The following is a 276,411-nucleotide window of genomic DNA, read 5'->3' as shown; positions in this document are numbered from 1 at the left end:
ACCTTGCAGGAACCCACAGCTGTCCTTGTCGGACTAGCAGCTGCTCTGCGAGCCTGCCAGGGAACATTAAAGAACAAAAAGAGCAACAAGAAGGAAACTCTTTGGAGTTCCTTAACTAAAAACATCAGAATGGAGCCAGCAGCATGGTTTTGCAGGTGAAGGTACTTGTTGCCAATCTGAATGAACTGAGTTCAATCCCCAAACCCCACATAGTGGAAGAAAAAAATGGATTCCTACAAATTGTCCTCTACCTCTCACATGCAGGATACAGTACACTCATGCATATAGTATGTACACACAAAAACACATACACAAAATAAGTACATGTAATAAAAAAATTAAATATCGTAAGACAACTGGCAAAGCACACCTAAATAAAAGACTTCACGCTCCTCCCTTGTGAGTGTAACTGTGTGACATTTTTCTTCACTTCGGCTTCAGCAGCTGGGCTGCTAGGCTGCAAGATACATTTTGTATCTTGGGAAACATTTAAAATGCTGCTGTTAGGAAGCTTGCTGAAGTACACACTTCAGCTGAATGCGCACTAGGGGACTTTCTGAGCTTCCTGGAGAACAGCAGCCCTCAAAGCCTTCCTGTCGTAGGAAGACACCTCGGAAGTTTCTAGTTCTTTCCTGCCTTTGTTTTCAGTAGCTTTTCTATCCCTTTGCTCGTTTTTCTTTGCCACACTGTATATCTTTTTATATTTATTTTTAATTTACGTATTACATTGGAGAAGTGAGCCCACGAACTGTCTTATAAATCACAAATACATCTTTTAAGTTCATAAGTCTACCTTAAATCACATGTGTTCTATTACTTGGTCAAGATTTAAATCTTTTGCTGTATTTTTGTTACTTATACCTTCCTTTCTCCTTTTATTTTGTTTTCTTCCAGAATTATTGGAATTCTAGAAAAAAGATCTCCTCTAAGTATATGCTATAGTAATTTTGATTTAGAGTATTTCCCCCCTGGTCCTTGAGCCATTGACCCTGCAACTTTAAGAATGTTAGGAAAGCATTTTTCCAGGGAGCTGCATCCTCCCTGTAACAATGCATTACGTCTAACACTTTTAGGATTCATATTCCCATGCTTACTTATTTAATCTACCAAGAACTTATTTTGGATGTTTCTATTTCTCCAAGTTATTATCCACTATCGCTTTTGCATAGGCAGCACCTTTAGAAGGAATGCCGCTTAAAGTAAATTTATCTCTTTACTTTCTTTCCTCAAAGAAATTGTTTGAAATGTTCACTTTTATGGATCCAGTTAAACTCAAAATCTTTTTAAAAACTCAAGAAAATTTTATTTTAATTTAGATTTTCTTTAAATTAAATTTAATTTAAACGGTATCTTCATTTTGATTTAGCATTTTATCAACATTTATGGTGAGTTTGCAGTTTTAAAATATTTAGTATTTAGTGCTAGAGATCAGCTCAGTGGTAGATTTCCCACCTTGCATTGGCAAGACCCTATGTTTGATCTTAGTACAAAAGAAACAGAGAGAGAGAGAGAGATTTCAAAATTAGTGTGAAAGACTAAAATAGTCTTTTAATATACTCATCCCATAAGTAGCTTAGTGATTTAGTGATTTCATGTTACTTCTGTGTGTTTCTTTTTGAGCTTACTATTAGCTGCTACTTAATTTATTTTTTAATATCTGAAGCTACCTATTTATATCTATTTATAATTTATAGTTATTACACATAAAGAAAAGATGTATCATATACGTTTTGTTATTGTTCACCTCGGTATACTCTTATTTCCCATGTTTCCATGAGTATCCCACACAGGGGATTACACAGTTTCTATGAAACATGATTATTTTGACTCTTCCCATTAAATATTGAGAAGCTAAACCTCACCTCCTTGTCTGCTCACAGTGGCTAGCATGGCAATCATGTTCTGAATTTTCAAAACACTCTTTCTGTAAAGGATGGTGAAACTACGATCTTCCAGGTTAGAGCAATCAATACTCTGAGAAATGTCTTAGAATTTTCTATTTTTTTCCATTAAATCAAATCAAACAAGTTTATGTATACAATGCCTCACTGCTTCTACTATGTTTCGATATTTTATGATTTTTGTGTCTTGTTTAAATAAAGTACATTTCTTTCCAGTAGGAGCAAACATATGTTCCCTATCATTGCTACTATGACAATGTTATTATCAGTATTGTTTGTTTTCTACTTCTTTTTAAACTTTCTGTTAATTGACATATTCCCCTTTCTTCATGTCATATATACATACATACTATATATATATATCAAGCTCATATATACACACACTTATATATGTGTATATATACATTTATATGTGTGTAAATATATTTATGTGCGTATATGCACATATATACAAATATGTATATATACACATGAATATACATATATATATATTTATATATAAATAGAGAGAGAGAGAAAGAGAGAGAGAGATTATTTGGTTAGTTCATTTAGTATGGTCTCCAGTGGCATATAGGTCCCAGCAAACTGTAGAATTTCATTCATTTTTGTGGCTGACTGAAACTCCATTTTGTATGTATACCAAGTTTTTTTCCAGTTAACTGTTGAGAGACATCTAAGCTGACTCTATAATTTGATATTATGAATAGTCCTACAATAAACATGACTGTACAGACATCTTTTGATATGTTAACTTAAGGTCCTTTGGGTGTGTACCCAGAAGTAGTAAAGAACCTATCGTAGTTCTGAACATCATAATGAAGTCCATATTGGTTTCTAAGCTGAACGGACTAATTTACATCCCCACCAGCAGTGTGTGAAGGTCCCTCCATCTCATTCCCCACATCTTCACAATCATTTGTTGTTATTTGTTGTTGTTTTATTTTCTGGTAGTCATTTTAACTGGGATAAAACAGAATCTTGGTGAAGTTTTTAATTTGAATTTCTTTAGCTATGTTTTAAATACAACTTTATTTCATCTAATTGTTTCCGAGAATTTCCATCTTAGACAAACACATAAAGTTTTTCAATTTAACAAACAGAACACACTCCAGTGTGTGTGTATGTGTGTGTGCACACCCACACATGTATGCACGCATGCACGTGTGCATGTTCCACAATCAATATAACTTTATTCTTCTGTTTTTTTGCATTGTTAGATCAGATAATGTCTAAGTGCTAACAAATTCTTCTTGAGGAATCTATCAAGATAACCATGACTTAGCCTATTCCTGTATCAGACTTGATCATTTATAAGCAGCAGAAATATGATAATCCCACTCTGGAAGTGACGGAGTCTAAGGTCAATTTCCAGCAGACTATTTCTGGAGAGCATCTGCCCTTTGCTTCAGTGACAGCACTTTGTTGATGTGTCCTCTCGGGGTGAGAAAGGAGGCAAAAAACCTCTATAATAGCAATAATCCCATTCATAGTTCTCAAAGGCCCCTCCTCTTCATAACAACCACATGGAAGGTAGCTGCCAACAGATAAGTTTTCCAACATGCAGATGGGCATTGGTGGCACATGGCTTTGGGTGGCAGAAGCAGTTGGATCTCTGAGTTCAAGACCAGCCTGGTCTACAGAGCAAGTACCAGGGTAGTCAGGGCTAAACAGAGAAACCGTATCTTGGGGGGATAAATTCCAAACATGCAAAGCAGAGCTGTCCTCCTCCATTATAACAACTATTTACAGTTGTAGATTGCACAGCAATTAATTAATTGGCAACTTTTGCAGAATTTTTTGTTGATGAATTTTATTGGACTTTTCAAGGAGTTTTGGATTCTAGTTGCTAGCATTTTATTTAGGATTATTTATGCCCATGTATATAAGTGGCACTTAACTGAAATATTATCCTTTTTCATTCTTGCTACAAAACACTATTTTTCAGAGTCTGTGGGCTTTGTTTAAAATTCTTGTTTTTTCTCTTCTGGGGCTGTTTAAATAGCCAAGAAATTATCTGGGGTTTACAGGCATAAAATCCCCTGGAGAACATAAGTTAGAGGAATATTATTTTATGACTGCTTTATCCTTAAGTTTCTTAATTTACATTTCCCTAGAAATTTGTGTGTTTCTCATTTACTGTGTGATGTAAAGTTGTTTTCATTGTTTTTATGTCTTCTCTAGTAAGATGTAACTTTGTGTTCTTACTTTTAATTTACCCTATAATTTATGTACTTGTTGGTCTTTTCAACAAACTGCTCTTTGATTGATGATCTGATTCTTGTTTGAGGTACAGTTGTTTTTATTCCTTATATAGCTTTATTGTATTTACTTTGTGGGTAATTTTTTTTCTTTTTTCAGTTGACTATTTCAAGGTTGTTGAATCTCCTTTTATATGCAAAGTATTATTTTAACAATGTTTTATTTTTTTATATTACAGTTTTAAAATTCTTTTGAACCCAGAATTATTCAGAAAATTTGTTGAATTTTCTATTTATTTTTTGCTTTAATTTTATTTACATTTTCTGGTTTATTTTCAGTTCTTAATGAACTGTGGTGAAATGTGTGCTGACTACTCACATGTAGCAGAGCTGGTTTCATTTTTTTTCATATCTAGTGAGTAATTTATGTTTTCAGTTACCTTTGTAAAAAGCCATATTTTGTTTTGAAGGGGTATAGGATTGAATAACTATTATGCAAAGTAAGTTACACTGCTTAAAATTTGTCCTTGTATTTTTTTTTCTCTCCCTTGTATTTTGTCAGTCAAAAATTGAAAGAAGTGATTAAAGCTTTATTTCTCGGAGGATGGCTCTTCATTTCTCACTCTAAAGTATAATAGCATACTGTATCATATGTCACCCAAGTATATTGTGTGCCTTTTATTTGTTTTACAATAAAATGGCTAGATCATGAATAGAACTCATCAAACAAAAACCAGAAGTTTTCCTATCCATGTACAGAACAATTCTGCTCAAGTTATACTGTAACATGAGGGCTGGCTTGTTGAGGTTTCTGTCCCACCCAGTACCCCAAAGCCGGCAACTCCCAAGGAAAATCACACACAGGACTCCCATAAGATTATAAACTGATTGGCCCATTGGGTCAGGCTTCTTATTAGTCCTTGTAACTTATATTAATCCATTATCATTATCTATGTTAACCATAATGGCTCAGTACCTTTTCCAGCGGGGGCAGCTTACATGTTGCTTCTTCAGTGATCTGCGCAGGAGTGGCAGAGGAACCTCTCTGCTTCCCAGAATTCTCCCAGTCTCTTTGCTCCACCCCTACTTCCTGTCTGGCTTTCCCGCCTATACTGCCTGCCTGGCCAATCAGCGTTTTATTAAAATATGATTGACAGAATACAGATAATTCTCCCGCACCATTATACCTCCACGCAATTTCCCAACCAATCCACTTGTTTCTATCCACTAACACCGCTCTACTCTGTTCTCTGTTCCTTGCTTTAGATTGTCTTTGATTCTCTTCTTGATTTTAACATAAAGGTGAGAATAACCTGTGGAGATTAAATTCCCTTGCTTTCCTCTTTAAAGACTCCCAACAGCTTTCCTTCTCAACTCAGTGTGGCATAAGCCTGAAAGGTTGAAGATTTGGCTTATGCCTTTCTCCCCCTGTAGCTACAGGCATTTGTTTGTAGAGTCCTCTGTTTGACACCTCTCTGCAGCACTCAATATGCCATTTTTCTCTTGAATATTTGTTCACGGTTTCTTTTTATGGGTTATAATAGTAAATCTGTACTTTTCTCCAGTATACTGCTTTTATTTTGAGCTAAAGGTTGTCCAATTTTACCATCAGGAATTCTGCTTCTGTACCTGGTGGTAAATAGGAGTGGAGAGTTATGTATTAAACAATTCGAAAACCAGATGAAGCATATAAACCACGGTTCCTTTTGACATGGAAAATGGCCAAGGACAGAGATTTCCAAAAGAAGGCAAACAAGTGAGTTGATTTCTGTGAGAGCCTGCACTGATGAGCTTCTGGACAGAGCAGGTAAAAACAATGGGGGTACCTGGAGATAATAATAAAAATAACTACATTTTCATATACAAAAAGGCAAAAAATGATATATCAAATGATGGAGCAATACCATGCACCCTAACATACGTGTATTTTCAATCTTAGAAAAGGGGGCACAGAAAAAATATCCAGTGAAATAATTGTCAAAACTTTCTATGATGTGATGAAAATTGCAAAGTCAAGATTGAAGAACCAGATGCAAACCCAACAGAAACAGGAAGAGCACAGCATGAAAGCACAGCACAACTGTTAACCTGAGAGCGGTTCGCGCGGCTCCTGCTCGTTTTCTGTGTACCCCTGTGCAAAGTTCTTTCATTTGCACATTCTCTAATAGACTTGTGGTTTGGGTACATCCCTGTAGATTGATCTCTTCTCTCCACCCCGCCCATCAGTACTAAGACCTAAACTTCAGGACCATGTCAATTCACAGAAGTGTTTTTACTGTGACATTTGTCTGAACAACTTTTTTTTCCTGTTTTTCAGACCAAGAACTATCCATTTGTAGGATTACAACATCTGCTTTATAAACTCCCTTGACATTTTTCCCTTGGTATTTTTAAATTCTGTTGCATGATTCCTTTCCCTAGATAGTCAATGTATGCTATGTCTAAAATACACTCCTATATATTCTCTGACCATATTTATTTAGTCCATTGTTTTTTCTTGCTTTTTCAATTTTCATTGATCTATTAACTCCAATAAATTTTTATTGAAGTGTTTTGTATCTTATATAAAAGTTGTCCATATTTTCTCTAGTTTGCTTCAGAATGCAGTACTGACATAAAGGTATCTCCTCATATTTAAGGGATGCATTTTAATCACAAATTTCCCTTCTACATAGGGTATTTCTGCCCATGACGGCAACGATAGAATTGCTATTATTATTGTGTTGATTCTCGTCTGATAACTGTTGCTATGACTGCAACTAATCCAGTTACTCTCACCAGAGCAATGCCAAAACCTCACCCTCTCTGATTATTACTCTCTCCAGACCCCATATTCCTCAATAATTCAACAATTCCTTTGCTTACCAGGAAACAAAGTTAAACAAAAAAATTCAAGAACCTATATGATAAAAGTTGTGATCAAGGTCTGGATAGAGGAGTCTGTGGTTAAGAGGTCCCATGCTCAGTTCCCAGCACTCACATAGCAGATCCCAACCTGCTGGAATTCCAGCTCCAGGGATCCAACTCCTTCTTCTGGCCTCCACAGGTTCCACCATGCTTGTGGTAGCCATAAACTCTGGCAAGTTCATATACACATGCACACACACACACACACACACACACACAGTGCACGCTATGAACTGATCTAAGAAACAGTGTACAGATTTTAGTGTCCCATAGATCAATGGATCAATGTGTATCTGTGTTACTAGCATTGAAAGATATAGTTGGACATTTACCCAATAACTTTAGGAGACACCCACTCAGGGACCTCCACTCAGCTAGAGTCTTAACTGTGTATGCACAGGAAAGAATTTCAGGTCAAATTAGAGTGGAGTACTGTTGATTTATTTTAAGAGGGTCTACTAATCTTCCATATAATACATAATGGGAAAAAATAATAGTTCATTTTCTGTTGTAATAACAAAATACTTGATGTCAGGTACTTTATACAGTGATGGATTTAGCTTCCAAGGATCAAGTAGTTCATGCAGCCTCTGATGAAGGTATTGTGATTAAACAGCTTCACCTGGGAACAGTAACTGAGGGAATCATATAGTAAGGCAGAAGACTAAAGAATAGGAAGGACAAGTCATCCTTTTTAATAACCACTTGCTCTCCCAAAACTTCATTTTGTCAGCAACCAATTTACAAGGAGTATGCCTCCAAGGACCTAATGAGTTCTACCAACACTCTGCCACTTAGAGGCTCCATCACTTCCCCACAGTTCACACCAGGAAGCCACATGGACATTTGGGGAAATGCAGACCATACCAAAGGCCTTTATATATGCTGGTTTGTTCTACAATGCTTTTGTTTTTTTCACTTGCTAATGGTGCTATTGCTGTGTCAAGAAACTGCTGTACTGTATATATTTGCTTGAGTTGATATCGTAAAAATGATTATTAGATTTTTAATGAATTTAAGAATAAGTTCAGTGTTACATTTTATTACTCATTTTTAGTTCTTTTGGTTAGCTTTGTTGCTGACAAGAGAGAATAACTCTTGAACTATGGTTTTACATTTATAAACAACACATGAGAATATCTGTTAAATGGTATAAGCGCTTTGGCGACTATTTATTTAGAAAGAAAGGAAGAGAAAAATAAAGAGAGAGAGAGAGAGAGACAGAGAGAGACAGAGAGAGAGAGAGAGACAGAGAGACAGAGAGACAGAGAGAGAGAGAGTCTCAATAGTGACTTCAAGAAAGGGAAGATAAGGAAGGCAAGTACAAAAGTGATTTCAAGTTGTGTAGGGTCAAATTTTCTGTCCTTGAGTTTGAGATAACAGTTGATGTTAAAGTATAATTTCTTGTCTAGTGCTGCAAATGCTGGACTACACTCTAGCTCTAGAACTTCCCTCAGTGAGAAATGGGATAAGCAGAGCAAACAGAGGAAGAAGTGATGAACTTTGGGCGACAGCTCCAAAGGAGGAAAATCAGCAGAGTTCAGTGGAGAGGCAGAAGGACCTCAGAGCATGCTGCATTTATTGACTTTGCCATGGACAACTCCCGTGTCTGAGCTACAGGGTTTTCCTCTGCGACTCACATTTCTATAGTCTCCATTTTCTATGAGCTGTGTCCTTCCCAATTCATTTAAACCCCTGTCTATTATTAAATCAGCACATCAGTACAATGACAATTTCAACTAGATAGCCTTATCAGAACAAACCTTGACTAGTGTGCAATATAAATCCCCCATAATGAAGGGAATACTAAATAATTCTAATAGAAAATGTTCTTTCATGATAAAAGAAATTTATGCTCAGTGATTATCCCAGAAGTCTGACTCTTAAATTAAAAAGCATTGCATGCCCCTTGGTATTCTGTGACTAAATACCTTTCATGATATGAATTCTCCTTCAGCAGCCAAAGTTACAGAAAAGATTCTGCTGGTCACAAATCAACTCCCAGTCACCAGGCCTTATCATTTTATTCAGTGTGCCTTAAGTAAGCTCCTATGGTGTGGTCACACCAGCTGCTAAGAGAAATTCAAGGTTCATACAGTGTCCCTGTCTTGAAGACCATTACTATCGAAGTTTTGCCAGTAGTCAGTCATTAGACTTAAGTTTGTTAAAATTTTATTTTGAGAAGCCTTTTATCACCACAGGAGTCTACATAAATATAGAAATTATTATCTCAAACTGAAGAATGAATTTAGGAATAAGGGGAAAATAATTCTTGCATTTCAAACCAACTACCTCCTGAGTACCTGAGTTTCTTCTGCTGCTTTATTATTTTTTTTCTTTTACTAAAAATCAATTCTTTTCTTAGATAATATATCTTGACTTTAATTTCCAGTTCCTCCTCACTCTTCCTCTCCTCCAGATTTTTTCTGTCTCTCATTAGAAAAGAAGAGGATTCTAAGAGATAACAACCAAACGTGACAAAATAAAAATGATAAGATAGAATGAAAGTCATCACTTTGAGGTTGGACAAATCAGTCCAACAGAAGGAAAAGAGCCCCAGAAGCAAGTATAAGAATTGAAGACTCACTCATTCCGATACTCAGAAGTCCCATTAAAAAATACATACCTACACATATACAGGACCACGTAGGCTGTGTGCTTGTAACTGCAGATTCTGTGAGTTTATATGAGCCTTGCTTAGTTGATTCAGGGCCTTGTTTTCCTGGTGTCCTCCATCCTAGCGTTTCCATTTTTTCCACATCCTCTTCCACAGGGCTCCATGAGCTCTTTGGGGAAGAATTTGGTGGAGATATACCATTTAAAGCTGTGTGTTTCAAGGACTGACTCTCTCTCTCTCTCTCTCTCTCTCTCTCTCTCTCTCTCTCTCTTTCTCTTTCTCTCTCTCGTGTCTGGGTCTTTGAACCTCTTCCCATCTGATACAGTAGGAATCCTCTCTGATGATTAATGAAATTTAGTCTGTGGTTCTTGGTCACAAAAGCAATGTCAAGTATGGCTTCCAGCTTGTGGAGTGGTCCTTAGGACAACTTACACATTTGTTGGCTACTCCCACAAGTTCTGTGCCATTATTTCTATTGTATATCTTGCAAAGAGGACAGATTGTAGGTCAAACATTTTGTGGCTGAGTTGGTATCCACATTTCTGTTTTGGTAGCCTGCAGAGTACCTTCCCTCACCAAAGTCGCATAGGAGCTTCCCCACACACAGAGAATATAGGGGTGAAGGCTCCATGTAGGCACCATTTTGATTTCTCCTTGTTCATTGAGTTGTGTGTGTTGTCCTCGACAGTGGGGCCCCCTGTCAATTTGTTGAAAATAACCCACTGTCTTAGCAACAGTCGAGATGTTTGTAGATTTCCACTGGACCTCCTTGGCCAACAATTCAATTGAATGCAAACCAGTTTGGATACTGGAAGCCTTCTTTGGTGAAAAGTGATGGCCGGTTGGGACTTCTTATCATCTATTACTAGGAGACATCATTAGGATAACCTTCATATATTTTAGGAAGTTTCTTTTCCACTCCACTGGGTTTCCAAAGCATCCTTCAAATGTCATGCAGTTCCTGTTGTCTTTTCTCACACTACTTCCCTCAACCCTATCTCCCCTGCCTGTGCCAAAACAGTCCATATCATTCCCTGCCGTCCAGCACACCCTCCCCCTGAAAAATCTATTTTATTTCTCCCTCCCAGAGAGATCTATGTGTCCCCCCCGCCCAGTCATTTCTTCTATACCTACCATCTATCTCTGAGTCTACAGACTGTCACTGGAGGTTGGTTATCATTTCTTCAATGGCTAATATCCAGATATAAGTGAGTACATACCATATTTGTTTTCTGGGTCTGGGTTACCTCATTCAGGATGAGTTTTTTCCAAGTTCCATCTGAAAATTTCATGATGCCACTTTTTTTTAAAACAGCTGAGTAATACTTTATTCTGTATTTCTTTACCCTTTCTTTCTTTGAAGAGTTCTAGGTTGATCCCAGATTTTGGTTATTATGAATAAAACAGCAATGAACATGGCTGCACAAATGTCTTTGTGGTAGGATGGAGAGTCTTTGGTGTATATACCCAGAGTGGTATAGTTGGATCTTGAAGTTGATCTATCTATTCCTAACTTTCTGAGGAGCTGCCATACTCAGTTTTGGAGTAGTTATGTAAGTTTACACTTCCACCAGCAACGGATAAGTGTTTTCCTTGTTCCACATCCTCACCAGAATGAGCTTTCACCTGTATTACTGTAATCATTTTGACAGGTATAAAATGGAGGCTTAAAGTAGTTTTGATTTACATTTTCTTGATGGTTAAGAATGTTAAATATTTTTTTAGATGTTTCTTACCCATTTGAGTCCCAGTTGAGAATTCTGATTAGATCTGTACTCCATTTTTACTAAGGTTGTTCCTAGATTGCTTTAAGTGATTTATTGATTTCTTCTTTTAAGACCTCTATCATATATTCATACAGGTTGTTTTAAGATCTTTTTCTTGGGCTTCTGCTATAATGGGATATTCAGGACCTGTGGTGGTAGGATAACTGGGCTCTAGTGGATATATATTGTATAATATTGATTTTGTTTTTATACTAGCATTTAGGCATCTGGGTTTGGAATGATAATAGGTCTAGGTGCTGTTTTCTGGTTGCATCTTTGTTGGGTGGGTGTGTTGTTTTTTGGTTGCTGCTTCTTCTGGATTTTAGGAGAGTGGAATGGCAGTGTGTTGCCTCATAGAAAATTTTCTGTAGACCTGATAGTTGAGACCTCATGTAGTTCCAGGTAAATTGGGTTTCTCAGTTTGGGAGCTGATACTTATGGTTGGGAATAGTCTAAGAACTTGGAGGGGTTCAGTAGAGGGATGAGAGTAATGTTCAACCAGGATCTTCTTATTTTGTGTCCTTGAATGAGGACAGACAGTGAACAGAGGTTAGAAGGGGAGATCTGTGTGGTCCACAGGAGATGAGAATGGGAGGTAGTGAAGACTCCCGCATGTGTTCTGTTGTGGAACTGGGGATGAGACTGGGGGAGTAGATCTCTTGGGGGTGAGGAAGAGGAGCAGAGAGGGAAGAAATGAACTACAGGCGGTCTACCTGGTTTTCCTGCACATGTGGTCTGCTAGCAGAGGGTGCCTGCTGGAGTTTGGGGTGGAGTTGCAGCTGATTGTCCTTTGCAAAGTTTAGGATGAAACTGGGGGTCTGGATTTTGAGGGTGGGGGCAGTGAATGCCTTCAGATGGCTTACCTGTTTCCCAGGCCTGCTCAGCTGGTGTGTTCCCAGTGAATGCTTGCTGGTGTTGGATGCTGGGATAGTGGAATGAGTTGTGGAAGGAAAGATGGAGGGAGAAGGTTTTTGTGATCCCTTGGGCATCAGAGACTAAAGCAGGTTACAGCAGGTTTTCTACTACAGGGCTGAAGTATGGGATCTGGAGGAGAAGGAGGGTCATGGATTCACCGTCAGTCTACTAAAAAGGATATTGTTTATGAGTTTTAACCTAAATACAGTGTGTTCTACTATCTCACTATATTGGGTTAGTATACATTTTTAAAATATTAATTATTGGTTACTGAGTCAGTAATGCAGATCTAGCACTGTAATAAAATGATTTTTAAAGAAATTATTATATAAACTGAGAACAAGAAGTAATACATAAAACAAATTTTAGTATACCACACAATGCTGAGCCATGAATGTTACTTTGTTTAGTTACATGCTATTCTCTATTTCAAACCTGCAAAAGCACAATAGAATTGCCCACCAGGGTCAATATCAACAGGGCAGATTAACAAACTCTCGGGAAGAAAGAAGGCTGAATTATAGTGGACCCACTCAGAGCTGGGTGTTTCTCTGGTTTCAATGTATTTTTCTCTCTTTTTTTAAAATTTTATTTTCCCATCTAAGTGCTTTAATGTTTGCTTCAATGGCAACCCTGTCACTCAATTACAGTGTACATTTGAACAAGTAATTATGTACAGAGGAGGTATTATTAAAAGCATATGGAGAGGAAACAAAATCACATGTCTATAAAGGTCACCACTGAAAGAGCCACAAACAAGAAGTTAGTACGTGACATTTCTTTCAGACAGTCTTTCATTCCCACTAACCCCACCACCTGTAATTTTTTCAGTGGAGAACTTGCCTTGGACGGGGTTCGTTTATCATGGGCGTTGTTTCTGTCATAACTCTTGAGGGAATTGTTCTGATGAGCCCAGACAATTGCATACCCTATGCACACTTTTAACTAGACCAGTGACCAGAAACGACATTTACTACAATAGTGTAAGTGTCAATAGGGGAAGTGAGTTCCCCTGGGTTCCTTTCATCCTCATTGGACACATACATACCCAGGCACAGCTGATGTGTTTGTGCATGCCTCGAGTTTTAATGTAGGTTAAAGTTTTATTTTCCTCTAAGGTAGCTCGGTTAAAGTACATTCATAGTGGTGGGTGTGGCCCCCAGCATTTGGAGGCACTTTCTTTATAAAAGGTTCCTCCCAACCCTCACAGTTTTCCTTTTTATTGCATTCTCGCACCTTCCATGTGTAGGCCACAAGGTAGACAAAGTCGGTCACTATGAGGAAATGAGAGAAAGGATAAATTCTATTTTTCACTTTTTAGCACTTGAGCATTGAAGCTAGTTAAACTTCGTAAGTAGACTCAACCAGACTCTTATTTGGTCTTGATCATGGTACATGATTCAAACAAGATAGGAATCAGAACCACCCCCCTGTTTAAACACACACACACACACACACACACACACACACACACACACACACACATTAAAAGAAGCACATATAATACTCTAACTAAGTGTTTTTAGTTTATAAAGTTGACTTAGTTTTGCTCTACTGTACTTTAGTTGGGAACAAAACAGAATTTGAATAAAACAATTAAAGAGTAAGTAAATTGTATGATGGCTAACTGCTAAATTATAAATTAAATAATAAATAATATTAGCATTATATTCAACACATTTATTTTGTAAAAATAAAATATGATTAAAAATTTATAGAAATAACCATTTTAGTGTCAAGCTAATGATAGTTTTCCTTCCAAAATAAAAATCGTCTCAGTTTCAAAATACTGGTTCAGCTGCAGCTGCTGTATCACTGGGGAAAAAAATAATAGATTCAAACCCAAGAAGAACATACTTGACTACTTGGCCATTTCTCATTATTTCTGGCTTTTGGGAATTGTTATCTGACCTAATTTGATTTGCACAATCGGCATGCAACATCTTCAAATGTCAGAACCCCTTTTAGAGCAATTAAGTATAAATTAAACAAAAATATTAGAGGTGGGGTGGGTAAAAGCAGTTGCTGTGTAAGTGTGGAGATCAGACTTCAAATCTCCAGAGCCCGTGTATGGCCAGACATGGTAGCATGTGTCTGTATCCCCAGCATCCCCAGGGAGATGAGACATGGAGATGGAAGAATCCCTCAAAGCCCAGGGCCAGCTAACCTGGCATACTCAGGAGCAAACCCAAAAGAGAAATCTGTCCTAAGCAGGATAGATGGCAAGAGGAACCACATGAGCTAGCTGGCCACTTCTGGGCACAAGGTGCTGGGTACGGTTCTCAACTCTGGTGAGGGAAAAAGCATATACCCTGGAAGGAAGCAAAATTCTGGTGGTCTTAGTTGAACAAATTACCCAACAGTAGTTTTAAGAAATATAAAGAGAAATCAGCAAGACATGTTTGATGTTGAAGAAAGAATATTAAAAGGTATGTCCTTGCCAAGTAAAATAAAGTAAAACTGAGGGTAAAGTGAAGCCAAAAGAGGAGAGGGACATTTGAGAAAAAGGCTTTCTCTGTGATCAAAGAAGAGTGTTCTGGGAGACAAAAGATAGTCACCTGGTTTCTCTGTTCCTCACGTGTGTGGCTTTCTGCCACAGAAAGCTCGCTCAGTGACACTGACCCCTCTGTAAGGTCACTTTTGCCTGGGAATTGTATTCCTTTCTCAGATTCTTGAGTCCGGTCTGAAAAGACTTTCTTGTATCTCTTTCTGCCGGGGTTGTTAATTATGACTAGAACATTAAGTCAACAAGTCAGAAAAGTATTCTTTGAATGCCACCTATTCAACAAGGTAAACAGGACAGAGGATTGAGTCCTGGTTTCTTAAAGTCTGTTCTTCCCACAATTATACTCTATTCTCAAGTGTAAGATTGATACACGCACACCTTCGAGAATACTAAGTACTTCTTTAGTGCTATGTTGTCAACTTGACACAAACTAAAGTCATCTGAGAGAAGATAACATCGATTAAGAAAATGCCTCTACTTAAGACTGGCTTATAGGTGGGCTGATAAGAATTTTCTTTATTAGTGATTGATGAGGGAGGGTTCAATACATTGTGGGTAGTGCCATCCCTGGGCCAGTGGTCCTGAGAAAGCATGCTGAACAAGCCAAGAACAAGTCAGTAAGCACACTCTGCTGTGGTAGTGTTCTGCTGGCCTAGTGCCAGAGAGATGCAAGTAACATCCGCCCCCACTCCACCCCACCCCCACACACACTAGCCTTAACCCTCACTGGGCCATACCTAGCCTAGGTCTGGAGTAAGCACCCAGTCCTAATCCATCCTTTGTGTTACAGATACCTTTTGTCACTTTATATGAATCTTGTCTGTGAGTTTCTCATGGATACAAAGCCTATGCAAAACTTGGTTAGGGGTAGCCTGGAAAACCACAGTACCTCCTGAATCAGGTATTTGCACTTGGCATTGTATTTTTGGAAGTTTCATTCAAGTTCATTTTAGATGTGGAAATCTACTGGCTAACGTGTAAATATAGGGGAAAATGAAAATGCCATGGGCTAAGGGAAAGGGTTTCAGTCCATTAAGGCTGGAGACCTCCGCAGCTGCTAAAGATACATTCATTTTCAAAGAGTCTCTGAGACTTCAGTTTAAGGACCCACGTGAACCCACACATCCGTAGCATGCCACGACATCAGCCACAACATGGCCTCTGCATCACCTCCTGCCTCCAGATTCCTGCCCTGTTTGAGTTCCTGTCCTGTCCTGGTGTTTTTTAATGATGAACAGAGATATGGAAGTGTAAGAGAAATAAACCCTTTTCTCCTCAACTTGCTTTTTGCTTATGGTGTTTCACCGTATCAGTAGAAACCCTAGCTAAGATATGCTGGTACCAGGAGCAGGGTATTGCTGTGACAGACTTGACCATGTTGTTTTGGGGAGAATTGTAGAAGAACTTTGAAACTTTAGACTAGAAAAGTCAGTGGACGTTGGGTGCTCAATGAGCTGTTCTATAGGAGCTTGGAAGATAAGAATGTTGAGGGCAATGCAGAATATGGAGGCCTGGCTTGTGAAGATTCAGAGGTAAGTTCAAAGAGTCTTTTGAGGCCATTTATTATTTTGAAATAAGATTCTGTGGTTCTGGTTAGCTGGGACTGAAGAATCTGCTGTGATTAACAAGACACCAAAATGACGAAAGCGAAACCTTTGGTTTGCTGGGATACTTGAAGCTGGTTCCCTGGAACTGATGAATTAGCAGTAAGTAAGAAGAGACCGGCATCACCGAGGTGAAATCTTCTGGGAAGTGGTCCCTGAGTGTCCATACGCAGAATCTGTGTTCCAGAGGCAGCCAAGGTTGTACCTTTTGCAGGCAGCTGAACTTGGTAACTGTAAGCATCACCCAGAAGCTACTGGTTTTGAAGATGTGAAGGAATCACAGAGAGTAGCTGAGGTCTGGCACTGTGAGGAGTGAGGAGAGGTCACTGGTGAAGGTACAACTTTAGTTTCGGTTGAAGGGATCATGCAGAGAAGTTGAGACTCAGCACCATGAAGAGAGCCTATAAGAGGCTGTGGTGGTTTGAACAAGAAAGGCCCTGATAGACTCATATGTTTGAATGCTTCATCATCAGGGAGTGACTCTGCTTGGGAGGGATAAGGAGGTGTGGCCTTATTGGAGTAGGTGTGGTCTTGTTGGTGAAGGTGTGTCACTGAGGGTGGGCTTTGAGCTTCCAAGAGCCCAAGACAGACCCAGTGGGTAGTACTCTCTTCCTGGTGCCTGCGGATCTGGATGTACAACTCCCAGCTCTTTCCCCAGCAACATGTCTACCTGCAAGCTGCCATCTTTCTCACAGAGTTGATAATGAACTAAACAGCTGAAACTGTAAGCAAGCTGTAATTAAATGCCATTCATAAGAAATGCCAAGGTTAAGGTGTCTCTTCACATCAATAGAACACTGACAGAGGATATCGGTGAAAATGTAGCCCAGTTTCAACAGAAGATCCCAGCATTTTGGAAATGTTAGTACAATGGGGCAACCACTAAGTACAGAAGCAGCAGCAGACTGCAACCAGCAGGAGCCTACAAGACAAGCTGTTTGTACTATTGAGGACAGAGGCAGGAAGATCCTAGAATATCATGAGTGGATTCCAGAAATTAAACAATGTATTATTTATTCTGTTGGTTTTGCTTTGATCTGATTGTGATTGTTCCCAGTTCTTCCCTCTTGAAATAAGGAAGTATTTAATTTCACTTCGATTTTTATAGGAGCCCACAGTTGTAAGAATTTAAATTTTTAAAAGAGGTTTTGGATTTTTTCAAGAGATTGGATTATTTTATTTTGTTTTTTAGGTAAAAAAAAACTTTCTTTTTTATTTTACATACCAATTCCAGTTCCCACTTCCTCCCCTCATCCCATTCCCTACACCTTCCCCCTACCCTCACCCCTTATCCACTCCTCAGAGAGGATAAGGCTCATTGCTTTGAGAAAGGACCAAGACCCTCACTACTATATGTAGGCTGAGCAAGGTATCCCTCCAAAAAGAATGGGTTCCAGAAACCCAGTACAAGGAGTAGGGATAAGTCCTAGCCCCACTGCCACTGCCACATTCAGAGGGCCTGTTTTGGTCCTAGGCTGGTTTCCCCACTGTCAATCTGGAATTGGTGAGCTCCCATTAGCTCAGGCAAGCTCTTTCCGTGGGTATCCCAACCATGGTCTTGACATCTTTGCTCATATTCTCATTCTTCCCACTCTTCAACTAGACTATGGGAGCTCAGTCCAGTGCTCCATTGTGGATCTCTTCCTCTGCTTCCATCAGTTGCTGGATGAAGGTTCTATGGTGACATTTAGGATAGTCATCAATCTGACTACAGGGCAAGGCCAGTTCAGGAACTCTGAAGGCCCCAAAATCTGAGCCTATTTCCACTAGTTCCTTCAAGGTTATTGTGCTTCTACCTCAAAACAAAAGTCCCACTTCGGTTTAGAACAGAGAGTTCTGCTCTCAAGGTTATTGTCAACAGGTGTGGCTAATAGCCAGGCCCTATGCTCCAGGAATAGAGAAGTAGATTGTTCCTACCTGAAACAAGAGTCTAAGGATCCAGATGAGTTCCAGTTCCCTTTAAGGAGATAGCTTGGGATTCCACCCAGGAGTGGTTTTCCTAAGGAATGTTTTGTTCTAGTGTATGAGTGGGACTTGTTTTGTTCTAACAGAATGTTTAACTATGAATGTAGCCCACAATCTTCAATTGGTATGTTTATTTCCTTGTATCGTGTTAATGTACTTTTTGTACTACTCTTACCTTTTGGGGTCAGGTCAACCTTTTAAGCAGTTGGAAATTAAACACAGGCGAATTTCACTACTTACTGGAATTCCCTCCCAATACTATCCTCTATGTTTCTCCGTTTTATTATTTTCATTTGCATCTTCATATTCTTTACTGTGTTTCTAAATCCCTCTGCCTCTACCCTAGCAAGAGGTATTTTTGTCGAGGCTGATACCAGCAAGGCACCCTTTCCACTATCGCTTAGGGTCCTAGCTGGAGTCATCCTTATGGATTCCTGGGCAATTCTCTAGTACCAGGTTTCTTGCTAGCTTCATAATGGCTCCCTCAATCAAGATATCTCTTTCCTTGATATCTGTCTCTGTCTTTTCCCCATCTCAACTATTCCATTTCCTCAAGTTCTCCTCTCCCCTCCCCTTCACCACTTTTCCTCCCCTTCTACCCTCACTTCTCCCCACACCCCCATGCTGTCAATTTTCTTAGGAGATTTTGTCTATTTCTCCTTCCCAAGAGAATCCATATATGTTTCTTTTAGGGTTCTCCTTGTTACTTAACTTCTCTGGGATTGTAGAGTATACTCTCATTATCCTTTGCTTTATAGCTAGTATCCACTTATCAGTGAGTACATACCATGTTTGTATATCTGGGTCTGGGTAAACTCAGGATATTTTTATTGTAGTTCCATCCACTTATATGCAAATTTCAAGTTGTCATTGTTTTTACTGATGAGTATTACTGCATTGTGTAAATGTACCACATTTTCTTTACCTATTCTTTAGTTGAATCTATGTTGTTTCCAGGTTCTAGCTATTACAAATAATACTGCTATAAGCATAGTTGAACAAATGTCCTTGTAGTATGATTGAGAATCCTTTGGGTTTATACCCAAGAATGGTATTGTAGGGTCTTGAGGTAGGTTGATTCCCAATTTTCTGAGAAATCGCCATCCTGATTTTCAGAGTGGTTGTACAAGTTTGCCTTCCCACCAGCATGGAGGGATGTTTCTCTTACTCTGCATCCTTTCCAGCACAAATTATCATTGGTGTTTTTGATCTTAGCCATTCTGACAGGTATAAGATGGTATCTCAGAATCATTTTGATTTGCATTTCCCTGATGGCTAAAGATGTTTAACATTTTCTTTAATTTCTTTCATTTATTTGAGGTCATTCCATTAAGAATTCTATGTTTAGATCTGTACCCCATTTTTAAATTGTGTTATTTGGAATTTTAATGTCTAATTCCTTGAGTTCTTTATATATTTTTGGAGATCAGTCCTCTGATGTGGAGTTGGTGAAGATCTTTTCTCATTCTTTTGTCTTATTGTTTGTGCCCTTTGCTTTACTGAAGCTTCTCAGTTTCAGGAGATCCCATTCATTTATTGTTGCTCTCAGTGTCTGTGCTATTGGTGCTATATTTAGGAAGTGGTCTTCTCTGCCCATGCACTTCAAGCTACTTCCCACTTTCTCTTCTATCAAATTCAGTGTGGTCAGATTTATATTGAGGTCTTTAACCCATTTCAACTTGAATTTTATGCATGGCAATAGATATGGATCTATTTGTCTTCTTCTACATTTTGATATCCAGTTATGTCAGCACCATTTGTTGAAGATGCTTTATTTTTCCATTGTATAACTTTAGCTTCTTTGTCAAAAATCTGGTGTTCATAGGTGTGTGGATTAATATCTGGGTCTTTGATTTGCTTGTATTTTCTCTCTTTTTATAGCTGTTTTCATTACTGTAGCTCTGTAATAGAGCTTGATATCAGAAATGGTGATGCCTCTGAAAGTTCCTTTGTTGTACTTTCTGCTGCCCTCCCCACCACCACCTACCCGGGTCTTTTGTTTTTTGTGTCTGTTGAGGTTTTCCTTGTTACTGAGGATGTGGTCAATTGTAGAGAAGGTTCCATAAGGTACTAAAAAGAAGGTATATTCTTTTGTGTTTGGGTGAAATGTTCTGTAGGTGTCTGTTAAGTCCATTTGAGTCATGACATCTGTTAGTCCTCTTATTTCTCTGTTAAGTTTCTGTCTGGGAAGAGTAGGGTGTTGAACTCTCCTACTATTAGTGTTTGGGGTTTGATGTGCAATTTAAGCTTTACTAATTTTTTTTTACATGTGTGGGAGCTCTTGTATTTGGAGCATAGATGCTCAGAATTGAGACTTCATCTCGATGGGTTTTTCCTGTGATGAGTATGAAGTGTCCTTCTCCATCTCTTTTGATTGACTTTAGTTTGAAATCTATTGTGTTAGATATTAGGATAGCTTGAGGAAATTTCTGTTTCTGAGGTTGAGGTGTGTTTCTTATATGCAACAGAAGGATAGATCCTGCTTTCATATCCATTCTCTTAGCCTATGTCTTCTTACATGTGAATTGAATCCACTGATATTAAGAGATATTAATGACCAGTGATTGTTAATTTCTGTTATTTTTCAGTGGTAGTGTTTGTGTGTTTCCCTTCTTTAGGGATCACTGTGTGAGGTAATCTGTTGCCTGTGTTTTTGTTGAGCAGTTAGTTTTCTTAGGTTGGAGTTTTTCTTCTATTACTTTCCATAGGGCTGGATTTGTGGATAGGTATTGTTTAAATCTGGTTTTGTCATGGAATATCTTATTTTCTCCAGATTTTCCATTTCCAGAATTCCCTCAGTTTGTGGTTTTTTTAATTGCCTCTATTTCAGTTTTCAAGTCTCAAACTGTTTGAACTGTTTGCTTCACCTGTTTGATTGTTTTTTCTTGGGTTTCTTTAAGAGATTTATTGATTTCTTCCAATTTTATTTTTGTTTGTCTTTAAGGGATTTTTTTCATTTTCTCTTTAGAGGTCTCCATCACCCTCATAAAGTTACATTGAAAATCATTTTCTCCTGCTTCTTCTGGGTTAGAATGATCAAGTCTTCCTTTCATATGACCACTGGGTTCTGGTACCATGAGGAGCAATTCAGTAAGAGGCACCCTCTATGGTTTCTGCATCAGCTCCTGTCTCCAGCTTCTTGCCTTCTTTGAGTTCCTCTTCTGACTTATTTCAGTATTGAACAGTGACATAGCAATGTAAATCAAATAAACCATTTCCTCCCAACTTGATTTTGGTCATGGTTTTTCATCATAGCACTAGAACCCCGAACTAAGACAAGTGCTTTGTAGCTAAAGTGCAAGGAATATAAACCAAATACAGACCGAAACTTGTGCTTAAAGACAAAAACCATTCACGAAATTTCTATTTTATAACTGATGTCAATTTTACTTTGTCTTTAAGAACTTCATTTAGTGTTTCCATTTTGAACATAGTTCGTAATCATGATCAAAATCAGATAATCTGTGAAAAATGTTTCCTAAAGTGCCTGGTATATGATGGATCTGATAAATATTAGCCTGTTGTCATTTACTTAAAGTTGTGTTTTTGTCTTATCGCTTTTACTTTCCATGTGAAAAGACAATTAAGCAATATCACATTAGAAGTAGAAACCAATAAATGCACAAGGATACAGAAAGAGATTCAGATACACACAAATTATTATTTTAAAAGATGTTTTCAAAAATTTTTTTTCTTTCTGTCAGAAGTTGCTATGTGTATATCTACATGTACCTGCATGCATGCATTCTCTCTCTCTCTCTCTCTCTCTCTCTCTCTCTCTCTCTCTCACACACACACACACACACACACACACACACACACACACACTTTAATTTAAAACAGAGGAAAGAAACAAGCTTATAAATTCATCAATTTTATTTCCTTCAGTTTGATTTACCACAAAAGCAAATAGTCTTTTGAAACTTCATTCTTTATTAACGTATATAAATAATTTTTTACATGGCAATGGCTTTTGAACACAAACCAGGCACCTGTCAAAATCTACTTTCAAAAACAATGAAGAAAGTGAGCAACTGTCTGTCAATTCATATGAAGGTTTCTCTACAAGAGAGGAACTGATAGAAAGTGGAAAACAAGTTGCATAGAAAATTTTCCAGTGGTTAGAGAGGAAGTTGTGACAATGCACTCAGGGTTCTTTATATCAACAGAAAGTTAGTGCAATGACTTCAACTTAAGTCAAATAAGGAGCAAACAGCTGGGAGCACTGAGAAGGCTGTCACCTCCATTTCACACAAGAGATGCAGAGGTTTCAGAACTAAAACCCCTAGCCCCCTTATGGAAACAAGAACTGCGAGCACATTTGGGCATGGTGTGCACACCTTTAATCCCAATACTCAGGAGGCAGATGTAGGATGATCGCTGTAAGTTTGAGGCCAGTCTGGTATACATAGCAACTTCCAGGCCAGCTGAGCCTATATAGGACAACAAAAAAACAAATAAAAAGAATTACAAACACAATAACTGTAAGAATATTAAAGTTGTTCTGTGACTAGGCAAGCAATGGGAAAAGAACAATAAAATGAAAGCAATTATTTTTCTGTATTAAATATTGACTAAAATAAGTTGGTAACAAAGAATTTCTTGACCCATAGAATACTTCCTATGCAATGTCTAAGACAAGAAATTACTTTCTTTGAAACCACTATGAATTATTGAAGGTTTATGCACATAAGCCAAGCAAATAAAATGGGATTCATAATAATATAAATGGATTCAGATTAGAAATATACTACCTGTTTTTCATTTTCTGAAATATTGATATTATTATCATCATTTGTTACTATTATTCTTTAGGTAGTACCATTTACTTTTTATTCTTAAAAATCCATGTGTGTCTATACATATGTGCCCAAAGGATAATATACCTTGGATCTATTTAAGAAATAATGGTAACTAGTTTATAATACTTAAATGAGACTCCCTGTCCAAATGAAATACAATACTTAGTCTCAAACTCATGTATTTCTTCTACCAGTAAATACATGTCTTTGATCAAAATAAATTGACCAAGATACTGTACAGAAATGATTTGGTCTAAACTGTTACCAACACTGAAAAAATCTGATAGCATAAAACTTGCAGTACAATTCCTACAGACTGTAAGTCAAGACCACCAGGATATGGTTGGTGTGTGCTGCAATGATAAATGGATCGTCACAGGGACTTGTCCTAGAACAACATGTAATCTTATCTAGGCTCACCACATCTAATTAAGATAGACTGTCTCACTTTGAACTTGGTGCTTGAAGATGGGAACAGGATTATATTCTTTTAGTCTTATTATCTGACTCAACAGAAATACTAAAAACTACAGTGATTCAATTCATAGGACCCATAGTTGTCACCAACAATCATTAACAGTAAGAAAAGCACCCCCTACCTAGGACATGACTAAACCAAGCCAAAGAACTAAAGCATGACAGTGGTCTTTGTGGATCATAGGACAAAATGACAGGGAGCAGTGTAGAAAGTGTGCTGTCTTCCAGCAATGAAGAACTGAGAGTAAAAAGTCAGTTTACTGAGCAGGAGGAAGAGGAGTACTTGTGTTTCAGCCACGAAAGATAAGAAAAAGCCATTTGCTTCCCTGATCATGGACGTATTTCTGGGTTTGTTTCACATTAGATCCTGGGTTTCCCTTTGTGACACTTTCGGTTACTGATAAATCAGGCTACGTAGAAGTTATACAAAGACTAAGCCTAGAAGAGATATCAAGAAAGTTCCTAGCTTGTGCTTGAACTTTTTTTTAAAATATTTATTTATTTATTATGTATACAATATTCTGTCTGTGTGTATGCCTGCAAGCCAGGAGAGGGCACCAGACCCCATTACAGATGGTTGTGAGCCACCATGTGGTTGCCGGGAATTGAACTCAGGACCTTTGGAAGAGCAGGCAATGCTCTTATCCTCTGAGCCATCTCTCCAACCCTGTGCTTGAACTTTTAATTTTTTTTTACGACTATCACATACTGCAGGCTGCCATTAGCTGTCACTAGGAACTGACTATGAACACTGTTTGCAATCCCCAAGCACAGGCTCAAGCCGTGAAAGCAGTATCGATGTCCTAAAACCATCACGACACCTACACAGTGTCGGGCATTACTCCACGTTCTTCACGGTCCCAACTTCAGTCACAGTTCCTGTGAGGCCTTCTTATTGTCCTAATCTCAGTGGAGGAGGTGCGGCTTGAGACTTCCAATAATAAAACAGGAAGAAGAGGGTAATATTCACCCCCATCTTAACTCATATTGTGGAAGATCTGGCGTTTCTTACTGAGTCACAGGGAGGGTCTATTCAGAAGTGGTCACAGTGTATGCAAATACAAGCAACCAAGAGTTAATGAGGTGAAAGAATAGAGGATTTGCACTTCAGAAGCTGCACTGGTGAGGCTCCTCTGGTAGTGAGAAAAGAAGGACAAGCCTGAGTGAGTGCCTAAGGTGCTGCAGAGAAGGGATAGTGGTGCCCTAATGATGGAACTTTAGAAAGGTCTTGATTTTGTTTAGATTTAGTCTTAAAATCTTTGTTTAAAAACCTTTGAGAACCAAACTCCATTTGAAGAGGGAAGAAAATGTCCAGTCTTAATGCTGACTCTGTTTGTGGAATTTGACATCATAGCCAGAGAAAGCAGATGAAACCAAAACTTTCGAAAATAGAGAAGTCTAAGCAAGGACTCACCGTTTCTTAGTACATGTAAATGTCTTCGAGTCATATATTCAGTTCAATTTGGAGTTCCCAAGGCTCAGACATTTATATAACAAAATCTCTGGTGTATTCAATTCAGGCCAACTTGGCTTGTTGCAGGCAACTTTATTTTTTCATGAACATCAGCCTCAATCGTCTTCATTTTCCTCCTCCTCCTCCTCTCTTCCTTCTCTTCCTTTTTTTAGTTTTTTCTTTCTTCTTTAGTTATTCTGTAGTACAGACTGGTCTCTAATTCATGGCCATTGTCATGCTTTAACTTAGTGAGTTCTAGGATTACGGTTGTGAGTCATCCTGCCTGGCTAGAAAGTTTTCTTTATATGGTAAAAAAAACAATATTTAAGCACCATGCTTTTTCATTTATCTAGTAACACATCCAGCAAACAGGCGAGTTACATGACTGTAGAAAAAGGACTTCTCCATCACAAGTATAAAGAACAATAAAAAGTTATTTTGATTTAGTTAATTGTCTAGAGAGGTACTGGTATAGAAGACGGGAAAGGGTTGAATGTAATACATTACATGGTCTGTGAATCATCTGAATGGTTTGCTTGCCTGCGATTTTTTTTTATAATGTAAATAATATGAGTGACTTTTGTTTAATTCTCAGAGCACTCAGGAACCCAGAAAAGACTAAGAATCACAGGTTTCAAGGTCATAAATTCGAATGAAAGAGACTAATGTGGTTTGCTCCTTCTACTAAATACTGAGTTACCAAGATCACATTAGAGAAAGGGTAAATTGATCATCATGATTCACGCTTCCTATTTAAAGCTGTAACTAGAGAGAGTGCATCGTATGCCACTGGAATAGATCCCCTAGTTCAAATTCCAGACCCACCACTTTCCAGATTCATAAATGGTCAGAAGTGACCCAGCATCTCTCTTGCTCAGCTTTCTTAGCAGTAAGAACAGCATCTCCCTTCCACTGCTTTAGAGAGTACTGAAGTACAGTATTTATAATGTCCTTATCAGAGCACTTGATTGTCTATGAGTGCTTGTGCAAGACATTGTGTTTACTATCATATTATCATAAAAGAATACTATATTTTAAAATATTTCCCCCAGTTTACAAGGTTTTTTTTTTTTCAGAGATTCTTAGTGACTCTGTCAATCACTATATTTATATAGATAGGTCCCACTTTATCTATATCTACTTTTTTTTTGACTATGTGCAGCTCCTTTTGTAATTACTGCTCAGACATTGAGACAGAAAAGGGTCAGATGAAGACAGAGATGGAGGGTAAAGGTGGAACTTAATGATAAAGTGTTTGCCTAGTATTCGTGTAGCCCTAGATTCGATCCCCAATATCACAAAAGTGTGTGTGGTGGGAAGAGAAGTAAGAGTTACTGCTTTGTGATAATGTTCTTGTACACTGTAAAGATTTGTCACTCACATTTGTTTAATAAAATGCTGATTGGCCAGTAGCCAGGCAGGAAGTGTAAGTGGGGTGACCTGACTAGGAGAATTCTGGGAAGAGGAAAGGCAGAGGTAGCCACCAGCCAGACGAAGAGGAAACAAGATGAAAATACCTCATTGATAAAAGGTACCAAGCCATGTGGCTAAACATAGACAAGAATTATGGGTTAATGTAAGTTGTAAGAGCTAGTTTGTAATAAGCCTGAACTAATAGGCCAAGCAGTGTTGTAATTAATATAGTTTCTATGTGACTATTCAGTTCTGGAAAGCCAGGAAAAGAAAGCATGGATCTCTATCTACAAGTTACAAAACTCTTAAAATACAGCCAGGTGTTGGTGGAGCACACCTTTAACCCCAGCACTTAAGAGGCAGCACAGGCCAATCTCTGTGAGGCTGAGGCTCACCTGGTCTACAAGAACTAGTTCCAGGGCAGCCAGGGCTGTTACACAGAGAAACTGTCTCAAAAACCCAAAATAAATAAATAAATAAAAGCTTTAAAAATTATTGTGCTATTTTATTTTATTATTTGTCTGAGAGTTTTGCCTTAATGTTTATCTGCCTGTGCCTTACACATGTACTTTTTGCCTGCAAAGGCTGTTAGGTTCCAGGCACTAGAGCTAAAGATAGTTGTGAGCCACGATGTGGATGCTAGACTGAAACCCCAATCCTCTGGAAGAGTAGTAAGTGCTCTTAACTGTTGAGTCACCCCTAGCCCTACTGTACAGTTTTTAAAATGATTCATACTTGTTTAGCTTGTCCTTGACTAAGACTTACAAATACTTGTACTCTTTTGCATCTTGAACCATGTTTTAAAGGTAAACTGAGACAGATATATCAGAAACTACAATCATTGCAGTATCAAGTCTTTGTCCTTTTCATCAATCCATGGAGAATATGAGGAAAGTTACACTTGTCTCATTAAGAAAGGTATTAAACTAAGAGGATGGCAAAAAAAAAGCTCAGCAGGCAAAAATTAACTGTACTCTACATACATAAATTAACTGTAACTTCAGGGCATGGAGGTCCCCACATTGCTCCTATGTAAACCCCATGTGTCCACAGGAGTAGAGTCATTCACCACATGAAATCTAGGCTGCCTCCATGTTGTTAGCCTGAAAACTTCTATTAGGCATTCAACTTTATAAGTACTCTTAAATATAATTTTCAGAGCCTTATTTAATAACACATTGTAAGAAATAAAGTACACTGAAACACATTCTATTCCATTTTTATATTACCATCTATTAAATTATGTTTATGGTAATTATTTATTCAACTATCTTTAAAAAACATTTGAGTTAATCATTTTAGTGAGCTTTCCAAGGCTTTCTAATGTGTACATCAAACTATTTATTGTTTTGAGTAAAATTGCCTCACTATTCATATAGACCATATTTTCCACATTTAAATGACCTATCATTATAAGAATGCTTTATAAGAATAAAAATTATTAGCAATTCCACCAGTCCATTTCTTGATGGGGATCCCATGCTCCACTTACAGAGTTAGACAGGATTAAATTTGTAAGGCAAATAATGCCCCTCTCCTTTATAGACCACTTCGGAATTAATTTACAGTATCATTCATACAAAGATTACTACATAAATAACCTTGCTTTCTGTTTTCATACAGACACCATTTCTTCTCATGATCTGTCTTGAATGAGGTGACTTCACCTCACAAGACTGTTTATTATATCTTCACAAATGACATATAGGCACAACAAAGAACAGACTAGGTGACTTTTCACATGGTCCTACCTATCATTGCAATTTGGATGTTGAAGGAGCCTGTATTCCAAGCATTGAACAAGTTCAGTGATGTTGAGGGTACATTTAAGTCAAGAGTGGGATAGGAGGGCAAAATAGATGGATGAGGGGAGGGGTGACTGACATTAAGGGTGTTTTTAAAAGCCCTACATGGGGGTGGGGCATAATGCTTTAGATTATCAAACAAAAAAACCCAGTTCCAGATATGGGATACTTCCTTTGAAGCTGTTGATTATAGGCATCCCAGGGACTCCAGATCTCCAAAATATAGGTTATTATTGTCCTTGTCTGCCTTCCAGAACTTGATGGTGTGGCTCTTTTGCTAAAGAAACCACACATTTTGACCACAGGACATGAAGAAATCAAATTAGAAGCTTCTTTGCTGCTGACTAGATTTCATAGTGTAAGAAGATGGCGTTAAGGCTATTGGACAAGAAAACCACCAGCAGTTTTACCCAGCTGCAAATGCTCTGACAAGCAGCCAGGCAAAATACATTCATTCATACATTGGCATGGAAGTCATGGTTTGGCCTAAAACTTTGATTAGATTGAAGGCCTACTCAACAGGAGGAAACTCACTCAGAATTCATGGCTGGGAAGGCCATATGCCTTAAGGGAAATTCAAGTATTGTTATTTTGACAAATGGACATATTATCAGACTTCCATCTAAACACTCCTTCCTATGTCTATAGATTAGTGTAGCTCTGACTAAGATTTCCATGGAAGTGAACAGGTAATGCAGAGATGAACACCTAAGAAAATAAGAGAACGGAGTGACTATGGAGTGATCAACCCTATATCACAGGCCCTCCCCAGGGTCTCAGTGACATTGCAGATAAAGGGGCACAAAAACTGTCACAGCTAGAGAATGAGAAGAACTACAGTGAAATGATATCTTCTTAACATGAAAGAGTCATTGCATTCACCAACTCACAATGACAGTAGCTGTGTAAACAAGACCTGCCCAAGATCAAGTGAATCATCATTTCAACACAAATCGGAGAGGTACTCATGAGACCCCCACCCCTAGCCAAAAATTATTGGCTGCTTGGAGTGGGGGAGTCAGTTTTCTTCAGTGGTCTAACCTAGGCTTCAGTACACAACTTTCCAGTGTGCCACATTCTAGTGAGCTATACCGATGTGCATATGGGGAGGGTGCAGATAGAGGGGAAAATAAGAGATGAGTATAATAAAAAAATGCATCACACAGGCATAAAATTTTCAAACAATAAATGAATTTTAAAAATCTTTGTCAGTTGTGTAATGAAACCAGTATTAATTAGTCACCACCACAAAGGAGATCTGAGAGCAAGCTTGCCAACAAAGTCATCAGGCAGAGGTGCAGTGAGCATCCATGAAGAGAAACATAAAAAATATTGAGTTGTGCCTCAGCAGGACCAAGTTACAGAAGACTAAATATATTAAAACCATAAGAAGAAGACTATTTTCAAAAGGCCCTTTGATTTCTTGGATCTCCAGACTGTAAAGAAATAAAAATTGAGAGGATGCCTCTAAACTGTGCAGTATTTATAGCTAGACATTAAATCATATATTAGAATCAGCCATAGATTCCTATATTTAATAATAAAGTAAAATCACAAAACTTTACATTCAAATCTCCCCATGCTGATAAGCCATTCCAACAAGAAGAGAAAATGCAAGAATACTTTAGACAATATGGAAGCACCTTTATTTTCCCAAGTTTCTTAGTGTTTAACATATTGGTAATTGTGATCTTCTTTTATTTCTCTTCTTGTACTGTTGGCAGGGTTTTCTGTCCTGCCCGGTTCCCACATTCGTTATGTCCCAAAGAATAACACAAGAGTTTACATTAGTTTAAACTGATTGGCCTAGTAGCTCAGACTCCTTATTAACTCTTATAATTTATATTAGCTCATTATTCTTGTCTGTGTTAGCCATGTGTCTCAGTACCCTATTCAGCGAGGCAGTCACATCTTGCTTCTTCTGTAGCTGGGCCACGACTGCAGAGGAATGGGCTTCCCTCTTTGCAAAATTTTCCTGTTTTCATTGACCTGCCTCTACCTCCTGTCTGGTTGTCAGCCTATCCTTCCTGACTGGCTACTGGCCAATCACTGTTTATTTAAAATATAAATGACAGAATAAAGGCCATTGTCCCACACCATTGTATGACATATATTTTCTAGAAAAATCACTGGACTTCTTTTTGTTTTCCATGTCTGTAGAACTCCCCAATCAGCAACTCCATCTTGACATCTCTCCAGCATGAATATTCAAAAATTTGCCCCATATTTGAGTTGGATTGTCCAAGAACACTTCAAGTTCAATATAGACCAATTTGAATGAGTGTGTACCACTTTGGCTTATGATATCATAAATCATCCTATTGTTGATGGTATAAATTCTATAATGGACAGACCTATCATACAGACCTTGCCCCCGACACCACTCTGTTTATAACCCAAGCCTTTATTTTCCTTCACTTGTCCTTCTGTAGAATCTCTTACTTCCTCCTCTCCTTTGAATGCTTACCCCTCATTTGACATTTGCATCTGCGTCTACATTCATAGCTTTACTTCCCTACAAGTGTTTCATGAACGACAGTCTTACAAAACCACCTCACCTCAAATTTGCACAAAACTTTTGCTTTTGTTCCCTTCTTCCAAAAATGCTACGACTGTGTTCTAATTGTGCAAGGTGAGTGGAAACAATCCAGCTCTCAGGGACTGTGTCCACTCATCTCACTGAGTATCCTCACTGACTTTTTGATTATGTCTCCTGAGTTTTGCAACCCAAAGTATTTCTGTTTCACAACTTAATCTCCAGCTGCAACAACAACAATACTCTGCACCTCAGCTCCACACCATCACGTACCATATGCATACCTAAAACTACCAGCTCTAGGAAAGTAGTCAGCTCAGGTATCACACTTTATGCACACCTTTTGTAGCCTTCTAATTGTTTTTAACCTCCATGATAATTTTGGTTTATGTGTATAAATTTTCTAAACTACGGAATTGTAAATATAACAAAGCACCCACCAATTTTTATTGAATAATTGCGTGGATTAAGAGAAAGCTTCTGCAAAGGACTCTCGGAGGCTTTTGTATTTTTCACCCAGATGTTTGGCATCACAAAGACACTTTTGAAAAGGAAGAAAATTAATTGGTAGTAAAATGATAATTTTCTTTTAGTTCCCATTCAAATTATTGTGAACCAGCCACATAACCACAGTGCTCTAACTGCATGTTTGGTTTCCTCTGTTTCCAAAGCCAAACACCTGCAGCTCACTAACCACACAAACTGAAATATTTTTAACATGACAAATTGATTTGGGGAGTAGACAACTTGTGAACATCCAGCTAAATACCAAGTTAAATGTCAGTTTCTTCACAGACTCTTAATAACATGATTCCTCTTCCCACAGTCTGTGATGCTCTGGCTTGAGAAACTTTTGCCCTATGTCTACAGTGGATAAACAACACAGTCATATCTATCATAGATAAACTGAAATGATTTGAAAGCTTCAGAATGTTTTATCTTCAAACTCTGTACATTATACTATTTTTCATTGAAAATGAAATATTTTTTCATATAATATATTCTGATTATCCCCTCCTTCTAGTCCTTACAGTTCCTCCTTATCTCCCCTCCCCTCAGACTCACTCCATTTGTGTCTCTCATTAGAAAAAAATTTGCTTCTAAGATATAGCGACAAAATATGACAAAATAAAATATAAAATGATGAAGCGAATACTATATCAGAGTTGGACAGGGCAACTCAACAGAAGTGAAAGAGTCCAAAGAGCAGATACAAGAGTCAGAGACCCACTCAGATTCCCAGTCAGGGATTGCATAAAAATATTAAACTATAGTTATAATGTATATGCGGAGGACCTGGTGCAGATCTGTGGAGCCCCCGTGCTTAATGCTCCAGTCTCTGTGAGCTCATATATGCCTTGCTTACTTGATTCAGAGGGCCTTATTCTCCTGGTATCTTCCTTCCCCTTCTGCTCTTACAATCTCTGCCTCCTCTTCTGCTCGGTTCCCTGATCTCTGAGCAGAGGGATTTGATGAAGACCTACAATTTAGGCTCTCCATATAAGGTCTGGCTGTGGATCTTTGAATCTGTTCCCATCTGCTGCCAGAGAAAGGAAAGTCTCTCTGATGAGGACTGGCAAAGTCACTGACCTATTTCTCTCTCTCTCTCTCTCTCTCTCTCTCTCTCTCTCTCTCTCTCTTTCTCTCTCTCTCCCTATCATCTATCTCTATCTATCTGTCTGTCTGTCTATCTATCTATCTATCTATCTATCTATCTATCTATCTATCTATCTATCATCTGTTGTTACATCTACATCTACACATCTATGCATAACCTACATACATATACATGCATATATTAGAGCAATAGCTTTGGTTTTACCCTAGGAATCTGGGGTATCTGGTCTCTGGTTCTTGGTTACCCAAACAGCATCGGGTATGGGTTCCTTCCCACGGAATGGGTCTTGGATCAAATCAGACATTGGTTGACTACCATCTGTGCCACCATTACCCGACCATGTTTTGCAGGCAGGACAGATTGTAGGTCAAACATTTTGTGGCTGACACTAACGCATAGGGGTGCAAGCTCCATGTAGGCAACAGATCACTTCTCCATGTCAATGTGCTTTTTGTCCTCAGTAATGAAGCCTCACTGTCAGTTTGCAGAGAGCAGCCTTAGCAAAAATTTGGGTTGTTTGGGGAATTCCATTGGAGCCTTTTGGGCAATAGCTCAACTGGTTAAGGTAGATCAAAGCCCAACATTCAGAGAAACCACAGTACTGAATTCCATAGTAGCTGGACAAGTTTTGTACTCTAACCAGCAATAGATCAAAATTCCCCTAACCCCACCTCCTCCTAATCCATATGAGCTGACACTTATGTTATTGATCTTAGACATTCTGGGAGGTGCAAAATGGAATCTCAAAAAAAAAGTTTTGATTTTAATTTCCTTGATGACTGAGGATATTGAATATTTCTTTAAGCGTTTCTCAGTCATTTGAGTTTCCTGTTGAGAATTCTCTGTTTGGATCTGCATCCCATTTTAATTGGATTATTGGTTTGTTGATATCTAGTTTCTTAAGCTTTTTTCTTTATATATTTTGGATATTAGTCCTCTACTGGATGTGGAGTTGATAAAAATCTTTTTCCGTTATTTAGGCTGCAGCTTTGTCCTGTTGACAATGTATTTTGCCTTACAGAAGATTTTCATTTTCATGAGGTTGTTTATTAATTGTTGGTCTTAGTTTCTGCACTATTCTTACTCTGTTCAGAAATTTATCTTCTGTGACTCCCCCCTTTCTCTTCTATAGAGTTCAGTGTATCTAATTTTTTGTTGAGGTCTTCGGTCCACTTGGACTTTACTTTTGTCCAGGTTGATATACATTTACCTATTTGCCCTCTTCTACTTGCAGATATCCAGTGTGGCCGGCACTATTTCTTGAAGATGCTGTTTTTATTCTAGTGTATATTTCTGGATTCTTTTAAAAAAAGAAACATGCCCATAAGTGATTGGATTTATATCTGCGTTTTCAATTCAATTCCATTGAACAACATGTCTGTTTTCTATGCCAGTCCATGTTGTTTTTTATTCCTATACCTTAGTAATACAATTTAAAATATGAAATGGTGAGACCTCCAGCAGGATTGTTTTAGCTTTCCTTTTTGTTTTTCCATATGAAGCTGAGAATTGTTCTTTCAAGATCTGTGAAGAATTGTCTTGGAATTTTAATGGGATTGAATTGCAACTGTAGATAACAGTCTAGAGAGATGGCTCTGTGGTTGAGAGCACTGGCTGCTCTTCTGTAGGATCTGTGCTCAATTCCCAGTTCCCGCATGGCAGTTCACAACTGTCTGTAACTCAAGGGCCAGGGCTTACGACATCCTCATGCAGAGACACATGTAGACAAGACACCAATGAACACAAAGTAAAAATAAATTTTTAAAAAACTGTAAATTGCTTTTGGTAGGATGGCCATTTTTTCCTATATTAGTCCTACTGACTCACAAGCTAAGGAGATCTTTTATATTTTTCATTTCATTTTATATATTTATTTGGTTAGAGAAAGTTCTGTGTGGTGCTGAGATGAAAGTATATTCTTTTGGCTTTAGGTGAAATATTTTATAAATATTTCGGTAGGTCCATTTGTCATATAATGTCTGTTAGATCCAGCATTTCCCTCTTCAGTTTTTTTCTGGATGACCTGACCATTGGTGAGAGTTGGGTATTGAATTTTCCCACTATCATTGTGTGAGAATGAATATACAATTTAAGCTTTTGAAGTGTTTCTTTTACAAACAAGAGTACCATTGTGTTTGGTGCATAGATGTTAAGAACTGAAATGTCATCTTCATAGACTTTTTCCTTTGATGAGTACCAAGTGTCCTTCCCTACTGCTTTTTATTAGCTTTGGTTTGAAGTCTATTTTGTTAGATATGAAAATAGACACAACAACTTGCTTTTTAGGTCCATTTGTTTAGAATATCTTCTTCAAACCCTTTATCCTGAGGTATTGTCTATCCTCGATGTCAGAGTTTGTTTCTTAGAGGCAACATAGGAAAGAATCCTGTTTTTAGCACTCATTCTGTTAGTCTGTGCCTTTTTCTTTGCAAATTGAGATCAATGGTATTGAGAGATATCAATAACTAATGATTGTTAATTCCCATTTTTGCACTCTTGGTGGTAGTAGTCGTAGTGGTTGCAGTGGTCGTGATGGTGGTGGTAGTGGTGGTGGTTGTGGTGATGTGTGTGTGTGTGTCTGTGTGTCTGTGTGTGTCTGTGTGTACATTCATATGAGTATGTGTGCTTCCCTTCTTGTGATTTGGCTGGTGTGACTTTATTTATTCCTTGTGTTTTAAGGTTCATAGTTAACTTCTTTAATTTGGAGTTTTCTTTCTAGCTTCTTCTGTAAGGATGAATTTGTAGGTACTGTTTAAGTTTGACTTTATCATGAAATATCTTGTTTTCTCTGTCTATGGTGATTGTAAAGTTTGCTGGTATAGTAATCTAGGCTGGCATCTGTAGCATATTTAAAAGGACTTTTAGAGTCTCCATTGAGGATTCACGCGTAATTCTAATAGGTTTGCCTTTATATGTTACTTGACCCTTTTATTTTGCAACTCGTAATATTCTTTCTTTATTCTGTATTTTTAGTGTTTGATTACTATGGGGCATGGGGATTTTCTTTCCTGGTCCAATCTGTTAGGGGTTCTATATGCTTCTTGTACATTTATAGGTATCTCCTTGTTTAGGTTAGGAAAATTTTCTTCTATTGAGGGCAGAGATCGGACGCTTAACAAAAGGAATCCCACATTAACTCAGAACTAAGAAATATACAGGTATTTATTAATAGATAAAACTTACAGATCAGAATTCTCTGCGTGAACGATGGATGAGAATGAGAGCCAAACAAACCGAACCAGCAAAACCAGGGTCCAAGGGGAAAGGCAGAGAGAAAGAGGAAACAAGGGGGCTGGATACACTTCTGCATCCAGGTAAATAGTCCATGAGGCCACGCCCCAGTAGGTGGGTAGGTATTAGCTGTAACCTTTGCACAGCATTCTATGATTTTATTGAAAATATTTTCTAAACTTTAGAGTTTGGAATCACCTCCCTACTTTATGCATATTATTCTTAGGTTTGATCTTTTCATAGTGTTCCAGAATTCCTGGATGTTCAGTGTCTGGAACTTTCTAGATTTCACATTTTCGTAGACTGGTGTATCTATTTCTTTTTAAATGTCTTCAGTACCTGAGGTTCTCTCCCATCCCTTGTATTCTGTGGTTAAACTTGCCTCTGTAGCTTCTTCTTAATATTCTAAAGTTTTCATTTCCAGAATTTCCTCATTTTGTGTGTGTTTTTAAACGATTTGTTTATTTTTACTGTATGTGCATTGGTGTTTGGCCTGCATGTGCGTCTCTGTGAGGTGTCAAATCACTTGGAGCTAGATTACAGAGTTGCCATGTGGGTTCTGGGAATTGAACCCAGGTCCTCTGGAAGAGCAGGCAATGCTCTTAACCACTGAAGCGTCTCCCCAGCCCCCGATTTTGTATTTTCCTTATTGCTCCCTTTTCCATTCTAAGGTCTTGAACAGTTTTATTCATTTTCTTTAACTGTGTGTGTTTCTTGGCTTTCTTTAAGAAATTTATACATTTCCTTCAATTGTTTGTGTTTTTCTGGGTTTCTTTAAGGAATTTATTCATTTCCTCTTTGAGGACCTCTATCATCTTTATTTGGTTGGTTTTAAGGTTTTTTGTTGTTCTTCATCTTTCTTGGAATATTTAGGGCCTGCTGTGGTAGGATTGTTGGGTTCTGATGGAGACATACTTTCTGGCTGTTTTGATCATGTTTTTATGCTAGCGTTTTGGCATCTGGGTTTGGGATGATTATATGTCTAGATGCTCATTTATGAACTTGCCTTTGTTGGGTGGGTGTATTGTTCCTTGGTTTCTGTTTGATCTCTGGATTTTTGGAGAATGGGCGTTGCCTGTTTTCTTGGTCGCCTTAGTTGGTGTGTTCAGGTTGGTGTGTTCACAGGGATACTGTTGGAGGCTGGGATACTGGGATGAGTTTGGGGAAGGAAAGTTGGAGGCAAAGTTCACTGAGACCCATTAGTGACAGAGTCAGAGATGAAAGGGGGGCCACAGCCGATTTCCCACTACAGAACTGGGATGAGATAGGAGATTGGATCTCAGGAGCAAAAGGAGTGGTAAGGGTCTGCCTTCAGCCTTCTTGTTGCCCCAGGAGGAGCTGCTCTGAGGTTAGCAGTGGGTGTCTGCTAGATTTGGGGTCTTTGACAAAACAAGTATGGGATGGGAGGTGAGGGCGGGGATGGTGTTGGGGATCCACAGGAGATGTGGGCAGGAGTGAAGGAAGGCTGCAGCTGGTGTTCTGTTACAGTGCTAGGGACAAGACTGGGAGAACGGAGGGAAGAGATGGTCTGTGGAGTGTCTGCCTGGTATTCTGGTAGATATATACTGCGGCTTAGCAGGGGTTGCTTACTGGAGTCAGGGGCTGGGAAACAGCAATGAGTGTGGGGAGGAAGGTTAGAAGGGGAAGGACTGTGGGGTCCACAGACATGCAGGGTAGAGGATGGAAGGCTGGAGCTGGTATTCTGTTGCAATGTTAAGTATGAGTCTGGGGATTGCGTCTGCAAGAACAGAGAGAGCACATTATGGGATTTTATCAAACAACTATGCTAGAAGAAAATACAAGTGAGTTTTAACTACTACTGTGACTCCTGCAGACACTTCTTCCATTTTAACCAATGGCTTTCCAGTGGTAAATGTTCCTAAAATTCCTTTACCCTCTGGAGCTGCAGTAATTCCGTCTATATCACTGTTTCATTTTTAAAGTAGGCCTGTGGCTTTCAAAATTCAGGTCAAATGGTTCTGTGCTCAAATCATCAAAAAATATCTCTCGAATAGCACTGTGTTTTAGGACACACCTAGGCAGCCGTATATTTGAAGATCACAGACTCTGTACTTCCATTAATACAAGGCCAAATGTTTATCTTGTATTACTAATACTTTAAAAAAAATAAAAAGTTTGCAATTATTTTGAAGGAAGGGCAAGGTGAGCAGACAGAACAGTTATGTGTTTAAATATAATACCCTTAAGAAATGACAGGAAGAAATTAATTATGTCATGGATGGTATATTGATAAATACAATTTATATGCATTAACATTATTATTTTGAGCTAGAAACACTTAATTTTCCTACTGAATAAAATTCAAAACCATATTCCATACAGTTTTAAAGAATTTTACCACAAGCCTAATGCCAAAATCGGATCTTAAAATGACTTCTTGCTATGCATATATGCACCTCTGACTGTTAAGTAACAAACACAGTAGACTTTTGCATGCTAAGAGGTAAACTACAATACTTTTGGAGTCGGTGTGTATTGGTTTGAATGAGAATTGTCCCCATAGGCTCATATGTTTGAAGGCTTGGCCCCCCAGTTGGTGGAATTGTTTGGAAAGCATTATCAGGTGTCACCTCGTTGGAGGAGATATGTCACAGGGTTGGGGTATGTGTGTATGTACGTGTGTGTGTGTGTGTGTGTGTGTGTGTGTGAGTGAACATGTGTGTAGGCCACACAGGCCAGAAGAGGGTGGCAGATCTAGACTTGGAGACACAGGTGGCTGTGATCTGCCCAATAGAGGAACCTAACTCACGTCCTCTGGAAGAGTAGCAAGGGCCATCTCTCAGGCTCCATTACCGCCATCTTTGTTATGTTCTTGGGTCATGTTACTTTTGCTACAAACTGGGGAAAACGCCAAGAACTCTGAGTGGATTTGTAATTGGTTTTCCACCCACACAAATGGGCCATTTCTTTCTATGCTCACCCTTTAGGAATACATTACAGTGTACCAGTCCCCTCTATTCCTGAGTTTTCTTTGATACACGAGGTTTCATTTAAAAGTGACTTTTAAACTAAATTGCAGGGGAACACGGTCTTTACACTGTGTCGGAGTGGGATTCGGACTGCTTTGAGCCAATCTGTGCAGACAAGGTTACTCTGCCTAGAAACCCCTTGAACATCCTGGGATTTCACCCGGACTGACTTTCCCAGGACTCTACTCTCTTCAGTCACGTTTGATCGTCCCAGCACAAAGCACTGTCATGCCCCAGGCTGACATCAGCCAGGCACAAAACAGCCATCTCTTAAATCTGAATTTTAAAAAAAAAATTGGCACTCAGACTGTTGGAATTCAAACTCATAGCATCTAATTCAATCTGCACTTGACAAAAATGTGTGACATTCAGGACACTTGGACATGGCCTTAAGGAATTCCACAAGTCAAAATAAGGCAGCATCTCCGAGGAACCAAGGTGTCAAGTCCATTTCTTTTGTCTGTAGAAAACAGGACTGGGAAACTTACACTTAATTTTGGTTTGGGAAGTTGCAAGTTAGGTCTTCATGGATCTTCATGGCCATGAGGGAAATAGAGAAGACCAAAACCATGCAACAACAGCTCATCTTTCATGCTGTCCAGAACGGTGATTTTTACGGCTTTTACTACAGCCTTCTTTATTACACTTACTACCCTCTGCCACCACTGCTACGTTCTACTTAGCAATGGAAGAGAAGGTGTTTTCCCCTTTGTGTGTTGTTCTGCATTGTTTTTCATTTGCAGAAACTAAAATGCATTGGGCAGCTGCTCCACATCAGGCACTAGACTAGGGATTACCGTATATTCGCGGTTCTGGTTAGGGATTGTCACGGCTGAGTTCGGCATGTTGATAGAAAACCAGAGAATGCTCTTCTTCTTTCAGGTCCCCCGAAAGGGACTGCTTTGTCTCGAGCACATTCCCAGAACTGTAAGCACACCCGTCCTAAAAGGTAAATGTTGATGAATTCCACAGTAAGTAGTTCAAGGATAGTTACTGAACTGGATGAGCTGTGCTCCATGAAATCATCCTGGACTATAGAGCTCAAGGGAAAAACGAAGTGTAGGTCTTTATGCACTTTTTACCATATATCTGTGCATACCTTGAACCAAGTTGGAAAAGTTAATAAAAACTGAAAACAAACGATGCCCATACATATTGTCAGCTCTCGCAGACCCTCCTGGCACGGTCCAGAGAGCTGTTCTGGCTGTGAATCACAAGCTAATTAGAAACAACTGTTCACGTTGCACAATAATGTAGGCCCGTAAAGCAAACAAGCAACAGACTGGCTTTATTTAAGGATTTGGTATTTGGTCCTCAGGAATTTTTGGAATTATTTCGATACTTTAAATTGCACTAAAATGTTATGAATTCCGGGAGGGCCCTTATGTGTGTTCTCAGGTGAGTGATGCTAACCCCAGCCTAGCCCTTTCTCTTTCTAAGGCTGTGAATTTAGCTTCACTGTTCCCTTTTGGTGCAACTGTTCAGTGGACCAAGCTTCTGAGACCATTCTTGGGGAATAAGCTTAGGTAGTTATGGAGTGAGACAATGGAGGAGACAGAAGGCTCAAAATCAAACACAGACAATGCAACAGCAACAAAAGCCTACGACATAGTAACTGTTGGGAGAGCCAATTATTGTTCCTTTGTAATGTTTCCTTTAGTATTTCTGGATGTTTGAGCATATCCTCCACATTTTAAAAGTTGCTATTAATGAGGGTATAACACACAGTTTCAACATGTTTTGCAGCCATTGTTCTTTTTAAAACCCAACTCAGAGTATCAGATCCCTTATTATAGATGTAGAGATATGATTCTAAACAGAAAAACAGGGGTTTGCTGTTGGATCTGCTACCCTTGCTTCCTCTGCTGAGTACCCAGCGTTATAAGACTTCTAAAGTGCTTCTCTTGCCTGTGGATGCCTTCAATCAAATCTCTTTATTTTTTCAGCCCCGCTTGCTTCTCCTGTTGTCTTGCAATGAGGTTTTCAGCCAAGCTACAAACAATAACATATTTTTCCAGAGGGGAAAAGGGTGACATAGACCAAACATTCTTCATGCACACCTCCCTTACCCTATGAAACAAAGGCTCACAATCTGCCCAGATATCAAAGTTTTACATTATTCTTTTTGGTATTACAGGGATTTGTCTTATGTGTTCATGAATATATTGTGCTACATGTATGTAAACTGTTTTTATGAATCATAAGACATATGGTCACTAGTAAGATTACAAAGTTGGTATGAACTTGATTTTAAGATGTGTGCGTGGGTATGGATGCACATGGATGGGTGTGTATAAATAAACACTTTAAAGTGATACCATGTGTGGCCATAGCTGTCCTGGAACTCACTCTATAGACAAGGCTGGTCTAGAATTCACAGGGATTCCTCTGCCTCTGCCTCCTGAGTGCTGTGATTAAAAATGTCCCCCTTTAATCACCACCCGGGGATGTTTTAAATGTTTAAAACTGCATATACTCCTTTCCATTATATTTAAAATGATCCCCATGTTCTCCCTATACACATAATTATTAAGTATCTGGGATATAACATACATGTTTTCTGTGTTTCAAATAATATTTAATAAATTTTCATTTAAAATATAAATCCTGTAAGAAAACCACACCTTTAATTTTAAAAGATATAAAACATATATACTTGATTAATAAGTTAAATAAAGAAAAATATTTTTACAGAAAAGATTTTTGTTATGTAAAAGCTTATAAAGAATGATTATAGTTTGTTTACTTTTAACTTATTTGACTATAACCCTTAAAAGTAAATAAATAAATAAATAAACCAGAGTCTGATTCCTTACTTACAACATAGTTTTCTCAATTTTGGTCTGCATTTACTAACATTTATGAGATCTTTGTAGAATTTAGGAAAACTGTATTGTAAAAACCAAGATTTTGTTTTATCTTTTTTCTATATATTTACAACTTGAGATTAGGTTTCTCCAAATACTGTTTCTGAGTTTGCCAATTGGCTAAGTTACATAGTAACCATAGATCTGACTTTATTGGTCAAAAACTGAAATATAAATATGGTCCATTACATACCATTTCATCGTCTCTATGGTCTTCGGCCCTCTAAATTAATAATCAAATAAAGAACCAACTCTAATAATCTGTGAATCCCTACTTCTGTGTTCCTTAAATCCTGTGTGTTTATAAGCTACTTCACATCTGTCTGTGTTATTCCTTAGTGATGAAAATGACTAATCTTAGATCTGAGAAGATTACAGACAAATACAATAGGTCCTTCCGGCATCACTTTTCATCTGGACTCCCTTAAATCAGCATCTTGGGTCGGGGGGGGGGGGGTCCCTACACGTAAACTCTTCTATTCTGAATTAGAGTATCTTTTGCTTTTACCCGTTTTCCCTGCTTCTTTAAAATATACCATTTTGTCACTTTAATATTAAATATAAGACTTCAGTGATAAAGGTGAAGAGTTAAAATGTTACAGGTCCGGTGCCAAAATTATCCTGGACTCATACAGCCTTTAGATAAGTAACTAAAACCATGGTTTTTGTTTTGTTTTGTTTTTTTCTGAGCATAACTGCCATGCCAGATTCAGAACATAGCATTTTACAACCCAGTCTTCCATGTCCTGATTCTCATCTTTTTCCCTCCCTTCCCTGTGTCTCAGAGTGGATGGTGTAGACGTCCTGGTCAGTGCTGAGCACTCAACAATCTCTTATTAGCACTTTAATCAGTTAAGGATCCCTCCTAACTGCTTGCTCAGGTCCTGCTGGTCCACTGCGGTTCCTCTCCTCTGCTGTCTTTGCTTTTACCAACCTTACCATCTGTTAGGGATCTGGTGGTCCCTCACTGATTTCATGCTATGAATGGGAATCTGGTGGTCCTTCCTCTTTACTGGGATCTTTCCCCCTTGCCTTAATCACTGTTCTATTGCTGTGAAGAGACATCATGACCAGGGCAATTATTATAAGAGAATGCATTTAACTGGGGGCTTGCTTACAGTTTCAGAAGATAAGTCCATTGTTGTTAAAACAGGGAGCATGGCAGCTGGCATGGCAGTCATGGTGCTGCAGAAGGGCTTGAGAACTTGACATGGGGAAGGGGGAAACTGGGTCTAGCATGTGCATTTGAAACCTCCAAGCCCACCCCCAGTGACATACTTTCTCCACCAAGGCCACATCTCCTAATCCTTCTGATTTATATCAGATTATGAGCCTCAGCAAGCTATTTCATTCAAACACCCTACTCCTTGGATCCTACCTCCTTCCATCCTGGGTTTCAGCTCCGCCTCCTCTCCCTTCACCCTGATAAACTTCAAAGTCCCACTGAACGCCTGTTTATATCCATGAGTTCACATGTTTCCCAAACTGAAGCTCACATAGGCCTTGGTATCCTCTCCTTTCTGGACCAACTTGACTTACCAAACGAGTGCGTCTTCTCCAGTGAGTATCACTGTACCTTGCAGCATTCATGGATTCCTTTCTGGACTGTCACATTCTACACGGATGTCAGGTTTGTTTCAGTGCACTTTGACTTTAAAAGAGAAACAATTCATAATGAGCAAATGACTAAATGGCCTTGTCTAACTCAGTAGATAAAAGAACAAGTGTTTGGGATGGTCCACTGTGTGACATGTGAACAATAAACACAGAAAACTCATGTTGTGTATTTGTTTCCATGATTTGTAAAGAATCATTATTGGTGTCTAAAAGTTTGAGACATTGCTTTTTAAGGTAAAAAGTTCTGAAACTTTCTTTTGAATGAGCAGACCCAACACTTGAGATTTTAATTTCCTTTTCTGCTCTGAGCACTATTGCATTTATTCATCATGCCTTGCTTGTCCTCCTAAGAAACAAGCCATTGCTTTTGGTTCCCTCTGGCACATATAACACATCATCAACCCTCTGCCTCAGCACCACAATTTACATTTGGTGTTACTCTCATAGAGTTAGCTTTCCCCCACTTTTCTACCTTTTATTTTTCTCTAGGCTCCCTCTTCACCTCCACACACGTAGTGCGTCATTTTAATATTGGCCTTCCAAGAAAACATTTCAAGAATGTCTTCATTCCCTAATAAACCAGCATAACTGGCAGTGAAGCCAGACCTCAACTGAACGCTAAATCCAAGAAGGGCCTAGTGGCTCTAGCTCAGGAAATCATACTGCAACCCTGCCCTCTTTTCTCATCAGCTTAGGGCAAATAGTGGCACTGACCTCAGAATGGGATTGTAGAGATTAAAGCAATAACACACCTCATAAAAGTAGAGTTACTGCCAGCAACTGCCAGTGTTCAAAGCCTTAGAAAGGACTTCGTAGTTCCTGGCTCCCACCTTTCCCTGAGAAGAAGCTGTGAAGAATGAACTTTAGGAGCAATTGACTGGCCCAAGGGAAAGGCAGTGTCTCTTGCAAGACCCATGGAACACCACTGCAGGACCCTGACCTTTGTGGTTAGCCAGCATGATCTATTTTTCTGCTTCTGTTGCCAGCACCTGTTAGTTTTGGAAGAAAAACAACTAAAAATTAGCTCTGCTACATGTTTTATAGAACTTTCTTAGAATAATATGAAATTACTCTTTTTCTTCCTGTGGTCTTGTTCCATTCTCTAGAGTCATAACTGATAAAGTTTGAACTAACTTTTTTTCTCTAGAGACAGCCAAACATGGAATCTTAACTTCTCAATCATCGAGTAGTTTGCTGTCCATCACAAATTTTCATGACCCTTGATAAGAAAAGACATTTCAGAAAAGACCACAGGGACCACTCGTGATATTGTTTGGAAATGACACTATTTCTAAAAGGGAATTGAATAAAACACTGTAAACTCACCACCTTTATCATACCTAAGTTCCCACAACACAGATAGCTGGAAAAGTTTTATTTTTTTCCCAACTTCCAGACAGCCCTTTTTGCCTTCTGTAACAAAAACTAGCTTTCTTCTTCTTTACCTATTCCCAGCAGAGCAAATCTGTACTCCATTACTGCAACCTTTTGGTTCTCAGCCTCCGGCAAAGCTGTGTTTGCTGTTAATGAGAGCTCTGAGTCTGGACCCCAAATGTGGAGAGAAGATACAGGGATGAGGATGTAAACCAGGCAAGGAAATTCAATAGCTTTAATCTTAGATTCACTGTCCATAATGTTCAAGTTGAGGAATAGAAAGATAGCCACATTTCAACAAAGTACTTGTTATCCTTGTAAGCTTTATTATTAATTCATTTAGAAAGATGGTTGGCAAGGATGGAGGAAAACAGACCATAGGAACTTGAACCAGGGTTACAGATCCATTCTGGGTTTTATTTCAAGGACATCATCTAACATTTCACACATGTTTTGTTTTCAAGAATTGTTTCTCAATCCTTCCTCCTAGTCACGTTTCCTTCTTGAGTATGTCATGTTGTTATTCAAAAACATTATTTTGATACTCTGAAAACTGGCCTTTTGAATATCAGCAGGACTAGCAGAATGTTGCAGAGATGCATACACAGCACTGATTCGTATGAACAACCTTCAATAATAAGAAATCTATTAGTTAAATTTCCATGCGCTTGTGCTTCAAACTCGGAAGTGACAATGATCACTATTTTAATTGCCAAAATTTGTGTTCATATTGTTTATATTTTGTTTAAACTTTTACTGGAAAAGACTTGGGGAAGTAATTTTTTCAATATCTCAAAAAGAAGTTTTCCTGTGACCTCTTAGAGGGGATTTATAGCTACCCCCAAACATCAGCTACTGTATATGAGTCAGTGGCAATGATGTTTCTTTCCTCTGTTCTTTATGCATCTCTTATCTCTGTATGTTTTTAAGTTTACCCAATAAACATTGCTAATTTAGAAAGGTAAAATAATTTAATTAAATAACATAGAAACTAGATGTTGTGTAGAAAAGTATTCTTCATGGTGTTGTGAAAGAGGTATTTGAACAAGATTCTGAATGGAGGCCATATTGTTGGTTGCAAGAAAATAAGAGGAAAAGATTAATGATCAGAAATCAAAGGTAGGTAGCAAGTTTTTCAGAAGAAAGTATTGTCTGCTCTAGTCTTGTAGCATACTGAAATAAACAATGCTTAGATTAGAGAAATGACTTGCACTGCAATTTTTATAAGAAAGTTGGTGTAAGACCATGGTTTTAGTAAATTATACTCACAGAAAACTTTATACATGCTAAATACCTTGTCAATAAATACTCTATTAAATTGAGTCCTGATGACAGCTCTGCCAAGTTTTTTGTCATTCATATTATTTTATCCATAATCCACAGTAAAAAAATATATTTTATTAGGCAACCCTGTACATACAAGCAAATATGTGTGTGTGTACATACACACACACACACACACACACACACACATACACACACAAGCACCCACATCATATACCAATACAAAGGTGTGCTTGATGTGGGAAGTCCTTCTGTATATGTGTTGCTTTTATTGGTTGATGAATAAAGAAGCTGCTTAGGCCTATCACAGGGCAAAAGAGAGAAGGGTGGGAATTCTAAGCAGAGATAGAGGCAGAAAGTAGGCAGAGTCAGGGAGAAGCCAAGGAGCTCCGGCAGAAGACAGATGCCAGATGGCACCCTACCAATAGGCCACAATCATGTGACAAAACACAGATTAATAGAAATGGGTTAATTTAAGATATAAGAGCTAGACAATAAGAAATATACACAAGCTAATAGGCCAAGTGGTGATTTAATTAATGCAACTTCTGTGCAATTATTTGGGGTCTGGGCAGCTGGGAACAAACAAGCAGCCTCCAACTACATGTGTTGGCTAGTTTTATGTTAACTTTACAAAAGAGAGAGACACCATAGAGGAAGGAGTCTCAGTTGAGAAAAATACATCCATAATACTCGGCTTGAAAGTCTTAATTAGTGATCAATGGTGGAAGATGTAGCCCATTATGGGTGGTGGCGTCCCTGGACTGTTGGCCCTGGGGTTCTGTAAGAAAACAGGCTGGGCAAGTCATGGAGAGCAAGTTAATGAGCAGCACCCCTTCATCACCTCTGCATCAATTTCTGCCTCCAGGTTCCTGGCCTCACTGCTTTTGATAATGAACTGTTACATGCAACTGTGAGAGAAATAAGACCTTCCCACCACATGTTGCTTTGGTCATAATGTTTCATCACAGCAGTACTAACACTAACTAAGACCCTAGATCAAGATCAGTGTACATATCTAAGGTTTTTTGACACAGTTCAGTGGTCGAACACTTGTCTAGCACATACAAGCTTCTGTACATGATCTCTACAAAATAAAAATCCCTATTAAGGTGCTATGGAACATATAAGGGAATATATACCATATTTATTTTTCTGGGTTTGGGTTACCTTACTCATGGTGACTTTTTTCTCCTTCCATCTATTTCTTTTTCTGAAAATTTCATGATGTCTTTTTTTTTAACAACTAGTAATAACAACTTCATTGTGTGATTGTACCATATTTTCATTGTCCATTTTTCTCTAGAGGGATACACAGGTTGTTTCCAGTTTCTAACTATTATGAATAGAGCAGGAATGATCACTGTTAAGCAAGTATTCTATGGTAGGATGGAAGATCCTTTGGGTCTATGTCCCAAAATGGTATAGATGGATCTTGATTTAGTTCGATTTCTAGTTTTCTGATGAGACACCATACTGATTTCCATAGTAAATGTACAAGTTCAAAAAATTAACTGAATTTCTTTAAAATTTAAGATTTCTGTTCTGTGAAGAACAAAATTAGAGAATTATGAGATGAGCCATAGATATGGACAAAAGAAATGGGTCTTTGTATGTTATACAAGACATACAAAGAATTCTTAAAAGCAAGCAATAAGAAAACTTACCATTTACTTATAAAATATGAAAAGACACCTCACTGAAAAGAGATACAGACTGCAAATGAATATATAAAAAGATTTCTCTGTCAAATGCTATTGGGGAAATCCAAATTAAAGCAATAATGAGAAAGCATCACACAACCATCAGAATGACTACAATCTGAAACACTGGCACACTCACAGGGAAGCTGGTCCATAAAATTCTCCTTCATGCTAATTGAGAAGCAAATGAAATGACCAAGGAATTTGATTAACAAGTCATCTTTTTCCCTACTATAGTGCTTCATAGAGGACAGGTGTTTAATAAAAGCTGAAGGAACACATGAAATCCTATAAAATATGTTTCAACTTGGAAGTTTTTATTAATTCTTCTTTATACAACTTCTATAGTCTCAGTATATTGACCTCCCTCTTTAAAATTCATGCTTTGAAATGTAGTATCAGTGTTAATCTATAAGTGTTAGTGTTTGAGTTCTTTGAGATCCTGTTAAGTTATGAGGGCTCTACTTTCACTAATTATGCAGGCATCCTTAGAAAAGAGGTCTGATTGAGGTTATTCATCTCCCCAGCCACATGAGGACACAGACACAAGGTACCATCTTTGCAGGTCAGAGTAATCTTTCACCAGTCACTGCATCTGTCCATGCCTTGATTTGAGCCTTCCTATCTTCATGAACTGTGAACAATAAATGCATGTTCTCTATAAAAATTAGTCTGTGACTTTTTGTAGCAACATTAGTAGAGTATGATAAAATTCTAATATGTTACAATGTACAGAAGGAGTTAATCTAGAAGGATACATCAAATCCTACTGGATTTGAATGTCTTAGTCTCTCTTCTATTTTTCCACTTTTACATCGAGTAATTCCACTATCCCCTGAGAGCTGCAAAACTGAGTTACTTCTCAACTAGATCTGAAGGAAAAGGAAAAAACACAGCCCTGTTTTCTTTTAGTGCCAGAGTTAGAGCCAGGAAACACCAGCACAAATATTCATGAGAAAATGTTAATTTGACCCCTCACCAAAGAGTGTTGACATTTGACAAGTTTGTGTTTTCAGAATCTGACACTAAGGGTGTTATCAGAATAAAGAATTTTTGAGTTAAAAAACAAGGTTTGGAGCTTTTTAATGAAAACCAACATGGACTCTGGGAACTGGAAACATTTATTGGGCCTATGTAGACATAGAGTACTTACAACAACACATTTTTATTTATTTAGCCTGTAAAATTCAAGGTCTTTGCTTCTGGGCCTAAAATAACACCTTTTTCTTTTTTGATCCTAAAGTTGAAGGACTGAGAAAACTGTGTATTTATGGAAAATATAATAAGAAAGGCCAGGATATTTTCATAGCTGCTTCTTTAGTACAATGCAAATAAAGAAACTAGAGTCTCCACTTCAAGCATCAAGTGTATTTCACAGTTTTTTTTTTCAGCTGACAAGTCTGAGTTTTAAAAGCATTAACAAATACCAGGTTGCCCAAATTAAGCTGCTTAAAAACTTGGGATGTACTTTAATGTAAATAAAGTCAACTTTATATTTTGGTTTCATTTGAAGCAAATGATATCCTAGAAAGGAATAGATGTCCTAGTCTGGTTTCTCTGTTACCATATATCTTACCTGTCGTTCTCTTGCTGTGAAGAGACACCATGGCCAAGTCAACTTATAAAAGAATACATTTAATTGAGACCTTGCTTACAGTTTCAGCGGGTTAGTCAATGATCGTCACAAAGGGAAGCAAGGCAGCAGGCAGCAGGCATGGCGCTGGAGCAGTAGCCATGAGCTTACATCCTGATCCACAGGAAGAGGCAGAGAGAACAAGACTGGGAGTGCATGGATTTCTGAAACCTCAAGTCCCACCACCACACACACAATTCCTCCAACAAGACCATACCTCTTAATCCTCTCAAACAGTTCCATCAACTATGAACCAAGCATTCAAATATATGAGCCTATGGGGGCCAGTATCTCTCAAACTGCCACACCATGATAAAGTACTGAACAAAGATAATTTGGGGGAGAAAAATGTTTTTTTACAGCCCATCATGGGTGGAAGCGAGGGTAGGAACTCTAGGCAGGAAATGAAACAGAAACTTCCATGAAAATAAAACTTTTTACTCACTTGCTTCCAGGCATATGTTCATAGCATACATGTTATGATAAAGCTCAGACCCACCATCCCAGGTTGTGTATCACCTACAGTGGTCTGGACCCTCCTACATTAATTAGCAATCAAGAAAATGTCCCAATGACATGCCCATGGGCCAATACAACAGAGGTCATTCCTTAACTGAGATTGCCTTTTTCTGTGTGTGTCTAGGCGTGTATGAAGTTGACAAAAACTAACTAACACAAATGTAGATAGGAAGACATCATAATATTTTAAGTTTAGGTCATTCATATGGATGCTAGCTTGGAAGATCATGTAATCTGTAAATTCAGGGTCTCCAGTTGTAAATTTTAAAAGCTAATTGTGTTGTAGTGAATTCAAATGTTAGAATTAAAAGCCATATTAGAGTTAAAACAGCAAGGTCAGGAAAAAAGAGGAAGGTAAATAACAGGGCTTGAAGCTGGGTGTAAGATGATCCAAAGTCACCAAAAAGATACAAGACTCTGGCACAAACAAACCAGTTTCAGAAAGGTTCACGTGACTCCCAGGAATCTCCAAGCCACCTCCTCAATGCACACAAGATGATGTTTCCTTTTCATAGTCTCATATCTAATTCAATTAATTGCAGTGACTAAATTGTGGATAAGGGTGGCTTGTGGTGGAATATTTAACTATGTAAAGATGTGTAACTTTTTTATGCTGTGGAATGTTTAACTGTGTAAAGGTATGTTACATTTCTTTATGCTGCATTTGTTTAATGATGTAAGGACGTGTTGCATTTGTGTATGTTGCATTTATTTAACTATGAAAAGACGTGTTGCTGTTTTACCTTGCCTGCCTAAGGTTCCTAATTGGTGTAATAAAAAAAGCTGAATGACCATTCGCTAGGCAGCAGAGGAATAGGCATGGCTGGCAGAAAGAGAGAATAAATAGAAGGAGAAATCTAGGCTAAGAAAGAATGAGATTAGAGAAGGAAGAGAAAAAAAGGGGGGAACAGAGAGGATGAGAGCGATGCTTGGAGCCAGCCAGGCAGCTTCCAGGCAGCGGACACAGAACAGGACACACAGAAAGAAAGGGAAAATGTCCTATGGCAAAAGGTAAAGTGGAACAGATTCATTTAAGTTAAAATTAATGACAGAAGCCTAAGCTAGGTCAAGCATTCAAAACTAATATTCTCATGATTTTGGAGATGGTTGATGTCTCAAAAAAAAAAAAAAAAACTTGGTACAGTAGCTTGTAGACGTTTTCCACCTGGTTCTAGGAAGGCCATCTCTCCATCTCTACTACACTATAGACTAGGAGATAAAAACCCAAGAAACTGTAACCAAGAAAAAACTGCAGCTGCATTTGTCCAGCTGTGATAAAAATCATCTCCCTGTAGGTAGTAAAGAAAAAGATCCATGGCAAATGATAAACTGGTCATGTAATCCTGAGAACAAGACAGCATGGTTTGTATGTCACTTAGCAGAGTCAGTTAAGGTCAGTGTCTAGTGGATTCCACCAAGGTCAAGGACTAGAGACCTACTCAGGGCTAACAACTGGCAAATCAAGCTAGCCATGATCAAGAAAGAAAATAGTAAAGTGACTATGATACATGACTACTCTTGGATCAGCAAGCAACACCTGATCACCTCCCAACTGTGGCACAGAGAACATGCACGGACCATGTGAGCACCATCCCACTGGCTGAGCTTACAATGTGCCCAGAGAATTAACTGAAGAATTTACATAAGCTTTTATCCACTTTCTGCCATGAGTCCTATACAAAGTTCCACATAATACAGCTCCATGGGTTTCCTTTCCATCCTTGGGAGTTTCATTTTTCTTTACTCTTGTTCTGTCTTTTCTCTGTCTTGAGTCCTCACCAAATGAGACACTTGAGACAATGAGCTAATGTCTCGTGTTTACTTCTGATGACATTGGTTTTCTGACATAATAGTTCATGGGTCAAGCCCATCAGTGATGGGAAAAGCTTCTTCTCTCTCAAAGATCTGAATCAGTAGTCATTTTCAAATATATTCTTGTGACATCTAAATGGAAGAAATTATATGAAAGTATCCTGCTCTGCTGTGGGATTTTGACCCAATTAGCCAATGACCTTTAAGACAGCAAGACCAAAGGCATGGTCTTGTCTGTGACAACTTAAAAATTGACAGGGAGAGGTCACACACTCTCTTGCTTTCTCACCAGGGTGATTGGACCCTAGATCCCCAGGGCAGAAACTTCATTTGGACTCTTAGGACTTTGTTCTCAGCTAATGTCTCTGGGCTTTGTAGGGACAACTGGATGTAAGAGACAACAGTAAAAAACAAGGTTTGGTTTGGAAGATGTATGGGGATTAGAAAATAGGAAAATCAATCAAGAAGAAAAAGTTTATCTTCATATTTGTACAAACCAATAGGAAAGGGGACTGCTTCCTAGAATTATACCTCTCTCACTGAACATACTGCCTGGCATATGAAAATCCTAATGGTGGGAGAAGAGACTGTCTCTGACTCTGTTACCTGCTTTTGCAACCCTTTCTTCCTACTGGGTAGCCTTGTCCTATAGTAATATCTTATTTGTGTTTTAATAAGTAAAGTTTGCCTGAATATGAAAATTCAGAGCTAAATCACTAGAGGCCAGGGAGCGGTAGAACACACATTAAATCCCAGGACTCAAAGCCACCCTGGGCTACAAAAGATTGAATCTGTCTAAGAGAAGAAGAGCTCACACAAAGGTGATCCCAGCACTAGCAAGGCATAGACAGGAGTGATATGGCTGGATGGAAAAAGGAATATAAGGCAGGAGGAGACAGTTTTAGTCTAAGGTTTGATGGAGAACATTGAAGTCTACAGTTTTGTTGAGGACAGGATCGTCCCTTTGTCTGAACCTTGGTTGGTACAAACTCTCTAGTGGCTTGGCTGCTTTTCTTTTCTGATCTTCAGCTTGAACTCCAATATCTGCCTCTGGGTTTTTATTAGTTGTGCTACATTGCCCAGTCTTAAGAGGAGAGCAAGTGCCTAGTGTCACTGCAACTTGATACAAGGTCTTCAAGACTGGCTTTATTCACAATTGCAAGAGGAGGTCATAGGATGTGTGGTAGATTGAATGTAATTGGCCCAGATCATCTCATATGCTGTCTGTAAGCATGACCTGAGATCCCTGAGATTTCCAGGTGGTACAGATGACTTGCTACTTTCCAGTGAACTGGTTGAATTTCCATGATGGACTGGAATCAATTTTTTTCTTTGCTTGGCCTTTTTTTCTCTATCTGTAGTAGATAAAAAATGATTCCCCAGAAATGTCACACAACAAAAGTGTGACTTTGTAACAAGAGGCTTGACCTTTAGGGGAAAAAATGAGTAAAAGTTGAAATAGTGAAGAGATCAGAAGAAATGGGATTTAACTAAAGAGATATTTTTCTATCTTAGAGATATGAGAGAAAATGTGTCAGAATTTGCTGTCTCTACAAACTAAAGGTCAACAGAATCTACTTCCCTGGCCTGGAACTCAACAAGTTTAAGGAAGTGTTTTGCTTGTGAATATAAGTTCAGATATTTTAAACAAAAAACATGATAGTTAAAATTTTTATTTAAAAGAATTTTAGCAAATGGCTCAACAACAGATAAGGAGAGCTAGAGTTTTGAGCCATGACATTGGCGCTACAATAGAAACCAGGTCCTCTGATGAGTAAGTTGTCTTACCTGTTGAACCATTTGCTCATTAAATTCTTGTTGACCTTTAGTTTGTAGAGACACAGCAAATTCTGACATATTTTCTCTCATACCTATGAAATAGAAAAACATCTCAAAACTGATGTGAGATTGGGGTATCTAAAGTGATCTTAGTGTAACTAGGACAAGATATAGCTTCTGACCACATAAATGAATCCTCTCTAGAATAAGCAGATTATCACTGAATTTTCTCAGAAGTCAATAGTGGAGTGCCAAAGAGAGAGAGAAGCAATTGAGTCTTAAGAGTGTGACAAACAGGCCTGCTGTGGGAGCTCCTTCCGTTTCTTCAGCCAATAGCCGCTGAGATACCAGCTCATTGGGGCATGGTCTCTCTCTCTTAAAAAAAAAAAAAAACAGCGCCTGTCCTCCATTCTCTCTCTGGCTTCCAGCTCCGTTTCCGGCTCCTAGACTCCTTTCCTGATCGTGGAGAGGGGCTGTTGTCTGGGAAGGTAATCTGTAAGTTTTTTCCCCCTTTGACTAAATAATCATCCTATTAATCATAATTCCAAACTGGTGTGGGATTGTTTGTGACTTACACCTTCACAGGTCCATCACAAGTCTTTGGCTGACAGAGATAGAGTCCAAATGGTTAAGAGAAGGGGAGGGATTGCTTTAAGTATTTTGGAGCTCAGGAAAACATTTTCAGATGGCAGGAGCTTGGGGTGTTTGGGGGTAGAGCAATGTTACTAGCAACAAAAATGTTAAGGTAGGTGGTAAGGAAAATAATTTGAGGGATAGTAAAGGGGGTGATACTGGGTGTTAAATATTAAGTATGAATGAAAAACAAGGCATGGAGGAAAGAGAGGGAGATGGGTTGGCCAAAACTGAGGATGTATGAAAAACCCACTAGTTACTAAGATAATTTCAAATGTAACTAAGAAAAAAAAGTGCAAGTAGAATTACCCTGTAGGAGTGGACAACATCACTCCTGGATTATATGGGTTATTAAATGAAAATCACAGTGCAATACAGAGGATACCTCTTTATGAGTTATTGTTCAGAGGGTTCCCAGAAGGCTCCAAAACAAGACAGGCTATTGTCGTTGCCCTTGGTTACCCTTCAGAAGTACATGGTAAGATCTTATTGCTGAAGACACCTCATTTGTTGACTATAGAACATAGAGAAATCAGTCACAAACCTATTAATACACTCTCCAATTCTAGGAAGCTTTCAAAATATTTGGAAGATGCTATGTGAAGTTATGGTGGAAAATACACCAATGATCTCACGCAGAGGTAGATCATGCATGCTGTAATACTGACCTGCCAAGACCATTGGCGCTGTACTTTACAGCGGTAGCTAACCATTTTCTGATAGTATCTAAGACCTGGTCCACAGTAGGGAATTTCATGTCTGTTACCATAATCATAGTCAAAAAATTCATGCTGTCAAAATGTATTCTAAATATTTCTGTTTATACTCACACACCTGAGCTGCTCTCCGCTTTGGTTAGAGAAGTTTCCTCTGCTTTATGCAGAGGTCAAAGTGTGTGGTCAAAGTGCCGAGACTACGAAACTGAGTGCTCATTACTAAATGGGATGTCTATATTAAACTCCCCATACAATATCAAAGCTCAGGGAATATATTGGAAGAGAATTGGGAAGAATGCTGTGAAAGACTGTCTTGTGCACATGAAGTGGACGCTCCAGTCACGAATTCACAGCAGGTAGAGGTACCTGGCACAAGAAATGTAAAAATTCAAGACATCCAAAATTCTCCCATAGATGGGGGAGACCTCTGGATCCCTTCTTTACTGAGAAGTTATTACCAGTTAATTGTTGTTGGGGAAAGGAGAATCATTTAATTTTAAGGATGTGGCCACCACTAGAATCCCATGCCTCAGTGGGTAGCCCTAAACCCAAACACATCAGGACAGCCCTAGCTGGACTCAGTGAAGGATTAAAAATAAAATATTCATAGCAAAAAAGAGATGAAGTTGAGTGGAGGATGTATTGAGGGGAATATAAAGGAAGCTTTAAGAAGGTAATATGATCATATTTTGTTGTATATATGATGCTGGAGTTCTCAAGATTAGAGAAAATTTGAGAAACAGATAAATAGCATATTCAAGAGAGAGAACTAAGAATGCTTAAGGCCAAGCAGATAGTGAATAATAAAGAAAAATACACACACATAAATGTATTTCAACTTACAGAATCTGTACATTTTAAGAATATCACATTATATTTCAAATTTGTTTGATTTTTGTTTCATATTATATATTCTTAGTAGTTAGAACTATTGATTTGTGCTGTGTTTGATCATGGATCATAGTATGGTACTATGTTTTATTAATTTTAAGTGATATTAAACATGGAAAAATAATAACAAAGAAAATTTTTTCAGATGAATCTATCTCCCAATCAATTCAAGTTAGCTTGAATACCTTTAGCAATATTATGTTAAGTGTCTGATCTCCTGATAGGATAAATATTCTGAAATTTGGGGGATAGAGGCAATGTTAAATGATAGTTAAAAACAAAGTTATGAATTCCTGTCGCAGTTCAGCCCGTTGCTGGGTATGTTACCTTGGGCTAAGTTAGTTAAGCTTCAAAGTTCTTATTAGACAATAGAGGTAATTATATCTACATAACAGGATTGCCATAAGGTATAAAGAACATAGCATATATAAATGAAACAGTGGTTGGGACTTCATATGCACTTCATATGCAGCCAATAGTAGCTGCTGCTGACCCTGGTTCAACATTTTAGAGTTTACAAAATGGATCATAGCTGTTACAAGAACAGGATTCCTCGGGAGACTGAAACTTCCGGACTGGGAGCAGGCCAGAAATTCCCTGGGAGTTGATCGTTTTCTTCCAGATCTGCTGAGTTCCAGGGATTGCGAAAAATGCAAAAGTGAGAATCACTAAGTCACATCTGCAGAGTTCATCATACACCAACGGTGAAAACTAGGCATCTGTTGTCTGTGTCCCAGCCATATCCTGCTCTAAGCAAGGGTTTCTACACTGGCTCTCGAGGCTTTGCTCATAACCTCTGTTGACTCAATGGACTGTGTGCAGACTCATGAACAAACTCTTTCTCTTAGGCTGTGGAAGTATCATTAAGACTTCATTATAAGGTGAGAAGACAGTATCAATTACAAAAATATTACTTGAATATACATGGTAAGAAAACGTGGTTCTGAAATGAATCCCTCCTTCTTTGGATTATGGAAGAATGGAAAAAATTTTGTCTGTATTTTTTCCCTTGGGCCTATGCATCATTCTTTCAGTCCCCAAATAAATAAATGAAAGTGAAATTCAAAACATAAAGCATGTTCTAGCAAGCCCTCAATACCCTGTATTGTAAGACCATGAAACCACTGAGCAGAATTCATGAGAAACATTCTCTGCTTATTAAGATAAAAAACAAAACCTAAATGAATACATATGTGACTCTTTGAAATCTAAGACTGGGTTGAATACTTTCCATATATGAAGCTACAGTTTTACTACTGAAATGATGTGTGTGTGTGTGTGTGTGTGTGTGTGTGTGTAGAGAGAGAGAGAAAGAGAGAGTTTTAAGTTAGGCAAGAAGACCAGGAAAAATAGGAACATAAGAAAAAATCATCTGCCTTCTTTCTTGGAGCAGAAATTAACTTTCTATTTCTGGACACAATTCTTGCTCATGATCTTATCAGCTAAGATAATAACAAAAATATTTTTAAAAGATTTATAAAACACTGGCTAGCAGCTTTTGAAAAGAGAAATAAATTATAAAACTACTCTAACACATAAAAAAATCAATAAAGAAAGGTACAGATAAAATAAAGGTAAGGTGATAAAAGAAACAAGAACTACACCAATAGAAAAATTACATATGCAATTATATAAATTTATGTAAAGACAAAGGTAAGTTTTAATGGTTAAACTGGAAGCTAAGAGATGTGAAGTTAGTAATAATGTGGTAATAAAATCAGGAACTGGATGGAGCAGGAGTGTGTGGAGTGTGTATGTGTTATGTTACTAATACACTTTACATTTTAAAGTATCCTGGGGATGGGAAGCCAATCACTGTTGTCAAGATGAAAAGCCACAAAGCCCAGTGTTCTGCCCCAGTTCTGCACCTTTGTACATAGTTTTACTTCATGGAGCATGTGTAGTGAAAGCCGAGAGGCTGGCAGAGTAACCACGGCTTCTTTCTCCCGCTCTTAGCACCACCTGTGAAACACACTGTATCTGAGAATATGACCTCTGAGAATTAGAGACCAAGGGTGTGTCACTACTCTAGCCCATGCAGCAGGACAGTCATATCCTCAGGTGAGATGTGTGTGTGTGTGTGTGTGTGTGTGTGTGTGTATGTGTGTGTGTGTGTGCGCGCGTGCACGTGTGCGTGTAGATATATCGATAGATAGATAGATAGATAGATAGATAGATAGATAGATAGATAGATAGATAGATAGATAGATAGAAAAATAGATAGATAGATAGATAGATAGATAGATAGATAGATAGATAGATAGATAGATAGATAGAGAGGCAGGCAGGCAGGCAAACACACAGACAGATAGATAGATAGACAGACCATATGTATCATATACATAAACTGTATTTTTCCTCATACAAAGACTTTAGAAAAGTTAAACCTAGGCTCAATATGACTTTCTATTACATGTTAAAGTAGAAATTACTGTCAAATACCTTATGTTTAATTAATAAGTGCTCATCACTGAGAGTTTTACAGTCTCTTTGATTACTATGGTTGCTTAAAGCTTCATCATAAAACTGACTCCATCTTTACATTCTTCATCTTGAAATGTCTCATAACGTTATGACTAATCCTAGAACTTATTTTGCTTTAATCTTCTTGTCCTTTTATAATTTTGACTGCTTATTTCTAACAAGTTGATCTAAATGAAACATTATTTTCTAATTATTTATTTTAATTTGAGATTATAAAATAATTACATCATTACCCCTTTCTGTTTCTTCTCTTAAAATCCTCCCATATACTCCTCCTTGCTCTCCTTCAAAATCATGGCCTCTTTTTCATTAACTGTTATTTCATATATGTATATATATATATATATATATGTGTGTGTGTGTGTGTGTGTGTGTGTGTGTATTCCTAACTATAACCTGCTCAGCCTGTAGAATGTTACTTGTATGCATGTTTTCAGGGCTATTTGGTGCTGGATAATCAAGTGGAATCTTCTTCCATAGGGAAGAGGATTTCATTCACTCTCAGCACTCCTTGGTTGTAGTTCAGAAAAACTATATCTGTAGTCTTACCAACATGGCTGCCTAGACATGAGCTGAAGAAGAACAACATCCATAGAGACACATTCATGTTTAAAGACTTAATTACACACCACTTTATCTGCTGTATTTTCTTTATCAGTGCCTGGGCATTCCTTCCACATCTGAAATACCTCATCTCAAACTGCCTGTCTGGACAACTCTCAATCCCGTGTGCTGGTGTAGCACACAGGCATGAGGGAGGATGCCTCCCTGTCTTTTTATATTCTACTAGATATTGCAGTTTGACTCTGCCTCCCTTTAAAAACATTGCCATGTCTGATTGCACTCAAAGCTGTATCACTTGTAGCTTTCACTGGAAAAGTTTGTCAGCACCTTGGCAATAATATCCCTGGCTATTTCACATCTTGGCAGTGGCATACCATTCAAAATAGAGTTTTGCAATGAAATTGAGGCCCCTCCAAGTATTCCTTGCAAACCTATTTTTGTCCTTAAAACTTTTTTCCTTAGACATTGCCCTCAGCTAAAAACTAGTGCCCAAAATTGCACAGAAAAGAGCTTTGACATACGAATGGTCTTAGAAGTATTTACTGCTACGCGAAAGGTATTTCAGCAGCTCACAGAGACCTGAGTCAGTCCACCTGTCACCACGGATAAACCAAAAGAAATCACTGGAATGCCGCATTGCAGCAAATTGAAGCCAGTTTCTCCACCCCTGAGCATAAGCAGGACTCACTCTATTCAGAGACAAGGGAGGTAGGCACCAGAACAACCAGAAGCATCAGGGTTTGGTTTATGGGAATTTTCCCCAGGGGTCATCTCTGTAGAGGAGTCATATTTCTATACTCCCAACTGCCATTGCTGAACTTATGTAAGGAAGAAAATGTTTAGCAACAGAGAAAAAGAGGAACTGTTTGAGATACTTACAAGCTTTCTGTTGTTTGAATGAGGCCCATCAAGAGAAACATTTTCCCAGAGCCTAACCTGATAGAGAATTTAATTAGAACTTAACATATCTAGAAAAAAAGAATACTTAGCTCCAGCTTGATACAACTCTCCAACTGAAGGAAGGAATACTTAATCAGCTTGAAGGAAGGAATACTTAACTCCAGCTTGATACAGCTATCCAACTGAAGGAAAGAATACATAACTCTAGTTTGATACAGTTCTCCAACCGAAGGAAGGAATGCTCAACTCCAGGACTCTCTAACAATCCTCACAGTGTTATGTCATTATGTCATTCAAGACTTCCCTCTAATCACACCAAGACAAAAGCAAAGCATGGTTTTTAATGAACTCCTTAGTAGACTGAACAAATGTAGTTCTGGGTTGAAATTTCCCACGAAGAGCTCATGTGTTGACTGTTTGGTTCCTAGATGGAGGTACTATTGGGAGATGATTGATTCATGAGAATACTAATACATTAATGAATTATATCATAGTTTAAAGACCTTTGAGGAGGAGTTGCCTAGTTGTAGTGGCTCACTAGGCATTTCTTCCTTTTTTCATTCATTCATTCATTCATTCATTCATTTGTTTATTTGCTTATTGTCTTTCTGATTCCTGGTTGCCATGTGGCAAGGAGCTTTCTTTGTCACCTCTTTGTATTGCTACAATGTCTGCCTCTCCACCAGCCCATTGTCATACAGCCAGATGGCGGTAGACTGAAACCACGAGGCAAAATGCATTGTACAAATTCTTTCTAGTTTAAGTTGTTTTCTCCAATATTTGTCTTGGTGATAGAAATCTGCTGGCATAAGGATGGGAGCTTAAACTGTGTAGCCACTATAGATATCAGTGTGTAGGTTTCTCTAAAACTTAAAAAGAGATATATCATCCAGCTATGATACTCCTGGGAATATTCCCCAAAACTATCTACTATAGAGATACTTGCTTCTCAAGGCTTATTGCTGCTCTATTCACAATAGCTAGGGAATTGATGATGGCAAGATAAAAATGTCATTCATATATACAATGGAATATTATTTAGAAGTAAAAAATATAATTCATAGATGGAAATAATCACTTTGAATTAAATAATCAAGTTCCAGAATGACGAAGGCCCCATATTCTATCTCATATGTGGTTGTCAGCTCTAAATCTTATTTATATCTTTGTTTAATTTTGAGCACCTATAGAAGGCAGAACATTAGTAATTGGGAATAGGGGAAAATTACAGGACAGTTGTTATTGTGGCTCACATGTTTATTATGAATATAAAGGGAGAAGGTAGAATAATGGAACATGAAGAGTTAAATGGAGTGGATGATGAGAGAGAAGGGTAGAAGAGGAAGTATACAAAGGACAATTGACACTAAAGACCTTTGAAAATGCCATAGTTTGGACAGAGGACTGGAGAAGTGGCTCAGTGGCAGGATACCTGTTGCCCTTGCCAAGGACCTGGGTTTGATTTCCCACACCAACATGGTGTTTCACAACCATCTGTAACTTCAGTTCCAAGGGATCTTCTTCTGACCTCCATAGGTACTGAGTATGCATGTGGATTACAGACACATGATGGCAAAACGTTCACATGTAAAATAAAATGAATAAGTCTAATAATATTTTTAAGTAAGAAAATGCCATAAGGAAGCTTACTACTATAAAATCTTTTCAAAATATATACATATGCATGCATAAAAAGAGTTTAACTGTTGTTACCCCATAGTAGTATGTATGCAATGTTTCTCCAAGACTCCTTAGACCATCAAATAAAAAGTCCAGTGCCAAATATGTAACCTTTTTTTGAGTTGTTGTTCAATGGTGTCTCATAGAACCCCGTAAACATTATAGGTACCAGCCTAGACGCTTTATCCCTCCCATGTAGCTTTCATAGCTGGAATGCTCTCTCCACGATACTGGGGGAGAAAAGCCATTCACAGTTTTACCCATCTATGAGTCCTGTGAGCTATAACAACAACAACCGTCCTGGAAAATACACCCACTGGTCCAATAGTGGTATCAATGTTTTTGGTAGTAACCAACTACTTTCTTTTTTAATTTAAATCTCATTCACCAAGACAGAATCTGCCTTTTGTATCCTTAGCTGGTCCAAAAACCCATGGCTAGGTCATTGACTATAAGGAAGAACCTAGTATTATTATTCTGCTAAATGAACCCAGTAATAAAGTGTCCTCTGAGCTCTTATCTTCACACCCATAAATCTGTACATCTCTCAGTCTTTGTCAAAGAGAGAAGCTTCTTTTTACAGTACATAGAGATTAACATGGAGACCCACAACCAGTCAATATGCAGAGAATAGGAGACTGTTTTGTGTTCGGCTGTAAATGTGACATCTACAACGGACTATCTCCTCCCAGGGCTCAGGGATCATTGTGAATGAGAGGATATTGTAAGGACCAGAGGGAGTAGAGATCCGCAGCCAAACAGTATCTGCCGGACCTGACAGCATGCTTCAACGTGTGAATTCACAACAGCTGGGAAGGCACGCCTAAGACTTGTACAAGATCAGGCCAGTCCGAATCCATGGCTGTGGGAGGGGCCAATGCAGTTCCAACCTAACTGAGAAGCTCTTAGTAACCAAGGACTGCTGGAAAAGGGAGTGTTAGATTTCTTCAGCAATACGGTGGACGCTGAGAGACTATCATGCTCACCCACGCACAGACAGGCAGCACTAAGTGGACACAGTTGGTGAGAGAAAGACAATGATGTCAGGAAAAATGGTAGTGGGGTATAGGATAGTGGGGTACAGTGGGGTACAGGGTAGAGGGTGAAACAGAGTAAGGGAATGGGAGATAGATTTCACCAAAACACATTATATGTATGTATAACTATCAAATAAAACATTTTTTTAAAAAGAAGTAGATATAAACATATTCATACCTCTCCTTAACATTAGAATTTATTGGTTAACAATAAGCTCATAAGATGTATGGTTGTGCTGGATGTAATTTGCCAAGTAGTTCTGAATTCTCCTCTTAGCTGGCTGTTTGTAAAGCACAGTTCTTTTATTCCTATCTAAGGACAAACATCTCTCAAATTAGACGTTATACATTGCATAGTAATTTCCTTATCTCTCCTCTCTTTCTCCAACACATAATTGGAACTCTGCTTTTATTTTATATATACACACAAGTTCTTGAAGTTTCATTGTGTATATTAATTATACATGCTACTGTCTTATGTAATGATATTTTCCCATAGTATATTGAACACATAACTCCCATATCACTGAGGTAGACCCCCTTCTCACCTTTTCAACGTATGTTAACTCTCTTTCTTCTAGCTAGACAATTTCACCCATACTTTCATGTCATATATACATGTGCAATTTCTATGTATCTGTTTAAAATGTAGACCATAAATGAGAGAAAACATCATATTTTATCTTTCTGAAACTGGCTTTATCTATTTAATATGATCATCTCCGTTTTTCTTTGTGAAAAAAATCCATTGTGTATGTACACCACATTTTCTTTATCCATTCTATTGGTTTTGAACAGTTGGCTTGGTTCCATAATGCAGCTATCATAAATAATATCACAACAAACACTGGTATACCAAGTAACAAGAAAATTAGTCCTAGGAAGAACTACCTTACAAACAGTGATAAAAAGAAACTTATTAGTAAGTACAGTCTAGACTGATCGAAGTCTGGATCTCATAAAGGAAGCCCTCAAAGGATGAAGAACTGAAAGGAAAATAAAGATTTCATTTTTCTTATTCTTCATTGTCCTAGGACATAACAGTTTCTGAAAAATCCAGCACCATGTTTGATATATATATATATATATATATATACATATATATATACAAAATATACATACATATGCAAACATATGTTTCCATGTGCATGTCTATGTGTGTGTGACTGTGTCTGTGCATGTGTTTATAAACCTATACATAAGAGGTGAATGACAGTAGTGATTTAAGGTAAATGAATTTAAGAAGAAGGACTTTGTTTTTATAAAGTATACATATTAACTGTGAAGTAGGATTGTTTTTTGAAAGTGGACTTAGATGAATTGTGGATGTATACTGTAACCTCTATAGTAACTACTAAAGAGTTAAATAAAAATTATAATTGTCATACTAAGAAAGAATAGGAAATAGAAACATATGAAAGTCTCAACATATGCACCCTAAAAAGTGTGGCAGGAAAATATGGGGGATGAAGAAAAACCTTTAATAGATAAACAGCAACACATAGAACAACTATACATTAATTACATTAAATGTTACTATTCTAAATGCACCAATTAAAAGTCAGAAAGTGTACAATTTAAGTAAACCTAAGACCTAACTATATATTGCCTAGAAGAAAGAAACATTAAATGTAGAATTCATATGGATTGGAAGTCAACAGAATCCCCAAAACAAGGCACCTGAATTAAATTGGTGCCTGATGCTCATCCTCCATTCCTTCAAAGTGAACCAATTTATGAATAAACTGCATTTTCACTGAAGTATCTAGGAGTTCTGGAGTACAATGGGAAATGATGAAAACATGGAATTTCAGGCTGGTAAATGAAATAAGAGAATACAATCATTCATCCTGTCTGGCTCACCCCAACTCTGACCAAGATCAGGAGGGATTATTTCCTTCAAATAAAAGGTGATAAAAAGGCTTCCAGAGCCATTGCTCCACCCTTTAACCACCATGAACATTCTTTGACTCTCTAGGCCCTCATCCCAGTGGAGGTAGTTGCCTACATGGCTCTTTGAATCCTGGGAAGAAATCCACATCACACTCCACCCACACTATTGGCACAAGCTGCAACTCTACGACACCACCTTGAAACCAGAGGCAATACTAGAGTCTCCTCGGCTCTAGGAGTCAGTCGGCATGAAGGCTTGCCATCCCTGAGGCTTTGGCATCATTGCACCAGACTTATACATGGTGATGACTGCCCAGCTGACGTTTTTCAGCTCCCTAGCTCTGGGAAACTGTCACTGTGCCCTTCCACAGTGGCTCTGGAGTTCCACTGCCGTGCACTCATAGTGGCAAGTGAGACGACAGTGGCTAGAGGAGAGGGGCTCCACCTTCCCAGTGCTGCAGTCATTTAATAGAGTTCCTCGTGCTGTGGTGACCTCCAACCATAAAATTAGTTTCATTGCTACTTCATAACTGTAATTTTTTACTGTTATGAATAGTCATGTATAGATCTGTGTTTTCTGATGGTCCAAGGCAACCCCTGTGAAAGGGTCATTTGAACCCCCAAAGAGCTCACAACCCACTTGTTAGGAACCATGAGGCTAGAGCATCTATGACCACATTATACTATTTCTCCACAATATTAGCCTACTTAGATCAATGAAATTCCTGACCCTGATCCAGGAAAGCACCCACAGACATCTTTCTCCCTTTCCTCAAAGTAGCTGGTAGTTAAACCAGTATAGCCCCTGTCAGAGAATCTACACCTAAGTTAGTAGAGCAATTACATATAAACCCAGCACCCTACCCTTCTGGGTACTGGGACATTGCATCTGGGGAGCAGATGCACCCTGGGGCTCCAGTCGCATGTCAGACCCAATTCTAGAGAGATTACTGTAGAGTAAAAAGACCACCAAAAATTAAACCCCAAACTAAAATCATTCCATCAGTGAAAAACAAAAGAAAAATGAAAAGTTCTAAAACCGAGTTTGAAAAGAGTGTGAAATCACCTTGTAGGAACTGGAAGTTCCTGGAGGGGTGGCTGGATTTTGCAAGAACGGGATTTTTTCCTGTAAAGAGAGACTGGAATGCTACACTCGAAGTCCATAGAAAAAAAGAAAAAGAGTACCTCCAGGGGTCACCCCTTTAAAGAAAACTGACACCCCAACTCCCTGCAACTATTAACTTTCAATAACTCCTCACCTAGGAATGGACCTTCATGTCCACCTCTCTCCTCCACATCTGGCTTGTGCCTGCTATGGCACGCTCTGTGAGCGCAGATGTATGCACACAGCTGCCCTGTTGTGTCCAGAAAACACTCTCTAGTTGTCCTAACTCAAATGTGAAAAGTAAACTACCTGATCCTGAACAGCAACAAGTCAAAGAAGAAATCAAAAGACAAAATGGTAAACATTTTGAGAAAAACAAAATTAGAAACACAAAGTCAAAAACAAAACAAACATATGAGATGTAGCCAAAGCTATTCTGAGAAATGCTTACAGCAACAAATAAATGCCTTTATTCTTTATTAAACAATATTTGAAAGAAAGCAGCCTAAATATTAGGGCTCAAGAAGATACAAAATAGAAGAAATTTAAAAAGTTAAAAAAAATGAAAAATAACAAGGATCACAATAGAAATTGGTTTTAAAAAATAACAGAAAGACCAGAAGAAAAACAAAAGTAATCAATCAGTCAACCAATCAAACAATAAATCAATCTGAGTTAGATTGTGAAGACCATTAACAAAATAGAAAAATTCAATGAAGAACAGAAAGGGAAGACTGAAATACACAAAGTTAAAAACATAAGTGGGGACCAGTGTGACCACTGCCTTGGAGACAAGCAGGAAACAAGGTATGACTTTTAACCAGAACAAGCATTAGCCAAGCAGGTGGAGAGCATTCAGGAAATGTTAAGTCTTGAAAACACACAGAATTAAATGAGAACAAATAATAAAGATATTTTATAAATCCCGAATGTTTGGAAATTAAATAATAAATTTTTAAATAACTCGTAAGTAAAAAAAATCAAAATATGTAAAATGTATTAAGACACACTGAACTGGGTCTGCATAGGAATGGGGAATACAGCTGTACTTAGGGGAAAGCTGTAATAATAACGGCGAGCTTAAAAAAGAGGAACGCCTTCAAGTGAACAACCTCTGCTTCTGTATTAACAAAATTAAAAAAAAATAACTCATTAAACTTGAATTAAACAAAAGCTGTTTTTGAGCAAGGATGTGCCAGGGCGCTAAACTCAGACAAAAGTGGGTGAAATCACTGAATGTGGAACCCTCCACACGCTGGAAATAGGATGACAGTAACAAGCTTGGTTTTAAAACCCAGCTCTCAACCTACACACACACACACACACACACACACACAGCCGGACCCAAATAGCTTCCTTGTGGAATTCCACCAAAAATCTAAAGGAAGTTTCTGGGCTGTAAAAACAGTGAGAGAACTGAAGAGGAAGTATACTCTCCCAGCTGTCCTCGATGGTGCTGCTGGGCAGGCCCCAGAATACCCGCCTGTACCAGCGCCTGTGCCAGCGCCTGTGCCAGGGCCAGAGTCTGCGCCTGCGCCCGAAGCCTGCGGTAGCCTGGTTTGAAAGTAGACGCGAGCCCATCTGCTCCTTTTATCATGGTTTATTTATATGCCAATTAAACTTTGTTTTTCTTTTCAGAATATAGTCATGTGCTTTCAGGATTGGAAGCCATGGTCACTTAACTGGTTAGTGAAGTTTCACCAATGCGGAGGAGAAAGGCTCGCTTCTGTGAAGCCCAGATCAAGAGACTGTTTCCAGAGCCGTAGAGCCAGAGTGGGAGCAGGACACAACACCAGCATCCTTACTCCTCTGTGCAGTTTCCAGTGACTACCTACTGATACAGCCCAAGCCCTGCAGGGACAGTCTCCCTCGCAGTTTCTCAGATGCCAAGCCACCATCTTGTCCACTGCTTCCCAGAGCCCTCTGGCTTTCTGGTGTCAAAACCCCAAACTGTGGCCTGCAGGCAGAAGCAGCAGCCACCGTCACACTGCGTATTAATTGGCCCCTTCTTCCAGCTGTCCCTTATCTAGAATGGCCTTGGGACCTTTTAAACACCTGCTTCAGCCAGAAACACAAGAAAATGTATTTCCACCCTCACTCCATCCCTCCATACTCTCTCTTAAGGGCCCTTAAAGAGCAAAACACTGTTCCAGGACAGACCAAAGCTTTCCTTCAGCCCCGCCCCCACCTCCCTTTCTGCCTTGCTCTAAAAAACTCAACTTGAAGGACACACCTATGACTTTCTCTATAACCCCATTCTTCCCCTAGACCTAACACCTACCTTTTTGATAACCGTGAGTTTCACTTCCAACTCGTTAGAAACGAAATACAACCGCTTGTTTTGTCATGTGTAAAACATGTATTGTATTTCTTGGAACTGTCTCCAAAACTCCAAGACTCATTCACATGCAGCCAACAGGCGTTACGTGCTCTGTTTCAGGTAAACAGGAATCTGATAAGACACATCTGTTTCAAACAACTCGGTTTCATGTTTGCTGGGTTTTCATCCTGAAAAACAGCTGGCACCAGAATGTGCTTGGTGATTCAGCGTCAGCCTTGTATATACAATAGTGGAGAAATAACCTGGCCCACGGCTCAAGTTTATGCTGCTCTCCTCAAATTTCATTGTAATAGTTTTGTTTGGCATCTAAAGTTTCTGCGAGTCCCAGTTTAGATTCCCCCCTCGGCTGGCTAATTACTACTCACCACATTTCCACCGCGCTTGCCAGTGCTTTCCTTTCAATGGTACTGGAAAGTAGTTCTTGTCCTGATGGCGTTTGCTTGCCAAGGGCATTTATTACAAAGAGGTGCCGAAGGTTCTGATGGGGCCCCAATTTCTTCAGCTGGTTCCACTCATGCCGAAGACCTTGCCTAGCCCACTTGGTTTGTTTGCTTTAATTCAGACTTGTTGGTTTTTCCCCTGCAATATGCTTTCGTGACCTGGAAAGTTTTAGCGGATTATTTTTCTAATCAACTGTGAGATCTTCTGAAAACCAGAAGTGTGGGCCAAAATAACATCACTTGCCGAGAAGCAGAATGGCACATGGCAAAGCTCAGACTTCATACACTGTGAGCTAGAGGTAATGGCTGGATTCCTGTACCACAGCCTACTATCCTTTCTGGGTCCTTGTTCCCCAGTCCTCCAAGTGACCAAACTGAAAACACTTTAATCCAAATGTTTCTGTAAGGAATGACTGACACTCAACAAATTCAGAACATGTACTACAGAGTGTGCCGTAAACTGTCCCCTGAGTAAATACTTTGGCTGCTTAGATGACTGAGATAACTAGTAAAGTCTTTGATGGGATAGTTGAATTAGTCGGTGGGTCGTTACGATTTCTGTATAGATAATTCCTTTCTGCTCAGTAGATCTAACTACAGATGCTTTTAAGGGGCCTTAGTTCTTCTCCCAGGAATGAATATTAGTCATGGGCCAAAGTAACTCAAATTACTCAAGTAAAATGCAAGCCCATTCTAAAATATAAATAAATTTCATTAACTTAAAGGTAATTTTTTTTTCATTATCTAACAACTCAGATACTGGGATACATTTTAAAATCTCTAGCTGCCGTCACAGTCAACCAGGCATTGACAAAGCACTGGTAACCTCGGCCATAGTTTTTATGTCTTCCTGCCTTTGGTTGAGTTAAATGACTCTGAAATATTATGTGTATTGAGTTTAGCCATGCTTTACACGTCTTTTTTAAAGAGTAGAGATTACTGAGCACTGAAAAGAGAAGGCTATTGCATTGACAGGAGGCATGGCAATGGAACCAACAGAAAGAAAACGTTCATCTTTGATGAGATAGTCAAAATTTCATTGTGTCTTTCAAAGCAACAGTCAGATGCTCAATGCAATCGAAGAGAAGACTGCACTCATAACCTTAAAGCTTTAGGGTATGGTGTGTTCCTGAACTATGTGGACACCTTCTAATGAGGCCTAGAACCTGGGAAGGGACACAGTAATGCTGAAGAAATATAAAGAAATGCAGCATCCATGACTCTTAATGGTTGGAAGGATAATATTGTATGCACAACAGATAACACACTTGTAATCTGGAAAGTGAGACATAAACATTAGTCTGGGATGTAAGCGTTCATTTATTGAAGTAATAGCATTTCCCATTTTTAACCTATACAAGAGTAATAAATGATTTTTAAAATTATAGTCAGTCCAGATGAGTTCTTTCAGTGAATATAAAAATTTTAAACTAAGTGCTATGGAGGTACATAGCTTAATTGGTAGCATTGTTCTCTTCTTTGGTAATATAACAATGTATATACCAAATTGATGGGATTCTTTTTGTTGAGACAGAGAGAGCATACTTAATACTTCAGATATTTCTGTGTTAAAGAACCCATAGTTTATTGGAGGAGGGCAGGGCCTCAGTTACTCTAGGCAGGGATCAAGAATGCCCTTGGACTCTTGATTCCCTCTGCTCTTCTTCCTAGTGTTGAAATTATGGGTTTGCCTATATCACCAAACCCATCAGTAGGGATTAAAACCAAGCTTCACACATGGTCTGTAAATATTGTAACAAATGAGCAAGATCCCCAGTTGATGAGGCCTTATATTACAAAAGTTTATAAAATATTTGTTTTATCGTAGATTTTATGTAAAATACATGAAAAATAAAATTTAAAGACATAAAATTTTCTAAGCCTTTAAGTAACTGTATGCATGTATAAAATTATTTTGTCAGATATCTCTGTGATTGATTCTTCTGTAGTCATTCTGACTTTATCTTGCCTCAGACCTGTAAGGAGTTATTACAGACTCTCTGATTGACATTGACCTCTGCTACTTCAGAAGTGATTTAATAATTGTCAGATATTCTCTGGGATGGTTGAAAGTTCAGACAAAAAGACGGACCTTGGATTTTATTTTCCCTTAGACACACCAACACAATCTCTTATATTTAATCTTCCTTTGATTTTTTTTTCCATTTTATTTTATGGGTATGGGAGTTTTGTCTGTGTGCATTCTGTGCACCATGTGAATGCAATGTCAGCTGAGGCCAGAAGGGGGCATCCGATCCCTGTGGACCGGAATTTCTGAAGCTTGTGAGTTATTATGTGGGTGCTAGGAATAAACCGGCCCCACCCACCCTTGCCCTCTGGGAAGACAGTCACTGCTCTAAACCACTGTACCACCTCTCCAGCTCCACTATTTACCATTGTATTGCAGTTATATTAAAGACTGTAGTGCTTGTTCCAATAAGGCCTTCCCATCAAATTGGCTACATAAACTCAGGCTTTGATAGACTCTCTCCCTGAAACACATATAGAACAACTTGGAAGACTGGTTTAGAGGGGTCAGAAAGGCATCACCCAGCTCAGAAGCAAGATCACCACTTTTTTCTTGTACAAAAACACAAAACAAAGAGCAGAAACATCCAGAAGAACTAGCAGCCAAGAATTCAGCCCTTCTTGGGTAAAGAAAGCAGGCAGTGCTCCACAGAACAAGACAACAGGAATGTTTGCAAAAGTCGGGAACTGGACTCAGGCTCCTGCCTACATACATGACTCTGGGTACACAAGAAACTGTGAGTGTGACAAGACAGGAATCCAAAGGCAGCATTTCTGCCAGGGTTTAGACCATGCCTGTCCCTCTTTTCAGTTCTGGATAAAATGCCAGTCCTCTCAGCTACTAAGATGGTTTTAGATCTGTGTTTGGCCCAGGGTACCTTTCCACTGCCTTCTTAAGAAATTCCCATTTTACTGGTGAAATTATCTATCATTGCTCAGCTGTCAATCATCAAAATCAGAATTGACACTTAGCTTGTGCTGGGCCCAGCTTGACATGCTAAATCATAAGTGTAATCTCAGCTAGGTACAGCAGTCGGCAATATAAACGCTAGCGGAACACTTCATTTTTCTTTGCAAATTCATGTGTTTAATTAAAACTGAGTATGGTACTCTGTGTTTTCCATCTCATACCAAAGAATCTTTATGGTAAAGTTTCAATAGTCAGGGAATCAATAATAGACATTATGAACCAAATGATAAAGTCAAACCCAGCACCAAAAGCTTTTCTCAAGAAGAGAGATGATTAATTAGATGTACCAATGACACCGATAGCCTTGCCTAAAGCTCCAACAGGAATTGTCTAAGGGTTGAGGAAACAAAAATATTTATTGTCATTCTTTCTATAATATTCAAAAAAAGAGTTCCAATTTTTATCACTTTCTTCTTTTATTTAAATTTGCCCACTAGCTTATTAACAAATATTATTTAATTCCAAAGTCTTTGGAAGATGCATTACATAAACCAAGACACAAAGCAGAAAAACCAGAAGGCACAGATTCTGTAAGAGCAGTCACCCATCCCCCTTTAAAACCCTAGCCATCCAAGCTGCAGATCCCTTTGAAAGAGAGCCCTTGAAACCAACGTGCAGCCAGTGGCCTGTGGGTCAGGATATATATATATATATATATATGAACTGTTACAGAAAACACTGGAGAAACAGTAAATCTAGTAATTCTACCAACCTAGGCCATACTTCCTTTGCCTAAAACTCTAAGATATTCACTCTGAACCAGCCTCACTCCTGGCATCTTCTCACTCGTCTGTGGAAATCAATGAAGGTTCTAGTCCTCCAGCTGTCTCCCTATAGTCCTCTGTATCCTTCTAAGAAAAATAGTATAGTAATTTGGGAGAGTGGTAGAACGTATGGAAACCATGGTTGCACTCTTTGAAGAGCAAATGCAGGCATTTTCTTTATTCGCTCCTCCATAACATCAAAAGCCATAAGATTTAGATGTATTTATGTTCACACATTTCTCACAGTTACTTTTAACAGGCTTGTCCATAATCAGCGTATGCTTCCTGGTCTTTACTCTGAAGACGAGAAGTATTAGTAGGACAATTCCAATGCACACAGTGAAATACATCTTAATTGTGTGGACCGTGGACTGGGGATCTTGGAAATACTTACTATGTCTTCACCAAGAGTACTCTGAACATCTCAACCCTGAGAACCATTTACTTAAAAATAGAATACACTTTGGAATGGTCTATTTCTTTCAAAATTATGAGTAGACAAGTAATAAAAGGCTTATTGAAATGTTGAGCTGATGTCTTAGCTATTAAGAGTGTTCAAACACAAACCCCAATAAATTTGGGATTTACATATTTGTTCAAGTATGTATAAGTGAGTTTTAGGCTGTCAGTTTTTTTTTTTTAATTTCAAAAAACTTGAGGTAGGAAAATGCTATTTTTCTTTCTCAAAAAATCTTGTTATAAAGCCTTTATTTTTAAGTTCTCTTTAGCCATTGTTGTTCTGGACTTGAAGCAATTAAACAATTGGGGCAGTTTATATCACAAATGTATTATTACAACAATAGCTGAAATTGATGTCCCTAATCATTTAAGCACTATGGTGATATTTGATATCTTTAAGGAGGAAACTGCTAGAGGTCACTTTTGTTAATTCTTTCTAGGTTGAAAGCAATGTTTTACTACTTATGGAGATGACCTGCCTCCAAAAACTCCATCACCAAGAGCCATGCAAGTATAGGGAATAGTGTAGAAACCTGGAACTCCACCAGGATTGGGCTGTAGCACACTCCTCTTCTACAATGCACTTTTCAGTCTAGAACTTTCCCACAGTATGCCTACACACCCTTTCATAAGAATGTACCCAGCAATCTAGTTCACCTACATGCACCAAGTTAGGCACACATCCCACTCTAAACATATATTTCTCATTCCTCTTAATGACCTGTTTTGGACTGTTTCTATCCAAAGGTATTCTTCAATTCTCTAGGTATAAGGCAGTAGAGCCAAGCCAGCCAGAACTAATTTTGAGCTCCTATTCAATAAGATGAACAGTGAGTGACCTCTGAGTAAAGTTCTAGAGAGAGCCCCCTATTTCTCATCTTATTCCTTTCAAAATTGGGCAAGCATATGACAAAAATTAAAATCAGATGTATCATGGGAAGGCACATTTTCAGTGAGCAAAGGTTTACATAATCTAAACCTGTCAATCAAAACTGAGAACCACCCCTGCTCAGTAGCAACCAAATTCCTTTTGAATCTCATAAAAGGAGACCCAAGCAATAATCAGGGTCTGAGTACCTTCACACATGACCCAATGTCATGTTGACAGTGTATTTTCTTCTGATCTGTACTATCACTTGGCTTTGACTAAAATCACATTGAGAATATTTGCAGTCCCTGTGAGCCTTTATTTCAATTACTTGAATAAGAAGTCAAGAACCTGGAAACACCAGTTTAGATACAGACTACATTTACTTTATACAGACACTTAAACTTCTGGTGCTTGCTTTACAGATCTGCATTCAAGACTCCAACTGCTTTGCAAAACACTTGGTGATGTCTGTCAAACGGCATCTGTAAACGTACCGTACCTGTTTCTTCATAGATTTGAAAAAGAAATGCAAAGCATCATTGCCCAAGCTGTGTGTGATGTTTTCATCCAAAAACTGTAGGTTACATTGGAAAAAGAACCTTGGAATCAAGAATAGGAACGAAGCAAGGAAGGCATTTATCTGGTAAGTGTCCACTACACACCCATGGCATACTCTGCTTTAGTAGCTGGTGATAAGTCTCAAAAGAAAGGACCATTCACACCGCCAAGGAGTATATTTGATTTGAAAAGACCACAGGAGCAAATAGTTATAGTCAAGTTCCACAGATAGAGGGAAATGAATTTCTAAGGAGAGGGTGACTGGCAAGTGCGTGTGACTGAAAGGAGTCTGCTGATGGCCAATGGGGAAAGGGACGTTTGGCGACTATGGAGGATGACCAACCCTCACCGAGAAGAGGCGGTAATACTACACAGGAGAGTCCCCTGTGAAAGAGCAGAGCTCAGCAACCATGGCGGGTCTTGTGTGGGGAATTCTGCACATTTCATAGTGATATGATTATAAAATGGAGGCAGAACTGGGTTCAGCAAAATGCTGAACCCGAAAGCATGTTCTACAGTGGATGGGACCCTGTATTCTAGCATAAAATGTATGCCTATCAATACGATCTGCATGGGTAGTGTTGGTAGTAGGTCTTGATTGTCAAATACATGGGATTTAGAGTCACCGTGGCAACAAATCTCTGGGTTTGTCTCTGAGGGGGTTTCGAGGTTAAATTAGTTGAAGCGAAAAGACCTTTCCAAATGTGGCCCACTCCATGGGTTCCTGGCCTAAACCATAGGAAAGACTTTGAAGGAGAAAATGAGTTGGGTATCAGCATTCATCACTCTTTGCTTCAGGATGCAGATGCAATGTGACCAGCTGCCTCGGTGATGCCTCCAAGTTTTTCCTGTCGTGGAGGACTGGACCTTGAAACTGTGAGCCAGATAAACCCTTTCTTCCTTAAATTGCTTTTGGCAGATTTCTTTGTCCTGGCATCAAGAAAAGTAACTAATACAAGTATCAGATTTAGGTCCTAAAGCTGAAGGTTGGAGTCATTGTGAGAACAGTGGGTTGGGTTTAGGCGTGGACCACGGTGAAAGTCTCAATGAAAGATGGCCAAAACGCAAATCAAGACAGCAACGGTGCAAATGCAGCAGGACACAGGTAGGAGAGATATTAAGGAGGTACAATTCGGACAATGACAGACTGAATGAATTGTTGGAGTGATTGATAAATAGACAGAAGGATGGATCCATGCTTTTCTGATCCATTCTTCAGAGAGTAGTATTATCATTAGTGAAATGAATGTATAAAATATCTGAAAAAAAAAACCAGTACGACTAAAAGTTAACCCTGGTTACGGTAGAGAGTAAAAATAGCAAGTTTTGAAGTAACTCTATTTCCAAATAAGTCAATGCCCAAATCAAATCACAACATCATCAAACACTATCTCAGTTCAAAGAACCAGGTGAAAAGTGAGATAGTGGAGGGCTGAGCAAGCTGAGTTGTTTCCTTGCTCTGACTTTAATTATGTGCATGAACTCAGAAAGATATGTACTATTTCTGTACTTCATTATTTTCCTTTCCAAAATGGAGCTAATAGCATGTATCCCGCTACCTCCCAGGGATAAAGTGTGGGTCAAATAGCATAATATATACAAAGGACCTTTGTATCATGTGAAATTGTCAGTAAAAGTTACTTATTGTTATAATGTTACTGCTGTAATTGGAGTTTCCCTAAGCATCCTCGGGCTGTTGAAGGTCTAATGACATAGGAATGACATTAATTTAAGATGAAATAGACAGTCCTTGTTCCTGCTTGCTCGTCGGGATCAGAGCCCCAGCAGCATTCTCCAGAGAACTGACCAAAGCTCATAAAGCTGTCCCAACTTTGCCCTCTCCTTGGCATCTCTGGCATCACACGGCACAGCTGTTGCTTCTCCTAGTTCCCAGGTCCACCTTCCCGGAGCTCTGCAGCAACCTCTGAACAAACAGACCGCTGCTTCCGTCCTGGCCCCTACTGCAGCTCGGCCCTCCACCACTTCCTGGTGGAATCTTCCAGCCATGTCCAAACAAAGGTTTAAAAAAAATGAGTCTGAGACCCAAATAGCAGCAACTTCTCTTAGGAAGACCTTCTAAAATGCCAGTGCCTGGACCCCAGAACACAACTACCAAGGCCCTGGGTTGGAGATCAGGGTGATTCTGCTGTGTAGTGAGGGCTGTGGTCTAGCCTGTGGTGAGGGGGACCACCTCACGCTTCTCTGCCAAGCTTCTTCAGGTAGAAGGCTACAATGCAGCACTGCATGAGCCTTTAGCTTTGGGGAGAGTCTCCTACAGAATGAAGTCTATTACTCCAGAATAAAAAAAAAAATGGCTACAGTGAATTTCTCTTGGTTTTCAGTTTGTGGTTATTGTATGCATTTTTAAAAATATGAGAATATTTTTTTCATGTAATTGTGTTATTTATGTGTATATTTTATAATGTGATACACAAAGAAATGAATAAGTAAATACTAATTTTATTTAATCAAAATATTTTACCCATAAGGATATGAGATCAAACGTCACAAAGATGACTGACTGTTTTTCTTCTGGTATTAATGACATTTTATGGTGTTATTTTACCATAAAACTGACAACCACCAAAAGTATATTTTCATTTTTTCAGCTAAACTGCTATTCAGAATCTAAGATCAAAAGTATTTTAAAAGCATACTTTGCTATCACATACTTAAAGACTAAACATTCATATGCATATAGAAAATAATTTTGTCTGTGCAATAAAAATAACTTTAACATTATGGAAGAGATTTTTCTCAGATGTTTCCAATCTGATAGTAAAACACAAATCTGTGTTTTAGCCAAGAAGAAGTCCTCAGCCATAACACATTTTTTTACAGAGTAATTTTGTAAACAGCATGCTCCTTAATTAAACAACATCAAAATGCACAATCTAAGTGATTCATTGCTGTGTTTCTCCAGACTTGAGAAAAGACTGTAATTACATGGAGGAGCTCCCTGTGAATAGGAGTCTCATGTGCACTCATACATGTACACACTTGCACACATGCAAACACACACACAACACACATAAAACACACACACATACATACCCTTTTCCATGCCATGTTGTGAATGATTTATCCCATGTACAACACAAATTATCGATTCAAAAGCCCAACCCTGAGTGGTCACATTATAAAAGCTCTGTATTTTCTTGAAAGGTGGGAAAACATTTCCTGTGTTTCTCAAATCAAAACTCCCGTGGGCCTCATCACCAAGCATTTCAAATGCAGCCCTTGGCACTCAGACAAAAAAAAAAAATGCCACGTTAGAAGCTCAACTCTGCTTTGTTTAGGACGTGCTGACTGATGTTCAGTTCGCTGACTCACAAGGAAGTGCTGTGCCACCTTGGATCCCCCTTTGAGTTTCCTTAATAAGCTCCATGGGCTCAATTCAAAGACATGGAGACTTGGCAGCATCCTGGAAACATTTCACAAACTATATTAAGGAGAACTTAAGCACCTTTCTTTTATAAGCTGTAATAATCCCTGTTCTTTTCCCTTTAGCCTGATTTCCTTCTAACATATACTATACCACAGAGAAAATAATTTCTAGTAAAATATACTCACTGACTTCCATTTACCTAAAAGAACTCAATGAAAGCTCTGTAAATTCTTCAAGCAGTTCCTTAAATTAGAATGCCACATTCCTATCTAGATTTAGATAACAGATCCTGAATGTAACTTTGTTTCAGTTGCAAACAATTATTCATTTTACATATGACAAACCACATACCTTTATTCTAACCGAAGTTATATTCTTCTCTTTCATTTTCCCTTTGTCCCCCTACAAGATCCTCAAAGGTTAGTCTGTGACTGAGCAGGACAGTCTAGGAAATGATAAATCTTTTCACTGGACCCATTTTCTTTTGTTTTGTTTTGGTTTCTTGAGACAAGATCATGCAATCCAAGTTGTGTTTGCACTTGCTTTGTAGCCAAGACTGATGGAGTCTGAAAAACAAGTTCAAGGCCAGTCTTGGCTGCAAAACAAGCACATACACGTGTGGTTCACATTCGCAATCCTCCCACTCAAAACACACATGTACACATAATTAAAAATCAAATAATAAAATGTGAATCTATTAGATAACAAGGAACAGACAGGAGTTACATATATATTGAAAATACATAATGAAACCAAATATTAAATCACGTTCAAGAGAAGACCAAAAAATACGATGAGAGAGAAGTATATTACAACATTTTTTTCCAGACAATACAATAGTCCAGAGTATGGAGTGAAAAACAAAATAACAAGTATTGAATATCATCTCTTGTCTCTCATTAGGCTAATTTGTGTACAAAATTACTTTAAGCTACTATTTTACATTTTTACTAATCATCTGGTCATATCAAGGACATGGGAACACATGACATAACAATATTAAACCTTGAAGTCTCATGGAACTGGTATATACATTTAAAATAATAATTCTAAGCAAATATCAAATGTATTAGAATATCAGGTATGGGCCTGGAGAGATGTCGCAGCAGGCATTTCTGACTGCTCTTCTAAAAGACTCAAGTTCAATTATAGGTATTCACATGAGGTAACTCAGGGCCATCTGAAATTCCAGTTCCTGGGGATCCAACACCCTTTCCTGGCCTCCTGGAGCACTAGGCACACATGTGGTGCACTGACATACATGCAGGAAAAACATAAAATAAAATAAAATTTAAACAAAAGAAGTACTAAATGGATTAGAAAATTGTGAAAAATATACCCCAAAACCCAGTTTATTAAATGAGTTAGCGACCCACAAAATTGCAGTAGTCAAGTTTGAAAGCTGAGACAATAGTTACTTGCATCAATTATTACTTTTTTTTTTTTTTACAAAAGTAAGATGTTGCCATTAATGAGAAGTTGGGAAACATTAAATATAGAAGATATTTAATGCTTTGCTTCACCAAGTCATTGAATATCAACAAGAAAAAATAATCATACACATTATTAGGGCTTATTTGCAGCAACAAAAAAAAATAAAGAGAACTACAAATTTGGTCTTTTGTGTTGGGTTAGGCTTCATAGGGGGAGGAAATCAGCATGGGCTCTTGGTTTAGCTTCTGCTCCACTCTGTTAACCCAATTCAATCTTAAAGTAACTTTGAAAGACAGCAGAAATTATCTCCTTTAACAGAAAAGAAGTTTAACCCCGCCCCTAGCTGAGGAGCTATTAGCAACTGACTGCTAGAGAGAGAGAGAGAGAGAGAGAGAGAGAGAGAGAGAGAGAGAGAAGAAGAAGAAGAAGAAGAAGAAAAAAAAGAAGGAGGAGGAGGAGGGAGGAAGGAAGGAAGGGGGAGGGGAGAGCAGAGAGGAGAGAAGAAGAGAAGGAGAGGGAGGGAGCGAGGGATTATTTGGGAGTAAGGCTTCTAGTAGGTTGCCCTTGCTTTGTTGGGTGGGCTCACACTCATACTTTCACAGCCATGTTAATCAGGCTGGATATGCTATTTATTTATTTTTTATAAGGAAAGGACATGAATTTAGAGGAAGTCCTGTTAGGAGCTCCTGAATAAACTTAGGGGGAGGGAGTGAAGGGTGGGTAAGATCAAAATGTATTTTATACACCTATGAAATTTCAAGGAATAAAGAATCTGTTATTTTAAAACATTAATTTTTAAAAGGAAGAAACCAGGACACAGATACAGGTTACTTAGGTTACCTAAAGCTACTTAGGCAAGAAAAATGAACGAAGTGTGTGAGTCAAGATCTGTCTGGCATGACTATTACTTCTAGTGTGGTCTGTTATATCTGGCAAAGGCCTAGGTGCTATAAACGGGTGTCAAAGCTCAGGACAGAAGAGGCTTCGAAATTTGGTTTGGACTCCTTCTTCTCTATTCAAGCAAAATAGTTTCCCTGGTCATTTCCTTTATATCAGTACAAAATTACAGTTAAACAAACAAGTAGAAAAAAATCAAACACCTTACGGAAAGGATAAAATTATCCCACACACAATGCTACTGTCCCCTTCAGCATCCAGTTCTAAGCTCATGTGGAATGAGGAGCCCAGTTAAGAAAACTTCTTTCGAAATATTAAAGAGAAAAACAAACCTTTTGATAAGGAAGAATCCCTTCCTCCCACGAAGTACATAAGAGATTGCACTGAGGCATACTCTTCAATAAGCAGGGGAAAAAAATGGACTAGTCAACATTTGGACATCCTGGACACCATGCCTATGCAGACATTACTATGCAGCATAGACGACTTGGGGAGGTTTTACAGTAGAGTATTCCCAGCCTTTCAGTCAATTAGAAAGACGCCAGCTATTCCACGGTATTTATGAACTCTCCTCTTCCTTATCCTGCAAAGATAAAGGAAAAAACAATATATTTCAGAGAAATGTGCTTTCCCCCAGAATTTCAAAAAAAAATTTAAATCCTTTCATCTTGAATTTTTAAAATCACAAACCCCTCAATGCTGCTGCCCCTGTGGCCAGTGAAACCGCTGAATTGCAAACTATTCTAATATGATGCTTTCTTCATCTACCACTGACCCAACACCCCTTCCTGCTCCTCTTCTACTGGTAGCTTTCACTGGTCACTTTTGGGCCACTTAGTTCTGAAAAGTTTCTGCACCCCAAAAAATCTCTCTGCCGATGCAATAATCCAAGTCAGACCTAATCAAACCAAATGAGAAAAAGCCCAGGCTTAATGGATACCACGCTCCTGGATGGCTCTCCATCGCCTTTCCCCACCTCCCCGGAGGATATCCGAAAGGAAGACCAGAAAACCACAAGTTTGTTTAAATACCCTGTGAGAGTGGTCTTGAGCATCTCTGGGGAGGGGTCATTGTTTGCCAGGCTTTCTCAGGGGCGGAACCTAGACTGAGGCAGCTCCCAGGCACGGGGCTTGGAATGGAGCCTCCAACAGAACAATTCAGACTCTTCCAATCTATGGATGCCCAGGGGACTGGGGTTAAGTCTTTACCCAAACAAGCTTAAGTTAAATGGAAAAAGTAGAAGAAAGAGGCTTTCCTTAAACCCTTGTCAATGCACGTATATAGAACCCCTCTGCAACTTTAAAACCTCCAGGCGGCAGCGCTCCCAATGTCATAAATGCAATCACAGTGTGCTAGCATGAAGACCAGTCCTAAGAGGATTTCGTTAGACTTCAGGTCACAATTTATGCCAGAGGTAGAAAATGTAAGGGGCGAATATGTGCCACGGCCTTCTCATGTCTGACACCATTGACTTCTGTCTGCTCCAGGAGGAGGACGCTGGACTAGTTAGTTGTAAGTCAAAATAACAACTCTTGCTGAAGAGCTGCTTTAGGAGAGTAAAGGCTCAGTGATGAAAAGTATTTACTAAACCTCGGGGTCGAAATTCATCTTCTCTTTTCTGTTAGAAGAGGATATAAAACAGGCCCAGATATTAGAAACATTTGTTCAGTGGGTGAAAGAAAAAGATTTTAAGTGCTGGAAAGAAATATGGTCGATAGAGTGGACAGGCTTTTTCTGTTCTAACTTTTAGGAATGGAGGTTCAGATGGTTAGAACCGCTGAAGATATCTTCAAACCTTTGAGAGGCTTTTTTTGTTTTGTTTTGTTTTTCTTTTTTCGTTGTCAATGAGGTCATAAGAAAAGCAAAATAATTCTGTGTGCATTCAACAATGCTTAAAGGGGCCAAGCTGGAGATGTCAGACATCAGCAAGAGAGGCAATAGGACTTATAGTTTCTCCTCATGTGCATCAGGCATGACTTAAAAATAGGAGGAAAAGCTAAAGTCCAGACGGATAACTCAGCATAAATAGAGAAGTTAGAAGAAAGCAAAGGGAATATTTTGCTGCGATAAAAACAAGATCTTGTTGGGTTAAAACAAGAAGCTTGCCTAGTGTTATGACTCTTACCTGTGTGCTCAACACTTCACTGGCTAAGAGAGGAGAATTTCTGTGAGTTTGGGGCCAGCCTGGGTAGTGACTGGATTCTATGCCAGCCTAGATTATAAAATGAGACTATGTCTCAACAACCCAAGCGAGGCTCCCCAAATTGTTTCTTTTTCAGGCTACATACCTACATGTAGTACTATGCTCTTGATATTTCCTGGGGGAATACCCATAGGCTCAACGATTAATTAGAAATCAAAGAGAATTCTGAAGATTTTATACTAGTTATTAAATTAAGGTTCCAGAAATAATGCATGCTGTATCTGTCTACAACTTGCTGTACAAAAACAGTCACGTCACCCACATACGTAGTGGGGCTAGATATGAACCCAGGTGCTAGGACAGCAGAAAAGAGAAACACTAACAGCTATACAAAAGGGTATCCCATGTCTCTCAGGAACCTAAAGAAAGTCTAGTAGAATCTTATAGTCTGAGGAAGAAAATTCCTAGTATTGTCTCTGCTTGTATATGTGAGTATAAACTTGACATGGCATAGAATATAACAATCTCTAAACTACCTAATAATCCACCTTTAGCATAAACTGAGACAATTAGTACCTAGAGCACCTAAGGATTTTTGCATCTATACACATGTGTGTATACATATATATGTATGTGTGTGCATATATATAGTGTATTAGTTAGTGTGTATTGTTTTGATAAAATACATTGACCCAAAGCAATGACTTATAGATGAAAGCATTCATTTTGGCTCATGGTACCAGAGGAAAAATAGTCTCTCATGGTGGTATGGCATGGCCGCAAGTGGCAGACACAGTGGCATGAGGAGGAAGCTGAGAGATCACATTTCCAACTACATGTACACAGAAAACAGAGAAAGGGAACTGGAAGGGCTTGAGGTCATAAACTTCCACAGCCCATGCTCAATGATGCACTTACTTCAGTAAGGATCTAGTTTCTCAAGGTTTCATAACCTCCTCAGACACCATCAACCAACAATCCAGTTTTTTTTTTCAGTTTACATACCCACATATTATGCTCTTGATATTTCCTGAGTCTATGGGACATTTCTCATTCAAATCACACAGAGAGTAAAAAAACATGATTATAAATACATCTATATGTGATTATAAATATGTATGATTTATATGTGATTATATATTTATATATGATTTTATACACACACACACACACACACACATATATATATATATATATATATATATATGGATACCAGAACAGGGTAAAATATGTAGTTATGTATTTTCTTCTCCCACATAACATACAATAAATCATCATTTATGTAGAATGGTTTAGGAAAATACACAGTGATTTGGTTGATAGTAGGTAAGAAATAGCTACAAATTAATTTGAGTTCACATTTTGTAGTAAATGGTATGGGGAAGTTTGATCATACATAGTATTGAAAATTAATTTTCAATGAGTTTTCATCAGTCAGATAAATAAAGAGTTTCACAATGGCAGATCCAGCTATTAAAATCATTAATAAGTTACTATTTCTTCTCAAAATGCTTATAAAGAATTTGGGAACTGTATTCTAAAAGTTGACAAGGAGAAGGTCTTTATCATTCTGAATGAATGCTAATAGCCTATCACTAAGTTTTTAAGAAAATGATCATTAGCCCAAAGTATTCAAGGGAAAGTAGCATGTCCAAAATGTCAATAATCAATAATCAAAGAACCATATGCACTAACCTAAGCAACAAAGCCTGTAATACATGCCAAGCTTCTGCCACGTCACAGCCAGGACCTAGACAGGCTGTTGCCAACACTTCTTGTTTGTTAATTTTGTGACTCCTCTGTCATTGTTGCTGTTGTTGTTTGTTTTGTTTTGCTCTCTTTGGGGCCCACCACCCAGCTCCCAAATAAATACACAGAGACTGACTTTTACTTATGAATGCCTACCTTTAGCTGGGCTTATTTCTAGCCAGTTTTGCTTAAATGATAGAGTCTACCTTTTGCATTTGGGCTTTTACCTCTCTCTCTTCTATATGCCTCTCTTTACTTCTTATTCCATAGTCTACTGTGTGACTGGATTGCTGGCCCCTGGTGTCCTCCTCTCCTCCTTTTCTCACTCCTCTCGCTTCTTTTCTTCTTCTGTTTATCCTCTTTGCCTGCCAGCCCAGCCTGTCCTTTCTCCTCCTAGCTATTAGCCAATCCACTCTTTATTAGATCAATTAGCTGGTTTAGGCAGGCAAAGTAACACAGCTTCATAAAGTTAAACAAATGCAATATAAAAAAACGCAACACATCTTTGCGTCATTAAACAAATATTCCACAACATAAAAGAATGTAACATATCTTTAACTAATATTCCAAAATGCTCTCCATTTTTTTTCAAACCAGGAATAGATTTGAAAAGATTCATATTTAGAACACACTTCAGAGAAGCATAAACTAATTTAGATAGTAACAGATGCTTTGATGGTGCCCCTAAGGTCGTGAAAGGCACATCAGCTATTGTTAGCTATTATTATTTTACTCATGATTTAATTCCTTGATACAGTGTGAATAATGAATTAGACAGAGAAAACAGTTGGGATTGTTCGCAAGCTATATAGGATCACAAAAACAGGCAGAGCAATCTGCACAAGAAAGCAATGCTTGGGGAGGAAAACAGGGTGTGGGAGGAACCTGGCCATCATAAGAAAGCTCAGTCCTTGTCTCATTCAGTTCAAGGAGAAGCACCTTGGAGCAGATGCTGATTAGCCTACTTTTAATCAGGTTTCTATCCCTTAGCTACGGAAGGTCAAAATGCTTTATTAATAACCCTATTAATCTTGCACACAGTGAAGAGGTGCTTATTTCCAAAAAAAGGAATATGTTTTTTAAGCAAAAATAAATGAAGGCAAAACAGCATACTGAATGTTGAAGAAAATAAGAGTTGTGGTATATTAGGACCTATTGCTGATTTCTTTTTTTATTTCACAAAATGGTTTACAGAAGCACGCACAAACTTCCTCGACAGGCTTGTGGTGGAAACGAGATAATGAGTCCTCTGGTTTGGAATCTTGCTGAGTAAGCAATGAGGTGCCACTGATGTGTACTTAACATGAGAGGATATAGTCAAATTTGTGTTGTTGTGTTTATGTGTTTAACCACTGATGGAAGTGTGTGGGATGGGTTAAAAGAGTAGGGCCACAGGAAGTAGGAAACTTAGATAAGCAGCTGGCAGTGATTTAGTTCAGAAAAAGTTGTAAAACCTAAGACAACAGGGATATATCTAGCTATCTTCAACCGTGGGAGGAAAGGGCAGCATTGCACAAACGCCAGAAGACATTTTTTTAGTTGTCACAACTTGAAGATTAAAGTGCTACATACATCAAGTGATTAAACCCAAAGATGCTTCCAAGTATCCCAAAGTACTCAAGGCAGTGATCCAAGAACCATTCTGTCCAAATAACAACCATATTAAATAAACTTCAATTAACTTAAGATTCTGTGGCCCATCATTGTGGTTTGGTCTTCACTGTGCTGTTGCTGACCTGGCCCAGTCTTAACTGGGTTCAGCCCACTGATTCATGTATCTGAAGCCAGCTGGTTATCTAATCTAAGGTGACTAAGCTGGCACAATACCTCGCTGATCTCTGTGGTTTCTCATCTTCTGCCAGGCTAACCAGTAATTATTAATATGGTAGAGGAAGGGCTGGAAGAGAACAACGTGCAAGGTCTCTTTACAAGCCACACATGGTCATACCAATGTCATTCTGTGAGCCAAATCAAGTTCTGAAGTCTGCCCAGATTAAAGGAGTAGAGAAATAGATGGTGCTTCTTGATGCAAGACTAATCAAATTGTGATCATTTTTGTAACTTATCACAGAAATATATTCTTGAAGTATAAGCATGTAGAATCAAATACTAGACGAGAGTCAGGAGAGAGAGAGAAAGAGAGAGAGAAATAATGATGCTAAAAACAACACTGAACAAGACAATAATTGTAATCAACTTACATGCCCATTGATGGAAGAAAATCTGCTATGTATATACAAAGGACTATTATTCATCTATGAAAAATAATGGAATTCTGTCTTTGCAGCCTCATTGAAAGGCCTAAATGATATTATGTTGTTCAGGCTTCCTTTGTGTTGTGGAGAATGCTCTAACCAAAAGCAACTTAGGGGAAGAGTTTATTTCACCTTATACTTCTAAGTCATAGTCAGTCATTGAGAGAAGTCAAGGCAGGAACTCAAGACAGGGTTGTTTGATATTCCACACAGAGCTTATTCATAGCCAAAGAAGTATAGCAGAAGCCATATTTGAAGGCTCAGGATCATCTACCCAGAAAATGATAGACCTCATAGTAGGTCAGTCACTCCTATATCCATTAAGGCAATAAAGACAATGTCTCAGAAACAGATTCGTAGTCCAACCTAATAAAGACAATTACTTACTTGAGACTTATTCTTTAGGTGATTCTAGGCTGTGTCAAGACAGTATTTTAGGACAAATGTTAAGTAAATTAAACATATCAAGCACCAAAAGACAAATACCTCATATTCTCCCTTTCACGTGGAAGTTGAAAAGCTGACATTTGTGATGGTGAGTTTAATAGTTCAGATGTGGGTTCCTTCCCAGACTTAAGGAACAAGCTTCTTTGATCACAGCACAAGGGATTTGAAGATTTATCAAGCATGTACGTACATTAGGATATTCAATCTTAAGAACGTTTGGCTTAAGCTTGAATCAGTGCAGGTGGGAGAATTAGTTACATTCCTTCCATCCGAAATTTTGAGAAGTGGTGAGGGTTATGCAAATTTGTCCTTATTTATTAATTTCATGTTGGAAGTATAAGAAAAGGTGGATAACACATGTGGTTGGGAGTCTAAATGACATTTGGAGTCATTTAACACATTTATTGAATCGGTTTTCTGTAGAAAGCATTGGATTAGGCTATGGAGAATACAAATGAGCAAGAGAGCCTTGTTGGCAAGGTTATACAGTGCAGAGAGAAGGCAACATATCCACACAGCATGGTGGCAGCCTTGTTGGTTGCTCCACGTACAACTGAGATAAGACCTCTAAGATGTACTGTCTTTCCAGTATTTGGATCAACATGCATAAAATGTGTGACAGAAAATACAGATCTAAGACTCTCAGCTCAGTGAGTTCCCATACATGTGTGCACCTCTTACAACCATTATGTGGTCTCTCCTCAGCACTGTGGCTCCAGCCTCTATTACTGTAGATTGTTCGAGGTGCTTTTTTTTTAAATTTCATGTAAATTTCATGATGTAGTGTGTATTCCTTTAAACTGGGTTCTCAGTCTGGGTTATTCGATAAGAATTTCTTAGTTCTATCACACATTGCAGTTCCTTCTTTATTGTTCTGGAGCCTTCCATTGTGTGAGGGCGTAAGCTCTGATGGTCCCCAGGATAAAAACACGGGGTTAACATGTCAGTTCCTTCAAAAGTGGCAGCCTGGCACTCCATTAAGGTCACAAGAGGCATCAGCAGTGGAACTGATACACTGCTTGGTGGGACATGTGTGGTCTCTGAGGAACAAGGAGGAAAGTTCCATATCGTGTTTGGTTGACAGTTAATTACAAAGCGAGTGTCTGTGTTTCATGTTACAACTGCAGGTCGGTACATGCAATGCCATCGTGTGATTATATAACTGGGGGAGCCTGATGTCAGGGTCTTATGTGCCCTGTTTAAAGCTCTGACAACAGAATAGGGACCACATCCAGAGCAGCCCCAGCACTCACTCTGCCCTGCTGTGCTCACCTTTGCCTTCATGCAGGACTTTGCTGAAGGGCTTCAGCTGCTTCTCATAGAGGATGGCTGTTTGGGTGTAGTGGTGCCGCCGAGCAGTTCATGTGCTTTCTAACCACGTGATCTGGAAGGGGGAAAGGTTATTGTTTCAGAAAGCCTCTTTTTAAAAGTTACCTTTCCACTTCAGTTTTGGAATAGGTGATAGATGTGTATGACAATGTCGGAAGCGGTTGTGCACTGAGGGAGAAACATAATCCCTCTACCCTGTTCTGCACGGTTCATCCCACAAGCCTTAAGCTTGCACGTGTGTGTCTGTGCATGCTTTGAAAGATAAAGGCCTAAAAGGAAAAAACAAAACAGGGTTAGATGATTGCCCAGCTTTCCTCTTGGGTCCTTGCTTGTATCCTTGAAGTTGGAGAACAGACCTCACTGAAATCCTCTTAGGATTTTCTACCTGAAAAAAATCTTTTTAGGTCTCCTGAATTTGATTGGGTGCAAATGGGACATAGCCCAGGATGAAAAATAAATCATGTGGGTAGAAAATATGAAAAATTTCAGAATTCACCTAAGAAGAGACCTCCACAGATATAGGCTGTATGCTCAAAGTCAAGGGTATCTGACAGTTCTCGTAATAGAGGGATTTTGTGAAAAGCTCCCTTAGGTGAACCCTGTGTACTACATTCTATGGGGAATTGCTGTTGTTGTTCTGTCTGTTTTAAATCAGAAGGCCCATAATATTTAAAAGAATAGTTGTCAGGTCTGAGAATTTGGTTCTGAGGTAATGTTATACTGTGAGACTCTATAAAAGTCAATAAAAGACTGTATTTAAAAAAAATAATAATTTTGGGGGGGGAAATTTTGCTAATTTTTCTAGATAGAGGTGCTTTTTCCAAAACTAAATTGTACACAGCTTTACTAAAGGTAATTTTCATAAACAGTCATGGTATTTCAGGCAAGATGTGGGAAGCCAATCCTTAACAGTGAACAAAGACTTCCAACTTGCTTCCTGTGTGGACCACTAAGATCAGAAACCTGCTATAATATCCAATAAAGTCTTCATTTGCTGCTTTGACACAGGGGAGTTCTGAATGAGGGTTGGCATTTCACAATAAGGATGCTGTTTGACAGCTTTTCAGATGACAAACCTTACTTTCAGGGAATGAAATGAAAATGACAGAATTATCCACTGAAATTCCAGACTTATTTGGAAAAGGATCAGCTGCTCTCTTGAGGAACACTCAACAGTGTCACTGAAATCTCCAGATCATCCAATAGAATGGTTGAAACCAATCATGGGAGGTCAGGTCCCAACAGGTCTCTAGTTTAAAGGGAGTTATGTCTATCTCAGTGGTAGATGGTGAAGAGAATACAAAAATGAATTTAGAGTTTTCCCATTCCCCAAAGCATTTTTGTGCCATGGTGGCCATGTATGTCAACACCAGGACATCTCTCCTGGGAGCCAAGAGGAGTCTTTCAAATTCAGCTGGGAAAAGTGTTCTTTGCTCTGCAGCCAGCTTGGAAGCAATTTTATTTGTGACATTTCTTCACCCGAAAACAATGAAATGCTCTGTGTGCTAACAGCATAGCTTTAAAAAGAAAAGTAAAATAAAATTTTGCATTGTTATAAAACTTGGTTGAAAAAAATAGTATTTCAATCCTTCGAGTCATCAGAAGACATGATTATTAATAATGCATACACTTTGCTTGGCATTTCCAGCACCTTTGGCCTTCTGTCCTGGGTCTGTTTTAATGTCTCCATATTCTTCAGTAGTATTCACATTCTTCCAACATCAGCTTTTCCCCTTCCCCACCTTAGACACCTTCTCTTCCATCTTTACAGAAGACTTTTTGGTCTTAGGCTCTGTCTTTGGCAGCACAGTTTTCGCAGATTTCCTTGGAGAAATCTGTGGCTCATCCTTCACCTTAGTTTTATCTCCTTTAACAACTCGGTACGTCAGCTTTCTTTTTGCCCATAGCTTTAGAGGTATGGAAAAGTAGGTGTTGAAGGTGCAGACGCTGCAGTGGGAGACTTTGGTCTGTCCTGGAGTTGTTTCTCACCGCTTCTTCCTTGATAGAAGTCTTAAGACCTCAACCCAAAGTGGGAAGAAGTAGAACACTCTAAATCCAGACTGGTACCATATCTTCAATTGCTTTGTCAGACTGGACTCTTTCTTTATGGTGAATTATACCTATCAGGAAAATTGTGTTCTTCTGGAGAAAAAATTGGAAACCAAAAATGGAGTGGGAAAGGTGGTTATATAGAAAAAAAAATAAAAGAATGGTGTATTAGTTGCTTTTCTTATTGTCTGGCAAAAACACAAGTTATGGAAAGAAAATTTGGGCTTCAGGAATGGCTCAGCAGTTAAGAGCACATGCTACTATTTCAAAGGACCCAGGTTCAATTTTCAGCACCCCCATGGCAGCTCATAACCATCTGTAACCCCAGGTCCAAAGGATCCAATACCCTCTTCTGGTACCCATTGTAATGGACTGCTCTGTCCCTTTAAGAGAGGGATCCATCTGCCCCACTAATGACCCATCCCCACTGTGGTCTCTGACCCACTGCCTCCCACACACCTGGGACCCACAGAGGCCTCAGGTGGTGGGACTGGCTGTCCCTTGTGGCCCACCATGGTCTCCCACCTGCCACTGCCCTGAACCACCTGCCTGCGGCACCCCTCGTGGAACTGTAGCACATTACCATTACATTGGTGCTCATGACTCAGCCAGACTCTCTCTGTGTTGCCTCCTACCCGCGGGTGAGCTGTCTGAGGACATGTGGAACCTTGGGCTCAGGAACCAGGTTTCTTCACAAGAGCCCCGCCTGAACACTGACCTCTATGCACACCAGCGACTTCGGTGGTGAGTTTTCCCCTTCCAGCCAGCTTAGCTTAACTATTTTGCTAAACCTGAGGGATTGACCCTTGAGCTCCTGGAAATCCTATGGTGTTCCCAGAAATAGGGGAATTGCCCTCAACGACAGCCTTCACAAGTACAGTTGAGCCTTTCGCTGATATTCATCTCTGGTTGCTTCCCATGCTAAAAACATGGTCGGAGTACCCAGAGTAACCCTCCCATGCTATTACTGCATGCGCTGAGCAGTGTGTTCAAATTGGGACGCAGGTTCCCTCAGATTTTTCTTTTTCTTTTTCTTTTTCTTTTTCGTTTTCGTTTTCTTTTTCTTTTTCTTTTCCTTTCCTTTTCTTTTCTTTTGGACCATTCATAAGTGGTTCCTGCAATGAGAGACCACTCAGAGCAGTCTCTAGCCTCTCTGGCTTCCAAGTTGTCTGGACGGGGCCAATCAGGCTTCATCAACACCCCACCTGTAGAGAGAAGGCATTCTCCTATAGGCCTTGTGGTGTAGCTCTTTTCACGGGTTTTCATCGATGAAATATAAACTCTCAAACTATCAGACACCCACCTGGAAATGCTCTGCCGGTGTCCCGCTGGCTCCTCTTTTCCTCAAACTATCCCTGCCACCGCTACTGCTGGTCTTGCAGAAACTGACAAGATTAGTCAGATCCCCGAGGGAGCTGTTTTTAGTTCCAGCTTTTGCTCCTTGCTGCAGTTTGCAGTGTGACGGCTCAGCAACAGAGTAGATCACACCTCTAGGTCTCTTGTTATTATATTTAAAACTCCCATGGCTCAAAAAATGTGGTTTCTCCATACAACGCGTGACTGCTGCCATTTTGACTGAGGTCAGGTGAGCTCACTACCATTCTAACAGAGGGCCAGATCAGGTGACCAAGTCCTGCCATCTTTACTGAGGTATTCCCTGCCTGGTCCCTCAGTGCTGACTCTGTTACACATGTGTTTTGTGCAGTGGTATGCCTTTGGTACGGCCCACCCAAAGCATCTACTTTGTCTAATTCCTGTTCACTGTGTGTTTAAGTATGTGTGTGATAGGGGAGTTCAGCCAATCACATTCTGTTTGTGGGGCGTGTCGCCCTTAGGCTAAAGCCTGCCTATAAACCTGGCAAGCGCGCTCCCATTAGCTCTCTCTCGCCTGGCTCCTGCGTCCAGATGGATCATTTGGATTCTGGTGTAAGCTGGTGTAAGTCTTCCTTCTGTTTATTAAAGCTGTATATTTTGTATTAAGATAGTCTGGGGACTTTTCCTTACCGATCGCCCTGTAGCATCATGTGTGTGCATATATGTAACTTAAATGCACATGTTTACTGTTAAATGCTATAATTGTCTGTTCATTTCAGACTACAAAAACAATGTCTCATGCTTTAAATTGGTATGTACTTTTTAGTCTCTTACAAAAAAATTACTGTGTGTGTAATCCAACCCTGCTTTAAAATATATAAAATACGTAAATTTTTTCTCTACTATTGTCAGTTCCACCACCAAGCTTTTATTACAAACAGTTTTTTTTTCTTCTTTGTCTTTCACAAGTATAAATATCACCTGTCAGGTTGAGGGCCATTACAGTCAAACTTGGACTCAATTCTCCAGGCAGAATCTATTCTGCAGTTATACTCAATAAACCCCCCCACAAATAACATGGGAGGTGTGACACACAGGTTGAGAACTGTTGCTTTCAAGAAAGAAAGGAAGAGTTTATTGTGGCTCATAGCTGAAAGGCATCCATTGTGGCAACAGTTGAAGAACACAGTTCATCATGGCTACAGTTGAAATGCACAGTCCATCAGGGCAATAGTTGCAGGGTAGAGTCAGGGACCTGGAGTACCAGCCTCAGTACCCCCTCAGGGCTCAGAATTAGGTATCTATGGCAGGCAAAGATTTGAGGGTAAAAAATTAATTCAAATATGTTACCTCTGCATGTTCTTTATTTTTTATTTATGTGAGAGTAAAAATGAAGTGAAGGGGTGAGAAGAAGAAAAATAAGGGAAAGAATAAGGAAAAGAAAGAAGAAGAAGAGTAAGTGGAAGAAGTAGAAGAAGTAATGAGGAGGAAGAGGAGAAGGAGAAGGAGAAGAAGAAGAAGAAGAGAGGAGGAAGAGGAGAAGGAGAGGAGGAGGAGAAGAAGAAGAAGAAGGAAGAGGAGGAGGAGGAGGAGGGGAAAGGGTTGGTCTTCACAAAGTTTCTAGTTTTTACATAGTTGGAACATTCCATAGGCAAAGATGGTGATAATATATATATATATATATATATATATATATATATATATATCAAATTTTTTTTTAAAAAAAGGCAGGTAGAATCTGACAAAGCAGTCCTCTGGAACAGGTAGCTCGGCCCAGAAAAGAACAGCATTTAAGGGGAAGTACCTGACATCCCAAACTATTAGATAAAGTTACTAAACATCCCTGAATCCTGGAATTATCCATTCTTCTTACTTAGTCTCTTTGGTGATAACCAGCTTTGGGGATGCCCAGATTTGTTTGTTAGCAAAGACAGGGCATTCCGCCTTCCTGCTCAATGCTTGTCTCTTATAGAAATTTCTATGTAGTTTATTAACAGGTAATTTTGTGGGATTGAATATGTGCCACAGAGATCTTACAAAAGAATTAATCCCACCATGAAGATCAAAAACCCTGATCCTTCTATCAATGACTTGAAAAAGGAGTTTCGGGTTCTACTTATTGCTGTGGGGTAGACATCAGAGAATACAGTTCAGAGGTGACTTTAAACCAAGAGAACGTCTTTATTAGCAGGTCTGTGACTCCACTGTGTTTACAGGATCCTTTCTCAGCCTGATCCTTTCTCAGAGTGATATTTTAAGCATCAAAACCATGCGCTGGGTTGACATACTTAAGTTAACAAGAGCAGTTAGCCAGAAACAGAGTTACTGAAGCCAAAAAGTAAGGATAGTACATTTCAAAACTTTCCTATAACTGTGAACTTTGGTGGATTAGGCCTTTGTTATAGTTTTGGCAGGTGTTGGTGTCAACGTGGTAAGTTTTACAGACTGAATGGTACTTCCATCATGGAGTCAGTTGTGCTAAGATCTCAGGGCCTACTAAGATATGGTTTCCTGGTACATTCCCCACTGGTCTTAGTAAATGAGTCAAATTGTGGACTCATTCTGCTCTAAAGGGATGTAGTTGGTTCTAAGGTGTTGTGGGATTTCCCTCTGTATGCTGTGAATATGCTTTATTGCCTTTGGTGAATTAAAAAAAGCTCTTGGACCTATGAAAGAGCAGAATATAGTCAGTCTGGAAGAGATATAGTGAGAGAGTAGACAGAGTCAGAGAAAAGTTATGTAGCCTCAGGAGACAGATGCTGGATGTCAGACAGAACATTACTGGTAGGCCACAACCATGTGTCAATACACAGATAAATAGAAATGGATTAATTTAAGATATAAGAGCTAGCTACCAAGATGCTTAAGCTAATAGACCAAATGGTGTTGTAATTAATATGTTTTCTGTGTGATTATTTTGGCTCTGGGCAGCCAGGAAATGAACAAGCTGTCTCTGCCTACAAAATGGCACCCAATGTGGAACTTACCCATGTGGCCAGTCACACACTTCAGGTCCCTGTGATTGCATACCCATTCAGGGTTAGGAGAAAAGTAGCTGAGAGGAAGTCTGCTGCTCAGCACCCCTGCCTGAGCATGCAGCTGGATTGGGTGCTAGGCATGAACAGGCAGGAGAACACAGAGACATTTCTAGGCTGCACAGTGTGCTGCATGGCAGATTTAACTTTTTCTCTAATAAAAAGGATTTATGTACTGCACACTCCTTCCCAAAGTTAAAGCGGGGAGCATGAGTCCTACCTGTTGGTCCAGAGCTGGTGGTAAATGTACCTCCACCATATTAAAAGGCTATGAAATATGGAGCCAGCATCCAGGGCTGCTGCAGCTAACCTACTTACCATGGTCAAGAAATAATCACAAATATGCCATAAAGACAAATTCAACAAAAATAAACCTATAAATGGGTTACAGTGTGTTTTAAAAATGTACATAGGCTTGGGAGAGAGAGAAAAAAAGAGTATAGAGAGTTATATAAAAAAGTAAATCATTTTAGTAAGAATGAAACAAAGTCTTTAAAGAGACAGAATATATACAGTCATGGATTAAAGGAGTAAAGGAAAATAAGCCATATAAAGATGGAATATATACAGAGAGTCTGTATTATGTATATTGTGTTTTCTTTGAATTTGACTGTAGAGAGACATTTGATTCTGGGGACTGCTAAGCTAAACCAACATATATATATATATATATATATATATATATATATATATATATATATATATATATATATATTTTAAAAAGTAACTTGACTTCAAAATTTGGATCTATGAATATGTTGCTTTGGAAAAAAAGTTTTGCTTTTGTTTCCACAGAGGATGAAAACCTGTGGATTCCTTAAAGACTAATGTTGTTTGATGAAACAAGACCCACTGAAAGATCTCCACGAACCCGCAAATTACTTTACCCAACAAAAAGGAGGAAGTAGTTTGGGAAGAAGTACACCCAATTTCCCAAATATTGTTTATAAAAGTTTGTTTAAATTTAAATGGGGATATGATAAATACTTTGCATTGGTATGGAACTTAGTTGATTGATACAACTTTAAGGTCAATTTTATTAAATATACTTTTCTGCTCTTGATTAAGGTATTGTGTTTGTGCACCTCATTTTAAAACGTAATGTATAAATAAAAAATATAGGCTAATAGTCATCTATAGTTAAGCCTGTAGTCATGTTAGTTAGGTTTTCTAGATGTACAGGGACATATTTCATATAGATAGGTATTCTTCAAACCTTTCAAAGACTAAAAAAACTTGGCATTTAAAATGTTTTAAGAACTTAGGACTTTTCATGACAATGAGACACATCTGTTCCTGGCAACACCAATCTACTTCAAGAGGATGATGGACATCAAAGAAGCTTCTTATGGAGTTTGTTAGTCATATGGGCAAGAATCTGCTCTTGCCTGAACTGCTTGATGCTATGCTGTATGATCTGGACATTCAGGACCCACAGGAAAATGGCTGCTAAAGTTGCTTAAAGAAGGTGAGACAGTCCTTCAGGGTTCCTGCTTCATGAAAGAGTCTGCCAGACATTCTGCAGGACACAGAAGCAAAACTGACAAACTGCCAATAGAGGTGAAACAGTCTTTCAGATTTGCTGCTTCATGGAAAAGTCCTCCAGATACTAAGGACTTTTAGGCTAAAGATGGTTGCCACAATGTTACAGAAGAGCTTTGGGTGACTGTTCCGGTAGCAAGATGTTTCTGTCAATTCTAGAGTTTTTGAAGTTGCTTACAATGTACTTCCTGTTAACTTAGGTAATATTATATCCTTCTGGAGTCTTTGATGAAGTTGAAGAAAGTTAATTATAATTATTAAAATTGATTAGATATAAAACTTTAAACTCACAAAGGTAGAACAGATGATAGACTATTTTCCTTAATTTGCCAAATATAAATGGACAAAATATTGTAATTGTCATTTTTGGTTGACAACTCTTTTGTTGTATGCAATCTTGTTATGTTAAGGTTAAACATTCCTTTGTAATTAGATAGAAAAGGGGATGTGGGATTACCCTCTGTGCTTCCCCAGTCTCAGTGAGTTTTGTCAGTCAACGGGCTAACATAGTCTGGTTAGTTCCCATCATTATGGGCTGCATCACTAAACATAGCAAGCAATACTGGCTGATTTTTGCCTGGGAATCATTAACTCTACCTAAGGATACCTATCTGTGGCATAGAATCTGATTCTTGGTTTTTTTTTTTCCTGTTTTCCAGAGGCCAGAATCTTTTCAAAGGATATTTTCCAGGAAGCCTCAGTTTTATAACTCTGATTTTTGCAATGATAATGCCCTTGTTTCTGGGAACTAGGGGGCGCAGTCATGGGGCATGCATAGAACTGTACATTTTGCATTCTTATCTCAAAAGATAAATTCTCGCATCTTTCCTTTTCTCCACACAATCAGTCACTTAAAGTGGACTTCAGTAAGTAAAAAGGTGGAGCTAGAACGTGGATTGCTGGTCTGTAGTCATACTAGCTAATACCTTCCCTGTATTAGTCTTCCTCAGTTTTCAGTCCAAATCTGAGGGTGGTTGGGGGTTGGACCATGTACCATAGTGCAAAACACAAGACTCAGAAGTAAGTAGAGGGGCAGGGAGTAGAGGAGCTTTAGTTTCAAAGGGTCCACAGTCTAGAGACAGTCCATTTGGCAGCAGTGCCTGAGGCTTCCATTTTTGTGACCTACCTACATGTTCAGGCATGGGTTTAAATCAACAGAAAGACTTTATTAGTCGGCCCGTGACTACACTGTGTGTTTGGGATTCCAGAGTAGCACTGAGTCTTTCTCAAGGTGAGCTTTAAAAGAAAAAACCACAAAACAATAAGAACAACAAAAACTATGTGCTATGTTGACACACTTCATTTAACAAGAACAATAGTCAAACTCAGAACTATAGACGCCAAAAAGAAAGGTTGGTAGATTTAGTTACTTTCCTAGAATGATAAACTTTGATGGATTAGGTCTTTGTTTTCATTTTGGCAGGTGGTTCTGTTTATGTGGTGATTATAAAGCCTGAATGGTACATGGCGTCAGTTGTACTAAGTTCTGGTGGCCTACTATGCTCTGGGGCCCTGTTACACTTATGGATCTAGCCTCTGTTGCCACATAAAGTTCTACAATCCTTCACACATACTCAGAACAACTAGGGCAAGGAGACCAGGAATTTCTCTCCTTCACTGTTTTCATAAATACTTTGCAATATTTCCCCCTACTCCCGAGTTCTTGCTAGGTAATAAAAGTACATCTCCAAAAAGCCATAAATGGACCATTGCTTAGCATTCAATCTCTTATTCAGGTATTTGCATTCTGATCTCATACTTCTCAACACAAAGCCTTTCTAATAGAGAAATTTTCAGCTCCAGGGAAGAAGAAAAGGTAAGGCAAATGGAAAAGAATGTCTCTCAGCATCTCTCCCCAATCATATGTCACATTTATTTAGTCTGCTTATGTGGTAATGCTTGCCCCGAATAACTAAAAAGGTTGCATTATGTCTTGGATTTTTAAAAGTAACGTAATATACAAATTTCTCACCACATTAATTCAGGTGCAACCTTGGACAGATTGCTTTGAACAATTGCAGCCACTAAGCAGGATAAACACAAAAAATGTTCCACTCTGCATAAGGGGAGCCTTTGGGAAACGGTGGATTTGGAATGTCAAAAGTGACACAGTTGTGTATAGAAAAGACAGAAGTAATGTGTTTCTTTTAAATATTAATGAGAAGTGTTATCTGAGTGCAAACTAATGTATTATTATTCTAATCTTCCTATTAAAAGATAAAACATGAAAGAAAATATTACATACTTTTCTCACCTGTGCTTACATGGAAGGATGCAATTTTTTTTTTTTTACGAAGAGCGAAAACAGTACTAGAATTCTTTAAGATGCTGAACTTTGAAATTCTCTTAAAGTTTTTTCTTACAATATAAAGAAATTCCAGGTGCTTTAGATTGTTTCCACTCACTAGTACTAAATAAGTTCCTTTCCATTTCATTTTATCCGTAAAGATGCAGATGTGCTGAAGATCTAAAAGCAAGAACAGTAAGATCCATGAGACAACCTACAGGCATACACAGGCCCCTCATGACTTCAAAATGTAATTGTCTCTCTGAATAGGCATCTTGTTCTCTGTATCAACATCATTCTATTTTTTCTCTCTCTCTCTCTCTGTCTCTCTGTCTCTCTCTCTCTCTCTCTCACACACACACACACACACACACACTTAAACTGTTTTTAAGTCCACTGTGTATTAATCTTTTTTAATATTTTGAATGTTAATTTTATCAAATTAATTCCATCTGCAAAGCATCTTTTGCCATTTCAGGAAGATAACGTAGTTCAAAATTACTTTTTCCTAAGCATTTCCATTAATGAGAAAAAGCACAGAGTATACATACATCAAAATGTTTTAGTATGACGCAGAAGAAAAAGGGGCATGAGGAAGAAGAGGCTTTCGGCATAAACACCAATTTTCTGAATGAGGAAGCATGACTCCATGAAATCCTAACTGACTCAGTCTAGACTAACTGTGGATTTGTGATGACTCAGAAAAGATTGTCAAACTATAGCTAATGTGTAAAATTACTAGGAAGCTATTTCTTTAAATATACAAATTCCTTTTCAACACTGTCATCTATGAGAATGGATAATACAGTATGGAGACTTCCCCCCAACCCCCAGTTCTATTCATTCTCTTCAGTCTTCAGCAAGAATCTTAGAAGAACCCTTGTACAAAGATCACAGGTGAAAGCCTCTCCAGGAAGCTGCACCAACCAAGGTTGCTTCACCTTTCCGCAGACCACAGGCTCTGGCTCACGTAGCCGGAAAAGGCGCATTTCCTAATCTCCCTTCACTTATCTCTCTCCTTATCAGCCTCAGGTCCCAGGACCTTCAGTCCCTGGGAGACGTGGAGTTCCTCCTGAACTTAGCACCTGTCACCATCAATTCTTTCCACCTGGAATGTTTCCCCCAGCAGCTCAGCTGATCCTTGTCGCTGCTGTCATCTGCCACTCAGTACAGAGACCTCCTCTTGCCGTTCTGCCCCACTGCTCTTGCTTCTAAAGTATTTTCTGCTGACGCTGTCTGGTTTTGTTTCTTTTTGTCATTCTATTCTGATGACGAAGTCTCTGCCTGCTCTTTCCTCCAGCAAACTCTCCCATAGGCTCCTGCCCTCTCCCCTCTGAATTCATGGTCTCTTTTGTCACTAATTGCCATCACATGTATATATGTACTTGTATATAAACATATATTCCTAAATATAACGTATTGATCTCCTCGGGGCTCAGAACAATGGCTGGGGCACAATAGCAGCTCGACACACTATCCTTGAAAGCAGTGACGGACATGAATGCTGATCTCCCCCTCTTAGATACCGTGCTTCATTCATTTTTGTGACTCTTCTATTTGACATCGTGGTCACAAAGAAATACAGCAGGGGTTTAATTAAACTCTTGCTCAGTAAACAGCCCATCAATAAGTGAGTAAAGACACTTATATTTTTATTACACATGCAGGGAAATGTCAAACTTGTGAAAACTTATATGTGGTTAGAGTTGATAAAGCGGCGTCAACAAAGGTAGCAAAAGCATGGGAATCTCTGAAACTTGGGGCTTGGGAACTAGGACTGGATCTTTTACGACTTTATAGTTTATTTTAAATTGAAAGAGGCTTGGTGATCTATCAACTCTGTTAAATGCTAATGTGTTGTATCTCTTTAAGACAAATCTTACTTAATTCTATATTTTCAAGTGACTAAAAGAGCCAATTATCTGTCTGGAAAACGTTTTAAAAACGTCGTCAGTATCCCCCAGTGTTTTCTTAAAGAATTGTCTTCCCAGCCTTTAAGCCCCGATCAGAATTGCTGTACTTCTGCATTAAATATACTTATTCATCTGGCAGCTGGCAAAACTGTGTCATGTTGATTCGATGGATGATCCTGGGTTTCTAGACTGGGAAACTTCCATGTGGAGGCACAGTAATTACTCCTGATGGGAGGACGGTAATAGAAGCTTGCCATGAATAAGTTTTGTGGGCAAACAATGCCCAAGGGGAACAGCATCATTTCCAGACACAACCGCCATGCTCTGTGATTGTGCCTCCACCCAGGACCATTGTCAGGACAGCCTAGACATTTCTGCCCTTTCAGCTTCGGGCTTCACTTACTTAGCAGATGATGGAAAATTTCAAACTTAACCAAATTCATTTAAATTTTCTTATACTTTGAAATGTTTCCCCCTCATTGGCAAGGTAGTTGTGAATGTCAAAAGGCACTTAAAGTGAGCACACAATAAATATAATATTCTCTTCTGCAAGTGTAAATTTGCTTAGATAAAAAATTTAAATATATTTTATGGAGAATATTGAAATACCTGTAGTCATAAAATCGATCCACTCAGAAATTCATAAATATAAATATAAATGTATATACCATAATATACTGAGATGAACGTATTGACGTAAGTACGGAAAAATTTTATTTTGACACATTTCTGGAAACAAATGTCCACAGTTAACCTGGTGTAAGGATAGGTGTAATCAGCCAGCCATAAAGATTGCCTCAGAGAGAATCCGGTATATTCCAGGCAGTCTCCCTTTGGTTTTAAAACTAATAACAAGGACATTAGTCATGATAAGAACTGTCAAAGCAAAATACAAGACTTGATGGTTTTAATAACAAAGTTTTGTTTTATATTTATTTGTTTCTTTCTTTATGTAATGGTAAAACACTATGTCACAGTTCCCCAGGGGTGGAGCGGGCCACTGCTGGTGGTTTAGGGCAGTAGCAGCGGGGGGCAGCTGGTCTCACCACCTGAGGCCTCTGTGGGTCCCAGGAAGGTGAGAGACAGACGAATAGGCACACCATGCAGAGAAAGAGGGTATTTATTTAGTGAGTTATGGAAGGGAAAGGGAAAGGGATAGGGGAAGAAGGGGAAAGAGCAAAGAGAGGCAGAGAGAGAGAGAAAAAGAGAAACTGAGAGAGGGGCAGGGAGGGAGGGAGGAAATGAGGGAGGAAGGGAGAGAGAGAGAGAAAGAGGAGAAGTTACCTCTTCAGAGAGAGAGAAGGAAAAGAGAGAGCTCAGGCTGGAAGCAGAAGGAAGATCGGCTTGCTTGGTGAAGAGAATGGGTGGGACTTGTCTCTTAAAGGGACAGGACAGACCATTACACTTTCTTTCTCAGAGTTACAGAGACTGTGAGTCCAAGATTAATATGTTAACAAGCCTGGTTTCTTCTGAGACCTCTTTTCCTGAAGATACCTTATTCTTGCTATATTCTTACAAGACCCTTCACTGGTGCATATCCCACTACCATTGCTTTTTATGAAGACATCAGTTATTTTTTTATTCGAGTACCACCCCAACAGCTACTCTTAATCTAATCAACTTTGAAAGACACCATCTTGGCTGGGCGGTGATGCTTCAGGCCTTTAATCCCAGCACTGGGGGGGGGGGCAGAGGCAGGCAGATCTCTGTGAGTTCAAGGCCAGTCTAGCTTATAAGAGCTAGTTCCAGGATAGGCTCCAAAGCTACAGAGAAACCCTGTCTCAAAAAAAAAAGATACCATTTCCATTCCAAATATAATCACAACTGGAAAGCCAAGTCATTCAGAATTTTGATATAAGAATTTCACAGACACATTTAACCCACCCCAACCATTATCTCTAAGAGAATGGTGATAGTTCACAGGGATGTTTGCCAATAGTACAGAAGTGTCTGATAGTTTCCAGACTGGTACAGTGTATTAGGGAGCAATCAATGATTATTGCACCAGGCTTAGGCTATGTAAGGAGTGAGTGTAAGTGCTGTTAAAGCTTTAAAGGTTTAATGAAAACTTCTGTTGCTCCATGGCTGATGACGAAGGCTCAGAAAGTGGACCCTGAGACCATTTTTTAAACTGACAAAATTTTACGCTCTGGTTATGAACACATGATTTAGAATCACAGTTTGCCCCTCTGTTTCCTAGCCATAATATTAAAATAATGGCATCTGTTTCTAGAATTATTCTAAGCAATAAGATAATCAAGCCAAATGCTTTAGATATTGCAAATAAGAGTTCTAAGATGAACTATTGGTACACACGAGTCCATGAGCTGTTCTCAGCACCTCCTAAAAGCACTCCAACTCTAGTTGATCATAAATTATTCATAATATGAGAATGATACGTTTAGATGTCTTACTGTCAATAAGGCATAGACCACACTTTCTAGCTATGTGGGAATTCTATCATGTCCAGTCACCAAACTAGATATTAGTTAAAGGAACTCTTCCATGTTCATCAGAAAAGCATTGTAACTGCTATTAGATTATTTTTCCTAGTGTTATCAATATTACTAAATTTGCCAGTACAGAGATACCCTTAATATATTTCCACATCTTAAGATAGACTGTGTTATTTACATTTTTACCAACTATGTGCCCTACCTTTAGAAAAAAAGCATAAATTTCATTTTTCAACATAAAATAGAACAGGGCAGAACAGATGCCCTGCATTTCAGTTTCAAGCAGAAACCTTGATCAACAGCCCCAGTAGCAGCTGTTACGCTGTTTATCTTTGCTTGATAAGAGCAAAGCAGCAGCTAGAAATGAAAACTAAAGCAAATGAAAAAACATCTGCAAAGATCAAGCTCCAGGTCAGTCTTACCCCAGCAACATTCTGCAGGTTTCAGAATAGTTTCTCCATGCTCAGATACGCTGTGACTTCGTGGATGTACTATGCCGGGCTGCAAGTCTAATCTTCCCACCATCCACGCAGACAAACAACATGAGCTTTTGAGCCGTATCTCTACCACCAGATATGACTCAAAATATCTGTACTGAGAGTGCCCTTGAAATGAATTCAAGAGAATGCATGTAGAATTCAGTAGAATTGTCTGGGCATGAGCACAAAACAGCCAGTGATGATCATGTGTGGTCCCCTCTCAACTTTGTCAGAAACTTGTCCTCAGCAAGTCTTGTAGGAGACACACAAGCATCCTTGGTTTAGTTAACAATGACAAATGGATTCTTGTAAACATTGGGCCTAGAATAGAAGGCAAAACAGATGCAATTTTTTGTCCTCTTGAAGCACAGTCTGGAAAGAAAGCCAATGAAGACTGAACCTGAACCCATACTATGGGAGTCCACGGAAGTGAGTCCAGTCCACATTGATCAAAGGTCAGGGAATTCAAACCTATTTTTGCTCCTTCAAGGATATGACAGGAGGTTTGACCCAGAGAGTGGCTGCCCACAAGATGCTTGGTCTAAGGTGGTGCTGTTGCATGTCCTGCCTAAATAACAGAATGTTTAACTCAGGATGCAGTTGCACGATGTTTCAGGTATTGAACCAGGTAATTGCTCTGTTTGTTCTTTCTATCATGTTAAAACAGTCTTCTGCCTTCTCCCACCACTTTTGCATTGGGGTATATAATTATATGGAAAATAAATGCGGACAAATTCAGGATTCACTGGATTGTTCGCCTGGTTCTGTACTGCATCCGTTTCTTTTCTTTTGTATCTTTGTTCCTCCTGTCTAATATTTCTAATCCATGTGCCTCTACCCTGGAATGTGAGAACCCCATTGGGGCTGTACCCTGACACAATAATTGGCGAGAATCTGTGAACTGCAGGGCTGCAGTTTTTACAGTTTATCTGTTTCTGACATCTTCATTCACCAAAGGATTAGAAAAGATCAGATATGACACATTAAGTAAAGGGGGATTTGCTTTGTGAGCCCTGGACTCACACTATTCTCCAGTCAGATTTCATCTTCCAGGAGTCTGTTCATCCAGTGGGTATCATTTTGTGAACTTCTATCAAGCCTGGTCTTGGGAAAGACTCCCTCCAAAAACCTACCCTTATACCTGCAGCACACAGAAAAGATGTCTGTGCAAGATCACATAGGTACCAAGTAGGCAGTGTTCTGAATACCCCTTATCTCTGACATTTAGCTAAAGGATCAATGGAAGGTTTTATTGTTATTTTTATTTTCCTATCATTACACATGTATGCATGGGACTTGTCTCATAGTATTGAATTCTGAGGTATTGAATACCTCAGATCTAGTCAGGTATTTGATCTTGGACAGACAAATCACTTAGGAACAGGACCTACCACAACACAAACCTTCCATAAATATATTGGAGCAAATTAGTAAATCTCAAGTTTAAAGGGATTTTTAAATCTGTTCTTCTGAATTTTTTATTTGTTTTGTTTTTCAATGATCTGAGTAAATTAAGGTCCAAGTCCTCGAACTGAAATTTAGGCATAGTAAAGGCCAAGAGCTTCCGACTCCAGGGTGTTTCCAAACCGGGTTTGGTTTCCTTTCCAGAAAGTGTCAAGAGGCATATGGCACGTAGAATCGGCTCCACTACAGGCATATGTGGTCTCCAAATGCTCTGAAGAGTCATCTTGCAGTGGTGTAACCAAGAACTAGAGAGCTAGAATGAAGAAACAGAAACATGTGGGAATTAAAAACCCAATTCAAAACGTGGCTCCCTAGTGTGATGTGAGTTCACTAATCACTGAGAGCTGGCAGAAATGTACAATGGATTTTTTTTTTTAAAAAAAAGCAAAATTACCAGGTTTTGCATCTGATTTCTACACTCGCCAAACCCAACAGTGCAATGCAGTTAAGACTGCTCCTGGGAATGTGAAATGGAACCCACATGAATTCTCTCCCTCATTCTTTACCTGACTTCGAGGTGTAAGGTTCTGGGGAAACTAAAATTTTAGTTCATTAAACAAACCTTGGCACTTTCTGGGAGACTCTGGTCTTGTGGAGTTACTATGTAGCTTTTAAACACAATCTTGGCATCATAAATGCTCTCTTTTCAGTCTGAGTAATCTAATCCTGGAGGTAAATTCGTCCCTTCTAGTGGCCTATTAACTTTCTCTCACCCCAAGGGGACATGAGTTCAATTATCTTTATGTGTTCCGAGAAAGAAAATTTGGAACTGGCCAACAAGCTACTAAGAGCCTAATAGTGACCTAGGAAGAGTTTTCACCAGCTTTTAATGTTGGCTTAATTCATTCCAAATGTAGACTTAAGCCATCAGCTCGTTCTCTTTCCAAATGTAGACTGGAACACTACCTAGTGTTTTTATTCTCTCTCTCTCTTTCTCTTTCTCTCTCTCTCTCTCTCTCTCTCTCTCTCTCTCTCTCTCTCTCTCTCTCTCTCTCTTCCCCCCCTCTTTCTCCATTCTTCCTTTCCTTCCTCCCTCCATCCCTTCCCTCCTTTCCCCCGTCACTCCCTCCCACCCTCTCCCCCTCCTCTCTCTGCCCCCTCTATCTTGCTTCCTTCATCCAAACAGAAGCACCCACTGTCCTTTATTTCCCCCAGTACACAAACACGCTTGGGTAATTTCCTTTCATTTTCAGATCTCCTTTAGTGTTCAGAATGCCTTTCCTGACACCAGATCCAGTGCAGGATTTTTCTCAGTGCGCACTCCTTGAAGATGTTGACTTGTTTATCTCCTTCCACACCAGTCTGCCGGCGATGTAACAGCTGAGACTGTGTCTCCCATTGGTCTCTACATCACACCTGGAAATGTGCCTGGTATGTGGTAGGGTCTCAATATATTTCTGTTAAATAAGTAAATGAATGAGTTGAGCACATTAAGTTTCAGTACTATGCTTAGTGATCATGAGAAACATTATCATAAAGCCCTTTGTTATCACCTATCAAAGATTAATTATCTATCAGAACATCCAAGTGTGCTCCTTAATATCTCTTGAATGAACTATTTTAGATACCAGAAACACACACACACACACACACACACACACACAGACACATGCACACACACTTAAGCTAACTATACTTTTTTATGATGTATTTTTTAATTTTTTGTACATTGGTGTTTTGCCTGCATGTGTGTCCGTGTGAGGATAGAAGTCATGTCCCCTGAAACTGGAATTACAGGCAATTGTCAGCTGCCATGTGAGTGCTGGGAATTTAAGATCCTCTGGAAGAGGAGCCAGTGCTCCTAAGTGTTGAGCTGTCTCTCCATCTTCAAGCAAACTATGCTTAATAGCTTTTATTAAGGATTGGTAAATAACTTGTAAGCAGTATACTTAACTATTATGTGAAAGATTAGGTAGACGACAACATTGTCCTTATTTCTCTGCAACTGCATATTACAATATCATATTCCTTTCACAGAATCAACTAAGTCCTAGTTGAAATAGACCTGCAATAAAATATGGAGCTAACCAAAGGAAATAGCAACCAAAACAAAACTCAAAATTTGGAGTTGGCACACAAAGGCTATCTTTGTCACAAGTGCCCTAAAACATAACAGGGGAATACACCACATGATTTAGGTCTTAGGGCAGCTTAGAAAACCAGTACTTCTTTTAATCCTGCTGCATTTCCCAAGATCATGCGGCAAAGTTCCTATGAGGCCATCAGTTGTTGGGAACTAAGTCAGCCTGTGGTTTACCTCCCAAGGTCTCTCTCTAGAGTCTGTTATCTCTGGCAACAGTAGCAGCGTTAGAAGGCCACTGTGTAACCAAGAATTCACACAGTCTGAAACTGCTTGTGTCAGGCTTTTCTTCGGGGTGAAAATAATATTCAATGACTTTCAGCATGTGTTTACCACATCTGCACCCATTTTGGGTCAATCAGGAAAAAAACGAAAAGAAAAAGAAGTGCTGGAAAGAAATGTGCTATCCATTCAAAAGTCAAAACAGGGGAAGCCAGCTGCGTGCCAACCCTGAGAATTGCACTGATGAGAGCCGTGCATGGCAGAAAGAGCTGCTTCAGGAAAAGAAGCTCAAACTTCTGAGCACGGAAAGGCCCAGAAGGGACGTGGGACCAAAGTGCCTGCTCCCCAGCAAAGGCATTTCCTAGGGACCCAGCAAGGGCATTTTCATTCTGGCCCCGAGATATTCCCAACGCATTGTTTCTTTACCATGAGTACGTGCCGGTGGGTTGATGAGACTGCCACCATTTATTTAACTTTATTGTTGAAGAAAATACAGACTTTCAAAGGGAAGTTAAAACCCCAGCTGTAACTTCTCCCCACAACCATCTTTTGAACTTTCTTCCAGAGTATTTATGTCAATTATTTCTACAACAAAATACTTGTTAGACAGACTGGGAATGAGATTTAATGAAGCTAGACAAGACCCAAGAGAAAGTCTAGAATATTCCATAGCTTCTTCAAATTGTTTTAATGGCTTAAGTTTTCTCCCTTTGCACAAGTGGATTGAGGTACAATTATGCCAGAAAGGGGATGGGTCTCATCACCTGTTTGGGTCCCTAGACATCCATTTCTCAGAGTTATGACAAAGGCAGGTAAATCCCAAGGTTCAAGCGTACAAACGACAAACCACACTGGGTCTGCAGTGGACTGCCTTCTCTGCTCTTTGCTCGTGAAGTCAGAATCCCAGGTTTGATCTAGCACAGGCCAGTGACTTTTCTCTTTCCCAGAGGTCACAAAGAGCAGAGCTGCCTGCCCTTGGGTTGTGTCCTTATTAATGAGGAGAATAGGAAGATTATCTAGATGTGGCAGTAAAAGATAATGACAGAAAAATGGTCACTGGTGCTTTCATTTCAGACCATTTAATTGCATGTGTTTATGCAGCTCTCAGAAAAACTCTATAGAGTAATTATCATTATTAGATGAGAAGATGATAGGCAAGAGTAATAACTAACCCAGAGTTATGTTATTAACTGCATGACAAAAATCAGGACTCAATACTCCAAACCTGTGTGTTTCTAATGCTTTGTTGAGAAGAATAAGTCTTAAATATGCCCATTTGAATCAGATAAAGAAAAATATTTTCACCTATAAATACATGAATACATAAATATATTACGTACATATATGTATACATACACATATAAACCATATATGTATATATATGTATGTGTGTGTTGCATGCATGTATGTGTGTTTACAAATGTATATGTGTTACAATGTCTCCAAAATTGTTAAGGCTTTATAATAAAAAGTAGCCAAAATTCCTGGATAAATTTTAGTGAAGTATTTAATCTTATTACCTGTATGTTTCTGTGTGAAATTAACATAATTAACAACTCTACTTTCAAAAGTTCTAGTGAATATTGAATAATAAATATGGTTATGATTTACAAGCCATCAAGCACTATGAATATAGGAATGTTCTTTTTGAAGCGTACTCATAGACATGGTTTAACATAAAACTTGACACACACACATTGAGAATGAGGTTCAAAAATATGTATAATTCTTGTACACAATGTATTGAACATTCTTTCCAAATATTCTTTAAGTGAATCAATCTATAATGAGGTGCTGAACCTACCCTGGCCTTGTGACCACATGTCTGAACCAGTTAGATGTTGGTAGTGTCCGTACCCTGGTCTGCCATGGGCTGCCTGGCTGGGATGAGCAGATATGAGTATTGTGTCTCCCCAGGAAAAGTTTTTCCATACAAACATTATCCAAGTATGTGTGGTGTGAGTTTGTAATCCCAGTGCTGGGGAGGTGAAGATAATCAGGTCTCTAGAGTTTCCTGGCAGGCCATCTGAGTCTACTTGTTGGGGACACTTCTTGTAAAGAGTTAGTGGGCACCTTTAGGGAGACTGGAGTGGATCCCGTTGAAGACTCTGGGTCTAGTGTAGCAGCCCAGGCCAGAAAAGATGGCCTGAGAGCTATGGCTGCAGCCAGGGACCCAAGCCAGAGTCAAGTTTGTCTCAGCAGTTCCTTAGGTAGGAATCCATGTCTGACTGGATGTCGTATGGTAAGCAAGTTAGGACACACTCCTTTAGATCACTGCTGTGTTGGTGCTTGCTTGACTTGTTAGATATACTAATGTCTGCATTTTTAATTTATTGGAATCAAAACTCTGATACAGGGACACAGTTTTATAGTCACGCTGTCAGCAAAATAAATAAAATGGTCTTCTCCCTCTGGATTTGGGAGCATACTTTTAAGCCTCTACTTCACAGAAGATGCCATTTTGCTTTAACCACATAACATTCATGATTTTGAGGGTGACCTTTGGCAAGTACTGATCTGACACATGAAATTATTCACCTAGAGAAGCAGTTAAATCGTTAGCTTAAATTCCAAGATGACACACCCCCATGCTGAAGGCCTTATAATCCCCTCAGACATCTGTATCATCTCCAGAGGCATTTTTTATTTAGTTGGAAAATTAAAGGCATGCTCTTTAATGCACATGACTTTCTGACTTTAAAAATCTTCTTGATTGTCATGCAAAGCCCAAAGTGCAGCAACCTGAGAGAAAGCCTTCCACAAATTCAATTTTGGGAAACTATCCTGCATGTCTTTACGACTCTCTGAGTAAAAGAAACATTCCAAAGAATGAGCCTTCCTCTGATGTTCCTTTTCCCTTCAGTGTGGATTTTAATGAAACCGAAAGCCAAGACAAGTTGCCTAGAGATGAGTTGGGTTGTTTTCCAAAAGGCAGAGAGGTTTTTCTTTTTTGGATAAAATTAACCCGATAAAGTCTCATGGAGTCTGAGGTCCTGATGATCCTCTATTGTGCCAGAGAAGCCATCTTCAACACACATGGTAACCAGAACCCTGGGACCCAGAATCCTCAAGACCAATTCTAATATAACCGGGTCATAGCAGTCTTTGTGGCTGTAAAGTAAGTACTGAGGCTTTTGTTTATTTGTTTGTTTACTTGGTTTGGTTTACTTTTTGTTCGTGTATTTGGTTGGCTTTTCGAGATAGGGTTTCTCTGTGTATCTCTGCTTGTCCAGGAACTCCCTCCACAGACCAGGATGGCTTCGAACTCACAGAGATCAGTCTGTCTCTGCCTCCAGAGTTCTGGGATTAAAGGTGTGTGTCACCACTGCACAGCAAATACTGATTTTTTAGAGTCAAAAAAGATAGATAATCATTAGGGTGTTTAATTTTTTATTTATTCTTGAGAATTTCATCCAAATATACAATAAATTGTATGATTACCCTTCATTTACCCTCTCCAATTCTCCCTATATGCCCCCCAACCTGCCCCCTTTCCCAATTTCATGACTTTTTTCATCAATCACTAGTCTAGCTAGTGTTACTCACATATGCATGGATGCAATACCGTTAACTGGCGCATGGGATAAAAGCCATTGGCTATATCATCAAAAAAGAATGATTTGGTCAACTGCCAATGGTTCCTCAGGAAGAGATGGGGCCTTGAGATCATATGCCCCATCTATGCAATATTTTGGCGGGCTCGATCACATGCGAGTAACCACGGCTGCTTTAAGTTGATGAGTGCAATAGCTATGTCACTTCCAGAAGACAGCATGCTCTCCCACTGTTCCCCAACCTCTGGCTCAGACATTCTTTCTACATACTGTTCTACGGTGATGTGCCCTGAACGTTAAGACAGGGGCTTTGGCATGGCAACCACATTTAAGGCTGAGTGCTTGTCTTCAACTCTCAACCTGTTGTCTAGATCTGCGTCTCTCCATTGACCTCTTCCCACTGCACAAAGAAGCTTTTTTAAACTAGGGCTGAGAGAAGACCAGGAATACGGGTATAAACAGAAATATTTAAAAGTCAATTTGGCAATACGACTGTTTAGCAATAACAGGTTCTGTCACAGGGCCTGCAACCTCCCCAGCTATGGGATTTTGACGGAAACTATAGTACTCATCATAGAGTTCCCTCCTTTGGAGCAAACCTAGCTTCAAAATTCTCTGCTTTATGCGTTTAACTTGGAGCACAAGTAGAGGCCAGCAAACCAGAAAGGAGCCTTCAGATGGGGGGAGACATTTAAAGAAGGAAGGACAGTAGATAATAGGTAAAAGGAAACTAAGGACGTGGAGTTTGAGGGTGCAGAAAGGCTCATTTAGAAAGGTTGATGGGAATATGAGAGAGATCGGGGTGAGAGGAGAGTTAACCCAGAGGACGACTGCATGAAAAGCACACGGAAACCGACTATCTCACTACCTAATTAAATATTTTGTGGGATGGCAGAATATACATGAAATCAAAAATAGACTTAAAGTATTTAAACAGGGATGGGGCCAGAAGAATGGAGAAGACGGGGTGGGTGGGAGTTAAACTAAAATTAGGCATCTATGAAAAAGCATTATAGAAACCTACTACTAACTAGTAAGCTAACTTCACAACACAGCTTTAAACAAAGTTCAAATGGAATGGCCCTACTTGGGTGGACAGTGTCTCTATTATAAGAAATAAGGTAGCAAATAAAAATCACAGTGCAAGGCGTGGGCTGCTTCCTTGGGAGTTATTGGTCAGGAAGGTCCCAGAAGAATTCAAAACAACATGGGCTATTGTCACTGCCCTTGGTTGCCCCACTATAACTACATAGTAAGATACTATTGATAAAGACACCTTACTCATTGGCCAAGGGACATAGAGAAACCAGTCACAAGCTGACATGGTCATTTCCTCCCTGCTGGAAGCTTTCATGGTGCCAGACAGTGCTATGAAGACTGCTTGGGAGAGAAGCCATCAGTGAATTACCTAGCACTGGATGCTTTATGTTACAATATCAGCTGACTCCCCATCAGTACAGAAGTGACATGACTATTATTGGGTAGCTAATGACTTTCTGATTAGATTGCTTGGTTTTTAATATAAGCTTATAAATAAAAAATAAGAGAAGTTGTGCTTAGACGGCTTTAAGATATATAGACAAATACCCAGCTTATAATCCTTGCTAACTCCTTCATGGTCTTTAACAACTTGATAATGTGTCTAAACTATTTGTTCGCTTGACAGGGTAGACTTGACTTAACATTCTCAGTAATTTTCCTTCAGATTTTCTTTTGAAAGTATAATTTTAGTCTACTTACCTTAATACCACTGTCCTCCCCATCAAAAGAGCAAGAATCCTTTGAAGATGGACTCATAAATATATTTAGAGCAAAAATAAACACTGCTAATGATTGTGCAGGGACAGCGTATATCACCGATTTCAGGAAGAACACGCATATTACTTGAAAGTATCTGTTAATCAGGCCCCTCTCTGGACGCCCAGCTTCATCTTCCTGTCTCTGTATTTAAAAGTAACACTACATAGATGCAGTTCTTCACAGATGTAATAATTTCAGATTTGAACAAACTCCTTGCAAAATCAGGCTCTGACAAATAATTCCTACTAGATCATTTTTGGACCAAAAGACTCATGAGTCAAAGGAAACTATTTTCCTCAATTAACTTCTTACGGCAATCTAATAATCCTAATAGAGGGCAAAAAGATAGGGTCAAAGAAACATCCCCCTAGGCATGTTCCAGAAAATATAGTTGTCGGGATACCTAAGAAAGTTAAAGGAAAAACCTTGAATGAAATGATGCGAAAGGGAGGGTCACACTTCATAGATCGTCTGAGTTTCCAAGATAGAGCAGTGTGTCATAGTACAATAGAGACAGACGCCTCTCCTCTTCCATAGATGTTTTGGGGATGCTTCCCGAGAAGAACAGTACTTCATCTGTTCCTAAGAGACAACCCCTGTGCTCATTTGTTTGTTTTCGCCCACATTTGATGCTTCAGTATTTCCTTACAATCTTTAAGCAGCAGTTGAGTTCAGGGTAGTTATTTCCTTTGTCATTTTACAACTATCTTTAAATACTGCTGTGATAAAATTTAAACAAATAGATAAATGCAGCCATGAAAGTTGGAGAGTGTTGTGGGTTTCCTTGGCTCCGCCGGCGCCCTTCTAAGGACCAGATTCTGCAGCATCCACTCTCTCTCCTGTTGCCATATGCCTCTTTCTTTTTAACAACATATTGTAAAGGAATTGAAGCCAATATGTGTGTTTCCTTTCTGTGCAGTTGGAACACAGGCAGGTTTTCTCTTAGTTTGACAAGACTATAAAAAAAATAATAAAACTTAACAGAGTTATTGAGATAAATCGTCAAATGAAATTCAGCTAAAAGCACTGGAACACTCACTAACCACATCATTTTAAGGGAAGAAAAGATAATTTAAAAGTATCCAATGAAGTTTTGAGGATCAATCTTTCAAAGCAATTTTTAAAAATGGAAATGTAGGAACATTATTTTCCAGAGAATGACTTTTTTGAAAAAGATATAATTTAAACATGAATTTCTTTTTGATAAGTGGGTAAGTCGTCTCTCTCAGCTTTGGAGTTTAACAATAAAGCTGCAGATGCCATTTGATAAAATATCTAAACCTGAAAGGGCCTCTTAAGATCTCTTACTGGCAAGTTTATTGATTTGTTTTTGCTCTACTGTCCCCCAGGATGAGAAACATCTTTGCTGCAGCTAACTTCTTGATATAATTATTGTACAACGTGCCTCAGAAACAGAAGGAAAATTGTAAGAAAGATAACATGAAATGGAGAAAGGAAGGCAGAAAAGAAGAGGAAGAAAAACATGAACCTCAGATATCACAGTCACTCAAATAATGTTTTTTTTTAAATCTCATCTTTAAGTTCTGCAATGGAGAATAAGTATATTCTTATTTATTTCTGGAAAATTGCATATTCTTGTCACTAAAACCTCAGACTTTAAATTAAATTGGTTCATATTTAATGTCTAGCTCTGCCATGCATACTGTGGCATTCAGTGCATTTCCAAAGTTCTCTGTGTCTCACCTAAATTTACTAATAGTTACTCAAGTATAAACTTTTGTGAATATTTAATGAATTAATTGTAGAAACGCTTGGAAATATGTTCTGACACTTGATAAATATTTATAGATATTAACTATTGACATTTAGCACGTATAAATGTTTTAGTCATGGATGGATTGATTCCCTTAAAGATAGTAGAGATGCCTAAGAATTATGAAATCTGAAGGTTCCAAGTTCTTCAACACATAGTTAGCATATCTACTTTAAGTAAATATTGTTTGCAGAGTCACACTACATTTAGAATCAAGCATCTACTATCATTCTTACTCATCATTTACTCTTTCATACTTCATTTTCCCCTTTTTTTATGAGACAATAATTCTGAAAAACAAAAAGCAAAACCTGTTCCCACTGAAAAAAAATATAAGGTGAACAAAAGGTCAAATAACATGGTGTCAGAGTATGCCTGGCAGTGTTGTCCTGCATCAGCCTATTTCCCACCTCATCACCATCCCATCCCATGCACCCTGCTATTGCAATAGGGACCTTGTACTAATGTGTTAGGGCTGATGTACCCAAGTAGTACAGAACCATTGAATTAAAACAACATAAATGCATTTTCTCAGGATTCTGGAGATCAGAAGTCAAAGACAAAGGTATCATCAGGGCTGGTTTCTGGTGCAGGGCTCTCCCTGTTGTGTGGAGAGAACTACCTTCTAGCTGTACCTTTTCATGGATTTCCTCCTGGGAATGTAGTGGGGCCTGGGGAGAGCACACACATCAGTTATCACTTCCACACCTTATCCATTCTGTCAGATGAAAAGCCTACCTCTTGTGTGACTTGAACCACAAACATTAATGGGTGGTTCTGGAAACAGCCTGCTTCTGGGTTGCAGACAATCAGCTAGTGGCTTCACACTAACACAGCCCAACTAGAGACCTAACTACCTCTCTGGTCTCTTCTTATAAGGGCTCTAGACCCTTCTCCAGGGTTCCATTCTTATGATCTAATAAAAGGAAGCCTTCCATATTTATGAGTTCCATGGATCAACCATGCAAAGCAAACACATTTTTTTTTAAAACACCATAGTTCAACATCTATTTGCATGACTGAGGCACTATATTAGGTGTCACATATCAACTTCGATGGTTTAGAGCATATAGGAGGATTGTACAGATTATACATAAATGCTGTGGTGCATTCTATAAGGAACTTGGGTTGCAATGTGCAGGTTTTGGTGCCCATCAGAGCTCCTGGAATCAATTCTACAAAGACATTAGGAAACATCTGTGTCTCCCGATGATCTTGCCTTCCAATGCCATCACCTTGGGGTGATGGTCTGAACATGTGCATTTCCGAGGAGACACATTTCAGTCTGGAGCATGTGTCCTACTGAGTGACAGTGCCTCTCCTTTGCACTCAGGACTTTGGCAACCTTTTGCTCTGCACATTTGCATACCAGTCTTCTTCTTCATTCCAAAGAGTCCTTCCAGTGAGTCTTAAGTGAGATGTATGTGCAGTTGTTTCTTTCTTCAGAGCCATTAACTACATTGTGTTTGCAAAGTAATCTCCAGTGAGTCCATGCAGTTTGGGTCAGTGCCTGCCACGCAGTTGATCATTAGAATTTTCTAGTAGATTTTACTACTAGTAGAATTTACTAGTAGAAATCTAGTAGATTTCTGAATAAATATATCTAGTAAGCACATCATGGAGTAATTAAAACTGCTTGAAAACTGAAAATGCAGTAATGTGCTGTTTCAAACTTTTAGATATTTGTAAAATACATTTAAAATGTATTATCACTCTTGCCAAGCACTTCAACATATATATTCCCAGAAATATTTTCATTTCCATTCTACACCACACAAAGTTTCTGCAAGTAAAATTCTTCAATACTATTTTTCACAATGAAAGGAGATTTTAGTTCGAATTGCCCAGCACCCAGCCCTTTCCAAAATATGGTTACTAGAAAAATTTGAATTGGTAAGTGGCTGGCATTCCGTCTTCACTGTGCAGGACTTGTGAGAGCTCCTGGCAGGCACAGGTTAGGTTCTTTTGCCTGAACTGCTGTGCACTAAGAAGCAGTCATTATGCTGTGCTCTGGGCTTTTCAGCTTTATTTAACAGGCATACTTGACTTTGCAAAAGCTGAGAAAAGTAATGGGGATGTATGATGTAATGAGAGGAGTGTGTTTATGTTTTAACACCGATTTAAACACAGTTTGCCAAATCTTAAAATCCAGAATATATCAGAGTGGCCCAAATGTCATTATGTGAGTTCTTAATAATTAGTTCCTTGAACAGACTGTCACACAGGTGCTGGGAAACAGAGTGATCACAGGAGGAGCCCTGAAACTCAGTGGCCAGCCAGCCTAGCTGAATCCATGAGTTTCACATTCAAGAGACTCTTTTCTTCAAAACAGTGCACACACACACAACGAGGGTGGAGTTTTTTATTTATTTGGTTTTTTTTAGCAAACTTTATACATCATATCCAAGTTATGGTGTAGTATGAGAGAGCGGGCTGCATCCCACCGCCCGGCTAGCTTAACCCCTGAAATAACCACAGAAATTGTATTAATTAAATTACTGCTAGGCCCATTAACTCTATCCTCTTATTGGCTAACTCTCACATCTCGATTAAACCATTTCTATTAAATCTGTGTATCACCACGTGACTGTGGCTTACCGGCAAGATTCTAACCTACGTCCATCTCAGGCCGGAGGTCATGGTGTCTGCCTGTCTCTGCTTTCTTCCTCTCAGAATTCTGTTCTGTCTTCCCTGCCTACCTGAGTTCTGCCCTATCAACTAGGCAGTTTCTTTAATAACCAATGAAAGCAACACAAGTAGAGAAGGACCTCCCACACCATTCTGGACTATGCCTTTTGTCATAATCTTCTCTAAAGAAAATAAGGCTTGGGGTCTTGTAGCATCAATACATTTTAGGAATAAAGTATACAGGAGGGAAGATGACTTAGTGGATAAAGAGTTTCCAAATGTGCGAGCCCAAGAACCCGAATTTGTAACCCTACCAATGTAAAAACTGTGCAACAGTGTGCATCTGTAGCTCTAGTGTTTCAAAGAAGAGCCAAGCGAGAGAACTCTGGTGGCTAGCTGGCCCACCAACCTAGACTGAGCAGTGAGCATGAGGTCCTGTGAGAGACTATGTCTCAAAAAAGCTAAAAGTAAAAAATAAGGTGGGGATGCTGGAGAGATGACTTTGCAATCGAGAGCACTTCTTGCTCTTGCAAATCTCTGGAGTTCAGTTGCCAGCACCCACACCATGCAGCCTGCAACTCCAGTTCAAGGGGATTGGCTATGTCTTCTGGACTTGTGGGCTCCTAGATTCACACATGAACATATCAACACCCTCCCACATGCATACACATGATTAAAATAAAATCTTAATACCTAACATTGACCTCATACAAACACACACACACAAATTAACATAGGGCACACACAAAGAATGATGAAATAGCAGGGGAATGTCACTTTCATAAACTGAGAGTTTTGGCATCCCATCCGTGCCATTTTAAATTGCCGTCTTAAGATTGATATAAGCACTTGGAGAAGGATAAAATTAGATTTTTCCATGTTTGTTCCTTGGAGACGGTGACCTTCAAAACTCTATTTACTAAATATATTTTTTAAATGTGGGATAGCGTTCTTTTGAATTTCTGTTATCAGCTCTCTGAAAACAACTGACATCACTTCACCTCAATTACGAGATAAGTAGCTTATATTAAGCAGGCCACAGAACATTGCCTTGTTGAAGTCAGCTTTGTTCTCCCATCGCTGCAAATTGAAATCAAAGGCACTGACGGAGAGGCATTTCTAAGGAGTGGGTGACTGTGTCTGTAGCGGCAACTCTTCTTTCTGAATGAGGAGCTGCCCTGTGGTGTTTAAGATAGAAGTTAAATCCAAGGGGCATGTAAAGATAAAGGTTCTACTGAGGCATGGTCCATTTCAACACAGAGGGATCGTCAGAACACAGAAGAAAAGGAGTCACAATTATCACCTTACAAAGGGAAAGAGAAAGCATCCGTTTGCAGACATGAGCTCTTTAACCTCAGACAGCTGTGAGTCATTTCTCACCTGTTCTAAAGTATAGCAGTGTCAATCCTGTATGTCAGCCCCATAGGGTGGGCTTCCATGAAGTCAAATGCACAAAGAGATGTTTCTGTCTCAAGGACATTCTGGCTGTTATGATTCCCAGGAAATCCAAACAGCAGAAAGGCAATCCTTACCAACTCAACAGATAGACTAATCAGCATGCGAAGGTCAAGAATAAAAATGCCAAGGCAACAAACAGTATCCACATGGCATGGTAGAAAACCCGTGCCTGAATAACGCAGTTCCGAATCTTAGGTCCACAATTTAACTTGTTTCCTTTGATGGTTCATTTAACTTCTATGTTCTCAGATATCCATGTATAATGAAAGTAATACATCTGGTAGTCAGTGAAGCCATGCTATTCCCAGGTTTTAGAGGATACCAGGTCCTAATGTATACTATTTCTCCTTAGAGAAGGATAAACCATAGCAATAAATAGATGGAGTAATTTAGAAAGACGGCTTTGTTATGTTCCTGCTCTTACAGTCTTTGTGTGATTTGCACTGTCAAAATATTATAACACAGAGGCTTTCTGGGTTCCTACTTTGTTCCCGTGTTCTCTTCAAGTCAATAAACAAGACTCAGAGTTGAGAGAGCAACTAGGAGTGGCCGTGTTGTCTCTGAGTTACAATCCTTCCGCTGTCCACCTCTCTTGGTCTGCAGACTGGTTCCACCGTAGAGTCACCTGCAGTGAAAAGGAATCATTGCCCCTCTTTCTCCCACCCATTCTTCTTATCTAAATAGCTCAATCTGTGTCCATGCAGAATTCTTCACACGACCTCTCACCCTATTGGAGGCAAGGTGAAGTCCCCACTGAATTCCAACTACCGGGTGGGGATTCAAGAGCAGAATGTAGATTCGGGTCACATCTGTGATTCTCAAATGCCAAACTACCCATTCTCTACCTCCAGGGTCAGTTCGTCTCCAATCCCAGGGCCCACCCTAACTCCTCAAGCCACACATTCATTCAGTGCTACCCAGAACAGTCAGCCTGAGAAATGAAACTTCCAAACACCTAGTAAGGAGTATACTTCATCTTTCATGCAATTCCAAGCTTAAAGGTGACTGGATCTTGTGGAATTAGAGAGCTATAGAACAAATTTATGAACTGTGCAAAGGAAATGAAGGAGGACAGCCATGGGCTTCTAGTTGAGGTATTTAGTAAAGGCAACTGAAAGAGAGATTTGGGGTAAATAAGTGTTCTGGTTAGTCTTAGGTCAGCTTGACACAGACTAGAGTTATCCCAAAGGAGAGAATCTCAATTGAGAAAATGCTTCTTTAACAATGAGCTGTAATGCATCTTCTTAATTAATGTTTGACGGGGAGGGTCCAGCCTAAGGTGGGTGGTACCAACCTGGACTGGTGGTCCTGGGTTCTGTAAAACAGCAGGCTGAGCAAGTCATGAGGGGCAAGCCAGCAAACAGCACACTTTCATGACCTCTGCATCCGTTCCTGTCTCCAGGTACATGCCCTGTTTGGGTTTCTGTCCTGACATCTTTCGGAAATGAAGAGCAATGTGGATTGCATGACAAATAAACCCTTTCCCAACTTGCTTTTTGCTTAGGGTGTTTCGTTGCAGCAATAGAAACCTTAACTAAGACAATAAGCACAGAACTATGTTCGACTTTTGTTCTTGTTCCTCACTTCTAACTGCACTCAGCTGCCCCTTTGAGTCAACCTGTAGTACATACTTGGATTTTTTCCGTGTGATATAATCCCCAAGAGTTGGGGTTCATCCCTTTGAGTGTAGAAATGGAAAAAATAAAGCATTTTCTTTTTATAAGTCTGAGTTACATATCTAATAAATTTTCCTGGGGAGAATAATGTGTTCATGAATAGGTTCCAAAGATGCATATCTAATAGGATCTAGTGACATAGTACAAAGGCATCATTGTCGCTAATTTATTAATTTAATATCTTTTCCTCTTTTGGCCATAAGAAATAGTCTCACTATATTCTGAACTTTCCCCATACTGACATAATTTTCCTGCTCCTCCTTTGAAAATGTCAGCAGAACATAATAAATTCTTTGCTACACAGAATTTTGCAAAAACTGGGTATTCTCATTAATCTAAAATTCAATAGGCATTTTGGCATAGAGGTTACATATGTACACACATATATGTGGTGAACTGAAGACAAATTATTTTGACTTGAACTGTCCTTGACCGTAGTAGCTTCAAAGATACATAGTTGGAATTAATGGCTGTCATTGTTCTATCGGTCGATGAACGTGTCTATGCATAGGGAGCTCACATTGCCAGAATGCCAGACCTTCCATCCCATTCCAATCGTCCTAACCTTCCCCTCATTGTCAGATGACCATGTTTTAGCTACCAGCCTCAAAAGCACTCTCAAGGAAGCTTCCAAACTCCTTCCAGCTCTTCACCTTCACACCCCTGAGTGGACTCTAGCCGTCCCTCCCTTCCACTCTGCCTTTGTGAAAGGCCATCCTGCTAAGGACCAGGAATCCATCTACCTCAGCTTCATGGGAATGCTCATCCTCCATATCCACCTCCCTGCTACAAGCCAGATTGCCTTCTACCAGCTTATTCTATTAAGCCTAGGAACACATGCCACTTCCTCCTTGGAAAAAAAGCAAAACCTAAATAATTCCTTTAACTGCCTTCAGAATCTCCTCCACCCTGTCTTCCTTTCATCTGATAATAAGAAATCGTGAGATGACAGTGGGGTACCATTCTTCCCCATCCTTTCTCTCCTCTTCCAGCTCCCTCTTGTTTGTTTCCTTCATTCTACGGGGCCTTATTACCTCACAGAGTCCAGTCGGCTGATACAGGTTGCCTTACTGCCAGTACAAATAAACCCACAGCAAAATACATGGCTTTCATTTTATTTCCTCATTACACTCAACACAAAGAACTTCCTGCCCTTTCTTCTTGTTGTTTTGGGCTTTGTAAGTTGTTTGAATCACTATTGCATTATTTTCTCTCACAGTTCTGCAGCTCGTTGGAAGCTGTTGTCCAGTCGGCCTCAGAATCTGTGACTAGAGCACCCAAAGGTCTCGTTGCTCAAATGTCTGCTGCATGGGCCAGAAACTTAGAGAGATTTGGGGGCTGATGTAACAATTTTCTCCCTCCGCATCCTCTCCGTCTTGTTTTCTTCCTCTTCCTCTTCTCCCCCTACTACTTCCCCATCACTGAACTTTTCCACACAACTAGCTTGGGCTTCCTCACCCTTCTTGTTACTTTCAGATAATGAAAAGAAAAGAGTGTATTTTCCTCTCAGGGAAAGGTTGTAGCCATACCTGGGTGTGGATGCGTAGTAAACCAGAGGTACATCTCAGGTATCTTTTTCAATCATTTTCCATCTTGGTTGTTTGTTTGATTGTTTGATTTTGAAACAAGGTTTCTCACTACAGTCTGCTGATTAAGCTAGTCTGATTGACCAGAAAGCTCAAAGCATCCTCCTGTCTCTACCTTCCCAGCTTACAGACATCTGCTGCCATGCCCAGATCGTCTGTAAGTACCAGAGCTCACGCTTACTCAGCAGCAATGTTACAGACTAATCCATATCTCCATGTCCTCTAGTTTTCTTGTTTGTTTGTGTGCGCATGTGTGTTGGCTTGTTTTAACCTTTAAGCCTTTTCTACCATACTAAAAAATCAAATAAAGAAAAGATTTCCTGTGAAATTTGCTAGTCTTCACCATGGAAGATTTTCACAACGCCAGGGTTGGTGGTACACATCTGAAATCGCGGCAGTGATGACACAGAGAAAGAGGATGAGCTATTCAAACCAGCCTGGAGTGCATAAAGAGAACCCATCTTAAGCTAAATACATAAAATCTAACCTTCCACAGGCATAATTTCTAAACCTTGCACTCTCAGGTTTTGCTTAGCAGGGATTATTAAAGATTGTGGTTTATTTATGTTAGCTTTCCCCATTTGGCCTTCTTAGAGTCCAACGAAAATATAAGCCACAAGAGAGAAAAAAAAACAAGATCCTTTCCTCTCCTCTTAGTACCTAGAACTTCTCCTATCTCCTGTGGGTAGTGGGGGCGTTCAATGAGTAGATACTGAAGGAATTCGAAGCTTTACAGTACTATAATGAGATGACAGGCAGACGCTGTGCTTTTGAATTCAAAAGCTTGTATTGCAGTTTTGGTTGACTGTAACTGTTGGCTCCACTGCTGATGTGACTTAACTAGGATATATGGTGTATATGCGGACTAACGCAGCTGGGGCAGTCAGTATGGAATGTGGCCTATGATGCTTTATTTTGCCCAAATCAGAAACATTTATTTTTATGATCTAATAATATATGTATTTTGATTTTCAATCATAGCTTCTGGCCCATAACTCTTTCCTAAAGATAGAACACAGAAACTAGACTTTCTCCTCCTCACAATTTGTCAACGAAACTCTAATCATCCTCCCTGACTCCTTGTCCTCAACTGGCCATATGAAAAATTGTCTGGCGTAACCTTGTCTTACTGTAAGTTCTAAGATCCTCCCCATTCCAGAGAGGTCCGCCCCAAAGACTGGAGGAGAGGATGTTGTAGAGAGGTCACAGAGAATCTAAAACTGATAACCCTCTTTGCTATCACCACAGAACAGCAAAGCACAGATGTCAGGACGGTGGGAAAGCTGGACACACTCTGGATGTGGCTTTTCTGCAAAGGGCTTGGGAGATCTCCAGTCTTTCTGCCACAGTTCACCCTAAGTACCTCGCCACTCTACCCTACACTGTACCCTTTATAATACGCAAGCAAACAGAAGTAAGTGTTTCGCTGACTCTAGTGTACCACTTGAGCAAGTTAATGGAATACCCAAGAGGGGAGGGCCTGATTTGTACTCAAGCACAAGAAGAACAACTTGATGTGACTGGCATCCGAAGTAAAAGAAGGGGTAGCCTCAGCTATGGAGTCCTCACCCTGCTCGGCCTAACACTGTCTCCAGGCAGCTAATATCAAAAATCAATTAAATCCAAGGATACATTGGTGGTAGACTTATTACTTACTAGAAATCCCTCTATCACTTTTGAGGTTATGGAAGTGATTCTTTTAAACACAAAGTAGGAAAACCCAATTTTTTTTCTGTATATCTTATTTTTTAACCAAGAAAATACTAACCAGCAATCTTATGAAAATATTAACTATCAGAGTAATGTGTGTTTTCTTGCCAGCGTTTATATATTTCATATCAATAAAAAGTCTCAAATGTCTTCTAAAATTCAAATTAGGTACAAATGTTCATACAGACAGCAATAGATGAAGAAATATGAATGCACACTTCTATATGTGCATTTACATGGGCACACATAATTAAGGAAAGTTTTATTTGAATTAAAATTATAATGCTGTGTTGTAGTATGGGTTGAGATAAGATCCGGGGATTCTGCGGGCAAAAGCATGATTACAGAGAACAACATGATTCTCAAATTGGGATTCCATCTCTGTTCAGAAATGCTCAGTATGCGAACAGATGGCATGCATCGTACAGTTTTCTTATATACTCATTGCATGGCAGTATAAGCAATATCCTCATTGGTCATGAAGACAAAAGAACCTCTGTTTACTTTCAGGTGAATGTGGTTGGATCCCTTAGAATACTTTCAACTCTTGTTTCTTGATGGCGATCCAAAGTCATTGAAGCCTGGTTAGTTTACATGGTTTTCATTTTAGAGCCCACACAATGAAGAAAAGAACAGAGCTTCCTCTTGTTCTCAGCAGGGATTTCTATTGAGTTCTGGCTCCCTGAGCCGGTCTGAACTGACACACAATGGCTGCAGTCTGAAAACAGCTTGACAAGAGCAGGCCTTATGTCTATGCTCCTTCTTCCACGGCGGGTTCTAATTCTTACTTTTTATTTGCTTACAAGTTACTTCTGACAAAAGCTATGCTTAGCTAAACTATGTGATTATATTTGCAAATCCCTTGCCCCCACATACACATATTTAAGAAATTGTTTCAAACAAAGGTTCCCATTCATCCCTTCATAAGGAAGGCAAAAGGTATAAGGAAAGGCGAGGGCCTATATGTACTTCTGCGACAAGCTTTCACTGTTCAAAGTTTGTTAATGAGAACATTAATAAGAATGTTAAGTAAATTCCTGAAGGAAGAGTGTCATTTCTATCTTCTGGCCTACGTGTTTGATTATCTAGTAGTCCAAATAGACTAAACCCATCAGAAAACCAAAAGGACCTTCCCCAGTGTAAGATGCTTTGATAGAATTTGATGCTTTGTTTGTTGTTGTCTTGGGGAAAAGTGATTCCAAACCACTGGCATAAACTAAATACCATGTTGAAGATTAATTTAGACTAGGGAGAAGCAGCTTGTCACAGATGTGCTGAATGATAGTCAGGAGATGGGATTAGAGGTGCACCAGGCTTGACCCTGGTTCTTCCCTTTGTTTGCTGAGTGACATCGAACAAGTTGGTTCACTTCTCTGAGCCTACTTTGTAAAATGTGGGTATTACATTTAATGTATATACCGTGTGGTTAAGGTAAATTCCAAGAACCCACAGTAGAAAGAACTGAGTCCTGAAAGTTGTGCTCTGACCACACAGACACACACACAAATACTACTACTACTACTACTACTACTACTAATAATAATAATAAATAAACTACATTTTAAAAAAGATTACATTTTAATTACACACACACACACACACACACACGTGCACACACACACATTGGTACTGTTCTCAGCCTTCAGCTTTCATCAGTAAAGCTTTTTACTGCACAGGCAGCAGGTAATGCAGAGACAAACCTGGCCAAAGTGCCTAGAGTAAGTGACAGAGTGCTTGGACATATTTGTATTGTACATACATACATATTGTAACATTCAAAGCTCAGGGAATACCATAGAAGTGTCAGGAGTCATGCAGCCTAGTGTTGAATCGGTGTATAAATGCTTGTCCAACAGATTTCCGAGAGGCAATGGTCTCTCACTTTGACAAAAGTCAGTGGATTCAGGGCAGTGCAGGACTTTGCTAAATTCATGCAGCTTGCAGACTCTTTCCTCCCTCATCATATTGTTGATTCCTTTGGCAGCTTTTAGTTTCACTTTGTCAATCATGCATGCAACAGCTATAATTTCCCCCTGGAAATATTGTTCTTTCTCGAATATTTTCTCCTTAGAATCAGCAGGGGGCTAATGCTTCTCAAAGCTCTTGTCTGAGATTACTCACTGCAACTCCCAATCCTGCAAACTTTTCTGACTCAACAGAGGCAGTTCAAATGAATGGGTCTGGTTTTCTTAGCTGGTCTAAGGAAAAGGTAGATAGAACCACCTTGTGGAGAAAGAGATTCATAAAATGGAATGGCAGGAAGTAATAAGTACATGTGAGAAAACAATGCTTGGAGTATTAACCATATCTCAGTTCTGGATGGAGAATAGGCATGCATATACACAGAATAGGAAAGAGCCTCAGGAATGTATCAAATGCCAACCTCTGAGAGTAAGTTTTCTGGACACCAAAAGCATATGGAATCAATGGTAGGATCTGGTAGGATCCAATGGGGAAAATGCAATATAAAATATGGAATGGATAGATCCATCTTTACCATACATAGGAGCTTATATTGGTGGGAGAAGTATGGTATAGCAGGATGGGAAAGAGTACCTTATCAAAGTCTGTGTTTTATAGAGAGACTGAGACACGGGACCCTCCTGTAGGAAAAAAATGTAAAAAAAAAGCATATTTTTCAGACATGAAAGAATGTTTGGGTTTGAATATTCTTGTTCTTAATGCATTGTACCCATGTCTATTACTTTTTAACTTTGTAACCGCAGGTAACAGCAGCAGTGTTGTAAGATCAGGATGTGTCTGGCTTGATATTTAGTTAAGTCTACAAAAATGCTGAACTTATATCTAGAATAAGGTTATGTAAGAAAGCGTGTTTGGGGAAGCATAAAGGGGAATTGTGGGGGCTTTTATGATGATTATAATATGTTTCTTAAAATATAATGCATTTCTTAAAAGTCAAAAAGAGGAGTCAATAATAAAGCTGTCTATGTAAGTCCGGTAAAAACAAAAATACCAACTCTATTAATGTCTGACTAAAGCTGGCTCGAGCTATTCAGGACCACTTAAGTGGAGTCGACCTGGTGGTCTGACTCTTTCCTTGCACCACAGCCCCTTCCCTGTCTCAGGTCTCAAGACCTGAGCCCAAGCTCAGGCTGGACCGCGGGCATAGAAGAAAAGACCAAAAGAATGCAAAAGCCAGAGAATTGAAGGTGTGCAGCAAGAAGACGTACTATGGACATGACATGGTCATCACACTCACTGACTTAGACTATAGTTGCCTGCACATTACATATACAAGATTGAGCCCATTGATATTTCATTATGGGTGTTCAGGGGGCTCCTGAGCCCTCATACCTCTCTAAAGGGCCAGTGGCAGTTTGGCTACTAAAGGAGGAACTGTCATTTTCATCAGTGGTGACTAAGTTATCTGTGCACCAATAAATAACTCCCACTCATCCTAATGCAAACAACCTTAATTAAACTCAGTGGAGATCTCTCTCTCTCTCTCTCTTTCTCTCTCTCTCTCTGTGTGTGTGTGTGTTTGTGTGTGTGCACACGCGTGCATATATAAGAACTTAAAAGACATTTAAAATACATGTTAACTTTTATTCTTATGTATCAATTTGCAATTGGACACTGGATTTCAAGATGAATTGTTGGGAGTTGTGAACCCCCATATCCTGAATTTCTTGTAAACAACTTGTTTTCCCCTGATCTGAGTGCCTACAGCTGCTCTGAGCACGAGACCCTCAGGAGTTCCTGATGTCAGGGGAATGGTTTCTGGTGCGTTTGACTGGGGCATGCCTATCTCTATATTAGCTGCCCCTGGACACAATTAAGGGGGCATTCTTGGGCCATTCCTGTTTCAAGGATGACCCGTGTCTCTGTCTGTGTATCTTGGGTGTCTCAATCTCCAGCTCCTTGCCCGGTTCATGAACTTTATGGTGGCCCATAGAGCGCAGAGGGGCATGGTGCATTGCAATGAATAATTATATTTCAATTATCAGAACAAGTAAATATGCATGGACTTTGTATCTTTTTTTTCCTTCAGTCTCATTTGACTTGATAGACACATAGTGTCCTTCAAGGACCTATTTGCTTCGTTTTTAATATATTGTCTGGGTTTGGTAGGGTGGCCCCAACAAGGGTCACAAGCTGCTGCACAGCTTGAACAGCAGGGGCTGATTTTTTGCAACTCTGACTGTAAGTTTCAAGGTCTAGGTGGCTCCAGGTTTTCAGACAGGAGGAGTGGCTACCTCCTCACTGTGTACTCCCGTGGCCTTTCCTCTGTTGTTGTCAGTCCTGATGTCTCTTCCCTGAAGGATAGTGGTCACACTGCACTAGGGACCATCCAGGGAACCTCTTCTTACATGAGTTGCTTCTTTCAAGGCCCTCACCTCCAAGAATAGTCACTATCTAGGATACGAGGGTTAAGTCTCCAACGTACGAATTTGGGGAAGATCCAGTCATCATATATAACTGGTAGTCCCTCTTGAACAAGCCTCAGAATTACTCAGATCAGCTCTGGTATAGAATCATTGACTCTCATGGAGGCCTAGCAAACTCTTTCTAGACAATTTCATTAGATTGTTTTTATATAGGAAAGAAACTGAGGTGAAAAATTCTAGAGATTAGAGACTAGGAATCACACCGCAATTTGTGACAGGACTTTTAACAATAGTTCTCAGAAATCCACAGATGTGAGCATCCTGTGGCTGGTACATGTTCTTCTCATCAGATCCTGTGGCTGGTACAAGCTCTTCTCATCAACCAAAGCACAATTAAGGACTTCACTACCTTGTTGTGGTCTTTCCCTTCCCCATATACACTACGTTCCCAACAGGACAAGTTATGAGAGTGAAGACAGAACTATAGCCCTCACAGTTCTTGTATGGATGAACACAGTGGAATCTACACACAGGCCTGGGTGATCTCTTTAGTGTTTTCCTGGCCTTTCAAAAATTTGGAGAACTTGGCCAGAGATACCTAGCCTACCTCTGTATGGATTAAATCACACTTATTACTGACGATCTTAATTAGGGTTACTATTGCTGTGATATGACCACTATGACCAAAGCAAGTTGTGGACAAAAGAGTTTGTTTGCCCTATGCTTCCACATCACTGTTCATCATCACCGGAAGTCAGGGCAGCAACTGAATTAGGACAGGACTCTGGAGGCAGGAGTTGATACAAAGGCCATGAAGAATGCTGGCTCCTGGCCTTTTCCCCATGGTTTTCTTAGCCTGCTTTTTTTTTGTTCTTTTGTTATTATTATTACAAATTTTCACCTCCTCCCCTCCTCCCATTTCCCTCCCCCTCCCCCATACCCCTTCCCCTCCCTCTTCAGTCCAAGGAGCAGTCAGGGTTCCCTGCCCTGTGGGAAGTCCAAGGTTCTCCCCACTCCATCCAAGTCTAGGAAGGTGAGAATCCAAACAGACTAGGTTCCCACAAAGCCAGTACATGCAGTAGAATCAAAACCCAGTGTCATTGTCCTTGGCTTCTCAGTCAGCCCTCCATGTCAGCCATGTTCAGAGAGTCCGGTTTGATCACATGCTCCATCAGTCCCAGTCCAGCTGGTCTTGGTGAATTTCCATTAGATCAGCCCCACTGTCACAGTGGGTGGGCGTACCCCTCATGGCCCTGACTTCCTTGCTCATGTTCTCTCTCCTTCTGCTTCTCATTTGTACCTTGGGAGCTCAGTCCAATGCTCTAGTGTGGGTCTCTGTCTCTATCTCCATCCATCACCAGATGAAGGTTCTATGGTGATATGCAAGATATTCATCAGAGTGGCTATAGTATAAGGCCAGTTCAGGCGTCCTCTCCTCAGCTGCTCAAGGAACAAGCTGGGGACATCTCCTTGGACACCTGGGAACCCCTCTAGATCCAGTCTCTTGCCAACCCTCAAATGGCTCCCTTAATTAAGATATATACTTCCCTGCTCCCATATCCACTCCTCCTCCATCCCAACTGTCCCATTGCCCCAAACTCTCCCCATCCTCCCCTTCTCACTTCTTTCTCCCCATCTCCCCTTACCCTCATCCCACCCCCACCCCCATGCTCTCAATTTTTTCCTGGAAATCTTGTATACTTCCAATATCCAGGAGGATAACTACATGGTTTTTTTTTGGTGGGGGGAGGTTCACCTTCCTATTTAGCTTCTCTAGGATCATGAATTATAGGCTCAATGTCCTTTACTTATGGCTATAATTCACTAATGAGTGAGGACATACCATATTTATCTTTTTGGGTCTGGGTTACCTCATTTGCATGCAAAATTCAAGATTTCATTGTTTTTTACTGCTGAGTAGTACTCTAATGCGAAATATTCCACATTTTCTTTATCCATTCTTCCATTGAGGGGTATCTAGGTTGTTTCCAGGTTCTGGCTATTACAAATATTGCTGCTATGAACATAGTTGAACAAATGCCTTTGTAGTATGATAGGGAATCTCTTTTGTATATTTCCAGGAGTGGTATTGCTGGATCCTGGGGTAGATTGATCCTGAATTTCCTGAGAAACCGCCACACTGATTTCCAAAGTGGTTGCACAAGTTTGCATTCCCACCACCAATGGATGAGTGTTCCCCTTACTTCACATCCTCTCCAGCAAAGGCTATCATTGGTGTTTTTGAGTTTAGCCATTCTGACAGGTATAAGATGGTATCTCAAAGTTGTTTTGATTTGCATTTCCCTGATCGCTAAGGAGGTTGAGCATGACCTTAACTGTCTGTTGGCCATTTGAACTTCTTCAGTTGAGAATTCTCTGTTCAGATCAGTACCCCAATTTTTAATTGGGTTAATTAGCATTTTAAAGTCTAGTTTCTTCTTTTTTTATAGAACCCAAGACCACCAGCCCATGAATGGCATCACACACAAAGAGCCCCCCGCCACCCTGCCATCAGTTGCTGATTAAGAAAATGCCCTACAAACTTGTCTACAGCCCAATCTTATGGAAGCAATTTCTCAACTGAGAAGTCTCCATTCTGATGACTCTAATTTGTGTCAAATTGATATATAAGTAGCCAGCACACTAGCAAAGATAAAAGCCCCACTTAATGGTGTTATCATCAAATGGGGAGAGTTGTGGAGTTCTACACATAAGAGGACATTAAGAAAAACTACCTGGTCAGTGGCCGTGGTGGCTAATAGCTGTAACCATAACACTGTGCAAACTGAACGGAGGAGTGCCTTGAGTTCTAACTTAGCCTATGTTAAAGAGTGATACTTGCCTGGAAGAAAAGAGAAAGGAAAATGAGGACAGGGGAAGGAAAGGAAAGAAAGGGATAGGTAGAAAAGGAAGAGAGAGGATAACTCCAACTAGACACAGAATTCGCAAGAAATTTGACAATTCCCAAATAGACTGTACGTTGGTTTTTAGCTGTGTCTGGCACCGAGTGACAGTCCTCTTGCTCTGAGAATTTTACAGAACTCAAGAGGATACTTCCCCAGCTTACTTCCTCTTCCCACCGTACTGGTTTCTATGGAAGGTGAAAGGTCTTTCTCTGTCCTTCAGGCCAAGAATGACATAGTGAATTCAAATCCACAAATTTATGTTTGTAGTCAAATAAATGAAGAGACAGCAAAACTAACTCCATTGCCCTGTTCAGTGAGAGGTTCTCTAAGCCATACTTGCTTCTCCATGTGTTAAAGTGAAACCTTGATTTGGCTTCCTAATTAATAAGTCATATCCTTACAAATACATATTAGGCAACTTTCCTTCTTCTGGGGTGATATACAAACCTTAAAGACTGTACCTTGTTCAATCCTGTTTAACCTCCCCACCTCAGGTTTCTGGAAATTAGATTGCCCATGAGATGTGCATAGACTTTTTTCCTTTTAAAAATCAGTTGAGTATTTTCAAATACTTCTTTATTCAAAAAAGAATAGCAGGAGACTGGAGAGATGGCTCAGCGGTTAAGAGCTCCGACTGCTCTTCCAGAGGATCCGGGTTCAGTTCCCAGCACCCACATGGCAACTCACAACTGTCTGTAACTCCAAGATCTGACACCCTCGCGCAGACATACATGCAGGCAAAGCACCAGTGCACATAAAAAAAATAAAAGTTAAAAAAGAAAAACAAAAAAGAATAGGAAAAAAATAGATGTCAGTTCTTCCCTAGAATTAAAACCCAAGCAGAAAAAGAATTACAGAGCTGCAGACTGAAGCCATACTGTGTATGAACTGCAACCTAGCAAAAATCTTTACGTGGAGAAAAACTAATGAAAAATTGACTAATCTCTGACCTCAGTGTCTAAGACTCAGGTTGAGGTCTTCAGAGTCCTGGTCATGAGTGTAGGGATTTGTCTGAAAGACTAGCCTTACAACTAACCTCCTCAATTCTTCCTTATTCTGCTGTGGCTTATCAAAGCCACCCATGTAATTGTATAAACCAATTGTCATGATGTGAAGTCCTCAGTGACATCCAGCCTCACTCAAAGCAAAAACAGGGACCTTGTAACAGTTTCTTAAGCCTCTGCAAGACTGAACTTTCTGCATTTTCAAATTCATCGTATCTCAGTGCTGTTTACAGCCTCTCTGTCAACTCTGCTTTCTTGTCCTTTCAAGCATTAGACATGTAGTCACTTTGAACTTTTGTCCCTAAGCTTGTCCCCAGCTTGGAAAGCTTCTTCCTCACATGTGGCCCTACCACCTTCTTCAAGGAGTCCAATATGTAGCCGAAATTATTTCTCGTCTATAGTCTCTATGCACCTTATATATTTTTCCATTCCTTATAATACTTACAATTTTATCATAGGTTTATCTTTCTCTCTGTAAAGTTTGTCCCACTAAGAAAGCTTTCCACAAGGGCAGAACTTTTTGATTGTTTGCATGTTTTTGAGTGCCTATAGCATAAGCAAATATTTGTCAATAAAAAAGTGGAATGTTGTGAATTTAGCAACTTTTGAAGAATGTAAAAGGAAGCTAGAGGACCAGTTAATAATGAAATGGAGGAAAACAGATGCTCTCAAAAGAAGCTGGAAAAAACTTTAAAGTATAACAGGGGGTTAATGGAATAGGAAAGAAAGAGATAGAATAAAAATCAGAGAAGGATAGAAAAAGAATGAAGAAAAGACAGAAGAAGGAAGTCCTTATATTAGCTATAAAAGGTGTTTGTGGATGTGTCTCTCTTCAAGTCTGCCTCTCAAGGGGTTTCAGTCACCTGGACCGCTTTAATGGTGTTCTGAAGATGGCATGACCTAAACCACTACTTCCTTTCAGTTCTGAAAGTTGAAAAAGATCTAGGCCGAGATGCCAGTATTTCTTGAATTGTTGATTGCTATATTGTTTTCAGATGCTGATACGTAAGTCAGGAGAAAGAAAGAGAGAGAGAGAGAGAGAGAGAGAAGGAGGAGGAGGAGGGAGGGAGGGAGGGAGGGAGGGAGGGAGGGAGGAAGGAAGGAAGGAAGGAAGGAAGGAAGGAAGGAAGGAAGGAAGGAAAGAAGGAAGGAATGAAGGTCGGTCTATATTGATGACCAGCTGAACAGGATCTAGGCTCAGGAGACAAATCCCTTGGCACATATGTAGGAGGATTTCTAGATTAGGTGACCTGAGGAGGGAAGACCTAAATGTGAGCAGCATCACTCCGTGAGTCAGGGTCCTGGACAATAGGAGGAGAATGTGGGCTGAGTCTGAGCATTCAGCTGTGTGCTTCCTGACTGCTGACGCAATGTGACTGTCTCATGACCCCATCATAGTCACCTCTCCACCCTGACGGACTGTGCTTCAAACTCAGAACCAAAGAAAGCCTTTTCTCCTAAACTTGCTTTTGTGGACCTATTGGTTTATTATAATTGTTGACTTGACTGGTCTAGACTCAGTTAGTGAGCTAATAGGTAAGGGGGTATCTAGATCAGTTTGTCCTCTGGAGATGCCTGTGTGGGGTTGACTAGATTGGACTGAGTAAGGAGGGGAATACTCACCATAAGTGTGGGAAGAATAGTCCCACAGGCTGGGGCTCTGGACTAAATAAGGAGAAGGTTAGCTGGCCTTCGGCACTGTGTGACCAGCCACCTCAGGCTTCTGCTTCCACACCTTCCTTGAGAAGATGGACTGTAAACTGTTCCTGCTTTGAGCTGCACTCGTCAGACATTTTCCTCCAGCATTAAGACAAGTGACTAATACAGTCAGGTATTTTGTCATAGAAACAAGAAAAATAATACAGAAGCCGTTTTGGATCCTTTCTTAAAAAGGCTATTCATTTGGGCTGCTATAACACAACAAGGTTATTCCTCAGAATCCACAGGGGCCCAGTTCCAGCTTTGAGGACCCCAGTCTTTGAATATCAAGCTTTATGGATGATGATATAAAATAGTGCAGAGTTCACCTACATTCATCTATATCCTTTATGTATGTTAAGTCATCTTAAAACATTAATATCTTAATATCCTCTTGTGTATTTTAAGTCACCTCTGTGACTTGTCAGACATAATCTGATATAAATGTTATGTAAATAATTGTTCTAGCATTTAGAGAGTGATAGCAAAGAAACGAATCTATATGTGTTCACAACATAGTCTATTCTTTCAAATACCTTTCAATCTCCAGTTAGTTTAATCCAGAAATAAAGAAGTCATGAATAAGGCAAATCAGCCATACTTTAAGCTGGGTAATTTGTGAACAACAGAAGATTTTTTTTCTATATTTTTAGAAGATGCAAAGTACAAAATCAAGGAGCTAGTCTTCTGGCGATGTAGTAAAGAGCACTTTCTAGGTCCATGTGTGTTGCCTGGACCAATTCCCTGGGATATCTTTTGAAAGGCCACTAATCCAATAAGTGCCTAAGCTCTTCTGACCCAATCCCCTCTCAAAGGCCCCTGGTAAGCTCAGGGGTTAGCATTCTATGTGGTGAATTTCGTATCAGAAACAAACATTCAGACTACAGCAGGCACTAGCAATTTTCACAAAGTCTCTATCATAAACTAGCAACTTTTCAAAGATCACATATAGTAATGTTATTACTTCAAAGGAACACTAATTTTTCAGCCTAAAGCATAACGTCTGTTTCACGGAACGTTATAGATCATGGGACAAATCAAACACAGACTTCAGTCCTTAATATCCATTCTGTCTCTTAGCTTTATTTAGAATCTATGGATAAGATTTGCTTTAAAATAGCTTCAAGAATTATAATCAAGTGAAGCAATGGCTGAAAAGAACATTTTACTGGGAAGCTTTTGAGAGAAATTTGTTGGGGAGTGCTGACAGGGAAGATAGGATCCTGAACATGAAATATCTGTGCCCTCTCTCAGTAACCAGCCAGAATAGACTGGAACTAAGGCAAAGAAAGGAACACATTGGTCTTCAAGGAACTGCAAAAATGACCTTAGCATCAAGACAGTCTGGAGGACAGGCAGGGACAGGGTGTCCCAACAAAGTAAAAACATCTCCTCCAAAGACATGACAGCCTTTTATTCGTGGGAGTGAAAATGCCGGGCATGGAATTTACAACTTCAGAAATCCCTGAAATGAGAACACAGAGGCATTCTTGGAGCCAGGACTCAGAAGACCAGAGTTGGGGCTATGTGGAATGTGTCTGTGTTACAAAAGCCTGTGGGTTTCAGCCTCGGAACAGTGGTATAGCCCCCTCACCAGGAATGAATGCTGGCCGTTGACTGTCATCATTTGTGGTTGAGGAGAGGGCTTCCCTTGTTCAACAGGAGTTTTTGTCTGCCGTGGCCAGAGGTACACCGGATGGAGCTGTGACTTGCTGCTAAGAAGGGCTGTCAGGCATTACAGTGTCTGAATTTGGGGGTGTTCATAGTGTGCCAACTTTTGACTGTAAGTAGTTCAGTTTCATTTTAAAAATATCATTCACTGTTTAAATTTGCTTGAAGGCTGAGAATTTGATCGTTGATAATAGAACCTGTGTCTTTCATCCATCAGCAACCTACTGAAACATTTAATTTTGTGTCCGTAATGATTTATGTTGTTTTCACAAGAAAAACTAAGGCTAGACATCGAAGAGGAGAGCAATAAATTGTAAATAAAGGAAGACATAAATATCATTGAGTTAACTTACATGCATAAATATTATTTCACTTTTCTCTGTTATAGGATTACTCATATTGTTGATATGTGACTGTTTTGTTGGTATTACCATGACAGTAATTTTGATTAATGAATTTAGAAATTTGAGCATGAAATAGAATAAGGAATATTTGTCATAAGGAAACATTTCTTACAAAGGTCCATTCTTACAAAGATATATATACTGTAAATGCAGAGATTACTAAATAATTATGAATAAAATGCTCCTATTTATGGTAAAGTTACTATTGTGGGATTTTGAAGGAAATTGCAGCAGATATCTTTGAAAGCACAGGATAGACCATTAAACCACTCAAAACCATAAAATGTGAGAAACAGACAGAAAAGTGGGAATTTTCCGCTGGCAGAAAAATAGATCTACTGATCATGATAGCTGTCTCCAAATAATTGAGGTTGTCTTATGGGAGGGAGCTCAGGTCTCAGACAGGACCTCAGGAAAAAAAAACCAATGAATGATTCAGTGTTGTTAGAGATGGAGCCGAGTATCAGTGACGCATGTCTTCCACTGAGTAAACATGTCACTCAGTGTGGAACCCACCATGCTACTGTGTGTGCCATGTAGAGGCCACAGGATGGATCTCCTAGGCCAACTGTGCCTCCGTGATGGCCAAAGATAAACTTTAATGGGCTTGTGATTTGATTTTCTTCTTTTCTCTTTCTATTCCTTCCTAAACCTCCAGAATCTTACTATAGGGCCCCAGCTGGAGAGACAGAATATAAAAATCAATGAATGAATTCTGGAGCCAGGCGGTAGGTCTTGTCTGATATTTACCCACAGTGACTGGGTGATGTAGGCAACAGATCTGATAACAACCGTATCTGTTTAACAAAGCGAGGGTTAAATAGTTAATTCCTTGGAAAGAGTTCATTCCAGTATCTGGCCACAATCAGCAATTAATAGGTGATTATTATTTGAGTATCAAATTACTTCGTCAACATTGGCCCTAAAAGTCCATGGCTGAGTCACATTTTACTGAAGTGAACCTTTTAAGATGAGATAGCGTAATCTAGTTATCTTGGTATCTGGATGTGATTTTCAGCAAATAAAGTTAGGGAAGCACAGATTTCCAGGGCCCGTTGCCCATTTCCTCTCTCACTCTTTGTACATAGCTGCGAAAGCAACGAAGATTTATAATGGAGTCACTGCACATCCACCAGGATAGTAATTATAATTTTAGTAGCATTGTTTCAAAGATTAAAGTACCAGAAGATTTACCAGCCTGGGCTAGTGAGATAACTCAGCAGGTAAAGGTGATGGCTGACAAGCTAGACCACCTGAATTCAATCCCTGAGACTCATACAGTAGAAGGGGAAAAAATCAATGCCAACAAGTTTTCCTTTGACCTCCACACATACACCTACTCGCACGTGTGTGTGCGCATGCACACACACAGAGAACTACACAGACACACACAGATATACAAATATATACACTGAGAAACACACACAAATACGTGTGCGTGCGCACACACACAGGAGCATACACGCACAGACAGGATTCATCAGTCTGGATATTTTGCAAGTTCAATGTCGCTCAAACTGAAGCCTTGGTCATCCACATTACATTCCTAACAGCGAATGTCCTTAGCCATTTCCAGAATCATCTTTTGAGTTGTGAATGCTATCTCTACCTAATTTCCACCAAATCTGTCTCTTCCTTTGTAAAACCACAGAAGTCTCCTAGAGCTTGTTGATTTCTTGCTGGATTTCTGCGCTCCTCTCTCAAAGCTCCTTGTGTCTCTCCTCTCTCCTACACAGTCATGAAGAAAAGCTTCCTACACTACAGAGATGATCCACTTACACTCCCTGTCACCCACAGCCAGATCCCCAAGACCTGAGCAAGGCATTTACAGGTCATGATGGGGGCGGTTTACCTGGCCAGCCTTCCCTTCTCTCATTCTTGTTTAGCCTCAAAAGACCTTGGTGGTTCTGCACTTATGCAGCCTTTTAATAGCTATTAAGGTTATAACCGGCTTAAGAGCAACAGTAAATACTTAAATGGCTTCCCATGTTGATGCAATCAGGCAGGTTTTTAAGGAGATGAACTCTAACTTTATGCATCTTAACTTCAACTAGTAGCCCAATAATTAGCATATAGTGAGTACTCAAATGGTTGGTTGTTAAATGAATATGTAAAAATTTTTATCTCATATATATGTATACACACACACACACACACACATAAAACTTTAATTTTTTGTCAGGCAATGGTGGCACATGCCTTTAATACCAGCACTCAGGAGGTAGAGGCAGGTGGATCTCTGTGAGTTCGAGGCCAACGTGGTCTATAAAAGCTAATTCCAGGACAGGCTCCAAAACTACAGAGAAACCTTGTCTTGAAAAACAAAACAGAACAAAAACAAAAACAAAACAAAACAAAACAAAACAACCAAAAACCAAAAAAAAAAACAAAAGGAAAACAAAACTTTACTTTTTAAACAGCATACAAAGGAGATGTAATTCTCTGCCTCGTTAGAAATTATCTGCTACTATTAATGGTTTCTAATATTATATTTTTGCATGCAAATGCCTGTCTGGAAAGATTAGTCTTCCCACCTCGTGAGAAGTCAGCGTGTGTAGCTAAAGGAGGAGAGGCCCACCACTGGTCATTCATTTGATACTGTCCAAGGTCAGCCTCTGAAATCCTCCACTGCAAAAATACAAAGCAGGGAAAACACCCATAGAGGAAAAGGTAAAGCTGGTAGCCGTGTCCAAGAATAGTGGCTAAGAAGACGGAAAAATATGCTAATGTAGGATACTGACTGAGGAGGCTTGCCCATCCCCTTAGAAGGGTGGGCACCTCCGTGGTGAAATGAGAACTCCAGGTTAAAGGGAAAGGATTTTAGATGACATTAATTCTGCTCTATATATTAGCATACCATTCTAATTGTATGATGTACAATAAGAAAATAGAATGAAGCCTTTAATGCATTTGTGATATTAAAATGGACATTCAATTCATTGTTTTTCAGCGTATTTGTTATTTATTGAAGGGAGACACATGTGGAGGTTAGAGTGCAACCTGCAGGAGTAAACGCAATCCTTCCTTCTATCGTGTGGGTACGAAGGGGTCGCTGGGTTTCAAGCTTTCTGTAAGAACTTTCCTCTGAGCCATTTTGTGTGCACTTTCAGGCTAAATTGATCGTGTTGTTTTCTCTCAATTATATTCTTGAAAACATTTTGTCCACTCGTAACTACGACAGAATTACGTAACAAACTTCATTACAAGGAAGTTTGAACAGATCACACTATCTGTATGAATTGAAGGAAAATTAAAACTCCTATATGTAGGAATATAAACTTTTAAAATGTCTTCTAAAGTCTGACAATCCAAACAAGTAACAATGTGATGTTCTGAGACAACATTTGTCAACTGAACATTGTTCCCTGCCGGGTGCTGAGACAGTCTGTCAATTCTTCGAGGCTTCAGTAGAAGATTAAATGAATCAGAAAATGTAACTGTGAAGCCGTGGAGAATCCTTCAAAGAGAGCAGGGCAAACACAGTGAACAATGAACAGATGCACCCTTGTTCCATTTAACAAATTATTCCATCAGGGGTCAGCAACCAACAAAAGACTAATTAAAATGTTAATGGATATCCTATTAACTTTCTCCCTTGTGCCAAAGTCAACTTGAAGTGGTATGGTGGTATGGAATTTAATTACAGCTGTACTAGGAGGCATTTCTTGATACTAAGATACCAACATGAGGCCACTACCTCAATTAATGCACATAACAATTATGCCAGGTACCTTGAAGTCCAAGACTGCAGATATATTAAATCTGAATAAGGAAAAGTTTTTTCCAAGAAGCTCAACTTTCCTCTTACCTCCATGGCAAGATTCAAGTTTTGAAGCCCAGTTCTTGGCAGAGGAGTTAAACTTGAAACTATCTCCAAGTCTAGCTCTGTAACCAGACACCAGAAAGAGAATTTGGGTTGGTGAATTCCCTCACCCATCAAACAAGCTTACCACCAGGAAATTCTTCCTTCCAGACACATGACAGGGTGCATGCTGGTCTTCTAGGATTTCTCAGGCTCATTTTCCACTATAGTTACACTTTCCTCGCCCAACTGGCAATAATAAACATCTTATTTGCCCAAAGACCTCATTAGAATCATGGACTCTAGTTATCAATTCAGCAAGAGATTGGAAGCAACGTGTCCCTGTCTGACACAGTCAGCCTCGCTCTAGAAGAGCTGCAGAGCGGGGCTTGCAAAAGGCTCTCATTATTAAGAAGGAAGCAAACAATTTGTAGTGGGCTTGCGCCTCTGAGATCTGTGATTGATTAGACTTCAGGATTCTAAGAAGGAATATGACCCAATTAAGTCGGGGGTTTATAAAGCACGTATGAGGCAGAACTGAGGGTTTCATTTTTAAACTGCCCCCTGGGGTTTTAATAAAATATGTAGCTTCTATTAGTCGGCACAGTGTACCTTCTTTGCCCCTTCCTAACAAAGCTGGGCAAGCTTTAAGTGGTGTGGGATGTCTGTCTTACCCCATGGGCCCCTGTCTGCTGGTCAGTTTTGGTAATGAAGCCTCCAACAATAACCAAAGAAAGTTTACATTTGCATCCAGAATAATGAACAGGTTTCAGGTTCCCTGCTAAGGCCACTCAATTAGCGGTGGCTGCCCGGAGTTCTGTGTGGGTTAGAAAAGCAAAGTGGCCTTGCTTTGCGGGGGAGAGCATGGCGGTTGACTTACATTTGCTATCGATGAGGGAGAATAGGCGCTGCCCTTACACCATGCACTTAATGACCTTCAGGGAGTCCTCAGAAAAGCAGGTGAGACACAAGGATTGTTTCAGCGACTCGTGATAAAGGATCAAATTCCCATGCCAAAAAGGAAGAAATTGCAAAGTGTACCTGTGTATGTGTGTATGTGTCACTTTTAATGTCTTCATGGTAAAACTTTATGTTTATGCATTCACCCTTTCAATACATATTCATTGCTTGCATATATATATGTTTATATTTATATATATTATTTTAATTCAAAAGGAAAAATCTATGGAGTACATTATATTATAACACAGGCACTTAAATCAAGGTGTTTAACTTATCTGCTACTCAAACACTGTTTTTGCGATGAGAACACTGAAAATCTATCGCTATGCACTGTTCAACCATGAACAATGGTCACCACAATTACGCTACCCTGATTCTCTTCTCTCTCATTAAAATAGGGTCCTTGGGTCAGTGTTTCATCAACCTCCCACCCACCCCAGTCCCTGATAACCAACAGTTCACCCTCTATCTCTGTAAGTTCAACTTTTTGAGATTCCACACACGTGTGAGTCAGAGTTTTATAGCTGAGACAGATAGCCAAGAAAAACGATTTTAAAGGAGCAAAGATGTATTTTAGGACATTCTTTTATTCCAGGCTTGCTTGCCCCTCTGGCTTCTCTGCACTCTGTATAGTGAGGCAAGGCATCATGGGAGGGAGGCCGAGGTAGGGCAAAGCCCATAGGAAGCAGAATGATGGGGTCAGACCAGGACTGGCAGACAGGAAGATGCTTCAAAGACACACCGGCAGGGTCATACTTCCTCCAGCTATGCCTTACCTCCTTCAATACACGAGTCTTTGGAAAACACTTCAGAATCAAATCCTGCAGCTTGCCAGTGACACCATAAAGTGTAAATCCTTTTGTGTCTGGCTTATTTTGATTAGTACATCTCTGGATTCATCTGTGTTGTTGCAAATAAGATTGTCTTTATTCTTAAGACAATGGTATTCTATTGTTTTAAAATAGAATACTTACTCATTTTTTATTCTATTCATCTATTTTTGAGCATTCAGGTTAATCATGTCCTTCCACTAATTATAATAGTGTAATTTATATATAATATATATTTACATATAGTGCTTATATATAGTACATACAAGCAGAACCTAAAAATAGCAAGCAATGTTTAAGTAAAAATGATATTTATTGGTTACATTATTTAAGGAGCTTGGATACATATCAGGAAACAAATCACCAACACTTACACTTTGTGTGAGGAAAAATAAAAATATGATTAAAATTTTTACATATGTGAATGTTCTAAGAGGTGAGAATAAATATAAAGCAAAGAGAAAGTGTCATGATTATTGAGGTTGCCTTTCATATGAAATAGTCAGGGAAGTAAAGCTCTCATGAAGCATTTGAGGAGAGTCTGACTGGTGTGATGAAGGGGCAAGCTCTTATAGAAGAGCAAGATCTCAACAAAAGAGAGCCCTCAGTATGACTGAAGGACCACAAGGGGTTCCATGTACCTACCTAATGGGACATGTCATTGGAGAGAATGGCAGTGTGGTGGTTTGGATAGGAATTCCCCCATAGTCTCATGTGTTTGAGTGCTTGGCCCATAGGGAGTGGCACCATTAGAAGGTGTGGTTTTGGTGGAGGAAGTGTGTTACTCTAGGAGCAGGCTTTGAGGTTTCATATGCTCAAGCTGTGCCTAGTGAGGTACACAGTCTCCTTCTGCTGCCTGAGGATCAAGACGTGGAACTCTCAGCTCTTTCTCCAGCACGTGTCTGCCTGTACACCGCCATACTTTCTGCCACGACAATAATGGCCTAAACCTCTGAAACTGAAAACTCGCCCCAATTAAATGTTTCTCTAATAAAAGTTACCATAATCAGGGTATCTCTTCACAGCAAAACACACCCTTGCTCAGACAGTCAGCAATAATTCAGAGAGGACAGAGCAGCCAATGGAGATCCTGACTTGTAGGATATTGAGCAGTATTATTCTTCATTCTGAAGCAGAAAGTCACAAGTCAACAAGAGTTCTGGAAACTGTGGAAACCTGTACAATGAAGTGATGGGCAGAAGTTAGCAGACTACAGAGATCATGGTGACCATCTGGGCAAAAGAGATGGCAGTGTAGACCACATTAGTTGTGGTGAAGGTGGGAACTCATCACATTCAGGCATGTTTGGGTGCTGATGCTGAGAGAGGAGAAGGGAGATGTCCGAGAAAGGGTAGGGACCTGGAAGATTTCACCGTTCATGCACTAAGCAGCTAGGGACATACATTTGTCAAGTGTTAAGGTGGGCTGGGTAATAGAATGGCCCTTTTAAGGAAAACCAAATTTGTTGTTGATGTGCTAGGTTCTTCTTAATTATTAGTTGAACTTCATTTAGGAAATTCATCACTTAATGAATCAACAAAGTCCATAAATCAACTTCAGTGAGGGGTGAGAAGATGCCAGGGCCGGCGCCCAGGACAACTCTAATGCTGAGAAGCAAGAAAAATGAGATGAGGCCAACAAAGAAAACAAGAAAGCAATGGATAAGACAGGACGATCAGGAGAAAGACATAAACTAAAAGCCATAGGAAGAAATCACTTCAAAGAGGGAGAAGAAAATTGCGATAGATTTTTCTATCACGTGACATGAAGGTCACGTGCTGGGAGTCGTGGGATTTGAATGCACAGTTCACTGAAAACCTTAATGAAAGCGGTTTTACTCAGGATGTGTTCATAAAAAGAGAAGAAAGAGAGTTGGTGAGTAAAGGCAACTTTCTTGCATGTGTGCGTGCCTGAGAATGCACGGGTGTGTGCGCTGAGGCAATAGGCAGTCGTTGAGGATGGGGGTGGGGACAGAAGTTCAGGTTGGAGAAATAAATCAGATGATCTCCTGATGAAGTCCATCAGTGATGCAGAGGGAAGAAAGAAGAAAACACATGCTTTGTGGCTTTCACATAGTTCCAAAAACTTTCGCACTTTGCTTTATGAGAGCCATTTGTCTTTCTGCGAGAACATGGGAGGTAACCCCCTTTCCACAGGAATGTTAAATAACACCTTCTCAGGTCTCATGTATGAGTTGTTTGCCTAAACTGCTGAACCTTAAATCTCGTATAAAGCCCAGATTTTACAAAGACGTGGGAGGGCACTCTGCCGGCCTTTGAGCTAGCTCCTGATGCCTTGGTACTCAGTACCCCGCACGGCTGTTTGAACACATCCAAGAACTTCACCCATTGCCCCAGATCTGCGTTGTGCCAGTCAAATCACGTCTTTCGAGAACTAGATGAGATTAGAAGTCACTCAGTGGATAAGGCACCCCCATATACCATTTGTCTGTATTCCCTGTGAAACTTGTTCTTGCTGTTTATCTGGGTGAGCATGGGAGCCCACCATCTCTCTACATGGCAATAAGCCACGTAATTTATAATAATGTACCCTATCCATTTCTTGTTAACCACAGGCAATACCACAGGAGCCGCATTCTTAAGGAGGCCTTTGAGGACAGAATTGAAATCACGGACAAAAAGAAGAGTCAAGGGAAGGGAAGAGAACAATAGAGCAGGAAATAGGTGTGCCAGGTGGTGTGACAGTTGGTGGCTTCTGTTTTCTGTGTGGGGGAAAAAATAGCCCACCAGCTCAGAGTGAGGCGAGGCAAGGGTGTTGTGAAGGCATAAGTAAAATGCAAAAGGTGTGAATTAAAAGAGAATGAATTAAATAGATCATAAAAATACAAAATTCTTTGCTGGTAGCCACAAGGACCTGTTGAAGAAAGGCTCCTGAATTCCAGATGAGGTTTAGTCAGATGACACAGAATGAGGACCTCTCATTTCTTAAGTGACTGCTCTCATTCCGATTTTTATGAGGAGAGCTGGTAAGAGCGATCTTATCAGAAATCTCTATAAGATTTCGCAATTAAAATATTTTATCAAAAATAATTATTGATTTGATAATTTTATAGTGGCCACTCAAAGAAATGTTTCTTTTGAAATATTCTAGGACTGCCAAGATGCCTCCCAATGCAAAGGTTGAAAGGAGAGAACTGACTTCCACAAGGTTCCCTGGCCATGCACACAATCTCCCACCTTGCACAAAATCAAGAAATGGAGCTAAAATGCTCACAATGAAGTATTTGGAGGGAGTAGGGCATCACCTGTGCACCTTTCACTCTTAAATTGCTTTGAAAAACTTTTTAAAAGTACTTGTAAGTATAAAATGAAATACACAGCATTGTGTTTTTCAAGGTATCACTAGCAAACGCATTATTTTATGATGTAAGACCATGACCTTCATGAGACTGGAGACTACCAACCCTGTCACACTGACGGGAAACTACAGCAAACGGAAAGAAACAACAATCAGTATCAAATCAAGAAGGGTAAGGTTACTCTCAGGTCATGCTGGCGGCATGCATGGAAGAGTCAGTCTCTGTAACATCTTTGTTGGTCAGGGGAAGTTCACCAACTTAATGCAAGTTTTGTTATTTATTTATTTATTTATTATTTATGTTTTACTTCAGCATTGACCTTTACTTGTTGTTGTGAAGATTTGCTATCTGTGGTAGGATGGTGTCTACCCTCTCTGGCCTTCACTTGTTTGATGCCAGGAGCAACTATTATCAAATGGTAACAGTGAAACATGTGCAGACTTTTAAACATTTCTGGGAAAAACATTACTCCATGATAAAAATAAGCATCCCTATCATGCCTATAACTTACATGGGTGTAGCTTTGAATATATATATATATGTATATATATATATATATATAAATTTTAAAAACATTGTCATGGTGATGAAATTAATAGTCACAGACATAACCCAGGTCCACTTAATGAGTCATCAAAGAATGATTTGTGGAATTGGGAGTGAGATGAGAATCGGCAGGATCTGCAAATATCCTTATTAAAATAAAATGAGAAAAGTTTTAAAAGAAGACTTCATTGCAATATAATGCAAAACTGTTTTTAGATCATTAAAATCTACAAAAATATTTTTAAAAAGGATTTTTCAGAAAAATAAATAATACTGATAAGAAAAGGCAACCACTGTATCTGGTTGTATGTTCAGGTCATTAGTCCACTTGAGGTTGAGTTTTGTGCAGGATGATAAACATGCAGCTTTTAGGGTTCTCCTGCAGGCACCTAGTTTGACCAGCAACATTTGTTGAAGAGGCTATTTTTGTTTCAGCGTGTATTTCTGGATTCTTTTTAAAACATCAGGTTTTCATATGTATGTGGGTTTTCATATGTATGTGGGTTTTCATATGTATGTGGTATAAGACGTCTGGGTCTTCATTTTGATTGCATTGATAACCATGTCTGTTTTTATGACAATAACTTTTTGGGTTTGTAATTACTATAGCTCTGTAGTACAACTTGACAATGGGAATGGTGATACTTCCAGAAGTTCTTTTATTATTCAGGATTGTTTTTGCTATTTGTGTGTGTGTGTGTGTGTGTGTGTGTTTGTGTGTGTGTTTCCATATTAAGTTGAGAAGAATTGTGTGGGAAGAATTGTGTGGGAATTTTGATGGGGATTGCATTGAATCTGTAGATTACTTTTGGTAGGATGACCATTTTTACAATGTTAATCCTACTGATCCATGAGCATGGGAGATCTTCCCATCTTCTGATTACTTCTTTTTTTTTTCTTCAAGGACTTGAAGTTTTAATCAAAAAAGTCATTCAATTGTTTGGTTAGGGTTACCCATGTTAATTTATATTATTTGAGGTTATTGTGAAAGGTTATATTTCCCTGATTGCTTTCTCAGTCTGTCATTTGTATATAGGAGACCTGTTGCTTTTTTTTTTTTTGAGTTATCTTTCATCCAGCTGCTTTGCTGAAGATGTTTATCACCTGTAAGAGTTTACCTATTTGATTTTTAGGGTCACTTATGTATGCTATCATATCATCTGCAAATAAAGATAGTTCAACTTTTTTCTTTCCAAATTTGTTTCTCCACAATCTCCTTCAGATGTTATATTGTTCTAGCTAATTACTTCACTTTCTATATTTAAAAGAAATGGAGAGATTGGACAACAGTGTCTTGTTCCTGATATTAGTGAAAATGCTTTGAGATTCTCTCCATTTAATTTTAAGTTGGCTTATATGCTTACTATAAACTGCCTGTTTTATGTTTAGGTATATCCCTTGTATCCCTAATCTCTCCAGTACTTCTGTCGTGAAGTGGTGTTGGATTTTATCAAAGGCCTTTTCTGCATCAAATGTTTTTTTTCTTTTGTTCATGAAGTTGATTACATTTCTTGACTTTTTTAAAATTTTATTTATTATTATTAGTATTAATTTATAAAAATTTCCACTTCCTCCCCTCCTCCCAATACCCTCCCACTCCCCCCCACTCCCTCTCCTCCTCCCTCTCCAGTCCTAAGAGCAGTCAGGGTTTTCTGCCCTGTGGGAAGTTCAAGTTCCTCACCCCTCCCTACAGGTCTAGGAAGGTGAGCATCCAAACAGACTAGGATCCCAAAAAGTCAGTACATCTTGACGAAATAAGTCCCAGTGCCATTATCAATGGCTTCTCAGACAGCCCCCATGTCAGCCACATTCAGAGAATCCGGTTTGATCACATGCTCGTTCAGTCCCAGTCCAGCTGGCCTTGGTGAGCTCTCATTAGATCAGTCCCCTTGTATCAGTGGGTGAATGCACCCCTCGCGGTCCTGACTTCCTTGTTCATGTTCTCCCTCCTTCTGCTCCTCATTTGGACCTTGGGGGCTCAGTCCAGTGCTCCAATGTCGGTCTCTGTCTTAATCTCCATCTATCGTCGGATGAAGGTTCCCTCTGATCCTGACTTCCTTGCTCACGTTCTCCCTCCTTCTGCTTCTCATTTGGATCTAGGGAGTTAAGTCCTGTGTTCCAGTGTGGGTCTCTGTCTCTATCTCTATCCATCGCCAGATGAAGGTTCTATGGTGATATGCAAAATATTCATCAGTATGGTTATGGGCCAAGGCCAGTTCAGGCACCCTCTCCTCTGCTGCCCAGGGAACAATCTGGGGACCTCTCCTTGGACCTGGGAACCCCTCTAGAATCAAGTCTCTTGCAAACTCTAAAATGGCTCCATTAGTTGAGATATATACTTCCCTGATCCTATGTCCATCCTTCCTCCCTCCCTCCCATCCCATTTCCCCAAACTATGCCCAAACCTCCCCTTCTTCCCTCTCTCTACCCATCTCCCCTTACTTCCACCCCTCACCCCCCGTGCACCCAAGTTTGCCTGGCACTCTTGTCTACTTTCTATATCCAGGAGGATAACTATATGATTTTCTTCAGGTTCACCTTCTTATTTAGCTTCTCTAGGATCACTAATTATAGGCTCAAAGACCTTTAATTATGACTAGAATCCACTTATGAGTGAGTACATACCATATTCCTCTTTTTGGGTCTGGGTTACCTCACTCAGTAAAGCGTTCTCTATTTCCATCCATTTGCATGCAAAATTCAAGATGTTATTGTTTTTTACTGCTGAGTAAAACTCTAATGTGTATATGTTCCACACCTTCTTTAACCATTCTTCTATTGAGGGGCACCTAGGTTGTTTCCAGGTTCTGTCTATTACAAATAGTGCTGCTATGAACATAGTTGAACAAATGCTTTTGTAGTATGTTAGGGCATCTCTTGGGTATATTCCCAAGAGTGGAATTGCTGGGTCCTATCACCATGGAATAAAGTTAGAATTCAACAACAATTCTAACCCCAGGAAGCCTACAAACTCATGGAAGCTGAACAGTCAACTACTGAATCACCCCTGGGTCAAGGAAGCAATAAAGAAAGAAATTAAAGTCTTCCTTGAATTTAATGAAAATAAAGACACAACATACTCAAACCTATGTGACACAATGAGAGCAGTGCTAAGAGGAAAGTTTATAGCACTAAGTGCCCAATGAAAGAAAACGGAGAAAGCACACATTGGAGAGTTAACAGCACACCTGAAAAAAACGGCTCTGGAGAAAAAAGTAGCAGACTCACACAGGAGGAGTAGAAGACTGGAAATAATCAAACTGAGGGCTGAAATCAACAAAATAGAAACACAAAAAACAATCCAAAGAATTAATGAAACAAAAAGCTGGTTCTTGGAGAAAATCAACAAGATCGACAAACCCCTAGCCAAACTAATCAAACGGCAGAGAGAGAACACGCAAATTAATAAGATCAGAAATGAAAAGGGGGACATAACCACAGACACAGAGGAAATTCAGAGAATCATTAGATCTTACTACAAAAGCCTATATGCCACAAAGTTGGAAAAAGTACAAGAAATGAACTTGTTTTTAGATAAGTACCGTTTACCAAAGTTAAATCAAGACCAGGTGAACAATCTAAATAGACCTGTTAGTAGAGAAGAAATAGAAGCTGTTATCAAAAACCTCCCTACCAAAATAAAAGCCCAGGACCAGATGGTTTCAATGCAGAATTCTACCAGAACTTCCAAGAAGAGCTAATACCTATACTCCTTGATGTATTTCACAATATAGAAACAGGAGAGTCATTGCCAAATTCTTTTTATGAAGCTACAGTTACCCTGATACCAAAACCACATAAAGACACAACCAAGAAAGAGAATTACAGGCCAATCTCACTCATGAACATCGACGCAAAAATCCTCAACAAAATACTGGCAATCCAAATCCAAGAACACATTAGAAAAATTATCCATTATGATCAAGTAGGCTTCATCCCAGAGATGCAGGACTGGTTCAACATACGCAAATCTATCAATGTAATCCATCATATAAATAAACTGAAAGAAAAAACCATATGATCATTTCATTAGATGCTGAAAAAGCATTTGACAAAATTCAACACCCCTTTATGATAAAGGTGTTGGAGAGATTGGGGATACAAGGATCATACCTAAATATAATAAAAGCTATTTACAGTAAGCCGACAGCTAACATCAAATTGAATGGAGAGAAATTCAAAGCCATGCCACTAAAATCAGGAACACAACAAGGCTGTCCACTCTCACCATACCTCTTCAATATAGTGCTTGAAGTTCTAACAATAGCAATACGACAACATAAGGGGATCAAGGGGATTCGAATTGGAGAGGAAGAAGTTAAACTCTTGTTATTTGCAGATGATATGATAGTGTACAGAAGTGACCCCAAAAACTCTACCAAAGAACTCCTACAGCTGATAAACAGCTTTAGTAATGTGGTAGGGTACAAGATCAACTCCAAAAAATCAGTTGCCCTCCTATACACAAAGCATTTCTTGACTTTTGCATGTTAAAACACTCCTCAATCTCTGGGATAAAGTCAGTTGATCATGATGAATGGTCTTTTGATATGTTCTTCAATTCAATTTGCAAAATATTTTATTAAGTATTTTTGAATTTATATTAAAAAAGAAAATTGGTCTGTCATTTTTCTTTCTTTGTTGGGCCTCTGTGTGGTTTGATTACCAAGGTAACTGTAGCTGTATAGCATGAATTAAGTAATGTCCCTTCTGCTTCTATTTTGTAAAACCTACCAGTGTTTACTCATCATTGAACGGTTGCTAAAATTCTACACTAAAACCATCTGGTCCTGGGCTTTCTTTGGTTGAGAGCTTTTTAATGATTTCTTATATTTTACTATGGGTTATAGGTCTGCTTAAGTGGCTTACCTGATCTTGATTTAACTTTGGTAAGTCGTATCTATCCAATAAATTATCCATTTCATTTAGATTTTTCCAACTTTGTGGAGTACAGATTTTTACAGTATGTCCTTATGATCCTCCAGATTTCCTTGTGGTTTGTTATTATGTCTCCATTTTTATTTCTGATTTCCTTAATTTGGATCTTCTTTCTGTGCTTTTTAGTTAATTTAGAAAAGGGTTTGTTGGTCTTTATAATTTTCTCAAGAAACTAACTCTTTGTTTCTGTGATTTTTTGTATTGTTCTCTCTTTTTTCCCCTATTTTATTGATTTAAGGCCTGATTTTGATTATTTTTTGTAGTCTTTTCCTCTTGGGTGTGATTACTCCTCTTTATTCTAGAACTTTTAGTTGCTCTTTTAAGTAACTAGTATGAGATCTCCCTAATGGTCTTTCTTCTTTTCCTCAATCTTTTATTCCTTTCATTATTTTTCTTTCTTTCTTTCTTTCTTTCTTTCTTTTTCCATCCTTTCTTCTTTTATGTAGGAACTTAATGCTATAAACTTGCCTTTTAGAACAGCTTTCATTGTGTCCCATCAGTTTGAGAATGCTGTGTTCATAGAATTTTAGGAAATCTTTAATGTCTTTTTTTATTTCTGCCTTGATCCATTTGTCATTCAATAGAGCATTGTTCAGTTTTCATGAGTCTATAGGGTTACTATTGTTTCTATTGTTGTTGGTTTCCAACTTTAATCTGTACTAGTCTGAGAGGCGGCAGGGGGTTTATTCAATTTTTTGTATCTGTTGAGACTTGCTTTGTGTTTGAGTATGTGGATAATTTTGGAGAAATTTCTATGAGGAGCAGAGAAGAAGGTATATTGTTCTGTATTTGTGGGCGAAATGTTCTGTAGATATCTCTTAGGTTTATTTGGCTTATAACTTCTATTATCTCCAGTATTTTTCTAGTTTTTGTCTAGATGCCATGTCTAATGGTGAGAGTGGATAAGTTGAAGTCGCCTAATATCAGTGTGTGAGGATCAATATGTGATTCAAACTTCAGTAGTAGTAGTGTTTCTTTTACAAACTGGGGTGCCCTTGTGTTTGGGGCATAGATGTTAAGAATTAAAATTGTATCTTGATAGATTTTCTTTTTCTTTGATGAGTTTGTGGTTTCTTTTCTTATCTGTTTTGTTACGTATTAAAATGGCTACACCCTCGAGCTCTTTTTTAAAATTATTTGCTTGATTTTCCAACCTTTTATCCTGAGGAAATATCTATCTTTGATGTTGACGTGTGGCTCTTGGAAAGAGCAAAAGGATGGGTCCTGTTTTAGTACCCATTCTCTTAGCCTGTGTATTTTTATTGGCAAGTTGAGACCATCAATATTGGCAGATATCAATGACCAATGATTGTTGATGTCTGTTATTTTGGTTTTGGTAGGGATCTGAGATTATTTATTCCTTGTGTTTTTATAGCTATAGGTAACCTCCTTAGGTTGGAGTTTTCCTTACTCCACCCTCTATAAGGCTGTATTTGTAGGTGAGTACTGCTTATGTGTGGTTTCCTAGGGGAATATCTTATTTTTTTCTATTTATTTTGATTGAGAATCTTGATGGATATAGTAACATGAGCTGGCATCTGTGGTCTCTACAGTGTTCAGGACATCATTCTAGGAACCTCTAGTTTTTAGCGACTCCATTGAGAAGTCAAGTATAATCTAATAGGCCTGCTTCTATCTGTTATTTTGCGTTTTCCCTTGCAGCTTTTAATAGTCTTTCTTTGCTCTCTACCTTAACTGTTTTGATGTTTTGATTATGTGGTGAGGGACACTTTCTTTTCTGGTCCAATGTATTTGGTGTTCTATATACTTCTTGTACCTTTAGAGGCATCTTCTTCTTTAGTTTAGAAAATTCTTTTTCTATGATTTTGTTAGAAATATTTTCTGGGTTTTTGACCTGGATTTCTTCTTCCTCTATTCCTTTTATTCTTAGATTTGTTCTTTTCATAAAGTACTGATGTCCTGGACATTATCTGCAAGGAATTTTCTTAGGTATGACATTTTCTTTGACTGATGTATCTATTTTCATATGTCTTCAACACCAGAGATCTTTCTTCCATCTCTTGTATTCTGTTAGTGAAGCCTTACTCTGTAGTTCCTGTTCAAATCCCAAACTTTTCATTTTCAGCATTCCCTTAGTCTGGGTTTTCTTTGTTGATTCTACTTCCATTTTCACATCTTGAACTGTTTTGTTCATTTCCTTGCACTGTTTGTGTTTTCCTGGATTTTTTTAAAGGGATTTATTTGTTTCCTCTTTAAAGACCTCTATCATCTTTATACTGACTGTTTTTAGCTATTTTTCCTTGGTAGACAGCTAAACTAGTATAATCAATGCCTGCTGTGGTAGGGTTGCTTGGTTTCTGTGGAAATGTATTGTCCTGGCTGCTATCAGCTGTGCTTTTAGAACGACTTCTAAAGCCATCTGGAATTGAGGCAATTATAGGTCTAGGTGATTATATCTGGTTTTCTCTATGTTGGGTGAGTCTTCTGTTCCTTGGTCTGCTTCCTCCCTGCCCTTTAGGAGAATGGGATGACTATGTTCTGCCTTGTAGAAAATTTTCCGTGTACTTGTTTTCCTGTTTCCTGTTTTGCTTGGCTTGTATGTCCTCAGGTTATGCGAGCTGTTGTTGGAGGCAGGGATAATGGGATGAGTTGGGGGGATGGATGTTTTGGGAAGAAATCTTTGTGATTCTTTGGGGTTGGGGTCACAAAGGAAAGGAGATGGCAGCAGGTGGGCAGCAGGTGTTCTGTTGCAGAGCTGGGGATGTTGTTATTGCTGTTGTTCATTCACGGAACTATGCTTACATTCTTTCTAGAAAATACTACTTTTTGTGTATGAGTGTTTTCTTGCAAGTAAGTATGTGAACCCTGTATATGCTTTCTGCCTGAGAGTTCAGAATAGGAGGTTAGATTCCCTAAATTAGATTTAGAGATGCTTGTGAGCTGCCATGTAGATGCTAGGAACTGAACCCAGGTTCTCTGCAAGAGAAGCAAGTACTCTTAAACCCTGAGCCATCTCCCCTGTCCCTTAGTCTTTTTAAAAAACATTACTTGAATGTGACTTTTCAACTTTGGTGTTTTGTATCGTGCCAAAAAAGCCATGTTATATCAAAATTGTATATATAAATTCACAGTGTTTTCTCTATTAATTTCATTTTACTTTCAAATCTTTGATATACTTTGAAATTATTTTAAATTAGTATTAGGACTGAAATCTACTTTGTTTTTTCAATGGCTAGCCAAATTATCCAATATTATTTATGATTTTGCTCTTTTTTCCTTAGATATGGCCTTCATAATGAGCTAATTCACCAGAAATATATATATATATATATATATATATATGTATATATATATATATATATATATATATCAGATGTTGGGCCATTAATTATGTTTCCCGATCTGTATTTTTTGATGATCTAGAACTATACAATAAACCAGTGTTCTTTTATCACTTTGTTTTTCCAAAATTACCCTTGATACACTTGCATGTTTACTTTTATAAATGCATTGTGTCAATATTACAGTAACAAAGAATTTAGGGTATTGTAAAGAGAGTGACTTAAGTTCACAAGCTAATGAAGCATTCATTGATTGTTTTACAATATTGGCTCTGCCCTATATATGAAAATACTGTTTTCTTTATCAATGTGGATGTTGTATTTAAAATGTAAGGATATCTATTTGTATACGTTTTACAAATGCAACCTTCTGTTCATTTTCTCCAATGCACAATTGTTTCCTACTGAGACTGTGTCTCATAGTCAGGAAGGGTCACATGTTCATTTCACAGCCGATGTTCTAGTACTTATAAGCAGTAGAATAAGATACTGTTTATCCTACTGAGTTTCAGATGAACATTTTTCCTCTTTTAAAGTTTTAAAATATTTTCTAAGGATATAATCATTTTTTTTAAATGCTGATAGTTTTGACCCTCTTTTCTATTTCTTCCGCCATTTGTCTTTTTCCTCTCACAAAAGAAAATGGCTTGGCAGACTATCATGGCTGGGAGCCCCCAGAAAAGCAAAGCGGCTTACCTCATTGTGACCAGGAAGCAGGAAGGGAGAGGAAGGAACTAGAGTCTGATAGGTAGCCCCTCCAAGGACATACACCAGTGACCTCACTTCCTTCCAATAAACTTTACCCTCTGAAAGTTTAGCAAGCTGTAGACTTTCTCTGAGAGTCATCGTTTACCCTCCACCATGATCTGTGCGGTCATTCAAAAGCCAACCCACAACACTTGTGTCTTTCTCCTTTAATATCTTCACTGCTCCTTTTGAATACTATTAAATAATAAGATTAGCACTGAACATGATTTTCTATTTTACTATTTGCTTAAGTTGGAATAGTAGGCACTGATTTTTATGTATTTCTCAAATATAAGCATGTAAAGCATAAATTTACCTGTTTGTAGTCTTAATTTTATCTCATAATTTTGATGCATTACCTGTTTGTTACAGTTCACTTCTAAGTACATTCTAAATCTTTCTATCAAAGGCCTATAGGCAGAGAGAGTTGAAAATGACCTTTGTACATACCTAATTTCTCAAAAACTTTTTTCCTTAAGGTTCAGCAAATTCTTCAGGATATCTTTAGTTTCTGTGTTAGTCCTTGCTAAAACATGAAGGATCTTTTACTATATAACTGATGCTTTCTTTTTTATAAACCTACTCTATTATTGAATATATTTGCATATCCATAGGTTCTTGGGTATGAAGCTCTGGCTGTGCAAACTTTGCATCGCCTGTTGACCACAAGTCATCTAACGCTCAAGCTCTGTCTCTTTCATAACCACTCACCGACTGGTCCAGTCCCTTTCTTATTTCAAAGACCCTTTCTCATGTCTACTCTAGTTGCTAGCAGTTCTTTTGTCTTTTTGTAGTTATATGAATCCAGACCTATTCATGACTAGACTATTTTGCCACATTCTGCTTGTCTTCCTCCCATGTTACTTAACTCTGTCTTGCAATTTGGTTTAGGGTGAGGTCCCTAATTTTCAAGTCTTTTATGGCGGGTAATAGTTATATGAGCTATAGATAATTTGAGAGAATTTCTCTACTTACACTTTGTCCCCTATAAAATGAATTATGCTGAAAACTGGGCAAAATACTTCAGGGAGTTTCTCACTAAAGAAGGCCTCTGATCATCCTTCCCATGAAAGTGTCATGAAATCTGACTGACTAAAGGCAGACATTAGGCCACCTGTCTTAGGAATTGCTTGGCAGTATCCATTGACCAAACACATAAATCTCCTGTTACCCAACAATTTAGTTTCTGGGTAAGTTCCCTGCAGTAAAGTTTCCATATTCATGTGTGATGTACCCAGCATTAACAAGCTGGAAAGTGCTCAACTATCTCAGCTCCCAAATGAAATACAAGTTGCATGAGACTCACAAATGAACAGACTGAGATCATGAGGATGGATCTCTTCTGCATAACTAGTCCTTCCAAATGAGGCATTCCCTACCAGCCAGAATAGGGAGTCTCAGTGGACTCGGGAAGCTAATGAACATTGTCAGTATCCAGAAGCTAAAGAACTACGTAAGAATCAAGAAACCTCAACAGTTTCAAGGCTCACAATGCCCTTCTAAAAGGTTGTGTTGGCTATAAACAATTTTTGGTGGACAAGAGACTTTGCAGTGGATACACTCTAAGTTGGGCAAGGAGTCCAAGGACGTAGTTGCTGTAAGGTGTCGCCCATGCTGGGGTGTACAATTCAATTGAGTGGGCTTGGAATCAGTGACCCTGTTATAAGTAACCAGTCACCCACTCATGAGATCAAGTGACCTCAAACTCCTTGGTTCACCATGCCGAACTTCTGTTGGATCTTTTCTTAAGTGTGTCACTGTCCAAAGTAAACAGGTGTTTGTTCATGTTTTCTGGGGAAAAGCAGGCAACAATAGACCTGATAAAAATGTTAAGTCAGATGAAGAAGAGATGGAGTGAGAGAGGGAGAGAAGAAAAGAAGGAGGGAGAAAAGGGAGGAGGGAGGGAGGGAGGGAGGGGCAGAAGGAGGGACGGAGGGAGAGGAGGAGGGAGGGAGAGAGAGAGAAGGAGCATTTATTGCATTATTCGTCTAGTTATATGAAGTATAAAACTGAGCAAAACTAATTCACAGAATTCATAGTTAACATAATGACTGCCCTTAAGATGAGAAAGGATGCCAAGGAGATCTCTGAGAGACTGGCAATATTCCGATTCCTGGTGTGATTATGGATCTCATGAGTATCATAACTGTGAAAATTATTGAATGTATGAAACAAAGATTTATTTGTATGAACTTATGTTTGCTGAGCTGCTTCTTTTCATTTTGTAAGTTCAGTGCCCTAGTCCATTCCTCCAGATAAGGCCTCGTTTGGCTTTTTGTTTGTACATGAGCTACAAGTGAGATGCAGCCCATCCGTTCCCTCATTATCTTTCTCCAGCTGTCATTCTCAATCACTCGACCCAAGCTTTTGTAGTATGCCTTCAACTACAAATCATTGGTTCATACGGAGTAGCTGAATGCCCCTGCAGTTCTGAATGGTGCTCATTTGCTGTTCTAGCGTACTCTGGATCTTCACAGAGCCGTGATGATGTGTTCGCTTGGACTCTGTGACTTGGACTTGTGACTCTGAGTTGACAGCCTTTGTCTAGCTCACTTCCTGCTAGGTAAGCCCTGGTGGCCATGTGTGCCTCCGGTACACTGGTAGATAATCCCTAATTGACATGTCTGTTCCTTGTACGCTGGTAGGAAATGGATTGTATTTCTTGTTCCCAGAATGTCTGCTGTATTTTCCCCGAGCTAAGCACATATTTGTATATTAATGTACCTTCAAACCACAGGAGGATGAGTGGCAGTGAAGAGTAGAGAGTGAATTCCTTAGGTTTTAGTTCATCTTTTCCCATACTGTCTCTGGGCGGAGAAAGGAATCTTCCTAACTCCTGCCGTATTCTGTTTTCTGTTGCTTTTTGTATTAACTTAGTGAGATATATGTATATATATTTACATATAATATAATGCATTGTTATATGTTATTACATTATATTTTATTTATATATTAATATATATAATGTATTGTTAAATGCATATCTGTATTTTCTTGATTCACCTTATTAGGGAAAAATGAAAGACTGCATATTGGTACCTGTGACATATCTCAGCATTTTACCAATACTAAATATAGTTTCCTAGTAAAATGCTCATTTTCTGAACTCCAGTAGGAAGTGGTCAAGGCACTGTCCCTCACTGGCACTGGTTACAGAAGCTTTCATGGTTGATTAATTTTAAATCCTTGCAGAGTAGGTCATTTACCTCCTCGTACATGCTTCCAGATCATAGAAAAATAATTATCTCTTTCAAGTGTATACTGGAAGATGCTTACTAATAGACAAATTTGGCTTGAATATCATTTAAAATAGAAGATGAATATATCCCCTCTACCCATCCATATAAAGAGAGAATTTTGTCAATACCAAAGTTACTGTCAACTTTCTAGATTTGTAAACTTTTTGTTTCTCAGAGTATGTTTATGTGATTAAATACAATCGCTCTTTCACAGCTGAAAAAGCTTAGACATAGAGAGGGTACGTAATATCTACAAGGTCCCTAGGAGGAGACCATGGGACCCAGGTACCGGTACTACCTTATTTATAACTGAGACAAACCATCCTCTGAGGTCATTTACTTACATGTCTAATTCAAAAGCCTAAGTAAGAAGAGGGGAAAAATACCACAACCAAAAATTAGATTAATACCTTAAAGTTACTTATCCAATCTTTAAATTTGAGATAAATTTTTTAAAAATTTAAAAATAGAACAGAAAACTGCTTATAATGTCTCATAAGAAATATGCAGAGCAAATGGATGACCATTAACAAGAACTATAAACAAGTACAAATAAATAAATTGTAAAGAAACAATGTTAGAATTCAGTATAAGTAGAAGCAAATGGATTTTGTTGGCCAGGCAATGAGTTCCAGAATCAAAATGTGAACTTTTAACCCCTTGCTCTTCTGAGCAGAAAGTGTGTCAAGGGTAGCCACAACTTTATTTGGTGCTCAGAGTACATTTGGCGTTCTAGGTTCTCAGTTATTGACTTGCTTTGTTCTTTTACTACCAGCTTTTTAGAGGCTTGGGAACAAGACCCCAGTGTTACAAACTTACAGCAATATGTGTGTTGTGTGTGTGTGAATGTTCACATGTGTGACTTCACAAATACCAGACAATTTCACTGATCTGCAAATATCCTTCCTCTGGGTTTGCTGAAAGCTGCAGCCTCATTATTAAGGATCTTCTTCATGTGGATGCTTTCTTAATGTATGGAGTGAAGTATTTATTGCTAAAATGGCTTTCTCAACATTCCAGGTACTTAAGGCAAGTGCATTGGCCTCTTTGGTTCTTAGCTCTTTCATTCAAGGCTATTCAGATAATCAAGGTTTTTTTTCCACATCTGACAATCCATTATTCTCATACCTTCTGAAGGAGCAATGCCTCTGATAGGTTGAGAGGAAAACTGAAATGAAAAATGTATATGATAGTTGTAATGATGGGTGTTGGAATAAAATTTGGGGAGGCGCTCCTATCCAGGCTGCTGTAGTGCAGTAGTGCATGGAATGTCAGGTGCCTGAAACAAGAAAGATCTGTTCTGACCATTCTAGGGAATTTCCAGAGCCCATGGTTACTTTGTAGGGGAGGGCAAAGACTCCTTTTCTCGTGGGAACTCTAATCTCATTATGGGGTCCCACGTTTATGGCTTCATCTGAACATAATGATCTCTCAAACACATCATCTTCTAATACCATGTTATTAGTATTAGAGTCTCAACATACAGATTTCGGAGAGTGCACACAACACAGCACAGGATTAAGCACAACTTCTGAATCCCTCCAAACATTCTCTATGGCACTTTAAGGTTTTTCGAGTTGCTAAGGTCTCTGAGCTCTTATGACCATTTTGATGTGGGCTTCTAATTTATTATTTCACATTTACTTATTGTGTATATATGTATGCGACGCGCATCCTGACCAGCAGGAATGAACGCCACTAAAAACGAGAATTCCTTCCCTGGTCACGTCTTTATTCGGAGCATTTGATTGAGGAAAATTGGGGGAAGGGAAGATAGAGCAGGGATGAGAGAAAGCTTAGAGAGAGCCCGTAGAGCCCAGAGGCAGCTGCTTTTAAACGGTGGAGAGGCTTGAACGCTGTCCTGATTGGTTAATGCCATTCTGCTGGTCTGAGCATGTGCAGGCAAGGGTGCAGGCAAGGGTGCTCAGCCCCACGTGGCTAAGCCAGGTATGGACTTGTATACCTCCAAACTGCAGGACCACCTGTGCCTCCAGGTGGCTTCCTACATCTCCCCCTTCTACTGTAAATAAAAGCAATAAGGCAAAACTATTTTCCAATCTGGTCCCCACCTCATGATGTGTGGACCGATTGAAGAAAAGAAAAACAAGACATACCCTCCACCAATGCATACCTTCCTCAGCGCAATGGGACTATCTGGTCCCTAGAAGGTGCTAAGGCTATGCATGGCTAATTGCCTATGAGCTCTTTTGAAGCTGAGAGCCAAACTTGGGGTGAGGATACACATTCCAAGGCTGCCAAGGCCTGTGCCATGAAGACCTTGTCCCACCTCACTTGGGCTAGCAGGTAGCACACCAATCAGAGACATACAGCATTTCCACCTAGACACAGCATGCCAAGAATATCTCTGCTCCCACCCATTCCTAAGGAAGGAAAAGGTAAAATAGAGTCAGTCAGAAAATTGTTAAGAGATAAGAGGTTGCACAGGGTGCTGCTCAAGTCGATGGTGTGAAACAGTTGCTCTTGGCACCGCCCAGAAGGTCATCTCTGCTGCCTCCGCATGAATTTTCCACAGCAGGACACTCAGCATCCATTGGGTCATCTTTCTTCTTTATTTCTCTTGTCAGTCTCGCTGGCACCCAGATGTGTGTCAGCATTCCTAGAAAAACATAAACAAAACTCTCCTCCCAAATTAACATTTAAGAGTACTAAAAACTCTCAGTGTAAAAAATCAGCACAATCAGTACTGGAAGTAGGCTGGTTTTGAACTTAGAGATTTACAGGTCTCTGCTCCAAAGAGCAAATCTTGTTTGCCTGTGCCATTAAAGCAGGCCTTAGAATTAGATGGAATTGCTTTCAAACAGAGCATCTCTGTCTGTTGCTGTTTTTCCAGCAAAATTTTGAATTAAAAATTAAGTGTAAAGAATGCAAGAGAAATCCTTTCTCTGGGGGAAGCTGTCACTGGTAGTCCCCCTCTTATGTCTAAAACCAAAGCAGTTGTCACTGGGAATTGAACTCATGACCTTTGGAAGAGCAGGCAGTGCTCTTAACCGCTGAGCCAACTCTCCAGGCCCTTTTCAAATGCGAAAAAAACCTCTAGGTAGCATTGTTTTATTCCACCCGTTGCCAGAGGCAATAGGTAATGGTAACCAGGTTGACGCATCTTTATTATGATAATTACGACCTGTTCTTTGAGGGAAAATGGGCGTAGACCATCAATCTGACTACTTCCTGCTGACAAAGGGACGATGTGAATTTTTGGGGGATAAATGTTTTTATCTAACTGTGAATTTTTTGGCGACAAATGTTTTTATCTGACTAAATTTTTGGCGACAGCGGTTGTGAGCGGCGGCAGCAGCAGCGGATGGCGGCGGCTGCCACAGCTCCACCTCTGAGGCCCATTGTGGCGCGCTCAGCACGGCCCCGCCTCGGGCCGTGCGTGTTTTCGCGGGCGATCTGTGCACCCTGAATGAGCCCGCCCAAGCTTAGAGAGAGCCCGTAGAGCCCAGAGGCAGCTGCTTTTAAACGGTGGAGAGACTTAAACGCTGTCCTGATTGGTTAATGCCATTCTGCTGGTCTGAGCAGAAGGGTGCAGGCAAGGGTACAGGCAAGGGTGCTCAGCCCCACGTGGCTAAGCCAGGTATGGACTTGTATACCTCCAAACTGCAGGACCACCTGTGCCTCCAGGTGGCTTCCTACATATGTATATTTGTATGAGCACACACATGCTAGAGTACACATGTGGAGGTCAGAGATCTACTTGTGGCAGTCAGTTCTCTCCTTCAACCAAGTGGATTCTGGGGCTTGAAATCATGTTATCAGGTGTAGTGAAGGAGTTGCAGGCAGACCTGCTTTTCATCCCACACGGCTCCCGCATGGCTAACTTAGTCCCAGAAATAACAACACACAAATTGTATTCATTTAAGCACTGCCTGGCCCATTATCTCTAGAGAATTAGTTACTGACTAACTCTCACATCTTGATTAACCCATTTCTAATAATCTGTGTAGCACCATGAGGTGGTGGTTTACCGGAAAAGATTCAGCATGTCTGACCTGATAGCTGGCTCCATGGCGTCTGCCTCATTGCCCTCTTCCCAGCATTCTGTTCTGTTTACTCCGCCTGCCTAATTTTCTGTCCTATCAAAGGGCCAAGGCAGTCTCTTTATTAACCAATGAAAATAACACATAGACAGAAGGCCCATCTACATCAATCAGGCTTGGCAGCAAGCATCTTTAATCATTGAGCTATATCAGACCATTAAAGATTATTTTGTAGGTAACATTTGTATAAAAGGTTTGCCAAATTAAAAGCAGCCTATGACAATAAAAGAATTACAAAGCCTCCTTTATTCCTGTGTGTTCTGCAATAAGGACCCATGAAGGAGGTCTCGTTTTACACAAATATGTCTTTGTTACTGATTTATGGGAATAAAATTGACTTCACATGGGGACTTATATATTTCAACTTGTTAGAGAAATTTTAGAATTCTAACAATTACAGCATATTTTATCTTTTACTAGGAACAAATCACGTCATTTGCAAGTAATATATTTCTCTTTTCCAAGTTGTGTAGAAATTTTGCTACTACCTTATTGACCTAGCTAGGAGCTCTTGATTAGCACTGCACAGAATTAGATCTAGCTAGCATTCTCATCATATAACTCTTTTAATGGGCTTAGTTACATACCTAGTTTTAAAATTTTATTATTTTATGTTGCATTTAGTGTGGTGTGTGTGTGTGTGCTTGTCTGTGTTAGGGGGTGTTCTAGTAGTTTGCCATGGCACACATGTGGAGATCAGAAGACAGCTTGAAGGATTCAGATCTCTCTTTCTACTGTGTTAGTCTGGAGACAAAAGTTGGGTCCGTGACTGGCATCAGCCTTACTGAGCAATCTCACTGGCCTGTGAGTCTTTGTCTGATATAGTCAATATTTATTTTTATAAGACACCATTTAATATTACTTTTGAAATAGGTCTGTTGGTAACAAATTCTTTTAGGTGTATCTTCATTCTTGGAACACTCCCAATTCTCAAGTAATCCATTCCAGGAGTCTAAGTATAATGGGCAGGTGCCCCACTACTGGTCTCTACTACTGAGCTCACCCATCATACACACTTGGCACAGAAACATTGATGTTTGCTTTCCATTGTCCTTAGGCATTCATTCCTTATAAGAATTTAATTCAATCATCCTTATTGTTAGATCTTAGAATTTAAGGTTGCTATTTCTCATTGTAAGCAAGCCAAAGCAATCCCCTATGAAAACATAATTATTTTATAGATAACTCTCAGTACCCAGTCAAACATAACTGGGTACATAAAGAGGAAAGAAGTCAGAAACAAGAGAAGACACAAAGGACACAAGGAGCGACCTCTCCAGCACATCCCGCATCTCCCCCTATTCCTCAGTCAGAGTTTTTCTCCTACTCTGACTTTCAACACGGTTACTAAGTAGTATATAGAGACAATAGGGTTCTGGATATGCCCTCTACCTCACTCTCTCCTCTTTCTGGGACTCTTGGGACAAGTATTTAGACAGGCTGTGTGCTGAACTCACTGTAGGGAAAACCTTTCTCCTTTGCCTGCCCTTTGGACCCTCAGGATTTCATTTTAGCTTCCTGCTTTTCCTGAAAGTCTGTTCTTGTTCAACATGGACTCGGATCTTTTCCCTTCTCACTGTCAGCTGTATATCAATATTTTCAGGCCTCTATTTAATATTTTAATAATGTAGTCAGCATAATTTTTAAAAATCATTTTCTGATCATTCCATCACTTATTGCTTGCTACTTGGTCTGCTTCTATTTTCTTTAAAGTTTTGTTTCTGTTATTTTTATTCCTGTTCAAAGCCCTGGCTGTTTTTGATTAAATGCTAGAAATTGTATGTAAAAATTCTGAGATAGTTCCAAACCTGGTATAATTACATTCCTCCATAGATAATGTACATTATCCTCTTGCTAGTATTAGAAGAGTGCTATCTTAGGTGATTTTAGCTCAATTTTAGTGATACGTATCTGTTTTCTGTGCTGGATTTGTTTGTTTGTTGCTCTTGGTGGTTTTTTTTTTGGGGGGAGGGGTTGGTTTATCAACTTGATACAAGCTGTGGTTATCTGGAACCTCACTTGAGAAAATGGAATCACCATATTGGTCTGTAAGCAAGCCTATGAAGCAATTTTTTTAAAACTCATGATTAATATGGAAAGGTCCATCCCCCCCCTGAGAAGATGGTCCTGAATTGTACTAAAAGCACCCTGAGCAATCTCTATGGGGTCATCCAATAAGCACCATTTATCCATGGTGTCTGCTTAGTTTCTACCTCTGGCTGCTGTAGAAACCTAAGATAATATCTAACCCGCAATTCAGTTTCTAGCAGTTAATTTAAGTATGTTTTTTAACCTTAAGGCATAGCCCTTTGGGGTTTCATCAAAAGGAAAGGCTGGCCCAGCCTCCATTTTGAGGGACTCGCTGCCCCCTCCGACTTCTCCAGGCCCTGCCTCTCTCACTTTTTCAGCTCCGCATAGCAGTCAAATGTGCTGCTAAATTTCAGTCTTTCAGACATCTCTTCAAGAATCGGTAGATGTCCCTGAAGAAAAAGAAATGCTCATAGAAGGGTTGTAATCTCCTGGTTTTCCTGCCCTGGTTTTTTGGACCCCCTTGATTTCCGTCATCTTCTCACATTCACACGCATGCTTTGCTTTTCACAGCGGGAGTTTTGTTCTGACTTCTGTAGTCTGTCATTATTGAGAAACAACTTTCTTTCATCTAAGCTCCTAAGTTCTCTTGGTTGTTGTTACTGTTGACTGCAGCTCCCCAACATATGTGATAGGAACTTAATCCAAAGCAACAGTGTTGAGAAGTGGGTCGTGATGTCGCCACTCTTATGAAAGAATTAACGTTGATAATGAAAAGGGTCAAAGTGAAGGTCTGATCTCGGTATTATAAACTCCATGAGTGTGTGTGAGTGTGATTTCTTGCCCTTCTGCTTTTGGATTGTACCTTAAGAAGACACTTGCCCCTTCAGCCTTAGGCCCGCCAGTCTCTCTAACACATTCTCTCATTCTTTATAAATCATCAAGTCTATGACACTCTATTATAGCAATACAAAGTAACCTAAAATAATCATCAATCTATATGTATTTTAAATTTTTCTCAATCATGAGATGGCTGAGTAAGTTACTGACAAAATTGTCAGAGAAAGGTAATTTGTATATTTTGTATTAAAAGAGGTCAAAGCATTTTAAATTGCACTTCTAGCTCTCCAAGGTATAAATCAGACAGAAATGCTTATTTTTTTCAATCAGATTAAGATAATCTTTTTTTCCTTATATAACCGATTTTGTTATGCAAATCAATCTTAGCAAATGTTACACCATTTCCAATGTTTCAGAAGATGCAATTATATGTTCAGGCTTAAGAAGCCAAATAAGAAAATAATCTTTACCAGAATGTTATTTAGAATCAGATCATGATGACTTTTCCATTTTTGAGAAAGCAAGAAGGTGGTGGCTAACGTACAGCCTCTCTCAACAGTTTCTAGCCCAGCCACTGGAGTGCATAAGCTCTCGGACCTGTTATATTCCCGCCACACCATTATAACACAATACCTTTGGAGGGGTGAGAAGGATTTATAAACAACAGAGACATATTCCTCACAGCATGAAGGCTCCAAAGTTCACGGTTAAGTTGTTGACAAAATTGGTATCTGGTGGAGGTCTGTCCTTCATAGAGAACACAGTCTATGATCTCACAGAGTACAAACAGGCTTGCCCCGTTTTCTTGATAAAGGAACTAATCCTATTCATAAGGCCAGGCCTTTCATGATCTAATCACCTTGCACAGGCCTCACCTCCTAAGACTACAGCATGTGCAAGCTGGCTCAAATATGAGTATTGGGGAAAATGCCCACATGGTTTTCCTGGCATCTAAGTTTCATAACATGCAAAAAGAGAATAATACTTAGAAATATTTTACATGTAAAGAAAATATTGCTCAGAATTTTTTAGGACTATCGTCATTACACAGTAAATATTTAACACAACAATAACAAAACCATTTCAGCATTAATCATTATGCTAGGCTGGGACTTTCTCCATTGCCCTTAATATCCTGGAACTCACTATATGTACCAGGGTGGCCTTGAACTCACAGAGATCTGCCTACCACTTCTTTTTGAGTCCTGGGGTTGAAGGTATGTAAGCATGCCCAGCTTGGGCCACAAATTCTTAACCGTAGCACTATTCATGTTTTAGACTAAACAACTCCTTTTTAAAGGAATTTTATTGCACAAATGTTAGGGTTTTATTGCTGTGAAGAGACACCATGGCCACAGCAACTCCTAGAAAGAAAAACACAGTTTCAGAGGTTTAGTCCATTCTCTTCATGTCAGGAAGCACAGCAGCGTGCAAGCAGACAAGGTGCTGGAGAAGTACCTTAGAGTTCTACATCTGGGTTGGCAGGAAGAGATAGTGAGCTATTAGGCCTGACTTGAGTCTTTGAAACCTCAAAGCCCACCCCCAGTGACACACTTCCTCCAAGAAGGCCGCATTTCCTCCAACAAGGTCATACCTCTTCATAGTACCACTCCCTATGAGCCTACGGGGACTATTTTCATTCTGATCTCCACAATTAGTAATAATCAAACATTGCCAAGGGTTACCAAAGAAGGAAAGTCATCAATGAGAACCTCCACACTCTACCCCCAAGTAGGTATAGTCACCACACTCTAGTGGGAATAATGCTAAAATCAGATTTTAGAAAGCTAAGTTAATATATTGAGATTTTTCATTATCCTTCTATCTACTTCAACAAACAATTTTTCTCTATCACAGTTTTTCCTCCATATGTCTACATAAATATAAACATGTGTGAGCATGCACACACGCGCGCGCACACACACACACACACACACACGCATGCATGCACGCACGCATCAGGTATGTAGTACATTTGGTGGTTTGGTTTTTGTTTTGTTTTTGTATTTGAAAGGATCATACATGAATTAAGTGAAAACTTTATTTATTTATTTATAGCCCAAGGAAAAGAGATAATAAAAATTACCACTTAGGCCATGGGAGCATTAAACTGGCCATCCATAACCTCTTAAAGTGAAATTCAAACTTACTAATGGCTTCACTCCAATCAGTGCCTGGACAGAAATACAACAGAGTCAAAAGTACTCTTAAAACTTCCTTCGAAAGCTGCTACACTGGAAATCTGCAAAAGACCTCTCAGTGACTAAAATACATCCAGTATTATTACCCCAAGCATCCCATAGTAGAATAGATACACCAGATAATGTGTCTGGCTCATATTTAAGGAACTTACCTGGTCGAAATATTTCATCGCTATATTAGCCTTCAGTTTAGCAAAAGAGAAGATAGCTGTGCCATGACAGAAACACAGGATAAGTGTGCCTAGCAGAAAGAAGTCTTGTCTCTTGTGCATGCTGATACACCCGCTATATGGATAATGAGGATCCTTATTCCCCACACAGCACATACATGATTTAATGACTTACACATGCCAGGCTGATGGACTCCTCTGAGTGTTCCTCTACCCCTTGGTGATTTTGAACATTCCTTTGGGGGAATCTTTACTCCCCATCTATGTAATGAGCTCCTCCATGTCCATATCAGTTTCTAGGGTCACCGCAACAGCCCAAGCTGCTGGTTACAAGCAACACAAATCTAGTATCTTACCGTTGAGGTTAGTTTTTGAACGTCTTTTTTGAAATCCATGCAAGACTTCTTTGACTCTTAACAGCTAGCTTATGGTCCTTGTCAGAGACCCTTGGCTTCCCCCTAGCATGTAGGTGCATCACTCCGACTGTCTCTGTTATGTCATGGCCACTTTCTCCCTATGTGACAGTGTGCCCATGCATCTTCTTAGAAGAATGACAGTCACACTGTTTAAATGAAACCAACTCCCGTGTAATCTCTTCTTAGCTAATTATATCTCACATATATTCATATATATTCTCATTCAAAGCATCATTCATGGGGTTCCAGGAATAACACTTTAGGGGGACACAACTCAACAGGAGTTATACTATTTGACAATTCACTTAAACATAAGCCTTGTTTGTGAAGTGCCTGTTGTTTCAAAATCACGAGTTTGGGGCATCACAACACGTGCAAATTCATGGCACCCATTTCGCACGCTTGTTTTCGCCCTTCAAAGGTAAGCCCTATGTCTTAGTCGTCTATGACAACAGGTAGCACCTGCTTAATAATAATAATATTAATAATAATTTATTATGTGCTTAATAAATCGTTGCGAAATGATATGAATTAATTCAATTTTATCTAGATCCTCAGGGCAAATTGATATCTAGCCCCTTAAACTCTAAATAAAGCAAAACGAAATAGGATATAGTCACGCAAAGTTTTCAACAATGACAACAGAAAAATGAGGTTCGTGGAATTTTGTTTTTTTAACCTGTGGCTGCATAACAACAGAAGTGGCAGCTCAGAAGCTCATCAGAGCCAGACGGTAAGTTTTATATTGATGATATAAGGACAATTTACCTTCTAAGGATTGCCAGGCCCTAGCAGAGCAGGCAATACTGAAGGACGCCACTTAGTAAAAGAAGCATTCCAGGGTTGACTTTGATGGTGCATGCCTTTAATCCTAGCACTCTAGAGGAAGAGGTAGGCAGATCTCTGTGAGTGGAAGGTCAGTCTAGGCTAAAAAACAACTTCAGGCCAACCAGAGCTCGACGGTGAGACCTTTCTCACGGTATATTTTCCTATAGAAATTATTTCTGTCTATTATTATAACTACTGGTGAGGTAATTATTAATCAACTAAGATCAATTGAAATACAAAAGTAGAACATTTGTATATTCTTTAAATTTAGGTAACGAATTTAACTTTCACAACTTATTTTCCTTTTAAAATGCTTCTTGTAGAGACCTTTCACAGACAAGACATGTGAAAACAGGCACATGAAAAGATCTTCAACCTTATTGGTCATTAAGGAAATGTCAATTAAGACAGAATGTTATTGCAACACATCTGTTGTAATGCTAAATTTGAAAGGCTAGCCATACCAGGTGTGAGGAATTTAAGGCAGACGGTGCTGCTGAGATCTCGGAATGCTACAAACTCTTCTGAGCAGAGCTTGACAGTTTGTTAAGAAGGGGATTATCCTGCAATATTACCTAGCCATTGCATTCCTGGTGATATTACTTGGAAGAAATGAAAGCATGCACTCATGTAAGAACTTGAATATGACTTTTGAGTTCTCATAGCAGCTTTATTTGTAATGCCTCCTGAACTTAAAAAAATGGCATTCATCAATATAAATAGACAATAGTACACAGAAATGATAGAGTAAGTTTTCAACAATAGAAGGCTCGAAATGTTTCTACTACAGAGATGAACACTAAGTTAATTATACTGACTGAAAAAATGCAGTTTTAAAAAAGCACACTGTATAACTATATCTATAGAAAACTCTAGAAAATGCAGACTAACATATACTCATAAAAAAGTAGGGAAGGCCAGGAATATAGGATCACTAAGAGACCCATGAAGAGTGGCAGAAGACGATACTGTTTTGATTGTGATGGTTCTTTCCTGGGTCATTAGTCCTGCAAAGCTTATCAAATTGTACGCACGAATATGTGAAGTTTATTGAATGGCAGTTCTATAATAATATATAAGCTACTGAAAACAAAATATTTCCTCCTGAAACTTGGATATTGTAGGTTGGTCTGAGAAAATAGCATTGATATTATGACTTAATTACATTTCCTTTGAAGTACCCATTCTAGCTTTCTCTGTTGTAAAAGGCCTAGCATACATTTAGATAGCATGAGTTTTACTGAATTTTGTTTAGCAGAAAATAAATTTGAGAGCTCAGAATTTTATAGCAGTAGGGAGCTATTTTTAATGTTTTTTGATCTTTGTGTTTAGTTGTGTTTACGGGGAGAATGGCTTTTGTGGGGAGCCAGCTTGTGTCTGTGTACCCCATGTGGAGGCGAAAGGTTGATGTCAGGCTTCTTCCTCAACTACTCATCTTATTTTGAGACAAAGTCTCCAACTGAACCTAGAGTTTGGTATTTCAGTCTTTCTGACTGCCAAATCCCTGGGGTCTTCCTGCCGCTACTCTCGATACTGTGTGTGTTGATTAGTTTTGTCAATTTGACACAAACTAGATTCACCTGGGGAGAGGGAGGCTCTGTTGAGGAGTCACCTCCATCAGACTGACATGTCTTTGAGGGTGTTTTCTTGATTAGTGATTGATGTGGTGCCCAGTCCACTTTGAACTGTAGCTTTCCGTCTTAGTTTGCTTTCTAGTGCTGTGATGGAGCGTTCTGACCAAGAGCAGCGTGGGAAGATTATTTTGTCTGGCGTATACTTCCATCACCGTCTAACACAGAGGGAATTTAGAGGAAGGACAGAAACAGAGGCCATGGAAGAAGGCTTTTTACTGACTTGCTTCCTGTCTCACTCAGTTGGCTTCTTTTCCAACCCAGGATAACCCACCCAAGTGCAGCACCACCCACGATGGGATGTGTGCTCCCACATCAATCATTGATCAAGAAAATGACAATGCCTGGAAGACTTAACTACAGGCCAATCTGGTGAGGGAAATTTCTTCCATTGAAGTTTTCTATCCCCAGATGTGTCTAGTTTGTGTCAGGATGACAAAAGCAAACCAACACCAAGATTTAGAGATGCATGTGCCCAGCATGTAGATGGGTATAGATCCTCAAACTTGTACATGGGGTACTTTATTCAATCAGCCATTCTCCCAGGCCTTAATTTGAATATTTTTTAAACAGATGAGCATGTAAAAGTGTAAGCAGAGTCTGCACTTTCGTTTCCTGGCCACCAAAATCCAAATAATCATAGAAAAACTCTATGAATTACAACACTGGGCAGGGGCTCAAGTGTATTCCTAGCTAGCTCTTATATCTTAAATTAACCCATTTCTATTTTTAGTGAGTCTTAAAAGTTTTCACCTTTAAAACTCCCTCCCAGGGTTCAGTTGAAGATGCCACGAACTAAAGAGAGGTAGAAACCTGAGGGTAAAGATCTAAGGGGTAAGAAATCTGCTCACAACAGGAACCGTCTATGTTTATTTTTCTCTCTTCAATCCATCATTGCTCATTGTTCCACCCATTACTTGTTCTCCTTGTTCTACATTGTTCTTAGTTCTACATTGTCCTAACATTGTCACAAATGTTACCAGTCATATATATCCCTAAAACCAGCAAATCCCCAGTCCTATTAGGTACCAGGGACAGAATTCTTTGACCCCACAGAAAATCAGATCAGAGTTTTCACACACACACACACACACACACAGAGAGAGAGAGAGAGAGAGAGAGAGATCTATGGGAGTGGCTAGTACACCTCTAGTAAACTCCTTAAAGAAGAAAGTTAGTTAAGAAAGAAATTAAATCATCAGAGAATTCTTGGAAGGGGGCAGTGATAGATGAAACAGCTAAAAAGGGTTTATTTTCAGTAAAATTATGAATAGGGCACAGATTTTATTTTAAATCACTGCTTCACTTCTTTTCTCCCAGCATGCATAGAGGCTGCAAGGTGACTAGGAAACGTAGGGAAAGCTGATGGCTATTGATCAGATAGCACATACACCAGACACTGTAGCTTCTACAAGCCCAGGTCTGGATTTAGACTTACTTGCTCTAAGCAAAGAGACCCAGGCCTCTAAATTATCAGTTCTGGGCTATGCTGCTATCAACTGTTCTGATCGAGGGTGTTGTGGAGTAAAACCAGAGCAGCTGCTTGGGCAGGGAGTAATCGATGTCCTTGGAGATCTGTGAATACCTTAGATGGGATGCTCTTTGTCTGAACCCTAAACTCTGACCAAATGCCTGCTGATAAAGATAATTGCAGAAAGGCAGATCTCTGCACTTACCTAGGAGAGAGGAACAAGGCCTGGCAATGGGAAACAGCTCTGAAGTAATCCCCAAATATGCAACAGAAAGAGTTAGCTACAGCAGAAATCTCCAGCAAAGGACAGCCACTTATTCGCAAAGCAGTAATGCCAAAACGCCTTGCCTTTTGGTTTTACCTTTATCAGAACCCTTGGTTCTGATAAGCCGCTTGTGAAAAAATGGCTGAGCAATTACTGTATAATGTTGCAGCTTGTAGCATCTATTATTTTATATCTTACCATAAGGCTTTGTGGTTTGTTACCTCACATCTTACTTCTTGAGCAGCTACATGGCTTCTCCCTGACTCTGCCTTCTTTCTCCCTGCACTCAGTTTAGTTTTCCTGTCTAGCTATATTCCACCCTGCCATAGAACAAAATAGCTGCTTTATTAACCAATGGTAATAGAACACATCCCTGGCGTACAGAAGGGAATTCCACATCATCAGTAAATGTAAGTTTCTGCAAATTGGTACATCCTGAGATATACAACTAGGAAGTCGACATAAACAGCAAAATGAGATGAGTTTAATTAAACAATGTCTTTGTAAATATAATGTTTAAAACGCTTATACAATTTTCTTGGAAAATAAGAAAATGGAGTCTGAGATTGCTAATGTAGGCTTTTAGGACCACACAAGTAAAAGGATTTAAGAGGCCCATGAAGGTAAAATTTAGTCAGAAACGTATTTTACTTAAAGTACGAAATTGTCAAGATCACTTGGGTGTTCCCAACCTAGACAAACTGAGGCAATGTTGAGAACAGGCATACAGGCTCATACGAGCATGGACATATGAAGATTTTTCCCAATAGAAGGAAAGTAAGATACTCGTTGGACCATTGGCATAGGTTTGAGTCCAAAGTTGACATAAAACAATGGGAAGAAAAGGTAGAAAGAGCATTAAGTAGGAAACAGACGTAAAAGAGGAAAGGAAGAATCCATGATAGCACAATATTGTGGAAACAGAGAACTGAAAGTTTGGGAAATGTGTGGATTAAATATTAAGAAGGAAAGCAGGGCAATAAAGGGGGCAAGTGTAGAACAGTTTCAGAAGGAAAGGTGAGGAAACTAGGTGGTGTTGACAGTGAACAACTAAGTTTATTGAATCCCAGAAGGTAGGGAACACAAACATATTTGAAAGGTGATGATCACCCATGGCAACCTGATCCTTCTTTTGGTTCCCCAAACGTAAGGCCCATCATTCCCTACTAGAGCATAGTGATATCGCAGCAGTTACCATAAACTTTCTGGAAAGTATTTTTTCTTCACTTTTATTAACAACTGTTTCAATAAGTTATTGGAGAAAATAAAAGTTTCCTCAGCTGAAGGAAGGCCACTGAGTTTTAAAAGAGACTCCATTACCGTAACCTATATTAATTCCCTGGTGCTCCCTCACCTTAACCAGCAGGTGACTGAACCTAACTTTTATCTTTGTGACACCAGTCAAGCCAGCAGAACAACTTTACTGAAAGCTACCTCTCGACCCAGGACCTGAAGCAACAGAAAATGGACATAACCAGGATGCCAGGAAAAGATGGTTTTTTTCTTAGGAATACATCTTCTGCCTTGACTAATAACCCAGTAGAAAAGAAAGGTGGGCCACAGGGATGGTCAACTCCTCTGTAATTGTACTGTAATAGGACAAAAGCAAGGGAGAGCAAAACATTTAATGTTTTGGCCAAAGCTTCTCAATTATATACAATTATGTACAAGTCAAACGGTTCCTGTTAATACTTGTAAATTCTTTTCTGGCCTACCTGGTTTGAAAAGTTATATTAATATGTACTGGATAAGTCTGTGAGATAGCATCTCTAGATTTGAAAAGACTTTGCATTGTAAAACATTTTATCAAGTGAAAGATTTACTCTTCTTAGGACTTTGTGTTCTGTTATTTAAATATCATATAAAAATAGCCAACCCACTGTACCCTCAGATCCTACGTCCATAAATTCAATCAACAATCACAAAGTCAAAAATGGTTTAACAATAAGAAACAGTAAGAATTAAAAGTGCCTTAGCTAAGTGGGGTTTACACTGTAGCAGGTATCATCAATTACCGATAGATGATTTATGCTACACAAAAGGATTGTACAGGTTACATGTCAATATGCCATTTTCTACAGCGGACTTGAGCATTCCTGAATTTGGTATCTGGGGCGAGGGAGGGATCCTAGAACCAGTTCCCATGGATTTCAAAGGGCATGTGAATACACAGAAAGATCTACACATGTAGATCAGGTTGATTTTAAGGAATGTTCTCTTCACTTAGTCTTGATAGAGGTAACAGCAGTGATCTAAACTGGTACAAATGTTCACTGCAGGAAGGAGTCCTGGATAGATTTCAGATGACAAGGTTAAAGATGTGCTCAGAAGGATCAGTAGGTTATAATGCAAAGATAAATAAAACATGGTGTAAGAGTTTACAATCCAGATATACCTTTTCACTTGGCCCTTTTCCTAGAAACATTATGGACCCAAGAGACTCTAGGAATTGATTGCATATAGAATGGGAGTATTTTAAGTCAAAGAGCAAACCCTCCAACTCCAGCATTCCCAAAAAGTCCTGTTTCACTTTCTTACTTGTACTGATTGCACTCTTTGGGATGAACAGGGGCAAGACCTCCAAAGTGTCTGCATCCAAAGGGTCCACTGAGAGTAAATGAGATGCACATGGGCCTTGGTATGCAGTGATGGGATACCGAGGCTCGAGATCAGCCTTCCTGCTAAGCTAGAATTGGTTCCAGGTTTGTAATTGCCCAGTGTCTACAGAAATGTGCTAAGATACTGACTTCCACCCGCTTCCCTATGCATTGCCAGTGAAGGAACTGGAAAACGTGGTCCCACTGAGACCTGGAACCATCCTAGGGACATGAGACAATGTGTCACCGAACAACCAGCAGAGCTGAGTCCTCCTCATGTGAGGGAAAGTGCAGCCTGTCCTGGGAGGGACTTTCCTGCCTGGTAATGCCAGAGCACATGAAAAGTTTAGCCAGAGAACAGGCACCAGAAAGCACGTGTTTTGAAATGTAATTTTTAGTCGCCTGGCTACAATCAACTTGAAAATTGCTCAGTGAGTGACTGTTTTTAAAATAGCCGTTCGGTGACAATTGTTTTTGTCCTTGCACAGTACGTGAGTCTGTAATGCTATCCAGCCTGATTTCTCCCCTCATCTGGTTAATCATTACATCTGGTGGGTAAGGAACACCTAGCTGTTTGCTGAGATTATCAAAACAAACCTCCCATTGTCGTTCTGTCAGACTACAGAAACACAATGTCGCCCACTCTACATCAGATATCTTAGCCACACCTCCCCGCCAATTCCCTGTTTCAGCAAAGTGGCAGAACTCACCGCATGCTTACCACATGAGGTGTTAAACCAAATTCTCTTTGCCTTCTACTTAAATACATAAAATAAATAAATAAATCACCAAGTCCTCCCTCAGAAATATTTCTACAGCTTGCCTGACATCTTTTATTTATGTTTTAAAAAACTCCTTCATAAGCCATACTATACTAGCTTTCTAGCCTATCTCCGTGTTTTCCTGCTTCTGTCCACTGTGTCAGTCCTCACCATAGGCAGTTAGATGAGTGTCTCTGATTTATCTGCTGCTGTGCACAAGATTTCACTGTGACTCTCAATTGCATGCAATAAAATGCAAGCACTTGCTTCATACCCTCACTTCCTCATTGTGCTGAACTGTACCCTTCTCTCAAGAAACGGTTCCCATCTTCTTCCTTATGGCGCCCTTCACATTCCAGCAATACCTTCCTCGAGGAGGTTACCCGAAGGCATCAGGCCTTTCTAGTGTGTTCTCCACGAGATTCAAAACATGGAAAGTTCAGTGTTTTCTGTTGGAGAGATCTGGCAGAGCCTGCCTGTTCTCAGGTCAAAGAAATGTGTTCTTAGTGTGTGTGGGGGGGGGGCTGGGGGGGCTCAGTCGGTAGCACTCTAGCCTAGCATTAAGGGGCCTCTGTTTGAAACTCGGCATCATATAAACGGGGCAGGCTATGCAATCCTGACATCTCAATACTTTGGAGGTAGAGGAGGGTCAGAACTTCAAGGTCATCATCAGTTAGTATTCAGTCAGTTTGAGACCATCCTGGGGTACATAAAACCCTATCTCAGAAAGCATGTTTCATATGATGAAACTTCCTTATGAGATATTAACCTAGTATATATTTTAAATGGATTTGTCATAGCTCTCAGTTAGAAAGTTACCATTTTCTATTGTTTATGCCTGTTTGCCCTTCTGTTACCCTGGGAACTATGGCATTTTTTGATTGCACAGTTATTATATCTTCCTTTGCAATTATATCATTAACATAGACTTCACTTATGTTTTCACTCAGCACCAATTTTCTCAGAATTTTTCACGTATCAATATGTTTAGCTACCGCTGGTATTTTATATTCTATGTAGTATTCTATTTTAGGTAGGTATATATACAATATTTTGTCACTACTACCATAAATAAAAACTTGTATTCACTTGTTAAAAATTTACTACAAACACTGTTGCTATGAACTCTTGAATTTATTTCCCCAGAGCTTGTGTGTATCTTAAGGTAAAATGTTGGACTCATCAATCACATGCTTTCTAGATAATGTAAATGTTCCCCGACATGGTTTGCTAAAGGGTAACTTTGATTATTTGATCATGGTTCTGGTCCTGGGGATTGAACCTCAGACCCTCTCCTCCTAAACAGGGGCCCTACCACTGAGCCCCAGTCCCAGGTCTTACGTTTATTTCTAATACTGCCAGCACTTTTTATGAATATAAAGTTTTGAAAGCTGGAGATGGCTTAGCTGTTACAAACACTGTTTGCTCTTCCAGAGGTCTGGGTTTGATTTCCACCACATACAATACAGCTAGCAACTGTCTGGAATTGGAGGTCCAGAAGATCTCATACCTTCTTATGGCTTCTTCAGGTATCACCTGCAGATAATGTACAGATATACAGGCAGACAAAACATGGAAAATAATAAATAATTCATATATACACACACACATATATATATATCACATATGTTTATGGCATTAGACTCAGTAATTTGTGTAGAACTAAATCTTTTCTTTTTAATGATGTAGAATGTAACAATTCTTTTCTACTAAAAGGTCAGAGATTATTTGAGAAAGTTCAAATATTGATTTTCAAGAAAGAATTTATTAAAAAAAATTGCCGAATTGTCAGAAACAATAAGCCTCATTTTCTTGACAACAAGTTGCTATCTAGCGTCAATTCTGCTATATATATGACATACTTGGGTTCATTAAACAGTACTCCCAAGTGAAAACCTCAGAGAGAGCTTCCAAAGTGAATGCCCCTTCTGATCTCCTGTGTCTTCCTGTCTCTGAATCCACAGTGTTTTCCGTGATCAGCCATGAAAACCAGAAGTCCTTTCTTTCCAGCCCATTCTGGAAAGGCCTTGCCCCACGTCATGGAGTGGGGAGGAACACAGAAACTGCTGGCCAGAGAATCTGCACAGACAGGCCAGCTAGTTTTCTGCTCTCGGTCTGTCATTACATAGTGACTTTTATGTTCGATCGTTTTCCTCAAAACCCCCTATGTTTTGCAAAATCCAAGCATAAAAATACGGTAGTCATGTGGCTGAGATGGCTCAGCCAGTAAGGACGCTTGCTGCCAAGCCTGAACAGTTGAGTTCAGACCTCAGGACCCACATAGTCTAAGGAGAAAACTGACACCCACAAGTTGCCTACTGACAACAATATACCCACTTTGTGTATACACACACACACACACATACACACCCCAAAACAATAAATTTTGAAAAAGAACAGGTCACCTTGAGTCTTTGCATTTCTGTACATTCTCAAGCATCCCATGTGTTGTTGACTGCTACAGTCTACTTCTGTTGTGGGGTGTCTGCCATGACCCCTTTGAATGGGCATGAAGGAACAACAGGATTTCTTGTAGTGTCTGTCTATTATTTGAATCCTTATTATGTTTATTAATCCATTCATTTTCCATGAACCAATAAACTATTGCTAATTAGTAAATTACATAATTACTGCTACTAATAATGTTCTACAATAAAACTTTACTGTCACATAAAGGTTTTCTAACCGTCTCGTTAGGATTACTCTGGCTATAATTTTCTCTTTGTTCTTCCAGCCTTTTCATAATCTTCCTGTTATATTTCTGAGACAATTTTATTGAGTATGTGACTGATACATAATTTAGTTTTTAGATCAATTTGATGAAAATTTGCATTTTTATTGCATTGAAGTCTTTCGTATTAAATATTCTGTTTCAACTGCCTGGCTTGTCTTCCAATTCCATGGTCATCAGTACCTTGCTCAGAAGACTTTCAGCTTGCCGGAAAGTATCCACACTTCTATTTATCTCACTACATATAAAGATATTTTTACGATTTTGCTGTTATTTAGCTTAGCTCCTCTTCTCCCTTCCTTCCTCCATCCTCTTTTTCCTTTCTCTGTTCTGAGGTACTATCTAGATCCTCTAGCAGGCTTCTTAATGTAAGCAATCATATTTCTAGAGATTTTAGAGTCATTTTTATATACTGAGGCATTTCACTAGTCTTTTTAGCGTCTACTCTTTTTTATTAGCATATAATACAAATAATTTTCATTATGGCAGTTTCCAAAAAAGTTTTTTATTTTTACTGTTTCTTTTATCTTTCCATCTTCTCTCCCTCCTGTTTTTCTTCTTACTCTTTGCACACACACCCCCAAATAAATACAAAGCGACTTATTCTTATAAATGCCCAGCCTTAGCTTGGCTTGTTTCTAGCCAGCTTTTCTAACTTAAATTAACCTGTTTCTCTTTAACTATGTTTTGCCTCTGGACTTTTTATCTTTCTTTATTCTGTTTCTTTCCTTCTTCCTCTGTGGCTGGCTGTGTGGCTGGGTGCCTGGCCCCCGGTTTCCTCTGCTTTCTCCTTTTCTCACTCTTCGCTCTTCTCTCTGCTCTCAAGCTTAGACTTCTCCTATTTTTTTCTCTCTGCCTGCCAGCTCTGCCTATCCTTCTTCTGCCCAGCTATTGTCCTTTCAGCTCTTTATTAGACCAATCAGCTGTCTTAGGCATGCAAAGTATCATAGTTTTGTACAGTTAAACAAATACAACTTAATCTGCATCATTAGACAAATATTTTACTGCAAACACTAATGTAACAAATCTTAAACTAATATTGCACAATCCCATCCCATCCTTGTCTCCATCCATACTCTATGCAGCCTCTTTTTCCCTTTCATATCACATGGCCTTTTTCTCCCCACTCACCTTCCTCAGCATCTTTTGTCCCCCCTCCTGTCTTCTCTCATAGCCTATATCCACTCAGACATCCCCTTGTTAAAATGGTCTGCACATGGTAGAGAACACCTGAATTTTGTCTTTCTGTGTCTAGGTCATTTCATACAATACTGCTAAAAACCATGCATTTCCCTGCAAATTTCATTTTTTCCTTTGTAGCTGAATAAAATTCTTTGTGTATATGTGTGACATTTTCATTATCTGTTGTTTTTGTTGATGAGCATTAAGGGTTTTTTTTTCTTCCATGCTGTTGTGAATCATGCAAATATAAACATAGCTATGCATGTATCTATGTGGTAAGATATACGTACAGGGATGGTAGAACTCGGTCATGTGGTAGCTCTATTGTCAAATTTTAGAGAACATAGTGGATTACTATTTTACAACTCTTTCAGAATGTTGTCATTTGTTTTGTTTATATTTTGTTTGTCTGTCTGTTTTTGTTGTTATTCTATTTTTGAGACAAGGCCTGACTATATAACCCTAGCTGGCCTGGAACTCACTATATAGATCAATCTTGCCTCGAACTCAAAGAGATCTTCTTACCTCTGCCTACCAAGTGCTGGGATGATCATTTATTTTCTTGGCTATAGCCATTCTGACTGGAAGAAAATGGAATCTCAAAGTTGTTTTCATATTCATCTTCCTCTTAGTAAAGGACTGCGAAAACTTTTAAAAGTGTCATTAGCCATTTGTGTTTCTTCTTCTGAGAACTGTCCATTTCACTAACATATTTATTGATTGGTAGTTTTCCTTTATAATATTTCATTTGTTTTCATTCTTTATATGTTATAGACAGGAACTTCTCTGGGGTATAACTGGCAAAGATATGCTCCTGTTCTGTAGGCTGTTTATTCACTCTGCCAATGAAATGGGTGGGGTGCTGTTTTGTCCTTCGGTGTACAGAAGCATTTTAATTTCATATAGCCCCATTTGTTAGCTCGTTGAACTGTCTTCTCTCCTGTTCAGAAAGTCTTGTTCATACCAATAACTTGAGTATATTCCCTATGTTTTCCTCTAGCACCTTCAACATTTCAGATTTTAAATGAAGAGTAAGATCTATCATCCATTTTGAACGGTTTCTGTGTAAAGTTGGAAATGATTTTATTATTCTGCCAAAACATTCAATTTTTACTAGTATCATTTATTGTACCGGCTTACCCCCAACCCAAGTGTATATTTTTTGGCAATATAGGTGGCCATAGCTATGCATACTTATTCCTAGGCCCTCTAGTCCATCCTATTGGTCTACATATCTATTTGCTTTGTGGCAGTACCGTGTTGTCCTGGTCACTCTAGTTCTGTAGTATCATTTGAGACCAGGAACTATGGTACTTCAGCAATGTTCTTTCTGCTTATAAGTACATTGGTTATTTTTGTCCTTTCGTATCTCCATATAAATTATTAGATTTCTCTCCCTGCCCACACCAGTCCTATGAAGAATGTCACTGGGATTTTGATAGAGATTGCCTCAAATGTTTAGCTATCCTTAGTTAATCTAGTCATTTTCTCAATATTAGTTCTGTCAGTCTAGGAGCATGGTAGTTCTCTTCATCACCTAGCATTATTTTTAATTCATATTTTCACTGTCTTAAATCATTCATTGTAATGGCCTCTTCCTTTCGTGGGTTTGTTTCTAAGTATTTTATTCTGGAAGTGTATAGTCCCTAAATTTTCCAAGCAAGTATACTATTGACATATGCCAAACTACTGATTTTTTAGATGCTTGCATAGCATTCTAAACTTTACTAAAAGTATTTATAAAATCTAAGACATTTCTGGTAAAGTTTGTAGGATAAGAGACCCTGTAGTATAGAATTCCATTTGAGAATAGGGAATACTTCTTCCTTTCCTATTTTTATCTCTTTCTCTTCTTTTATTTTCCCAGTTAGACATCAGGCATTATGTTGAATAAAAATGAGTAGGAAGGAGGTACCCTTTTTGCATTATAGATTTTGGATAAAATATTTTCAGTTTTCCCCATTTATTATAAGGGTTTATGTAGGTATGTTTTACATATATATTCTTTTATTATTTTGAGGTATGTTCTGTCCATTTGTAATTTCTCTAGAACCTTTATCATGAACTTTGTCAAATGCTTCTTCCTCATATACCAAGATGATCAATTTCTGTCCTTAAGGTCATTTATATATCAGATCACCTTTATTGGTTTATGTATGTTTGAATCCTTGGGTCTTGGGATGGAACCTATTATATCATAATACATGATCTTCTTACTTTGCTCTTGAGCTCTGTCTGCAAGTATTTTGTTGTCAATGTGTCTTTGTCTGGCTTTGTTATCAAGACAAGACTGGCTTCACAGGCTGAATTTGCTTATGCTATTTCTCTTCCTGTTTTATGGAAAAGATGGGAAGTGTTAGCATTTCCTCCTCCTTGAGCGATTGGTAGGGAGCACGTAGAAAAAGGAGCAGATGAAGAGGAAAACCCAAGGCAGACAAAGGCACATGAGCTGTGGAAGGGGTTATAAAGGTCATCGCTTTCCTAGTTTTAACAATGCTTGTTTGCTTTTGTCATTTTCTGTGACAGAGAAGCACATGGAAATGTAGTTGAGTTAAAAGTGGAAAATCCTAACTGAATCTCCATAGCTTCAAATGGTCACTCTAACCCCGTTGCTGCTCACTGAGATGTACGAAGTTTGAGTCTGGGAAGGGGCTGTGTAAATGCAACTACACAATGGTTTTTTCCAAGTCAGTTACAATAAAGTTATTTTTATAAAAAAAATTGTTTGATAGAATTCAGTAGTGACTCCATCTGGTCCTGGGTTTTTCTTTGTGGGAAAACTTTTAATTACTGCTTCAATCTCATTGCCCACTACAGGCCTATTTAAATTATTTATATCTTCTGGATTTAATTTAGGTAAGTCATATGTGTTCCGAAATTTATTCATTTGTCTTCTTCATACTACTCTCTAATGACCATCTGGATTTCACTGGAATCTGTTGTTACTTATGTATTTGGGTCTTCTCTTTATATTCCTGTCTTCGATTCTTAATATCTAATTTCCCAAGTTTATTTATTTACCATGCCATGCATTAAATGGAGAGTACTGATAAAACTAGGCTGATTTCTATCCCTGCTCCTCATCTTCTTTTCTAAGTTCTTAAGTTAAAGACACATTTCAACAAATTTCAGCCTTTCCCACTAAAGTCAAAGCAGCCAAGCTGCTAATGCTTTTAGAGATGCCTCAATTGGCATATATATTAAGATATAGTTGTTCTGGCTAGTTTTATGACAACTTAATGCTAGAGTCATCTGAGAAGAGAGAGTCTCAACTGAGAAAATGCTTCCATAAGATCAGGCTATAGGCAAGACTGTAGAAGGTTTTTTTATTTTTATTTTTTTGTTGTTGTTGTTTTTTTTTAAGATTTATTTATTATACACACAGTGTTCAGCCTCTACGTATGCCTGCAGGCCAGAAGAGGGCACCAGATCTCATTGTAGATGGTTGTGAGCCACCATGTGGTTGCTGGGATTTGAACTCAGGACCTCTGGAAGAGCAGTCAATGCTCTTAACCTCTGAGCCATCTCTTAGTGGTTGATGAGGGCAGGCCACATTAGCGGGTGGGGACCCCGGATAGTGGTCCTAGATTCTATAAGAAAGCAGGCTGAGGAAGTCATGAGGAGCAAGTCAGTAAGCAGCATCCATCCATGGCCTTGCATTAGCTCCTGCCTCCAGGTTCTGCCTTGCTTGAGTTCCTGTCCTGACTTCTTTCAATGATGGACTGTGATGTGGAAATGTAAGCCAAAGAAGCCCTTTCCTTTGGGGACTCTCTCACGCTATATAACAGCTTTGCCTCCTCCTCTGTGTCACCTTTTAAAGGACCTATCTAAAAATCTAATAAACGTCTCAAAATAAAAAAAAGAAACACGACCTTTCTAAGTCTACATGTAGTTTTAATTTATCTGTTTTTGGTCATTTAAAATCCAATAATATATTATGTATAATGGAAGTCTTAAAAACTCATCGAAGTATCATAGTGTACTGTAAACATATGATCGATAGTTATAAATATTCCATGGATACTTGAGGAAATGTTCTATAGATTTCCACAGGAGAGCTTCTTAATAGTGTTTTTCTTTTATAGATATTCTCTACATCACTACTGCTCTGTGAACCTGGTTCATCAAATATTGAGAAAAGTACATTGAAAATAACTATTACCATCACAATTTATTAATGTCTCTGTTCAGTTCTTATGTAATTGTAAAAAATACCTACTTAAAAGGTGTGCTTCTGGATATACCCTAGAACTGTACAATGCTGCTGAAATAGCTACCTTTGGCTAAGGATAAATTTTGGTTTATTTTTATCACATTAGAATATCCAAACCAACAATTCTTAGTTATACATACTTATCCATTCCTATCATTTGGCATTCAGTCATATTACAGCCTTATTTTAAAGTATCTCTTCTTTTAATTTATCTTGTTTTGTTTTTGAAATGGGCTCTCATTATACAATCCTGGCTAGTCTGGAATCATGTAGATCAGGTTAGCCTGGAGCTCATAGCGATCTGCTTGCCTCTGCCTCCAATGTACTGAGATTAAAAGTAAGAATCATAACTCCTCACAAGGCATATCTTTTTAAAATAAAGCCAGTTAAATTTATTTTAGTCGAGTCCTTGTCTTCCGACTGGAAATGCTTCCAATTACAGTCTCTGTAGTGGATGTGTTCAGATTATTTTTTACCACTTTTCAAGTGTTCTTCTCTAATACTCAATTTTTTCTCACTGTGTTCTTTTAGGTTGGCTTTTCTTTAATTTTACTTTTTCACTCTGCAAGACATAGCTTTATGCAGTCATTTTTACCCTTTTCATGCTACATTAATAATCTCTATGGATATAAATAACAGAGTCTAAAATTAGCATCATTCTCTTCCATTCCAACAACATAAGGACTTTAGAGTCCTGTGTTTCAAACACCATCCCTTTCCTGTCTCGCAGCTGTCCTTTTTGACAGCCATACTTTTTGTGGGTAACTTTAAAATGTTTAGACTGACTAACCTCTTTTCTTTTCTCAGCTTCATTCTTCCTTCTCATGAAACAGATCTTTCATCAGCTATTGTTTCGTTTCAAAACAAGCTCATTCTAAGCATTTCCCACAGGAAAAGTCAAGGGATGGCAATTCAGTCTTTAGTTCCAACAGTCCAGCCGAGAACAGTGTATTGCAAACTTAACTCAAGGTTGTTCAGTCCTGTACTCAGCCACCTACACTCTGATCTGGTCATAAAAAGTCTCTAAAAAATTTGTTGTAAACTACAGTTTTGAAGACAACCTACACTTTGGTAATCATTTGACAGGATTTACATTCTCTGGAAATGTTGAAGAAGTGCGGGACTCACAGTTTAATTCTGTGTCCAGTGGGGGTGAGGCAGGAAACAGAATGAGGATTTTGTTGGTAGTTCACCTTTATATGGAGGATACTTCTGTTCCTGTCCAGCTTTATATAGGAGTGCTTCTTGTGGGTTGTCACCTTGCTTCAGATGATGCTCTGGATGAGGTTCTGTATAAACCAAAGTCCATGCCATTTAGGTTTACCAAGCCCTTCCAGCCCTTACCTTTCTGAGTTTCTGGCTTCCCTTGTTCTTTTGGCTTCTAAAGCTTCCCTTCATGTTCTCGTTAGTTCAGTGGTGCAGTTAGAGCATCTTCAAGTATTTCTTATGAACCATTTATGCTACAGACAGGGATGTTTTCAAGATTTTATACTTCATGTTGCCAACTCTGATATACCACACTACTGATAATTTACAGAAGGCCTCAGGATCAATGCTTTGTTCCTGACTCTGATAATCCACCAAACTGGGGACCTTGGACATTTCAGCCTTTGGATTCTGTTTACTTGCTAGAAGCACCTGAGGGCTCCTTTTAGACCCTTAAAAGACAAATTATTTCAAATTTGCATAACCTCCTCTGGGAAAAGATCTAGCATTCTTAATAAAACCCTTAAGTTCCTAATGAATATTAAAAATATTATGACGCGTATTAAACAAGGTATTAACCCATACTGTTGCATGTAAACTGCAAGTCAAAGCCTAATAACTTCTGGGATTTTACTTTCCTTTGTCTTGTGTTCTACTAAATCCATTCTTTTTCTAGCAAAAAGTTCTTACCAATAGCTAATATTTCAAATGACTCCCCATAGAAATTTCTTTTTCTTGTAACAAGACTGAAATAAAACTATGTTATTATCCTTAACTAGTATGAAAAGTTTTCATTAATGACTCTTTAATTAAGAAAAAATCAATTGCCTTTCAATTTTTATTTCAAAGCTTATAGCTGTAATAAATAAGCATAATATAGTTCTACTGCCATTGAGACATTCTCCAAGGCTAAGGGTGTTGCTCAGTGGTTGTTCAAATACTTAGTAAGTTAAAGCCCCAGGTTCAAGCACGTTCCATAAGTGAGAGGTTTCCCTGAATCTTGTGGATATACAAGATAACCTTATAAGAGAATATTGTGTTTAAAACTTTAATGCAGATTGAAAAGCAGAATCTAACTAGAAATGTTCATCTAGGTTACAACCAAGCATATGAGCTTAAATTTCATTTCTAGTTGAAACACGATTTTTTGTAATATTCTAGCCAAACTTCCTTCTCTACTAAAATTCATTACTATGCTAATCAGAAATGCATTAAACTTTTAATGCTCATGGATCCATATGAAGAAATGGAGAACTAGTATACTTATTCACTCTCTTTACATATATATATATATATATATACAAATAGATATATAGAGATAGATGATATATATATATATATATTTATATACACACTTTAAATATGTGTATACACATATTTCCCAACTTGTTTTAATTAAATGTTATGTAAAATTTAGATGTTTTGATAATTGAACTGAAATATAATAAAAGCTAAGCACGAGGGTGTTAGAAAAAATCTAGATTTCTTCCCGCGTAACTTTGAATAAGTCTCACTTCTATGCATTGATCCTCTGCAAAGCTAAACAATACATGTCAAGATGTCCTGGGTTCAAATTTCATTTGAGATACTTCCCAGAGTGTTAGCCAAGCTGCTGATGCTTATCTCTAAGGAATCACACATCAGGATTAAGTAGTGTAACACCCTCAGACAAGACTTCTGTTTAAAGGCCATGCATTGAACTTACCCACATCAATTAATTACTGAAAGACCGGTTCACTTTTTCCTTGAGATTCCTTTTTATGGTATTCCACTTACTATTTCATTATCATGTTCTTAATTTTAGCATAAAGTTGGTTAGGGAAAAAGGAGTTAAGACATTTTGAAGTTAAAAGATCATTTTATGTTCAGAAAAACCCACTTGTGTTTTGGTATGATCACACCTACAGTGCGTGAGTGTTGTTTAAAACTTGTGATTCCAAGGGGAATCAGTCTTCCAACTAATATATATGTACTTGGCGTTGAATAACTAGATTGAAATCCTGGAAAAAAGGAGAGAGAGGGAGAGGGACAAGGAGAGGGAGAGAGAGAGAGAGAGAGAAGTTTAGCCTCTCTGAGCTCTTTGATTATAATAGCTACTACATAGACAGTTTCCATAAATACTTGTTTCTGCGCTAAGTCAGTCTTTCTTTGATAAATACACTTCAAAAGGACCTCAACGTCTTAAGTAAAAGAGAAGCACACAGAAAGACAATAAAGAGACACAAATACACACACACACACACACACACACACACACAGAGAGAGAGAGAGAGAGAGAGAGAGAGAGAGAGAGAGAGAGAGAGAAGGAATAGAGAAAATAAGACAATGAAAAGGAAAAAAGGAATGAAGAAAGCAGAGAGAAAGAAGAAGGGAAGCATGGAAAGAGCAAGAGAGTGTGAGAGAGAAGCATTATAGTCTTGGTCGGTTAGAGAATGAGAGCCTGCAATCAGCACTACAGAATCCCAGAGAGACAGAGTATTGTTGTCTTGAAAGCCACAAAGCTAAACAATTCCAAGAATGCCTGGCAAAGACCTTTTGGGAAGGGCAAGGTGGGGGACTGACTGGGAGGGGGAGCCCCCTCCGCTCTTTTACTCGGTGTGATAGGATTTGGGAGACCTGGCGGAAACCTTCAGGTCACCCAAGGAACTGCTCTCGCGGCTGGTCCTGTGTGGCGAGGCGGGGGGTGAGCGCGAGGCGCGCGGGGCGCGGAGATGTGTAAGTGGCGAAGCTGGACTGAGTGCAGGCGAAAGCTGCAGAGCGGCCACGGTGAGGGGTGAGTCTCGGGGTGAGGGTCCAAGGGATGCGGGCTTCCCGGTGCCCTCCCGCCCCGAACCCTAGCGGGGCCTGGAACCTCCCGTGACTCTGGCCTCCGCTCCTCTGAGCGCGCGGCGCTCGGGCGCACCCTGGGGACGCACCGAGCGGTGGGTGCTCTCCCGGGCTGGGGGCCAGTCTGCCCGCCGCCGCCCCGGCCGGCGCGCTCATTGGTCGGGATGTGTCTGCTCAGCAGCCTCCAACTTCTCCCCAATCCCACTGGTGAGTCACCGGGGAGCGAGCGACCGGGCACCGGGGTCCCCGCGGTGTCGGCTGCCGGTGGGACGGGCAACAGGAGGACGGAGCGGGCGGGGGCCGGGACGCGCGGAGCAGGCACAGAGGCCGAGGTCCCGCGCGGAGCCGCCGCGGGCGGAGGAGGCGTGTCCTGGGCGGGAGCCGCCACTGGGACCTGAGAATGTGGGGAGGGGAAGGGACCGAGAGGGTGACCTGGAGGAGGGCCCTGCGAGTGATGTCAGGTCACCTCCAGGTTCATTTTCATAGCTCCCTGCAGCCTCCGCCTGGGAGTTATGTTTGGTGACTGAGAGCAGCGCTACCAAATTGCACCGGGGTTGATTTGGGGGCTGGGAATTGGCCATTCCGCTGTACAGACACTGATTTTTTTAAAAGCAAGGTTTGTTTTCGTTTTAGTTTCTATCGGATTCTCTCCTCAATTAACTCACTTTTCTAGTTTTTAATTTTCTTTACCGAAATGTCTTTTCACGATCCCATCTCTTCATCGTGCTTTGAACCTTGGCTTCCTATTATATAATTCATGCTTAAATCTCCCGGAGGGTTGGCTGGCGCGGGGTTGGGGGTGTGGGGGGGTATTCTTTCGTAGATAGAAGTTTTTAAAGACCCTTACGTTTCCCGATCTATTTATAGTCTTTAAAAATAAGAGTAACTGTAACCGGGTATTCCTCTGAGCCTCTCGGCCAAGTCTATTCCTTGTCCATAAGTGGTTCACATGTATTTTATTAAACTGAAAACTAGTAACTGACTTGCAGCGTCAGCGTTGGGAAGCTGCTGTTGGCGGTAGATGGGCCATGAGGGAATGTAGTTACACTCCCTTGGATTTTTTTTTTTTCGTTCGTTCAAGCTCTCAAAATGTTTGGCTGTAATTTGGACTCGATGTTGTGTGTCTTCGGTTGTGTGACTACACTGTACAGAAGAGCATTGTCGATGGGACTTTTCATAACTCTCTTTGAGGCTAGGGAAACACCTACTAGTTAATTTTTTAGGGAATACGCTTTCTTCTGAGTACTCCTTTCTTCTCCAGCTTCCACAGGCACAATCTAAATATGAAACCGGGTTCTTCTTACTCTGCCTCAGTCTCCATTAATGCAGACTGTAATTCCAAATCACCACCGCAGGGACTTACAAGCATAAGTATTGTAATGGTATCATAATGTGCCCTGAAGATAAAGACTGCTTGGCTCCACCTTTCTCTTTAGGTCAGCTATGTTTCATGATTTGATGGTCTGCTGATGCTTTGAAATGCATCTCATACTCAAGCAAAAATAATGTTGTATTCTTTCGCTGATACTGCGACGCTGAAATTTATGGGTCTTCTGTTGAGTCCAAACTCCAGATTCTGTTCTGTTACTGTCTGTGTTGGTACTTGCTTTTTTTCTTTAAGTGCTTTAATGTAATTTTAGTTCCGGTGAAATATTTTAGGAACCTAAGTATGCTTTTGCATTTTTTATTGAAACCCTTGACTTTGTACTGTGTTTTGTGTCCTGGTCTCCTTTCTCCCTATCACCTTTTCTTTTAAAGGTGTTTGGGTGTGGTTAGGTTGGCTCTTTAGATAGCTGAAGATTTGTGATGTGTTCCACCTTGAGGTATTCTGGCCCAGATTTTCTTTAAAAAGGATAATGAATCATCAAGAATTAACTGGTAATGAATGACAAAGTTAGTTAGGAGGTTCAAGTTGCACCATTTCTGCTTTTGACCAATGTGAAAAGTACTACTAAGAGACAAAAAGGACTACTCTGAAGAATTTGCAAAATATTGACATCAACCTCTCTGGTTGATGAAGAAAGAGATTTGATTTAATGGTGGTTTTTCCCTTGATGCAGGTAAAAGAACTAAATGGCTTGTTTACATGGCACTATTAACTTCCCAGTAACTATCCCTGCAACCGTAAGTCCCTATCTCTAAAGGACACAGCTACCTTTCCCTCCTGCTCAGTGTGATATTAAGGGACCCAGGGAACAGTAACCCAGAACTGAGAAAAAAAAAAAAAAATGCCCGCCTACTTGTTTTCCCGAACCAGGAAGCTTGGTGGCGCCAGAGAGCACGTTGACTGTAACCGAGTGCCTGCAGGACTCTGAACTGAGTTTACAGACTCCCTGGTGCTGGCTGAGGCTTCTAGAAAGAACAAAAACAAAAATAAACAACACCAAGGACAACAAAAAGGCAAAACAAATAAATAAAAATAACCCAGCTCTTTATGGCAGCAAGCATGTAAGGGCAGTGGAGACATGTTTAAAAGACACCCACAAGCAGATGTGGTTAATATTCAGATGTTTTAGGGGTTCCGGGGAAACCTCTCTTTATGTTTACTTCTCTGAGAAGAGTCAAAGTATGAAATCTGTACCTGCCTTTTTTTTTGACCAGCCACCACTACTATGAAAGCAGCGATACGATCAATGCAATTCTATATCCTCACCCCAGGAGCCTCTAGGCTAAGCTAACATGGGTTACATAACCGTTAAATAAGACATTTCAACACGCAGGTACATTACATTCCTCTTTTATTGACCAGACCAGATTTTCATTGTCCAGCAAAGCATTTTTATTTGATAGTCCTTGCTTGTAACATCGTGTAATCAGGAGAACACACTGCTCAAAACTTTACATCCAGTCCCCCAATGCCCACGTGTGGTTTAGTATTGATGAGTCAATATAGATCCCTGCTCGTCTGCTGAGTTCTCCCAAGGACACTTCAGATTTTGTTATTTTCAGTTTGTGTCATTCTGCTTTGCCTGCCTCAGTTTCTACAAAATGCACCCCTGAGGATTTGTATCTATTCAAGTCAAGTCTGGACTGATGAGAAAAAGTCTCTGAGCAATTATATCATCTAAGAGCCGAATTTTATGGTTAATTTGTATTGAGTCATGAACAGCAAACCTGTTGTTTAAAGCTGTCTTTCCTGAGGTCCTGCAGAAAGGTTGACACTATTGGGAGCTTTGCTTAGCAGTTTTGTTTTTTTTTTAAAGAACCACCAGGCCTCTGTGGAAACCATGGAATCTAATACTTGGCCTTATATATCCTTAGTTTTTCACCATGAATTTCTCTAATGATGTCTAAATCAACTTTTCCTTTAAATGGTACAGTTACATTTGAAACAGTGGCCAAATGTTTATGCAGGATATTGGTTAGCTCCGCTGGCTTGAGCAAGGTAGCTGACTTCTTTGCATCCTAGCTTCCCAGAGTGGAGAACTGGAACCCTGACATCCCCTCTGTAGAGATTAGCAAAGGAAATGGTTGAGACACCAAGAATTGTACCAAGCATCGAGAAAGAACTCCAGAAACCCCACCTATAGTTAGAAGTGTTGATACTTTTAACCTAATTACAAGTGAACTATATATTTAACAAGTGATAGCCTGACCTACAAAGGAGGATTTATTTAATCGTGTTAGTTTTTTCTCTTTCAATTGTACAAAGAAAAAATAATGATAAGGTGATTGGCTTTCGTTCTGAAATACAAGCCTCTTTTTGTCCATTGAGTGAGAATTTTCAGAATGCTGTCTAGCCTGCTAATAGATACTCTTGTCTGCAGCCGAAGTAATTTTTGAACTTTAAAAACACAATCTGTTTTCAAAGTAAAATAAAGTACTCCAAGGGTTTATTCCTTTTGTTTTTAAAGCTGTGTTTGCATTTTATTTTTCTGCTTAGTCAAAACCTCAAGGTATTAGTCATTCGTTTTAGTTTTCTTTAACTTATGAAAGAAACCACTGGAGCAAGATAGGGAGTTAACCTTTGACAGCATAAAGTGCACACAGAGGAGTTTAAAACTTCGTTAGTTATGGTACAGCAATTGTTTGCTGACAAATCTCAGAAGGAATGTAAGTATTTAATCAACGCTCTTTCTGCGATCTTCAGTTGTAGGTACATATGTATATTCTTTTTTTAAAAAAAGCATGTGCACATGTACATGTGTGTGTGTGTGTGTGTGTGTATGTGTGTGTGTGTGTGTAAAAAGAAAAGAACATAGAATGTTGGTTGGGCCTGAGACAAACCAAATTCACATGTATGTATAATCTTTATATTTGTTGCTTTCATCTTTAATATTTTGACTTTCAACAAAGGTTTTCTTTCTAATTTAAAATAAATTGACCTTTTACTTTTATTTAACCACATTAACCAAATACATGCGTGTGTGTGTATATATATATATATGCATTTTTATGTCTACTTATGTGCTTTTATACCTATATGTATGTTTTACAGATTTTAGGTGATGGGAAGATCAGAAAGTCAGATGGATATAACTGATATCAATACTCCAAAGCCAAAGAAGAGACAGCGATGGACTCCCCTGGAGATCAGCCTGTCTGTCCTTGTCTTGCTGCTGACTGTCATAGCTGTAACCATGATCGCTCTCTATGCAACCTATGATGGTGAGTGTCTCCCACACAGAAATGAATGCAGAAGGGAATAAAGCCTTCCTCATATGCATTTACCATTTACCTGGATGATTCACAGATTCACCTGCATGATGCAGCCTTCGTATGTCAAACAACGGACTTAGAATATCGTCCTTAGGTGTAAGCTGAGTTATTAATTGCCAAGCACATTCAGTATTTTCATGAGTATGAGACCTGTACAATTTTATTTGATTAAAATATATACTATCTTATGTCAAACTTTAGTAATAGCCATGGATCAATTTCTGTTGTCATTGAAATTCTAAAAGGCTCCGCACGAGTCTAATAAGTCTAACTTGAGTCTTGAAAGTTTTTCCACAATGGGGATTAGTAAAGATTAGCTCTTTAATGGAAAAACATGATTACAAAATGATGAATGAAGCATTCAGCTATTTTAATTTAATATTCTCTGAGTTCAGTTGGTGAATGGGGTATAATAGCATACCTTTTCTTTAAATTTAGCATTTCCTTTTTGGTCTCTTGTTAGTTTTTGCCTAGTAAAAATAGAATATAATATTTAATGGTCCATTTATTTAATTGGTAGAATTTTTTAGTAACAAAAGGTAAACATAAACTGTAAAATTTTATTACCAATATTTATACATCTACTCTCCTTTTTCTAGACGGAGTTTGTAAATCATCAGACTGCATAAAATCAGGTAAGAAACTGTTTTTTTTCATTTAGTAGTTGGCAGGTAATATGTAACGTTTAGAAACAAATACTAACGGAGATGTCTACTTTCGCTCTGCTCGTACGCATGCTCGTTAAACTTAACTCAGCAAACACCAGAATGCCTTTAAATAGCGAATTAATCAACTAAAATACATGAAGAAAACCATCACTGTTCTGAGATGTTGACAAGTTATGTTTTATGGAGCTTACGCTAGGTAGTTAGGGAAAGAAAATGAGCACCTGAATGGTGAGCTTGTGAGTGAGTACAAGTCATTAGAAGGGTATGAAGAGGAAAGAATGGTATGTTGTTCATGAGAGGATTAGGAAAAGAATGACATGGAGAAAGGCGGGAAGGGAGAGAGGGAGGAAGGGAGAGAGGGAGGGAGGGAGGGAGAGAGGGAGGGAGAGAGGGAGGGAGAGAAAAAGAGAGAGAGGTGAAGTAAAGATGTGAGAAGGACCTTGGAGTGAGATAGGATTTGGGGTGGGGGGTAGTATAGAAGAGGAAAGTGTAAACAAGAAGACAGAAAAAAAAAAGAATAAATCATGTGGGCTAGGGATGCAACTTGGTGGTAGAGTATCTGATATGCACAGCCTTGGGCTTAAGCTATAAACCTTAAAAAAAATGGAAAGAAAGGACAAATCATGTTCTTGGAAAGCAGTGGGAAAAAAGCAATTTGATAGATGGGGCACTTCATTCAAAGCTTTGGAAACCCATGGGTAGCCTTTCGTGGTGATAAAGGAGAAATAAGATCTTCCCCGAGCAGTGGAGTGGTTTGGGCTACAGCTGAGGGATGATTCTGAGTGGGTGGAGTGAGAAACGATCATATGAGAGGGGAGAGCAAGCAGAAGCTGCCCCAGTAAGGCCAGCATGAGCTGCAGAGCTTAGCCTGGGGTGAAACCCTTGATGCTGAGCCAGCAGTGAGGGTGAATCGGTGGAGGCAACTGAATGAGATGAGGAATATGAACGAGCTGAAGTGGTACCGTGTTGTAAAATCCAAAGGACTCAAAAAGTCCTTTGAGGATGACGCCATCCTGGTGCCCACCGACACAGAAGCAAGGAGGGGAAATTTGAGCTGCGTGTTCTAAGCCAGGCCTAACCTCCAGCTGGAGTGACAGAAATGGGGCCGAAGGAGCAGGTGTTTGATTTGGAGCCTCTCCGTTTATAGGTAACAGTAGAAATCTTAGAACTCTCCGAGTTTCCAAAAGAAGAAAAGAAGGGGGCAAAGGCTGGATTTAAGAAGACATTCTTAATGAGAATGGAAGGAAAAAAGTGAGAGAGAACAGAAACACGCCCAGCTATTTAAGTCACAGCCAGCTCCATGTTGTCAGAAAAGAAAGGTTCTTGACCCTTCTGCAAGAAGGAAGATGCATCTGGGTACAGCACCCTGGGATATGCTCTTTAACCTTTGGCAGTTGGCTATATTTCTATCTGATTTTCTGTTATTCTTTAAACCGTGAATGATAATGATAGGAAATTATCTTGGGGTTCTAGGCTATGCTCTAAAGTGCTGAGTGTGTGCCCTTTGGCTATCGATGTTGCTTTTTAAATAGATATTTTGCTCTAGGCCTCCATTGTGATAGTCACGCACCATCCATCATGATGGTTGACACAGGAAGCTTAAGAAAGACCTGGTTGTAGATTGGATCATAGCCATTTGCTGTTCAACTCAACAGCGTGCACTTTACTGTTCAGTGGTTTTAATCTGAAACAAAAATGTCTTTATTCCCCAGGGAAATGACTCTACAGACACACTGGTTGAGAGATGCTTAAGGTCACTGCAGTAAAGTTAATATGAGCTGCAGTTGCTGAAGTTACTATTTCCTCCTTCTCGGGTCCCCCTCTTCTCTCTCTCTCCCTCCCTCTCCCTCCCCCCCCAGTTGTTCTGGCATATGTACCTATTTATTTTGAGAAACTGATAATACATCCTGACTTGTAATTAGTTTCTCTGCCCTTGGTACACTTGACATGTCTCTTAAATCTCTTAATCTATAGGTTTTCTGTTCTTGTTTATCACTCTCTTTCCATGTCTTTTGCTTTTGAAGGAATTGGATTCTTGGACTACATAGGCAGATGTGTATAAACTTGTATAGGGGATTTCTCCACCGGGGTCTGACATATTCCTGTAGTAGCACTCACCTCGTGGAGTGACATCTGGTGTCTGAAACCTTCCATGTGACTTGATATTTCGAAATATGGCTCTTAAATAACGTTTGGCAAGTACCAATTGCCAAAATTTATTTAACCTTTATTCTTTAATTATAACCTAAAAGTCACGGCAAGTGTGAAGTATCTCAAGGGCACGACCTTGGCATAGACATGTGTTTAGCACAGATAGCTTCTGGGGCATAGCGGGGCTTCTCATCACTGTGTTCTGTCGGCCTACAAGCTGTTAGGACACTATCAGATTCAAAGCTGTTGTTTTTCCCTGGAGAAAAAGATATAAATGGCACAAACATCACCTCACAGAGGAGCATGCTTACACTCTTCTCTCGCATGCTCTTATACATGCTTAGACACACAGGGAGGGGGAGAGAGAGAGAGAGAGAGAGAGAGAAAGAGAGAGAGAGAGAGAGAGAGCATGTGTCCGTATCAGCTTAGAAATCACGTCTGTCACTGAAAAAACAAGTCCCTTTAGACTTTAGAAGTGGTTGCAAATAAGAAAAAAATGCTACAGAAAATCTTTGTCTGGGGAAAGGAACATAATAACGAGGAGGGCAGAATAGGCAGAGAGAAGAAATATGAGAAAAATATGTTGAAAAAGTAGCATATACTAATTGCCACTCAATAGTCACTTTAAATGACCGGGAACATTCAAACCCAAGCACAGAAATTCTCGAGAATTGGAGAAGTAGGTGTGATGCTTACTTTAATTGAAAGTGGCTTCCAACTTTCTCTCAGTGGACAGGAACTTCCTGGCAAGTGTCCTTAAGGAATAGAAGGGACACCACACTGAGGCAAAAACTGATTACCGCAGGCTATGGGTCTTATATATTTTGGGTCTGAGCATCTGTGATTTTATAATACATATGAAGTAATATTTGTAATGCATTCTTTAATTTACTTATATATGAGTTCATGCTGTTGGCCAGACCTCAATAAAATAAACACTATGCAAGCAGTAAAAAGTAAAGGCAAGGTTGGAAATTGTAGTATAAAAGTATGTCACTTATCATTTATGAGACATTTAGCAGTGTCAAAAATTTAGAGACAAAACTTGTATGTGGTTCTTTAGACTTATGTAATTTTAAATTCTGAAACAGACATTTTTTTGCACTGTAACCTTCTTAACTCAAAAGATTCCCCCAAATCATATGCTTCACATCAAAGTGTCTGAACCTCATCATTGCTGACATTTTGGGATGGATAACTCTTCATAGAGGAAGCTGGCATTATAAAATGCTTAGCAGCAGCCCCAGTTTCTAGTTACTAGCTCAGCAGCAAGTAGGTTCCACCATCCCATTGCATCAACCAATGTCTTTGTATGTTAGAATGTCCCTTATAGGCAAAACCACTTTGATATGATAGCATTGCTTTAAAGAACCTGAAGTACCAGGTTCTTCATCTTGTGAGGCAAAATAACGCCCCCCCCCCGCAAAGGTGCCCACACCTTATTCCTTATATATTCCTTATGTATCACTTTATATGCTAACAGACCTTTTAAAACAGCAGAGTGGTGTGTGTGTGTGTGTGTGTGTGTCTGTGTGTCTGAACAAAAGACTTTGAAGTGGAAAGATGACCCAGTATGATTCGGTTGCTATTGTGTAATTCCAAGCATCAGTACCACCAGGGAAGCAGCAGAAGCAGAGACCTCAGTGGTACAACCACAGGATGCTGCCACTGGAAAACTGTAAAGCAGAGTGAGGGGTTGTCCTCAGAGCATACCAGAGAACCTGAACTCCTCAGGTCCTTTATAGAGTTCTGATGTCTAGCGCTCTAAGATAACAAATCTGAGGTTTTACTATTATATCTCCTTCTTACAGGTGAACAGACTTGGCTAGACTCCAATTCATTCAGTGTTGTCGGAGGCCACTAGTTTGTTTCCCAACTGCCCTGACTCAAAATAATCACACAGAAACTATATTGTTTGCAATACTGTTTGACCAATAGTTTAAGCATATTGCTGGCTAACTCTTATACCTTAAATTAACCCACTTCCATTATTTTATATCTTACCATAAGGCTCGTGGCCTACCGTCAAGCTCACATCTTTCTCCTCTGGCGGCTATGTGGTGTCTCACTGTCTCTGTCTTATTTCTCCCAGCATTCCATTTAGTTTTCCTGCCTAATTCTATTCTGCTAAGCCATTGGCCAAAATCAGCTTCTTTATTCATTAACAAATAAAAGCAACATATATACAGAAGGATGTCCAACACCAAGGCAGTATGGCTCCAGACCCTATTCTCATAAACTTTCTCTATGTTGTTTCAAAAGAGATTGGGAATGTTTGTAACTTTCAACCCTCTATCATGTATAACAGCATAGGTCAAAAGCAGAGATGCTTTCTCTCTGCAACAGGTATCTGTATTAGTCTGTTTTGCATCGCTATAATGAAATATCTGAGCCTCAGTAAGATTATAAAGAACAGAAGTTTGTCCATCTCACCGTTTTTGCTATTCAAGGGGCCTCTGTTGATAGCCTTTATGCATGCAACATACGAAGGTGTGTGAGGAGAGGAAGGGACCGTATATATGTGGGCTCTGGCATCTTTCCTTTTCTTACAAAGCAATCATGAGGCTTCATCCTCTTGGTCAGATCAAACCTCAACCCCCTCCTTATAAAAGTCTTCTAGATGCTTCTAGATCAATTGAAGGGGACCAAATTTCAGTACATGCACCTCTGGAGGACGCATGCAAAGGATCCCAAATGATCCAAAGAAGCAATTGTTGGCAGTGTGATCCTAAATTGTACAGGTTCTAGAGAATCCAGGTTGTTTCCTTCTTACAGGTGAACAGACTTGGGCTAGACTCCAATCCAGGCAGTGTTGTTGGGGGCCACTAGTTCATTTCCCAACCACCCTGACTCAAAATAATCACACAGAAACTACATTATTTGCAATACTGTTTGTTGCTAAGGAACCTTGAGCAAAAAGTCTGGGGAGTAGGAAGACCCAGATGAAACACAAGGAAAGAAAGGCTATGATCTGGAATATTCTTTTACTTCATTTCTGTACTTACCAAGCAAATTTTGATGAGTATTTAATTACCAACACTAGGAAGGGGGATGTTCTGTCCACTTGAAATATTTAACACAGTGGGTTAATGAATAATTTACATTCTAATTTAATTAGCATTTTTGTATGGCTTGACCTATCACCCTGAAGCAAAATAAATCTTCCAGTGTGTCGTCATTTCTATAAATGCCAGATGGTGGTAATGCCCCAGATAAAGTATCTTAGCACCAACTGGCTTTCTGGCAGCAACAGGGCATCTCTGTTCACTGAAGACCTTCATCCCTGTCATCTGCCCATTCACACAGTGAAGATTCTATGAAGAGAAACGGCAGAAGTTCATCAATACCAGAAGGGCAGCCTGACTCTTAGGGTATGCCCGTCCTGAACCAACCTCTGAGGGCAGATGAGGCTGTTTTATTATGAATTTGAAAAAAATTCTGCAGGCACTAAGAGCACCGAAGGAAGGTATCTTGGAGGGGAAAAAAAAAAAAACCTACCAAAGCAAACCTTTTCTGGTTTCAGTGTAGCATGCAGAAACTTACTCTCAGGGATTTCCTTGATTTAGTACTGAAGGCAATTTTGAGGTTATGCTTCCTTAAAATGGGTCCAGTCAAAACGAGCATCTATCAGTTAAATCTTTTCAAGAAAGGGAGCAAATTTTCCTCTCCTCTCCTCCCCCTCTTACACACACACACACACACACAAACACACACACGCACATCTTCTGTGGGTAAAGTAAAGCACTAGTGTTCCAAAACTGTGTATGTGTGGCCAAGGGATGGGAAGTGTAGGTAAGTTAAATTAACCATTTAGTGTGTGAGGGGTATTGGTGCCCCGTAGGCTTCTGTAGACTTCAAATGTAGGTTTCAAAGCTGTAAAAGTTGTATATTTGTACAGTGGCTGAATGTAAACCGTAGTCAATAATATGAGCGTCCTGGTTTGGAAACACTGAGAAAGAGCGAAGAGTGAGAGACACGGACAGATCCTAGTGACATTTAAGGATGGGTCCCACTTTGTCTTACGCAGCAAAAAGGAGTCTGGTGCTTGTTACCAACCATTTTGTCTGGTGTGCAACTCAAGGTCCTCAAATTAGTGTATTATTTGAGAGAAGTTGAAAATATAACATTAAAAAGCCTCATAAGAAGAAAACTGCCCAACTCCTTAGGTCCTTGTCATTCTTTAAGACCGTCTAGCAAAGGAGAAGGGAGGGGGTGCTGGTATTTTGATTCTGTTCTTAGACTGATGGAAATCTGGACTCTCATATTGTCTCCCTTTTCAAGTATCTTTTAAAACATCTTTCGCCACACCTGCTAGAATTCTCCAGAAAGAGAATAAATGCTTTCTCCACATGCGAGAGAAATGCACATTTAAGGACTTATTTATTGTGAGAATCGGTCTTACAAAATTAACTACCAAGTTTTCGCTGCAAAAGAATAGTTAGAAAATATAGTTTAGTGACTCTTACTGCTTGGCTACCTATGTGCAAAACAGTGGAGCTTTGAGCAATGATGGAGCACCTATACAACATAAACATGTGTACATGTTATAGCATTACATTGCTTTGTAACATCATAGCCATCTTAATTTGTGTGAATATGCCGTTTAGTGTCTTCAAAATCATCTAAAGATGTGTCCCATGGAATGAATTCATCGTTCAGTGTCTGAATACACTAGGACTGTGCTGATGAGAAGTCTCTGGAAATCCGACTAGAGAGTTCAAATTATTTCAGGATTGGGTACTGGAGGCGTGCTTGCCATCTCCTGAGATTTGGTTTGTGGAGATATGTGACCGTCTGTTCCAGTGATCTGTTGCACATTAGATTAGTAGGCCTACATAGAGCAGCCAACCCCCAGTGATCCAGCCACCAAGGATTGTCCTCTGGAGACAATCATTTGTGTCATTTTGTGTCATTAAAAACATGACACAAAAGGTCCATTTTCAACTTCATTTCTCGAAGTCCGTCAGATTGATTTTAACCTGTAATTTTAGGCTTCTTTGTATAAACTGGTTTCTTTAGCATTTTTCCCATCCCTAACTTTTCTTTTTGTCAAACAAATAGGAATTTATTTCACACATCTCTGAAATGCTACTGTCATAGTTTCTGTCAATTCAGTACAAACCCAGATGTTTATAAGAGGAAGGAATCTTAACTGAGGAACTGCCTCCATCAGATTGGTCTGTGAGCATGACGCTGTAGTATTTTCTTGATTGCTGATTGCTGCAGCAGGGGCCAAACCCGCTGTGGGCAGGTGGGCCTGGGCTGTTGAAGAAACCTAACTGAGGAAGGCCAGGGAAACAAGCCAGAAAACAGCGCCTCATAGCACCAACTTCAGATTTTGCCTCCAGCTTTCTACTTCGAGCTCCTACCCCGGCTGCCCTCCATGATGGGTTGTAACTTGTAAGTCAAATAACTTTTTTCCCCAAGTTAGCGTTGGCCATGGTGTTTTATTACAGCAACAGACATCAAGCCAGGTCTCCCACTTTGATTATTAGTTGATTCATAGTTGAAGAACAACACCAGTTAAAAATCAGATGAAAAGAATCAATTCCAATAAGAGATAGGTGCAGGAGACACTGAACTTTTCGTTTTAAAAGAGATGTAAGTGTCATGAATAATTAAGGCACATTCATCTGAAAGCTTCCTGCCTCCTTTTTCCACTAAGAAACTTCTAGCAGCGGAGAGCTGGCGTGGAAGTTTTGGCCACATCCTGTGTTATTGTGTGCGATCTTAATTAAGTCATTTGAGGCTGACTGCATTTCATTTCCCTTATCTACCAGACTGAAATTGAAAAGGCATCCTTTTACAGTGAGCAAGCGAAGACAAACGACAGCCCATTCCATACTGCTCATCTTCCGGGGAGATGCACCGTGGCTATACGCTCAGGTGTATCTCATTTAATATCTTATTTCAGAAAAATTACAAATGTGGCGTTTAAATATTTGTATTGAAAAGCAAACAAAACTATTTTTCAATAAAAGTTGTGGCAGTAGAAACACATACACAACAACAAACGCACATAAAACCGGAGACAAACAAGAGAGGCTGATTTTAGATGCTCTAAGATTAAAAACGTATTATCCTTTCTTGCCATTGTGTTTTTATTGTCACACTGTATCTTACATGGCGTGTTTAGGCTTTGGCTAGGTTAAAAATGTGCTCAATCAGAAATAAACATTTAAATCTACTTTCCATAAAAGAAAAAAAAAAGCAAAACCTCCCAATAGTCAAAGCCTCATTTATAAATCTGTGCTTGTCCATCTAGCCCTTAATGCTAGCTTTTCATGCTAGCTCTTCCCTCACCCTTGATTACATTCAATGCAGAGGACGGAGGCGGGAGGAAGTGATCATATTCTTTCTTCAGAGTTAGGTGCTTAGACAAGGCACACCACTATCAGCTGAGCACTTTCAAAAATGCTCATTCCCAGGCCCTTCCCTATTGAATTTGCAGTTGGGATGTTAGCAAATTCCTAGGGTGTTTGTCTGTGTAGAGAAGTCAAAAAAAAATAAAAAAGGATCATGATTTCCAGCTATGGCAGCTTAGTGGAATAATTTGAGAAGCCTTTAAAACATGCGGATATAGCCACACATACACAAATACGCGCGCGCGCACACACACACACTCCAGTTTACTGTTCTCAAGTGAGGAGGGAAAAGCAACTGACGTTTTTACGCGGATGTTAGTGTGCACAGGAATCACCTAGACATTTGCATTTTTCAAACAATGCACATCATAATAAGGTGAAGGCAAAAATTTACCCAGAGGAGGGAATAGCTTTTCAATGAACAAGAACTTGGGAAGCCTAGTGAACTCAAGGCTATCTGGAGGGCTATCTCACAGAAGAGTGTGAGGAAGAACTTGAAGTGACCGAGGCACCAAGAGGATCCATTTAGAGTTCTTTATAGGGGATGTTCAGTAATGAGGTGAGATGGAGACAAACGGGGAAGTGTTGAATGTTGGTATCGGCTAGGGAGGTGAGCATCAGCTGTATCATGTAGTCCGTGCTAAAGTATTGGGGACTCCTGTCTGTTGCAGTGGCAAATCAGAGAATTGTAAGTTTTAAATGTGCATGTCATGTGATCTGGGTTGCTGAGGGATCACGGTATATTTTGTTCCAGCAAAAGACTGGCTAAGGGCAGGAGCTAAGCCTTCTACACTTATCTGGATGAGGATTATGGTTGCCTAGCTATGAGGTTACAATGTTCGAGGTGCATCAGGTTGGGTATGTTTGTTGAATGTTCCGCAGAATTCATTAAGATAGAGTGCTCAGACAAACAGGTGGTTAAAAAAAAGAAGTGAATAAAAAATTCGTGCACGCTTTAGACTTGGAAAACTGGTAGGTTAAAAAAAAAATGATAGGTGAATCCATGCACCAAGCCAGGTTACTCAAGGAAGAGCTAATGAACAGGTGGGGCAGATTATCGGCAGGCATCCACCTTGAGGCCATTTAAATTCGAGGTACTAGTCATTGGTTCGTGTAGTAGAGTTCAAGGAAGCTGGGGCTGACGCTAAAGTCATCAGGCCGTGGAAATATGGTTGAGATTCCCAGAAGAGGGTAGAGAGGAGAGCCGGAATGGCATGGTATAAAGTAACACGTTTGGAAATGAAAAGAAAAACAAAAAACGAAAAACAAAACTCTTTCAAAAGAGACTGAGAATTGAATAATCAAAAAGGTTGAAAGGCAGCCATCCAAGTGAGAAGTCACCCAAGCCTTCGAGAAAGCAGATGACAGAGCTAGAGTGATCATTGGGATTGAACAGCACTGAGAGCCAGTATGAGATAACATTAAAGCAGAGGGAACAGGGTCGGGGATTCTGGAGGAAGATGGAGAGATGGACAATGATGATCTCCATTGCCTAGTAAAAGACTATGGGGAATGCGGCTAGCAGTCCTCTTAGATGGAGGGCTCTCCTCTTCCTCTGCCTTCCTCTGTTACTGGGCATTGGAATCGGCGATGGATTGAACGACTGCACACGCGGAGCTCTAAGCACAGGAGACTGAGTGGTCACTGCTTCACAGTTTTGTACGCGAAGAGACAGATCTACTCCCAGAAGGCGGCTGTAGTGGATGGAAAGAGAGTAGGACCCTGGAATAGGCCAACAACCGCATCACGGTGCTGTGAAAACACCCTAATGTAGAGTAAAAGTGATAATCAGGAGTGTTCCGAAAATCAAGAAATCCTTAGCCGGATCGAGACAGTTGTTCACACGTCCCCGATGCCAGGTGCAAAGGCAGATGTGGAAGAGCCGGCTGCAGGGAGGGCGCCAAAGACTTTAATGAGCAGAAACGACTGTCTCAGGACGTGGGGTGACAGACGAAGTAGGCGAGGCTGAGATGATTGGACTGTGGGAGCCTCAATAAGTGCCGGGGAGAAGTGCAGATGCCGATTTGGCACCGTGATAACAGAAGGCTGGTTTGACCTGTTGACGGTGAATACTGTAGCACAGGGAGCGCGCAGGAGAGAGGGCTCCAGAGAAAGCCTTTTTGCCGAAACCGGAGAGCTAGAAAGAGCCTTCTGGGAGCAGGCTTAGGACCTCACACTTTCTGGGAGAACTAACTTCCAAAATGCTTTTCCTGGTTGTATTTTCTGTCACAAGCCAAGCCCCTCTTCCATTTAGTGGTGAGTTTGTGGGAAACACCTTTCTGAAGAGAGAGAAGCGCCGCTGATTAGGACTAGGGTGTGAGGCCACACCAAATGATCTGTTCATACAGATTAGGGGTTTGGGTCACACGCTGCCACAGGTGATGATGTCACTCAAAAGCATAAACACCATGTCCAGGGGGGATCCAGCAGGCCTCCCGCCTGGCATATTGTTATGGGACTCTGGGATAGTAGGCTTATTAAGGATTCGTTTAAATTTATCTTCCTGAACTCTAGATAAAAACTCAATCAAACGGAGAGTTATTAAAGTGTTTGCTTAAACCTTTCTCGAAGGTGTGATCTTTCTTCAGAATTTCAAAAACAAGTGTTGCATTTCAGAAGTGGGGTTGCCCTCCTCTCCCCGCCCCCATTCCTCAACCCAGGAGCCTGTTTACAGTATCTTAGCTGTGAGGCTAATGAAGGGGTAAGAGTCACAGTGCCAGGCTAGCTGATCAGGAAGCTCAGCTGAAATGAACTATCAGGTAACCACTAGCAAACACCACCGTTTCCTTCTTCTTTGAGGCTGAATAAAAACCCCATTGTGCTTCTTTATCCCATCCTCTGTTGATGAAAACCTAGGCTGATTCTGTATCGGCTATTGCGAATGGCCCGGCAGCCAGCATGGGTGTGCAGGTATCATGACACATTTCCAGGGCTGGCAGAGCTGTGCTGGGTGGTACTTCTGTTTTCAGTATTTGAGGAGCATGCATGATCATTGCCTCTGTGCCTGTGCTGATGTACATCCCACCAGTACTGGATAAGAATTCTCTTTCTTCTGCATCTTCACCAATATCCGTTGCCATTCGTTTTCTTAATAAGAGCCACCCTGAAGGGAGGAGAAGGGATCTCAATGTACTTTCGAACTGGATCTCCTTGATGGCTATGATATAAGGATTTTAGATGTTTATTGGCCATTTGTACTTTACTTTGTGAGAACTGTCTGTCTCTTCCATATATCCGTTATTTATTAGATTGTTTAATTTTGTTGTCATTTTGTTGAGCTCTCTATATTTTAAGATGTCAATCTCTGTCAAATGTGTACTTGGCAAGGCTTTTACTCCATGTTAGAAATTTTCTCCACCTGGGTGTTTCCTTTGTCGGGCAGACATTTTCTTGATATCCTGTAATCCCATCTGTAGCTTCTTGGAATTCTTTCTTGAGCTACTAAAGTTCTTTCTAGAACTTTATGCCCTGTTATGGTATTTTCCGCTAACACCTTCAGAATTAACACCTGCAAAAAGGAAGGTAAAACAGTGCAGGACAAAGCTGGCATACAAACTAGATATTAAATAAGTGAACAGTAGAAGTGAAAGAAAGAGGAAAGGAGAAGTAAACTGAAATTTTGTATCACACACATATATGGGGAAAGAAAACATAAGATGGAAATAAATTTTTTAATTAACAATAAAAATAGCAAAGAGTAAAAAATGTATAAAAAAGATGATGAAAAGGACTGATGTCCAATCCCTTAGGGGTGCCACAGAGCCTGGGATATGCCTGCTGTCTGGGCCTGGGTGGGGATGCTTTCTGCCTGGTCTAGGAGTCCAAACTCCATCTCTGTGCTGTCTTTCTTTTCCTTCCCCGGCTGTCTAGATGTGTGAGAAGAACCTTTGCAATGTTTTGCTGCCTCTGTTGAGCTTTGCAGTGTTGGCCCTACGACAGAATGTGTGGGCCATGGACAGCGGAGATTATATCCCTAGGAGGCTTTCATTCCCTAGGTCCCTTGTGCAGCTCTCAGCAAACTCTGCACTTGGGTGTCTTAGTCCTTGGCACCTCTAAGCATTTGCTGCCGTGTGCCCCTTCCCAATGAACTAGTGAGTCTCATTCCTCAGACCAGATTCCCACTGTGTAGAACATTACACAGTTCTCACTGAAAAAAAACTGCCCTCTAGTTAGAGCAAAAGAAATTCTTACGGAACTCTCAAATTGCCAAAAACTTATACTCAGACTGATGACCAAGTCATTACTTACAAACATTTTCCCTGTTATGGGAGGCTGCTCATTCATTCTCAGCTGCCCAGACTCAAAAATAACCACACAGAAACTGTATTAATGAAAACACTGCTTGGCCCATTAGCTTATGCATATTTCTAGCTAACTCCTACATCTTAAATTGACCCATTTCTATTATTTTATATTTTACCATGAGGCTTGTGTCCTACCGGCAAGCTTTCAGGTGGCGGCTTGTGTCTTTCTCCTCTGGCAGCTACATAGTTTCTCGCTGACTTGGCCTTCTTTCTCCCAGAATTCAGTCTAGTTTCCCTGCCTAGCTCTATTCTGTAAAGCCACTGGCTGAAATAGCTTCTTTATTCATTAACCAATAAAAGCAACACATACACAAAAGGACTTCCCACATCATTTTCCCCAAGATCTGTTAAGTTCTTTGATTTAATTATCTGGCATAATTAATTTATTTAGATTAAATTTGGATGCTTTTGGTACCTTTGCTATTCTGAAGCCAAATGAGCTCATTATTACAAAAATACATGTATAGAGAAATTAACAATTCTGTTAATTAAAATCCAAGTATCAAAATAGCAACAATATGTGTGACTGAGAAATTTATTTTAGTCATATTTCATTGACTCTAATAATGTAATATACACATAGTCGTGAACACAGCTGTAAATTTCAGGAAACAGTGTAGATAATATTCCGGAACAAGGCTCTGATAATGTGCTGAAAAGAAATGACACAAGCTAAATCTTGAAAGCCAGTTTAGTAAACTTATCCATTTTCAAAGTAACTGTTGTGAAACTTGGAATACTACAGCTAGGGTAATGACACAAGGACATCGAAGAGAAATGGAAAGTTGACACTGTGGCAATATTCCACATGGGACCTAAGGGCAGGCTCAGCCTCCCTGCTGCCTGGTACTCTCTGGGATCAGGGTCGGTGACTCCTTGGCCCCACATCTAGTCAGTCCTATGCTAGCTGATCTGCCTGTCTTTGACCTCTGCTCCCATCCCTGCTCCCAGCCTGGTCCTTTGAGGGCTTCACTCCCTCCTCATTTCCCAGTTCCAGCCAGTGAGTTTCTGCTGCTTCTCTGTCCTGAGCGACTGAGTCTAGCCACCCCTCACCTCATAACCTTTTCCCGGGAGCTGGAGAGCTGCAGCCTCCTTAGGGTTCCACACTTCTTCCCAGATGCTCTCTGCTCACTCCCAGACCTGCCCCTTCTGTTGCTCTCAGTGGGGAGCTTCCTCCACCACTGATCACTTACAGTCTGTCTAAAACAGTATTCAGTGTCACTGGGTCTGATGCAATCTCCCTGAGCCCCGTTTATATAAATGGCAAACATTTAACATGGAGGACATGTTCCTTCGTTGGCAGAAGCAGTTTTTCTGTACTCCAGCACAGAGACCCAGGGTCTTGCCAGTCCCTCAGCTAACTGCCAAATCATCTATGAATTTTAAAATCTTGAAGAAGGGGAGGAATCAGTTTTGCCTTATTTAATAAACAAAAATCTAATTATATTTAAAAGTTCAAAGTTTTCAGATAGTGTCTCTTCAACTAAATGAGCATGTAAAAGTCGTTTCCTATTTGACGTTGCTTTATGCATGTGTGGATTTTAGTTTACAAACAACAAATCGGGACCGTTTGCTATAAGTTAACTGAGCACAAAAGATCTTTTTGAGGTATCCATCATGGACTAGTTTTTATTGCACAGGGTGGTGGGATGCAAACCTTTGCTCTGAGTGTTCTTAGAATTATCAATGTTTTTACATTATTCGGGCCCACCTTGAGATACATCCTGGGTTATAGCTTAGATATCAAGAATACTACCCCAGGCAAGACACTCTTCAGTCCCAAAGTACCCTACATACTTTCCCCAGATGTGCCAGCTGTACAATGTGTGGTTTGTGCCTTACTAAAATAAATGTAAATTTAATCAACTAACAAGCTCCATACCACACAGTTAATAGAATATACAAGCACGTGCTCTGGTGCTTTAGCTCGAAGTCCCAAGCCATTGGACTACATTGGCTGATTCTTCAGGATTCCTGGTACACAAAGCCAGGCAGTGAAGACGTGTTCTCAGTCTCCTATTGGCCTGTTTATGGAAGTCAGGTTTCTTAGTTCTGCACTACCTGTGAAGGTTCCAAGGTTTCCATCTATGGCCAGTGCATCTCCTTTGCTAGTAACTACCTTTCTTCCCTATTATTTCATATACCTTGTTAATTCTCCCTCCTCAGCTAGACTTGGGTCAATGAAGAAACAATTTCCATATATTCATGCATGCCTCTATTCCCCAGTTTTCCAATTGTGGGGAAAGTTCTCAGCTAACCTTCTACTTGGAGAAGACCTGCCAATTTCTGGGATCAAGATCTCAACCAGTCTAGGTTTCCTTCCTCAGCACTAGGTTGCTCTGCCCATGATTCTCAATGATATTTCTGCTCTCTTTTAACTAAGTCCTGAGTTCTGATTTGGGACACCCTTATGTAGCTAAGCTGGCTGCTTTCAACAACCACAGTCCTCTGCCTCTGTCTACCTCACTCATAAAATGCCAATTCCAGTTCCTCGTTCATATACATCAACACTTATCTTGTTTCCGAGAGCACATTGCAAACATCTAGCCTTAGGTGTCATATAAAGTAGGGATTTTCTTGTCACTTGAGTGCTGGGTCAATTAGAGAATTACCAAAAAAAAAAAAAAAAAAAAAAAGAAAACCCAAAAAAACAAAAATCCTTCATAGCTAGATGACAGTGTATTAGAGGAATTCACTTCACGGGAAGTTTGAAGGAAATAGTCCTAATTAAGATGGAAGTCTGCAGTCCTCTGAGTTTGAAGATTGCGACTGTGTACCCGCCAAAGTTCACTAGGTGCCAACTAGTATTGGGTCAATGGTGGCACGCAAAACTTTTGCTGAAATAAAATGAAAAGTTTGAGAGTCTGTCCATTATTCCCGAGGAGAAAACCTTTTGGAGAAGGCAAATGATTTAGCATAATCCCCTGGGTCTTCTATAATAGAAAAAGTCTATTTACTTACTAAAAATATGAATGTCTGGAGCTAAACAGTCTTCTATCACCGCAGTTCTTGGACTATTAATAGATACACGGTTTAATAGCGCTCACTAGGGAAGAGCCCTTTTACCATTTGACAGCATTCCAGAAGCGTCCTGACCTGGCTTGACCTCTTTTTGTACCACCCTCTAGCAAAAACTGACGCAAGGGCACACCGCCTTGAGCTCCTCTCCGTCATTGCGTATCATGTAAGTCTGTTGGTCATCTTTGACCAACACGTGATTCAAGATTACCTGTTTAAACACGAGGAACATGGGTGGGTATAGGAGCTTGGGTAACACCCCATGTGTTACCAAGGCAACAGTGCAACCTTTTCATGACCCTTCCCGGCTTCAGCTTTTTAAAACGAGGAACATTATTATTCATTATTGCTACAAGCAACAGCAAACTTGATAACTTATTTTAAGGGGTATATTGTTTAAATCACAGTATTGCCCTTAATAGATTTTTGCCAGCCGTCTTTGAGCACTGAAAATGCCAATCCTGGCTGAAGAAGAAAGAGCTGTTTTTAACCTCACCGCACTTGAAGTTAACTGTTACACCATTGCACCGTTTGCCTTTATTATCAGCACATGTTTTGGTTGTGAATTTTGAAGGCATCTCTAGGGGGAAATTACTGCTAGCCCTCTCTTGGCTGCGAGTCCATTCATTGAAATGGACTATGTGATAAGCCTGAAGAATCTCGGGAACAACTGACTATAGACTACACTTGCAGGACCCTTAAAATAGAAGATTCTGAAATCCAGGGCCAAGTGAGGCAAAGAGCTACGTCTAATGACACGCCTATTGGGAGAAGTTAAACTCACTTGAGTGTCTAAGAAGACAAGGCTCACTAGGTAGCATAGTTGAGATTGGCTTCCACCCTTTCTGAGGCTCTTGAGATTCTTTTGTGTTATCTGGACTTGGGGCAGAATGATGACAGATGGAAAACATCAGCTTGAAGTTAAACTGAGAGTCCAACTCAGTTCATCTTAGTAGCCTTCCTTGGGCATAAAGCCCTTCTGTACATGGCTACTTTAAATATCCAATATTTAATTGCAGTTGATATTTAACATTAATATGTCATATCCACTATTTGAGTATCAACTGTGGGTCCTAGGCGTGTCTGGTCCACTTTCCCATTTACCAGTGGTGTGATCTGGCCTACAACTAATTTATCCAGAATGTTTATACCTCAAAATAACAGCAAGATATATATGCCATAAAAATTTAAATGAAAACAAACTTCGAAGTATTTACAAATGTCCTTAGCACAACATTAAGTACTTGGTGAATGTTGGCTTCTGTTGCTATTATGCTAATTACATTTCAATGCTTTTGAAGTCCCTCTAATTTCTGTCTATAAGTCTGACGGTGAATGGATTCCAGGTTTGGTATATATAAGCTTGTTCCCGTGTGTATGTTCATGTAAGCATGTACATGCGTTCATATCCTTATTGATATGACTAGTCTTTGCTATCAACTTCACTGCGTTTAGTGTCATCAGGGAGGTTGAGGCACACCTCTGCGTATATGTTGGCAGGCGTTTCCAGTGAGGAGAAACTGAAGTAGAAGACTTGCCTAGAATGCAGACTGCTCCATCACATGGGATAGGTTTCCAGATAAAAATAATAGGTGAAGAAGGAAGTCAGAATGCCCATCCCCTTCTCTTGGCTTCTGCTGCACTATGGTACACACTGAGCTTCTCCACCATGCCTTTCCCACTGGACTGAGCCCTCTGAAACAGAATTGAAGCAAGTCTTATCCCTTCGGTAATTTCTATCTGGTGTTTTGGTCACAGCAATGAAGAAGCAGCCTATGCAATGGCATGAATTAGCCAGTGTTGGCAGAGTAGTTATAACTTAGGACCACATGATTTACTTTTTCCCTTTCCTTGAAAGTGATGTAAAAGGATTAAGCATCCTTCAGAAATTATACTTTGAAGTTTGGTCTTTTCTCGATTAGTGTAGTCTGAATGGCACAGTGAGTTCCCAGTCAGCCATATGATTGTGGCTCTGAGGTCTTAAGTTTGAGTGTTACTCAGCTATGATGTGGAGTAGGATGAGGGTATTAAATGTGTTTGCTACTTAATTATATTTTCCACGTCTGATGAGTTTATCAGGATGCACTCCCATTGTAAGTCGGGGAGCATCTGTATGTGAAATATAGCTACAAACTAATTACTCTGCAAGCCAGGGTACCAAAAATAGACCTGTTAATTGAGAGCGCAGATGTACAGAGTCGTTCCGCTGTGTACAAAGGCTTTCCACGGATCTCCCATGGAGTTGGAAGAATTGTGTGGCCAGAGTCGCTCTTTCTTGAGTCTTGTGCATCCCAGGCTGTCCTTGAACTTGCTGTGCAACTGATGGTGAACTTGCACTTCTGGTCCTCATGTTTTGCCTGTGTGTTCTGAGATTACAGGCATGGACCAACACACTGGTGCTGGGGATTGAACCCAGGACCTAGGGTGTGCTTGGTAAGCACTATACCCACTAATCCATACCATCTCCAGCCCCAGTGATGACTTTTCTCACTGCTGACTGTCTTAGCCTTAGAGTGCTTGGCCTGGAGAGAAAGCAGTGGTCCATAGGAGAGTTTAAGTGATAAAGCAGTGTGCAGATTAATTTAGTCCACCACACCCCATCTTTCTTCAGTCAACGCAACACAAGAGCAATTTGGGAGAAGGGATTTTCTTCATTAAAAGTGGAGTGGATTGTGAAGGAATCCAGAATGTTTGTAATAAAAGCTGTTTGTTTTTTTATTAACAGTACGGTCGTTTTCTTTTCTGGAATGGCACCCCAGACTCTAGTTTGCATATTGCTGCCTTTGAAGGGTGATCACTTCACATTTCCCTGTGTTCCCTGTGTTCTTTCTAAGGGTTACAGCTATGCCCTTACATTAGTTGAGGGCCAGTGACAGAAGAAGAAGAGGAATGGAGTTGCCAATGTCTTCGGAATGTTGTCAAAGGAGATTTTTTTTAATTTGCTGAAGATGCCCGATAGTAACATCAGGCTTAGTGTCTGTTAATATAGGCCATATTTATAACCGAAGGTCTAGTCATAAATGAGAGGCCTAAGGTCTTTACAGGAAGCATCTGCTGCTGGCTGTTCTAAAATGTCTCTGACCTCGTTTGGATACTTTTATTTGGTTATTTTAAGATACTAAAGTCAAAATGTTTGGAACCAGCTATCAGAAGGCTTAGAGCCATTAGGAAAGAACAGGCTGAACACTTTTTTTTTTTGCTCCTGTGCAATTCCCTAAATCTGTCTTCAATACAGAACAGGAACAGTCAGTGAAAAAAAATTGCCACAGACTAAAGAGGGGTGCTATAAACAGATACCTGATCTACTTAATCAAATTCACAATGACAAAAAAAAATTATTTATTTATTTTATGTGCATTGGTGTTTGCTTATGCAAACATGCTATGTCTGTGTGTGGGTGCTGGATCCACTGGAATTAGAATTAAAGACAGTTGTAAGCTGTCATGTGGGTGCTGGGAATTGAACCCAGGTTCTCTGGAAGAGCAGCCTGTGCTCTTGACCACTGAACCATCTCTCCAGCCACGACAAGATGTTTTTTAAATGTAATAGTGACCATGACAGAACGTTTTTAAATGTAATAGTGATTGAGAACTAAATATTGGATATTCTAATATTTGTTTGTTTTTGTTTCACTCATTTTGTTGATTTTCACAGATGTTTCCCAAAAAATTATAAATAACCTCACTATTTGTGGACCCTGTGTTTGATAATTTGCCTTGGCACTAAAATTTACTTTTGACACCCAAATCAATAGCCCAGGCTCTTTTGCAGAGTTTCCTGAACATGGGAAAAGAAAAGAGTGTTTGACTGTCCATTCACGCATGTAGTCACTGAGCCAAACAAATAGACTATAGCTAAGGGTAATAGCTATACCCGTGTGCGGGCTGTTGGTACCATGTCAGAGGTCAATAGTATATAGTCAGTGAGGTCCTTAAACAAACACACAGCAAGATTAGTGGGTCACACATTGGAGCACTGGACTGAGTCCCCAAGGTCCAAATGAAGAGCAGAAGGAAGGAGAACATGAAAAAGGAAGTCAGGACCGCAAAGGGTGCGTTCACCCACTGATACAAGGGGACTGATCGAATGAGAGCTCACCAAGGCCAGCTGAACTGGGACTGAACAAGCATGTGATCAAACTGGATTATCTGAATGTGGCTGACATGGGGGCTGACTGAGAAGCCATTGACAATGGCACTGGGTCTTGTTTCGTCTGCATGGACTGACTTTTTGGGTTCCTGGTCTGTTTGGATGTTCACCTTCCTGGACCTGTAGGGAGGGGGGGAGGGACTTGGATTTCCCTCAGGGCAGGAAACCCTGACTGCTCTTGGGAATGGTGAGGGAGGAGGAGAGGGAGTGGAAATTCTTTAAATAAGTAAATAAGGAAAAAAAATTAAAAAGAAACTATTTCCTCAAAGTCCTATGATTCACCATATACAAATTCAGTATTGGCTTTATATGTCAGAAAGCCCATCAATAACAAGAATCACCCATATTTGTTTTGAAATTACCAAGAATTTATTTTTCATTTTTTTGGGAAGCATTGATGACCTGCTAAGTAGGAATCGAGTTTGAAAAATGAAGTCTATGAGGAAGTCCTGCAGGGCTGTGCACTGTGTTCATTTGCTGCTAGAACACTGTACTGATCTCTGGCTTCCTCTGTTTCTCTGACACTGCCCCAGGAGCATGTGACAAATGTGGGGGACTGCTTTTAAAGTTAGTATACATACAAGACAGAACGCTGGCATCTAGGAAATGTTCTCACATAAACATTAAAATGTGTATTATTTGTGTAGTGCCCCGAATTCTATGTTTAATCAATGCACTATTGGTATTGTTGGTCAGAAGGGAACAGATAGAAATGAGGAGATCATGTGACATGGAACTCTTGGCACTCTAAGGTAAATCAGTGATTGCCCCCTGCTTTTGTATGATATTGGAATTACATAGCCCTGATCTTCACACTCACTAGGCAAACACTTGACCATTGAGCTACAGCCCTGCTTGGAACTCAGAACGAGGAGCGATAACAGAGGGCGGGAAAAAGGCAGCTTCTTGCCTTACCTGTTGAACACCCAGGGCAAAATGCATCATTGGTGGGGTCTGGTCAGGAGGGAGTGGAGACATAAGTCGGTGGAGTTAAGTGTGAGAGGCCAGTGGGAGAGGCTTTGGACATGAGACCCAGGTGAACTTCCTGGGAACTCATTAGAAGTTACCACTCAGTGTGTGTTGCTGTATATGAATGTTGCCCTTGCCTAGGAAATACCTGTATTGAGAAATACAAGACATCTTTAGTTTCTGACATTCAATCTTCTGGCCTCTGTTTCTCTGTTTATTGCTTGTTTTATCTGCTGCATATTAGAGCTAGCAAAGAAACCTTAAAAATTCTGGACTCACCCCCAAAACTGATGTAATTGATCAAGAACAGATCCTACACGTAAGTGTTTCAAAGTCTTTTTGTCAGGCTTGGAAAGTACTGCTCCCCAAACTGGCTGCTGAGATGTTTGGGTCTCCTTAATCCAGTGTGCTTTAAATATCGGTCAGACAGATCTCTGCTCTAGTGTGTTCCATTGGCCCACATTCCACTTCTGCTTGCCCCTGTGCTGCTTCCATTAAATGCTTACTCCATCCCCCTGCCCCAGTCCCTGGTGCTCCGCCCTGCCTTTCTCCTGTAAGGAGGGAATCTGTGCCTGCAGAGAGGCATGGAAAGAGGAGGGCAGAGCAAGGACGAAAGAAAACACAGTTTGGATGCAGTGGAAGAGAAGCAAATGGGGGGGGGGGGGTTCTGCTAGTCACATGCTCCTTCCTTCTGGGCCATCCTATGCCAAAAACCTGTCTACAGAATTGCATATACACCAAGAAGCAAGTGTGATGCTTCTAACATCCACCCGCTTCCGCTCTTATGAAAGCTACTTGGTCATGTGCAACTCAACAGCAACAGAGCTTTGGAATTCAAAGCAGGTCTCTCTGACTTAAAGACCGAAATGTTTCCCCGGCTTATGTTCCATCTCCCCGTCATGCCCACACAATACACCCTCGGTAATGAATACGGTAATTAATGGCTTCCCCAGATGCTAGCTGAGCTTGTTTTTAAATTCCCAGAGTCAAATAAGTTGGGGAATGTTATGAGAAGATTAGTTAGGGAAAGAAAATGGTGCACCATTTATCAGCCCGAAACATTCAGAATTGTCGTTCATAAGAAATAAGCTCATTATTAAAGGAAGATTACTTTGCTTGTCTTTATGTGACTATTTTAAAAATTAACTTTTTTTTCTTTATAGCAAGGGTAATGAATGCATACTCATCTAATACAAATTGGGAAATAAAGATAAGCAAATAATACAAAATTGAACACTCACACACTCCCTCCCCATAGATATAATTATAGTATGTACCTCAGCATCTATCCTTCTAGACTTTTTAGGCTTTTACATGGCGCTTTTTATGTTGTAGCATTTTTTTCCTGCTTTACACCTGCTGAACAACATTCCATATCAGTACATTTGCCTTTTTATGATAACTTCTTGCAATAAATAATTTCGTTTGACTTTAAAACACAGTTGTTTATCCAGAAGTCAGACACTGATGCTTAATAGGACATCTGAAGAGCACGGGGTTGGCTGTGTGTGGACATCCAGAAATTCAAAGCACAGTACAAAGTAGAGAGACAATTACAACCAGTTTGACAGTCGTGTGTGTTTCCTGGGGTCCTTCTACCCACATGTCTACTGCTGACTTCAAAGAAAAGTCAGCACAGTGGAGGTCCGGAGGATAAGGTGCAAAATGAGAATCAGCCCATGATAAGAGATTAAAGGAGGGTTCATCAAAGACTCAGCTTTAAAGCGCTGGCCTGTGACTTGCCTTGGCCTATGGCCCCCAAATATTCATCAGAACAGAACTTTCTTTGAAGTGGTGGCAAGCACTGACACTCAGAGTGATCTCTGGTCAGTGGGATTTACCAAGAGGCACTGGAAGTAGCTCGCAAAACTGCTGATTCTGATTCCCTGCTCTCTGCTTGTCTCTGAATGCTGTTTCTCTGGGCTAGTACAGATGCTAGGATCCGGCAAGAAAAGCTGGTCTGAGAACGAATACTAATCCATTTCCCTTATGGTAGGGGAGTATGGGAAGTTCACATACACTCAAGGGACTGATTTTTATCCTCACGAGCACAGAGTTTCAACCAACACCATTATTTCTATCCAAAGCGTTTGATGGGGTGGGGGGTGTGTTATTCCAACCTGGCAATAAGGTCCACCTACCACTCCTCCCACTCTTCACTGTGCCAGCTCAGGGCTTCCTTATGACTTTACAGTAGACGGTGCAGTCCGACGGTGTTCCCATAAGCCACCCGCATACCTGGAGAGAGAATGAATGAATGGACTTGTTCCCCAAATGCCAGTGGCTTTTACAACACCTACCTTTAATTTTTCAAGCAGAAAAGCTCCAAAAAATGTACAGAGTGTAGTTCTAGAAGGTCTTTAGTTAGTATATTCAGGCTCCATGTTTGTGGGGTTTCACTTTACATGACAATCTTAATGGGGGGGAGGAGTTGGTTTCAACTTTCTTCTGGTATCATATCTCTATTTCCTTCAAAGTTCAAGGAAATTCTTTTCTTTCCTTCGATTTTTAGGTTTTCTTTCTATTTTCTTTACTTCTTTCTTTCTTTTTTGCTTCCTTCCTTCCTCCCTCCCTTCCTTCTTTCTTGTTTTATTTTGAGATGGCTTCTCTGTATAGCCCTGGCTGTTCTAGAGCTTACTCTGTAGACCAGGCAGGTTTTAAACTCACCGAGTTCCACCTGCCTCTGCCTCTGCCTCTGGGGTGTTGGTAGGTTTTCTTATGTTGGCCTGTTGTGCTAAGACTAGGATTCCTCCTGGCAGGTCTGGAGCAAGCAGGGTTTGACTCTGTGAGACCTGAGGAATGAATGTATCACCTTCATGGAGCTGAAGTTTAGATTGGGGGGAAATCGAACTTGTTTCCATGTGATAAATAGGATACGAGCTAACATGGGTATTGTGGAGATGCTTTTGGGCAAGGTGAAGGATTTAAGCTGGGTTTTAAAAGTGTCTTTAGTTTCCTTGGGTGCAAAGAACACAAAAGATACTGTAGCAGAAGGTGGGGGCTGGGACAACCAGGTCAAAGTTCCAGAAGCAGAAAACTGATCTGTTTCACAGCAGAAGCTGATTTGACCGGGGCAGGTGCCTCATATGAGGAAATAAAGACAGCAACTTCATTAGCTGCATTGGGTTAAAATATGTTGTGGAATCCCTGGGGTGCTTCTTATCTTAATTTTAATTTTGTTTTGACTTTGTTTGTTTGGGTTTGCTATTTGTTTGTTTGTTTGTTTTAAGGAGTGTAAAGGACTACATTGGAACTTTAGTCGGAAAGCACCTTCCTGAAATATTGTGAAACCATTAATCTGCTTGCAGAACACAGGGTAAATTGGGGTGGATGGGGCCTAGGGCCAAGGCTTGGGAAAGAGCATGGCCTGACATAAAATAAAGAGTTGGACTGGAACAGATAGAGTGGACTTTGGAGGCAGTAAAAGAGGAACCGAGCTGACTCGGCGGAGGAGAAGGGACTCAGATTAGACATAATAGACCATTAATAGAGCATTAATAGATGTCAGTTGATGGGCATGCAACAAGATTAATACCATCGGTAAATTGGTGAGGCATATAGAGAAAGTATTCACAATGAAAAGTACAAAGGGGCTTCTTCTGGGCACTAAAGGTTGAATGAGGCCGTGAACTCAGCAGGGTCTAGAGAGAGGCATCTTCCTTATAGCTCAGAGTCACAAAATTTTAGGAAAGAAGTGGAACATGAATGTAAGTGGAACAGGAATTGGAAAGATGCAGAGAAGGAATCCAAGAAGTGTTATGAGGAAGTCAGAAGCAAGGACTCAGGACTAAGGAGCATGGGAGCATCCCAGCACACCCAGTGGCCCTGTCTCCTGGGAACAGAGGTAAATAAAGATTAGATAGGATCATGGGAAGAGGAAGGCTTCAAGACCAAGTCAAAGACTTTGTCATTTAACCTGGGAAACGGCACACCACTGACATTGTTGAGTAATGTTGTGGCCCGTGCTAAAGGGTCTCTAGGGAGTTTAATCTGAAAGATAAGAATATATAAAAGAGAGTCAGTGGGATGCACTGATAACAGAAAATGAAGGGGTAAATGGGCTTGATATCGAGCTTGTTATTGGCATTGAAAATAACTGAGAAATTAAAATTAACAAAAGGGTGGAAGAAATACAGAGTCTTACCTAAGAACTCAATTTTGAGCGCCTGTGCTAACAATGCGCTGTATACCATAGCATGGAAGTTGAGAGATGACTCATTTGGGGTAAACCCCCAAAAGGTTTAAGAGTTAGGCTTGAGGTGTTCGACAAGGAAACACAGTCGAAAGGTTCTTACAATTAGGGCCTTGAAACTCAGCTGCAAAACTAACCATACCAAGCTGGAGACAAAAAAAAGAATCCACACAGCTCAGCAATTGTTTGAAGTTTTGAGTTAATTAATTAATTAATTAATTCAGAAAGTGAAGCGCTTTCAGAAGCCCACTTGAGCATATATGCTCTGCTGATACCAAGCAATTCTCAATTGCTCCTTTCTTTTCACCATGAAACACTTGAACCGACCGTGAGAAAGAAAGCCCGAAGGATTGTAGGGGGTGGGCCTGCTCTCCTCCAAGTGTAAAGTGGCTATGAGCTCTGTGCCTTATCTTCAGAGTGTAATAGTTCATCTCTTACCAGTTACAGTGCCGAAAAGTACATGTGAATACTCTCTGTGAATACTCAGGTTCGTGATTTCACCACAGTTTTCTAAGATGGAAGAGTGGGCTTCAGAAAAATCGTGCAAGCTTTCAGCCAATTTTATGACAGATTCTCCATAAACAAATGAAAATTGGGCGTGAATTTTAATTGCAGAATTTTGTAAGCAGGACCCGAGAGATAGCTCAATGGGTAAAGGCTCCTGCTGCCAAATGTGGCCATTTGAATTTGATCCCAGAATCCACATAGATGAAGGAGAGCACCAACTTCCACGAGTTGTCCTCTGACCGTACATTCAGGCTCTGGCACATCTGTGCACACACACACACATAAATAAACTAAAATAGAGTAATAATTTAAAGAACTGTAAGCAAGATACACAGATGAATGTTGGGTTTCAGATCCTTACTGAGCCGATAAAAATTCATGAGCAGTCAGTCCTGCATCCTTTGGAGTTCAGAGATAATTTGAGAGACACAACACCCTGGAAAGCAAACAGCAAGCAAAACTTATCAGCTTGCAGAATGACACCATGTTACCTACAGGCCGAGATGGCAACAACAAAGCCGTCCTATAATTCTATTTCCTTGAAGTAGTAAACAGCAGGAAGGTCAGTTACTGAGAGCCGGGTACAAGGAGACATTGAAGGGAAAGGTGAGGACTTAGGATGGAGGACTTGAATCACTCAGAAATCAAATGAAGATACTATAATCATAAGGAGACAGGAGGCTACGGACGTGTACCCATCATGATGCCATCAGAATGAACTATTCTATAAAGACAAGGAAGGAGCCCCTGTGCCACTGCACAGTGAAGAAGGAAAAGCCTTCCTATCTCCGCCCAGCCTAGTTAAGCAACGCATCTTTCATTTGACTGGGTCCTTTCTCTGCTTGCAGCTGCTCGACTGATCCAGAACATGGATGCCTCTGCTGAGCCGTGTACAGACTTCTTCAGATACGCCTGCGGAGGCTGGTTGAAACGCAACGTCATTCCCGAGACCAGTTCCCGATACAGTAATTTTGACATTTTAAGAGATGAGCTAGAAGTCGTTTTGAAAGGTTAGTGTTGATTGTGTCTGAGAATTGAAGTTTTTTCCTCTGACAGCCATCTTTTTATAAGATGTACTTGTCGGCCATTACAGGAAATATTGCAAAAGATTAGAGTTGCAGACCTTCATTGCATCACTCTGAGGGCAGTAGACACCAAAATGGATGTGTTGACATCTCTTAACTCCCTGCTTTAATTATAGATACACAAAACTCTTCATCCCTAGTGATGGTGTCTGTGTGTCATTTTATAGATGGGAAATGTTTCATGGTTGCCACTGAACCATTTCCAATGACTCCCCAACTCAGTCCCATGCTACGTTAAAGTTGCTGAAGATTTTAGCAGGCTTTGTCTTCTCTGAAACGTAATGTTTAAACCCATCTCTACCATCTCCATCCACCTCATTATCTTCTAGAAGATGCTTTGTAGGAAAAATTGGAGTTTTCTATGATTTAATATCTAAGCAGGGAGAACAATTCATTTGAATCATGCTTTGCACATCCACACAAAGATAATTATTTTCTAATCGTCAAGAGGATTAGCGACACTAAGTACCAAATTTCTTGGTGCTATTTGTTTTGTTTTTATTCTGAAATTCAAGAAAAGGAAGGGGTACCTGAAGCTGAGAAATACACCCACAGACACACAAACATACACGCATACATTCACAGTCCTCTCAAAAAGACATACACGTAACTTGCCTAGAGGAGCAAACCCTACTTTTGTTCTAGGAATTATGGCTTGGTTTTTCTCAGGATTTGGGAGTGGGGAGAGAGAAAAAATTTATTTTTAATTAGACCTATGTTGAAAAAATTTTAATAGCAGCCAAAACTCAGCAATTCTTTTGATGCATTTTACTGAATGCCCTATTTCAGATGTCCTTGAAGAACCCAAAACAGAAGACATAGTGGCAGTGCAGAAGGCCAAAACCTTGTACAGGTCTTGTATGAATGAGTGTAAGTGTTCTTTACTTCAAATACGTGCAGATTCCTAACAAACTATGGACAGAAAATGCATAGCCCCACTCTGAATTGCTTTTCCTTGTTCCAAAAAGCTGCTATTGATAACAGAGGCGGACAACCTTTACTCAAACTGTTACCAGACATATACGGGTGGCCAGTAGCATCGGAAAACTGGGAGCAAACTTACGGTAAGACAGTTTCCCTCTTTTTGAAATTAATAATTTCCACGTTATAGCCCTGCTAATGAAACACAGCTTCAGAAAACGTGCCTCGCCTTCTGTTCCTTTAGGTACTTCGTGGACTGCTGAGAAAGCTATTGCACAACTGAATTCTAAATATGGGAAAAAAGTCCTCATTAATTTTTTCGTTGGCACTGACGATAAGAATTCTACCCACCATATAATTCATGTAAGTGTGTATGTCTGGCAGCCAAAACTCTCTCTAAGTTGTAATGACATTTCCACGTGCGTTGTTTTCATTGATGTTTGAAGAATGCCAATTCTCCCTTTCGCTGCATGAACTTGGGGGTAATAAATCCATGCCGTGACTCTCAGCCTTGGGGCTCCATGTTCAAAGGGTTTTTAGTGATGTGCTTTGGACACTCACCTCTCGCACAGTTGTCTCTATTTTAGAGAGCTCCCTAGGACCCTCTTATTATGAAAGTAACTCCCAGTTTCTTTGTATGCTTCATGCTTTGGTTTACATAAAGTAATGCAGGCCTGAAAACCAAAAATTCCTCTTTAATTTAAAATAAAAAGCCCTGAAGGGGATTTTGAACGCAGTTTTGGGTTCTCACTAAAGATCTACTTACTTTTCATCTCAGGTGAGGCTAAAACAAAACAAAACAAAACACCATCCTTTTAAGGGCCTTCATGTGGAGCTGTGGGGCAGTTCTTCCTACACATTCCTTGTGTGTATGTTTCCTGCAGATTGCGTTGGGCTCCTCAAACCATCAGAGATCCCCACCTCCATCTGCCAATACTCTAGTTTACCAATGCATCCATTCTGCCGTACACTGCATAGGAAGCAGCCTTATTAAACTGTCACTGTGACCACCTGCCCTTCACGTCAGTGCCCAAGGTGGAGCCGAAACACAAGAGTGGCAGAGTTTTCTCTCACATGCCCAGCTACTGTCTGAGCCTGCTAAAATCTGTCTGAGCCAAGACCTCTGGGGACAGCTTAGAGGGCGGCTTCTCCCTGCCTTTTTGGTAGACAGTCTCAAAAATTTCTGGTGACGTTGACGTTGGCAAATCAGTTGTGGAGTGATTGTAGCAGTTTTACACGCCTCCACTACCACACACTCAATTAAGACACGGCTTACTTCTCCCAGTTAGAATGTACCCCAGTTAAGGGTGGTGCAGACAAATATGCCCCCCAAGGGACCATATTAGAATGTCCCGAAACTGGGAAGTCCTGTAATTGTGGAATCTGGTACTCACTGGGCCAGGATCCTCATATTCTTTGGTTTGTTTTTACTTTCTGCTCTGAATTTAAAATCATTCCCAGGGTATTTTTAGTTCAAGTTTTTTTGTTTTGTTTTGTTTTGTTTTGTTTAGTTTTCATTCCCATCTACACAATGAAATCCCCCGGATTATGTCCCTGCCCATGCATTTATCACTTGCAAGGGGTGTAAAATCCTTTCCCTAGCTGTTTGTTTACTCCATTTCCGACTCTTACACTTAAAAACATCAGGGAGAGTGCGCCTCGTTGTAGTTTATCCGAATGTCTTACTTGCTGAGTAATTTGTTTTCTTTGATGTATATTGTTTTATAGTTTGACCAGCCTCGACTTGGCCTCCCTTCCAGAGACTACTATGAGTGTACTGAAATATATAAAGAGGTAAGTCAAAGCAGAGAGAGAAAAGAATCAGCCACAGACTGCAGAGCCATCTGTGCAAGCTTTAAGAACAAGAGCCAAATTGAAAACTCCTTACATTCTTTGCTGGGGAAATACCAAAGCCTCATAGCTCCGGAGCTCCTTTGATAGAAGGAACACGCCCCCTAGACCAATGGAAGTCAATAAGGAAGCTGGGAATTCCTCACGTGAATTTTGATTCTTAGTGTTTAAGTTATATGATAAATTTTTAAAACTCAGTTTTCAATGTTTCCATTCATGTCTAAAATAGATCATTTAAAGAAAAGCAAAAAGTGTTAGATTAACTGTAGTCAGTAAGGACGAAGGATGGATTGGTACAGGGGAAAGTACCCTCCCAGAACTTTCCAGAGAGCTAGGCAGATAGCAGCCTCTACTCCCTTTCCCATAGCATCGAAGCCATGGACGTCACATCCCACACAACTGCTAACCTAGATTGTGTTCTTACTAGCTCACAAGCTTTCCTGCCTTAGGCTATTGTGAACGTGTACTTTCTTACTGATGCAAGGAGCCCCAGTAGACAAAACCAGAAATGTTGAGTGTGATTAGCTATCAGAAGGAAGATGTTTGTTCGTTAGGTCCTTTGCTCATAACTCTTTGGAAACACAGAAGAAAATTATGGTTGCTTTTCTTGATCCTCAAGAGTCACATTGTTGTACTCCCTGTGGCCTCAGTGGCCTTTAATTGTATACTTCTAATTTCAACCTCCTCTGGAATTTACATTAGTTTGCCTGGTTGGATTGGCTCATTGTGCCATATTCATGTTTAAGGCCAAAGGGGAATAGAAAAGAAGGGGAGTGCTGGATAATTCTTCTCATTTTTGAACTAGTAGGTTTCTTTGGATTTGAGTAAGGGTTTACTCTGTGGTACAGGCTGATGAGACTGTCATGTTGCTCCCACTAAGTATAAAGAAGGTTAGCAAGTATCACCTGAATTTACTCCTGTTTTTGATGCTATTGTGAATTGGATTATTTCTCATTTTTATGTCAAGTAATTCAGTTTTTGTTTGCGTAAGCGCTACTAATCTTTGTGCATATGTTTCTTTTAGATCTTCTCAGTTCTAACTCTATTTTTGATGGCATCTTTAGCATTTTCTGCGTATGAGATCACGCCATTGGCAAACAGTTTATTTCACTGCTTCCTTTCCTATATAGACACCATTTATTTCTTGTGCTCGCCTTATGTTCTGTCTGGTACTTTTAGTACCATCTTGAACAGACATGCTTGTCAGGCTTCTCACCTTGGAGAGACAGTGTTCAGCTTTTCACCAGTAAATCTCATGTTAGCCATGGACTTGTCCTTGTGGCCTTTACTGTGCTGAAGGATGTCTCTCTTGAACTTGAGCTTTTGAAAGTTTTTTTTTAGGAATCATGTTGAGTTTTACCATCATTAAGATGACCATGTGGTTTTGTATTTCATTTGGTTAACATAGTGTGTAAGATCTATTGATTATTATTGAATGATACTTGCATATAATTTTATCTTAATCATGGACAAAAGTCTTTTTATATTCTTTCAAATGCTTATCATAAACTCATCAGCATTTTACTGAGGATTTTACTCTGGTCATCATCATGGATATTTGTTCATTGATACTTGTTTCTTTTATCGTAGTTACTTTGCCTGATTTGGGGATCAGAGTTGGGCTCATAAAATTGTTTGTAAGATTTTTCAAATCTTCCAGAAACTGAAAAGGTGTGCACCACTACCACCCAGCTGACTTCTCATTTTAAAGACTATGCATATCATCAGTTCCCAGATGAGTTAATTTCCATAAGTCGGAGAGTGATTTTGTTGTCATTTAGTGGGCACTATAGCCTAGACATGCCATTTAGGAATACCATGGGTCAGTTTAATCATAAAATTTGTAATTGTTCTCTTCATTAGCTTTTTGACAATGAGGGTACATATTGAATCTCAAGAAATTGCCTGTAAGAGAACTCCTCAGAAAGGAATACATGTACAACATGTCTGCTTTTAATGACAACTGTTCTCAAAGTTAGCTTAGCAAGCAGTCTATAATGGTAGAGTTCCCCTTTGGCAAGAGAATTTATGGCTCCTCTGATTATCTGAGGAGCTAGTTAATGATACACTGTTCTCCAAAAGACAGAAGTAATGAGGTACAAAGCAAAAGTGTAAACATCTATTCTGAGAAAACAATGTGAAGGGTATACATTGCCTGTAAATGATAATCATTCCCAATAATGGAATTCCAGCCAACCATCTCACATGAGAAAGCCCTCTTATAAAAAGACAAATCATCTTAATTTTCTTCAGAAATGTCCCTCCTTAAGAAAGCCCCCAAGCTCCCAAGGCTCTGTACTGGGGATGAATTAAGGTTGGACTCAAGGCTTCTTTTTATCTACTTTTTTACTTTATTAAGGCTAATTACCATCTCCTTCTTTGTAAAGAAATGTGTAGACTGGAAACCTAAAATATCTGCCTATGATTGTAGATATTCTTATGTTCTGTGCAAATGTTCATCTGACAAGGCAGAATAGGCTAGGGTAGTAGTTCCCATACCTATTCTGTGTGTACCAATGACAGTTTTCACATTCCACTCTCAAAGAAAAGCCATCATGATTATTTTACATTTTTATTTAATCATCAATAAAATACTTGGTTGAACCACGCATTTAGGGATAAAATAAAATGAGGAAATCTGCCAGTGAGAAGTTGAATCTGAGGAGGGACAGAAGTAGGAGATGCAAAGCCATGTGTTGTAGTGATGCAAGGCCACAGTTAGAGAGAGAAAGCCAAGAGCTATGCATTGACTTAGAACTCTTCTAAAACTAGTGGGCTCATAAAACAGGGAGGCATTTTAGTGAAGAGGATAAAGAGTTTGAAATATGGTCATAGTCCATCAAAGCCAGAAAGAGATGACCCAAGGCCTGTGTGTCTAAATCAGAGAGAGAAAAGACAGATTCCTCCCCCTCCCTCAATTCCATAAACTCCAGGAAAAAGCACAGACTGAGATTTGTCATCGTAGAGATGAACATGCTCAAGCAAACTAAGATTAATTGTAGAGATTTTGCTTTCTGGTTTACCCAAAGTGTAAACTAATGAATGTTGCTATGGTCTGGAGATGTTCTGATCAAGTAGAAATGAGTAAAAACCTTCTTAATGTACACTTACATTTTAACTTCAGTATTTTCGCTTAATAAATATCCGTTGATTTTATATCATTGTAACAACTCTTGTAAGCAGTGGCAATTTTGAGACATTATTTTTGCTTTCATTGAATTTAAGCAATGCAGGAATAAAAGAGACAGAATTGAAAAAGGACATAATGGAAGGACATACTGTAAGTCGAGGAAGTATTAAGATGAAAATAAAATGTTGATGTCCTAATGAATAAGTGAGTGGATGAGCTATTTAGATTCCATTCAATTGAACTTTGAAAAGGATCTCTCTGGCTGGAGTGAGTGGACCATACTGTAATGTTTCTTAGAAAGGCTCATTTGGTCATTTATGCAGAAGGGGGTGATAGACTTGATGAGGGCAAGTGTATCTAAGATAAGTTGCAGGATGGCCCACTCATCATAGACTAAATGTGTACTTTAAGCTCCTGAGCTAATATATATGGCCAGGAGTTTCTCTGTGTACTAGCATTTGCATTCATATGGTACAAAGAGCATGACTGGCCTCATTTTCTTCTCTCTGGGTACCCAGAAAGAGACAACCCTGGTATATGCATTTAACAAAATATGAAGGGCCATTTTATTTTCAGCTTAGTAAATTTGAGCAAAGAATTTTTAGAGATTGAAAGCAGTTTGTGAAAACTCTGGTTCCCTGCATCGACAATAAACCTTTGAAAATCTTATACAAACCTTCAGGTTCTTTCTGATAACCTACCAGCAGCCTCAGTCCCCTCCCGGGGCAGAGGGACATCCTCCTGGGTCCTGTATTCTTCAACTTCTGTTGTAGACTTTTTTTTAGGTTCAGCTATGTCTCATCCCTGGTTCCCAGGAGCAGGTAAACAATTCTCCATATACAAGCCATCTAAGAAGAGCAAGTTTTTGTGTTAGCAGTGGCATGTTGTTTAATAGGAGGTTTCTGAGCCCTTTAGATAGGAAGTATCTTTCTAGCTTGATGTCCTTGGTACACTTTGGGTATTCTATCAATAAGCTTCCTGAGTGTCGCTTAAATATCCCCAGTATTAATAGCTAACTCAAACATAGTTCTGTGACTTCTCCATTACTTCCTGATCTACATTTTGTAGCTTTTCCTCAGAGGAAGGAAAAATCAAATAAGAGCTGAGTGTTACAACCAAAATATCTAGACATGAAACGCTTGATCTTATGGGTTACCACCAGGGTACCCAGACATCAGCCAATCTGACTGGAGAGCTTTCTTCTTTTTTTTTGTGGATCTTAATGTCATTCATTAGCAATGATATTTACAGGCTAACGCACAATAGTAAAATGGCCTTACATTGCTGTTGTGTTCCTCTTTAGCAATTCCAATAATGTCCAGAACTTGAAGAATACAGGACCCAGGAGGATGTCCCTCCAGGAGGATGTCCCAGGCTAGTGGGATGTAGCATAGAAACACCATTATCTGCTACTGTAAAATGGAAATCATTTTTATTAAAGCAATAATCCATGGTGATAGGATTAGTAAATAATATTTTTGTTAATGTGTGGTTTAAAAGCCTACAAAATTGCCTCTATATGGATGGATTTTATATAGCCTTTTCAAAGCAATTGTTCCTTCCAAACTACTTTTGTTGGTGTTAGGATTTATAATCCACTTTTCTAACAAAGGGCTATTCGATGCTTTCAGGTTCCTCTCCACTGAAAGGATCCCTCATTTACGGTCTTTTCAAAGACATAACTGTTAAAAGATAACAGTTCATTCTTGTCCCCTCCTTGTTAACTAAATCTTCTCTAAATCACAAGAAAGGAAAACTAATTTTCACTTTCAAAAATATCTCAGTTTCTCCAAATCTGCATACTTGATATCATTTGGCATGTTACATGCTTAAAAATGAGAAAAAGTTAAAGCCCTTGGTTTAGACTCTTGGAGCAGTGAGATTGGGTTCTGACAACTACTGCAGGAATTTGGAAAGAAAAGATGCTAAAAAATCCATGTTTTAAGGGGAAGTGTGTTCTATGCAAGTGTGCCCTGAGCACACAGTATGAGCTCTCACCAGTTCAGCAGGTCTAAAGGGTTGTCTTGTGATGTCAGCCACCAAGATGTGATCCACAGTCATCAGGTACAACTGTAAAGAGCAAGAATTAGACTGCAGAATCAACAAAGAACACAGGATTCTTGTTTTCTCTCCTCATTAGCAAACATGTATCTCATATAGTAAAGGGAAATCTCAAAAGACTGAGATTAGAAAATTAAAGTTACCGTCTCCATCATAAGCCAGGAGTGATTCCCTGCTGGAAGCAGATGGATTTATATGCTTTGAAATACAGTTAATTCAAAACACTACATTCTTATACTTTGGACTAGGTGGTCCCATGAGGTATGAACCCAGACATACTTGCTCCCTTCAAAGCAAAACAAGAACTCTGATTAGCTTTTAATGGGAAAAGAGTGAAGTTGGCAATAACTCACGCGAAATTATCTTTCATTACTACTGCCTTGGTGATTGAGATTTAAATGTAAGTACAAATCCAAACACATAGTTTGTGCTGCTAAAAAGCATGGGCGGAAACACTCTCTGCATCGCCATAACACTTCAATATATCTCTCTAAAGAGAAAGTCCATGTCTCCAGGAAACTATTTAGGATTTAGTGAGGGTCATAGGTAGCAGCTGTACATTGAGTTTTGGAGATTCGTAGTAATTGCACATTTTGTATAAGGCTCTTGCTTAATAACATCTTTTCACTTCGATGTTTAGTTTATGTTTGATGGTGAACACCAGCAAGCACACAAGTACCTCTCTGTTCGAATTGAGTAGAAGAGTGCCCTTTGTGCTTGTAAATCATTAGCTGGGATATAGAACTGTCCTGAAGCTGAGAATGGTACACCCTTTTAGCACACCTTAGAACCTTAATTTGTATTTACCCGGATACCCGGTCTTGGAAGCACCAAAGGCTCCACTTAGCCCCAAGTTGTGTGGCAGATTTCTCCTGCTGATAGTGACCTGCTTTACTAAGAGTAAAGCTCCTGCCAGAGAGTTGAATTTAGGTAAATTTTTAAAAATCAGAGCTTATTTTTAATTACTGATGCATAATAATATCGAATAAGTAGCGGGGTGTTGAAACTTATCAAAAGAAGGATTGAATTCTCCTGGTTTTAATGTCGCTGAATTTAAATAATGCATTTGTATGATTCACAAAATCTTAGCACTGCAAATAGTTTATTGCTTCTGCTTATCTGAAGATAAAATACAAAGATATTGAGCTTATGGAAGAAATGTGGCATCGAATCTATGGTATCTTCTAGTACAACTTCACAGTAAAATGGGGAGAATTAGAACCTTTGGTTGTTTGTTGAAGGAACCCCTTAGAACAGTCTCAAAAAATTAACTTTGCCCAAGATATGAAGATGTCCTGATCATACTATATGAATTTGTAACTGCCTCTTCATGAAAAGTTGAAAAAATACTTTCATATATATATATATGTATATATATGTGTGTGTGTGTGTGTGTGTGTATATGTGTGTGTGTGTGTATATATATATATATATGTCAACCTGAGGGAAAATATTTACTAAAGGAAAAGAAGTAGTTGTGTAATTACTTGACAAATGCTTTACAACTGTATTTTTTATAAAAGCAAATAACTGTATTGAAAATAACATAGTCTCCATAGACAAATGACCATAAATTAAGCCATTCCAAATGATAGTTTATTGCAATGCCTCTGTTCTAATTAAAGGAGTTATACAAGTCATTTCTTTTAGCACTTAGAAACTATTTCCATTTTATTGTGCTTTTTCTGCTACAGAAAATTAATGTTTTAAAATCCCTTATGTGCCATGATGAATATCAGAAAGCTCCCCCAACAACTTACTACTTATTTCTTGCAGGCTTGCACAGCCTATGTGGATTTTATGATTTCTGTGGCCAGACTGATTCGTCAGGAAGAAGGATTGTCGATTGACGAAAACCAGCTCTCTTTGGAAATGAATAGAGTTATGGACTTGGAAAAAGAAATTGCCAATGTAAAGCACATTATTTTTCCAGGATTCTGAATAATATCAACCACTTTTTTTGTTTCATTCCCTCCTCTCTATGCCATTTTAAAGTTAAAAGTCTCGCTTTTTCAGTCAGTGATAAAAATGCATAGGCCAGTAATGGGTCATTGACTTCAGGAGAACCTTTGAAACTATAGAATTTCCTAAAATCCAAAAGACTCGCTACCTTTGACAAATAGCAAACAGGCTGCGTTTCGTCGCCTACCTATATAGTAAGCAGTTGCATCAAAACCTTACACTCAGACTGTGAGATGCCCTCATGACCCAGGAAGACACATGCAAAACCATGGCAGTTTTTTAAAACCGTTTTTACTTTGTTATTTTGAAAGACAAAGTGTCTTCAAAGATCATCTCTGTCCTTCTGCTAAGAATATGGTTAGAAGATAAAGTGAGGCCACTGATTTCAGCCTCTGAGATAGCAGTTTGGGGAATATAGAAAAACCTTAGCAACAGAGCCAAGGGAGTTTCTCTATTTCCCCTGCTACCAAGCAAGCCCTTGGAGACTGACACTCTGCTCTGAGCCTTCAGAGGGGCCATGCAGGCATGAGCAAGTGAACTTTGGCCCTAGGCAATACACAGATTAGTGATTGTGCCTGCTCTCCGTTTCTTAACAGTACAAGCAAAACCCTGTTCCCTTAGGTCCCCCATCGGCTCACCACTGCCATCTGGCCTTATCAGAATCTTGAAGACCGAAGAAAAACAGAGAGTGATTTTAGACTTGCTAGGGCAACATAAAACCACCCCCCACCACCCTGACCCTCAACCAGAGTCTGACTGCTTGGAGGAGCAACTCGGTGGAGGATAGTCTGATGGGCCACATGTGGTGCTCAGAGGGAAACTGACTTGCTAGAGTTTCTTGTCCTGCGATTTTATCCCTCCTCTGTTCTCAGACCATGTACCCTTGGGCAGCGTTGGCTCTGTGGTCATTACTCCATACTGCCTCCGATATAGTTGCCAGTGTACTAGGCCTCCCCCTGCCTTAAGCTCTGAGGATGGCCTCGGGTCATAGACATCTTTAAGCCACTCATGTGTACCTAACAGTGTACACATTGCCTCGTATGAAGATGTTCAGTACTGATTGTCTTCATTGATGAGTAGATACATTACTCAAAGGGGACATTGTCACACAATTCTCATTCTACACCTCCCTTTTTTGTGTCTTCCCACCATTCATCCCAAACGCTAACTTGGGAGTTGCTGTCATAACTTAATCTTTAGAGTCAGTGAACACAATGCAGAACACTAATTAGTCAGAAGGAAGGGTGGTCACGATAGTAGGAGAGTGGCCGTTCTTCTTGACCAACTTGCAACCGACCTACCATGCTCTAAGAGTTTGCTGTGCCAACTGCCATAAATTGTTGAAAACACTTTTGTGTTTCCCTTCCCCGGGGCTTAATTTTAACTAGAATACTGGATTATAAATTGAGTGTAGAAGGCAGTCTTTGGAAGATAAATTGGAGACGACTATATCAAAAGAAAGATATAAAATATGAAATAGCAACCGACCTAACTGAATAGACCATTAGCCACAAATATTAATTAGGGGCTTGGACAGTTATCAAAGCGTAAAAAGATTTTTGAAAAATTTTAAGTGTGATGCTCTGGGTAAATATCATTAATTATTACTGAATGTACATAAAATGATAAATTTTGAACAAAAATCAAATTATCTTATACCTATTCTACACTCTATTTTTCAACATATTTATTCTTCTAAGATAACAAGCAAATATTAAATCCCTAGGCTACAACTAAACCTGAAGACCGAAATGACCCAATGTTGCTTTATAACAAAATGACTCTGGCCGAGCTCCAACGTAATTTTTCTCTAGAGATTAATGGGAAGGTAAGTAGAAAGTTTTCAAGTTTTATGTGCCCTTTCCCTATATAATTTCCTGAGATCATAGAATTACATTTTATTTACTGAATTAAATTAACTTTAAATGAATTTCAATGACACTCACTATTAAACTTCATGAAAAGTCCTGGGGAAGGGGTACTTTGAAAGTGCTATTTCTGTATGTAAGTAGAATGGGATTCAAAGGCAAAATTCCTCTTAAGGGAAGTATGCAATATTTTAGACACTGTATCAGAAAAGGGTTAGGAGAAGGTTCGGGTCTTTGTGAGAGCCCATTACGTTATCAATAGATGTAGGCTGTCTAGCAAGAAGTCATGAAATTTCTCTTCAGTTCTTAAGACAGCATGATTTACTCATAACACATCCCATTATCTCATCCAGGCCATTTATAAAAGTATTCAAAACAAAAATTACAAATAGAATCAGGTTGTAAGGAAATCTGTCTCAGTATCCACTAATAAACATGACTCTCTTGGTTTCGTTTAGTTAGTCTCTAACAGTTTCCTTTGTGCCTTTTCTTTGTGTAGTAGTTGGGCCTCCTGGTTGGGACATGAAGCCACATTAATGAAACTATGTCAAAACTCCCACAGCCAGAATTCTCTTTGTATTAATTCTGTAATACTGATTCTGGTTACTGTGTTAGTGAGTTAGTCATTTCTCACATATATTTCTTGATACAATGTGTTAAATAAATGCGTTTTGGAAAACTGGTCTTAAGCACAAAAGGAAAGCAAGGTTTTAACATAACACTTTCTGCACAGTAAGGGACTTCTCTCTCTCTCTCTCTCTCTCTCTCTCTCTCTCTCTCTCTGTGTGTGTGTGTGTGTGTGTGTGTGTGTGTGTGTGTGTGTGTGAATCTAAGATACTGAGATCTTGGGTACTCAATTCCCAAGTAAGGAATATTAGACAAGAGTCAGTCTTTTAAAACTCTCAACTTATCTGCTGAAGTTGGAAACCTGCACACCTGTCTATAGGACTAAGATGAAGAGGTCAGCACATGCTCCTTCAGCTCCTTGGCATCTATGCCGTAGTCACGTCCTATCCAGGGCTGAGACTCTGCTCAGGTTCATGAGTGTGTTTGAATGAACTATTTATTAATATCCACTGTTAAAAGACAGTCTGTATATACTTACATGCTCAGAAACTCTGGACGCTTTATTTTTAAAACTGTTCTTTTCTTTTTAAAAATTATTTTTTCACTTGAGAGGCAGAGGCAGGTGGATTTCTATGAGTTCAAGGTCAATCTGATCTACAAAAGCTAGTTCCAGGACAGTTAGAACTGTTACACAGAGAAACCTTGTCTCAAAAAAAATTATTTCGTAGAGAAAAGATGACAATGGGCCTAATTTCTAATTATGTGCTCGGTATACATAACAGATTTGTTTTGCTCTTAAATGGTTGATTTAATTCAGCTATCTAAATAATCATATTGGAGAACTCATATTTATTCAAAAGCTGACTCCAACAATTGACCAAAAACATCTCAAACACAAACTGGCTAATCTATTAAGTACTTTATGATGCAGCTGATCCCCTTTAGTGTCTGTCCTTCTAAGCATAATTCTTGGAGCCAAGAAGGGAAAATCATAATTACTGAATGTTTTATGCCTGCTTTTTTCCCCAGCCATTCAGCTGGTCAAATTTCACAAATGAAATCATGTCAACTGTGAACATTAATATTCAAAATGAGGAAGAAGTGATTGTTTATGCTCCAGAATATTTAACCAAGCTTAAGCCTATTCTTACCAAATATTCTCCCAGGTAGGTATGTCAGAGTGTCCCCATCCTCAAAGTTTACATTTTATATAAGTCTTTAGAAGCTTTGCAGCCTCACTTTTCTGTTGCTGGGTGGTGGGGTTTTTTTTTCTTATACAGAGATATTCAGAATTTAATGTCCTGGAGGTTCATAATGGATCTTGTAAGAAGCCTCAGCCGAAACTACAAGGAGTCCAGAAACGCTTTCCGCAAGGTGAAGACAAAAATCTCTCTTTTCTTAAGCCCCAAAGCGTAAAGAGATGCATGGCTATAAATGCTTTCTGTGTACACTGCTAGAATGTGCTGGTCCTTCCCAAGAATCCAAATACCCAGATTTGGTTGTCTTGCACATGTGTAGAGAGAGGTCACTGATGGCTCTGCCATCCTACGCTGGTCTGCTACGGTATCATGAGCTCATAGCCCTGTAAGGAGTTACCCGTAGTTGTACAAAAGAATACTGTATTGATTTGTTGTTGCCGATGTGTTAAAGTCCATCTCAGAGGAAATCAGTTTCTCTATTGATTTGATTTTCAGGGGCTCATGGCACAGTGGGTGTATATAAAGACAAACTTCTTTGTCCTTGCGTGCCTTAGGAAGAACATTAGCCTGAAACTAGAACCTAAAGCTTTTTCTTAGCTTGTATATACATTATCTACACAGTCATTCAATCCCGATATTAAGAGAGAGGTCAGTAGGGACTAAAGAGGGAAAACTCTAACATACTGGTTGTTGTCCTGGCCAAAAAAAAAAAAAAAAAAAAAAAATATAACTGCTTGAAAGTTGATAAATAAATTGATAAATTTTTATGCAGGGCTGAGAAGGGACTCTCTTGCAAGAGCGCTTGAGCATGGTTTTCTAAAACGACAACAAATACCCCAAACAGCAAGTGTGCTCACTCACACCTTTAATCCCAGCACATGGGAGACGGAGCGAGCCGGAAGGCCAGCCTCACTCCCGCCAGTGTGAGGCTAGTCCGGCCTACATGAGATTTTGTCTTAAATCGATAAATACAAATAAGTAAAGACTGCAAAACAGAACATTATCTCAGTAAATTTCCAATCCCCTTATTGGTACTAAAACTTGTGTAGACACAATTTTCCTAACGTACCTGAAATTCAGCTAAAACATTAAAAGGAGAAATGTGTTTGTTCTCTTGGGTGTAAGATTTCCTCTCTCTTGCTTTATCGAACATTTCTTCACGTTTATGCTTGTATAGTGGCCACAAGGTTGTATTTTCTCTCCCAAAGCTTCCCTGAACGTTATTAACTCGTCATAGCTAAAAGTTCTACTGGGACATGCCTCTGAAAAGAGACCTTGTTTGCGCAAGCCCTTTTTCTTTTCTTTTTTTTTTTTTTTAAGTAAACAATCCAGCCGGATTACATTTTATCGTAGCTTAGGGACAACTGCTCTGTGAAGAGAAGCATTGAGTACAGCAAGAACTTAAAGCAGACAGGAAGACTAGGTTTGTAGGCTGCCTGCTCTTACTGCTCACTGTCCCTGACTCCTAGTCAGAGGCCGATTTCCTTCTCTCTTCTATAGGCCCTTTATGGCACTACATCAGAGACGGCGACGTGGAGACGGTGCGCTAACTATGTCAACGGGAATATGGAGAACGCTGTAGGGAGGCTTTACGTGGAAGCAGCCTTTGCTGGAGAGAGCAAACATGTGGTAATGTTCTAACAGAGCTCATCGGCATCTAAACAGCATCCTGGTGCTTCATTTGGTTGATTAACAGTTACAGTTGTTCACATCTTAGCTCAATTTTTGTTAATTAGGCAATGAATCTGGGTATCATAGTATACCATTGTTCTCAACAGAGTTAGCCTTCTATCCCTTAATATCTGGTTCTGTCTCTGCCTTCATGTTGTCTAATTGAAAGTGCTGATGTGTTTTTCTGGAAGCAGTGATGTTAGTGTTCACAGCCATGTATTAGACTAATAAGGTCTTCTATTGCCCAATTGACCATTTCCTTAAACACCAACAAAGTAAACTACAGTTTACTTGAAGTATGAGAAGCATAACCTATTTTCTAATAACTCCTGAAATTAAGACAATGGAGCGTAATGGCACAGTGAAACAATTTATTGAAATGTTACATCTTGCTTAATTGGACCACTTATGACAGTGACAGCTAATATTCTAATCTTCTAAAAGGATAGCAAGAACCAGGACATTCTGGAGGTAATTTTAGCTTCTTGTATATAGAAAGACCTCTTCAATTGGGAAAATTCGATAATAGCAGTATTGTCTTAAGGTGTAATAGTTCCATATGCTCACTTACATCCATTTGTTTGGGGTCACAATTCGTCTGTATGTAAATTTGTATGTGTGAGCATACACCTGTATCCTTAAAGGCAGCATGGAGCGCTGTTTGAAAACTGCAATGAAGAATGAACTCCTGGGCTGTATTTCTACATTCGACTCTATTAATAAGCTAATATTTGTTTTGCTTTGAGGTTGAAGATCTGATTGCACAAATCCGGGAAGTTTTTATTCAGACTTTAGATGACCTTACATGGATGGATGCTGAAACAAAAAAGAAAGCTGAAGAAAAGGTAAGGACCAATCAGAGCCATCAAAGAAAATTTACTTATAGGGGAAAAAACATACCAAAATTTGCATAAAAGCTATAAGTCTAGGAGGAGAGCAATAGCTCCATTGGTAAACACTTGCCTTATAAGCTTGAAGCATGAGGATCTGAGGACCTAAAACCCATGTTAAAAACCAAAAGTAGGTGTAGTGGCATACATCTGAAGTTCCAGCACCGGGAAGATGGAAGATGGGTGTATCCCTAGCTCACTAGCTGGCCAGCCTACTCGGTGAGTTCCAGGACCATCAGAGACTGTCTCAGAGAGGGTCTGGGAAGCAATAAACAGAAATAAGTAATGGGACATTTAAAATAAATGCACTTACATAATAATAATGTAAAATTACTAATGAACAGTGGACAAATACGAGGCAGGTAACAAAGAAACCCACTTCCCACTCATGTAGCTAATGCCATTCCTTTAACTCGAAGATCTGCACTGACTTTGGGGATGAAAGGGAACAAAGACTGGAGGAGCCAATATTCAGGAGTGTATTAGCACAGTGCCCGTGGAGCCCTTCTCTGTTTTCTCAGCAGAATCAATGAAGTGGAAAGATAATTATATCCTGCAAGATTGGGAGCACTAAATGTTATTCCTTCAATAAAAATTGAAAAGTCTGGAGAGGAAAAAAAATTTCATAAAACTACATTACATGTGTAGCAATGGCTTTTGTTAGTTTCCAGGGGGAAAGCTGCAGCCCAGAAAGACCGAAAGTGTTAGGCGCTAAGTCTCAAGACTTTTTATTCGTTTTGAACTAAGGTAAAGAGTCATTGCAGAGAACATTGGTTAAGTGCTGTCAGGTGCTTCTTTTGTAAATGACACACCAGGCTCTTTAATTGCTGGTTGTGGACATGTGATGTTTGTATGTGAAGGTTGTGATTATGGAGGTGATTTATCCCCACTTCCAATGTTGTCATTTTCACAGGCCTTAGCAATTAAAGAAAGGATTGGTTATCCTGATGACATCATTTCCAATGACAACAAGCTGAATAACGAGTATCTTGAGGTGAGTCTCAGAAGCGGAGTATGGGGCTGATGGCAACGTCACTGTAGCTCAGGAATGTCAGGCACTGTAAAACAGCCTAAGACTGTAGATCCCATAGCGCTATCTAAAACCTGTAACGTTAATACCCAAATTGTGTTCAATTTAAACTTTGTTGTCCCTGTAGTGGACTGTATTTGGTTTCTATGTATTTCATTTTAACAGTGGTGAGAAAAGCCTTGCATCCTTTAGAGTCGTGTTATATTTGCATTATAGTTCATAACAGTAGCAAAATTACAGTCATGGAGTAGCAATGAAAAATATGTCTGGGGGGTTTATCACAACATGAGAAGCTGTATTAAAGGGTCACAGCTAGGAAGCTTGAGGAATACTGCTCTAGAGCATCAGGGGTAGACGGATGGGTTGCCCACAGACTCTCACAGTGGTTTGCAAGGCTATAAAAGTCACAGATCCTTCTCTTTCCTAGTCATCACCCTGGTGAGCGTTGCACAGTCTGCCTCCTCTCTTAAAGACCAGAATAACTGAGAACCTTTTTTTGAATATTCTCTGGTAGTGTAACTGTTAAAAGAGGTGACACTGTTTAATGTCACTCTATGCCTGTGATCAGGCTTGCCTGAGATGCTCAGTGTTGTCCTGTGACCACACCTGTGACCACCGACTTAACACCCTGGTCACAGCAGGTGACACACCCCAGGTCTGCGATGACATGCATGGCTGATTCACCAAGTACTAGTAGGAGGTTTACACACCAAAATGTTCATTCCTTCTTTTCCATTCACAAAAGAAATCAGTTTTCTTGGGTTTTTTTGTTTGTTTGTTTGGTTGGTTGGTTGGTTGGTTGGTTGGTTGGTTGGTTTTGCCAGAAGAGAGGATTGCCTAAGATCAGAGACAGACTCAAAGCTAAATACCTGGGCTCCAAATTCGAGTTCTCTTGCTCTTTTAAATCTTAGCAAATGACCTGAAACATCTACACTCACAGTCTTCAGCTTTAAAATCTGATCTCAGCTGTTAGGCTACAAGGTTCTTAGAAAGCGTAAATGAGTAATAATAAATACTTAAAATACAAAGAACAGTGCCAAGGACAGTGGGTACTAAATAAAGAGGGCGTGGTTATGCACGATTGTAGTCTGGAGAATGATATCAGTATTGTGAGGTTGGCCTGACCTTTGCTTCATGTGTGGTTATAAAAGAATACACTAAAGTTACAGTATAACATATGTAACAAGGCTGATATATAACATATACAACATATAGCAAGGCTAATTGGGAATAGAGCATCCTTTAGTAAGTTTTTAATGCCGTTTCTTACCTGTGCTAACTTGTTTTCTAGCAGTACTGTGATGAAGCCGGCATTAATGTTTCTTTCAAATCTTTTGTCTAATGCAGTTGAACTACACGGAAGATGAGTACTTTGAGAACATAATCCAAAATCTGAAATTCAGCCAAAGCAAGCAGCTGAAGAAGCTCCGAGAAAAGGTGGACAAAGATGAGTGCGTACAGTCTGTTTCCTAATTGCTCATTCTGGAGCAGGCCCTCTCCTGCTGGCTCTGGTCCCTTGACCATTGCAATACCCCCTTCCCTCAGGAGGTTCTGAGAACGTCTAATAATCAGACTGTATTAATAGCACGGGCCAGGAACTTCAAACCAAAGCCTTTCTCCACTAAGGCACCCTCACACTTAACTTCATCTCTTGATTAAGTGGCTTCTTAGCTGTCGCTGTCTCTAGCATTTTGATGGACAAGTTTTTCAGAAACACCTTAGCTTAATGTGACTTTGCTCTTTAAGCCCGTGCTTGGGCCTTACTCTGCATCCAGAATGTTCTTCCGCTATTAGTGCCTACTCTTTCTATTAGCCAAGCATCCCACAAGCCCACTCTCTTTTCTGATTGCTTCATGTGACAAATCCTTTAACCCTGCAAAAGCTACATAGGAGATCCAGGGATCATTAGGAGCAATAACTTCTGAATAATACCCTCCTCTTCATGTTCATCTCAGTGTTACTTCATAATAACTGTTACTTGTGACCTTTGCTTTTCCACTAAATAGGTGATACGCGGAGATTGACCAGCATATGTGCTGAGTCCTCAAACCCATTGAGTTCCTTAGATTGGTCTTCCAAGACTTTTAACCCTGTAATAACCGAAGCCATTCTCGGTGCCTAACACTGAGCTCAGTGGCAATTACAATTAGTGAATGTCCAAGCAACTGAAAACTAAATGCCCCGCCTTGATTTGTGTATTGACTAACAATGTGTTTCATTAAGTTTTTTTTTTCTGTAACTACTGTTCTAGAGACATGACTAGCCCAGTTGTCATCGGGTCCTGGAAAATTAAGAGGCAAATAACAGCAGGCCGTAGATGATCTTTACAGCAGAACTTGTGTGATGCAATGGCTTGTACCACAGGACAGAAACATGCCGGGGAAAGTCCAAAGATATTTTAATATTTTAGTGCACAGCCTATGTGCTACATTAGTCTTGTTTGAGCCATTCTCAAAGATTCTGAGACAGCTACAATGCGGCTCCCAAGCTCTCTGCCATCCAGTGCCAGCTTTTTCTCTCTCCCTCTTCTTTCGCATTGAATGCAATGGTCCAAACATCTGGCTGCCCATTAGAATCACATGGGCAACATTAAAAAACAATAGTGATGCCCCAGCTCAGAGGTTCTATATCAGGATTCATTTTCTCTAAGACTCAGAGCCCCAAAACTGGAACTCTTCTTAAGTAGCACCCTCCAAGTACAGACCTCAGAATTAGCCTCCTTTTGTAGCATCTTCTGCATTTCGTTTTAAAAATATTAAATTCGTTTAAAAAAATACTCTGGCTATAACCACATTAAATAGCTAGGACTGAATCCTATGAGGTGCATGGTATTTAAAGTTCCCTTTATTTCATTTGGGCTTCTCCCTGTGAAAGTTTCTGACTGATGTGGCACCTGTTTAATAGGGGAAAAGTCACCGTTGTTGTCCCTTTCCTTGTTCCACGCGTCCTCAGGTCCAAGTCCTCACTGACCTTCAGAAAGACAAATCTATAGCCTGGTCATGTGGCCGGAAGTCACGTGTCGTTTTCAGATCCTCATTCCCAATGACTTGTCGGAGGATTATATGTCCACAGACATACTGAAAAGATAGGGGAGAGCCTGTGAACTATTATCTGGTTGTACTACAGGGTATGTTAGAGGAATGCTGATTAATGCATTAAAATTCCAAGGAACTAGCAATATAAGTAAATTCAACTAACTAACTAGTAACTCCTAGATCATACCACTCCATGTGCTCCCCTCCCCGCTTGGGCACATGCATTTACTTCTTGAAGGTGTATACCATCCTTATTGCATCTGAGTATTTGAATCTGGCCCAGATCCGTCTGCGGAGCTTTACATTTAATATCTAGCTGGTTAGCAAGCATTTCTATGTAACTATATCATTAACCACATAAGCACAACATTTTGCCACATAGGCAAAAATTAATCTTGTTCCTTCTATCTGTCTGTTTTCTAAAACCTTCTACCTTATTATTCCCACCCAGATGGACAGCATGGCCTCCTCTTGATCACTCTGGGCTTTTCTATTTCATCTGTAGTGCTCTATCCAAAGAAAAGGACTACCTTCCCCTGCTGCTGATTAAATATTATATGGTTATATTTAAAACCATCTCCAGTTGCTTCCTCACCATATTTTTCCCTGTTGTTTTCATTTTTTTAAAAAAAAAATTATTGCCAATTATCTCATGTTTTCACTTCATGCTCACACTGCTATCCCCAGGGTCTCGATGATACAGCTTGACTCATGTTCTTTCTCGACGAAAACCTTTCCTGTCATTCCTGTTGCTTAGCTCAAGAAATATGAACCTTTATAAAGGTCAAAAGTTCCCATAGCTCTCCAGAATCCCTTAACAGTCACCCACACTGCCGGCTCAGTCCAAAACTCTGCTGATATTCAGTGCTTCCAAACCACCCTCTGCCCTTCCTTCGTGGTTTCTGAGCTTGTAGTATCCTATTTTATTTATTTATTTATTTTGAGACAGGGATTCTCTGTGTAGTCTTGACGCTTACTATATGGATCAGGAGGACCTCAAACTTACTGAGATCTTCCTGCCTCTGCCTCGCAAGTTCTGGGGTTAAAGGTGTGCGCCATCACTTCCAGATGTAGCATTTGTTTAACAGGAACCTCTGCCTGACTTGACTCGAGTGTTGTGTCTTTAGTCATTGTCTGTCAGCCCCTTTTTGCTCACCTTTTTGATCATCAAACTCTCACAGTTTGATGTTGCTCAAGAAGCTGATTTTTGTAGAAGGAAGAAACCACTATCTCAAAAAAAATTGAACATAGATGAATAGAATATGGATATTTCATGCATGGCAATAGGTTGTACAAATGGCCAATCTGTAATAATGTTGATAAAATTATTTCAGTAGATAACATAAAAATGCCTCCAACTCCACATTTTACCCCCACGTCTTGTGAATATATACATCCCTGTGACTTTTTTCTGTTAAACAATTTTTAAAACTTGTTTTAAAAACAAGGAGTATACATGCAATATGTCCAAGTTAATCATTTGGCTGAAGGGCCTCCCTTTACCCTTGTGAGTAGCTCACACCTGCAAAGAACAAAAATTTTAATAATTTTAAAACTTCATATGGTTACTGAATGACTATGTGTAACTTTTTTTTTTAACTCTGAATGTGATGTCTCCTGAGGGTTTGGTGCAATTGCAGAGGAATTTCAAGCATGTCCAGTTCAGAGAAAAATAGCCCTGAACTGGGAGTATAAGTGTTGGCAAGATTACTTAGTAACACATCTAAATTCAATTACTTGTACTAAAAGGATAACTCGCTGAGAGTTAACAGAACAAAAATAAACCTCAAGGCATGTGTGTTCGTGAACAACAAAACAATTAAGGCTTCCTTAGGAGATTCCTAGATTTGGTACTGACTTAAAGAAAAGTTGAGGTTTGTTTCGTTTTTGTTTTTGTTTTGTTTTTGTTTTTTGACTGATCAGTAAAGCATTCTCTGAGAATGCTGGTTAGAAGCTAAATTAATGAGTAGAACGGAGTAGTGACTGATTCTACTGCATGGACTGACTTTGTGAGAGCCTGGTTTGTTTGAATGCTCACCTTTATAGACCTGGATGGAGAGGGGAGGACCTTGGACTTCCCACTGGGCAGGGAATTGCTCTTAGGGCTAGAGAGGGAGGGGGAGGTGAGAAGGGGGAGGGAAAAGGGAGGCAGGGATGAGGTAGAAATTGTTAATAAATAAATAATAGGAAAAAAAACAGGACAAAAAGAAAAAACAAAAACAAAAAAACAAAACAAGACTTCCTAACCCATAGGATGTCTTCCTTACTCCGTGCCTGCTGGGTTTTCTGATCAGTATAATCAGATGATGGCAGACTGAAGTCAGTAGACACCTAGAGACCACAATAGATGCTGGCAGACCCCAACAGAGCATCAAAACGTCCCTTAGTCCCACTTCACTAGAGAGGACAACTCAGAACTCTGACACCGTTACTATGCGTAATCTCTTGAGAGGACCGTGCTCAGATGGGGTACTGCCCTAGTTGCCGCAGCTCTCTATGACTGTAGAAAGGCAATATGCTTCATCCTCCCCATCACTGGGCAAGCTGGGTCAGTCCTGTGGAGCAGCCATTAATAGGCCTGAATATTTGGTGGGTGCCTATCGTGTTCCCAACAGTGTGCTAAGTCCTCGTGGTTCAAGCTAAAAATAAAACATGGACTGTCACTACCTGTGAAGCTACTTCTAATCAGCTGGAGAGTTGGCGCCTTGGTGTGGAGTCAGGTAAATACAAAGGGTTGCATGGAATAGAAGAGGTTTGCGTTTCTTACGAGGAGTTCTCAGGATTACCTAGTATCCGGAAAAGTGGATTCTCCTGGTTCAGTATCAGGAGGGTCTTGGTCTTCAGACAGATTCAGTCACCGACTGTACATTAGTTGCGGTCGCTACTCAAATGCAATGTTCAGAGACGGTCTTTAGTTCTTCTGCACTTTTGTTTAGGCCTTAAAGTCCTATGTGTGTGGAGGAGGAAAGGAGAGTGAGCTGTGGAACTAGAGTGGACTGGTAGGGTAGGGTTTGGGTAAACAAGGATTTCTGTACTTTACCTATGGTCTCTATAAACTTAGCCTCTGAGCTTTGTTTTTGGGATGATGGGGTTTTTTGTTTGTTTGTTTCTAATTTTGTTTTTGGTTTTTCTAAATTTAGTTAATAACATCTATTTTTGCCTTGAAAAGAAGGGGATATGGTAAGCAAGAAAGAGAAAAGGCCCTCTTTATGTTGAAAATAGAAAGGCATTAAGCACTGCACTGGTATTTGTGCATCGTGTGGATCAGCAGTTTGGTGGTGTGGGTTGGGAGGAAGGCAAGCACGCCATCTTTCCCTTTCCCTTAAATATGTTTTCCTCGGTTTATCACTTAGTGTCTACATGTATTAGGGTAGAGCTAAGGGACTACTCAGTGACTCAGTTTCCCTACCTACAGATTGGAGGTGCCCTCTATTCTGTCAGGATGATCTGGGAGGTCAGGAAGAGCATGTGGGAAGCGTTTGAGAAAAAAATAACAGAAGTGTGAAAGATTATATTGATCGCAGATTTCAGCAGGATTCTCCTTTCGCCCAGCAATACTTGAAGAGGCGCGCACAAAACGCTATTTATCATACCGCTGATGTCAAAGGAGTCGCTTTCAGCGTAGATGCCGAGAATTGAACACTTGTAGGAGAAGGACATTAACGGTCTTGTCCTTTATTTTAAGCTTTAAATTCTGTGGCTGAAAAGAGGTTTATTCTAAGAGCTCTTGCAGTCTATCAGGCTCACTTTGTCTTAACGGCTGCTGAATTTGAATGTTCATATCTGCGCTTCTTACCTGTCATAGAGACTGGGTCCCTTCATTGCATCACTGCCTGACTTCCTCAGGGTATAAAGGGATGGATGGCAAACACCTGGCTCCCCTCTCACGTGCATTTTAGTTATGTGTCCTCTTTGAGGATGTCTAGATGCTGATTCAAGACAAATTCAGCTTACCTGACAAAACTACATCTCAGAAATTAAAATTAAATTATAATAATTACATAAAAATATATGTCTTGCCTACTTCCTCCATTCCCACTCTACCTCCCCATCACATGCTCACACATGCATAGACCACTGGAGGCAGGAAGGGAACCCGGGAACTCAGGGTTTTGCTTCTTCTCCCTGGTCTAACACTGTACATAAGAGGATGCTCGGGTCTGGCCTGCACATTTGGAACGTATCTTGGGGTAGCATACAATAGCCATTATTTTGGAGGAATATCACCTCCATTTGTTTCTTTTCTTTTGTTTCCATTTGTTTTTCACTTTTCTTCTTTATGTGCATTTCTCTCTTCCAAGTGTTACTGTCATGGTCAGCATTGTCTGAGTTTTACAAATTAAAGCATCTCCATTTTCATAGATGTATTGAAATCAAAAGAACTAAAATTTTCATTACATAACTATTACATTTAAAAACATTTTCTTTGCCTCATTAATTTATCTTTTCATTATTTTGGTATTTGGGGTATTTAATAACTGACCACAAGTATCAAACACTAAATCTGTCTCTGTTATCACTACCCTACTTAAGATGTAACAACTGATATAATTATAGTACTTCAACTTCTGATCACGACCTGGGACAAAATGCCCTGGTTTTTTTGAATTTGTATAATTCTCCAGAGTGGACTAAGGACACGCTGTCCTAAAGATTTTTTTCTGGGGTTTGGGGTGGGGGGTGGACAAGTACTAAACTCTAGTGCTCAGTAAACCACACCATCAAAATTGTAATTTTGTGGGCGTGATCCATGGTCATAGTGGCCACCTACGTTTAAGGAGCTATAACTCACAGTGGACATGTTAATATCTAAAACTCTCCCTACTGAAGAGTTACAAACATTAATCAAAATGCAATCTTAAATGCCTTCAAGTACGAAAAGATGGCATTTATTTTTTTTTTAGTAAATTTTATTAAATTATAAAAGTTTCCATTTCCGCCCCCCCTCCCAACACCCTCTCACTCCCCCCACTCCCCCCCCTCCTTCCCCTCCATCCCCCAGGGCAGTCAGGGTTTCCTGCCCTGTGGGAAGCTCCAGCTCCCTCCCCCTCCCTCCAGGTCCAGGAAGGCGAGCGTCCAAACAGACTGGATCCCCAAAATCCAGCATATGCAGAGGAAACAGGTCCCAGTGTCATAGTCAATGGCTTTTCAGAAAGACCCCGGGCCAGCCACAGTCAGAGAATCCGGCCAAATTCCGAGAATCTGGCTAGATCACGTCCTCGTTCAGTCCCAGTCCAACTGGCCCTGGTAAACTCTCATCAGATCCGTTCCCTTGTATCAGTGGGTTATAGCATCCCTCGCAGTACTGATTTCGTCTTTCATGTTCCTCCTCCTTCCGCTCCCCCTCCGGACCTCGGGGGGCTCAATCCGGTGCTCCAATGTGGGCCTCCGACTGCATAGCCGTCCTTCGCCAGACGAAGGATTTATGGTGATAAGCAAAATATACATCAGTATGGTCATGGGCCACGGTGGGCCTCCAACTGCATAGCCGTCCTTCGCCAGACGAAGGATCTATGGTGATAAGCAAAATATACATCAGTATGGTCATGGGCCACGGCCGATTCAGGCACCCTCTCCTCTGTCCAGAGAGCAATCTGGGGGATTTCTCCTTGGACCTGGGATCCCATATATAATCAAGTCTCCTGTAAACCCTAAAATGGCTCCCTTAGTTGAAATATATTGTTCCCTGATCCCATATTCATCCTACCTCCCTCCCCCCCCCCATCCCCGGCCACCAAGCTTTCCCTGTTCCTCCCCTACTCCCTTTTCTCTAGCCCTCTCCCCCTCCATCGACCCTCCCACCCCCCCATGCACCCGAGGTTACCTGGGACTCATGTCTATTTCCTACCTCCTGGTGGATAGCTAAATAATCTTCATCAGGTTCATCTTCTTATTTAGCTTCTCTAGGATCACGAATAATAGGCTCAAAGACCTTTAATTATGGTTAGAATCCACTTATGAGTGAATACATACCGTGTTCCTCTTTTTGGGTCTGGCTTACCTCACTCAGTAAAGCGTTTTCTATTTCCATCCATTTGCATGCAAAATTCAAGATGTCATTGTTTTTTACCGCCGAGTAAAACTCTAATGTGTATATGTTCCACACCTTTTTTAACCATTCTTCTATTGAGGGGCACCTAGGTTGTTTCCATGATCTGGCTATTACAAATAGTGCAGCTATGAACATAGTTGAACAAATGCTTTTGTAGTATGTTAGGGAATCTTTAGGGTATATTCCCAAGAGTGGTATTGCTGGGTCCTGAGGGAGGTTGACTCCCAGTTTCCTGAGAAACCGCCACACTGATTTCCACAGTGGCTGCACGAGTTTGCATTCCCACCAACAATGGATGAGTGTTCCCCTCACCCCACATCCTCTCCAGCATAGGCTATCGTTGGTGTTTTTGACTTTAGCTATTCTGACAGGTGTAAGATGGTATCTCAAAGTGGTTTTGATTTGCATTTCCCTGATCGCTAGGGAGGTTGAGCATGACCTTAAGTGTCTTCTGGCCATTCGAAGTTCATCTGTTGTGAATTCTCTGTTAAGTTCAGTACCCCATTTTTTAATTGGGTTAATTAGAGTTTTAGTGCCTAGTTTCTTGAGTTCTTTGTATATTTTGGAGATCAGACCTTTGTCTGATGAGGGGTTGGTGAAGATCTTCTCCCAGTCAGAAGGCAGCCTTTTTGTCCTACTGACAGTGTCCTTTGCTTTACAGAAGCTTCCCAGTTTCAGTAGATCCCATTTATTCATTGTTTCTCTTATTGTCTGTGCTGCTGGGGTCCTACTTAGGAAGAGGCCTCCTGTGCCTAAATCTTGTAGACTACTTCCCACTTTCTCTTCTATCAGGTTCAAAGTGGACGGATTAATGTTGATGTCTTTAATCCATTTGGACTTGATTTTTGTGCATGGTGATAGATATGGATCTACTTTCATTTTTTTACAGGTTGACATTCAGTTATGCCAGCACCATTTGTTAAAGATGCTTTCCTTCTTCCATTGTATACCTTTAGCTCCCTTGTCGAAAATTAGGTGTTCATAAGTTTGTGGGTTAATATCTGGGTCTTCTATTCGATTCCATAGGTCGACTTCTCTGTTCTTATGACAATACCAAGCTGTTTTCAATACTGTAGCTCTATAATAGAGTTTGAAGTCAGGGATGGTAATGCCTCCAGAAGTTCTTTTATTGTATAAGATTGTTTTGGCTATCCTGGGTTTTTTGTTTTGCCATATAAACTTGATTATTGTTCTCTCAAGGTCTGTGAAGAAGTTTGATGGGATTTTGATGGGGATTGCATTGAATCTATAGATTGCTTTTGGTAGAATTGGATGGCGTTTATTTTTACAAAAGCAGTAAGCCTAAGCCAGCAATATTGAATGACGTCCATCTTTCTATGTCTGTGTCTTCCAGTCATGTCTGAGGTGTGCCGTCTGGAAGCATTCACTAAGTGCATCTGCCTTTTCTTCTCAGTATAACATTTCATCTTTGAATTATGACTTTTTCTACTTTACTATTAGGACTTTTGGTTACTTCAGAGCCAAATAATTTATAACGATTCTTTATAATTACACATAAAATGCTCAGCTATTACCACAACTCAGACTTTGCAATTAAGAAATTCACACTAGAGCCACTGAGACTAGGCTCTAATTCATAACCAATTTTGGTAAAAACTTTAATAATTATAAACTCTTTATATATGAGTTTTTTATTGCCACATTTGCTATGAAAGTGTTGAGAATATACCAAAAATATTTTTCAGCTCACGCAATGGGGCTTTTTTAGAATTGTCTGAACATATCATCCATTCTGACCTTTTCACCAGCTCCAAAGAACTTCATTTCAACCTGAATCATGGTACCTGTGTGAACCTATGCAAATACAATCTAAACGCGTCGCCTTTTTCTCGTCTCCACCTTTTCTATACAGACATCTTTTTCTGTTAGTCACAGAAATAAAATCAACTTGTTCTGTATAGCTCTGATTTCTGCATTTTAATCTAGCATCCTGGGTTTACAAATACTTGCCTTGCTTGTGAGTCATTATAAATTGTGTAGTAAGCAAGCGGCATTTAATTAAAACAAAGAAGACGTCTTCTTGTAATCATCAACTTGCAGGAAACGTTAAAATATTCATGGCTCAGTTCTGCTGGAACTAGGGAGGATTGATATGTGAGCCCCATCCTGCCTAAAGTGTTTTCCTGTGCTAAAAGAACATAGGCAACGAACTAACAGAAAGACACGTGGAAGCTATTCTTCACCATCTCCTGGTTCAATGTTTGCCTAAAGAACAGGTGTAAAGTTTTAGTCATGTTATCAAAAGAATAACAGAAATTTTCAGATGGTCGCTGCATATTGGTCTCTGCCCGTTATTTTTAAGAAACTACACTAGCACTTATACCTGACATTCACAATGGTTCCTGACATTATGGCCAAGGTGTTGACTTTGTACTGCTCACCTGGCACCGGAGAGACTAGAATGCCTCTGACAGAAAATGAATTATTGTACTATTTTGATTTGCTACTAGGAGGAGAATAATGGTCACACTGGCTATTGCCCTGAGGCAGAATAACTAGTAAAGCCTTAACAAATTACTCCATGATTGTCTTAAGTGTGTTGGAAATGCTAACATGAAGAGGTCATCAGAAGTCAAGCAGTGTCCATTTTCAATGGACATATATATTAGCTCTTTAAGACTAGAATAATATTTCTGTTTTCCTTACGTGCTTACTATATGATGATTGACAGGCATCTTCCTTACTGTCTAAGCAGGAAGAGATGAGGGCAACAGCCCCTGTCTTTCAGTCCTCAAATTATCATGAGACCGGTGTTTTATTTTGTTTGGTTTTTAATTTATTTATATACTCTTATGTAACATTTATGAATCATTCTCACTTTCTAAACTAGCCTTCTATATTTAGGGTACATTTTTTACAAACTCTAGATTCTGTGTAGAGCCTAAGTCTTGGTATGGACTGACAGACAGACAACTCTATTTTAAAAACTACCTGGATTTTACTTTACAATCATAAGAAAATGCATCTTTCCTCAATATTGCTGTATTTATAAAATAAATGCTTTTAAAGATTTATTTTATTTTTAATTGCGTGTGTGTGTGTGTGTGTGTGTGTATGTGTGTGTGTGTGTGTGTATGTGGTATGTACACATGGGTGCAGGTGTCCTTACAGGCCAGAAGCATCAAATCTCCTGAAACTGGAGTACAGGCGCCCACAGGCTGCCTGATGTGGTTGCTGACAGATGAACTCTAGTTCTCTGAAAAAGCGATTCCTACTCTTAACTGCTACACCATCTCTCCCAGTGTTTCATTTTTAAAACAAGATATAAGGAACAATAATTTGAAGTTCATTGTTCCAAGCTAAAATATCTGGACTGCCAACGAATCTCATTATGAACTAAGAATTGAAATCTTTAGAGCTACTTGAATCTGAAGGTTTGCTAGCCTTTGTTTCATATGTTCTCAACTGCTCCAGAATTGTTGGACCAATTTAGTATCAAAGCATAAAGCTATTCACATTTCGCTATAATTTTAGCCTCCTACAGTTTCTGAAAGGATGTAGTGGATTTTGTACCATCGGATGCCTCCACAAAAATCCATGCAAATGAAGTAACAGATTGTAGACCTGGATATACATTGAATTTTCAATAAATAGAAATATTTTTCAATGAGTCTTAATTCTAGCATGCTAATGTCAATTCGTTGATCGTATTTCACACAGAAAGTTGACATTTATTTCTCTGGTAAGCGGATTGAATGTGTTATAAAGGATCTTCTGTAACAAGTTCATATGTTTCCCATAGGTGGATAAGTGGAGCGGCTGTAGTCAATGCGTTCTACTCGTCGGGCAGAAATCAGATAGGTAAAGTATAGCTCTAAATAAGTCTTAGTCCACATACATTTGCTGTATGGCCAACTTTTAATAGCCCTCTAAAAGTAAAGGTGATATTGAATTATTGCTTCACTTCTTGAAGTATCCATGGATTTGTGTACCTCTCTTCATTCTATTAGGAAAAATAAAATTAGTCCAAATCACAACAGATATTTTCTTCTATAACATCCAATCTATAACATAAACGAATTGTTTTATTCCTATGCGTTCTTTGAAAGGTCCTTTTTAAAATTTTACTGACTTTTGGAAGTTTGAAGAGCCAAACTCTTAGACTGGTTCTTTTGGTAATTCAGTAAGCAATTTGGCTTTCGTGGAGACTAATCTATTCTTTTCTTCATTCCAAAGCATCCAAGGAATTCAGAAGGCTGAAAAAAAAAATCAGTGCCCCAGACAGCTCCAGCTGTCAAATTGACAGAGACTAGAGTTATCCGAGAGGAAAGCCTCACTCAAATTTTGCCTGGAGATATGTCTGTGGGGAGTTTGTCTTGATTGTTAATTGATGTAGGTGGGGCCAGTGTAATATAGACAGTACCATCCCCAGGCCGGTGAGCCAGGGCTACATGAGAAGCAAGCTGAGCTTGAGTCTGCATGAGCAAACCGTCAAGCAGAATTCCTCCTGACTTCACTCAGTGAGAGATGATAATTAGGAAGCGTAGATCAGATAAGTCCATTCTCGCTGTTAGCTGCTTTTACAGGAGACTAGAACCACTGGATTGGACTCTACCATATCAATTATGTTACCCAGTGACTTTTGTTCAGAATGGGAAAGAAAACGCCTTCTGTTGCACGAATAGTAATAACATACGCTATGGTGAAAAATCAACACATGTATGCAAAATATGATGAATAAATTAATAACTTCTCAAGACAAAGATGTTTTTTCTCTCTTCCCAGGTATACCTGGGCACATTTGAAATCTCATATAAATGGGCCCATTTTTTTCCCAGAGTTTTTGCTATGTTAACAGGCACCACCCAGACACTGGCGGAAGTGCACTAAAGTTGTAGAGCAGGCTCTGCAAGGGACTCAGTCTAGGCCTTTCTATTGGAATGTGGCCAGAATTAAGGGATGATAATCTCAGTCTCATTTCAAACTATTCTTTTTTATATCTCTAAGTCTGTTTTAAGCCTCACCTTTTTGAGATCTGTTACTGATTTGAAATAGAAATTGCTAAAAACCTTTCAAGATATTTATTATTACTTTAAACACAAATTTTAAAGCCTGCCTTTTTATTTTGAAGTTTAAGGACCCCTTTCTGTATGTTTTTAAGCCTAAGAGGAGATATATTAAGAGGTTATCTACATTTTCTTTTAGTGTTTTTATGACTTCTCTCTTTGAAGCAAAATTTTATCTGTAATTTATTTTGATACATGTTATAAAAATAGATTACATAAGAAATCTAGAAAGGCTATGTTTAGATAACAGCTAAGGTGTGCTAAGCAAAAATCAATCAATTAGCTCAAAGTCTAGCCTAATGTTTTCTGAAGAGAGAAAAGATCACTTCCAACCAGACAGGACTTGTTTGGTGATCAACTCCCCAGCGCCTGTATGATCAGTCATGGTTCAATGCGTCTCTAAAACCAATCAGCAACTTTCCTCAGAATGCCTTTATCTCTAGAAGTTCTTCACTTGTGAATCTTGAGAGATGATAGATAGATAGATAGATAGATAGATAGATAGATAGATAGATAGACGACAGATAGATAGATAGATAGATAAATAGATAGATAGATAGATGACAGATAGATAGATAGATAGATAGATAGATAGATAGATAGATAGACAGACAGATTTTCTGGAGATTGAACCTTGAACCTCAGGCCTTTTAAAAGTGATTAGCATTCACTCTGCCAATGAACAGCATCCCCAGCCCCCTCCAAATCCTCTTTTTAATATTCATAGCTCTGTCAGTATGAGATCTGTTAGAGTATGAGCTAACTTTATGTTGAAATTCTATTAGCAGAATTGCTTTTCACCATGAAGTGAAGCAGCTAGACATTTATTTTCATCTCATTTCAGCAACATGTAGGAAAGACCCTAGACACTCCCAACATGTAGGAAAGACCCTAGACACTCCCAACATGTAGGAAAGACCCTAGACACTCCCAGATCTGGTACTGATGCACTCTCAGATTTTACCTGAATGCAAACCTAAGCTGTGTTTGAGATATCTTCAAGTGGAGTTGCTTGAAATCTAGATAAGACTGGGGGGGAGGGAGATTAGTGGGGTGGGAGTAAGAGTGCAGACAGAAAGGAAGTAAAAATAATGATGTTTGTGTGTGTGTGTATGTGTGTGTGTTCCAGTGACTTGTTTAATTGGCCAGCTTGCTGGCAGTCATGAAGTGATCTGTCGGTGGCTAGCAACACTGTCGTGTTTACTAGTCAGTGAGATTATTGAAGAAGATTCTTCTAAAAAAAAATTGAGCTGATCAAGTTAAGGGAGTTCATAATCTGTCAGGCTGAACTTGAAGATGAGTATTAATATGAGCCAGGAAAATCACATCACTTATTTAAAGAATGGCATCCAGGGTTGTAATTAAGTCGGCTGCATCTCTATGGTTAATGTTTAGCCTTGATGGCACATTTCATAAAAGCATTTTATATAATGGGTGGATTTTAATCAAAGTACATAGTGTGGGAGATAATGTTCAGTTTAAGTTAATAAAGTACTGCATATGATTTTTATAACTTTCAGCTAAAAATAATCTCTTGGCACTGTTTAGCTCAGGCAGATGCATGTGAGCAATGACTTTCACCAAGTCTCCCAGGACAAAGGTCTATTTTTACTATTTTGTCATTTGAAAATGAGACAATGGCAACTTTCCAACCTATTGAAAGATCTGAAGAACAGTATTAATTAGAGTATTGTAAAGCCACCCCTGTAAATACCTAATATTTATCCCCGAAGTTCATGAAAGCTTAGGTCACATTTGCCCTGGAAGGAAAATATTTGCTACTCTGTGTTAATTGAACGTTAAATTTCTCTTCTTTTTTAATTACTGAAGGTCAGGATCTTTCACTTATATCTTGATGTCCTGTATAGGAAAGGCCCAGAGTTTTGCTTGTAGTGTGTGCTAACATGACTTACAATTCTTTATCGATTCCAGAATATCATGCTGCTGTTACCTAGTGTGTACTAGAATTTTAAAATATGAAAGGCAAAATTAGTGAATTATAAGACTATATCTTCATTCACTCCATCCACTTCTAAGGTCAAGGAATAACTTCCTCTAGACAACATTGGCCCAAAATAATAGCCCCTTTGCATTGCATAGAGGCAATATAACCCAAGAAAAATTAATTGAAACACATTAGTGTATTTAGCAGGCACATTTATTGTAAGAAGGTAATGCAAAGGACTAGATCAGGAGACGCAGGAAAATATGATGTCATGCAGGGTGAGGCGGAAGATGCTGTTTGGCCGCAGAACAATGATTTCCTCCCAAAGTTTCTTAGCAGGAGGGGTATAGTGATGACCATTATTGCACTTTAATCTGGCTACAGACTAGAATAAGAGGGTAGATTCTATTAGGAGAGACTGCAAGAGGGGCAGGAGTGAGAATATCTCTTAGGATATTCTCTCTGTCACTGTCGACACGGGGAACAAGCGTGAGGGAAGATACACTGTCAAACTCTCCAGAAGCGACAACAGGACGTGCTAGAGCTGGGCAGCACCTGATGTTTGCCCACAGGTGCGGTGCCAACTTTGTAAAGAACATAAGGCAGCTGAGACCAATAGAAGAGGTTCGCTGTTGGGGGCTGCACTCTGTTGACACTATCGTTTCTGATAAGTGCCATTAGAAAAAAAAATAACAGGCAAGAAACTGGTACCTGGGAGAAATAAAGTGTCTGCTGTTTGGTGTACTCATGTGTGTTTGAGACATAAAAATGGAAAAAGTTTTCAACTCAATACAGATGTTATGACAGCCATAAAAGGTATTATTTATCTACCAAAATTTTTAAATAAAATAATCTTATTCTTGGAGATTTTTCACACCTACTGAACTTTTTATAAACAACTTACTGTATTGAAAATACGTATCCATATAACTGATGATTTATTCAGTCAACAAATTTTTCTGGGTGCTAAGTATATTCCAAGAACTGTCTGGCTTTAAGGTCTAGAGACAAAAAGCAAAATGGACCAAGGAGTACATAAGTAAATGTGTAGGAACACATAAATCTCTGATTATACAGGGCTGAGATTTGAGGTGCCAGGATGGGAATGAAAAAATCAGATAAAGAAGAAATCCAACTATAAACAAGGAAATAAACAGAATTTAGAGGTGTCATAGGAACCGTGATAGAAATATTATTAAGTGATGCAGGGACCCATATGACTGACTGGCAGTTTATTTTAGGTAGAATTGTGGACAGATACAATTTCAGAGATAGCATTGAAAAGAAATGTATGTTATTGAGTAGCTCTTCTTTCCAAATATTTACACAAGGGAAGGATCTTCCTGAGTATAACTTATACGTTTTCCTTGCCCCAAACTCCTTACAGCAAAAAAAGAAAAAAAAATCTTGAAAGAGATTGGTAGGTGAATAATGATGAATAAATCATAGGTTCATAGGTTGAGCACAGTGCTGGCTCAGTCACTTTGCCGCCATCAATAATAAATGATTGTGTTGGTGTCTGTCACACAAGATTTTTATTATCTATTATCCTACGTGAACTGGACATAGTAGAAACATGTTAGTAATTATGACGTTGTCATTGACAAAGCCACGGATAATCTTCCCAAATCTTCCACCGTTTTCTCTCCTTCAGTCTTCCCTGCTGGCATTTTGCAACCCCCGTTCTTTAGTGCCCGGCAACCCAACTCACTGAACTATGGGGCCATCGGCATGGTCATCGGACACGAGATCACGCATGGCTTTGATGACAATGGTAAAGTATAGGTAACATTTTCCTTTGACTGAAATACATCTTCCTAAGTTGAAGAGCTATCATTTGTCAGTACAGAACTCCATGTGTTTATCAGTGTACTGCTGACCCATGTCTCATTACAGAGTCAGCGTTCTGGTTAAAGTGTTTCCTAAGAAACTCAAAATATTAGTGGGCAGTAAAAAGTATGTGCTCTGTACTGTGAGAGATGGAAGCAAAAATCCACACTGGGAAAGTACTACAGTGTTCTGCACTGGAAATGATGCTCAGTCCTATTTTATGTGTCTTAGCTTTCCAGACTCAAAGAGAGCAGGGTCGTTGGATGTAAGGTCTGAAGTTATCACTCATCCAAGTCCCTGTAGTTCATAGGCTGCTTGCAGCTAGGAACTTTTTTTTCATTTTATGTTTAATACATAATTTAGAACCTTGTAAACAGTAGGCACTTAAATGTTGATATGTATCCCTAAGCGATCAAAAAGATTTACAGTTTTAATTAAGTCAAACAAGATTAGAGACAGAAGATATGTAAAAAGGCCGTAACAGAAATTGTAACAAGTTTTAGCTCACAAAACACTAACTGGACAGAATTCTCGAAAGACAGAGAGAGAAGAAAAATAGCGCCTTAAAGAAAGACACGTGAGACGTCTGTTAACTCAATTAGTCAGTGCTACAGTCTTAACCAACACTGACTAATGATATTTCCATTTTCCAAATAGAAGCACACAGAGGCATATAACATGTTTGTGTAATGTTATAAAACCTGGAATTGGTAGAATCAGCATGTAAGTTCAAATTTTGTTTCATTGCCATTTTCTTATTCACTGTATCCTAAATATTTAATCATGATAAAATTAAATGTCAAAACATATAAAGTATATAAATGCATTCAGAGATACAAAAAGGAAAAGATCAATGTCGTTTAAAGCTAGCAAGAAAATTCTGGGAGAGAAAAGGGGTGCTTCTCTTTGTGCCTTAAGTAGAGGAAAACAAGGAGTTAGCTTGCATAAAAGAGATGGGAGACGGGATAAAGGTGTTGCTCTTTTAAAGTCTCAAAACATCAAATTAAAGAGTCCTGGTTCAGATGGAAAGCATCGAGGACAGCAGCTTTCAAGAGTCCTTATCTGGTGGCCTCATCTGCAGTAGCCACAAGCCAAGGAGATGAAACACCTATCAATTCCAAGGCACATTGGCAGACAAAGTTCAAGCTTTCTTGAAGAAAGCAGAAGTTGTGGGGGTTAGAAGTTTCTCTCATCGTCTGCCCCATTCCATAAACACTCACGGAACAGTATTTTCATCCTTTCCACCCCAAACTAGAGATCTTGAGATGGAAGGGTTGTATCCATGCCAATATCCGCGCTATGATTTTATCGTTTTGTAAAATGGCTCTGAGGAGCCAGAGCGGCGAGCAAGAGGTCTCTCAATGGTGTTTCTTATAGCTGCATGAAAACCTACTTCAAGAATTGCGATAATGAAACAATCTTATTCTTATTTTTATTGTCACAAATTTCCTTTTTACCAAATGAATATATTACAGGAAGAAATTTTAACAAAGATGGAGACCTCGTGGACTGGTGGACTCAGCAGTCTGCAAATAATTTTAAAGACCAATCCCAGTGCATGGTGCACCAGTACGGCAACTTCACGTGGGACCTAGCAGGTGGACAGCATGTATGTCATCAGCATCCTCCAGAGAAACTTGAGACAAGCAATACCAAGTGAAATGTCGGTGCTGTCTCTAAAAACCCTAACAGAGAATCTTTCTTTAAACAGCTCAATGGAATTAATACACTGGGAGAGAACATTGCTGACAATGGAGGTATTGGCCAAGCATACAGAGTGAGTAGTCATACTTTCTTCCCACATCAGGGAAGGGAGTGTTCATTTATCATATTCACCCATTTCTTTGAAGTCTTGTAGAAGGGGCTATGTAAACAGGAAGTGGAGTGGAAAGTGGGAATCATGTGAAGAGTAAGAGGCTTGTGTATATGCTCGTCACAAGGGTCTGTGGGTTGACATGGCGCGATGAAGTCAGGGTGGAAAAGGAAGCACTCAGTGATACCCCAAAGGACACGAGAAGATGCACAAGCTTCTAGAAGACACAGAAATAATCCCTGAAGTAAATTTCTTAGTAAATATGTCAATATAAATGATTGTTTGGGGGTCATTCATCAGTATAAGGGAGACCCGCGACTTCTCAACATGTGAGGCAGCCTGTGGAGGTGGTATCAACATAAACCAAAACGTAACATTAACCATAGTCTGCTCACTGAGAAACAGCTAGGGACCTGATTGTGATATGGCTCTAATATATGGCCATATAGTTGGCCCAACTATTATACTTCAAGAATTATTATTGTTGGAATATTCATTAGACACACTTATTCCACTTATTCTTGCAGGCAACAAGTAGATTATTTACTTATTTTTGAAGATTTCACTTATGAGTACTATATTTATGTCATTTTCATGCATTTCTCTCTCCTCAACCTCTCCTGTGTCTCCCCCGCCCCCAGACTCATAACCTCCTCTTCTTTACTATTATCCACACACACATGCAAAAGCTATGGAATCCTTTCAGTGCTGCTTGCATGGGCATGGATTTAGGGTTGACCATTTGGGACTGGATTACTCATCCTTGTAGAGATTGATTCTCCCTCCCTAGGCTGCCGTTGACTGCCTGTAGCTCTTCATCTGAGGTAGGGGGGAGGGGACTTGTGAAATATTTTCAATCCACATTGCCATGTCGTCTGGCAGTGTCATTACTCAGGTCTTGTTTAAGGAACCCTACCGTGTAGATTTTAAAGATACAGCTTTCCTGTGGTGTCTAGAAGGCATTATATTACAGCAAGTGTCCGGGTCCTCTGGCCCTTACAGTCCTCCCACTTAAGTACTTTTCAGGGCTTTGCTTTCTTTGTAGTACCATTTGAGGTGCTAGAGATGCAGCAATACAGCTTCTATAAAAGATTTCAGTAATTGAGGATGTAAGAATTAAAAGATGATCCAACAAATGCCAGTAGGGAAGAAAAAATAGGGAATTCCACAAAAGGGTGGAGGAATGATGCTTTTAGAAGCAACGAGGAGGAATGTAGATGAATTTGAGTGTACCTCTTGACTCTGAAGCAGCCCACACATGAGAGAATACGCAGTCTACTTGCGAAGACACAAGGCTAAAGTGACCATGAGAGAGAACCAGGTTTTCAACAGATGGGGTGGGTAGAATGTTTAAGGACTGAGTAGGACTATTTGTTCATCACTGCAATGTTGAGGGCCAAAGGGGAAGAGAACAGTAGTGATTGTCAGAAAAGTCGAAGCATCACTACAAAACAGAGAGGCAACTGATGGGGTCTACAGTGTGCCCAAAACAAAGCATCATCCCAGTACGAGGCCTGGGAGATAAAGTCAGATAAATGTCCCAGCCTATCATTGGGGGATAGAAGATTGCTACTACCTTGAATGCTGGGTAATTGATGATTATGTTTCTCATTAGGTGGCAAATAGTGTGCATTTTACCTCTTTGGATGCTGGATAATTTTTAATTTCCTATAAATATTCTTGAGAATTTATATTTCCTATAAATATATCATAGGCTATAGTTAGATTCATTAGAAGTGGTTTACTCCTTTTTGGACGTGTTTGAACAATGTTGGTTGGAACTGGGGTCATGCTTATTTTAGAGGTAACCGATTCCCCTACTGAAGCCAAGTCCTGCCCTGTGGATCTTAAGTGTCCCCATCCGCATCCTGCTGGGCCCAGGCACTGCTCTCTGTAATCCTCTGGGGATGATCTCCAGGTTAAATGAAACTGATCTCCAGATTAACATGAAGATGACTATTCAAGGGCACCCTCCTATGATCTTGGAATCTTCTTTCATGATTTCTCTTTCTTTGTATTCTGGCCTGTGTAACCCAAAGCAGTCAGTTTATTTTCAACTCAGAATCCCCCCACCCCAGACTTCCATTGATTTCCCGATCCCTTTACTATGGCTTGGAGAAATAGTCTAAACCTGTTATAGAACTTGCCTTCGTTGTTAACCATCTTTCAGGACCGTCTTCCTCTGTAAGGTGGGATGTTAAAGACTGGATTTTCAGTGTTGTGCAAGCCATTGTCTCGTATGTTTTTCCCATTGCTTTGTTGATTCAGCAACAGTCCCTGTCACTCCGTGTTGACGGGAAGTAGTTGCTGTTAGTAATTAGCACCTTTAGGTGAGTCTGCTGTGCACTCACCCACACCAGCCTGATAATTATAGTAATAACGAAAAGTACAATTGCACAAATATTTATGACACCGTATGAGTTCTTTGCATGTGATGATTTGCCCCTCTGTTAGATCACAGACTCCCTAAGCGGGAAGGGCATAAACCTTCCCTCTGTCTCCAAAATCTTTAGGTAGTAAAGGTTCACTCATCTATGTTGATGGTAAAAAGAAAGAAAGAAAATAGGTTTTTAACTTACATAACTGATGGATGTTCTTTATTAGAAATTGGAAAAGGCTGGCAAGATGGCTGAGTGAGTAAAGCCACTTGCCTTGCTACCAAATGTGATCACCTGAGTCAAATCCTTTAGATCCATTTGGTAGAAGAGAACTAAGTATTGCAAGTTGTCCTCTGATCTCAATACATGCATCACGGTATGCACCCTCTCAAGCGTCTGCCCACAAATAAATAAATAAAATTTAAATGTTTTAAGGAAAGACAAATAACTTGTCCCAGGAAGTTTAATATTAATCCATTTTTAAATTACATATAGCAGAACAAGCCTACATTTCTCAGTAGTGAAAAAAAAAAATCTTTAAGAACCTTTTCTGATGTCCCTGTGGCCAAAGTTCCTTTCTCCTGTTTTTACTGGAAGTTAGTCTACTTTGTCCCATATTGCGGGGACCGGAGTAGTTACCTCTCCTTCACCTCAGGATCACAGGACACTAAAACCCCAAGGAATCTCAACAGAATCCCTTAGCTTTTGGCAAGAATCACGCAGACTAAATCTGGTGTGTGTCTATTTTGCCAAGAGTAGTAACTAAGCTAAATATAGCAATTGCAGATGACTCCTTTGGCAACCCATTTCTCCAACGAGCTGGACTTACCCATCTATCCGTAGACAATGTGAAGGTAAGATTTTCATCATGTGTTCAAGTCTCAATTCATCCAACTGACACTTAGTGTGATCATCTGACACGTCAGACTCTTGTCTCCAGCTAATGAGTCTCTTATTCTTTCTCACCATTTGTAGATGCATTCTAGCCTTCTTGCTAATCCATGAGAGAGTTACCAGTTACCATATCTAAATGTATTTTATAGTGATTAGATATAAAAGATGAATTACATGGTCTTTTGCAATAGGTTTTTATACAAATTTAAAGGTTGTATACTTTTATTTTACTACTTAGGCCTACCAGAATTATGTTAAAAAGAATGGTGAAGAAAAATTACTCCCAGGAATTGACCTAAATCACAAACAACTATTCTTCTTGAACTTTGCCCAGGTAGTATATCTTTCATGACTGATAAATGAGAAAACCACTTTAAGTTGTAATTTCATAGCAAGTTGGATACTGCGTGATTTCTTCTTCTTTTAATTAATTGGGGTGCAGCATTCGACTTGGCTAGCTTTCATTATTTGCAACAAGATTGTCAGATTATGTTCATTATAAATGATTATGTTTATATATTGCCTTTCATGGAACATTACTTGGAGAGTAAATGGTTTAATACAAATGCCAAATTAATGTTTGCTTCCCCCCCCCAACCTACGCACAATGCTCCATGATTACACCTGAGCATGTTTTTTTCCTTTGTTTATTTATACTTCTAGGTGTGGTGTGGGACCTACAGGCCAGAATATGCAGTCAATTCCATTAAAACAGACGTACACAGTCCCGGCAACTTCAGGTATGTGGATAGGAATAGTAGTCGGACTGTTCTGGTGTTGACACCATTACATCTGTATTTCAAATTTGCCCTTTTCTGCAGCTTAGTCTATATCACTTAAGACTACTGTGAACCTATGCATGTATCTATTCATACATGCATGTGTGCAAGTGCATGTGAGTGTGCTTGTGCATATGTGTGTGTGTGTGTGTGTGTGTGTGCGTGAGTATGAGCATTTGTGTGTGCATGTCTCTGTCTATGTCTGCGTATCTGTCAAAGATAGGACTCAACAGACCACATCAGCAATGCGTCCACAAGCACAGCTCTGGCCGTCCTGTCCTTCAGAACACATACATCCTAAGTTTGGTGCCTGCTGGATTGCAACGAACGTGTCACCTCTTAACAGTGGTTTGATGGAACCCCCAACTGGTAGAACCTGTTTCTAAGAGGCTGGGAATGCGAGTCCCAAATGCCAAGGAAATATTTTCATCACATGAAGGGAAGCTTTTGCTAGGTGGAGGTTCTCCAGCATTGAAGACTTATCCCCAACCCTCCAGGTGTGAGTGAGTACATTGCCTCCGAGGTCAGAGAGCAGCCCAGCAAGGCTAGTAGGAGAATGCTCTTGGAGGTGGAAGAATGGAACACATAAGAGATCAGGTATTAGAAGAGAGTCACTCGAAACAGCCTTTGAATGCTGACTTCTAGATCCTCATATCCCTGAGACTGGCATCCCAGTGCAATTCCTTTCTCCTATGCGGTAGTATTTAATCGCCCCTTGCGATCAATAACACCTTCCAAGAAGGAGACTGGAAAAAAAAATTTAACTAAAAATTTTGTTCTTTAAAAATCAGAGTTTGAGAACAAAAGAGAAGTTATTAGCCCAAAACTTTTAAAAAACTACCTGAAATGAATGTGAATACATTACCTAGAAAATCAACTACTGACAGAAAGACACTTAAATGTAAAGTCATAAGCAGCACACTTAAACATCTTATACTTCATCGAATACACTTGGTCTGTCCCAGTGTCATGACCGTCACTGTCACCAGCCCCAGATCACCTCCTCTTTAGGAATGCCTTAAGAATTCCTTCATGCAGCAACAGCTCATTGCGTTTTGCTCTCCCTTGTAATGTGAGTTAAGGTTAGTTCCGTTAATTAACTTATCCATACCAGCTGCTTTGGGTTAATTGCTTTCCACGGGACATCACTGTGGATCTATTCCCACTATGGTTTAATCCAAGAGACTTTTAGCATAATTTTTTTAAGTATTTTTTGTTTATTTTCTTTTGCTTATCTCTTTGCTTATTAATCCAGACAAATTTAAAATGGGGTTTTTAGTTCTTAGTAGTTTTCAAGAGTTAAAAAGATAAGCGTCTAATTCTGCGGCTAGCAGGGAACTTTTGTAAATGCACATAAACAGTTTGTCAGATCCTTGCTCTGTATGCTCCTATGAACGTCAGCAGATGTCTATAAAGAGCTCGTTTCCGTCAGGTAGTATGGGGCTACTGAATGGTCGCCTTCCTGGGAGAATAAAGTGTTTCGCATTAATGTTCTTTTGTTTTGATAAGGCAGTCTGCTGTTACCATCGTTAGTTCTGCTTTGGTCTCTTAACCTCGTGAAGTCGTCCCAGCTAGCATGCCCAGGCCTGTTTAGCCCTGTGCTAGCAATTGCATCATTTAACTCTTACCTGAGCTTTCTGTTAGGGTTTTTCTGCATGTTTGACTGGGCCTATTTTTTTTTTAATACTCTGGCTTTGGTTTCTTGATATAGAAGGACTAAATTATAGAGAGAGTTGTTGGAAGATTCACGTTAGTGGATATAAATGCCTATTATTTATATGTCTTTAAAAATAATTACCTTTTTAAAATAAAAGATCTGGATAGATGAAAGTTTTATGTAGAAAGTTATGGACCTTGAGGGCTAGAGAAATTGCTCAGAGGTTAAGAGAATGCACTGCTCTTGAAAAGAGCATGGGTTTGGTTCCCGGCACACATGTCAGGAATCTCAGGACCACATTTGACTCCATCTCTGAGAGACCTAATGCCCTATTCTGGCTTCTGCTGACACCAGGAGTGCATGCATATGGCACACATACATGTATGCAGACAAAACACTCATACACATAAAATAAAAATAAAGTAATTATTTTAAAAAAGGAAATCTGTAGCAGACTTAACACCATTTTGAAGTACACTAGTTCTTGCACACTGATGGTTGCTCATTTCCTCTGTTCGGCATAGTAACAGATGTAATGAGTGTTGGCTAAGTAACCCAGCAAGGTAAATGACTGTGTCTCTCCACCCCAATATTTTCGTATAAACAGTTGAAGTGATTTATATCTTTATTTTTTTATTCTAACATCAAAGATATCTCTATTTTCATTCATAATAAGAGAAGTAAATGGAAGGCCAGCCCTTTGTCAAAAAAAAAAATGCTATTTGCTCTAGAGGTAAAGGGATTCCCTTGACAAAGGCTGAGATTATGTTTTAGCTTTGGAAACGGGTTGCTTCCTGACAATTCAAAGTGAAATATATTTTACAAGAACTTTCAAAACAAACAATCCTTGAGTTATTATTCAAAAATGGTGCTTGGTGGTTCATCTGAAGATATTTTCAAGATAGAAGAAGGTTGATAAATTCATGCTGAAGCAGCTGTACCATCAAAAACAGAAGAGGGGCTGTTTCAGGGCTGAAATCCCAGCAAGTTTACATGTATAGTACTTTCAGCATGTTTATATGTATAGTACTTTCAGCATGTTTACATGTATAGTACTTTCAGCATGTTTACATGTATAGTACTTTCAGCATGTTTACATGTATAGTACTTTCAGCATGTTTACATGTATAGTACTTTCAGGATTTTATGTGAGTATTTTCAACCAGTGTAGATACTTGGTTTCCCTATATAAGGTAGCATGCTTGACTTAACTGCTCTTTGAAATTCCCATGCTTCTTCCATTCACCTTAAATACTAACATCAACTCCTGATATTTTTTTGACTATCAGAATGGGTTTTAATGAGTTGTCTAACAGTCCAGTTAGTATATATGAACCTACATGTTATTCTGTGTGGTAGAATATATGCTCCTCAACATGGCTTTGTTATGAAAAATCATAATAGTTAGGAAATCATAAGACTGGATAGTCTCTTCATAAGTGCAGCCAGCCAAATCTGATTCAAAGTCATTAATTTTAAGAAACTAATAACAGATTGTCAGAGGACCTATTAATTGAGAACCAAATGTTCAGTGATTTAAAACGTTCGTTTACTATCCAGCCATGGTATGTGCCTTTGATCCCAAAACTTGAGAAGCAGAAGCAGGATGATCTCCATGAGTTTAAGGCCTGCCTGATCTACATAGAGAGATCCAGGTCAGCTAAAGCTACATAGTGAGATTTTGGCTCAAATAAGTAAATAAATGGTTAATTCATTTGCTTTTAGTTAGGAGTAATATATTAAAGGTCTAACGTCCATCCTCAGTCACATAGATGTTTGCCTTCCTAGATTTTTGAAGTTTTTAATACAAATGATCATTTCACAGGGCTTAAATAGCACCAACACAATTGACTATTTTACATAATAGGGTAAAATTTTCGGTTGAATTCTGTTAAGGAAACAATGAAAGATTTTACCTTCTGTTAATGAAAATGTAAACACACAAGTGTCAGGGTTTTAATGTAGCGTGAAATCCATGTAAATATTGTGTGCAATCCTATCAAAATATGACCTCACTCTTAGAGAAGAGATTCATTGTATTCAAAATGTACCCAGTCTTCAAAATGATTATTCATGTCACCTATCCAAATATTTGATGATATAAATATCATCAAACATTAATTACAAGCCTGGGAAAGAAAAGCCCTGGTCTGCTGTTGAGCTGATTATTCAGAATAAAATTGTCTAGACGTTTTGAATGGGAAAAGAGGAAAATACAACAGAGATGGAGAACTGAGGCTTTGTGTATTGACTCTACCTGCACTGTCAACTCCCAGTTGTGCTTCCCCAAGATTAGTCTTTCTTTGGGGTGTTACGTGACTTTAATCTCAACAGAGGCAGATGGATCTATACGAGTTTGAGGCCAATCGCGAGGACAAGAGGAATAGGAGGACTCCTATGGCCTCCATTGTGATACGGACAATCAGTGTCCAGTGCTGACGAGAACTTTTTTGTTTGTTTTTTTCAAAGGATTATTGGGACTTTGCAGAACTCTGTGGAGTTTGCAGATGCCTTCCACTGCCGCAAGAATTCATACATGAATCCAGAAAGGAAATGTCGGGTGTGGTGATCTTCACAAGAAGCAGAGCATCCATGGCGAGACTTGTTAAAACCACAGACACAGGAACTCTCCCTTCAGAGAAATCGGGCCCGGGAAGTTTCTGCAGCTACTTGGGGGCAGTTCACAAAGATGAGCACAAGCTAACATACGTGAAATTAGAGTATTGAATCCACTGTGAATGGAAGGGGGTGGTAGCCTAAGGTCTGTCAAATCAATCACTTCACTGTGTAAATAGTGCTTACTTTCAATGGTAGTGTTACTGTTCATTCTGGTTCTCTTACAGACAGCAAGTCTAAAGCTGTCCGTAGAGAACAGGGTTAACACTTGAGGCGGAGTACAACTTCCGACCCAAGGGAGAAAGATGTTGAATGCAGCTGGGCACCAGAGCCCAGCAATGATTTGCCTCGCCAGGCACTTTTGTTTGCGTTCATGCTCCTTCAAAGCGCTCCCAAAGAACTCCCGTGCATACTGTGGCCTTAAGGCTTAAGGAGTTTTGAGCTCATTTTACCATACATGAGTTATTCATTCGCTCAACATCATTCTGGTTTAAGCGCTCTTATGGTAAAAGCGAGTATCTGAAACTCTTCCCCTTCTTATCCACTTTAACGATGTTAAGATTCTTCCGCCCCTGAAAAATTTTTGAGCAATCTCTTGCTCACTCTGCCTCTCAAACTTGGTCTTTTTTTAAAAAAGGATTTGCAGTGATGTATAAAGAATAATCCTATATTTAATTATTAACTACATATATGGCTGAATAACCATTACTATAGTTAATCAGTGAATATTGAAGTGAAGTGGCCAAGGTTGATAGTTACAAAGATCCGTCATGTGATGTACAGGTGAAAATTTGGGACTTTTTAAACCTGTAAATCATTGGTGAGAAGCTTTAAGTACCGACTGTGAGGGCAAAGGTTACCACTGAGCCACTGTCTAGAGATACATCATAGCTGTGGTTTACAAACAGCAGTTTCAAGATTAAGTCTGTCCCCAAGAGGGGCTATCAAAGGACCTAACTGTATCTGTGTTGCTCCATGAGCCCTTATCTCTTCAGGTTTGTCACCTAATGGAAATATTTTGGTAATAAATCCAAGTTGTGAGCCCCTTACTAGGCCTGTGTGCAAGCCATCTCGTTCTAGGGAGCCCATGTCTGAGTAGAGATGGGAGGCCTCCAGCAGACCAGCTACTGGATTTCTACATTCTAAGGACCCTGAGAGGATTCCTCCCGAAACACATTCGCTTCCTTTCTTGTCCTGCCGCTGACTGTCGTGCATTTCGCTGTCCAGTTAAGATTTTACAAAAGAGGTGCACTTCTACAATCCTTATTTTTCTATCAAAGGGTGAAAATGAGAATATTTCTATTCAGTATATTGGTTTTCATGCCTCTTGTAAAAAGCCCATTTGTCTGTAAAAAAAAAAAAATGTTACTACAACATAATATATAAAACTGTATAGAACAGAACTATACAGTTAGTGAATGGTCTCCCTCTGAACACAGCCCTGCAGCTACAACCTATAAGAAATGGGACACTGTCCTAGCTCCCCACCATCATCACTTTGGTCCTCCACACGCATTATCCAAATCTCCAGCATCGTGTACTAGCTTTGTCCCATTTTGTCTTATAGCCATCCACGCATTCTTTCTTATCTGACTTCTCTCTGCCTTACATTTGTAAGACTTAGCTGTACAGTTGGTTTATGTGTGGATCTGTCAGTGTCAAACTGGATTCTATTACGTGGTGAGACTACAAATCTTCCATCCTGTTGTTGATGGACTCTTAAGAAGTTTCCTACTTTGGATTGTTACAAATGATACAACTATGCATTATGAACTGTGCTTACATATTCATCTTTACTTGAATCATCCGTGGAATCACTTTCCCAAGTCTTTTAAAACGTATCATAAACACTGGAAACAGTTTCTGACTAACCACAAACACTATTATCACGGATAATTACAGTATACTTAGATCACTATTTCTTCTACATCAACTTAAACACTCGTGAGTATTATTTGTAGTGGTAGTAGTAGATTTCAATTAAACAGCTATCTTTGGGATATTTTTATCCCTGTCTGCGATAACAACTAAAAAGACAGACCAGGAGAGTAACTAAAAACCAACTATAAATGGCTGCTAGCATCTCCGCTGCTAGTTCATTAAAGCATCAAGTCCCATTCCTATAGAAGAGCAACTCCAGTGGCTACATCCCTACTGTACATAGAATAAACCTTTGGGCTAAGGGGCATACAAAATTTAGAATAGCAGCTGCTTCCCTATTCCTCACACATCCAGACACCACTTGCTGTAGCTGGTACTCAGAATCTTGTAGTCTCTTAATTCCTACCATTTGTCCCATTACCTAAAACTTTATACATAAATTCAGTCATAAGTCCACACCCACCATATTTAAGTTCCGATCAGGGAGAGTTTAGAAGCAGAAGCACCAAGACTTGTGAGCTGCTGTAACCTAGCAGCGATGAGAGGACGAAGTTCCTGGCAATATATGTTGGGGACGAGTCTGCTTCCATACCACAGTGTCTGTGTGCAATACAAAAGGATGTTCCCCAGGAAGATGAGGGCTGCTCCTACTTCTCCTCTGCCACTGCTGCCAAAGTGACCTTGGGCACATGTATATTCTTTGGGGCCTCTGCCTCTCTTACCCAAATAGAAAGCAATTAGATCCCAGCAGTTCGTACCAATGCTGCCTTCCCTTTAATCTGTTACCCAGAAACCAAGGACCAAAATTCTAGCAAGCTTGAGGCTGTGATACTGTTACTCCTAGGCATGTTTGACAGGGCAAAAACTTGCTAATTTCCTCAAAGTATTTATAATTCCTGTAGCAATAGGTGGAGCTCTTAGAGTAGAAGGCATCTGTTCTTTTGAGAGAAAATAAAATTCTATTGTGTCAGAAGAAGTATAATCAGAAATTTTTTTATTTCTAGTCTCTGAAATAGAAAATAACAACAAATGTTTTTTAATGTTGTTTTTACACCTAGTTGACTCTGTCGCAATCCTACCAATTCGCATGTAAACCCCCACACACCATTTATGCCTTGAAAAAAAAATTAAGATTAAATGGAACATTGGTTTCTATACAGTCTTATACTTTCTTCATAGTTTCAAATTAAATCTTTTTTTTAAAGAATAATATGAACTTTTAAACTAACGTTTTATTTCAAAGATAACCAGTTTGCTGATTGGATATTTCATCTGGCTACCAAATGTTCACAGGAGTTACAACCATAGTAGGGTGACTTACGCTGAAGCCCAGTGTGTCTCTAAACTGGAGAGCTGAACTGTTCAGGTTATTTAGTGAACAGACAGCCACATGCGACTGTTGTCCAAATGGCATGTTTATTGCATCTTAACTTTCTGTAAAATTATATTTTCTTAGTGTCAACTCCTTTGTGCTTTGCGTTTCCTCTGAAACAATGAAAAACATCCCTGCCATTTTCAGCCTCTTAGACAAAATGTGCTTTTATTTTGTTTGGAAAAAGGGATCTTGGTTGTGTAGGAGGAAAGTTTGTTAGAAAAATAAACATTGACCCTTGCCATGAATAATGATGGGATCTCTCAGCACAGAAAACAAAAGGTCTGGAAAGCCCAGTTGTTCATGCCTGATGTTTATGATCCAGGGTTTTCTTTTTACCAAGAAGTGATCAAACTTTACAGTTACCAGTCATGTTAAAGTTTTATTACACTCACATAAATGTAGTTGGTTACATCTCCAATCTGATCATCTGACATTATAATACTAACATAATAAATAATTCGAAGGCTGTTTTTTCTTATCTAGGAAAGCAAATACATCCGAGACCTAGAATATGATTTTCCTTAGGGAAAAGCCTTCACACATAGTATAAATGTTCTGGGTCCCCTGAAGCACACCATCAAAGATGTAATTCTGCAATGTTCATGGAGTGATATAGTACCAGAGAGGAAAGGAGAAAATCTGAAGAGAGAATGTATAGGTTTGTCCAATGAAAGCATGGGTACATTATGTTGAATATTCATTATTATTTCAACTTTAATGTAAAAGTATTGTTGCATAGAAAAAGCATTGGAATGTGTGCCTAAAATTAATCAGAACTGACCCTGATGGTAGCAATGTAAGATATCCATTTTTGTAAATTGGGGTTTCTGAATTTAGAAAATATGGCCATTTAAAAAGCAATTTTAAAATATTATTTGGAGAGAGGTGTGGTGATTCATAACTGAAATTCCAGGACTAGGGAGGCAGAGGCAATAGGATTGCTGAGAGTTTGAAGCCAACCTGGACTCCATAGTGCTTTAAGTCTGTCTGGGCTACAAAATGAGATAATGCCTCAACAACAACAGCAAAACAAACAAACAAAAACCAGCCATCATTTGGAAGATAAAGGGGGACGTAGATGGCAGGGAAATGGGAAGAACAATCACACATCAAAACATAATTCCTCATAATAAATCACAGCAAACCCTTCAGCTGGGCAAGCTCGCTTCTCTTGGAACAGACATTCTCACGGTTTCTTAAGTTGCTGCTTAAGGAAAAAGTTGAGAGCTTGGATCTTCCTCTTCACTGTTTCCAGTGGCTCTGTGAGAAAGAGGCTCACCCAAGGAAATACTAGAGTTGAATGATTCATATACTTCCTCTTTGGCATTTCCCCTACAGTAAGACTGTTGCAATGGCAAACCCAGACAAAGGTCAAGACACAGAGTTCAAACTCGACACAGAAGTTAGACTGTCTACTGTTCAATCCAAGGGTTTTACCTGGTAGATATGTTATTTACCGGATGGCCAAAGGCTAACTCAGCCCTTTTCCAAGGCATCTTCTTCCAAACAAAGCTGGAGGCAGCCAGCAGCACCCTGCAAGTCAGAAGGATAGACTTCTAACTGCTCCACGTACCCAACACACCTTAGCTGTAATATTAGGAGGAGGGATTATAGAAGTCAGGATCTTCCAAAATGCCTTACAGAAATTAGGACCTTTGTCCTTTGAGAGTCATTTCCCAGAAACATATTTCTAAAAGAAAGGAAAAGAGATATCCCATACTGCCCATACAAAATAATGTCTTAAATGTCTTTGCAGGTTTTACTTTGCATGCTAAACTTCAAATAAATACCATCTTAATTTGTCTTAGGAAAATGAAGGCATTTTGCCTAGCAGATTGGATATTGAAGAAAATTATAATTAATGAAAGGTGATGGGTAGTCAGAACAATGTTTAGCGTGATCCAGACACACAGTTTCAGTTTAGTATATTACATTGTGAGATAATATTTGTAACTTCATTATACAAGTGATATCTTTAAGTGTAGCAGGAGCGACGGGCTGCTTCCCTCCACCTGTCCGGCTAGCTTTACCCGAAATAATTACAAGGAAACTGTATTCTTTTAAACATTGCCTGGCCCATTATTTCCAGCCTCTTACTGGCTAACTCTCATATCTTGACTAACCCATTTCTAATAATCTGTGTAGCATCACGAGGTGGTGGCTTACCAGGAAAGATTTAGCATGTCTGACCTGGAGGCTGGTTTCATGGTGGTGGCTCTCTGCCTCTGCCTGATTCTGCTTCTTTCTCCCAGAATTCAGTTCTGTCTTCCCCACCTACCTATGTTCTACCTATCAGGCCAGGCAGTTTTCTTTATTAATTAACCAATGAAAGCCACAGATAGATAGAAGACTCTCCTACGTCATTTAAGTGGAAGAGTTAACTGGTTTGTCAAAATCACTGATACTGACATACCCAAGTTACTCTGAAGCCTAGAATCCACATAAATTTACTATCAAAGTTCTCTACCCAACTATGAAATGAATTTAGTCACTCAAAATCAATTTATTATTTAAAGACAAGACTTCTGAAGCTATACATCATTTAAGAAGTATTAATAAAAAACAGTATACTTTCCAATTTTTATTACATTATGTAATTCTACATTATTTGTAAAGTTCATTAAAGTGATCAAGAAATTGTTCAATTATTTCTTATTTTTAAAAATAAAATCATTAGAAAAGAAACAGTAGAACATTTGACTAACACTACACTTGCCCAACATTAGCTTGACTATTGATCAAACGTTAGGCATTAAATTACGTACAAATCTATGAAGTGTTCTTCTAGGTATATAGAAAAGAAAACTAAGTGAAAATAGTTAAAAATATACTAAAAAATATACATTAAACCTATAAAGATGTACACAGAACTCCAAATTTGGGGATTTCCTTTCTAACATATGAAAAATATTTTAGAGAAACCTAAGTTGTATTTGGTGGTATCGATGGAATTTTTATGAAGTAGATAAGGAAATATTCCCAATCAATGGTACTTAGCAGGCAAAATTAAGCACAAAAGAAAGTACAAATTTGCTAAGATAGCAGAGCCTACCAAGGAGGAATGTAGTAGAGGCGTGTACACTCTTTACCCAGCTACTCTTTATTCGCTCGTGGATTTTTTCTGTGTATTGTACTGACATAGTCTTTTATATTTACTGACTGAATGTCTTACGTTGTTGTTGAAGTCGTTGCATTTTCTTTCTACTTTGAAAGACCCCCATGCATTCCCTGCATTTGCTAGAAGTAGGATGGTAAAGATAAAAATCTACCCTATTTTTAAGAATGTAGTACTCTGTTCAATTTTAGATCCTGCTGCTAGCTTATTACACTGAGCAAATAACTAATTCACTTGCATTGTCACTGTTTCAGAAAGCAAACCAGAAGGTAGCAGATGACACTACACAAAGCAAACTCCTTAGAATGGGCAAAGGTAGCAGAGCACCAGGGTGTGAAGTCAGGGAGGAATCTCAGCCTGGAGAGAGAAACACTGACTCAGAGGTTTAGGGTTGAAACTAAGATGGGCTGAAGGATCACACAGTAAGCAAAGGCACCTTTCTACCTCCATTTCCTCATCCACAAAATAGCCAGGATCATAGTCCTCTATGGGAAAGGACACCAAACCAGTTGCTAAGGATTTCATCTATACTGAAGCTTGATACTGTGACCTTGCCTCTAGCATTTCCCAGGCTCTGATTACATTCTAAGAATCTTGAAAACTGCAAGGGTTTTGTCTAAAAGGTTATTTTTATTATATTATCTTTTATGTTTCTAAAAGAAGTCACTTGCTTGATCTCTTTGAATCATTTCTCTCACCAGACGTTTTTGAAACAGAAAAGACAAGAAGTGCAATCCTTTAAGTAGAGGATTTCTTCAAAGAGAAAAAGAAAAAATAAGAGCACACTCAAAAAAAATTGAAGCTTAGAGAAAGATGAAATTTGGGGCACATGGCTTAGAGTTGGTTATACTAGCATCTCTTTTGCTTTGCTGAGAAAATACCGTTTGGCACCAGAAAACCAGGGGAAAAGGTCTGGTGTCCTGAAGCTTAATTTCCTTACTAGTAAAGTTTACAGTTGTAAAAACGTTTTGGCAGCTGGATACGTGGTGTGTGGAAGAGGACACATTGCCACCTTTATCCAGCAATGTTCTTGGGATAATTTCCCAAGCCTATAAATATGGAGATCGGACGGCAAAGGGAGAGTAAAGGCTAGAGACTGTACTGAACTGGCTCATCGGCAGACATCATGAAAGCAGATGACCCTGGGTTGTCCAGCAGACCTAATCACAAGAGACGTTAAAAATAGACTAGGCACAGAAGAGAAGGTCAGAGTCATGTGATGGAAAGGCTTGACACATTCTTATTTTGAAAGTGGGAGAAAAGTGCCATCAGCCTTGAGAAGCTGGATGGAAGAGGTAAGAAAATAAATGATCTTCTAGAGCCCCTAAAAGTAACACAGTGTTGACCAAGAGCACACATTGCAAAGGTTTTCTGACCTAAAGAACAAGATAGGTTTCCATTATGCATGCCACTAAGTGTATGAAATTTTCAGCAGAACTATACCAAATATGCAAGGACATGTTCAATGTGTAAAATTCCTAATTATTTAAACATTTTCAAAATTGTACTGTTTAGGTATTTTCTTCTAATGATGAAAATATATAAAGCTATGAAATGTAGTCAGAATTATTATTCTCTACTTATCTGTTATTAACTAGATTAGCACACATCACTTTGAGATAACAAATAGGAGTTTATACTACTCTAAATTAAAATAAGCAAATAGAAGTGACCCACTTATGCAAAGACTAAAGCCACTGGCCTTTATAAAATAAATATATTTTATCATTTAGAGGTCAGATATTAGGCAATTAATGGGCTTTGCCTAGCACACAGCTTTTCTTCCCAGCATGCAAACTAATTAACCATTCAGAGGACCTTCCTTGTACAAACACTAGTGTGTTGGGAAAATATTTACAGCATCATCCGCTAAACAGCTAAAAGATAAATTGTTTAGTCAGTGCTTGGAGAAAATAGAAACCAAGGGCCATGGGAAAACTAATTATACAGCAGCCTTGAGGATGTTTTTTTTGTTTGTTTGTTTTGTTTTGTTTTTCTTTTTAAGTTGGCACATTTCATTCTCCTGCAAAGTTATTTATAGTTATTTTTTATCATAGGCAAGCTAATAATGAATTTCTATGTCCTCGGGAACTTCTGTACCTCAACTTTAAGAAGGATGTCATTTAAAAGATGTATTGCCCAAATGCTTAAATATCAAAAACAAGGAAGGAACTGCTATACTGGGAAATGTGTTCCGTTCTTGGCAGCTGCACAAAGAGTGTTGATGTTTTTTTTTTAATGTGTAACACCTATAAACTATATATTTACATTACTGAGAGCCCCTTGAACACTTGCTAAGTTCTGTAGATAGCAAAGTAAATAAACTTCAGACCATGACAGGCTGGAGCCATTCTTCAACAGCTCATTAGACCTGATTGTTAAATTTTCAGAAATTAGCTGTTCAGTACCATACTGGCAGCTTGAAATCCACCAACACTACAGCTCAGCTTTGGCTTGTCTGCTTTTCTCAGATAATTAGTCATTCAGCATTTTGCTGGTCTACGCTGACCCAGACCAAAAGCTGTTCACAGTCCAGTCATTGAAACAAGGGTCAATATCTATGCAAGTTAATATTTGTCGTAGAATTGACTGGATTTAGAATCACCTAGAAGACACGACCCTGGGTGCATTTGTGAAAGAATTTAACTAAGGAAAGAAGATCCTTGAATATGCAAGGCACCATCCCACGAGTTGGAGTCCCAGAATGAATAAAAAAGAAACAAGGCAAAGTGAACTGAATGCCACCTTGTCTACTTCCTGATTGTGAAATATCACGTGATCAACTTTCTCATACTTGCATTACTATGTCTTTCCTCTAAGATGGCTGTACCCTCCAACCTGAGGGAAAATAGTCCTCCCCTTAAATTGCTCCTTGTCAGAAATTTGGTCACCCAACAAGAAAAATGTCTTATATACTATTTAAAAAAACACACAATTTGGAAGAGTTTGGTTTTACATGTTTGTAACTTTCCTACAGATAGCTAAAATTTTCCTATACTAACAGAATCAGTAGAAGAATTCCCCCAAAGATAAAGGTAAAATATATTCTTTTTTTACTTCATACAATGCAGCATGTGGATTAAAGGACTTGAAGAGACAAAATTAAGTAAGAACAACAGATCAAAAGTTTGAATCCCTTCCTCCATTTGTGCCCTGAAGCTAAATAATAAGAGGAGACAGAACCTATAAGATTAGGTCTCAAGAACAGAGCCTCCATGATTGGGGAGGAAAGAGACCAGGAAACCACTGTTGCCTTCTAAGGATATATTGGGAGAATGGCCAACTATCAACCAGGTGATGGGATCTCACAAGACCTGGAACCTGCTGCTGCTGAACTTTGAATGGCCCAGCTTCCAGAATGAGAAAACCTTTTGGTTTCTATGTTCTCTAGATGACTGGAGTAGCAAGCACCCTGTACTATTGTACAGTGGAAGTAACTAGAACACAGCATTTGTGTTTAACAACAAAATCAGCTGAGTTCAGTGAGGCAAAGATTGCCTTGTGAATACTTGCAAAGGCTTAAGAAGATGCTCCATTACAGAAGGTTTGAAAACTGCACATACTATTCACAGGGAAATGGTAGAACAGGGATCCCAAGAACGAGTACAACCTGACTCGATGATGATAGCCAGAACCATCGTGGTGTAAAAGGAGGAGCAGGCTGCATCCCGCCACCCAGCTAGCTTAATCTCCGAAATAACCACAGAAATTGTATTAATTAAATTACTGCCTGGCCCATTAGCTCTAGTCTCTTATTGGCTAACTCTCACATCTTGATCAACCCATTTTTATTAAATCTGTGTATCACCACGTGACTGTGGCTTACCAGCAAGATTCTAACCTACATCCGTCTCAGGCCGGAGATTCATGGCATCTGCCTGACTCTGCTCTTCTTCCCAGCATTCAGTGCTGTCTCCCCACCTACCTTAGCTGCTGCCCTATCAAAAGGCCTAGGCAGTTTCTTTAATAACCGATGAAAGCCACACAAATACAGAAGGGCCTCCTACACCATTTTCCCTTTTCTGTTTAAACAAAAATGAAAGGCTTTAACATAGTAGAATTACATATAACAGGTATCAAGCAAGAATTACAGTTAGAATATTTAGATCAATTTAATCTTTTATCATAACAATGGAAAACTATAACTATCTATCTACTTTTTAACTCCATCAAAGACTTCATAAGGATATAATATTACCTAAGTAAACAAGAAGTAAGCAACTTCCAAAACTCTAGAATTGACAGAGACATCTCGCTGCCTGTATAGTCACCCAAAGTTCTTTTGTACCATTGGGGCATCCATCTTTGGCCTTCAGGCCCATAGTATCCAGCAGACATTTCCATGAAGCGGGAAATTTTAAAGACAATTTAGTCACTTTCTTTTGTGTCCTTCAGAATGTCTCACAGACTCTTTTCTGAAACAGGAACCACGAAGGATCATCTCACCTTTAGGCAAATTTAGCAATCATTTCTCTGCGGGTGCTGCATGTCCAGTTTATGCAACAGCCCAGGCAAGCGCAGTTTCTTGCCCAAATAGCTATCAAAGTCCATAAGGAGCTTCTTCAATGCCCATCTTCCTCTTGAACTAGCTGGTGCTGCCAGGAGCAGATGCGTCTCATTGTCATGAAAAGTCTTAAATTATTAAAACATTTTAAATGCCATATTCTATAGTCTTTGAAAGATATGAAGAATACCTATCTGAAATATATCTATGTACATCTAGAAAATCTAACTAACATGAATACAAGCTTGACTATTATCGATGATTATCCATTAACAACCTATATTTTCTAATTATACATTACATTTTTTAATGAACTACACAATCACAATACCTTAATCAAGATCAGAAATACATATACATATAACAAAATTGGCCTTAAATTTATATCAGCAATCCAAGATTCATACCAATGCAAATTAATTATATCTATATTATCCCCCCACATCGCTTACCCAGGAACTATCTGCAATTGACATCCTATTGCAAAAGGAAACAATTTTCTCTGATGGATATTCACCACGCTTATGTTAAACCACGCTGCAAAGCAGGCTCTATGCGAAGCAGAAGGTGTCAAAATAAAAAGTACTCAAGGGTATTTTTTTTAGACTTTTGTCTTCTATTCCTTTGTTTAGACTTTTTTGTCTTACTGTTCTTTTGCTTGTATATTTTTTACTTAATTCGGTCTATTTTGGTGAAAGACAGAAATAGGAATCGTGGAGTTGGGGATATGGGGAGAAGGGTAAGATCTGATGTAAAACATATTTCATTTTAAAGATTTCCATCAAAAAACGTGAATGGCAAGAACCAACCCTTAAAACTTATCTTCTGAACTCGCTATACTTCATATACTTATGTCCATAGTCTCACACATACACACAAAATAAATAAAAATAACAGATAAAGAAGATTTTCATTCCTTAGTTCTTAATGAAGTTAAAAACATGACAATATAATAACAATATTTACATTCTTTGGGAGTGTGGGCACAGGCAGGATTTTCATGCTCTTTGGGTGGCCTCACACCCATATATGTACTGGCAGCACTAAATGGACTTAGTAGGTAATATTTTTAAGAATGAGACATGAATTTAGGAGGTAGACATGTAGTAATGAGATCTGGGAGAAGTTGGAGAGGACAAATTGGCTTGGTTATGATCATAGTTCATAAATTACACAAAAGAAATTCCCACAACAGTTTTAAAAAGTATTTACAATTATTTAAGGATGTGTCAATAGTTCTCATTTGAAAGTAAATATACTAGAGTTTATATAACAGAATATGACAAAAGTGTTCTTCTGTGACATTAGAACATGGACAAAAGATCCTGTGATTATTGATAATGGCTCTCATAATATTGGCGAGTCCATTAGCTTCTGGGGATACCTGTGTGGAATTACTTAAGTTGGGAGAATTGAAGTGGAAAGTTACAATCTGTGTGTGTGTGTGTGTGTGTGTGTGTGTGTGTGTGTGCATGCACGCTCACATATGTATGCAGAGGGTGCTGCTTCTGGGGTTGGATGGGGTTCTAGACTAAATTAAAAAGGAAAGAAAATCAAAGATGAGGACCAACGGCTGCCTCCAGCTCCTTCTGCCATTCCTTCCTCACTAGAATGGACCATATCCTTGAAACATGAAACAAATCAAATCCTTCCTTGAGGTACCCTGGTCAAGTATTTTATTGTAGCAATTAGGAAAATAACTAATAGAGGTCCCAGCATGGCTCATCTGGAAGCTGCTAAGCCTGTCTAAATATCCGTTCTTCTCATCTCTTGTTACACAACTCTGAAGTTCTGTCTCAGCACGTAGTCATCTAGCTGGAGGTTACAGTTTTCCTCCAAGAGTGAACATGTGACTCTATGTCAGCCAACATGTATGAAATGTATTTAGATCTACAACTCTGAGTCACATCGTTTAGAACAAGGATGTTTCTTCTCCAAGGAGATGACTAGAGCTTCCAATGGTGCTAGTGAGCAAGCTTCAGGCTGTGATAACAAAGCAATAGCATAGAAAGAATCATATCCCTGGTTAACTTCCTCCCAGGTTGTTAAATAAGAAAGAAAAAAACTACACACACACCACAGTCATATACACACACAAACATTTTAGATAGATAGATAGATAGATAGATAGACAGACAGATAGAGTAGAGTGTTTTATATATATATATATATTGCTATACTTACATAATTATATATAATCCTAGTTTGTGGTTTTGCTGTTTTTCCTTGGGGTTTACTTGTTATGGAAGCTTCAGAAGTCATTATAAAGTCTTCTCTCTCTGGAAAGAAGAAACAGGGTTTAAATATGTGTGTAAGGATGACCACAGAAACACCTGTAAAACTTCAAGGACTGGGTAGTCAATGTGGGGATGATATGCGCATGGAAAGAAAACTATATTGCTAACCCTCAGGTGTTATACTTTACAAACTACATGTTGGGCTAGAAATAAATTCCATTTAGAGTTTTATATGACAAAGGGAATTATAATTAAGTAAGCAAATTTACTGATGATGTCTTTATAGCCATTTATCTGCTCTCAGTCCATCATAGTAAAATAGAAGAATAAATAAAAGTTTAAAAACAATCATATTTTTCTGAGTAATTAATATAGTTGTGCCTCAGTATCCATGAAGGACTGATGTCAAGGCCCCTGGTAGATACTCAAATCCAAAGGTGTTCATGTCCTTTCTACAAAATGGATAGTATTTACCTATGTCCCATATACATGCTTATAGAAAATTTAAATTACCTCTGGATTCCTCACACAATCTGATATAATGCAAGCAATATGCAAATACTTGTTATGTTGTTTAAGGAACAATGATAAGAAAAGTTGATTAGTAAAGACACAG

At 39.4% G+C, this 276,411-nt stretch overlaps 1 protein-coding gene and 2 long non-coding RNA genes across 6 annotated transcripts; 1 reads left to right on the top strand and 2 right to left on the bottom strand.

Moving 5' to 3' along the window:
* Positions 1-37,942: 37,942 nt before the first annotated feature.
* Positions 37,943-68,131, bottom strand: LOC125394171 (uncharacterized). Its single transcript, XR_007230129.3, has 4 exons — positions 67,902-68,131; positions 67,477-67,626; positions 43,111-43,222; positions 37,943-39,646 (listed from the first exon to the last, which is right to left on the bottom strand). It is a non-coding gene; the product is annotated as an uncharacterized LOC125394171 (long non-coding RNA).
* A 65,650-nt stretch (positions 68,132-133,781) lies between these two features.
* Positions 133,782-266,026, top strand: Mme (membrane metalloendopeptidase). Of its 4 annotated transcripts, none has more exons than XM_087899473.1 (23): positions 133,782-134,035; positions 189,879-190,048; positions 190,699-190,734; positions 217,271-217,432; positions 218,297-218,377; positions 218,476-218,571; positions 218,673-218,791; positions 220,157-220,222; positions 227,247-227,381; positions 229,159-229,260; positions 230,897-231,033; positions 231,148-231,241; positions 232,567-232,695; positions 233,484-233,582; positions 234,541-234,621; positions 236,005-236,108; positions 247,508-247,566; positions 252,371-252,490; positions 254,022-254,155; positions 254,258-254,323; positions 257,870-257,965; positions 258,295-258,371; positions 262,537-266,026. In XM_087899473.1, the coding sequence occupies exons 2-23, from the start codon at positions 189,889-189,891 to the stop codon at positions 262,634-262,636; spliced, it is 2,253 nt and encodes a 750-aa protein (XP_087755599.1). In that variant the 5' UTR covers positions 133,782-134,035; positions 189,879-189,888; the 3' UTR covers positions 262,637-266,026. The 4 variants fall into 4 exon arrangements, with proteins under 4 accessions (XP_087755599.1, XP_087755598.1, XP_087755597.1 ...); XM_087899472.1 differs by lacking the exon at positions 133,782-134,035 and adding an exon at positions 185,256-185,387; XM_087899471.1 differs by lacking the exon at positions 133,782-134,035 and adding an exon at positions 185,862-186,056.
* LOC148118790 (uncharacterized) lies at positions 247,605-268,179 on the bottom strand. Its single transcript, XR_015735755.1, has 3 exons — positions 268,106-268,179; positions 267,377-267,472; positions 247,605-247,708 (listed from the first exon to the last, which is right to left on the bottom strand). It is a non-coding gene; the product is annotated as an uncharacterized LOC148118790 (long non-coding RNA).
* Positions 268,180-276,411: the final 8,232 nt, after the last annotated feature.

Source organism: Myodes glareolus, chromosome 20, assembly GCF_982192425.1.
Source record: "Myodes glareolus chromosome 20, mMyoGla1.1, whole genome shotgun sequence".
NCBI classification, from domain to species: domain Eukaryota; kingdom Metazoa; phylum Chordata; class Mammalia; order Rodentia; family Cricetidae; genus Myodes; species Myodes glareolus.
Note: the sequence above shows the minus strand (reverse complement) of the source record. Positions and strands in the feature narration are given on the sequence as shown.

What these genes read in the sequence shown, in the direction of transcription:
- Mme (XM_087899473.1), top strand. Translation starts at nt 189,889, where the DNA reads ATGGGAAGATCAGAAAGTCAGATGGATATAACTGATATCAATACTCCA. An exon ending in TGGAAAAAGAAATTGCCAAT is followed by an intron (nt 227,382 to 229,158) that starts GTAAAGCACATT and finishes TTAAATCCCTAG; the next exon opens with GCTACAACTAAACCTGAAGA. An exon ending in ACCTAGCAGGTGGACAGCAT is followed by an intron (nt 254,156 to 254,257) that starts GTATGTCATCAG and finishes TTCTTTAAACAG; the next exon opens with CTCAATGGAATTAATACACT.